Here is a 244045-nt window from a genome sequence, read left to right as displayed (position 1 = left end):
TACATCCCATCCAATCTCACATACAATCTCCAGAAGCATCTGTTAAGAGGCCCATGAGGGCTGAGGATCAACTGAGAGCCCGAGGGCTGGGCAGGGGCTAGGAGAAGCAAGACTTAACAGCATCACCCTAGTCACTGCTGGGATCCACCAATCTGCATCAGGCAATTCCATAGCCTCACCTCTGTTTTAAGATCCATTCATTCCAGGAACACTGAGCTCTTGTTTTGTACTTGGCCATGAGCTGGGTGGTGCCGGGCACAGTGTGATGAACTCTGCCCTCCAGGGGCTCCCTGTCTAGTGGAGAAGACAAACTGGTCCCCTGATAGTAACAATCCCAAATTTGCGGGACTGGGAAAGGGGAGCTTGAAGGGCTATGGGATCCCCAAAGGGGTAGCTGGCCAGTCTGAGAAGGTTAAAGAGGGCTTTCTGGGGAGAGAACTCTGAGATCTGCAGTAAGGATAAACCAGGTTAAGAGGGGGAGAAAAGGCTATATAAGGAAGGGCTACATGAAGAAAGAGTAAGGCACACTTCTGGAAATAAAAGAGGTTCAGAGTGGTGGATTCTCCTCTGGTCCAGTGGTTCTCATACAGGGGTGATTTGGCCCCCCAAGGAACATTTGGCAATGTGTCTGGACACATTTTTGGTTGTCACCACTGGGGAGAGGTATGCATGCTATTGACATCTAGTGTGTAGAGGCCGAGGAAGCTGCCACACATCTCCAAAGGAGAATTATCCAACTGGAAATACCAACAGTACCAAAGCTGAAAATTTTTAGTCTAGTCTGAAGAATCAGGTCATTCAAGGCCTTGATCCGGTAAAGAATTTGTACTTTATCCTGAAGTCAAAGGGATGGGATAAGTGTGAAAGGTTTTAAGCAAAGATGGGACCAGAGCAGATCTGGATGTATCTGGAAGCTCAGAGCCATCAGGGCAGCCTGACACCTAGTCTGCCTGTCCCCCGCCTCCCCACCCCTTCCCCGCCCCAAACAAACACAGGCTAGATAATCAACAGAAACTCAGAGGAAAATACCTCCTTTCAGCAGGACTGTTGAAGACATTTCCTGAACTGCCTCCAGGCCAGGCCCAGGTTGGGGTGGTACAAAGATTCAGACCCGTGTGTTGGTTCTATCATACCAATCTCATCCAAGTGTCCTCTCCAGGTGACATTATTTGCCTTTCCTCAGGGCTCCCTCAGTCCCTGGGACAGACTTTTGCCACAGTCCCAGTCATCTAGGATTGTAACTGTTTACACTGTTTACACTTCCTCTTCCACTCCACAAGGCTGGAGCAACTTTGTGTCCCTCCTGGCCAAGCCCTCTAGTTACCACTGGGAAAATGAACCCCAAAAGGGAAAGAATTGGCCACAAGTCTCACAGAGTCAGCTTTACCCTCCCCTCCAAATCCTCACTCCTCTCCCCTGTACTGCCTCCCACATGGCAGTGACATCCCAGGGAACAGGTCTGTAGCACTTCTGTCACTTCACTGATTCCCCAGATGCCTAAAGGGTGGTCACCTGACCTTCCTGGGATGCTCTGCAGCCTCAATTTAGTTGAGGAGCACGGTTCAGAAGTCATCAGCACTAGACTAATTCCCCAGTGACCACCCTGTGTCAGCAATGTCTAGTAACTTCTGCGTGGGATGGACCTCGAACCTAACCTGGGTGCCCTTCTGCAAACACTTTACTTTTTGGTCTCATTGTTCCTTGGCTTCTGTCTGTCAGCCTCCATTGCCCATGCCCTTAACCAGAATGACTAACCCGACTTCCTCAGAGACAGAAAACTCCCAGTTCATCATTGCCTTCACTTTAGGCCCTGCAAGAGAGACCACGAACACTAGATCACTCTAAGAATGGTCTTAAGGTTTTAAGCAAAACCTGGAATCCCAGAGTTGAGAATCAAGATGCCTGGATACAAGTCTGTACCCCTCTGGACCACTGTCTCGCAGGCTTATCAAAGAGCCCAGGAGTCTCAGGCATGAGCATGCAGGGGTAGCCTGAGCCACAAGGGCTGGCCATCAGGAATGTCTGCCCTCCCAGGCTGCCTGGCCCTGCCTGGGCTCAGTATGAAAAATCTCTCTGCACAGCGGCCCTCACTGCACTAGATTCCTCAAAGGGGGCAGGATACATACCCTGGGAGGCCTTGCCCTCCCATCCTCCCCTAAGCCCTGGTAGGGAAGAACCCTGGAGGCCCACCCCTGCCTTGGCACCTGACCATGCAGGAGGCATGTCCAGTGTCTTCTGGATTTTTCAATATATTCCTTTTCATTAATCTGAGACCTTCACTGTACCTTGAAACATCGCAGTGTGGTGTGCATTGCTATTCTAAGTTTTCAAATCCCTCAAAATCAGTGGAAAGCCACACATAAAGCTAAATCTCAGGATAATAATATTAAAAATTAACTTTCTTGGATGGACACTTTTCTGTAATATCTACTAAAAACAAGCCACATTAAAAATAAAGTTGTTTTATCTTTTATTAAATTTGTGAGACACCATTCATTACAAATGAACTCTAAAAGGGACTCCTTGAGTAATATATTTGGTAATAGACAAATTTTCAGAAGGTCCTAGCAAGTATACTGGTCTAAAATATAACATTCTCTTTATTATCTACTATTAATAAAGCACCTAATAAATAATTCTCATTTGAACCTCACACTGCTGCCCCACAAAAAATCAGAATGGACATCATTTTTCTTATTTGAATAACAGAGAAACTAACACTGTGGAAAAATGACACATGCTCAATCAAGTCTTAATGTTGGAGCTATAACTGCCATCTAGTCTTCTAACCTTTAGGTGTTAATAAAATAAAATGGGTAAGATTCTGAGTTCTGCAGTCACAAGAAAATGGGCTAAAATACTGGCTGTGTCATTTACATGCTGGAGGACACTAGACAAATTATTTAATCTCTTCATCATTCAGTTTCCTTATCTTTAAAATAGAGATAACAGTGGATTATTTGTCTTTCGGGTGTGGAGTTTGGTGAGCTCTTTACAGATTTTGGATACTAGCCCTTTGTCCCGTATGTCATTTGCAAATATCTTTTCCCATTCCATTGGTTGCCTTTTATTTTGTTGACTGTTTCCTTTGCTGTGCAGAAGCTTTTTATCTTCATGAGGTTCCAATAGTTCATTTTTGCTTTTAATTCCCTTGCCTTTGGGGACGTGTCAAGTAAGAAATTGCTGCAGCTGAGGTCAGAGAGGTTTTTTCCTGCTTTCTCCTCTAGGGTTTTGATGGTTTCCTGCCTCACATTCAGGTCCTTTATCCATTTTGAGTTATTTTTGTGAATGGTGTGAGAAAGTGGTCTAGTTTCAACCTTGTGCATGTTGCTGGCCAGTTCTCCCAGCACCATTTGTTAAAGAGACTGTCTTTTTTTCCATTGGATATTCTTTCCTGCTTTGTCAAAGATTAGTTGGCCATACTATTGTGGCTCTAATTCTGGGGTTTCTGTCCTATTCCATTGATCTATGTGTCTGTTTTTGTGCCAGTACTATGCTGTCTTGATGATTACAGCTTTGTAGTAGAGGCTAAAGTCTGGGATTGTGATGCTTCCTGCTTTGGTCTTCTTCAAAATTACTTTGGCTATTCGGGGTCTTTTGTGGTTCCATACATATTTTAGGATTGCTTGTTCTAGGTTCGAGAAGAATGCTGGTTCAATTTTTATTGGGATTGCATTGAATGTGTAGATAGCTTTGGGTAGTATTGACATTTTAACAATATTTATTCTTCCAATCCATGAGCATGGAATGTTTTTCCATTTCTTTATATCTTCTTCAATTTCCTTCATAAGCTTTCTATAGTTTTCAGCATACAGATCTTTAACATCTTTGAAGAAATGGGCAGAAAACATGAATAGACACTTCTCTAAAGAAGACATCCAGATGGCCAACAGGCACATGAAAAGATGCTCAACGTCGCTCCTCATCAGGGAAATACAAATCAAACCACACTCAGATACCACCTCATGCCAGAGTGGCTAAAATGAACAAATCAGGAGACTATAGATGCTGGCAAGGATGTGGGGAAACAGAACCGTCTTGCACTGCTGGTGGGAATGCAAACTGGTGCAGCCGCTCTGGAAAACAATGTGAAAGTTCCTCAAAAAATTAAAAATAGAACCACCCCATGACTCAGCAATAGCACTGCTAGGAATTTACCCAAGGGATACAGGAGTGCTGATGCATAGGGGCACTTGTACCCCAATGTTTATAGCAGCACTTTCAACAATAGCCAAATTATGGAAAAAGCCTAAATGTCCATCAACTGATGAATGGATAAAGAAATTGTGGTTTATATACACAATGGAATACTACATGGCAATGAGAAACAATGAAATATGGCCTTTTGTAGCAACGTGGATGGAACTGGAGAGTGTGATGCTAAGTGAAATAAGCCATACAGAGAAAGACAGATACCATATGTTTTCATTCTTATGTGAATCCTGAGAAACTTAACAGAAGACCATGGGGGAGGGGAAGAAAGAAAAAAGAGATTAGAGAGGGAGGGAGCCAAAACATAAGAGACTCTTAAAAACTGAGAACAAACTGAGGGTTGATGAGGGGTGGGAGGTAGGGGAGGATGGGTGATGGGTACTGAGGAGGGCACCTGTTGGGATGTGCACTGGGTGTTGTATGGAAACCAATTTGACAATAAATTTCATATTTAAAAATAAATAAATAAATAAATAAATAAATAAATAAATAAATAAATAAATAAATAAAGATAACAATTGGGGCACCTGGGTGGCTCAGTTGGTTAAGCCTCTGATTTTGGCTCAGTTCATGATCTCACTGTTCATGAGTTTGAGCCCCACATCAAGCTCTGTGCTGACAGCTCAGAGCCTGGAGCCTGCTTCAGATTCTGTGTCTCCCTCTCTCTGTGCCCCTACCCTGTTCATGCTCTGTCTCTCTCTCTCTCTCCTCTCTCTCTGAAAAATAAATAAACATTAAAAAAAATTAAAATAGGGATAACAATAGCGTCCATGTCAGTATTGGTGTCAGAATTAAATAAATACCTAGGTAAAGTACTTAATATAGTGCCTGACTTATAATAAGCACTTAATAAATGTTTGTTAATATAACCAGACTTGTCTTTTCTACTCTTTGGAGGGAGCCTCAGTAAAGTGGTAAAAGCTTGGCTTTGGTATCAAACAGATGCTACCTGATTTCTGTTTTACCACATGACCTTTATATGCCTTATCTGTAACACCTTTTGGCCAGTTTTGTTATATGCAAAGCCTTCAGAGATATTCTGAAGATTAAAGTCCTGATCTATAGAAGGGGAAGTTTAAAAAAGGGTCAGTTTCTTTCACTTGGCCTTGAACCTTCTGCAAACCAAATTTATTTACTAAGTACTCATTTCCTACTGTGCATTTTGCCCTTATGCTTATATAAGCCATCTTATTCAACATCGTATCACCAGACCTGGTACAGTGCCCGCATCTTATTAGGCATCAAAAAATACGTGTTGAACTATGTATTCCATGTGATGGGAGAGAGAATTCTCTGCAGTTCAGGATGGCCAGAGAAGACTTCGTGAAGGAGATAGGATTCAAGTAGATCTTGAATACAGTTTGGACAAGATGGTCACTCTATAAGAGTGGAGAGTGATATTTAGCTGACTTGCTCATGAGATGGGCAGCCCACAAAACCTAAGCTTCAAGTATGGGGAAGAATGATGACTTTTGTGGAAAGTCTAGAGATGATATCTTCCAAAGCTGACAACAGCAAATATTCAGCGTTCCGCGGCAGGAGTGATATATGTCCTAGGAGGAGCACAGGGAAAAGTGAGCACAGTGTGGTAGTTTTGGAAATGGAAAAGATAAGTAAAAGTTATTTTTTCCATCTTTCAAAAGTAGTGGCAGAGTGGCTCCTTAGGCTGTGTTCACAATTCTGATTTAATAAAATCAGTTTCTCCTCTGTATACTTTCCTTTAATTCTGACTTTTCTAGTTGGATTAGAATCATCCCTTTCATGTTAATGAATCTTCCACACATACATAAACAGGAGCTCTGGAAGCATTACTATTTTGTCACTACAGGTTACATCACTGTCATGAATAATAGGAAAAAGTGCAATGGCATTGGTGCTCCTAGCTGAGGTGGTGGAAAAATGGCTGCAGAAACTTCCTTGAGAAGCACCCCAGAAGGTATCTCACTGCTAACGGAAGGCCATGTTAGGCAAGAGTTCAAAGTGCTGAGGACGTGGAAACCATATCACCAGAAGTTTTTGAGAAGTATAGGTATAGGTGTCTTGGTTTTGGAATTTCCTTTTGAGGCAACCTCCCACTGTGTTAGAAGACAGTCACTGATTAATCTGTTGATTCTCATGCTTGAACTAGAACAGGAGGAGGCTGGAGACTCATGCTCCCTTTTTCCTTTCTGAGTCTCCTGGACACTCCACCTGTTATCTGCTCCCTCTGTAGCTTCAGTCAACTCTGGTTTCACCTCCAAAAAGAGAGAGAGAGAGAGAACAGAATGAATTTGATCTGAGAACTTCAGATCAGTTTGACTACTTACTTAAAAGGCATTTAACTATTCCTAAACTTGTTCAGTTCTTTATTTTATTGGTAAAAACATCTCATTCCTGTTCCCAGTGACCATACTCTGGAGCTTGTCACCATCCAGAACTGCTATACTTAAAGTCTGGAGCTTAGTCATTCCACTCTCTGGCCACAGCCTCTTAGTTACGCTCTCACTATCTGTTCTACGATATCCTGAGAACTTGTAATTCCAGGACCCATTTCCTGTATCTTCACCTATCAGTTTTTTTAATAACTCACAGCTTTCCCCTCCAGCTATGATTCCATGGTTCACATTCTAACCTCTCCTCTCACCAATAATCTAGATTCCTATCTGTTGTCACAACTGCCTCGTAAAAAACCAAGCATAGAAGAATCCAGTGTTTCCTGCACTACACCAACAAAGTAAACTTCTACCCAGTGCCTCCCCAATTTCTCCCTTATCCTTAAAACACTGAAATACTCAGTCCTTAGAGGAAATATAGTCATCTAAAAGAGCCCTCTCCACATCTGTCTCTCAATCTTAAGATTCACCTGCTTTCAAACTCACCAATCTCTTATTTCTTGTCTTTTAAAAGAGTGGTGTCTCTTCTCCTAAAGTTAATCTCTACCTGAGCTCTCTACATTCCTATCTCAGTCAATCCTTCAAGGACTTTACTGATTAATGATCCCACCTCCTTCCTATACTCTCAAATCCATATTCTTTTTCCTTTTCTCCTGTTTATCAGCATTAAGCTTGCTCAAAGCTCTCCAGTCCCTTACGAACAACAAAACTTCCCCCGACCCCATTTTGATTTCCATCTACCCGCATCTTCCTTTCCCATTAAGGACACATCTTTGAGTGGGTTATTTACTCTCACTTCACCACTTCCCAACAACTTCTTACTCTTAATACTTTTCTGTATAATTTCTGCCTTTACAGGTCTATTACCATAGACTTGTTCTCAGTAATGATTACAGTGATTTCTTATAGTTAAAGTCAATGGATAATTATTAGTCCTCATAACTCTCTGTAGTACTTAACATCATTCTTCAGTTCCTTTCCTCCAGGATCTTTCTTTCCTTAGTGTCTGTGACACTACACTCTGGTTTCTTTTGGTTCTTTCTCTATTTTTCTTTGCTAACCCCTTTTACTCAGATTTTTTTTTTTTTTGCTAGCTTGTCTCCCTTTGTCCATTTATTTTTTTTTCAATGTTTATTCATTTTTGAGAGAAAGCATGAGCAGGGGAGGGGCAGAAGGAGAGGGAGACAGAAGATCCAAAGCAGGCTCTGCAGTAACAGCAGTAAGCCTGATGCAGGGCTCGAACTGACGAACCGTGAGCTTGTGACCTGAGCCGAAGTCAGACGCTCAACCGACTGAGCCACCCAGGTGCCCCTTTGTCCATTTCTTAAATGTTGATTCTCATCCCTCTTTGTTACAGACATCAATCTCATTAAGTTCCATAGTTCAACTTTCCACCCATATGCTGATGACTCCCAAATGTGTATCTCTATTCCAGTGGCTCTTCTGAGGAAAGGACTCAGACTTGCAACTCCTATTGGACTTCCAACAGGTATGTGTCTGCCTTTGTTTGCAAAGCTATCGTAAACTATTTTGTAATTGTTATGGTGGCTGTAGATAGGGACTGTGGAGATAATGGCGCTGGTGTGGTAACCTGTAATTGAGAACATCTGGTATTGTAGGGCTTGCAAGCTAACGTGCCCTAGTTAAATTGCTGTGATGTGAAAGAGCTGGAGAGACATTTAAATCCCACCGGATTAGGGCCCTCCCTACGCTTATGATCCCATTTAACTTTAAATATCTTCACAAAGGCTCTGTCTCCAGAAAGTCACATTGGAGGTTAGAGCTTCAACAGATAAATTATGGGGACGTAATTCAGTCCAAAGCAATGTCCAAGATTAAATTCATTAGATTCATACTAAAACCAGCTCCGTTTTCTGTGTTCTCAATTTTAATGAATGGCACCAGAGACAGTATAATCCACTAATAGTAGTAAAGCACCAGTAGTAAAGAAAACAGGTGCTGGAGTCAGTCTTCTTGGGCTCAAATCCAGGTTCTTATCTGTGCTCACAATTTGTCTTTGGGCTCCAGTTTTGTCATCCGTAAATGGGTTTATTATACAGTATCTATCTCATAGGAATGTTGTTAAGATTAAATGATTTGATATAATTCTTGAAACCTTCGCAGCACATAGATAGTGTTATCAAAATAGTGTTTAGTAAACATCAACTACTAGTATTACCATCCACCTAACTGGTTAAACCAAATACCTACAAGTTGTCTTTGACACTTATCTTTTCACCCCTCTGGTTATTTCCTTAATTTCCAGGTTCTACAGTTTCTCCATCCCCTTATCTTTTTTCCTAGGCCAGTAATGACAATTCTTTTCTAAATTGCTACAATATGTTAGTCTCATGCTGCTTGGCTGACTTCCTTCCAATCTATTCTGTCACCACATCTCGGGTGGTTCTCCAAAGATGCAGTCTTTGAATTTAGATGCCTAAATTCATTAAATGGCTCCCCAAAATCTTTATAATGCCTTACAAGGTCCCTCATGATCTGTCCATATTTACCTTTATATCCTCATTTTTCTCCCTCACCAATTTCACTCAGTTTGGTAGCCACACCAACTTTTTACTTTAAGGCAGTACTTTCTAAGAAATATTTTTACTTCACAACACACAGAAAATCATAATACATGCATGACACACTAGGATAAGTCAACAAGTCTGCTTGTGTTGAAGAACAAAAACTCAGCTGAGTAAATTTGAAGTTCTAATTGGCTTCATTAAGCAATTAACGAATCAGGCAGCATTCCATCTAGCAAGTAGAGGAAGGTTCCAAGGAGTTGTACAAATGGAAGGTTTTTATATGAAGGAAGTTCGGGCAAGAAACTTATTAGCAAAAAAAAGTCGCTTTCCCTTAGGGGGAAGGATAGGGGATCTTATTAGATGGATTACTTCACCTTCCTTTGGGGAACAGAGAGGGCACCTATGACAGATTACTTTATTGGGGCTGCTCAGAAAATTCCTTACTGATGGTTAAGATTTACATCTCTGGAGGAGCTTGAAATGGCAATTAAAGTTAGGTATTAAGCCCTGGTTTGGTGACTTGGCCCTAAGTAATGCCATTTTGAGACAGTGGTTTTCTTTTCAACATTGTGTTGAGATCTCACCTAGCCCCTTCCCCCACCAAGACTAGGGAAATGAAGATTTAAATATCTCCGTTAAGTCTTTCACATCGCAGCAGTATAACTCAGGCACATTAGCTTGAAAGCTCTAATATACCAGATGGTCTGAATTACCAGTTGCCACACCAGTACCATGATCTCCACTGCCCATTTCTACAGTCACCATAACCACTACCAAAGCTCCTCTAAAAAGCAAATCAATCCTTCACACCCCAGTTTATAGATCACTTCCTCTAGAAGACTTCACATAATTACCCTTCATGTCTGGGTCAGGTGTTTTTCTTATGTGTTCCAAATAGCAGCTTGTATCTCCCCTTTTGTAGCTTACATAAATATGCTCCTGAGGAACTGTCTGCGTATATCTATAATGCAGTGGTAGATAAACACCTAGGATCTAGTAGGAGCACAGAAAAATCTGCAGAGAGCTTATAAGAATCCAATGTCCTATATAGTTAACTCTCAATAGTGCCTAAAAATTCTGACCAATGTTGTCACTTCCTGTACTTAATTAGGTAGATTCTTGATTGACATACTTAAACACTTTTTACATAGTAAACCAACTTCCTTTTTAGCTAATGCAATTGCCTACCTTGGGTACCAGTATAAACTAGCAAGATAATTGCTTTCCTTTAATAATAAGGAAGATGTAGTTTTGGGGAGTGCCTGGCTGTTGACAGAAGGACCAGAGTAAATTTAACTAAATAATAGATATTTACATGTAGATTGATTTTAGGGGGAAAATATTTAAATGCTTTCAAGCATCAGAATCTCTGCATACAAATGGAAATTCTACTAAAACTTCCAGAAAAAATGTGTATTATATGCATGAGTAATTTCCCATTTTGGATTCTTGACTCAAGTCTGTTTCCAACTATGTGAATAATTGAGAGTTAACTTGACATTTTAACATCTCTATTCTTGGAAATAATACTGGGGTTCCACCAATTCCCCAGTGCTTATTAAAGATAAACTCAGTGTATTTAACATTTAATGTCCTGTTAACATCTTTGGGACTAATTATAGATATAATTATATAAATATATATATATATATTACAAACATAAATTATCTGTTTTTCCTTTAAGCTAATTTATCTGATGTTGAATTGCCATGCATTTTTAAGGAAAACATTTGCATAAGAGGAACATGACAGATATGAGAAAAGTGGTTAGGGGTTTTAGGTTTTATACAAATAAAAATCACAGCCATATCATTAATCGGCCTATTCATTACACAAATAATGCAAAGGGAAATTTAGGAAAATTTATTAGGTAAGAAATTAAAGCCAGCTGACTAGTTAACAAAGTAGCTTTGAAACCTATTATGTTAAGAATTTTGTTTGTTATCTTGGGAAGAAGAGGGGATTGACCACATGATATTTTGAGGTTCACCTAAAATTGTATTTTTGCTGTTCATCTCCCTTTAGCCGCCTTTTCTGTTCACCTAGCCTCCTTTCCACTACATTCTCATATTCTCTCCTTTTTTTACTCTCTTCTCCTTAGTTGCTAACACGTTCATATAACCCAATCATCAAGTAGAAATAATATCCCTTGGCTCTACTTCCTTCTCTAGCCACCAGCCTATTTCCCTTTTTCTCTTCAGCCAAACTTATTTTAAGGCCAACACTTTAAGTTAGTTGCTGGCCAAACAGCACACTCAACTGGACCAAGGACTGCAGGCTGATCTGTGGTCAGTGCAACTGTGGCTACAGCCATCGCCTCTTTCTCAAATTGATCTCAAGTTCCCAAAGAAGAAAACTGAAAAAAAGGAAAGACAGAGAACCTGGTGGAGGGAAAGGGATTGAGAAAATTGAGCACCTATGTGTGATTTGTGAGGTCATGCTCTGTTGTGTTTGTGAAAGTAGACTGTGAGCCAAGCGTATGCCGAAACTTCCATAGAATGCCACCAGGCAACAGTAGAAGCCATCATGGTAGCCATCACAAAATCATGGAAATCATCTAGAAGTTATACTATCTATTACTGGAAACATCTAACATCTTAGGTGTTCCAGAAGCAACAATGAAGCTAGGTCCAGGAAAGTCCTGGAAAAAGAGATTAAAAGACTATGAGGACTGCAGCCAAGTATCAGGCATCCACAATTGACCTTTACCTTATTTGGTCTCTCTTCAAGAGAACTCTTTTTCCCTCCCAATCTACAGTAGTGTTCCCCATCTTTATGTTGTGATAGTGTTCAGTTGCTTTCCCTCCAGTATAATACTATTCATAGAGCTTTGGCATATAAGTATTTCCTTATTTTTATTTTAATTCCAGTATAGTTAACATATGGTGTTATATTAATTTCAGGTGTACAATACAGTGATTTAACAATTCATACAACCCTGGGTGCTCATCACAGCAAGTGCACTCCTTAATCCCCATTACCTATTTCATCCATCTCCCACCCATCTCCCCTCTGGTAACCATCAGTTTGTTCTTTATAGTTAAGAGTCTGTTTCTTGGCACCTCTGTCTGTCTGTCTGTCTGTCTGTCTGTCTGTCTTTTTCCTTTGCTCCTTTCCTTGGTTGTGCTGGTAAGCACACAATGCCCATTGGAAAGGCAGTATAAGGTATTGGTATAGAGTCCAATCCTGAACCCATGACACTAGAGTTCAAATCCCAGCTCTACCTTTTACTGTCTGTGTGTCCTTGGGCAAGTTACTCAAATTCTCTGTGTTTTAGTTTTTTCATCTATTTAAAGTTGGGACCATAGAATTGTTGTGCAGAATAAACAAGCTAACTCTTAGAAAATGCTCAGTAGAGATGTTAATTAAAAATTGCTCCCTGTTAGGGGAGACTCTCAAGATATTTTCCAGTGTTGAATACTCAACATAGTTAAGACTGACTAATTTTGTCATTTGCTTCACAGTTGGCAAGTTGATAAGTGTATATGTAAAGAAACCCCAACATTTCCAAATAAATTTTTCATTTTCATTGTTGGCATTTATTAAATTCCATTTAAAGTTATTAAGCTTACTCTAAGCAAAGGGAAACAGCAGAAGGACACCACCTAATGACTAAACTAGCATTGCATATATATCTACTCACCCACTCACTAGGAGGTGAGTCTTTGCTTCTTGCAACTGACATTTTCCTATTCTGGAAATTGATATTTTGGTCTTTGGGGAATTGGATGTCTGTAGGTTTTTGCATCCCAGTTGCATTCAACCTGCTCCAGGTCTGGTGCTTTTGTTTTACAATCTCCTGCAATGTGCCAGGTAGGCGAAAAAGTATCTGTTGCCTTGAGGGATTAAATGTAGATAGATAGATGATAGACAGATAGACAGGCAAATAGATATTTAGCTGTTATTGAAATAAACTATTTATGACAGTTAAATTCACTCCCATTTCCCCCATTCCCACATAGCTTTCCAGCCAAAAATATAAATTTAAAATATTTAATTGATCCCGTGTTATATTTATCTGGACTGCTGGGATACTATAGAAGATGTCTATTTATGTACAAATGCTACATTGGGGGAAGTGATCCTATGGAGATTTAGGTCAATATAAATTACATTTTCAGTATGTAAATTACTTTTGAAACAAAATCTATTATTCTTCCTCCCTCTTTTCCCTTCCATTTCCTCTCACTCTTTCCCTCCTCCTCCACTCCAGTCACACTGGCCTACTTTCTATTCCTAGAGCACACCAGACGTGCCCCTTAGATGTCTGTTTGGCTAACTCCCCCAACTCTTAAATCTTTACTCAAATCTTTATGATTAAGTTTACTTGAGATTGCCCTGAAGATCCTTTTTTAAATCGCACCCTGTGACATCACACTCTACATCTCTCTTATCCCACTCAGTTCTACATTTTTTTCCCATAGCAAATCATCTAATATACTAAACAAATTTTATATCTGTGGTTCTTGTGTATGTTTCCTCACTCACATGCAAGCTTCACAAGAGTAAGGATCTTTGTCTGTTTTGCTCTCTGCTGTATCCCAAGCCAGTAGAACAGTGCCTAGCATATAGTAACCACTCAAAATACTTATTGAATAAATCAGTAGAATAAAGTGTATGAAGAGTAGGTGGCATCCTATTAGTCTAAGTTCATGAAATGTCTGTCTGTTTGTCTGAATGTATGTTCACAAATGAATTGTATGAAATTACTGTGCTTTCCTGTGAAGTATCCTAGTAGGTATATATATCATTTTTTTTCTATTCTAAAAGAAGTGTCAGTTCAGATCAGAGAAGCTAAAATCTATGATACTGTTGACTTTTTAAAAAAGTAGATACACAGGGAGCAGCTGGGTGGCTCAGTTGGTTGAGTGACCAACACATGACTCTTAGCTTCAGCTCAGGTCATGATCTCACGGTTCATGAGATCGAGCCCTGTGTGAGACTCCATGCTGACAGCATGGAACCCGCTTGGAATTCTCTCTCCTCTCTCTCTGCCTCTCCTCCCTGCTACTGCACACTCTCTCTATCCCAAAATTAATAAATAAACATTTTTTTAAAAAATAAAATCTTTTATAATTAAAAAAATAAAAAATAAATAAAAAGTAGATACACAGAGAACTTTTGTCAAATATGTTACATTCTTAGTTAAAATGATCAAATAGATTGTTACTTTCAAGTGTAAAAAATTACATTTATAAACCAGGTGAAAGCTTTGCAAAGTCTAAGAAAAAAAAAGAACATTAGAGTTAGATTCTGGTACAGGTGTTTCTTATGCGACTTAATTTCTTGGCAACTTGCTCTAACTTTGTGTCTCAGTTACAATCTGTTTTCTGGCTTTCCGGGCCTCTCTGGAAAAAGCTGAGTTCCTGTACATGCTCCAAGGTATCCTCATTGTAGGAAAGGGATACTGATGAATTCGACAACTCCGTGTCCAACTCCGTGGCAATTCACCCTTTCCGCTGGCGTTCTTCTCACCCCTTGTTTCCCCTGCTCCATCATGGGCTTCTACATACGTTCTGTGAGCTGGCCTCACTGTATTTCCCAATTCTGACAACTTCCTGAGTATTGAAATCACACTGTAGCCAAGAAGCTCCTTTGTTCTTTCCAGTTCTCTCTGGACCGGTGCCTTTTGTCTGAATCTGACAAAATAAATACAGTACATTAATCCTTCCTGCTGAACTTCCAGGTTGAGTCATGCTGCGGATACCCAGGTCTGTCAGATATTGAAATTACAGCCTTTTCGCCCATAATTGATGCTATATTCTGTCTTCCTTATGCTTCCCTTTCAATTACCTCCATTTTTCTCTTGTCGTATATTTCAGTATTCTTTTTTCTATCTACCTAAGTGGACTTCCTACCTGCTGCCTGACTCTCTGGTTGGTATGTGGGTAGAATTACAGGTGTCAGCCATTCAAAGAATGCTGCCATCCCGCCACAGTTATCCATACTATGCCTGGCCACATTTCAAGATACCAGTTATATCTCCTTAAAAAAATATCAGAGTAGAGGTGCCTGGGTGGCTCAGTCAGTTAAGTGTCCAACTTCAGCTCATGTCACAATCTTACAGTTCAAAGGTTTGAGCCCCATGTTGGTCTCTCTGCTGACAGCACGGAGCCTGCTTTGGGTTCTGTGTCTCCCTCTCTCTCTGCCCCTCCCCTGCTCTCTCTCTCTCAAAAATAAACAAACGCTTAAAAAAAACGGAGTAGACTAGATAATTTTCGGTCTTTTTCTGTTCTATCAGTGTTTATTATGTGAATTGTAAAAATAAGCAGCCAAGCATGGGATGAACTTCTTTATTGTAACACACAGAGGCAATCTAGCAGCAGCTAAGCCAAAGTCAAGAATGAAAGAGGCACACATCTACCATTGTCATGATTTGGGTGATATGTGGAGTCAGCTTCCATCCATAAGATTTCTCTTCTTTGAACATTCTCTATTATATTATTCAATATCAGTAGACTATATAGGTGTTGGAAAATAATTATCATAATGCATTGAAATTTGAACTAAACATATTTAGGAGAAACCAAGAACTTTGGGCAGCACCTTTGGAAAAGAGGAAGGAAGAATCTCATCTCTGAAGAACCAAAGCAATGAAAATGTCTCCTCTTGGGAGTTGATTCTGCTCTCACGACGTCCAGGGCAAAAAGTCTCATTAGACTCACCATTGACTGGGTTGATCACACAAACACACACCGTGGTCTTCTGTGTGATCACTTCCTGCTATATCTTCACTGCTGTGGCCGGCCCCTGCAAATAAGCACAGGCAGAGTTTCTGGGAGACGTCTTCTTGCACTGCAGGCCATCTGGGAATACAATGAAGACCTCACCTGACATGTGAGGCGTGTAGACTAGATGATCCCTTGTCATTTCCAGTTATAATGATCTCTGACTGAATGCATGTGCGTATGTTCATCTACGGTCCACGATATGTGCTTTCTTTAAAGCTTCTCACTGTATTTTAGAACATAACACTTTAATATATATTTTATAACTGCCTTGTGAATCCCAAAATGTTATTTACATTACAGTGTCACAGGAGAATTGCCACAAAACAGCCAAAAATAGAATAGAAGCTAATGCAATGACAATCTCTTTCTGTGAAAAAGGGAGTGCCCTGTTGACCAGTGTGGTCCTTAACTTGGAGAGGCAGCCGGAAGTTGGAAGTTGATAGTTCAGTATTTCTTGCTGATTACTTCAGGCTGGTTGCAGCCAGAACTCTGACCTGACGGACCGCATCTTGCCCTGTCTTGCTTTTCGTGGCTGTGGATAAGCATTCTATCCTGAGGAGTTTTGGAAACCTCCCATAATATACTGGGAGGCAGGCTGAGCCTTCAAGGCAAAGAGCAGGTACAGTGGGGTCCTGCATTTTGGAGCTAGGAAGGAATCTTACAAGCCATTCAATAAAAAGTTCCAATTTTTCAGAGAAGGAAACTGAGATTCAGAGGAGACGAAGAGTTGCCCAAAGAAAATATGAGGCCAGCTGGGGATTAAGAGTCTGCTCTCTTCACTGGAAGCTAGAACTTCTCCAACTTTGCCATTTTTCTTCGCCCATCTTCTATAAGGATTCATCAGCTGGCTTCACAATTCTGGGAGGCTGAGTTCTAGGATCAGTAGTCAGGAAATTTAGATTTGTAGCCAGGCTGACATAGCGTAAACTGCATGGGTTCTAGAGTAACATTCCAGGGCTGCTGCTTATTAGCTGCATGAGCTTTGGTAAATAACTTTATCATGTTGTTTTTAGTTTCATCATATATCAGATATAAACATCAGAGAGTTGCTATATTGCACCCAGTACTAAATAGTCAATATCTTTTGGCTCTTTCCCTCCCCTTATTTCCCTCTAAGGGTTCCATGTCTCTGTCACAGCTTCTTGAAAAAAAAAAAAAAGAAAAGAAAAGAAAAGAAAGAAACAAAACCAGCTAAGTATTATGAATAAATCATTTTAAGTGGTTACTCTTGGGTGTAAGTCTAAAGAGAATTACTTGTAATAATTATTTAATAATTAATGTTTTCATTTCAGGCTGGCTGGGCTGAAGGAAAGCGTTTCTGCTTGATCTTTTACTTGAGATAGTAGTATTAGTGATTCTGGGTCCATTTACAAAAGGCAGCTGGAATGGTGTAATTATTCAGACAAGCCAAGATACAGACTAAGCTTCTAATTTTGTTTTTAAAACTAGATCCTGTCTTTTGGAGGGCCCTGTTTCTGTTCTCAGAAAAAAAGCAAACAGCAAACAAGTTGAAACTAGTCTTGCCTGCCTCTCACTTGCAAGCCTAGAGCACTGGTCTTCCTATTTCTTAGTTTGAAAGGAACTTCCAGAATGCAACCTTTACCTTTTCCTGCCCAGTTTCTGCTTTTTACAAGCCCAGCCCACTGTCTGTGCCCTTGAGGCCTTCCTCTCTCTTGCTCAATGAACTGACCTTTCTGTTTTCATCTTCTTTTTTGTCCTTCACCCATAAACATGTTAATCTTTCTTTCAATCTAAAAAATAAAATAAAATTAGATCCTGCCTTTTCAGTCACACATCATTTATACGTTATCCTTTTCACGTCCTTCACGGCCAGTTAAAAAAATGATTTGTTTCTCCCACTCTGAAATCCATTATATTCTAATTTCACCTTCAAACCCTCTACTGAAACTATTCTTGTTAAAGATACTGAAGATGTTACTATTGGCAAAGTCAGTGATTTCCTCCAGTCTAGAAATAACTTGGTTTCTCTTTATGCAACTGATACTGTTCCCTTTTCCTTAATATTTTCAAAAAGTTAAAAACAAACAAACGAAATAGGGGCACCTGGGTGGCCCAGTCAGTTGAGCGTCCAACTTTGGCTCAGGTCATGATATGATGGTTGGTGGGTTCGAGCCCCGTGTCGGGCTTTGTGCTGATAGCATGGAGCTTACTTCAGATTCTCTCTCTCCCTCTCTCTCTGCCCCTCCCCTACTTACATGCCCACTCTCTCTTCCTCTCAAAAATAAAACATTAAAAACAATTTTTAAATAAACAGAAATATAATCTTATTTTAGAAAATTAGTACAAAGAAGTAAAAAGAAACAAAAATCACCAACATTCCATTACCTAGGAGGAACTACCAAAAACAGCTAGGTATGTATCTTTACACTAATAGGTATGCTCACTATGAGCATACGCACATGTGCGCACACACACACTTCCCCCTTCCCCACCAAGAATATGCTATTTATTGTATTTGCTATTGTTTGTTCATTAATGTGGTATGAACTTTGTTCCATATAAAAAGGCATATTGTACTTTTGTCAATGTTTAGAACTTATTTTTAAGTTAACTAAATAATTCTGAGGAATATTTCTTACAAATATTTTCTAACCAGTTGAGTATTGTGCAAATAACAATCAAAATAAAGCACATATAGGTATATTAACATCACAACAGATAAAATTTTAAGCAAAAACATTACTAGAGATTAAAGAAATTCATTTTATGATGAATATAATGAGTTACATGGATTAATTCACCATAAAAAACTTAACAATTTTTTACTTGCGTACAAGTAAAATTATAACCTTCAGATGGATAAAGCAAACACTGTCAACTCCCAATACAGATATATTTTCATTGCTTTGGTTCCCCAAATATGAAATATTTCCTTCCTCTTTCCTAAATGTGCTGCCTAAAATTTCCTGGCTTCTTCTAGATATGTTTAGTTGAAATTTCCATGTATTACAATAATAATATCTAATATCTATATTTCCTACTGATATTGAATAATATAATTAAGAGTTTTCAAGTCCTTTGTTACACCAGCAGAGGTAACTTTCAAAAGCAAGTCTCTTCAATAATCTATTTGTGTGTGTGTATGTGTGTGTGTTTGTGTTTGTGTGTGTGTATGTGTATGATTGCTTTTAAATATGTACAAGTATTTAGAATTTCACCTAAATGTGAAACACACACACACACCTCAAGTAAGAGAGAAACAACCTCTTTTTAAAAACATGTGTCAGGACAGATTTTTGTTCCTTTTACAGCTCAAGGATCCATTGCAATCACCCAGAGCTAGAGTCCTGGTTGCAAAAATAGGAAGCTTTTTGTAAAAAGCAGGAAGAGAGAAAATCAAAAAGAAAAAAATAGAAAGTATTGTTACCAATATTACACAAACTCTCTCAGGTAGTATAATAGAAGTAATGTTTCCCAGCTAATTTTGTAAAGTCTGTATAACCCTGATAACAAAGCAGCTGGAGACATTACAAAAAAAGAAAAATTACAAATTAATATTCCTTATAAATTTGCATCCAAAAATCCTTAACAAGATATAAGTAAGTGAAAAATAATAAATAAAAATAAACTTTCTAAAAAAGATATAAGCAAGTCAAATATAACAACATAGGAAAAGCATAATACATTGTTGGTTTAACACAAAAATTCACAATGTGACTTAAGTATTAAAGAGAAAAGTTATATGATATGGTATTTCGATCATTGCAGAAAATGCAGTTATGAAATTTAAGTCCCAAACCATGATTAAAAAGTCTCTGCAAAATAAGAACAAAAGAAAAAATTCCCAGTCTAATGAAAGGCATCTGTAAAAATTCCAGACTTAATATCACTCTTACTGGTGAAATACTGAATGCTCATCCTCAAAAATAGGGAAAAGGCATGGATGTCCACGTCTTTTAATAGACTTACTTTTCAGGGCAGTTTTAGGGGTACAGCACAATTGAGAGAAAGTAGGGAGTTCCAGTACATCCCTGGCCCTCACATGTTACAATCCGTGAACTTACATTGACATATCATCATCACCCAAAGTCCAAAGTTTACATTAGGGTTCACTCTTGGTGTTGTACATTCTATGGATTGTGACGAAAGTACAATGACATGGAGCCACCATTGTAGCATTGTATGGAATAGTTTCATTGCCCTAAAATCCTTTGGGTTCTACCTATTCATCCCTCCCCCACTCCCCCAACCCTTGGGAACCACTGGTCCTTTTACTGTTTATATAGTCTTTCTCTTTCCAGAATGTCATATAGTTGGAGTCATAGAGTATGTAGCCTTTCCAGATTGGCTACTTTCACTTAATAATATGCACTTAAGGTTTTTCCTTAAGTCTTTTCATGTTTTGGCAGCTCATTTATTTTTAGTGCTGAATAATATCCAATTGCCTGGAAGTACTCACATTTATTTACTTATTCACCTACTGAAGGATATTTTGGTTGCTTTCAGGTTTTGGAAATAATGAATAAAGCTGCTATAAACATTCTTGTGCCTGTTTTCATGTGGACATAAGTTTTCAATTATTTTGGTAAATACCAAAGAGTGTGAATGCTGGGTCATATTAGTTGTTTAGGGACCTCCCAAACTATCTTCCAAAGTGGTTGTACCATTTTGCACTTCCACCAGCAGTGAATGAGAATTCCTCTTATTCCACAGTCTCATAAACATTTGGAGTTGTTAGTGTTTTGGATTTTGGCCTTTCTAATAGATATGTAGTGATATCTCATTGTTTTAATTTGCAGTTCTCTAATGACATTTGATGTTCAACATCTTTTTATATGCTTATTTTCCATCTTCATATCTTATTTGTGAGATGTCTGTTCAGGTCTTTTGCCCATTTTTAAATCAGGTTGTTTATTTTCTTATTGAGTTTTAACAGTTCTTTGTATATTTTGAATAACAGTCCTTTATCAGATATGTACTCTGCAAATATTTTCTCCTAGTCTGTGGTCTGTTTTCTCATTCTCTTATAGGACGTACAGATTCTATTAAAAATTGTACTGGAGGTCCTATCTAGCAAAATACAGCAAGAAAAAGAAATTAAAACATACAGATAAGAAAGGAAACAATAATGCCTTTATTTGCAGATGACATAATTGTACTTGTAGAAATTCCTAGGTAATCTATATAAAATCTGCTAGAACTTATAGGTAAATGTAGCCATGTTATAGTATCAAAGCCAATTTGTAAAAATAAATCGTATTTTTATATTCCCCAAATTTGAATATAAGATTAAAAGTAGCATTTATAATAACACCCAAAACATAAAATACTTAGGAACAAATTTAATAGGATTTGTGTTAAACTCTACACTTAAAAACATTAAATATTATGAAAGAAATTAAAGAAGACCTTGAATACGTGGAGAGACATACCATGTTTGTGAATTTTAAGACTCAGCATTGTTAAGTGTTCAATTGTTCCAAAATTGGGTTATTGATTCTTTGTGATCACAATCTTCGCAGACTTTTTAAAAGTAAAAGTTGACAAGATAATTGCAAAATATCATATAGAAATTCAAAGAAAAGGAGCAAATGATTTTTTTAAGTAAAAGGTTTTTTTCAATAAATGGTGCTGGAACACCATTATGGATGTAGACATCCACATGGAAAAATAAAAATATCTTGATCTCTACATCAAGTCATACACAAGCACTAATTTGAGAAGGATAATAGGCCTAAATGCAAAAGCCAAAACTATAAAGCTTCCAGAAAACATATAGGAGACTATATTTGCAAGTTTGTGCTGGGAAAATTGTTTTTTTAATATAATTTATTGTCAAATTGGCTTACATACAACACCCAGTGCTCATCCCAACAAGTACCCTCCTCAATGCCCATCAGCCATTTTCCCCTTTCCCCCACCCCCATCCACCCTCAGTTTGTTCTCTGTATTTAAGAGTCTCTTGTGGTTTGCCTCCCTCCCTTTCTGTTTGTAACTATTTTTTATTCCTTCCCTTGCCCCATGGACTTCAGTTAAGTTTCTCAAGATCCACATATGAGTGAAAACATATGATATCTGTCCTACTCTGACTGACTTATTTCACTCAGCATAATACCTTCCAGTTCCATCCACATTGCTGCAAATGGCAGGATTTCATTCTTTCTCATTACCAAGTAGTATTCCATTGTATGTATAAACCACATCTTCTTTATCCATTCATCAGTTGATGGACATTTAGGCTCTTTCCATAATTTGGCTATTGTTGTAAGTGCTGCTATAAACATTGGGGTACATGTGCCCCTATGCATCAGCACTCCTGTATCCCTTGGGTAAATTCCTAGCAGTGCTATTGCTGGGTCATAAGGTAGGTCTATTTTTAAATTTTTGAGGAACCTCCACACTGTTTTCCAGAGCACCTGCACCAGTTTGCATTCCCAGAAGTAGTGCAAGAGGGTTCTGTTTCTCCACATCCTTGCCAGCATCTATATTTCCTGATTTGTTCATTTTAGCCACTCTGACTGGCATGAGGTGGTATCTCAGTGTGGCTTTGATTTGTATTTCCCTGATGACGAGTGACGTTGAGCATCTTTTCATGTGTCTGTTTGCCATCTAAATGTCTTCTTTGGAAAAGTGTCTATTCATGTCTTCTGCTCATTTCTTCACTGGATTATTTATTTTTTGGGTGTTGAGTTTGGTGAGTTCTTTATAGATTTTGGATACTAGCCCTTTATCCTACATGTCATTTGCAAATATCTTTTCCCATTCTGTCAGTTGCCTTTTAGTTTTGTTGATTGTTTCCTTTGCAGTGCAAAAGCTTTTAATCTTCATGAGGTGCCAATAGTTCATTTTTGCTTTTAACTCCCTTGCCTTTGGAGATGTGGAGTAAGAAATTTCTGTGACTGAGGTCAGAGAGGTTGTTGCCTGCTTTCTCCTCTAGGGTTTTGATGGTTTCCTGTCTCACATTTAGGTCTTTCATCCATTTTGAGTTTATTTTTGTGCATGGTGTAAGAAAGTGCTCTAGTTTCATTCTTCTGTATGTTGCTGGCCAGTTCTCCCAGCACCATTTGCTAAAGAGACTGTCTTTTTTTCCATTGGATACACATTCCTGCTTTGTCAAAGATTAGTTGGCCATATACTTGTGGGTCCAATTCTGGGTTCTCTATTCTATTCCATTGGTCTATGTGTCTGTTTTTGTGCCAATACCATACTGTCTTGATGACTACAGCTTTGTAGTAGAGGCTAAAGTCTGGGATTGTGATGCCTCCCACTTTGGTTTTTTTCTTCAATATTACTTCGGCTATTTGGGGTTTTTGTCATTCCATACAATTTTTAAGATTGTTTGAGAAGCTTTGAAAAGAATGTCAGTGCAATTTTGATTGGGATTGCTTTGAATGTGTAGATTACTTCAGGTAGCGTTGTCATTTTAACAATATTCATTCTTCCAATCTATGAGCATGGAATTTTTTTCCATTTCTTTCTGTCTTCTTCAATTTCCTTCATAAGCTTTCTATAGTTTTCAGCATACAGATCTTTTACGTCTTTGGTTAGGTTTATTCCTAGGTATTTTATGGTTCTTGGTGCAACTGTAAATAGGATAAGTGTCTTTATTTCTCTTTCTGTTGTTTCATTATTGGCATATAAAAATGCAACTGATTTCTGTACATTGATTTTGTACCCTACGACTTTGCTGAATTCATGTATCAGTTCTTGGAGTCTTTTGGTAGAGTCTTTCGTGTTTTCCACGTAAAGTATCATGTCATCTGCGAAAAGTGAGAGTTTGACTTCTTTGCCAATTTTGATGCCTTTTATTTCATTCTGTTGTCTGATTGCTGATGTTAGGACTCCAACACTATGTTAAACATCAGTGGTGAGAGTGGACATTCCTGTCGTGTTCCTGATCTCAGGGGGAAAGCTCTCAGTTTCTCCCCATTGAGAGTGATATTAGCTGTGAGCTTTTCATATATGGCTTTTATGATGTTTAAGTATGTTCCTTCTATCCTGACTTTCTTGAGGGTTTTTTATTAAGAAAGGATGTAGTTTGTCAAATGCTTTTTCTGCATCTATTGACAGGATCATATGGTTCTTATCCTTTCTTTTATTTATTTATTTTTAAAAATTTTTTAACGTTTATTTATTTTTGAGAGACACAGAGACAGAATGTGAGTGGGTTAGGGGCAGAGAGAGAGGGAGACACAGAATCCAAAGCAGGCTGAGCTGTCAACACAGAGAGCGACGCGGGGCTCGAACTCATGAGCCATGAGATCATGACCTGAGCCAAAGTCAGTTGCTCAACCGACTAAGCCACCCAGGTGCCCTTTATCCTTTATTTTATTAATGTGATGTATCACACTGATTGATTTGGGCAAATTATTTCTTATAAATGACACAGAAATAAAAGTCAACTTAAAAAATGATAAATTGAGTGCTAATATTTAAAACTGCTCATCAGGAGACATTACTAAGAAAATGAATACATAGCTATAGGCAGAGAAAAACACTTGCAACACATAAATTTGAAAAATAGAGTGGTATTCAGAATATATAAAGAATCCCTACATTTTAATTTTTTTTTCAATGTTTATTTATTTTTGGGACAGAGAGAGACAGAGCATGAACGGGGGAGGGGCAGAGAGAGAGGGAGACACAGAACCGGAAACAGGCTCCAGTCTCCGAGCCATCAGCCCAGAGCCTGACGCGGGGCTCGAACTCACGGACCCCGAGATCGTGACCTGGCTGAAGTCGGAGGCTCAACCGACTGCGCCACCCAGGCGCCCCAAGAATCCCTACATTTTAATGAAGAGATAACCAGCCCAATATAAAAATAGAGGAAAGACTTGAACATATACTTCACAGAAGAGGTATATGAATGGCCAATAGGCACATGAGACTGTGCTCAATGTTCTTAACCATTAGGAAAAAAAGCAAACTAAAACCACCATGCAAAATCATTACATAGCCATTAGAAAGGGTGAAATGAAAACATCATGAAATGTTAATAAAGGTGTAAAGCAAAAAGAACTTCATACATTGTTGGTCGGTGTGTAAAATACTACCTCTATTTTGGAAAACTCGTAATATTTGAAAGACTTAAATGTATTTCTACCCTATGACCCAGCAAGTCCATTTTAGGTTTTTATTCAAGAGAAATATATATATCAAAAATGACTTTTATAAGAACATTCACAGGCAGCTTCATTTATCATAAACTGAACCTGGAAACAGCCTAGGTTTCCATTAATGGAAGAAAGAATAAACAAATATACGATGGAATAACATTCAGCTATGAAATGGAATAAATTAGAGATGCAAACAACAGCGTCATACAGAGTGAAAGGAGCCTGATGTAAAGAAATAAATATTTATATGAAGTCATAAAACAAAGAAAACTATTTTATGATGGAAATCAGAACAAAGCTATTTCTGAGTGGGAAGAGACTAACTAGAAAGAAGCATAAGGGAATCTTCTGGGGCCATAAATGTTCTGTATTTTAATAGGGTATAGGTTATGTGACTTTATCCATTTGTCAAAACTGATGATACTGGACCCTTAAGGTGTGTCTACTTCACTGCAGTGAAATAGACCTCAACAAAATTCTTTTAAATGGCACAAAGCAAATCCTAAAGGGAAATTAAAGTTCACCATACAAGATATTTAATTTTCTGTGGATACTCTACCAAGCAGGTGGTCTGCCATAAGGGCCTCTTCCTGCTCCTCTCTACCCCAAACCTTCAGCATCTTGTTTTCCTCTTTCCTCATTCAGCAGATCTGTGTAGAGCAGAAAATGACTGATACCCGTATCTGGGCTGGAGGCCGACCTCCAGTGGAGATATGGTCTCCCTTAGTCAGTGGAAATGTGGGGTTCTCCTCCTCAGTGCATGTTGCTTTCTGATTCTAATAGTCTACCATTATAGGTTAACCTTGAATCTGACTCAGTACACTTCTATTACATTACAAACTATGATTTCCTAATATTATCCAGGGATTGCCCACACAGTCTGCTAAGATACATTTCTTCCGGGTCTGCAGGCTACTATTCTTTTCTGGTCATGGTGGTCTTTGACGTGACATTTTTTTCTGCCAGAAATCTTAAGGTCATAAAACTTATGCATAATTTGTGGTGCAGGGTTTTGTCACAATCCATTCCTGTCCTTTTCTCTATGATTCAGTGGTACACAAGGAGAAATGATTGACAAGCTTTTAGTTTCCTAGGTTACAGTAAAAATTCTACTTTGTATCCTATTGTGTTTGCAAGTTATTATTTACTCATTGTATGAGATTGACGAAGTAGTACTAATAAGTAACCAGTAGTAAAAACTATGCCCTAGGCTAATGATATATAGGAACTCTGGGATGTACAGTCTAAACCATTTTTCTATTTAACACAGATATAGTCCATAAGAGAAAATAAAGAATTTGTAAATTTCTTTTTATCATTTCTGAGTACATGCATTGTTAAGAGAGACATTTTTTTTTTCTTAATGGGGAAGTTTGAATGTGGTAACAAAGTTCTGACAACAATTTCCAAAAGGCACTTCCTGTCTTTAGTGTGCTGCTTAATATTGTTTAGGTTTTTGGTATGTGAGCAAACATTTGGAGACCTGAATTGTTTTGGTTACACAGTAAGCAACCAGATAAGTGAAGTGGGTTCTAATACCTACTCATTCAACATCCTGCGAGAATATGTTTGAGGGGGTTCTTGTCTCCTGGCAGCTCTTGTGCTTATGAGTCTGAAGAGAAAAGAAAAATGCGTCATTGAATAAACTCAGGTGTAGCCAAACTGCAATCATGACCTCTATTAGCGATCTGCCTGTGTAGATTGGATTTGCCTGAAGCTTAATCTCTTGGATTTATATGCTTGACCATTCTGGAACATATTTTCCATTCAAAACTACATGCAACTGTTATTCTTTAAAGTTTATGTATTTGGGCAGTCAAAGCCTGATGGAACTGACTCCCAGTGTGCTGACAGGTAAGGTTGGGTGAAAGACAAGTAATTCACGGATTTACCATCATCTCGCCAATGAAGTCTTCTTTGTTCCACTCCTGTCCTCAGTCTGTGCCACCCTTACATTTTGTACCTATTACAAGATTTAGACTTATTGATACATCATATTTATTTTTTAACAGTAAATTGAGATATAATTCACAACCATAAAATTCACTCCTTTAAATTATACACATTGGTAGTTTTTAATACATTCCCAGAGGTGTGCAACCATTATTAGAATCTATTTTAGAACATTTTGAACACCCCTTAAGAAACCCCATATCCATTAGTAATCACTCTCCATTTTTCTCCTCACCCCAGCCGTTAGAACCACTATTCTAATTTTGGTCTCTGTGGTTTTGCCTCTTCTAGACATTTCATATAAATGGAACCAAACAATGCGTGGTCTTTTGTGGTTGGCTTCATTCCCTTAACATAGTACTTTTACTATGGACTGACCCATGTTTGTAGTATGTATCAGCACTGCATTCCTGTTTATTGCCAAATAATATTCCATTACATTGATAGACTACATCTTGTTTATCCATTTATCAGTTGATGGTCATGTGGGTTGTTTCCGCTTTGGTTGTAATGAATAATACTGCTACGAGTATCTGTGTATCAGTCTTCTTGTGAACATATGTTCACATATGTTTTTAATTCTCTTGGATGGATACCTAGGAAGTGAAATTGCTAAGTAATATGTTAACTACAGCTAAAGACTTCAGGCACTGCCAAACTGTTCTCCAAAGCACTGCATCATTTTACATTTCCACCTGCAGTGTATGAGAAGTATGGGTTTCTCCACATCCTTGTCAACCCTTGTTATTGTCTGTCATTTTGATTAGAGTCATCCTATTGTGTGCAAAGTGGCATGTCACTGTCATTTTGATTTGCATTTCTCTAAGGACTACTGATTTTGAGCATCTTTACATGAACTTATTGTCTATTTGTATATCTTCTCTGGAGAAATGCGTATTCAAATCCTTTGTCCACTTTTAAATTGGGTTATTTGATTTTTTGTTATTTATTGAAAAATATACACTCCCACAAAACCACACCATGGAGGAAAAATACAGTCCCCTAAAAAGAGGATGCTCTCTTAGGAAAGGGGAACAGATTCTGAATAGCAAAGGTAACTATAAATATGCTCTGTGTTATTCCCTTCCTATTCTCTATACCATTGCATCAAATGCCATTCTCTCGGGATCTCTTTTCCTGGAAAATGATAAAACTCTACAACAAATTGGCTTAATGACTTTAGTTATTTGACATCTGAAGATAGTGATCTTTCAGTCATCCATCCATCCAGCCATCCAGTCATTCATACATTCATTCATTCCTCAATACATTGAAAACTCAGTACTTGCTAATCACTGGGCTGAGTGCTCAAGAAAAGGACCAGTGAAAACAGACATGGTCCCTCATGAAGCTCATTGTGTGGGAGGTAGACAGTGATCATCTAAGTTTACAAATTACAAATAGTGATAAGTGCCATGAAAGATGTACCGTTCTGATCCAATTTGTCAAGTCAGAGTAGGATTTCCTGAGGAAGAGGTATTTGGATAATTTGGAAGACAAGGAAAAGTTACTAAGTGAGAGGGTGTGTGAGAGGTGTTCCGGGCAGAGGCAACAGTGAGTGGAAAGGCCCTATGGTGAGGATCAAGGTATATTCAGAATTGGAAAGAAGCCAGGAAGCTTGAATAAAGAGTGAGGAAGAAAGCAGGCAAGGGGGCTGGGGCTGAGGTGATCTGAGGTTATATCAGTCAGAGCTTCATAAGACATGTTAAGGATTCTCTTCTTTATCTTAAGAGCACTGTGTAAGCTTTAAAGACTCTTAAGAAGAAAGAGAACATGATGAGACTTATATTTTACTTGGCTCACATCATCTCCTGTGTGTGAGAATTAGGGGCAGGGAGCAAGGGTTGTACAGGAAAATTAGATCAAGAGATTAGTGTAAGAGACCTTGGTATTTGAATTAGGAGTGGTGACAATGAGGAGAAAGAGAGAGAGAGAGATGTGTATAGATTTAAAGATATTTTAAAAGTGTTATCAATGGACCTAGTGATGGGCCTCTTTCCTTATAATCGGATAAGATGTCAAGGGTGACAATGATGTGTACATGCTATTCACTGAAAGAGTTGACACCAGGAGAGGACCAGGTATGAGACAAAGGTTATGGTTTTAATGTGGGTCATATTGAGTCTGAAGCATCTTTAAGACATCGGTGGAGATATCAAACAGAGACATGGGTACCTATGTCTGGAGCTTGGAATTTTAGATAACCTGAGAAGTTAATGAGGGGAAAGACTTTTAGCCTCCTACATCTCATAAAAAGAAAAAACCTGTTTGTTACAATTAGTAAGTATCTTATCAAAACCAAATATAAAATTAACTATAATCATTTACATATAAGAAGTTTCCTGGACTTTCCTATAAAAATGGAAGGCGCTTGCCTCGGCAGCACATATACTAAAAACTGAAATGATACGAAGATTAGCCTGGCTGCTGCACAAGGGTGACATGCAGATTTGTGAAGCTTCCAGATTTTTGTCCCCCATTAGGCTCTCTGCTGTCAGCGTAGAGTCTGCTTCAGATCCTCTGTCCCCCTCACTCTGTCCCTCCCCCACTTCTCTCTCTCTTTCTCTCTCTCTCTCTCTCTCTCTCTCTCTCTCTCTCAAGAAGAAATAAACATTTAAAAAATGTAAGAATAGGGGTGCCTGGGTGGCTCAGTCAGTGAAGCATTCAGCTCTGGCTCAGGTCATGATCTCACAGTTTGTGAGTTCAATCCCCACATCAGGCTCTGTGCTGACAGCTCAGAGCCTGGAACCTGCTTCAGATTCTGTGTCTCCCTCTCTCTCTCTGCCCTCCCCCAACTTTCACTCTGTCTCTGTCTCTCTCTCTCTCTCTCAAAATATAAATAAACATCAAAAAAATTTAATAATTTTTAAAAATGTTAGGAATTAAATAATATCCCAAACTAACGTCTACCTCCTTAACAAAGCCTGGTCAGATGCATCCCTCTCTTTGCTCAGTCCTTTCTAGCACTGCAGCCAATAATTCTCTTAGCTTCTGTTCCAACCCTATTCATTCTTTCCTTTTCTGATCATAAGGCCTTTTTATGATGCACTTCAGAGCTTTCGTTATTTACGAGTGTGTGCTTAGGTCAGATGTGTGTGTATGTTTTTGTGTTTTTCTACACTTTTTTCCTTATAAACTTCTAATAGAGTAGCAAAGGTTGCCATTATTTAGTAAAGAAATTGCATAATCATAAATAGATAACAAACGCCTGAGTAAAAAATTAGGATTCTTAGAGTAAAAGAAGCAAACAAAATCCTATAAGTCATATATTTCAAAAACCTTCATAGTCACATTACTATCACCATGCTCATGCCAAGTCTGCCCACTCACTAGGCTGTTTGCTTTCTGGTTTCTAAAACAGCAGTAAATATTTACTTATCTTATTCATCTTTGTTAGGCTCTAAATCCCTTGGGAAGAGGAATAGTCCCTTTCAGGGGATTGCTTATCAGCCCAGAGCTTCTGTGGGAGTTTGAGCAGGAAATCATAACTCATTTTCAATGATGACATTTGGATTTACAACTGGAACTCTTGATAGTGTCGGGCAGTAGGAAATTTTGCAAGGTTAGTCTCAGAAGCCAACATTGTAATTCAGGTAATGGGTATGAGCACAGTGTTCTATTCAACTCTGATATTTGCTATTTTGGAAGGACCCTTCTCTTATTACTGCATCCTCTACCTCATTTTCTATAGGCTTTTTTATTTTTGTTTTTGTTTAAACAAGTTAAAAGAATGCACAGGTGCTCTGAGAATGAAGTAGGAAGTAATCTGATCTGGATCATACAAATAAAGTGAGGCAGAGTTAAAACTATATGTCAGGTCTCCCCACTCTTAATCCAAGGCTCTTTCCGCAGCACCATGCGGTTAGGTGAGATCAGCAGGAAGAAGGTGGGATAGGGAAGAGGGGCTGTGTGCGCGTGTGTTAGTAGCCATCTCTGTGCATCAGGAGCCACTGCTCACTTAGTGTCCTCCTTCCACTCTGCCCCTGCCTCTATCAGCTCCCAAACCCTTTTCCCAAATGATGCTGAAATGTCACCATTCGTATTTCATTTCTTTATATTAAAGCTTACATTTCTAGATGCAAATAGAAATGGTAATTAATAAAACCTAATCCCTCAAATACACTTCAGTGAAACTCTGTGAATCAGAAAATTTCCTAATAGGGGTGTTTGACCACTACATGCTAAAAAAGAGACTAATTGGAGTGGTGAGGAAGCCAGATCAGACAAGGCACCGGGAACAAGGAAAAGTAAAAAGAGGCTCCAGGTGACTGGAGACAAGCTTTGTAGCTCATATAAGCTTTATGGCAAACCAGACTTTTGCTTTCTCATACAGAGCTCTGCTCACAAGTGTTTCATCATTTTTTTTTACTTCAGATTCCATATTCCAGGACCTCCAATTTAAGACCAATGTCACTGATAATTCCATTGATAAAACAAATGCAGATACACTCTGTACAAACATTTCTCAATATGACCTTGTAGATAATTCAGAGTAAACCATGTTTCCCATCTTAAAAATACAGGACATTTTGAACAGAATGTTTCTTATGAGGGGAAATCATAATCAGAGAACCAGAGTTCTTACTCTTTGTTTCTGTTTCCATAACTGATTTGCTAATGATAGAGATGTCTTTTATGCTAATGAGACTTTGTACATTTGCACTGTGATTTAGCTCTGCATCTGTGACATGACAAACATGTTCAACTGTTAGAAGATGGATGAAATAGAATAGAAAGTGGGCAAATTAGGGGCGCCTGGGTGGCTCAGTTAGTTGAGCGTCTGACTCTTGATTCTGGCTCAGGACATGATCTCATGGTCGTGAGATGGAGCCTAGTGTGGGAGCCTGCTTAGGATTCTCTCTCCTTCTCTCTCTGCCCCTCCCACCCTCCCTCCCTCTCTCTCTCAAAATAAATAAACTTTTATAAAAAAAAGAAATAAGAGCAAATTAAAAATATTAATCTGGGGTCATTGATCATATCACTTTTATTTATGTATTTTTTTAATTTTTTTCAACGTTTTTTATTTATTTCTGGGACAGAGAGAGACAGAGCATGAACGGGGGAGGGGCAGAGAGAGAGGGAGACACCGAATTGGAAACAGGCTCCAGGCTCCGAGCCATCAGCCCAGAGCCTGTCGCGGGGCTCGAACTCACGGACCGCGAGATCGTGACCTGGCTGAAGTTGGATGCTTAACCCACTGCGCCACCCAGGCGCCCCGATCATATCATTTTTAAATAATTAAAATAATGCCAAATGATACTAGTAATTTCTGAGCCGGAAAATTCAGGAGTTGCCTAATTCCTTTTCCACTCACAGCTTACCTTAGCCATTGAGTAAATAATACATTTTTATTTACTCATAGTATTATAAGGTTAATAACTCTGTAATTTGTAGTATTATGAAGTTATTACCTTTTTAAAAAAAGACCTGTTGATTGTTTCTGGATTGTTCTATTCTTCTTTTCCTTACTTATCTTCCCTTTCCATTCCCTTCTCCTTTCTCCCTCCCACCGTCCTTTCCTGAACTAATTTACAATCATGATATAAGCCAAGTAATTTGCCACTCACAGAGTCTTGTTCAGGTTTTCTGTCCACATTTCCCCTTTTGATACTTAGAAAACATCATATGTTAAAGATATTAAAGAAAAATTTTTTTTGTATTATAGCTTTTCCCTTTGTAAAAAAAATCACAAGCATTCTTATTTGGTGTATCTTCATGTTATAACGCAAGCAAGGATATTATCATATAATGAGCTTATCATACTGTAACATAATCCATATATATAAAGGTATTTTATAACTAGTATGTGATTGATGACTATATTTTAAATTACAGGACTATTGTGATTGTACTACTATGTAATAACGCACGGTAGATAAAGCATAACCACGTCCATCATCACTCTAGACATACCTGCAAATCTTTGTCACGTATCAAAGCATGACAAAGGACGGAAGCTGTTTCACTGCAGTTGCTGCCACCGTTACCAAGTTACTGCTTTGAGGACAATTAGACGGGAGGAAAAGTGTAGAAATGTCTTGTGCATAAGAGATGCCTTTGTTGTGTTCCCCTAATCCTCATTCATAGCCTCCAACTCTCCTTCACGTTGGTTTTAGGATCACAGACATCCACAGTCCTGATTCACACCATTGACTCCAAATTGATCAGTCTGAAAAACTTTACCACACTTGTGTTCAGTTAAACAATATTTTTTAAAACAATATCTCTCATGTTTTTCTTCTTCCTGCCAGACAAGATTTTATTACTTGCTGACATTTAACTTGTACTTTTTTGACTGATGGTATTTTGATGGGGGATAACTTTTTTTTTTAACTTTATTTACTTATCTTCAGAGAGAGAGAGAAAGCATGAGCAGGGGAGGGGCAGAGGGAGGGGGACAGAGAGAATCCCAAGCAGGGCCTGTGCTGTCAGTGCAGAGCCCCACGCATGGCTCAGTCTCATGAACTGTGAGATCATGGCCTGAGTCGAGATCAAGAGTCAGACATTTGACTGACTGAGCTCCCCCAAGCGCCCCTGATGGGGGATATCTAGGTGCACAACTTCAGTGTGGTGAACTTTCAACAAGAGGTCATATCCTACCTTCCTCTACCTTACAAACCCCTTTCCTCCTTAACTCTGGCTCGAAGCAGACACTATCTCTTTGAGGGTAGGATTAGAAATTGATAGCAAAGAATGAAATCCTAAGATTACAGTTGCATTGACTTTGGGCTTTTAGAGATTTGGAAAGATTTTTTTTTTAAGCTTAGGGAGAGAGTGAGTGCAAGCTGGGGAGAGGGGCAGAGGGAGAGAGAGAGAGGAAATCTTAAGCAGCTTCCATGTTCAGCACGGAGCCTAATGCAGGGCTCCATCCTGTGACCCTGGGATCATGACCTGAGAAGAAACCAAGAGTTGGATGCTCAACCTACTGAGCCACCCAGTAGGATAGCCACTTTGCCAGTAGACACCCTGGAAAGATATTTTGATTTTTGAATTAGTTGCTTGAATACTCCAGACCTTGAAGATTATTAAATTAATTTTATTTAATTAGTATTTTTAAATATGTCATTTTTATAAGATGTAAAGTGATCTTGTTAAACTCTACAAAAATCATAAATATTTAAATATTATAGTGTATAAAGACATGAATATGTATGTTAATTACATATATGCAATAAATAAATATATGTCAGATACTTGCATCTAAGATGACCAAAGCAAAATTTGGGATAAAGTAGTGCACTATAAAATATTAAAATTATTTATTGCAACTTATTCCTTGGTTGCCTTTCTGGAGTTTGAATACGCCCACTGTTGAACAATGGCCTAAGACATATAGGAATATAAATAAATGAGAAAAAACTATGAAACACGGCTGGTGCAACAAAAGAAAAAAATTTTGTAATTTCCAAAGTTAGAGTTAATTAAAAACATATCAGTCATCAGTGACCAATGAGGTTGGATCCACATTGTCAATCAATTTGTTTTCTTCCTTTTACTGTGCTACTAATAGAATGAAAAATTTGAACAGAGAGGAAGTTATTACAGGCAGAACATGGAGAGCACAAGAAGTGCATAAATAAATTCATTGATTTCAAAATGCCAAAAGATACTGATGATGTATTTCCTTTTGAATCTTTACCTGACCTAGAAGACCAAAAGAAAACTTGTGATGTATTCTAAATTTGCTTTTTAATGCAATATTTGGTGAAGGCTCAGGAGAGACTCCTATCTCTTTGTTGAAATCAAAGGAATTCATTTGATTTTTAAAAGATAAAATAATACTAAGAACACCAAGAAAAAGATATCAAACAAAAATATTTTTCGCCATTGTCTATTTTATAATTTATTCAAGATAAAACTAAGTATAATTATCAAATATCACCCCCCACCCCGATTCCTTACCTCTCTAACCGTGAGATTGCTTTCTTTGTTGAAAAGGTTCTTTCTTTTCCAACCAGTTGTAACCAGTTATAACTCTTTTCTCATTTGGGGTTTTGGGAGGCAGGCATCTGCTTTTCTCTAATAGAAATATTAGAGCGATCAGTGACAATTTGTAATAGTCCTCTTCTTCCATATGAAAATAGAATTGTCATATAGCAAATGGCCAAGACCATTGCTATTAGCCTGCTAGATGGAACTTTTTTTTTTAAATATATGAAATTTATTGTCAAATTGGTTTCCATACAACACCCAGTGCTCATCCCAAAAGATGCCCTCTTCAATACCCATCACCCACCCTCCCCTTGCTCCCAACCCCCATCAGCCCTCAGTTTGTTCTCATTTTTTAAGAGTCTCTTATGCTTTGGCTCTCTCCCACTCTAACCTCTTTTTTTTTTTTCCTTCCCCTCCCCCACGGGTTCCTGTTAAGTTTCTCAGGATCCACATAAGAGTGAAACCATATGGTATCTGTCTTTCTCTGTATGGCTTATTTCACTTAGCATAACACTCTCCAGTTCCATCCACGTTGCTACAAAGGGCCATATTTCATTCTTTCTCCTTGCCACGTAGTACTCCATTGTGTATATAAACCACAATTTCTTTATCCATTCATCAGTTGATGGACATTTAGGCTCTTTCCATAATTTGGCTATTGTTGAGAGTGCTGCTGTAAACATTGGGGTCCAAGTGCCCCTATGCATCAGTACTCCTGTGTCCCTTGGGTAAATTCCTAGCAGTGCTATTGCTGGGTCATAGGGTAGGTCTATTTTTAATTATTTAAGGAACCTCCACACTGTTTTAGATGGAACTTTCTCAGGGTCTTCAGGAATATATCTCCCAGTTCAGAAACATGGAGATTAGAGATTCCTAATCCAGAATTCTGGGGAATATCTCTTTTGTTAGGGTTTAGCCTCTGCTTCCATTGCCTCCAGCTGCCCTCACTGAGAGAAGTTTTGGAAGTGACATTTCTATCCCTCTGAACTACCTCTCTTCACCCTATGGGAGACACTGCTATTCTGAGTGCCTTACATGCACTGCTTGGGTAAGGACAACAGTTGTCCAATAAGCGGGATCAGACTGTTAAAGGCAGGTGCCCTGCATTGGCCATTTCTTTGTACTGCTACCACCTGGTCCTATGCCTATTTTTCATGTGGAAAACTGTAATAGTCTATAAGTCAGAAAGTATGATTATTCAAGGACACACTAGACCAGGGATGGGAGTGTTTTGAAATAAGAGCAGATTTTGGATCTCCAGAGTCAAAAGTCCTTGGGGCAGAAGAAAGAGGGATGGATAGAAAACAGAAAAGCGCTGGTGCAGATGAAACCCCTGGACAGTCTTTGACTTCTTTCATCCTTGGTCTTTTGCATTCTGTCTTTTCTTGTTTACAGTCACTTTCAAAGACTGGGTCATCCGTGTATTAAATTGGTTACCTGTAGAAGTTAAGACAATGTTGTGAATGAGTGCTTGTATTTATTTATTTATTTTCAGGGCTATTTTTCTTTTTGAGTGATGGGAGTAGAGAATGTGGTCCCAGTGAGACTCAGAAGGAGGAGTAGTTGCTATTAGAGAAGAGGGGATAATAATGGAGAGGTTGGGGATCCTTAAAACAAACATCTGAGCTTCAAATTTAACAGTTTTGCTTGTTTTGCTGTTATTATTCCTATAGAAAAAAAAAATCAGTTCTCGTCTGGTTCTTCTGCAACAATATGGCTTAAACCATAGAATGAACCTTGAGTATCAGAACTCACTGTTATCTTGGTGCATTATAAAATGTATAAGAAAAAAAAGTCACATTTTTTTTCCAAAATAGTCTATAAATTGAAATATTCATGAAAGCACACCAGAGACCCCACTCAGAACAATGAAGCTGGATGCAACGCAATTATTCTGAGCGAGAGAGGCTTTAATGTTCAGTATGTGTGTCAGAGGCTTGGATCTCCATAACAGGATATTGCATTTTGGCAGTTCCCTTGGGGAAAGGGAAATAATAATGTTGTTACTCTTTAACCATGGACAAGCTTCGAAATGATTGAATAGGGTATTCAGAAACCTAATGAACTATGATATTTCAAGGCAGGACACGGTTATTACGCATTTTCTGAAGGACATACAAGGTTATTCACTCATACTACTCCACTCAACCCCCAATTGTTTTTAACCAGTATCCACACTGAACACACATAACAGGGGAGATTTTTAGTGCAATGTACATGCTTTGGAATAACTCTGTTCCATCAATGCAAGCATGAACGGTTAGCTCTTGGAGCCTTCTTTGACAACATATAATGAATCAACTCGTTATTGAAATGTTGCCAAGCACCTCATATTTTTACTTCACTGTCTTTTGGGTCTTGTTATCTATGTTAAACAGGTAGGAAATATACATTACTTATATTGGCAGTGTGCATATAGGTGAATTATTGGATGCAAAATTAGGTTAATCAAACAAACAAACAAACAAAACACTTTTTTCCACATTTAGATTCCTTCCCTTTAGAAACATTAACCACTATTCAAAAGTTTATGAATTGTCCTAATCTGTCACCTAGATCCAGATTGCCTGGCACACTTAAGGAGTAAAATAACCAAGCTGATGAAAACTACTTCCACGGTCATGATAGGTCACGAATGGGTCAGAGCTATGTTCGTCCATTAATGCAAAAGATGTTATGTAATTAGTTTACTTTCCACAGTTTTTTTCAAAGTTTTATTTATTTATTTGTTTTGAGAGAGAGAGTATGAACAGGGAGGGGCAGAGAGAGAGGGAGAGAGAGAGAATCCTAAGCAGGCTCTGCAATGGCAGCGCATAGCCTGACGTGGGGCTCGAACTTACAAACCACAAGATCATGACCTGAGCTGAAACCAAGAGTCAGACGCTGACCCAACTGAGCCACCTAGGCACCCCTCCACAACCTCTTAAACACATGAGTTGTTAAAATCAATTGATAATATGACAATATAGAATGCATAAGCCCACCTTCCTCGTTTCCATTGATATACAAAGAAAATGAGAAGTATGCAGGCTTTCCCTCTCCTATTTTCCCTCCAATGGTTTTTAGTTTGTTTGTTTGTTTTGTTTTTTTCCTCCACAGCAGTAGTCCTCCATTATCAGTGGTTTCGCTTTTCAGGGTTTAATTACCTGGGTCTGTGGGGTCTGGAAGCAGGTGATTCTCCTTCAGAAGCAAAACCCAAAGTTCAGTAGTAGCCTACGGCTACATCACAAAGCCTGGGTCATTCCCCTCACTTCATCTCTTCACAGAGGCATTTTATCTTCTCACATCATCACAAGAAGGGTGAGAACAGTACCATGAGAGATTTTGAGAGAGAAAGACCATATTCACATAATTTTGATTGTAGTATATTATTATACTTGTGCTATTTTATTATGATTTATTATTGTTCATTTCTTACTGTGCCTAATTTATAAATTAAACTTTATCATAGGCATGTAGGTATAAGAAAAAAACCCCAGAATTTAGAGGGTTCAGTTCTATCCACAGTTTCAGGCATCCACTGGGGGTCTTGGAACATAGCCCTCATGGATAAGTGGGGACTACTGTAATTTCATTAGGTTTTAAAAAACCAGACTGCAAGCTGTTTCCTCTTAATTTGCCTCCTGCTAAGCATTTTACATTTGTTCTTATTTTTATTTCTTTTGCAATTAAATTTGAAAAATTTCCTACAGCCTTAGTTTCTCACTCCTGCCTCACCACCACCTCTGTTGTCTCAGTGCATCCAGATTATCTTGGTATACTTGCCCTGATTGTGTGAACTTTTACCAGCTTTCCACATGCCATACCTAGGTGCAACTGTATGATATAAACTGTATTTCTTCTTTTTTAATGTTTATTTATTTATTTTGAGAGAGAGAGAACACAAGTAGGGAAGAGCAGCGAGAGAGGGAGAGAAAGATTTCCAAGCAGGCTTAGCACAGAGCCTGACCTGGGGCTTGATCTCACAAATGGTGAGATCATGACCTGAGCCGAAAATTTAACTCTTGTCAGATACTTAACCAACTGAGCCACCCAGGTGCCCCAAGAACTATATTTCCTGGTACATGATTTGAATTTCATAGAGGAAAACCTTGCCTATTTGTTAGTAATATAGCCACTTTTCTTAAAGTTCCTATATCATTACATTCTGCAATGCTCCTTTTTACATGAGGAATGCTATAGTTTTTCCTGAGATGATTTTTTTGCTTATTTGTTTCTTTTCAAAAGCATGAGAAACCAGATTCAATCGTATTTTTAAATGAGTCGATCTTTCTGACTGTCATAAATAGGGACACGTTTGTAATATATAAGCTAAGAATTTTTACTGTATTTATTACAATATTGTGCTTTATAAGAAATATATACACTTGGGCTGCATCACAGCTCACAACTCCCAAAAGGCTCAGAATTTCCTGAGCAATAAGAGCAGTGGAAGCACCTTTTGTCATAATATTTGGTCTCTTGTCCTCAGTTGCTTCAGAGCCATAAAGGTAAAGTGAGTGTCTTGTTATTCATAACAAGTCCTTTCCACCACAACTGTGTTTATATTAATGAAGGTGACTTTTGCAAAGCACCTAAAGTTGGAGCCTGGTTGCCAGGGGAAACAACCAGAAATAGAGGGTTGGAACTTCCAGTCCTACCCTCTGATTTCTGGGGAGACGAGGGAGGCTGGAGGTTCAATCAGTGGCCAATGAGTTAATTAGTCATGTCTACCATAATGAAACCTCCAGTAAGAATCCCAAAAGATGAGGTTGGGGAAGGAAGTTTCCATATTGGGGTTTCAGAACGTTTCCACATGCCACATGCCAGGCCCCAAACTCCATGAGGATAAAGGCTCCTTTGTTCTGGACCTCAACTTATGTGTCTCTTCATCTAGCTGTTGATCTGTATCTTTTAATATCCTTTAAAACATTAAATCAAGTAAGAGTCATAGCTGTCATGGATGAATTTCATTTGAATGCTTTGTTCATTGAAAGGTTTCCTCTGAAACTTCAGGAGCTTACAATGAAAGCAAGAAGTCTGGTGGCCTGACACCCCCTGCTGACCTATGAGAGAATGCTATGTCATTACCTTTCAACATTTACTGACAGGTCAAATTTCCATGCCTTTTTCCATCAGTCATTATGATGACTAATGACACATATTCCTTCATCCCAAATTACAGTGAAGATTGGTAATTTGGGGGAATCTGAGAAGTTGGTTTGAGACCCTTGTACATTCTTATCCTTTACCCTTAGATTTTATGACACCAAAACTATCCTGTAAATTAACTAGTTCTAGCCATGAACATGCTATCTTAGAATTATACCATATTTCTAGGTCTGGATAATCCTAAATTATTAGGCCAATTTTATTAGACCAATTTTACAGATACAGAAACTAGGTTTAGTAAACAAGACAGATAAGATGATATAGTGCTAAGTCTAGAGAGACTAGTGTTTCATTCATTGGTTTTTTGTTTACTGGTTAGACCATTTAGATTAGTGTGGTTGATGTACATAGATGTCTCCATAGTGTCTAAAAGTCTTTTCTTTTTGAAGTTTATTTATTTTGACAGAGAGAGGGAGAGAGAGAGAGAGAGAGAGAGAGAGAGAGAGCGAGCACACGATTAGGGGAGGGACAGAGAGACAGGGTAGACAGAATCCCAAGCAGGCTCAGCACTGTCAGCACTGAGCCTGATGTGGAGCTTGATCTCACAAACCGTGAGATCATGACCTGAGCTGAAACCAAGTGTTAGATGCTTAACAGACTGAAGCACCCAGGCACCCCAAAAGCCTTTCCTATATTCCAATGCATCACTCAGTACCAAAGGCCCACTTACCAGCCACTTCCGCAGGGGGAACATGTAACCCAACAGCCTTCTGAATAACTCTTGGCTAAGAATTTGAGCCAGCTCTAGGTTTTCTCTTAATGGACACAGATCTGAGGTCATTTTGTGCCTTTAAAATTCTTCCTCTTTCTCTAAAGCCCCGAAAAGTTAATGGTTTACATTATGCAGCAACACTTAAAGAAAATAGCAAAGCTGGAACTTGAATTTGATTCTAAGCTTCTATAAGCTTCTTGAAGATAGAAACAAGAACCTCCTAAAATTACTGTATCACCAAGTAGGCATAATTTCCTCTAAAACCTTTGTTTAATTCCTTTCCAATTGGAGGAATTAATGTTAAGAACCAGAGAAATCTTATTCTGTTTACAGTCCCATAAAAATGTTGACTTTTTCATGGTTCACCACTGCATAGTATTTAAAATACATTCAGTTGACCTTTGTACAACACAGGTTTGAATTGTGCAGGTCTACCTTCTCTTTTTCTTTTTTTTTTTTTTTAGTGTTTATTTATTTTGAGAGAAAGAAAGTGAACAAGTGGAGCAAGAGCAGGGAGAGAGGGAGAGAAAGAATCCCAAACAGGCTCTGTGCTGTCAGCATAGAGCGCAAAGTGGGGCTATCTCACAAACTGTGAGATCATGACCTGAGCCAAAATTAACACTTGGATGTTTAACTGACTTGAGCCACCCAGGTGCCCCTGGATTTTTTCAATAAATACAGTAGACTACTGTAAATGTGTTTTCTCTTCCTAATTATTTTCTTAATAATATTATTTTCTCTAGCTTACTTTATTGTAAGAATACAGTATGTAATACCTATAACTTACAAAATAGGTGTTAATTGTTTATGTTATCAGTAAGACTTCCTGTCAACAGTAGGCTACTCATAGTTAAGTTTTGGGGGGACTCAAAAGTTATACATGGCTACAGACTTGCCGCATCCAACCCACCCCACTTGGCAGGAGTCCCTCCGAAGCAATACCTCGTGTGACTCATTCTGCCACAACAATGGACAGAACCACTCCAAAGTGACTCTTGCCTTGGGGAGAGGGACAGATATCCATACACACCATTTAGACTGCAGCCCCAGTGGTGGGCTGGGGCAGACATCTAATTTGATGTTGGCCTCACCCACCATCAAAACCCTCACAGTGGGCTGCACAGAAAGAGAGCCCTGTAGTTTGGGGTCACTGCAACCCCAAAAGACAAACTGCGGACAGACATCTGGTCCAACTACCAGACCTGCCCATGAAAACCTCTTAGCAGACAATTCAGGGAGAACACCCTGCAGTGTGGTACAACTACAGTTCCAGCAAACAGGCTGAAGGCAGGCATCTGGTCTCACCCAACTACAAGCACAATGTGATCCCTGACAGACCCCTTAACAGTACAGGGACCAAACACTGCCCACAACAGGCAAACAGGGCCATTGCTTCTGACTGGACTGAAGGAATATGTGGCTCAGTCACAACAGTAAGGTGCGCGCAATACACATAGGAGACATCACTGAAGCTTTAGGTTCTGGTAAACAGGGGGCATTGACCACAGGATTTCTTCATAAGGCCACTACTTTCAAGATCAAGAGACATAGCTGGCTTTCCTAATACAGAGAAAGAGACGCAGGGAGTTAGACAAAATGAGGAGCCAGAGGAATATATCCCAAATGAAAGAACAGGACACAATCACAGCAAAAGAGCTAAATGAAATGGAAGTAAGCAATAAACCTGATAGAGAATTCAAAGTAATGGTCATAAAGATACTTACTGTACTTGGGAAAAGAGTGGAGGATCTCAGACCTTCAATGAAGAGATAGAAAATATAAAAAAGAACCAATCACAGATGAAGAACTCAATGATATTAAAAATACATTAGAGGGAATAAAGAATAGACTAGAGGAATCAGGAGAATGGGTCAGCGAGCTGGAAAGCAGAGTAATGGGAAGCAACCAAGCTGAATAGCCAAAAGAAAAAAAGAATAATAAAACATGAGAATAGGTTAAGGGAACTCAATGACATCATCCAACATATTAACATCCCCATTAAAGAGATTTGAGAGAGAGAGAGAAAGGGGCAGAAAATTTATTTGAAGAAATAATAGCTGAAAACTTCCCTAATCTGGGGAAGGATACAGACATCCAGCTCCAGGAGGCACAGAGAACCCCCCAAAAAGATCAACCCAAAGAAGTCCACACTAAGACACATAATAATTAAAATGACAAGAAGTAGTGATAAAGAGAGAATTTAAAAAGCAGCAAGAGAAAAGAAAACAATTACATACAAGGGAAATAACGATGTCAGCTGATTTTTCAGCAGAAACTTTACAGGCAACAGGGAGGGGCATGATATATTCAAAGTGCAGGAAAAAACTTGCAACCAAGAATACCCAGTAAGGTTATAATTAAGAACAGGAGAGATAAAGAGTTTCTCAGGCAAACAAAACTTAAAGATATTCATCACCAATAAACCAGTCTTATGAGAAATGTTAAATGAAATTCTTTGGATGGAAAGGAAAGGCCATAATCATGAGTAAGAAAATTAAGAAAGGAAAAATTTCATAGGTACATACAAATATAGTAAAAGTAATACATCAAACACTTATAAAATTGGCACAGAGGTTAAAGCACAAAAGTAGTACAATCAATTATTTCTATAAAAATTAGTCAGGATTTCACAAAATAAAAGGATGTAAAGAATGACATCATATACATAAAAACTGGAAGGAATTCAAGTACACCACTAAAGAAAACCCTCAAACCACAAGGGAAGAGAGCAAAAATAGAAAGGAACAGAGAACTACAAAAACAACTGTGAGACAAGTAACAAAACGGCAATAAGCACCTACCTTTCAGTAACTACTTTGAATGCAAATGGGCTCAATGCTTCAATCAAAAGACATAGGGTGACTGAATGGATAAAAAGGCAAGACCCATCTATATACTGCCTACAAGAGACCCACTTCAAACTTAAAGACACATGCAGATTGAAAGTGAAGGGATGGAAAAACATCACGCAAATAGGAAAGAAAGCCAGGGTAGCAATACTTATATTGGACAAAATGGAGTCTTAAAAAAACACTGTAACGAGCGACAAAGAAAGACATTACATAATCAAAAGAGAACAATTGTAAATATTTATGCACCCATCATGCAAGCACCCAAATACATAAAGCAGCTATTAACAAACATAAAGGAAGCAATTGATAGTAATACAATAATAGTAGGGGACTTTAGTACCCTGCTTACATCAATGAATAGATATCATAAAGCAGCTATTAATAAACATAAAGGAAGCAATTGATAGTAATACAATAATAGTAGGGGACTTTAGTACCCTGCTTACATCAATGAATAGATATCCAGACAGAAAACCAACAAGAAAACAGTGGCTTTGAATGACACATTAGCCCACCTGGATCTAACACATATATTCAGAACATTCTATGTAAAAACAGCAGAATACACATTATTTTCAAGTGCACATGTAACATTCTCCAGAATAAGTCCCATGTTAGACCAAAAAACAACTGTCAACAAATGTAAAAATATTTTTTTAAATTTTTTTTAATGTTCATTTATTTTTGAGACAGAGAGACAGAGCATGAACAGGGGAGGGGCAGAGAAAGAGGGAGACACAGAATTGGAAGTAGGCTCCAGGCTCTGAGCCATCAGCCCAGAGCCTGACGCGGGGCTCAAACTCACCGACCGCGAGATCGTGACCTGAGCTGAAGTCGGACGTTTAACCAACTGAGCCACCCAGGTGCCCCAACAAACGTAAAAATATTGCAATCATATCATGCAACTTTTCTGACCACAATAGTATGAAACTAGAAATCACCTATAAGAAAAAAATCCAGAAAGAACGCAAACACATGGAGGTTAAATACCATACCGCTAAACAATTAGTGGGTCAACCAAGAAATCAAATGGGAAATTAAAAAATACATGGAGACAAATGAACGTGAAAACACAACAGTCTGAAATCTTTGGGATGCAGCAAAACTGTTCTAAAGGGAAAGATTATAGCAATAGAGGGCTACCCTCAAGAGGCAAGAAAAATCTCAAATAAACAACCAAACTTAAACCTAAAGTAGATAGAAAAAGAACAAACAGTACCAGCAGAAGGAAGGAAATAAAGATCAGAGCAGAAATAAATGATATGAAAACTGAAAAAACAACAAACAAACAAATAAAAAAACACCAATAGAACAAACCAGATGCTTGTCCTTTGAAAATATCAACAAAATTGATAAAACTCTAGCCATGCTCATGAAAAGAGAGAGAGAGAAACCAAATAAACAAAATCACAACTGAGAGAGGGGAAGTAACAACCAACCAACACCACAGAAACACAAACAATTGTAAGAGAATATTATGAAAAATTTTATGCCAACATATTGGACAACCTAGAAGAATGGGTAAATTTTTAGAACATATAACCTCCCAAAAGTGAATCAGGAAGAAATAGAAAATTTGAACAGACTGACTACCAGCAATGAAATTGAATCTGTAATTTAAAGATTCCCAACAAATGAAAGTACAAGACCAGTTGGCTTCCTGTGTAAATTCTACCAAACATTTAAAGGGACTCTTTGGGTGCAAAGGAGAGACAAAAATGACAAAGACAAAAAAGGATCAGAGAAAATCTCCAGAAACAAAGAAAAAACAAGTAATAAAATGGCAACAGGTACATAGCTATTAATAATTACTTTGATTGTAAATGGACTAAAAACCCCAATCAAAAGATATAGCATGTCAGGATGGGTAAAAAAAAATAAAAAATACAAAATAAGACTCATCTATACGCTGCCTACAAGAGACTCATGTTAGACCTAGAGACACCTGCAGATTGAAAGTGGATGGGGTAGAGAAACATTTATCATGCAAATGGATGTCAAAAGAAAGTTATAGTAACACTACTTAACATCAGATAAACTAGACGTTTTTGGTCTTGTATTGTTTTTATCCTGCTTCAGTATCACGGTAGTACTGGCCTCATAGAATGATTTTGACTGTGTTCCCTCTATTCCATTATTTGTAAGATTTTGATAAAGATTGTGTTATTATTATTATTTTTTAATGTTTGGTAGAGTTCACCAATGAAACCATGTGGTCTTGGGCTGTTCTGTGCTGGGAGATTTTTGATTCCTAATTCATCTTTCATTCTTGTCCAAGAAGATTTCCTATTTCTTGGATTCAAGATTCATGACTTAGGCTTGGTAGCTTGTGCGTTTTTTAGGAATTATCTGGGTATTTTCTAAGTTATCAGATTTTTTCATATATAATTGTTTAATGTAACTGTGCATTTCTGTGGTTATCTGTTGTATTTTTTTCTCTTCCATTTCTTAAAAAAATTTTTTTAATGTTTATTTATTTTTGAGAGAGAGAGAGAGAGAAACAGAGTGCAAGCAGGGGAGAGGTAGAGAGAGAGGGAGACACAGAATCTGAAGCCGGCTCCAGGCTCTGAGCTGTCAGCACAAAGCCGGATGCAGAGCTTGACCTCTGGAACTGTGAGATCATGACCTGGGCTGAAGTCGGCCACTTAACCGACTGAGCCACCCAAGTGCCCCTCTTCCATCTCTAATTTTGGTTTTTGAGTCTTCTTTTTTTCTAGTTAATGTAGTTAAAGCATTACCAATTTTATTTTTTTTTAAGCTGGCCACCGCTTTCAAATGTTTTTGTTTTTTTCTGGTCTCTTATTTCTTATTTTTCTTTGTTATTTCCTTCCTCTACTGAATTTCAGTTGTTTTTTCTTTTTCTAGTTCCTCATTGCAAAGTATTAGCAAATCATTTGAAATATTTTCTTCGTAAAAACATTTACAGCATGAATTTCACTCTAGCTCCTGCTTTTGCTATATCCCATAGATTTTGGAATATTGTGTTTTTCTTTTGTTTTGAGACATATTTTGATTTGCCATTTGATTTCTAATTTGGTCCACTGTGCAATAATATGTTGTTTAATATTGACATATTAAATATTTAATATTTACATAGTAGATTTTCCAGCTTTCTTTTATTGTTGACCTTTAGTTTTGTACCATTGTGGTTAGAAAATATATTTGGTATGATTTCAGTCATTTTAAATTTGTAATATTTGTTATGACTCTTTTTAAGTGATTTAACCAGGGGATTCTTCTGTGTGTACTTGAAGAAAATTTGTATTCTATTTTTCTTGGATGGAATATTTCATATATATCTTTTAGAACCATGTATTCCAAAGTATGCTTTAAGTAAAAATATTCTTGTTAAAAAAAAAAAAACTTTAACTGAGGGTACTCATTTAAAATAAGCATATCAGAGGGGAGGTGGGTGGGTAGATGGGTAAAATAGGTGAAGGGGATTGAGTACACTTATCAGGATGAGCGCTGAGAAATGATGTATGGAATTGTTGAATCACTATAGTATACACCTAAAACTAATATGACACTCATATTAACTATGCTGGAATTAAGATAAAAAACTTAATAAAAAAATCAAGAAGAGTTAATAGTTACTCTTTTCAAACTATTCAAGAAAATAGAAGAGGGAAGAAAGCTTCCAAATTCATTCTACGAGACCAGAATTATTCTGATACCGAAACCAGATAGACGCTACAAAAAAGAAAACTACAGGTCAATATCTCTGATATTGAACGTGTATGCAAAAATCCTCAACAAAGTATTAGCAAACCATATCCAACAATACATTTAAAAAAATCATTCACTGGGGCGCCTGGGTGGCGCAGTCGGTTAAGCGTCCGATTTCAGCCAGGTCACGATCTCGCGGTCCGTGAGTTCGAGCCCCGCATCGGGCTCTGGGCTGATGGCTCGGAGCCTGGAGCCTGTTTCCGATTCTGTGTCTCCCTCTCTCTCTGCCCCTCCCCCGTTCATGCTCTGTCTCTCTCTGTCCCAAAAATAAATAAACGTTGAAAAAAAAAAATTAAAAAAAATCATTCACCATGATCAAGTGGGATTTATTCCAGGGATGCAAGGGTGGTTCAGTATTTGCTAATCATACAATGTGATACATCACATTAAAAAAAATAGTTACACACAAATTTTTGATTATGTGGGGGGTCAGAACCCCAACCCCTCCACTGTTAAAGGGTCAACTATACTTTAGATCTCAAGCTACTTAGAGCATTTACTCAATATGTTCTGTCAGAAAGTATCACAACATTAGAGTTTATCTTCCTCCACTTTGGCACGTTTACAATTCTCATTAAAGTAAAAAAGATGTTAAATTCAGAGTTTAAATAACTCACTGTTTAGAATAGGATCTGGCACATAGGAAGAGCCTATAAACATTAGCTATTACCAGAAAGCTCCAGAGCAACAGTAGCTGGAAAGTGATACATGGATACCCATGGGTCCCCAAAATCTTGTCGGGAGGTCCACAAGACGTAATAGTACTAAGGCATCATTTGTATGTTGTTTACTTAACCGTTGCTAGAAGTCATTGTACTCTTCACCATTGGTACTGGCACCAGTGCTGTTGTCATTTAATCCCACCACACAATCTCAGTTAAAAAAAAAGTCAGTGTCACTTAAGAATACCCTTTATGAAGTAGTAAAACTTAGTAACTTGACTAAATCTCAACTCATTTTATTTTTGTGTTATTTATTTTTATTTTTCCATTTTATATATCATTCTAATATTTTATGCGATACAGAGAGAAGAATATATAAAACACTCCTGTACCCTGAAGTATGATGGTGTTGGGAAAAAATCACATGTGCAGTTATTTGAGTTGTGAGTAAAACTACCCACATTTTCCATGAAATACAGTTTTAAATTGAAAGACCAAATTGCAGACAAATTATGGTCATTTCGACTTTAATATTTGACATTCATTTTCTCAAAAATGAATGGAGTTAGCCTGTCACTTCAGGGAAGATAACTGTTTGTTGCCAATAATAGCATTTGAAGTTTCAAATGAAAATTAGGACTTTGGAAAACTTATATCCACCACTATGAGCTTGAGAGCTTTCAAATACTTAAAGACTTTTCTGATGAGACTGGTAGTAACAGTAACAAATGTGATGTTTCATTTTCTATAATGAAATGTGTCGGCATTTTAAAGAGCTGCATAATCTCAGTGACCCAATATTTTCCAAATGGCAGACATATTATGCTACAAAATCATGCATGGATAAAAGATCTGGGTAGACAGACCAATGGATATATTTGAAGACGAAAGAGTAAGCTTACTGACATTTGGCTTCAGATTTCACATTTCAACTCACCTTGAAGAAATTACCACTTGTTATCACTACCATGTGTGGTATCAAAGGTAATTTTTACCACTATTAAAATCGCTCTCTTTTTACAGTAGCACATCTGTGTGTGGCTGGATTTTCTTCATAGACTTGAACCAAAACGATATATTTCAGTAGACTTAAGATAGAAGCAGCATGAAAGTACAGCTTTCTTCACTTCAGCCAGACACTAAATTTGCATAAGTGTCCAATAATGCCACGCTTCTCCCTAAAATTTTTTGGTTGGAAAATGTCATTTTTCATTAAAATATGTATTTACATTAATTTATAATGGATTTGTTGTTATTATTTTTAAATGAATATATAGATAATTGAAACATTTCTGTTTTGATTTCAAATGCAGTAGATATCAATAGCTATAAGCTATATAATGGAAAACTTTCTTGGGTCCTCAATCATTTTCAAGAATGTTCCTTTAAAGGGTTCCTGAGACCAAAAAGTTTAAGAAGCACTGTTATAGAATAAGTGTCTATTATGTAGCTCCCTCACACCATATAACCTCTTCAGTCTAGGACTCTAGAAGATAGGATAAAGACTATAATTCTGTGAATAAAATAAACTGGAATACAACCATAATATTGTAATCAGATGCTTGATTCTAGATACTGCTTCAAGGTAAAGAGAAAGGGACACTTTGTTGTGACTAAAGGTATATGATATTTACTGAATGAAATGTTTTTTGAGAAGTTATTTATGGCTTGAGAGGTTTATGAATTGATTTCAACTAGAAAGTTGTCAAGCTGCTGTTTACTCTTCTTGTCAATACAAGGGTAGTCATAATCTTACAAAATGTCCAAGGTGACACTCTTATCTGTTGACTTGGAACTATCAAGGGAGGAATAGTGGATTTCAGTAAGTTTGAACTTTTTTTTTATGTGCTTGAGAGCATCCCCATTCCTGCTAGTTTCATAAGGATGATTTCTTAGATTTCCTTCTTCACTTTACAAACTAGAGTGACTTCACTATAGTCTTTCTGTGTTCTAATTAGTGCCTTCACCCACGCTTGAAAGCTCAATGAGGACTTTGACTCTTTTTCCTTTTTTCTTTTTAGTCAGCCACCAAATTGTACTGACTCCTCTTTTCAAAGTTGTTTCACATTTTTCCTTTCTTCTCCATAACCATGGGCCTCCTCTAGTCCAGATGGTCATCACCAAAGCCTGGAGTTTTAGAGGAATGTCTTGGCTGATCTCTCTGCTTCTAGGCACATTAAATGTCTGACTAAAGCAGTGATTTGATCTTGTCACCTTTGAGCATAAAACCCTCCAGAGACTCATAATTGCCTATCAAATAGTTCTTCAGCCTAGCATTCAGGGTCATTCAGTACTATTATTTGTCCCTTGACTTTGTATTCAGAACATCTTCTGCTACAGCTCATCAGGTGAGGGAGTCTTCCCAATGTCTTGCATAAGACATGCCTGTTATTGAAACTAGAGCTTTACTTTTGTAACCCTACAGATAGGAATGTCTCCTTCCTCTTTCAATTACAGGTCCCATTTTCCAAAGTTCAAGTCCAAACTTTTACTTGAAATATTATTCCCTTTCTTACAGAATTTAGAAATAAAAATATTGATAATACAATTAGAGTGCTTCCTTTGTGCCTCAAATCCTAACACTACGTAATCTGGGTGACTTGAGGCAGAGAATAATGTACTATTTTTTCACTGTTGAGAGACAGTGCGGTAAGCAATAGTCTGTGAAGTTAGAAGGCCAATTTCAAACTCTGGTTATGGTTAAGAAAATTTGGAGAAGTCATATCAACACTTGGTACTTGGTTTTCTTGTGTGTAATATGGAGATGATAATATCCACCTTACAGGATTATTATAGGATCAAATAAGAGAATGTCTGTTGAAAATGGCAAAGCTCCATAAGGTTTATTATTACCATTACTATTATTATTATCATTATCGTCATTATTATTGCTTTTTTCCCCCTTGTGCATATGTAGTTTCAAACCCTCAATTAGGGTATAAGCTTTTGGAAGAGAAGTATTGAGTCATTCTTTCCTTTTTAATGGTACATAATGATACAGTATATAATAAAGATCTGAATGTTTACAAAAAAGAGAAGTTGGAAGGGTTGTGGTAACCCACAAATAAATTTTTGTTTTGCTAATAAAAAGAAATATGGAGTGGAAGATTAGCATTGTGAAGATTAATGCTGCTTTCATTGAGAGATTATCTCATAATGATGAAAATAGCCTTACTACTGAAAAATTTTGAACCACAAGAACTCTTAAAAGATTCCAAGATAAATAATTTATAGCTCCTCAGGGGAGAATGAGGTTAAAATTCTGTAGGGAGCGAGTGAACCAAAGAGAGGGGACTTAAGTATGTAAGCAATGTGAAAAATAAAACTATGATAGAAAATGTTTGGCAAAATTCTGGGAAGGCGGCTTACCTCTTACACAAAATAACTTATTAAAGAGATTAAAGCTTAAGTCATTTATATAGTTAAATTTCTAATGTTCAATCAACTGAAGGGTTGATAGCTGATATGATAGATTATGGTATTATAAGAAAACTAGTGTAGGGGCACTGGTGTGGCTCAGTTAAGCGTCTGACTCTTGGTTTCAGCTCAGGTCATGATCTCACAGTTCATGGGTTCAAGCCCCTCATCAGAGTCTGTGCTGAGGGTGTGGAGCCTGCTTGGGATCCTCTCTCTCCTTCTCTCTCCCTCTCTCTCAGCTCTTCCCCTGCTCATTCTCTCTCTCTCTCTTTCTCTCTCTCTATTGAAATAAATTAAAAAATAAGGAAACCAGAATAAAATTAATAAATTTTCAGTGCTTTCAGAATGATAAGAAACGCTATTAAACTTCTAATAATGACATGCTCACTTGAGTTACCCCATACTGTAACTAAAATTAGATCCTGAGCCCATGAGAATGTTCAAGGTTAGGAATAGCTGGTAAGAAGAGGAGCACCATACATGTGTATGTATGAAGGGCGAGAAAGAGAGCAAATAGCCTCGTAAACAGAGGCATCAAATGAGTGTGATGAAACTAGGGGGTGCACTTAAGGGATAATGTCCTGCCTGTCTTTTCACTGCTCTTCTCCACCTTTTATACCTGGGCCTACTTGGCCCCTGTGTTCAGTGCTCAGCTCCACTTCAGACTCTGGAACAAAGAATCTGCTGAAAGCAAAGCAATCAATCTAGTGGCTCTGACAGTCTGGAGAGCAGGAATTTATGGTCAGCTGGCAGAGCATAGATATTCATTCATTCATTCACTTCTTAATTAATCTAATGTTTATTGACAATTTACTATGTTCCAAGAAATGTTCTTAGCACTTGGATGAGGCCTGAAACCTTACGAAACTTAAATCCCAGTGAAAGGAGTTTGTTTCTGACTAAATGAATAAACAAGTGAAAAAATTGCTAGATGGTAATTGCAATGCAGAAATTAAAGGGAATCACATGGAAGAGAGACTGATTGTTCTTTTCAATTTGGGAGTGGGGAAGGGACATGAGTAGGGGAGGGCTCTTTGAAGATGTGACATTTAAACAAAGACCTGAAGTCAAGAAGGAGTCACAAGCAGATACCCAGGGATATGTGACCGGGATGAACATAGTCTGACAGAGCAATTCCCAGCAGACAGACTAAGTCAAAAACCCTGGGAGGCCAATGTGGTCAAGGAGTAGACAAGAAACAAATGACTTAGGTATGCAAGTTGGCTAAGGGAGAATGAGGATCCTGGGAGGAAGGATCTCAGGAACTCAAACCACAATTCTGAGGTATATGGAAGTTGAGAGTTAGTTCAAAGAGGAGGAGTCCAGGGGCTGGGTGTGGGCATATGTGTGAGATTCAGTCACGGATAAGCTGAGCAATGTTAGAATTGAAGACAGTTTGCTGTAAGTAAGGAACCAGAAGTTATCTTGGATCAGAGGCAGTGTTTTCTGGTATAGGACTTTATAGTAACTGTAATAATTTTTCTGGTGGTCTACCACCTACCTGTGGCAGTCTCCTGTTTCGTCTTTGCCTTTATACCTTTTACTCATCTTTGCCTGTTGGTTGAAATCAGGTGTCCCATACTCCTTAATCCAACTCCCAAAAACATGAAGGAGTTTAGGAGTCCTTACTCAGGGATCCCTCCCTGAATGCATAGTATATTACTATTCCCATATAGTCACATTGCTTTATGTTTGTATTTTTATTTTTGCTGCTATGTGTGGTTTTTCAAGGTGAGGGATTTATGTCTTATTTTTCTTTATATCCCAAGTTACCGATATAGCGTCTGACACAGGGAAGTGTTCTATTTTTTTGATTGAATAAATTAATGAGACTAAGTAGATGCTAGCTTATTCAAATCCTTTGTGAAATTAGGCAGAGCGACTATATAAAATAAGAGTAAAGTGTATGAGTATGTCTGATACGTGCCAAGTTCTTTACTTCAATCATGTCTGCTAATTCTCATAGCAAGTCAGTGTGGTAAGCAGTGAAATCATCTATCCTTTAGAGACAAGTAAATTGCAGCTCAGAATCAATGAAGATCAGAAACAAAGCCATACATCTAGTGATTTAGCAAGGCTGGGAAACGATGCTGGGTTCTGTCCAGTTTGCCCAGGATCACAGCACGGATGGAGTTGAACTCACAGATATGTGCATAAGAAGGAGGATTTCCTGCCAGGGAGCAGACAGTTCCTGATTGCTGTGAACTTTTTTTGACTTATTAGGTGATGGAGAACCATTAAAGTTTCTGAGTGAGAGCCTAAAATGTCATATACTACGGTGGATACGATCTTTGAGATCATTGTTCTCACTACTCTGGCTACTGCTGCACAGGCTGAATCACAGAGAGACCTGTTAGGGGGTGATCATAGTCCACCAGCTGTGGAACTGGGAAGAACTGCAGTTCTGTATGTCCCCAGAACTAAAAAAGAAAGTAAAAATAATTTAGGAGACATTGAGGAGGAAAAAAAAGGACAGAACTTAAGAAGTCTCATTGGGTGTGAGATAACAAGGAGAGCGTTCATTCAAGTATAACTAGGGTTTTGAGTCCACGGATCTTAAGAGCACTGCGGAGTTTGAGACGGCATCAAATTTGAGGGGTGTAGGGGCGCCTGGGTGGCGCAGTCGGTTAAGCGTCCGACTTCAGCCAGGTCACGATCTCGCGGTCCGTGGGTTCGAGCCCCGCGTCAGGCTCTGGGCTGATGGCTCAGAGCCTGGAGCCTGTTTCTGATTCTGTGTCTCCCTCTCTCTCTGCCCCTCCCCCGTTCATGCTCTGTCTCTCTCTGTCCCAAAAATAAATAAAAACGTTGAAAAAAAAATTTAAAAAAAAATTTGAGGGGTGTACTAAATGCTGCTTACAATTCATTACATTTTTTAGATATACTAGTGGTCCACTAAAAGATCATGGAGTAGGTGAATGCAAATCAGTGTGCAGTTCATGTCTCAGTTCCTCATTTAGAAACTGGTAAGAGTTTTCTTAGGTGATTTTCAGGGTCAGTGTCCTCTCTAAATTCATAAGACTCAGGAATTGGAGCAGTTTATTTTCTTTATATGCCCCTCCTTTCGCTTCCCTCTTCTTATTTCAAAATGAGGGCCTGAAAGTGATCATGATCTGGATGAACAAATATGTTTACAACAAGTATATTATTAGGAATCTTTCCCGGGTTTTGTACACACAAACTGCATTTTTTGGTCTGCTAGTCTTGGAAATGTTTGTGACTGCTTCTTGGCTTTTGTAAGCATTGCTCCGCACAACCACCTGTTTTCTTTCTTGTCTTAACTGCTTGGGATGGGGCTGTTTTCTATCATGATTTTCTCCATTTGATAAAACTCTTCTTCTGCTTACCTTACTTTCAATCATTTCACCGTAGCACACCCCCAGAAATGGCTAAGAAACCTTGCTGTCATCAACCATCTAGTTGAAGTATGTCACAGAGTCTTAAACATTCATTCTATTACCTCAATATGGGACACCTACCATACCAAGAAGAGTTTTTCCAAAATAAACAAATGGGAATACATCAAATTAAAAGCTGCTCAGCAAAAGAAATGATCAACAAAATGAAAAGACAACTTATGGAATAAGAAAGTTATTTGCAAATCACATATCTAACAAGGGTTACTATCCAAAATATATCAAGAATTCGTGTAACTCAAAAGCAAAAAAAAAAAAAATTCAAATAAAAATGAACTAAGATCCTGAATATACAAAGAAGACATGCAAATGGCTAATAGGTAGATGAAAAGGTGCTAAGCATCACTAATCTTCAGAGAAATGCAAGTCAAAACCTCAGTGAGATATCACCTAACATCTGTTGGAATGTCTTATCATCAAAAAGACAAGCAATAACAGGTGCTGGCAAGAATGTGGAGAAAAGAGAGCCCTTGTGCCTTGCTAGTGGGATTATAAATTTGTTCAGCCACTATGGTAAACAGTATGGAAGTTCCTGGGAAAAAATTAAAAATAGAACCACCATATGATATGGTAGTATATTCTAACTGACCCAGTAAATGATCTAGTAAATTCTAATTTGGAGTATTTATCTGAAGGAAGTGGAAATACTTTGTTGAAAGATATCTACATTTCCTTGTTTGTAGCAGCATTGTTCACAAGAGTCAAGACATAGAACAACCTAAATTGTCTATCTATCTATATATATATATAATGGGATATTGTTCAGTTATAAAAAAGGAAAAATTCTGCCATTTGTGACAGCATGGATGGATCTTGAGGGCATTATGCTAAGTGAAATAAGTCAGGAAAAGACAAACACTGTATGTTCTCACTTACGTGTGGAATTAAAAAATCACCAAAAGACCCAAATTCATAGAAAAAGAGACCAGATTTGTGGTTACCAGAGCCAGGGGATGGAGGGTGGGGGAGCTGGACGAAAGGGGTCAAAAGATACAAAATTCCAGCTATAAGGCAAATAAGTACTGGGGATGTCATGTACAACATGATGACTTTAGTTAACACTGCTGTATGGTATAGGTGAAAGTTGCTAAAAGAGTAAATCCTAAAAGTTCTCATAATAGGGAAAAAAACATTTTAATTTTGTTCGTCTCATATCTCTATGAGATTATGGATGTTAACTGAAGTTATTGTGGTGATACTTTCACGAAGTATGAAAGTCAAGTCGTCCTTACATGTTTTAGAGCAGAATAAATGTTATAATTATTAGGAAGTTCTGCCTGTGCAAAATGGTGAGTTTGGCTAAACTTGTTTTAAGTTATATAGATAAAAAAAAAAAAGAACCTGAAGAAAACAACAACAACAAAAAAACCATGGTCTTTCAAATCAGGAAGACTTGACCTTGGATCTCTGCTCAAATACTTAGTAATTTACCTTAGGCAATTTAATCATAAGCCTTAGTTTCCCATTTATAAAGTGTGGATAATACCCTTCCACAGTGCGGTTGAAAATTAAATGAAATACTATAACTTTTCTGGACCTCAATAAGTGTTTGCTGTATCCAAACTTCTGTCTACCTACTACATCCCTTTGGATGAGAATATTTTCCATCCATCTGCTTGATCCAGACTGCTTTCCACAAGGAAACATACAAATGTTAACTTTCCCATTACTTCTCATATCAAAACTTACCTCTTCAATTAATTATAAATTTGAGGGCCGCCTGGGTGGCTCAGTCAGTTGGGCATCTGACTTCAGCTCAGGTCATGATTTCCTCGTTCATGAGTTTGAGCCTGGAGCCTCCTTCAGATTCTGTCTCCCTCTCTCTCTAGCATCCCCCCGCCACTCACTCATGCTCTGTCTCTCTCTGTCTCTCAAAAATAAATAAACGTTAAAAAAAAATTTTTAATTGTGAATCTGAGCCAAAATTAGTTACAAAAATGTTTATCAAAGTTTTGCTTATAAAAGAGAACAAGTGGAAACAGCATATATTGAAATAAGTTATCCTTTAATAATAAATTATAGTGTGTCCATACATTGTGATATTGTACAACCATTAAAATATATCTTATTAGCATGGAAAAATATTTTTAACATGCCTCCATAGGTAAAAATAAAGATTAAAAACAGGTATATTACAATGGTATTAAAATGATATGTAAATGCATAGAATAAAAAACAGAGTGATATACAACAAATTATTAGCCAATGTTATCTCTAGGTGGGGGCATGTGTGATTTTTATTCTCTGTCTTCTATGGAACTAGGAACAATGTCTATGACTTCTGTAACACAAGATGTAAGATGTCACATTTCTTTTATTTTCCTAAATAAAAATCGAATTGTTCCTAGCCCTTATCTGGCTAGAAAATTTAATTTCAAGCATTATCGAAATTTCTTTCCACTTAAAATTGTCAAGATTGCACAAGCACCCTGTGGCTCTTTTAAAGTTCCAGACATTTAAATAGAATCCTCTGATTTTGATATATTCTGATTACCAATGATCATCCCATACCCAAGCCACATTATGCCTTGAAATTTGAGAGCTGTTCTGTCTCTACACCAATCTTGAGTTCTGGGAATGCCTGCAGATACAGCCCAATGTTATCTCGGGCACCCTGCATTTTGTAATCTCATCTCTTCTTACTCTTTAGATTGTTTTTCAAATTTTCATATAGCAAAACTGTTCCCTACTAAGAATAAGCTGGTTTCTTTTTCATGTATTAATTCTTGAAGTAAATGGTACTTTTAAGATTAATCTTAATAAATTATTAAATAGTTAATATGTATCGCCATGGATTACTTATGTATTACTATGTAATCATATATATTACTTCCTATGAATAGGGCACAAATTTTATTTATTTAATAATTTTATTAAATTATCCCTATATTTAAATTAAATTAAATATAATATAAATTTAATCTAAATTAAATATTAATATTTATATTAAATTATCCCTATCCCTAATTTTATTTTTTTAAAGTTTATTTATTTATTTTTTTTCTTTTATATATTGAAATTTATTGTCAAATTGGTTTCCATCAACACCCAGTGCTCATCCCAAAAGGTGCCCTCTTCAATACCCATCACCCACCCTCTGCTCCCTCCCACCCCCCATCAACCCTCAGTTTGTTCTCAGTTTTTAACAGTCTCTTATGCTTTGGCTCTCTCCCACTCTAACCTCTTTTTTTTTTTTCTCCTTCCCCTCCCCCATGGGTTCCTGTTAAGTTTCTCAGGATCCACATAAGAGTGAAACCATATGGTATCTGTCTTTCTCTGTATGGCTTATTTCACTTAGCATCACACTCTCCAGTTCCATCCACGTTGCTACAAAAGGCCATATTTCGTTTTTTCTCATTGCCACGTAGTATTCCATTGTGTATATAAACCACAATTTCTTTATCCATTCATCAGTTGATGGACATTTAGGCTCTTTCCATAATTTGGCTATTGTTGAGAGTGCTGCTATGAACATTGGGGTACAAGTGCCCCTATACATCAGTACTCCTGTATCCCTTGGATAAATTCCTAGCAGGGCTATTGCTGGGTCATAGGGTAGGTCTATTTTTAATTTTCTGAGGAACCTCCACACTGCTTTCCAGAGCGGCTGCACCAATTTGCATTCCCACCAACAGTGCAAGAGGGTTCCCGTTTCTCCACATCCTCTCCAGCATCTAGTCTCCTGATTTGTTCATTTTGGCCACTCTGACTGGCGTGAGGTGATACCTGAGTGTGGTTTTGATTTGTATTTCCCTGATAAGGAGCGACGCTAAACATCTTTTCATGTGCCTGTTGGCCATCCGGATGTCTTCTTTAGAGAAGTGTCTATTCATGTTTTCTGCCCATTTCTTCACTGGGTTATTTGTTTTTCGGGTGTGGAGTTTGGTGAGCTCTTTATAGATTTTGGATACTAGCCCTTTGTCTGATATGTCATTTGCGAATATCTTTTCCCATTCCGTTGGTTGCCTTTTAGTTTTGTTGGTTGTTTCCTTTGCTGTGCAGAAGCTTTTTATCTTCATAAGGTCCCAGTAATTCACTTTTGCTTTTAATTCCCTTGCCTTTGGGGATGTGTCGAGTAAGAGATTGCTATGGCTGAGGTCAGAGAGGTCTTTTCCTGCTTTCTCCTCTAAGGTTTTGATGGTTTCCTGTCTCACATTCAGGTCCTTTATCCATTTTGAGTTCATTTTTGTGAATGGTGTGAGAAAGTGGTCTAGTTTCAACCTTCTGCATGTTGCTGCCCAGTTCTCCCAGCACCATTTGTTAAAGAGGCTGTCTTTTTTCCATTGGATGTTCTTTCCTGTTTTGTCAAAGATGAGTTGGCCATACGTTTGTGGGTCTAGTTCTGGGGTTTCTATTCTATTCCATTGGTCTATGTCTGTTTTTGTGCCAATACCATGCTGTCTTGATGATGACAGCTTTGTAGTAGAGGCTAAAGTCTGGGATTGTGATGCCTCCTGCTTTGGTCTTCTTCTTCAAAATTCCTTTGGCTATTCGGGGCCTTTTGTGGTTCCATATGAATTTTAGGATGGCTTGTTCTAGTTTCGAGAAGAATGCTGGTGCAATTTTGATTGGGATTGCATTGAATGTGTAGATAGCTTTGGGTAGTATTGACATTTTGACAATATTTATTCTTCCATCCATGAGCAGGGAATGTCTTTCCATTTCTTTAAATCTTCTTCAATTTCCTTCATAAGCTTTCTATAGTTTTCAGCATACAGATCCTTTACATCTTTGGTTAGATTTATTCCTAGGTATTTTATGCTTCTTGGTGCAATTGTGAATGGGATCAGTTTCTTTATTTGTCTTTCTGTTGCTTCATTGTTAGTGTATAAGAATGCAACTGATTTCTGTACATTGATTTTGTATCCTGCAACTTTGCTGAATTCCTGTATCAGTTCTAGCAGACTTTTGGTGGAGTCTGTCGGATTTTCCATGTATAATATCATGTCATCTGCAAAAAGCGAAAGCTTGACTTCATCTTTGCCAATTTTGATGCCTTTGATTTCCTTTTGTTGTCTGATTGCTGATGCTAGAACTTCCAGCACTATGTTAAACAGCAGCAGTGAGAGTGGGCATCCCTGTCGTGTTCCTGATCTCAGGGAAAAAGCTCTCAGTTTTTCCCCGTTGAGGATGATGTTAGCTGTGGGCTTTTCATAAATGGCTTTTATGATCTTTAAGTATGTTCCTTCTATCCCGACTTTCTCAAGGTTTTTATTAAGAAAGGGTGCTGGATTTTGTCAAAGGCCTTTTCTGCATCGATTGACAGGATCATATGGTTCTTCTCTTTTTTTTTGTTAATGTGATGTATCACGTTGATTGATTTGCGAATGTTGAACCAGCCCTGCATCCCAGGAATGAATCCCACTTGATCATGGTGAATAATTCTTTTTATATGCCATTGAATTCGATTTGCTAGTATCTTATTGAGAATTTTTGCATCCATATTCATCAGGGATATTGGCCTGTAGTTCTCTTTTTTGACTGGGTCTCTGTCTGGTTTAGGAATCAAAGTAATACTGGCTTCATAGAATGAGTCTGGAAGTTTTCCTTCCCTTTCTATTTCTTGGAATAGCTTGAGAAGGATAGGTATTATCTCTGCTTTAAACGTCTGGTAGAACTCCCCTGGGAAACCATCTGGTCCTGGACTCTTATTTGTTGGGAGATTTTTGATAACCGATTCAATTTCTTCGCTAGTTATGGGTCTGTTCAAGCTTTCTATTTCCTCCTGATTGAGTTTTGGAAGAGTGTGGGTGTTCAGGAATTTGTCCATTTCTTCCAGGTTGTCCAATTTGTTGGCATATAATTTTTCATAGTATTCCCTGATAATTGTGTGTATCTCTGAGGGATTGGTTGTAACAATTCCATTTTCATTCATGATTTTATCTATTTGGGTCATCTCCCTTTTCTTTTTGAGAATCCTGGCTAGAGGTTTGTCAATTTTGTTTATTTTTTCAAAAAACCAACTCTTGGTTTCGTTGATCTGCTCTACAGTTTTTTTAGATTCTATATTGTTTATTTCTGCTCTGATCTTTATTATTTCTCTTCTTCTGCTGGGTTTAGGCTGCCTTTGCTGTTCTGCTTCTAGTTCCTTTAGGTGTGCTGTTAGATTTTGTATTTGGGATATTTCTTGTTTCTTGAGATAGGCCTGGATTGCAATGTATTTTCCTCTCAGGACTGCCTTCGCTGCGTCCCAAAGCGTTTGGATTGTTGTATTTTCATTTTCGTTTGTTTCCATATATTTTTTAATTTCTTCTCTAATTGCCTGGTTGACCCACTCATTCGTTAGTAGGGTGTTCTTTAACCTCCATGCTTTTGGAGGTTTTCCAGACTTTTTTCTGTGGTTGATTTCAAGCTTCATAGCATTGTGGTCTGAAAGTATGCATGGTATAATTTCAATTCTTGTAAACTTATGAAGGGCTGTTTTGTGACCCAGTATATGATCTATCTTGGAGAATGTTCCATGTGCACTCGAGAAGAAAGTATATTCTGTTTCTTTGGGATGCAGCGTTCTAAATATATCTGTCAAGTCCATCTGATCCAATGTCTCATTCAGGGCCCTTGTTTCTTTATTGACCGTGTGTCTAGATGATCTATCCAATTTTGTAAGTGGGGTGTTAAAGTCCCCTGCAATTACCACATTCTTATCAATAAGGTTGCTTATGTTTATGAGTAATTGTTTTATATATTTGGGGGCTCCGGTATTCGGCGCATAGACATTTATAATTGTTAGCTCTTCCTGGTGGATAGACCCTGTAACTATTATATAATGTCCTTCTTCATCTCTTGTTACAGCCTTTAATTTAAAGTCTAGTTTGTCTGATATAAGTATGGCTACTCCAGCTTTCTTTTGGCTTCCAGTAGCATGATAAATAGTTCTCCATCCCCTCACTCTCAATCTAAAGGTGTCCTGAGGTCTAAAATGAGTCTCTTGTAGACAGCAAATAGATGGGTCTTGTTTTTTTATCCATTCTGATACCCTATGTCTTTTGGTTGGCGCATTTAATCCATTTACATTCAGTGTTATTATAGAAAGATACGGGTTTAGAGTCATTGTGATGTCTGTATGTTTTATGCTTGTAGTGATGTCTCTGGTACTTTGTCTACAGGGTCCCCCTTAGGATCTCTTGTAGGGCTGGTTTAGTGGTGACACATTCCTTCAGTTTTTGTTTGTTTGGGAAAACCTTTATCTCTCCTTCTATTCTAAATGACAGACTTGCTGGATAAAGGATTCTCGGCTGCATATTTTTTCTGTCTAGCACCCTGAAAATCTCGTGCCAATTCTTTCTGGCCTGTCAAGTTTCAAAAGAGAGATCAGTCACGAGTCTTATAGGTCTCCCTTTATATGTGAGGGCACGTTTACCCCTTGCTGCTTTCAGAATTTTCTCTTTATCCTTGTATTTTGCCAGTTTCACTATGATATGTCGTGCAGAAGATCGATTCAAGTTACGTCTGAAGGGAGTTCTCTGTGCCTCTTGGATTTCAATGCCTTTTTCCTTCCCCAGTTCAGGGAAGTTCTCAGCTATTATTTCTTCAAGTACCCCTTCAGCACCTTTCCCTCTCTCTTCCTCCTCTGGGATACCAATTATGCGTATATTATTTCTTTTTAGTGTATCACTTAGTTCTCTAATTTTCCCCTCATACTCCTGGATTTTTTTATCTCTCTTTTTCTCAGCTTCCTCTTTTTCCATAACTTTATCTTCTAGTTCACCTATTCTCTCCTCTGCCTCTTCAATCCGAGCCGTGGTGGTTTCCATTTTGTTATGCATTTCATTTAAAGCGTTTTTCAGCTCCTCGTGACTGCTCCTTAGTCCCTTGATCTCTGTAGCAAGAGATTCTCTGCTGTCCTGTATACTGTTTTCAAGCCCAGCGATTAATTTTATGACTATTATTCTAAATTCACTTTCTGTTATATTATTTAAATCCTTTTTGATCAGCTCATTAGCTGTTGTTATTTCCTGGAGATTCTTCTGAGGGGAATTCTTCCGCTTGGTCATTTTGGATAGTCCCTGGCGTGGTGAGGACCTGCAGGGCACTTCCCCTGTGCTGTGGTGTATAACTGGAGTTGGTGGGCAGGGCCGCAGTCAGACCTGATGTCTGCTCCCAGCCCACCGCTGGGGCCACAGTCAGACTGGTGTGTGCCTTCTCTTCCCCTCTCCTAGGGGCGGGATTCACTGTGGGGTGGTGTGGCCCGTCTGGGCTACTTGCACACTGCCAGGCTTGTGATGCTGGGGATCTGGCGTATTAGCTGGGGTGGGTAGGCAAGGTGCACGGGGGCAGGAGGGGCAGGCTTAGCTCGCTTCTCCTTAGGTGATCCACTTCAGGAGGGGCCCTGTGGCAGCAGGAGGGTGTCAGATCTGCTGCCGGAGGTTTGGCTCCACAGAAGCGCAGAGTTGGGTGTTTGCGTGGAGCAAGCAAGTTCCCTGGCAGGAACTGGTTCCCTTTGGGATTTTGGCTGGGGGATGGGCGGGGGAGATGGCGCTGGCAAGCGCCTTTGTTCCCCACCAAACTGAGCTCTGTTGTCCGGGGGCTCAGCAGCTCTCCCTCCCTTTGTCCTCCAGCCTTCCCGCTTTCCGAGCAGAGCTGTTAACTTATGACCTCCCAGAGGCTAAGTCGCGCTTGTTGTGGGAACACAGTCCATTAGGCCCCTCCGCTTTTGCCAGCCAGACTCGGGGGCTCTGCTTGGCCGGTGGGCCACCCCTCCGCCCCGGCTCCCTCCCGCCAGTCCGTGGAGCGCGCACCGCCTCGCCGCCCTTCCTACCCTCTTCCGTGGGCCTCTCGTCTGCGCTTGGCTCCGGCGACTCCGTTCTGCTAATCCTCTGGCGGTTTTCTGGGTTATTTAGGCAGGTGTAGGTGGAATCTAAGTGATCAGCAGGACACGCGGTGAGCCCAGCGTCCTCCTACGCCGCCATCTGAGCCCAGCGTCCTCCTACGCCGCCATCTTCCCTCAGTGATCTCAATGTTTATTTATTTTTGAGACAGAGAGACAGAGGCGAGTAGGTGAGGGACAGAGAGAGAGGGAGACACAGATTCTGAAGAAGGCTCCAGGCTCTGAGCTGTCCGCACAGATCCTGATGTGGGGCTCGAACTCATGAACCATGAGATCTTGACCTGAGCTGAAGTCGGATGCTCAATCGACTGAGCCACCCAGGTGCCCCCAAAAAGTCCCTAATTTTAAATGGAGTCTCTGAATCATCAATCTTTTTTTTAAGCATTTAACAACTTTTTAAAAAATTGAAGTATGGTTGTCACACAATGTTACATTAGTTTCAGGTGTACAAAATAGTGATATGAAATTCTGTATGTTATACTATGCTCACCCTATGTGTAGCTCCCATCTGTCACCATACAACACTATTTTAATACCATTGACTATATTCCCAATGCTATACCTTTTATCCCATGACTTATTCCTATTCCTTTTCACTCATTTTGTTCATCTCTCCTTCCCTCTCCCCTCTAGCAACCACCAATTTGTTCTCTATATTTATGGATCTGTTTCTGGTTGTTGTTGTTGTTGTTGTTTATTTATTTACTTTGTTTTTTAGATGCCACATATAAGTGAAATCATATGGCATTTGTCTTTTACTGTCTGACTTATTTCATAATGCTTTCACATGCTGTTTCATATCATAATACCTTCTAGGTCCATCCATGTTGTCACAAGTGGCAAGATATCATTCTTTTTGTGACTGAGTAATATTCCATTGTAAAGATTTATCACATCTTCCTTAACCATTCATCTATTGATGGACACTTGGGTTGCTTCCATATCTTATCTATTATAAATAATACTGCAATAAACATAGGAGTGCATATATCTGTTTTGCTTGTTTGTTTCAAAATTTATTTATTTTGAGAGAGAGAGCATGAGCAGGGGAGGGGCAGGCAGAGAGGGAGAGAGGGGATCTCAAGCAGGCTCCATACTGCCAGTGCAGAGCCTGATGCAGGGCCTGAACTCACCAACCATGAGATCATGACCTGAGGCAAAACCAAGTGTTGGATGTTTCATGAACTAAGCCACCCAGGCACCCCTATCTTTTTCAGTTAGTGTTCTCTTTTTTTTTTTCAGTTAGTGTTTTCATATTATTTGGGTAGATACCCAGTAGTGGAATTACTAGATTGTATGAATCATCAATCTTATGAAAATTATCTTCTACCATATGGCCAGATAGCCATTCCCTGACAGTCTTGCTACCTGCTCTTGATCTGAGGGATGGGAGTTACCAGTACTCTGTAAATAAACAAATCACCTGGATCTTTTCTACCTTGTCTCCATGTTTGCTTCCTCTCATAATTCTCTATAACAATTAGGCCTTTGCAAACATAACTGACAGGGGAGATGAAAGGAAGTAAGGATTTGAGGTTAGTAATCTCCATGCTTTGTAATGGCTGCTTTAGTATTCATAAAACTTAAAAAATTCTTTGTCGATGGAACATGAAGTCATGGTTGGGAATGGAGAAGGAGGATATACCCATAGCCAGGAGAACTCAATACAAAAGGATGGTACATGCACTTTCAAAATGTTCAACAATGAGCTTCTAAGCTATTTAGTATGAATTTTTTTAACAATAATTTAGCAGGAAATAAAACAAAGCATGTGTATATTAAAACTCCAAACTTTCTCATTTCCTATTTACTTGGGAGCTTTTTCTTTGACTTCTTGGGCTCAATTTATCTGTGAATAGCCAATGGGAAATGGCTATAAAAAGACATACATAATTGGAGGTCAAAGCTTTGATTTAAACTCTGACTTTGATGTTCAATCTTGGGTAAATCACTCACCCTCCCAGAGTCCATTGCATCCTGTCCTTCCAGTGGAATGATAACAACGTGGCCTGGGGCAATGCTGTCAAGACCCCAGTTCATCCCAGAGGTCACTTGCAAATCTAGTGTATGATTCCCATGTACTGGGAAGACTTTCTTCCCTAAGCACTCATGTCTGCTGCTCTGAGGACTTAAAAACAGAGGACATGTTTTATAATCCCAAATCTCTGTGTTTCCTGAGTTGTTTTTCACAACTTTCAGGGGGAAATACTGATTCCAACTAAGAATAAACTGACTTGTTTTCAGACGTAAGTTCATGAGACAAACAGCAACTTGAAGATTAAACCATAAATCTTAATAAGACATTATTAAATATACTATGTATAAAACATTAAGCCTCTAAATTTGAACAATCTTATACAGATTATCTTCCCCTACCATGTAGTATGGTCTGATTTATTCATACAGTTGACTTTTGTTGAATTTTTTCAACCCTCCATTTCCATCCTTTCCATCTTGATAGGCTTCCTCTTCAGGAAGTCTTGACACAGTAATGACTTTGGTTTCTCCCTCCCCACATCACTGTCTCTACCCCTCAGTCTATCCTGCTGTCTTCCAGATTACTAGTTTAACAGTGTCATTTCCCCTGCTGAGATCCAAAACATCAAAATCCATCTCTGGCAAGTAATTGGCTACCAAAATTAAAACAAAATGGTGCAACTAACCACTACCAACTTTGATAACTGGGAAGTTTCTTATTCACTGCAGGAAAATGTCTAAATTTCTATATTATTAAAGAATTTTTATTTTTATTTATTTTATTTTTTATAACAAATTTTAAAGCCTGACCCCCAACATACATTTCTAAATTTACCTCCCTCCTATTGCTCTCCCCACAAACTCTCATCTCCTACAATTGCCTTTGTACTTCCTGCCAACCATGAATTCCAGTCTTTGCCTTTTCTACTTAAATTTATAACAACCCATAAAGTCCCAATCCTGGTTTCATGGCCCAGTTTGGGGATTTTCAGATTTAACTTAGTGCTCCCTTGTCTCTATTTCCTCCCTCTAGCACTTCCTGTTCAGGACACTTAGAATGGTTTTCAGTCATACACATCTTTCATATTTCATGCCACCAATACAGATTTCTGTGCTTATACATTCGTCTCACACTCAGTTTCATGGCTATTTTCATCTTTCAAGTCTCAATTGACATGTATCTTCAGAGAGAACTTTCCTGGACATGTTGATTTTTTTTTTTTTTTGTCACCATCTTGTCTTATTTTATTCCTTGCCTCCCCATTCACTAGGATATAAGATCCATGAAAATATGAACTTTGTTAATGCAGTTTTCTCTCTCTCTAGCCCCTAATAATATGCTAGGCACATGATACGTAGGCAAGACTGCAGGGGAATGGCTACATTAAGTCCTGGGTAAAGTTGGACTATGTTTTCAGGACTTTTTAGGAGCCAATCTTATCACAAAACAGATAAGCTTCTTATTTTCAAGAGATGAAGTGACTTGGCCAATGAGTTTATCAGTGTAACTTAAGTTTTGCCTTCCCAAGTAAATTATAGATTTTAAAAAGGATCTTCCAGCATAGATACTTAAAAATTATTGTATATGAGTGATCAAATGAATGAATCCTATTATTGGTGAATGGATGTTATTTATTAAATATATGTTATATCCAAAGAGAATGCTATATAAGGGTTGGCAGAACATTCCAAAACAAATGACCATATGTAACAAACCATGCATTTATTACAAAATGAGAATGAGTGTTAGGTAAAATAGAAATATCTACAGAACCAAATGAAAGGGAAATTGTTTTTCTAGAACTATTATTTGTAGCAAAATAGTCACACTCTTTTCTCTCTTCCTATTTTAGTGATAAATCAAAATATTATTTGATATTATAATGCTTTCTTTAACTGTATCAAATTATAAGCAAGAACGGACATACAACTGTTTAGGATATTAGTCTTTTGTTTTTAATTCAGTTTTTGAACCAGTCTGCTGCTATTTTCAGGAAAGTAAAAGTATCTCAGTAGGATATTAATTGAGAAATATTTAATTATTTTGTGTCAGCAATGTTCTCCTCAATGGTCCTATCTATATATAAGTAAAACAGTAGGATCATTTTGTTAATTTGGAATGGATTTGATTATGATGAGTGTTTTGCTTTTTCATAGCAGTTTTTGGAATTTTGTCACAGTTGTTGTGAATTATCTCAAATTTCACTCTGCCCTAAAAAACAGATTTGGGACAAACTGAGATTAAAGGTTAGATTAAATGTTATGAAATTAAATTCTAGTATGTGACTATCTTTGTTAGTTGGGTGAAGATTAAGAGTTACTTGCTTTTTTTTCATTGTGTTTTCATCAGAGAACAATGACACATCAATGATATCTATATCTATATCCATATCTATCTATCTATCTATATATGGAAGATTTTCCAAAGAGAAATTCTTGGGCATGACAACATATTTGGACAAATAGCAAAAGTGCTTTTGAAGATGCTTAGTCACTGGTTTTATAGACATAAGTACAGGAATGCTGTTACTATCTTAGCCCTCTTATGAAAACACTACTGACATCTCTCAGAGCTCAGTTACTTGAAGAAGCCTAGACTTTCACTTAGTAGTAATTCTTCCTACTCAGGATTACCTTCAAAGCAAAGGACATGGACTCAGATTCTCTCATGGTCATCAGCATATTTAAATTCCAAGAGCACAAGCATTTTTAAAATTCTGTTAAGTGCTGGCAAGTTGGTCTCTGATCCATGTAATTGGGCTGGTGCCCATTCTGACAGAATTGCTAAAACTAGCCAAGCATTTTCTTTACCAAATTAAGGGGGATCTTAGAGAGCAGAAAACAACTTGCTAAATTATTTCCTTGAGTAGGTTAAACGTTGGACAACTTGGCTTTGTCAAAAGTTCCTGAACGTGGTGTATCTGTAGTCCCAATTTTCTACCGTGTATTAAGTCACATTAATTGTTGAATGTATGACCCATTCTAATTGTACAATATAAATTTACAATTTGTGATAAAATCCAAAGGGATCCTGATTTGATTTTCACTTCTTTATCTGTAAGAAAAAAAGAAATATTTTTAAGGTATAGTAGTAGAAGTCCATAGAAGGGTGGAGAAAACTGCATGGTAGGAGTCTGGCAATAAAATGATCTGACTTGTAGGGAAGTTTTTTCTGGGAATGAAGTCTATGGCGATGTTAAGAGGGGAAAGGAGATGCAGGGGTGAATCCCAATGATAATATATGAAAGTAATAGTAACATAAGAGTATAAATTAATATTTCACAGCAAATGATAAGGAAACTGTAGACATAAAAATTTTGAATATAGAAACCCAAAGATGAATGAAGGAGTTGGGAGTGGGAAGGAGAGGCAAGACAGTGACCATTTGCTGATGAAGAAGAGAGTGATGGAATGTTCTAGCCTGGCTACTTACAGGTTTCATTTCCTACCAGTGGCTCTACCACCACCACCACCATCAGGGATTTGGTTGGCTTGGGACAAAGCTGGACAGATGGTTCAACAACACTTGCTATGAGATAGTATGATATACTGGAAAAATTGTCAAGTTTGCCAGACTTGGATTGAAATTCTAACTTCACTGCCAATTTTCTGGGTTTATGTAATATTAGGATTCCAAATAAAGATAATAATGCCTGATTTCATGATTATAGTGAAGGATGCTACAAATGTAGTAATAATACAAACTACCTAGCTCCTTATAGGCTCTATTTAAAGAGTAACAGTGATATTACTAGTGATTTATTTGTTATAGTCCTCTTACTATATTAAAAAAAAATTAAGAAGGAAAACATTTTAAAGAAGTAGTACTCCTAACATGTTCAATTAAAAATAATAATTAAGAGGGGCGCCTGGGTGGCTCAGTCGGTTAAGCGTCCGACTTCGGCTCAGGCCCTGAGTTCGAGCCCCGCGTCGGGCTCTGTGCTGACAGCTCAGAGCCTGGAGCCTGTTTCGGATTCTGTGTCTCCCTCTCTCTCTGACCCTCCCCCATTCATGCTCTCTGTCTCAAAAATAAATAAACATTAAAAAAAAATTTTTAAATAAAAATAATAATCAAGAGAAAATTATTGCTTCCACTTTTCAGGTCAAAATATTGATGTAAATGTATGTGGCTGTGGTCAATGTATATGAAAAGTACAGGTCATTCTAGTAGATATTTAGCTACTCAAATATAGTTCTTATAGTTCACAAATACTTTCTAGATCTGTGCTTTCATCATGCCACCTAATTATTAAATTTATTATAAATACATTTTAATTAGAGTCTGTTCCACTCCTAATTTCTGATTAGCTTCATATTACCAGGAATTTTACTACCATTGGTGGGGGGGGGGGCTAGAAAAACTAAACTTTCTCTTCTTTAGTAATGATGGAAATGTAGCAGCAAGTAGAATGTTATCTGGGTGTCAGGTTCCAGATATTTTTGAGCCCAAAATCGTAGATAACAGATTCAACATATATCCTTTGAGCCCCTAATGTCATGTGGACTTGGGGAGTGGGGGAAAGGGTTGATTAGAATGAAGAAGGCTTGTTTCCTGTCATCATAGACCATAAAATATTTTTGCTTTCATGACCAAGTATAAAACAAATTGACTAGTGCTCGAATGAACGTTCTTTCTCAAGTGGAAAGATTTTTTATGCCAGAAAGGGGAGCTGGTAGAGAAATTTTCCAAAGTGGCAACTGAGTTAAGCTTTGCAGGATGATTATTTCAGTGGAATTTAAGGGAAAGGTGCGCAAGGAGAATTCATTTCTGTGCTGAGACAAAGATGAGGGTCAATTAGCTGGATGCCAAAAAAAAAAATTCACAAGTGAGAATGTCTTCGATTTTCTTTGATTCAGGAGTTTTACTAACTTGATTTTATTAGTACTTAAAGACAGGAATGACTCATATGAATGATGTTCACAGACAGATAAGTAGTAAGAATACCAGGTTATTATTTTACTACAAATACAGTTGCAGAATGCACCAGAATACTCAACCATCGTGGACAAGAAGGACATATTATTCTGAGCAAATCGGTGAACATTTAGAATCTTCTCTAGCTGCAGTCTGGATTAAACTTTCCTATCCAACTCTTAGCACTCTGAGTATCAATTAGCGTACTAGCTAATCATTTTCACTGAATGTATGGATTTTACTACAAATAGTATCTCATTCCTCAAGCGCAAGCTCATAGGAGACAAATCATTTTTGCGTAGTTAAGAGTATAGGATACGTGAAGCAGAAGTTGTAAAAAAATAGAAAGCAACTTCATATAAAGAAAAGCCAATTATAAAAACATCAAGTTCTTCTTTTCTATTTTTTGAGCCATGAGTTTTGACAAGTAGGTACTTCCTTATTAATTCCTTCAGCCACTTCTAGGACTTTCCATTTGCTTACTTATCCAGTGCTAGTTATTATTAGGGCTTATTATTAGAGCTTATTATTCCCAGTCTAAAATTTTAAGATGTTGATGAGTAACAAATGGTATGAAACTCATTGACTAGTAATAATGCAAAAGGAGGGACTGGATTTAAAGGGGCTGCTACCACACCTTCAGTTTCAGATGGGTTGCACCTGTAGTCCTCCTAAATGATCTTCATTGATCACAGGCCCAGGGAAGAGGGGTCTTCAGATCTAATTGGTCCTACAGCCTGAGGCAGTCTATGCATGCAGTGTCTCTCTCACCTAGTGGAGGTGGAGGTCCTTGGAGCCAGTAACATAATTTTGGAGAAAATAGGACAAAGTGAAGGTAGTAAATCTGAATTTGTACCATCCATTTACGGGTCTGTGTAAACAGTGAGATCATAGGTAAGGAGCCAAAATGGATGTGGGCACAGAGGACACAGAGCGAAGCAATGGGAAGTGGTCTATATCAGTTACAGAGAGAGGGAGACATACTTGCAGAAGCTTTTGTTCACTGCAAGTATGGAGATAAGTCGGTCTCATTTAGGAAGTTTGCAAAGAGGCAAACATCTCCCCATATGTTTTCACTCTAGCCATAGCATATACTGAATTTTTCTTTAAAAGCCTTTCATCAAAACATTTTCCTATTTTTAACATGTAACATATTAGAAATCCTCTCTCTCCGAATATTGAGAGCTACAACTTTTGATTATCAAACTGACTAGAACAGTATGAAGCTCATGAAAAGGGAGTCTTTTTGGGTCAGAGTCGTAGGATGAACTTGCCCTGTGAAACATACTCTTTCACCAATTATACCGGGGGAGGGGTGAGAAGTAGCAATGGGTTCTCTGCTCCTCTGTTGCACACACACCACCTTTCAAGAAATTCAGGGTCTTCTTTGAAAAGAAAAATATCTTGATCCCCTGAGACACTACAGGCCTTTTTTAGGAAGGAGAGATTTATAGTATGCCAGGTTGCATTTATGGGGGAAAAAAAACAAAAAACAAAAAGGAGTTGGTTCTTGGGCTGCAGAAAGTAGATGATGGAGAAGCCATAATGACAGAGTTTGCAGAAATTACATTCTTTGAAAATGTTACAAGAGAGCTAGGAGAATGCGCTCAGTATTTGATTAAAAGCAAAACTAGAAGGTCCTGAAAACATGATATACTAAATGAATATGTCAATCTTTAAAGACACTGATCCATTCTTGCGGAATTTGGATAAATCTAAACAGTACACCTCCCTTATTACTGTGATACCGGGTTTTTCGATTTGTGTTGCCAACTTGTAATTTAACGTGATTTGATTTTTCCCTCTATATCTCAACAGGTGTATTACAGCCTTTGGTATGCTCTTAATCCTAAATTTACACTCAGTTACCAACTCAGGTGTTTTGAGTTTGGGGAGGAAATATTTGAGTAGATTATATACTCTTAAAATATATTTAGTATTGTTTTATTTCAGTTTAAAACTAGGTTGACTTTTATTATATATCATATATATAAAGTTATTATATATATTATAAAGAGGTAATGGGATACTACAATTGTAGTCAATTTACCAAATTAGAAAATTTTAAAATGTGTTAATTAATAAACCTATAATTATCTAACCCAGTGATCTAACCCAATGATTATATCATACTGATATTTTTCCATTGCATTTTTAAAAATTTAAATCCAAGTTAGTTAACACATAGTGCAATAATTAAAGTGGTCTTCTATTGTTCATCTTCAAAATGTATCCATTTTATATTTTGGGTTTGTTATAAACTTTGCCCTTTTAAAGAATGCAAAAATGCTCTAGGTTATTCACCTTTTCAATTTTGTTACTTGTTGGGGGGTGGGGGGGAGAGAGGAAGCGGTAACTACTTAAGGACAAGACGTGCTTCCAGACACATACACACAGACACGCACAGTAGCATCCACGTGGTTTCGGATCAGCTCACTTACATACTATTTAAGCATGTTTTGGGACTTCAGACACCGGTTCTGAGAAGCTAACATTTACATTTAAGATACCCGCTTCTTCGAGAACATTGCTTTCCCTCGCTTCGTCTTTCATTCCACCTTAAAACAGCTGCGAAGACTGAAGGAAACCAGCCCACAGTTTAGCCCCTCCTACCAAGGATTGGACTTGAACTTCTCTGTGGTCCCGGCTGAAAAAGGATCCTGACAGAAAGCTAGAGGCATAAAGGAGCCTGAAGAATCTCGTGTAACTCTGGGAACAGTAAGCAATATATTTACTCTTGCCCCGCTCACTTCTCTCCCCCACGCTCCTTAGCTTTTAAGTTCGTATCTGACTTGGAAGGGAGAAAGGACGGAGGGAAACCTGTGGTTCGCTGCTTTACAAAGTCTGCCTCTCCTCTGCCTTTTGGAAAGGAGACTCAGATCAGGGCACTTAATTTCTTCGTAACAAATGCCAGCTTGCTTCCCGGGGTCTAAAGGCATGGGCGAATGGAACGACAAGGGGTTTCCCTTACTTAGAGCCCCCAAAGAAAGCGACCGTTCGACAGGGCAGTGAGGTGGCTCTTGTTAGAGCTCCACGTGATGCCTCCCTGAGGTTACCGATCCCGGACTAGAGCGGTGTGGTTTTTGACAGCCACTAATACTCCTTAGCGATGGAGTCTGTGGGCTCTGTTAACGTTTTAATTAAAAAAAAAAAAAAAAAGGCGTTTCGATTACTTATGCAAAGCGTTCCTGGGTTTTTCATATGCTGCAGTGTCAGGAGAAAAGAAAAACAATGTTGAAAAAGGAATTGTAAAACCACTGGCATTCTGATTTGCCCTTCCCTAAGTTAATTGACGAGCCTGGAGAACAGAGCTAGATCCTGAACAAGTTTTGAGCAAATAACAAAGTTAAGTTTTGAGTGTGGATACTATTTTGGTAACTTTGTTTTAGAAAAAGTTAAAAAAGGCATTTGGCTTTGAAATAAGAGTGGCTTAACCTATGTAAGTCTCCTAGAACTTACAGTCATTGGAGTGTTAAAAATAATGATTTTCATCTCAAAAAGTAGAACAAGAAACGCTGGTCACACTGGTTGATGATGTAAGCATTTATTCTGCCAAGGCACATGGAGAGTATATACTAGAGGCATCTCATTTGGATGGGTGTCAGTTCTTGGTTAGGATGTTTGCATATACAACCCTTTGAGTTCAAGGAGGATTTGTGTTTTATTTCTGTTTGTTTCAGAAATTTGGAATTGAAGCTGAAGAGATATTTGCAGGGAATCGTAGTGAAACAAACCCTGTTAAGAATTTTAAAATTTTATTCCTGGAGGTCCCTAGACCCTGCCAACCAAGTTTGATGTTGGGATAAGAAGCAAGTATTTGCTTCTTTCACTGAGCAAAGGAAGAGTTAAATTTTAAATTAAGCAATAATTGTGAAATGCACAGAGAAGTGTGCATTCTGCATTTGCTCAAAGCAGCTTTGCAGACTTCCTGAAAGGGAAGCACATTTTATGGAACAAGAAACTAAGAAACTTATTTAATAATTTTCCTTTTCCTACTTAAACATAAATGCAAAACACCCCAATTGTGACTTACAGTCCTTTTAACATTGTAAGTCACTTTTGAAGTATTTTGCATTTGGATTTTAATAGGAAAAGGAAAATTATTAAATAGATTTCCTAGTACCTGATAAAGAGTTCATTCCGTAGAGATAATTTGGTCTGTGTTCTTAACCCAGCAGTGTCTTTCCTGGTGTCACTACTTAGAAAGCAAAATCATAAAGCCATGTCATTTGTATATTAAAACACAAGTTCTAGGAATAAAAAAGAGGAAGACAGAGTTAGCTGTGGTTCCTTTTCCTCTCATAAGCCTTGTAATTACCTTCAGTGTTTTCCCCTCCTCTTGCTTGCAGACTTTATAGCTCTAATTTTTCTCAACTTTGCTTTTTTTTTTTTTTAAATCACAGACCCTTTTACAAATCTTGTGAAATCTATAGACCATTCCCCAGAATAATGCACGTATGCGCTTCCAAAATGTACAAATTTGGAAACACCATTAGGAAGATCACAAACCCGCCCAAACAATTCATGTCACATGCACATGTAGTACTTCTTAGAACTTTGGAGTTTTCTACTCGTATCAAATAATTAGCAAATCATTTCACTGATAAGAAGAATTGTTAAACAGTGACTATCGCAGTGCCCATACTGTCACTCATTCATTAGTGTTCTGGGACTCTAAGCAGTGTGGTGTAATGGAAAAAACTACCAGGTGACCTGGATTCTATACTGAACCCCAGTAATAATTAACTGTGTAATATTAAGCTTGCCATTTTTCTGTAACATCTGATATTTTTAATTGTTGATGCAGTACATAAAACAAGTAGGAAAATAAGATACAAGTTATATTTTATTGGATTATGGGATGTCTGTATTTGCTGTTTTTATTCCAAAATTCCCAACAATATTTCCCTGCATGATTGTTTTATAATATTCTTGTTTATTACAAAGATAATTCATACTCACTGCTTAAATCTCATTAAATATAGAAAATTGCAAAGGAGGAAAGGAAAAAATGACCTATAATCCACTCAAGGGCTATTTTTAAAATTTTTTTCAATGTTTATTTATTTTTAAGAGAGAGACAGAGAGAAAGAGAGAGAGACACAGTATCAGCAGAGGAGGGACAGAGAGAGGGGGAGACAGAATCTGAAGTAGGCTCCAGGCTCTGAACTGTCAGCCTAGAGCCCTTTGTGGGGCTGGAACTCATGAACAGTAACATCATGACCCGAGCCCAAGTTGGACATTCAACCACCTGAGCCACCCAGGTGCCCCTCCTCAAGGGCTATTTTTAAAATGTCATTCATTCATTCATTCATTCAGTCAACAAATATTTATTAACTATTAGGCATCAGTACAGAGACAAAGAGACAGGAATTCATTTATATACATCTGTTTATACTTCTAGACATTTTTCTATATATACACTCACAGGTACATTTTACAAAATTGTGATTACATTTTTAAAAGGTAAGCTGAAGCATATCAAAAAATTTTAAAGTTTATTTGAGCAACAGTTAAGTGGAATGGGACAGTGCCAAACAAAAGTGGACAGAAGCACTTCCCCAGCAGGCTCTCCAAAAAGAGACTTCTATCAAGAAGGAGTGGAATCAATGTAACAAAATTATTGATTGGCTATAGTTTAAAGCCTAGTTGGCTGTTTGTGATTGGTTGTCCTTAGGTTTCAATATGTAGGGTTAGTTTTTAGACCGTTTCAGACTTTGGTTTGCTTATGTAGACCACCAAGGCATTAGTGTCACCTTATCTAATGGCCTCCTTATTTCATTAGTTTAACACACTACTCTTGCTATTTTATAACGTGCTTACCCCTCAGGCATGATATTGTCTGTTAAAACATGATTTTTTTATCCTTGTGTATAAGTTTGTGTTCATTCTTATCTGAAGCAAATATTATTGAGTCCCTACTGTGTGCCAGGCACTGGACAAGTAACGGCTGTCTACCCATGAATAAGAGTGCTTCTCACCAGCATGTAATTTTTGGACTGTGGAAATGTTATATTGGCTGATCATTGATTTTTGGATATTCAGGTGGATTTGTTTTCTACTATTACAAATAACGTTTCAGCAAAGACCCTTATGTAAATGTTTGTGCACAACTTTGGATAGATTGTACTTCCTCTGGATAGATTCTTAAGAGTGTACGCCCAGGTTTTAACAAAAGTTCACTGCTTACAAGTTGTAAGATCATAAGCCAGTTGCTTTAACAAAGCACTCTTTTCTCCACTGTAAAATAGGAGTAATAATAATAATTGAGTGAAGGATTCTAAAAAATGCTCAACAGAATTTCACGGAAGGTTAGCAATTATTGTTGCCATTTTGCTCTTGAGAAAAATTGTATCAATTTAGAAGCAGTATGGAGAGTAGAACTTCCCTATGCTAACACTAACACCATGTTATCAGTCACATGGGACAAACAACAATAAATCCAAAAATTTAGTTGTTATATGAAAAATGGTATCTTGTTCAAATGTACATTTTTTTCAGAAATAAGGTTGGGCAATTTTATACTGGCCACTCATGTGTCTTTGTTTATGAATTGCCTCTTTCAATGTGATTTTTAAATCCTTTATTTTTCAGTTTTCATTTTGAATATGGTAAATATCAATAGAAATAACTCACATAATCATGGGGCACCTGGGTGGCTCAATTGGTTGAGTGTCCGACTTCGGCTCAGGTCATGATCTCATGGTCCGTGAGTTCGAACCCCACGTCGGGGCTCTGTGCTGACCGCTCAGAGCCTGGAGCCTGCTTCAGATTCTGTGTCTCCCTCTCTCCCTGCCCCCCCACCCTCATGCTAGGTGTCTCTCTCTCTCTCTCTCTCTCTCTCTCTCTCTCTCTCTCTCTCTCTCAAAAATAAATAAACATTAAAAAATTTTTTTTAAAAAGAAATAACTCACATAACCAAAGGCCTTATTAAAGGTCTTCAATAGGTTGATGGGGGGTGGGAGGGAGGGGAGGGTGGGTGATGGGTATTGAGGAGGGCACCTTTTGGGATGAGCACTGGGTGTTGTATGGAAACCAATTTGACAGTAAACTTCATATATTGAAAAAAAAAGGTCCTCAATAATTTTGAAATGTTGGGGGGGGGTCTTAATATCAAAGGCTAAACATTAAACTGGAAATACAAATTCTATAACTATTGCTTTTCTCAATTTTGGAAAATTGTTCTTATTGTCGCCTGAAACCTGTTCTTTAAAAATGGGTGAGATGCATAGAAAAATGAAAGAAAGCCATTTTTATTCTCATAGACTGTCATAGTCTACAAAACCAGAGAAATTGAGGAGGGTTCAGGGAAGTGGGCCAAAACCCTTGTAGAATGTCCCACAGCTCCAGGAACATCTCGACTTGTTTCATGTAGAGAAGATGAAGATTAAGGGTTACACGATTCTTTATAAAGGTTTTTTGGAAAAATAGCATCCATATTTGTCGAGAACCAACTTATTTATTTATAATTTTTTTGAATGCTTACAAAAGCAGAGACAGAGTGTGAGGGAGGGACGAGAGAGAAGAAGACACAGAATCCGAAGCAGGCTCCAGGGTCTGAGCTGTCAGCACAGAGCCTGACGCCAGACTCAAATCCATGAACCCCACAAACCATGACATCATGACCCGAGCCAAAGTCGGCCGCTTAACCGACTGAGCCACTCTGAGAACCAACTTAGAGAAAATGAATGTATTAGCATCTCTTCATCTACTCATTGACGATTAGGGCGGGGACAGTTGGGGGGACCCAACGGTTCGTTGGTTCTGGAGTCCTTTCCAAAGAGGACAGTAACCAGAGCAGACACTGTTCTGATCTGATATTTGCACCTGCCTGAGAAAAAAAGAGATGCACCAAAATTTTGCTGCTTTTGCTGTGTGAATCTCAGTGTTTTTGATCCTTTCTGATTCTTAGTCTACCTTTACAACCTTGTTTGGAAGTACGGGTTATCTCCACTTTGTACAAATATCATTTTTAATTTGTTGAAACAGCAGGGTAATCCATTTTGTAGACTTTTTACATGTATTTGGTTCAATATTATGAAAGTATTGAGAAAAGAAATTTAAAGCAATTATGTAAGAATTTACAGAAAAGCAGTTTGGGGAAAAGGGCCTACGGATGAATGCAGCTGGGAGGACATGCTGTATAGACACTTGCATCTGTAATTAAGATGTCTTTTTTTATGACTTAATTTTATTTATTTAGAGAGAGAGGGTGTATAAGCAGGGGAGGGGCAGAGGGAGAGAGGGAGAGAGAGAGAGAGAGAGAGAGAGAGAGAGAGAGAATCCCAAGTAGGTGCCACAGTGCAGAGCCAATGTGGGGCTTGAACTCACAAACTGTGAGGTCATGACCTGACCTGAAGCCCGAGTTGGACACTTAATCGGCTGAGCCACCCAGGTGCCCCTGTAATTAAGATTTCTTAATGTCCATCAGTCCCTTGTTATATATACCGTAAACCTCAAACGGGTATTGTATTCCTTTCCATTCAACTGTCATGAAGAAGAGGCAGATGAATTTAAAATTGATGGAGGTCACAAATTTAGATCTTAAAAAGGTAACACCAGAGTTATCGGTAGTTCATGGCACAGTCTTCTAAATCACTGCTTTCAGTATGTAATGGGAATTCATGTTCAGATAAGAACTTCAAAGTATTGTTAGACCCTTGATCCTTAGCAGAAGATGGTACTAACATATTTTAGGAAGATGCCACATAGCAAAAATTCTCATTTAAAGAGATTTCTTGGTTAGTTAACAATTTAACTGCCGATTATTAAGATGTCTTTATTATTATTATTATTATTATTATTAATTTTATATTTTATTTTATTTATTATTAATTTTATATTAATAATATAATTATTAATATTATTATTATTATTAAGATATTATAGTCTACCACTTGGTACTTATTTTTTGAGGTGGTGTTCACCAAGGATTTATATTTTAAATACATGAAAGCTCATAATATTTATATGGGATTTTTTTCTTACCCTTACCACTAATGATGTCTCTGCTATCAATGAAAAGTAATAAAAGAATCAACTTTGTGAGACTCCTTCAGTGTTTGCAGAAATTCTTCCTGTTGAAATTATTTACTTACTTATTTTTAAAGTTTACTTATTTTGAGAGGGAGTGAGCGAGAGTAGGGGGGAGGGGCAGAGAGAGAGGGAAAGATTGAATCTGAAGCAGGCTCTGTGCTATCAGTGAGGAGCCCAGTGCGGGCTCAGTCTCACAAATGATGAGATCGTGACCTGAGCCGAAATCAAGAGTCAGATGCTTACCTGACTGAGCCACCCAGGTGCCCCTAAGTTATGTTTTAGATTGACAGATTGGTTTGGTTGATTAATACCTCGTGAACAATTGTCAGAATGAAAAGAACACACTTGTATAAATCATAATTTTCTGAGGAAAATACTGTTTTATTAATATGGTATATAGCACTCCTAGAAAAATGGTAGGAAAAATATATCTTTTTAATACTTAGAAAAAGAACAGATATTAAAGGAAACAATTTAGAAAATCTGTGCTCTCTCTGTCACTTAAGAATTTTACTTGCTGAGGGGTGCGTAGGTGGCTCAGTCGGTTAAGCCTCTGACTCTTGGTTTCAGCTCAGGTTACGATCTTACCGTTTATGAGTTCGAGCCTCGTGTGGGGCTCTGTGCTGACAGCTCAGAGCCCGGAGCCTGCTTTGGCTTCTGTGTCTCCTCTGTCTGCTCCTCCCCTGCTCATGCTCTATCTCTCAACAATAAATAAACATAAAAAAAAAAAAAAAAAGAATTTTACTTGTTGGGTTAAAAAGAAAAATCCAGAGCTAATATTACCAGGAATTGGTGATCACTGGGCTGTATGCATTTACTCCTTCACCAATTCAGGAAGTTTTAATTCAGACTGACTACGTGCTAGGCACTGTGATCCCTGTAGGGGAGACCTGGGTGAATAAAGCAGGTGTGATTAATTCCCTCTTGGAAGAGAGAGTTAATAATTAAGCAAACAATAAACAGATGATAAAGGAAGCAACCTGATTCCAACAGTTGAGAATAATCTGGAGAGGGGCAGGACAGAAAAGTTTCCCTGAGGTGAAACGTAAGCATAAAGTGAGGCTGTGAGGGATGAGAAGCCAAGAGAGAGGAGAGAGCGTAGGAGGTGAATGGAGAGAGAAGGGTGTGGCTTGCACTGGGGGCTCCAGGCAAAGCACTGGTACCTGAGCCTGCGAGAAAGCAAGCAAGAAGCTGGATGGAAAACCAGAGATTGGGGTAATGTCGTGGGTGCAAAGGAAGCAAAGTGGTTCCAGGGAAACAGAGGGTAGAAAAGTGACTTCACTTGAAAACTTGGTGGTCATTAGTGATCTTGATTAAGAGCAGTTTCAGTGGAGTGATGGGGACAGAAAGTGTGCGTGAGGTTGCCCGTGGATGGGGGGGTGAGGACTCTGGGAGCATGGATACCCTGTGAACAACTGGCCTTCTGGAGAAATCTGTTGGTAAATGCAGCAGAAACGTGGAAACATGGAGGGAGGAGGAATATGAAGCAGAGGGACTTCTATGGGCTTGCTCATCAGGTCATCAGGAGAAAGTCATTTTGTTCAGAAAAGAGAGGTATGACTATCATGTACTTACAGAAGAGAGAGGGCTTTTGTGTCCCAAGAGCCACTTGCGGGGTCAGGTCTCTTAACAGGAGGAGGAATTCTGCTTCCTTGGTGAAGGCAAACAGGACTCAAGTGCAAGTACAGGGAGTTTGCTGATTTGGTGGTGGGAAGATAAGACACTTCCCTCTGGTGTTGTTTTCTCAGCGAAGGGAGATGAGGTCACCAGCTAAGAGAGGGGGGTGGGGAGAGGCAAGGTGGAGAAGAAAGCCATTTTCTAGAATGGGGATGCAAATTCACAGGAAAAACTTAGAAAGATACTGGGTAGTGTCCAGGGCCTCTGTGAATGTTGAGAGTGTGAACCGAAAATAAAACCAGTCTGCCAGGTTATGTGGTTTTTCTCTAGCTAAATGCTGGGAGGAAACCCAGAGAAGCTAGAATGGCTGAATTCTTCTAGAGTGGGAGTTTTGAAAGCAAGCAAGCAAGCAAATCTGGAAATCCTTAAGATGAACAGGCAGTACCCTGAGCCAAAACACAAAATGAAAACAAAACACCTAAAACAATGCATAGAAATTCACGAGCTTATAGAATACAGATCTTTTTATCTAAGGTAATTATTAACTAGCAGGGAGTAATTACAAGTTGGCTTGATTTCCAGCATTTTGTAGGAAGGGATTGAATTTGTTGCTTTCACTCTTGTTGGATTCTTACCTTTCCAGTTGCCTGGACTGGATATCACTTTGGCAAATCTCAATGCCTTTACCTGCTCCAGGAGCCATCATACTGGGCTTTTTACTCTTCTTGTCTTAGTTGCTAGAACTGTCATTGTCATTTTAAATTCTGATTGCCTAACAGTTGCTGTGCCGGCCTTTATTGGGTGCCTAGGTAAGTTCTTATGTCTGCCTTATATCATACCCTTCGGCTTTCCTCCGCTTTTGCTTACTTCTCCAGGCTCCTGGAAGCCATCAGTGCTCCCTCAAGATAGTTTAGTGCTTTATAGAATTTGAACCATTACAGCTCTATAGTAGAAGGCTGGCCAAAACATGTGGTAGTAATAATCGACCATCAGAAAAAGGTTTTCTTTTATAGCCTTGCTGTCAGGATGTTCTTTCATCAACCTGAAATACATCCTTGATTTTGCAACTAAAAGTCATTTCCTTTTCTTTTTTAATCCTTAGAACTTCGGAGAACAGCTGGTTACCATAATCGACATGTTTTTTTCAGGAATGAAAATATTATTGAAATATTGACTCTTACATTTCTTCAAAGTTTAGAAGAAAATCTTGTTTTTTCAAAATTCATTATATATATATACATATATATGTGTGTGTGTGTGTGTGTGTGTGTGTGTGTATATATATATATATATATAATTTGTAAATCCTTATAACATTCAAGTTCTTCAGTTTTGCACTAAGGATGGCTGGGCACTTTCCTGAATGAGAGCAATGAGTCTGTGTGGGTCAAGCCTGGCAACATGCAGAGGAGGGGAAGCTCTTTGTGGTGCTTGCCACTCAAGGTTCTTCTCTGGCCTCCTTTCCTCCTACCTCAATGAGACACGCCATGAATTGGAAAGTCATTCTGTACTTTATTCCTGGGTTCTGGCCATATTTGTTAGGCTGTGGTTTAGATGTAGTTATCTAACTTCTTCCTGTCCAAAAATGAAGGGGACATCTGCAAACTGAAGGGGAGAGTGTAGCACTGTTTTTGTTAATTTCATATTTTTTGCAAGCTCACTGGGAGGGAGGGACGTTTATGTCACCAGCAGAGAAGCTCAGTAGAAATATTCTTACAGACTCTACCAGTGTCCCTGGTACTGTTCTCTAGCTTGTTGCTCAAAGGTTGAGAAAATGTAAATTTCCTATTTTGAAGCAAATGATGGTGTTTCTAATTTATTCCAGCCTGTGTTTTTTTACATGCAACGTCTAAATATCCAGATTGGGTTTACACATTCATTATGGTGCTAGCAGAGGTAGGTAGCACAAAAAAGAACTGGTTTTTGTTGTTGTTGTTGTTGTTTTGTTTTTTGTTTTTATCATTTTACCCTTTATGGTGCTGTGAGCTCTTCTGTCCTCAAAAATTTTACATTGAACTTTAGAACTTTAGTTCCACAGAAGTAGAGGGGGAAAACATACCGCAAGTCTCTGAAGCGTATATAAGTATCATATAAGGGGTCTACTAGACTGCATAGACTCCATGTATTTTGATAAAATCAGTTTTCTTTGTAATCCAATGTTTTTATTTCATGAACTTGATAATGTCATACTCTACTCAGGGCTTAGCTTTGCCAGATGGCCAGAATAAGTGGTCCGTGGTACAAAAAAGATCAAGAACTCCTGAGGGTATTGCCTTCAAATGCACATTTACACAGCTCTTCATCCTTCAAAAGACGGGGTTTCCGGTTTATTTTAAAAAGCGAATTGCCAGTCACAGTATCTAGAAGCAAATTTCTAAAGCTCCTTACAACCTGAGAAAAGAACAGTGGATTTGAATTTCTATTTCATGTAACACAATCCAGGACAAGTAGAATGCTCGTTTCCAGCTTAGTGGTTTCACTTCCTGGTAGTGCCTCGGATGGGTGGGTGTATGGCTCCTCTTATCTTCCACAGTCCTGCTATATTTATTTGTCAACCTTTTCCACTTCAAGTTCACAGTCAACATCCATATTTTAACTACCTCACTAGCTGCCTGAAATAGTTATTGTGTTAGTTGAAGAGTGAAACAAACCCAAAATGTTGATAATTTCATTCAGTAATAAAATGGTTCTCATGAAACATTTAAGCCAACATGACGATTTTCCTGGGGGTTTTCCCTAGACTGTTTACTTTAGAAAAAAGATACGGCTTTCCCCTCCTGTGGCAATCTTGAGTACGTCATGAAAAAAGGGCAGCAATTAAGGGGGAGTGGAACCCTCAACAAAACACAAATACTCTCTAGGGGAGCATTTTTTGCAAACCTCCTGGTCTGGAGAGAGAAAGCTGTGGAAGTAAACATGCTTCTCAAAACATTCTCTTTTTGCTAGCGTTTTGTGTCATGTCATTAGGTATATTTAAAAAGTGGTAACACCAAGGGCATTATTGTATCTGTTTCTTTTAAGTAAAAGGACGTTATTCTACGTTTTCTGAAAATGAACCTAATATAGTTAACACTTGTCAATGTGGTATTATTCCACACTCGCCTATGTGGCAAGGGGAATTTTTTTTTTAAATAGTCCATCTCATATTTGCAAGTTAACATCTTATAACTATAATTCAAATTCGGAAAAGTGTAAAAGATGAAAATGACTCTTTTAAAACTTTATTTGACCAACCATAGAAATTCAGTTTTTCATTTCTCTCAAATTCATATCTTGAGTCTATTCTGCACCATCAAACAATAACTTGGCAACTTCAGATTTTGGTCAGGCTAATATATATATATATATATATATATATATATATATATATATATATATCCTTTTTATTTTGGATGCATCTCCTGTTTAGCCTGAGTATGTGAAGGGCAGGGGAGAGGAGGGAATGTGGTAAGGTATAAAGAAAGAGTAGCTGGTTGAGAGTGAGAGACTTTGTTCAGCTGTTTCTCCTACTGGGTGAACTTGGCTAGTGTCAAGAGGAAAAATTTCTTTCTACCCTTCAAGATTCTTCTGGCTGGTCTACGAATTAAATTGTCATGAGACAGATTAACAAGAGAAAAAAACCCCAAAGTTTAATTATGTGTGCATAGAAACAAGTTCCAAAGAAATGACCAGGCTAGGTAGGCAGTTTGTATACTTTTTAGACAGAGACAATAAATCTGTGAGAAATCGACAGGACAAAGAAAACTTATGTTTAGGCACTTTAATTGATAAGGAATCCTAAACTAATTTGGGTTGGGGTACTAAATTAGTAAAAGTAACAAAGATTGTTCAAATAGCCTTTTCAGCTCGGAATTCCCTATCTTTGGTGATGGGGATGTCTCTCTTTACCTTCTGGTCCAGTGAGGGTACCTTTCACATGGGAGATTTATTTCTTGCTTTCTGTAGACAAAGGTGGGGATGGGAGGGTGGGATGTGGCAGTCAGAGTGTTCTTTTTGCATTGGCTATTTCTTAAGTAACTTTTATTTTAAAGTAATCAACATGCATGGGGCTCCAGGGTGGCTCAGTTGGTTAAGCATTTGACTTTGGCTCAGGTCATGATCTTGCAGTTTGTGAGTTCCAGCCCCGCATTGGGCTCCGCTCTAACAATTCAGAGCCTGGAGCCTGCTTCAGATTCTGTCTGTCTGTCTCTCTCTCTCTCTCTCTCTCTCTCTCTGCCCCTCCCCCACTTGCATTCTGTCACTCTCACAAAAATAAACATTAAAAAAAATGAGAAAAGCAAAAAAAACCCTTAAAAATAAATAAATAAATAAACAAAATATTCAATACGCCAAAGTGGCACATTTTGGAGCAGTCTGCCCTTGGTGTCTCCACTAGGTTTGTCTATACCTTTAGGCCTCAGCTCGTATATTTGCACAAAGAAGTTCTGCCTGGGTGGTAGTTGTGCATATTTCTTCCAATTTTAAAATTTTGTGAACTGAACATACACTGAGAATGTGGCTTGGTTTTGGCCATCTAGAGATGAAACAATGGAAAATAACAGCAAACCAGAGAGTCAAGGAAAGAAAAGCTGAGAACTGGCTCAGGGGTGACGCAACATTCTTACTTTGTTTGTAATGCAGCGTTAATGCAGCGTGTGAAACTGGGCAGGCCAGTTTCTTCAGCCCTTGCAATAGGTTCATCTGGATTAGACTTGCCAATTGTGAAGTGGTGGGATGAACTGTTACGTATTGTGTTTCAGTTATAGAGTGTGTGTGTGTACATGCATGCATCCGGTGCACGCATGCATGCTCTTTTTAAATAACCGGGTGAGGGAGGCGTGCCCATTTAAAAGATGCTGTGGCCTCTCCTCTTTATCACATCCACAGTTCTCCTTTAGATGCATTTCCTAACACATCTGGACCTCTCTGGCTGGCTGCGCCCCTTTCTCCTCAAACACCGTATTTCTCCATTAGCGACCATATGCTTCTTATTTAATGGCTATGTTTACATTATTGGTGTGTTTTAGACTAAATTGTGCCCACCCTCCATTCATATGATGAAGCTCTAAGCTCAGGATCTCAGAATGTGTCCTTAGAAGAAGAAGAAATTTGGACACACATAGAGACACCAGGGGCATGTGGGCATAGAGGAAAGACCATGTGAGGACACAGGGAGAAGGTGGCCATTTGTAAGCCAATGAGAGAGACCTCAGAAAAAAAACCAGTCCTGCTGACAGGTCGATCTTAGACTTCCAGCCTCTAGAACTGTGAGAAAATAAGCTTCTATTTGGTTAAGCCACCTAGTTTGTGGCATTTTATTACCATAGTCCTAGCAAACTAATACAAAGTGCTCCTCCCATCATGCCATCTCTCTGCTAAGATTCTTTCACATGCAGTTGTTTATTGTATGATGTCTTGGAATTAATGCCTGTCCTTTAGGGTCTTTGATGGAGTGGCAGAATGGTATAGAAAGTAAGAATTTGATGTGAGGCAGAGGGTCAGGATTCTAGGGCCGTATGACCTGGGGAAAGTTTCTTAGTCTTCTTGGAAGACAGAATTCTCTTGTAGAGTGTGGTTTGGGAGACTGCCTCAATTTGAGTTGCCAATGAGACAAATCAGTTAACTTTTCTTAAGGTTTTTGTTTTGTTTTGTTTAATCTCTAAAATGGCTATAATAATGCCTCTCTTGTTATGAAGACGAAATGAAGTGGTGTATATAAATCACTTAGCTCCGTACTTGGCACCTAGGAAATGTTTAATGAATGTGAACTTTTCAAATTAAGTAAGCAAATTAAAAAAAATAATAAAAAGAAAATAAAGTAAGCATTGCTAAAATGTCTTCCAGTTTTGTCGTTCTAGGGTCTGTAAATAGGCTTTGTTTCCCCTTGATTATTTCTCAACACAAGACCTCATCTGTGGTTTTCCCCAGCACTCCATACAAATTCCCACATTTGTTCATTCATCTTTTCAGTTAGTAGTAATTGAGGGATCATTTGGGGCTCATGCAGGGGAAGGAGCTAGAACTTCCCTCATGCTGCTCACAGTGAGGGGAGACATACCCTATATATAATGGTAATGTGGTATATAACAGTGTGGTGAGAGATCTCAAAAAGAAATGCAAGGGTCCTAACCTTGTAGGATAAGGAGATAGTGAAGATGGTCAATAAAGAGATAGTTTACTTCAGAGAGTAAGTTTACACAGAACCCTGAGGGGCAGGCAGAGACTATCCTGTAGAGAACGTGTGAGGGCAGTGGCACAGCACCAGCTGAAACTGAGACAGGACAGAGCATCTCCAATGTGGCTGTGGCTCACTGTTCATGTCCTTTTCCTAGAGAAAGTGTTTCCATCTCCCATTTCTCTACATCTAAGCTTGTTCAGGATTTTGAATAGCAGCTTATTCACCTTTTCTATCAAGCCTTTTCTATTTGAAACTGCCTATTTCTTCTCGGAAACTCTAGTAGGAATTCCATATATACTGGTTTGGTTACATAACGAACTTTCAATAATAGAAGTTTGAGAGATGCAGAAGCAGTGCCAGAGACCTAGGAATAAAACCAGAGCAGAAAAAATCAGTTCAAAAGGAATAGCGTGGACATTAGCCACCGGGACCGGGTGTCTGTCTGGGGGAAATGGGAGGCAAATTCAATACCGTTGGGTTCCTGGCATAGGAAACAGACCGAGGGAATCAATCTGCACCTTTGTATCTGGTGGCATGCTTTTAGATTTCTTTGGGAACAGGAAAATTCTCTTAACAGGTTTTCTGTGGTACACTGAGAATATGGCTTGAGAGACATTTCTATCTAATAAAAAGCCATTCGTTTACTTATCTTAATTCCTGCTGTTTCTTTATTTTTCTATGCCTGTTGATGATAGCGAACTCTTTGCTTGGCCTAGGTTTTAAAAAACTCCAGCAAAATAATCTAAGAATTTCAAACTTTAGTCATGCCGTTGTAACAAGGATGGTGATGGTGGGAAAGATGGTGATGGTGGGAACCATGGCACCTTGCCCTTTTTGCTTTTGGAACCCCTTTCTATATCCAGCATAATGGAGAAAGCTTTGAGTTTGGAAGCAGACAAGTTAGTGGCCCAATATATTTTTTTAAATTTTAGCAGATCAAGAGCAGGAGTACAATCTCTAACTAAAACTCATTGTTGAGTATGAAAAAGTACACAGTCTTTGTAAGAGGTGCTTAACAAATTTGCCTACTTGAATTTCTTCGAAATTTCCATGGGGCGCCTGGGTGGCTCAGTCGGTTGAGCATCCGACTTTGGCTCAGGTCGCGATCTCACTGTCCGTGAGTTCGAGCCCCACGTGACTGCTCAGAGCCTGGAGCCTGTTTCAGATTCTGTGTCTCCCTCTCTCTCTGACCCTCCCCTGTTCATGCTCTGTCTCTCTCTGTCTCAAAAATAAATAAACGTTAAAAAAAAAAAAAAAAAAAAAAAAAGAAATGTCCAAAGAGCCAAAGAAGTCTCAGGAAATTGAAGCAATTTGGCGGAGGCGGGTGGGGGGAAGCGCCAATTTCATAAACAACAATTGCAAATGATCATTTTGTATATTTGTGACCTGCTGGGCACTGTGCTTGATGACTGACATGTGTTCTCTCATTTCATCATCCCACTGCCTCTGTGAGGTGTGGGGGCCACTTCCCCCATTTCACAGGTTTGGGAATGGAAGATCAGGATCGTACGGTCAGAGAAAAGAGGAGACAAGCTTGAACTTAGATCAGTCTGGTTCCAGCAGGGAAGCCTGCCTCTAGTTCCATGCTGAGTCCCTTAGTGCCTCCTCTGTTCCATCACACAATGAAATGGAAGGAAAGAGAAAAAGATCCTTCGCCTATCCACCTTTCCTCCAGAGGCCACAAACCTAGTAATGGCCCCTTCCCTTCCTGTTGTCCTATCACACTGTGCAGGAAAGAAAATGGACTAGTCTGTGTTTCTGGTTCTTGTTCACTTTTCCCAGAGAAGCCCGTCTTGCCCTGACAGTACGACTAAAAGCGTTTCGGACAGACCACACACTACTAAGCATTCATGGAAAGCCAAAAGTTGCATTGCACAGGCAAGTATGTTAAAGAGCATATCCAAATTTCCCTCTCATTAGTGTTCAGGAAGTTTCTAATGACAGGGCAGCCAAAAACAAAACAAAACAAAAAAACCACGTATACTCACCGACACTGATTATTCAGCTTAGTTATAAAAGACAAAACACAAAACCTCCCAAACTGCTGGTTCATGAGCATTCATGATAATCGTTGCGCAACCTGCTTGCAAGAAGATTTCCAGGACTGAGCCAGATGTGGGGGGGGGAAAACATTTTCCCAGTGTTTAATGTGGCGAGCTGGACAGAATGCCTTAATTTCACAAAAACTTAAAATATCTACTACTATGAAGGGGAATAAAAGGATGAAAGGGTGCCTATTTGTAACTGGAATTGAAAATGCTGTCACCGTCTAACAATAATGACCAGTAATTTTATCCTGAAGAAAGTAAACCTTAGTCAGTTTTCCCATAGGACTCTTTTGTTACTTCTTTAGAACTTTGGGATGAAAATTGCACATATAAACTAGATCTATCAACATGTATTGGACTTTTTAAATAACTTTTTAAGTTTGAAATAATTTAAGAAATGACAAAAAAAAAAATCACAGAGCTCTCATATACACTTTACCCAGATTTCCCCAGTGTGACATTTTACATAACCATAGAACATGATCAAGATCAGGAAAATGACATTAGCATAAAGCTATTAACTAAACTACAGATCTTATTTGGATTTCGTTCTTCTTTTGTATGTAATAGATTTTATCCAGTCTGACAGCCTCTGCCTCCTTCACTTGAAGGATAATTTTGTTGGGTATAGTATACGTTGTTAAGAGTTTTGTTCTTTGAGAATTTTGAATATGTCCTCCTCCTGCTTTCAAGCCTCTATTCTGATGAGAGGTCGTGTTTTCATCTTATTTTGGTTACCTCGTACATGATGAACCTTTTTTCTCTTGTGACTTCCAAAATTTTGTCTTGGATTTTCAGTAGATTGACAATGATGTGTCATAGTCACATAAGTGTTCATTTCTCTGTCCTTATCCCACTTAAAATTGGTTGAGCTTTTTGACATGGTTTTAATAAAATGTGGGAAATTTTCAGCCATTATTTCTTCAAATATTTTTTCTTTCCTTTTTTTTTCTCTCTTGTCCACTGAGATTCCATTTACATGTATGCTTGTATACTTGTTGTTCCCCACCCCCCCGCCAATTCTCTAAGGTTTTGTTCATTTTTCTCCATTCTTTATTTTTCTTTCTGTTCTTCAGATTGCATAGTTTCTATTCATGCATAGATAGATAGATAGATAGATTTAAGTTTATTTATTTAGAGAGCGTGAGCAGGGGAGGGGCAGAGAGAGAATGGGAGAGAGAGAGAATCCCAGCCAGGCTCTGTGCTGGCCTGATGTGGGGCTCGATCCCACAAGCCATGAGATCAAGACTTGAGCTGGCACTCAAGTCAGCATCAAGTCAAGTCAGCTCAGGTCAAGTGTCAGTCAGACGCTTACCTGACTGAGCCACCCAGGCATCCTATTCATGCATCTTTAAATCCATTGATTTTTCCGAAAGCTCAAATCTGCTGTTTATTCTTTTTAGTGAATTTTTCATTTCAGCTATGTGTTAACTCCAGAATTCCCATTTGGCTATTTTTTTGAATGTCTGTATCTCTTTATTGCCATGTTACCATGTCATACTTTCATTTATTCTTTCTGATTTCCTTTAGTTCGGTGAACATGTGTATAACAGATGCTGTAAAATATTTGTTGGTTAAGTTCATAATCTGAAGTTCCTCAGAGATAGTTATTATTGATTGCTTCTCTTTCCTGTGTCTGGCTCACATTTTCCTGGCTTGTCTGTTTGTTTCTTTTGTTTTTATTGTTGAAAACTGAACATTTTAGATTATATATTGCAGCAACTTTAAATTCTCATCTTTCCTCTGGGAAGGTTACTGCTGCTGTTTGTTTTAGTGACTTCTTGAGCTGGTTCAGTGGAGTCTTCCCCTACAGTGTTCAGACTCTGAGACTCTGATGTGTCAGCTCAGTTTTTATTTTTCATTCTTGTTTTTGTTTTTAAGCCTGGTTTCCTAACTATTGCCCCTGGGTCAGCATAGTTTAACTGTCAGGCAGTGATAGCTAAAGTTTTGCTTAGACATCTTGAACAAGTAAGTCTACCTTTTGCTGTTTAATCTGCATGTGGCCCGGGGAATACTTTCAAATACAGGGAAGTTACAAGTTCTCCCTGGTTTTTACTTTCTGGATTTGCAAGCCCTCCCTTTTAGTGAGTATTTGGCTAAGTCCTCTCAGCTTTCTTCTTAGGAGGTACAGCCTTTCATATATACACAGCCTTCCAGACTAGGAGTAAGTGGGTCAGAGCAAGGTGCTCTTTGCTGATCTCCTCCTCTCAATCTTGCTATTAAATTTCTGAACGGTCTGCTCTTTTGTTGGTCACCCCAACCAGTAAACTTCCCACATTGTTTGCTACTGTATCTTTATTGTTTTTTACAATTCACCTGGACATGGGATTTTCTATACTTTGTTCCAAATACCAGTTATCTCCTCTCTTCTTCAAACAGAAAGGCAGTAGAGCTATAAATCCTCAGGGCTGTCCTATCTTCCCAACTAGAACTTCTATGCTGTGGAACTGGAGGACGGTAGGAACAGCTTCTTGCTATAAAATGTCATAGACCTCCAGGACTCTTATTGAGATTTAATAGATACACAACATTACCTTCATTTCAGGAAGGTTGTAACATAGTGATTCAACTTCTCTATATGTTATACTGTGCTCACCACAAGTGTAGCCACCATCTGTCACCGTATTATGCTATTATAATACTATTGGCTAGAGATTTAGTAGAGTTTTGAAAATAAGTGCCTTTCATGTGTTCTGTGTCCTTTGGTTAGTTTCCAGAGTTGTTTTTTATGATAACTCTGGCCACTTTTATCAGTGCTTTCTGGAACGAGAATTTCCCAAGTTCCTCATTCTGCCATTTTGGCAGTTGGCACACCTCCATATTGAACTTTGAAGTGGAATCTTTGGTCAAGACTTTAAGACCTAAGACCTAAGATATAAAATACTAAAATAGGTTGTGCTACAGCCTGCCCTTTTACATTTTGAGAAAATCAGGTGAGCAAGAGCAGTGTTTAACTCTAAAACACCGTACATACTTCACCGGTATGAAAGCTTAGAATAGTAGAGATGTGGGGAGGACTTTGAGATCAGAGTTTTGTGTTGTTGTTTGTTTTGGAGAGAATTGCTTGGAGTAGAATCCTTCTTCCTTTGGTGAGCGATATGGAAGGAATATATCTCCTAACCCCAAGTCAACAGGAGGGACTTTTGGGGCACCTGAGTGGCTCAGTCAGTTAAGTGTCTGACTTTGGCTCAGGCCATGATATCAAGGTACAAGCGTTCAAGCCCCGCCTGAGGCTCTGTGCTGATAGCTCGGAACCTGGAGCCTCTTCAGGGTCTCCCTCTCTCTCTGTCCCTCCCCTGCTCATGCTCTGTCTCTCTCTCAAAAATAAATACATATTAAAAAAATAAAAAACAATTAAAAAAGAGAGGGGACTTTAAAGAGACTACTTGGGAAATTTATCAGAGAGTCTAATATGGTCTCCTACATAGGCTGGTGTCTCGTCAGGCTTGAAAAACATAGAGGGACACAGGTAGCAGAATGGAGAGTTTCTTTGGGAAGGAATTGCATTCTCAGTCTGTTGAAGAAAAGAAAGGAAATAGTTATAAGTATTCTCTGTGGACTAAAGAACCATGGGAAAGGATTTTAAGTCCTATACAAGGGGGTTGCCTGCTAGAATGAAAGAACCTCAGAAGACCTGTGGATGTAAACCACAAGGTGCATGGGGGCTTCGAAGAAAGTGCAAGCCTTCAGCTAGAATAGAGATGCATTGCTACATGCCAGGGAATACAAGGAAGAGATCTCAAAAGTTGAGTATCTCAGAAGAATTCCCCAAGGCATCTATTTACGAAAAGAAAGAATCAGCTTTAATATGTACCAGGCCCAGAGATCACAAAGCCTGCTTAGGATAGTAGAGTGAAGTAAGAACTTTTTTTTGCTTTTGTATCTTTGCCAGCCTTCTCCAGCCACAAGGGGTTAAAAACCAGAGTTCACGAGTTAGAACGATTAGACTCTAGACAGGGAGGGAGAGAAGTCTATGACCTTACCTTTCCTTATAGGCTCTAGTTTGGGGAGGAGAAAAACTTCAATTCTAAATCAAGCCTAATTTGATTGAATACATGGTCCTAAAATTTTCGTTTCTAAATTATATATGTTTTAACAAAAACATTCTGAGGCTGACTGAGGTTTCACCAAGGTAGGAGAAGACTAGCCCTGAATGGATTTAAAGAGCAAAGGAATGTTGCTCTAGGATTAAATGCCATGAGTTTTGCTTGTTTAATATCTGTTTACCTCTTTTTTTTAAAATTTTTTTTTTCAGCGTTTTTATTTATTTTTGGGACAGAGAGAGACAGAGCATGAACGGGGGAGGGGCAGAGAGAGAGGGAGACACAGAATCAGAAACAGGCTCCAGGCTCCGAGCCATCAGCCCAGAGCCTGACGCGGGGCTCGAACTCACGGACCGCGAGATCGTGACCTGGCTGAAGTCGGACGCTTAACCGACTGCGCCACCCAGGCGCCCCATCCTCTTAATTTCTAACCTAATAAATGTGGATAGTTAGCTATCATAAGCATATTTTCTGCCTTTAGCTTTAACATTGGGAGTGCCTCTATCCAGGTCTTGCCGCAGGATACAGTAGTAACAGTGGTGGCGAATAGTTAGGTGATGAGCACAGTGATTATGAATGGAGTTGCTAGGAATGACAAGAGGAAATAAAGTTGCTGACACCAAACTTTGGGTGCCAGCACACATTTCCTCTAAACATTTTGAGTACTACTCTCATCTGTTCTGAAATATCAGTTCTGCTTTTTCGTAAAAAAAAAAAAAAAAAATCAAGATTGATATTTAACATCCCTTGACGTTAAAAATAGGAATGAAAGAGAAGGATATCAAAAGAGGGTGCAGGTACTATTTCTGTGAATCTCCTTCATATATAAAACTGACAGTGTGTATTATTCATCCATCCATCCAATAAATATTTTTATCCTGAACCTACTATATTTTCGGCACTGGTCTAGGCATTAGGGATAACTCTATGAACAAGATAAATGCAGTCCCTGACTTTATGCACCCCTTAGTTTTCTCAGGAAAGGCAGACATTATGTAAGTTGAGCGAAAGTCCTGAAGGAGAAGTACAGATGCAAATGGAGTCAGTAATAGCAGACCAGACATACCCTGAAGGTCATAGAAGGCTTCTCTATGGAGAAGTGGCAGTTAAGTGACAGTTAAGCTGAGTCCTGAAGAAAGGGTGACTTGGCCTCCCCTCTGTTTCCAACCTCACCATTAACCAGTTACTCATCTCTCAGTTCTTCAAACTGGAATGCTATATTCTAAGCCCACTGCCTCCCCTCCCTCCAAAGCTAGCTGTCTTCCAGAGATCAGACTTCAGATTATTTTCTAGTTCTGCTTTTTGCTCATTTCCATCATTTTATACACCTCTAATTCTCATCGCTTCATTTATTTCTTGGATTATTTGTTTTCTGACTGCCTCTAGAAATGAGAAAAGGGAATGTAATATATCTCGCTCATTCACTTTCACCTCTCCAGACCCTGGAATAGTGCTTGACACATAGGACTTATGCCTTAAATATTTGTCGAATAAATGGGTGGAGAGAAGTGGTAGGTTACAGCCCTGAGTGGACAAGAATATGACACCATTGAAGAAAGGAAAGCAAACAGTATGGCTATAGCATAGAAAGAAAAAGGGAGGGTTGTGGGATAAGACAGAGGAATTTGATGGAAATCATCTTGAAGTCATTGGACCATTAATTTCAAACTTCCATTAGTGGGTCATGAAATCAACTCAGTGGGCAGCTACCAGATTTAAGCACATGACATAGAATTAAAATTAGGAACTGGTCTTTGTAAAACTGTCAAATTTGCTTCCATATTTTATTTATATGTGTGTGTACATACATTTGGGTATTGTGACATAAAAAGGTTTTCCTACTATGGTTTGCCATAAATAGGTATGAAAGACACACAATAGGTATGAAATTGAAATATTTCTTTTTTTTTTTAATTTTTAATGTTTATTTTTGAGAGAGACAGAGCATGAGCAGGGGTTGGGCAAGAGAGAGAGGGAGATGCAGAATTTGAAACAGCTCCAGACTCTGAGCTGTGAGCACAGAGCCCGACTTGGGACTCAAACCCACAACCGTGAGATCACAACCTGAGCCAACGTCAGACATTCAACCCATTGAGCCACCCAGATGCCCCACGAAATTGAACAGTTTGAAACTTTAGAATGAAAGAATAGGAAATCACTGAAACTAATTTTAAAGTTTATTTATTTTGAGACAGAGAGGGAGAGAGATATCGAGTGGGGAGGGGCAGAGAGACAGAGGGGGACAGAGGATCCAAAGCAGGCTCTGTGCTGACAGTAGAGAGCCCAGTGCAGGTCTCAAACCCACAAACTGTGAGATCATGACCTGAGCCAAAGTCAGAAGCCCAACCAGGAGCCACCTGGGCACCCCTAAGAATATTTTTATAGAGGAATAAGTTTCAAGATTACTTTCCAACTCTAGACGTTATTCATAGAGAGTGTTGATGCTTTTAGCAAACTGTGAGTATGAAGTACCCAGCTAGGCTGCAGTTATTGCCACCACTAGGTTACCTTATGTTAATTGAAGGCAGAAGCTATGCTTTATTCACCATTGCATTCCCAGTGCCTAGCACAGACCAGGTAGATGATCTCTTGTGTGAAGCTATTGTTTGTGAATTGAAAAGCTGTGGAGCAGCAGATGCTCTTCTGCTATGTTACTGTAATTAGTATTTTTTTAACATGAAAATTTTGGTGAGAATGACTACCATGGTCCTGTTAATATTTCAAGGTTCCACTATGGATAATACCAAGTAAAAAGTGTATAGGGCTACAGTTTCATAATACACAAATAGTCTGGCTCGCCATTTGCTTCCTAGTGCTTTGCATAGTACAAAGTGTATTATAGGCATATTGTAGGTATTTGTTGAATGATGAACCCATCAACATGTTGATTTTCCAACAATAATTACAGGAAACAGTACATCTTTCAAAGTAAATGTATAGTTATTAGTCTATGTAATCTTGATCTTAAAAAGGAAACTTACAACACAAAAGCAGTAAAAATGAATATTTCTGTAAAAAGTCAAGAAACTCAAAAAAAGGTGATAAAATATAATAAAATATACCTAAAGCATGGGGAGGAGAGAAGAAAAGAATGAGTTCAAACTGGAACAACCATCAACTTAATTTAGACTGCTGTATGAAGAAGAGGATATATACAAAACTAACAGTAACCAAAAATCAAAAACTACTAAACATGCGATGAATAAAAAGAAAGTTAACTCCAGATATATCACTAAAGAAAATCAACAAAACATAAAAGACAGAAAGATAAGAAGGAATCCAAAAAAATCTTCAGAAACAATCACAAAACAAATAATAAAATGGCAATACATATTTATCAACAATTACTTTTAATGTAAATAGACTAAACATACCAATCCAAAGACATAAGGTGACAGAATGGGTAAAAAAACAACACCTATCTATATGCTGCCTACAAGAGATCCATTTTAGACCTAAAGACACCTGCAGATGGAAAGTGAGGGGATGGAGAAACACCTATCATGCAAATGGATGTCAAAAGAGAGCTGGAATGGCAATACTTACATCAGACGAAAAAGACTTCAAACTTTTTTTTTAATGTTTATTTTTGAGAGAGACAGAGTGTGAGCAAGAGAGGGGCAGAGAGGGAGACACAGAATCTGAAGCAGGCTATGGGCTCTGAGCTGTCAGCACAGAGCCAGACACAGGGCTTGAACTCATGGACCATAAGATCATGACCCGAGCTGACATCAAACACCTAACTGACTGAGCCGCCCAGGTGCCCCAACGAAATAGACTCTAAAACAGAGACTGTAACAAGAGACAAAGAAGGATGCTATATAATATTAAAGGGGACAATCCAATAAGATGTAAAAATTATAAATATTTATGCACCTATCATAGGAGTAACCAAATACATAAAGGTTACACATAAAGGAACTAATCAATAATAATACAACAATAGTAGGGGACTTTAACACCCTCCTAATACCAATGGATAGATCATCTAAGCAGAAAATCAACTAGAAACAATGGCTTTGAATGGTACACTGAACCAGATGGACTTAACAGATATATTTAGATCATTCCATCCCCAATCAGCAGAATACACATTCTTTTCAAGTGCACGTGGAACATTCTCCAGAATAGATCACATATTATCCCACAAAACCAGCCTCAACAAATTCAGAAAGATCAAAGCCATACCATGTGTGTTTTATGACCACAACGCTATGAAACTAGAAGCCAACCACAAGAAAAAATCTGGAAAGACCACAATACATGGAGGTTAAATAACATGCTACTAAACAGTAAATGAGCCAGGAAATAAGAATTAAAAAGTACATGGAAGCAAATGAAAGTGAAAACACAATGGTCCAAAACCTTTGGGATACAGCAAAAGTGGTTCTAAGAGGGAAGTTTATAGCAATACAGGCCTATATCAAGAAGCAAGAAAAATCTCAATATAACCTTGCACCCAAAGAAGCTGGAAGAAGGACAATAAGCAAAATCTAAAACCAGCAGAGGGAAGGAAATAATAAAGATTAGAGCAGAAATAAATGATATAGAAATTTAAAAAGCAATAGAACAGATCAATGAAACCAGGAACTGGTTCTTTGTAAAAAATTAATAAAATTGATAAACCTCTAGCCAGACTTATCAAGAAAAAGAAGGAATTCAAATAAATAAAATCACAAATGAGAAAGGAAAAAAAATCACAAATGAAAAAGGAAAAATACCCATAGAAACAATCATAAAAGACTCTTATGAAAAAGCATGCCAACAAATCGGACAACTTAGAGCAATGGATAAATTCCTAGAAACATATAAATTAACAAAACTGAACTAGGGAGAAATAGAAAATTTGAACAGACTGATAACCAGCAAAGAAATTGAATCAGTAATAAACTCCCAACAAACAAAAGTCCAGGATTTTATCATTTTATCAAACATTTAAAGAAGAATTAATACCTGTTTTTCTCAACTATGCCAAAAAATAGAAAAGGAAGGAAAGCTTCCAAATTCATCCTATGAAGCCAGCATTATCCTGATACAAAAACCAGATAAAAAATCACTAAAAAAGAACTGTAAGCTAATATACCTGATTGAAAATCCTCAATGAAATACCAGCAAATTGAATACATTGAAAAAAAATCATTTACCATGATCAAGTGGCATTTATTCCTGGGTTATAAGGGTGATTCAACATTTAAAAATCAATCAACATGATATATCACATCAGTAAGAGAAAGGATAAGAACCATATGATCAATAGATGCAGAAAAAGCATTTGACAAAGTATAACATCCATTCATGATAAGAACCCTCAACAAGTGGGTTTAGAGGGAATATACCTCAACATAGAGGCCATATAGAAAAACCCACAGTGAACATCATTCTTGATGGGGAAAAATAGACCTTTTCTTCTCATGTCAAGAAGAAGACAAGGATGTCCACTCACCATTTCTATTCAACACAGTACTGGAAGACCTAACCTCAACAATCAGACAACAAATAAATAAGGCATACAAATTGGTAACGAAGAAGTAAAACTTTCACTATTTGCAGATGACATGATATTATATGTAGAAACAAAAGACTCCACCAAAAATCTGCTAGAACCGATAAATGAATTCAGTAAAGCTGCAGTATAAAAAATCAACGTGCAGTAATCTGTTGTATGTCTCTACACCAATAATGAAGCAGAAGAAAGAGAAGTTAAGACAACAATCCTGTTTACAACTGCACCAAAAATAATAAGATACCTAGGAACAAACGTAACCCAAAAGGTGAAATAATCTGTACTCTGAAAGCTATTAAAATATTGATGAATGAAATTGAAAACAACAGAAAGAAGTGGAAAGATATTCCATGCTGCTGGATAGGAAGAACAAATATTGTTAAAATGTCTGTCCTACCCAAAGCAATCTACAGATTTAATGCTACTCCTATCAAAATACCAACAGCATTTTTCACAGAACTAGAACAAACATTCTAAAATTTGTATGGAACCACAAAAGACCCTGGCTAGCCAAAGCAACCTTGGGGTGGGGGGGGGGGAAGAAAAAAAAAACACAGTTGAAGGCATCATAATTCCAGACTTCCAAGTTCTGTCACAAGCTGTAGTGATGAAAACAGTACAATACTGGCACAAAAATAGACACATAGATCAATATAACAAAATAGAAAACCTAGAAATAAACCCACAGTTGTGTGGTCAACTTATCTTTGACAAGGTAGGAAAGAATATCCAATGGGAAAAAGATGGTCTCTTCAACTAATGATGTTGGGAAAACTGGACTACTTTCTCTTTTTTTTAATTTTTTTAAGGTTTATTTTTGAGAGAGAGACAGCATGAGTGGGGGTGGGGGAAGAGAGAGAAAGGGAGAGAGAGAGAGAAACAGAGAGAGAGAGAGAGAATGAGAATGAATCCCAAGCAGGCTCCACGCTTTCAGCACAGAGCCCAATATGGGGCTCAAACTCACAAAACCATGAGATCATGACCCGAGCCAAAGCCAAGAGTCAGGCCACCCAGGTGGCCCTGGACAACTTTCTTACACCATACACAAAAATAAATTCAAAATGTATTAAAGACCTAAATATGAGACCTTAAACTATAAAAATCCTAAAAGAGAACAAAGGCAGTAATATCTTTGACATCAGCCACAGCAACTTTTTTCTAGATAGGTCTCCTAAGACAAGGGAAACAAAAGCAAAAATAAACTATTGGGACTACATCAAAACAAAAAGGTTCTGCACAGCAAAACAATTAACAAAACTAAAAGGCAACCTACAGAATGGGAGAAGGTATTAGCAGATGACATCTGATAAAGGATTAGTATCCAAAATAAATAAAGAACTTAGAAAACTCAACATCCAAAAGACAAATAATGCAGTTACAAAATGGACAGAAGACATGAACAGATACTTCCCCAAAGAAGACCTACAGATAGCCAACGGACACATGAAAAGATGTTCATCATCACTTACTATCAGGGAAATGTAAATCAAAACTACAATGAGATTATCACCTCACACCAGTCAGAATGGCTTAAATCAACAACACAAGAAACAATAGCTGTTGGTGAAAATGTGGAGAAAAAGCAATCCTCTTGCACTGTTGGTGGGAATGCAGACTGGTGCAGCCACTGTGGAAAACAGTACGGAAGTTCGTCAAAAAGTTAAAAATAGGGGCGCCTGGGTGGCGCAGTCGGTTAAGCGTCAGACTTCAACCAGGTCACGATCTTGCGGTCCGTGAGTTCGAGCCCCACGTCGGGCTCTGGGCTGATGGCTCAGAGCCTGGAGCCTGTTTCTGATTCTGTGTCTCCCTCTCTCTCTGCCCCTCCCCCGTTCATGCTCTGCCTCTCTCTGTCCCAAAAATAAATAAACATTGAAAAAAAAAAAGTTAAAAATAGAACCACTTTAGGATACAGCAATGGCACTACTAGATATTTACCCAAGGAATACAGAAACACTAGAGGGAGGCATGCAGCCCTGTGTTTATTGCAGCATTATTTATAATAGCCAAGATATGGAAACAGCCCAAGTGTCCATCTACACAATGGAATATTATTCAGCCATAAAAACTATGAAATCTTGTCATTTATAATGAAATGGATGGAACTAGAGAGTATAATACTAAGTGAAATAAGTCAGAGAAAAGACAAATACCATATGATTTCACTCATATGTGGAATTTAAGAAACACAACAGATGAGCAAAGGGAAAAAAAAGAGAGACAATCCAAGAAACAGAATCCTAATTATAGAGAACAAGTTGATGGTTACAAGAAGGGAAGGAGGCAGAGGGTTAAGTTAAATAGGTTATGGGGATTAAGGAGTGCACATGTCATGGTGAGCCTTGGGTGATGTATGGAATTGTTGAATCACTATATAATACACCTGAAACTAACATAACATTGTATGTTAAGTCACCGGAATTAAAATAAAAACTTAAATTTAAAAAAAGAAAGTTTGCATGCATTGAGAATTTATTTACTATGGGACAGGCACCTTTCACTATACTTAATTCATCCTCACTACGCCATTGAAGGTAGTACTATTCCCATTTGTGGCAGAATACACCAGGTCTTAAAATGTGAAACTGGAGTTTGAATCAAGGTCTTTCTAATCCCACATCCAGTGGTGTTTTTACCAAATTATGCTGCTTCAATGAAGAGAATAATGGGATTTTCCCTTGGGCATTGAATCCCTGATAGTAGTCCCCTGGCATTACCGTACAACTGCATGGACTTTGCAGCTTCTGGAGGGGGAAGGTGTATCTCTCAGGGATTATGACTACTGCAGCAGCATAAAAACTTCATGCTCTTGGGGCTTCAGGTGGCTGATCAATGTGCTTGAAAAAAGAATTGCCATTAAGAAATTGCTTCACTTCTAAGGGGTAATGATATCAGGGAAACATAGATTGTTAGACTAAGAAAAGTGCAGGCAATTTCCATGCTCTATCATCCGTAAGAATATGTTCCACCAGCAGCTCTAGAGTATGAGCTGTATTCTGACTTGGGACCTGATGTAGGCTATCTTGAATTTGATTGGCGTGAAAGCAGTAGCCATTAAGTCACTGATGATCATTTTAAATAACGTGTCCTAGAAATAGCTCAGAGAATCCTGACAGTGGGAAGGGCTAGTTAGGATCGTACCATCTGATACATATACATATTTCCTATATAACAAATTCAGATATAAATACCAGGTCATCCTAGTAGAGTGCTGCCTGTATCTTCTTATGCTGTTGTTCCTTTAACACGAAATGTAGTTGTAAGAATACTTAGAGCCTAATCAGAGGCACAGTACCGTATGGTGGTAAATAAATAATTATGTTTGTATGATGTTTGTAATGTGAGGATAATTAGGGGAAATAATAAGCAGGAAAAGAGAAACTTATCCTAGTATGGATTAAGAGAGTGAAATGATGCAGAAGATAGAGATGAGGAATATGCAATTTGTGGATTAAAAAAAATGAACTTTTACTTGGCTACAGTGTTTTTGTATAACTGGTCTTGAAAGTTGTTTCTCTTATATAAATATATCCATCCATTTGTTCACTCAACAAATATATATTAATTGGCCATATGGACCTACGTAGGGGCTGGGAGTATTACAAAATAAAATACATAAAAGATCTGCCTCCATGGAGTTTGTATCCTAATTAAGTGAGAGGGGAAATAGACAAAAAACTAGATAATCCATGTTATATGGCAAAAAAAGAAAGGTTTCCACCATTTAAAATAATACGGTCAGGGGGTGCCTAGGTGGCTCAGTCAGCTAAGTATCTGACTCAGGCTCAGGTCATGATCTCACAGTTCATGAGCCCTGCTTTGGGTGAGCCCTGCTTCTCTCTCTGTCTCTCTGTCTCTCTGTTTCTCTGTCTATCTCTGTCTCTCTCTGCCCCTCGCTCGCACCCTCTCTGTCTCAAAAATAAGTAAATAATATAGTCAGGGAAAGCTTTACAGGGAAGATGATACTGTAGTAAAGATCTGAAAGTTACTGACAAGGCGAGTAGATCCAACCAAAATAACAGACAGCTAAGGCAATTAGTGATTGGGTAATATTATAAAAAAAATTGTATTTGGTTTAAAATAAGATAATGCAAGATTAAGTTTATAGTAGTTTATAAAATCAGAATGATGGTTTGCCTTCATCTTGGTTTAAAATGCTGGCTACATTTTTATCAGGAAAATGTATTATAAGATCAGGGACACTTGGGTGGCTCAATCGGTTAAGCTTCCAACTTTGGCTCTGGTCATGATGTGGTCTCTGGGTGATGATGATGTGTCAGTGTAGGATTATCAGTTGTAACCGTCGTCCCACTGTGGTAGGAGATATTGGTATTGGGCACTGTGTATGTGTGGGGACAGGGAGTTTATGGGGAAATTTCTGTACCTTCATTTCTATTATGTTATGAATTTAAAACTACCCTGAAAAAATAAAGCCTTTAAAAATAAATAAATGGGAGCGCCTGAGTGGCGCAGTCGGTTAAGCGTCCGACTTCAGCCAGGTCACGATCTCGCGGTCCGTGAGTTTGAGCCCCGCGTCAGGCTCTGGGCTGATGGCTCGGAGCCTGGAGCCTGTTTCTGATTCTGTGTCTCCCTCTCTCTCTGCCCCTCCCCCGTTCATGCTCTGTCTCTCTCTGTCCCAAAAATAAATAAAAAACGTTGAAAAAAAATTTTTTTAATAAAAATAAATAAATGAATGAATAAATAAGTGCTATTCTTTTTGCTTAAGAAATGATGAAGGAAGTGAGTTTAAGAACTCAAGGGCACTTGATGAGATCCCATCTGTATGAAAATTTAAAATCCTTTCTTTCCCTTGTACTCTAAATATATGATTATGCATCAGATAGTCTGGAAGGATACACATCAAAATAAAATCGTGATTACACTTTATTCTTTATTTGCTTCCATAGTTCATGTTCATACAATTGAGCATGAGCTATTTTTTATAATTTTTTAACTGTGATGTTTAAAAAGAAAAGAAACACTTTAAAATTTTTAAATGTTATTCTGAAATTAAAACATATTTTAGAATGTACATATTAATCATAAATAACAAAGGTATTTGAAAAGCTGTTCCAAATTAGATGTGACATATAGAATGCTAAGATATAAATATATATTGTTTTATAGTCTCAAGGGAAGAAAAATCTATGATGGAAGAACAGATGTTCATTGAATAGTTTATTTGATTTTAAATAATATGGAGTAATTGTAGGAGAAGAAAGCAAAGTATAGAAAGCATTTTTTCACTGAAATATTTTTTATTCAACTGCTTCCAAATTAAACTGGTATTTTAGAATGAATACTTTTTTTAAAAATGTCAGCACTGAAGTTGAAATTCAAGGTGAAATATATATATGTTATATATTTAATATATATGTTATATATGTATAAACATATATTAATATTATATATGAATAACATATGTTACATATTATACATTAATATATACATATACATATACATATATAATATAAATTAATAACATATATGTGTTATATATTTAATATATATTTATAATTTTTTAATGTTTATTTATTTTTGAGAGAGAGAGAGAGAATGCACATGTGCATGAGGGAGGGGCAGAAAGAGAGGGAGATAGAACCCCAAGCAGGGTCTGCACTGTCATCACAGAGCCTGACCTGGGACTTGAACTCACAAACCAGGAAATCGTGACCTGAGCTGAAATCAAGACTTGGAGGCTTAACCAACTGAGCCACCCAGGCACCCCAACATGAATGTTTTTAAAGCTCTTAACAAATAACTAAGGTAAAAAATGTTCCTTTTTTAGCATGATTTTGTGTAACACTGGCCCAATTGAGAAAACAAACAATGGGATGTGGCTTTTTAGTTATAAACACTACAAAAATTATTTTAATTTTTCGTAAGTTCAATGAATTTCTCATAAAATACTTGGCAAATGCAAAAAAAAAATTCTGGACTTTCCTAATAATTACTGACAGGATACATTTGAACAAATAAATATGGAAATTAAACAGTACTATCAAAATATGTTCATCCTTTCCCTAAGTTGTGTGTGTATGCTCAGTCATATAAACAAATGGGAACTCTATCTGGTCCCCTTGGGTGGACTTTTACTTCCTAAGGTTCATATTCATCATCATATAAATCTTAGAATTGCATCCAAGAGGAAGCTTAACAATAATGATTATTTATTTTTGTAGGTTTTAAAGAAGCTAGAGTACCAGAGAAGACCTTTGAAGTGTGAAGAGATTTTCTGTAATTGAAACCAAAATGTCATTTATAGATCCTTATCAGCACATTATAGTAAGTCATTTACTGTTTATAAATCCTTTCTGGGAGGGAGGCAGATATATTTCTGTGCACGAGTATTGCTTCTGTTGGCTAATAAAGTAAAGCTCTATGGCAACACCTGGACTTTTCATGAAACTCATATAAACTACAAACTCCTATAACACATAATAAAAGTAACTCATTTTTTTTCACTGTAAGAGGTACTTGGAGGGGGAAAAAATACCAAAACATGTGTAACAGTACAGAACTTTCATGGAACAATAAAAAAATGTAGTTACCACTTAGCAGCTATCAGTCTGTGTAAGTTCAACACTTCACATGAATTGGTGGAGAGAAGAAAAAAGAATTATTGAATTGACGGCTACATTCTGGTATGCTCTGCCAGGGTAATGCATTCTATACTTTCCCTTAGGTAGGTATAGTTAAACCAACTCTTGTATGAGTGGTTAATTATCAGGAAAGAGTTGAGTCATTTCAAATTTTAGTATGTATTTTCCAAACTCAGTTGGAAGTACTTACCTTCTCTTCTGATCAGAGAAACAAAGGAGCAATTGTTTTGCTGAATTCAACGCTTGAGATCCAGTTAGGTTAGGTTTATATGGACTAAAAATAGTTTTTATGGATTTTAAGGAATAATCCACAGCCTTGTTATTACTTAAAATGAAGCACTGTTCTCTTACTCTACATCCTTCTCTAGCTACCATCCTCTCTCTCTTTCCCTGCCTGGGTAGCCATGATTAACATATTACAGTTGTTTTCTAGTGCTTTCTTCTCCTCCATTCACAACCTGAATCATTAAAAACTAGACTCAGATTTCCCACTTCACACACACACACACACACACACACACACACACACACACACAAATCCATCGAGGGCCTCTTTTGGCTCTGAATTCAATGGACTCTTCAGTACTCCCCCACCCGTACTGGTCATACTTTTTCTAAAACTCTTCTCAATTTTCTGTGGTTCTGTTTCCGATTTCCCTGGTTCTGTTTCCTATTTTCTTGCAATAGGTTCCTTCTTAGTTTTCTTTGCAAGCTGTTCTTCCTGTTGGAGTCTTTTTTTTTCAATTGAGGGGTGACATAAATAAAGTGCATAAATCTTAACTGTTCAGCTTGATGGATATTAACCTACATATTCACTCATGAATATATAACCTATATATTCCACCATCATCCAGGTAAAAATACACAGCATTAGAGGTAACCCAGAAGAGTTGTTCATGTCCTTTCCAGTCAATAAACCCCACAAAGGTAACCAATGTTTGACTTCTATTACCACAGATAAGTTTTGCCTGTTTTTGACCTTCATATAGATACCTGCATTCAACGTTATATCTGTGAGATTCATTCATGTTGTTGTGAGCAGCAGAATTCCACACTTTCACACTTCACATTTCAATTTCCACACTTTCACGTTTCAATTTTCATATCTGAATATACTACAGACTATCTAGTCTCCTGATAACCATCATCCCCTTACTGAATGGTAGCAGTGCCTCTACTGTAAATCAAGCAGCCATATGTGTGTGGCTTGATTTCTATTCTGTTCTATTGGTCTATTAGTCTTCGTTATATAATACCAGTTATATGTCCATCTGAATTTCTGTAGCTTTGAAATTTATCTTCTGTATGATAGTGTAAATCCTCCAACTTTTCTTCTTTAAGATTGCCGTGGCTATTATCAGTCTTCTGCATTTCCGCATAAATTTTGCAATCAGTTTGTCAGTTTACACACACGTGCGCGCGCGCGCGCACACACACACACAAAACTGCTGGAATTTTTAATGGCACTGTAATGATTCTATAGACCAATGAAGGGAGGGATGACATGATAACATTGTTGAGTCTTCCAACCCATTAATAACCCATGAATCTAATCCAGATGAATGTTATTTAGATTATCTTTAAGTCTCTCTGGAGTGTATTGTATTTTTCAGTAAAAAACCTTTTATAGTATCCCCACTTGCCTGCGGTTTCAGTGACCTGTGGTCAGCTTTTATACAGAAATAGATGATCCTCCGGATATATTGTCGAAAGGTCAGTAATAGCCTAACACTGTGTCACAAAGCCTGTGTCATTCACCTCACTTCATCTCATCACGTAGGCATTTTATCATCTCACAAGATCACGGGAGGGTGAGTCCAATACAAGACATTTTGAGAGAGAGAGCACATTCACATAACTTTTATTATGGTTTATTGTTATTTTGTTCCATTTTATTATTGGTTATTGTTAATCTCTTACTGCATCTAATCTATAAACAAACTTTATCATACAGACATATGTTTAAGAAAAAAACAGTATATAGAGAGTTTGTACTATCCATGGTTTCAGGCATCCATGGCTGGAGTGGGAGGTGGAGGGTGGGATGGGGATGTGGGGTTGCTTGGAATGTATCCCCTGTGGGTAAAGAGTATCTTCCAAGTAGTTGTTGCATTTATATCAAAATGGAATCAATTTTTGTAGATCCAGTGAACTTACTGAATTTCTTTATCAATGTTCCATATACAACAGTATATTCCATTTTAAAACTTTTGCTTTATGAATTATGAAGATATGTTATTAGTTCATATATCTTCTGAATGTATATATTTCTGTCTAATTGATGTTTTATCATTAGGTCCTTTTTTTATCTCTAATAATAACTTGTTCTAAATTTTACTTTGTCTTTTATTAATTTGAACCCTCTGGTTTCTTTGATTAGTGTGTGCATCTTTTTTACTTGCAATTTATATTTTTCCTTATATTTAAAGTGTGGTGTTTGTAAAAGGCATACAATCAGTGTTTAAAATGAGATGATTGATTCAAAGACTCATGAAAATAAAATAAAATCATAAAATGAGATGATCTTTTTTTCTGAAACAGTCTCCTACTTTCCCAATTCTGATTTTCTATAGATGCATTTCAACAATGAAGGTAGGTTCCTTTTGTTATTTTTCATACTAATTGAGTTTTTATATCTTATGCACAGATTAATGTTTCTCACCTTACCATTTCAAGAGTGGTGGGTAATTTTTATCACTTTCAGAGAATTTAACCAAAGTGTTCACTCTTCAACTTAAACATGAAATTTGGCACTAGAGACTGAAAACGAAGAAGGAAGATAAGGTTAAAGTCTATAACCTTGAGCTTGAGACAAAAACCAACAATAATTATGAATCCTAACATTTGGATTTTCAATTCATTCTACCTCTAAATCTATTGCAGTTTTTTTTTTTTCTGAGCACTTATTATTTATTGAATGCCCATTGTGTACCACTCCCTGTCAGTTGTCAGTAGGCACTGGGGATGCAAAAGTGAATCAAACAGAGTCCCTGAACTGAGCTTACGCCAAACATTTATTTACGCGCTAACCATAATATTTAGAAAGGGCTCTGAGGGGCGCCTGGGTGGCTCAGTCGGTTAAGCGGCTGACTTCGGCTCAGGTCATGATCTCGCGGTCCAGGAGGTCGAGCCCCGGGTCGGGCTCTGTGCTGACAGCTCAGAGCCTGGAGCCTGTTTCAGATTCTGTGTCTCCCTCTCTCTCTGCCCCTCCCCTGTTCATGCTCTCTCTCTGTCTCAAAAATAAATAAATGTTAAAAAAAAAAATTAAAAAAAAATAGAAAGGGCTCTGATAAGAGACAATGACAATAACTAAAAATAAAAATAAAAAACTAATAAAACTAATAACTCTGGGAATAACTAATAATTGGAATCCTTCTGAAATTCCTAGAGGGAGTGACACAGACCTGAAAGTTTAGTAGAAGTTAAGTGAAGAGGGAGAAAATTACTTTTCTGGATTGGAAAAAACAAATATGAGGTAGTGTGGCGATGAGAAAGTTCATTTAAGGAAATGAAAGAAGTTCAGTATGGTCGGAGTGTACTACATTTCAGAGACCATTGTTATTTCAAATGACCTTCACTCTTCTACCTAATCTGACCAGGCTTTATTACTGAGCGTCATACAGTCCTCACCTGTCTCTTGTCAGATGACCTGTGAACTGACCCAGTTAGTTTCTTCTTCTTTTTTAAAATGTTTATTTATTTTTTGAGAGAGAGGGAGGGAGAGGGAGAGAGTGGGGGTGGGCAGGGGCAGAGAGAGTGGGAGACAGAGAATCCAAAGCAGGCTCTGCCCTGTCAGCTCAGAACTTGATGCGGGGCTCGAACTCAAGATCTCTGAAATCATGACCTGAGCTGAAGTCAGATTATTAACCAAACTGAGCCATGCAGGCACACCTAGTTTCTTCTTTTAACATGGCAGAGTATATTTAAAAATAAAACTGCATCTAGATATTTTAAAACTCATTGCTGTCATCCTTTCCCTCATTTTAACAGTAGCTAAATACTTAGGCCATAGTCATTACCTATGTGGCATTTCCTATGATGAAGCATGCAAACCACATACCTGTATCACAGTTTTCATGACCTTTCCCAGCTTCAGAGTGGGACACTTAATTACTATTCCAACTTATATCCCCTTTACAGGAAGAGGATCCCAAGTGCTTTATAATTTTGTTCTTTCTTCTTGTTCTTTCTGTGTATGTATGAAAAAGACTGCGTGTGTATGTGTGTGTGTCTGTGTAAATTGTTTCAGTGACAAAATTCCCTGCTCTAGTTTTCGAGATACTTTTCAAAATATGTAAGTGGGTATACTCAACACAGAACAATTTTAGTAAAAAGGAAAGATGGGGAAAATTAAGTCAGCTAACTTGTAATGAGTGTTGTCAGACAGGCTAACACAGTTTTGGCTGCCTCAAGGCACAGAAGATTGGCCTTATTTTCACCACCCCTGTGATGCAGTGACACGTTGGAGAATCCCGTGGGCTGATGCAGCAATTGACAGCCAGCAAGTTTTCTTGCTTCCCATAGTGCTGGCTTTTAAGAACTTGGTAGAAAATGGAGTGATAAACCTATGGCAGAATTCAGTTTCCGTATGTTTACAGTTGTGAGATTCCTTCCAACCTGAAGGATGTTTGTGTCTCCAGGATTTATTAAAATTCTTTTGGACCAAGGAGACCAATTTTACAAGAATAGATCAAGTATAAAAGATTTATAAAAATTTCCAGCTTTTTACTCTGAAAATGAGTCATTTCCTGGAATGAAAAAGAATCCACAGTTCTTCCCACCACCTATTAGCAATGGGGGGCCACTGTCCCACTTCCACAGAACCTAAGGTTGTCCTCCCATGAGAGACAGTCAACCACGTGGGTATGCTAGCATGACTGACTGCCTGCTAAATGCAGGGAGCTTTGAAAAACATTATTGTGGGATGACTGGAAATTTTACCAAGAAAGTGGAAAGCTATTATTCTCGATTATTATGGTAACATTGGGGGGGGGGGGGGCTGGGTAAGTTGTCAAAGAACTAGTATTCTACTGCTGGTTCCTGTCTTTAGTTACGTGCTCATGAGCACCTCAACTGAGTTTTAGCCGCTTCGTGTGGAAAACAGTATGAATGGTACCTGCTGTGTCTGCCTCACAGGGCTTTTATAAATAGTAAGTTGATATGTGTACAAAGTATTCTCTAGACACAGTAAAGACAGGCATTTCCAGCCAAGGGACCTCAGAAGGTAAGATACTGCTACTGAGAAATCAAAAATATAAAGGTGGCAAAATTCCTATTGTAAAAGCCTAGCACTGGGCAAAACTAATAGTTTTTATGGCAAATAGCATATTTTGTGTATGTGAGCACTACCAAGTTCTAGAAAAGTGAAAAAAGGATGGGTAGCGATAAGCTTCTAATCTTTCCCTGATATCAGTCATTCCTTATGGTGCAGTCTCTGGCAGTTTCAACTTAAAACAGGGGGGTGGGTGGTTTACTAGGGTACTCATCCTTCGTCAGTGCCCAGCTTAGTCTCAGCCTCCTCCTCTCTGGATCAGCAAATGCCCCTGTGGCAAAACCATGCTTACCTCTCTGGTTTGCTGTGCTCTTTGACTTTTGGTCTCCCTCCTGGTAGTTAAGGCCTTTCTATATTGTTAGTTCTTTGTTACTGTATTAGTCAGTGTTCTCCAGAGAAACAGAATCGATAGGATGTAGAGTCTGGATTTAGCTTGTAAACAAAAGAAATTTATTGCTCAGAGTTCTGGCGGCTGCAAAGTCCAAGATTGAGGAGCCAGCATGGCTGCATTTGGTGAGGACCCTCTTCCTGGTTTGTAGCCACTCTGTCCTCATAAGGTAGAAGAGGCAAGGAATCTGTCTAGATTCTCTTTCATAAAGACGCTAATCCATTCATGAGAGTTCCTTGTACCTCCCAAAGCTCCCATCTCCTAATCTTTGAGGGGTTAAGATTTCAACAAATGAATTTTGGGGGACACAAATATTCAGACCATAGCAGATAGATCTTGATATGGAGATTTATTTTGAGGAATTGTGTCGTGTGGTTATGGAGGCCGTGAAGTCACCCATTCTGCCATCTGCAAACTGGAGACCCAGGAAAGATGGGGGTTTAATTCGGTCCAGTTCTGGAGGCTGGAGAACTCAGGGGGCTAATGGTATAAATAGCAGTCTAAGGTCAGGAGAAGATGAAATGAGGGGTTTCAGCTCAAGCAGTGAAACTCGGAGAAAAGAGGCATATTCCTCTTTTTGTTTTGTTCAGGCCCCCAACAGATTGGTTGATGCCAACCCACCCTGGGAGAAAGCAATCTACTTTTCTGAGTCCCCTGATTCAAATGATAATGTAATTTGGAAACACCCTAACACACACACACACCCAGAAGTAATGTTTAATCTGAATACCCCAACATCAGTCACAGTTACTTTTAGGAAAACCTTTACCCGCTTTGTAAAACCTTATCCAGTTTTCAGTTATTTTCTGTGGGAAGTGGTAATCCGGATTGTTTAATCTGCCATTATCACAAGTGGAGTTCCCCATTACTTGAAATTGGTAGTGCTTCTGCATAATCTCCAGAAGAGAGAGAAAGTCTGATCTTGACAGAGTTTTGCAGATGGCTAAGTTATCCCTTCAACTTGACATTCGATATTGCTCTATGTGAAATTCTAATGTTGGAGTCTGGATTTGTTTCAGGGGACCCTTGACAAATCCCATGTCATTGGTGAAATAATTGCCATTTTACAGATGAGGAAACCAAGGCAGGAAAAACTGAGAAAATCTAAGGCAATTTATTGTAAATACCCTTTTGACTTAGGTTTATATTGTTTAGTTATGAATCTTTTACTGCTTAATGACAAAGACACAGTAAGACCAAGAGAAGGTTAAGAAGTCCCTTAAAATAAAGATAATAAAATAAAGTCCCTAAAAATAAAATAAAAATAAAATTACCCCAAATGGCATCTGTAAATATATCTACACTTTCAAATGTTTGGATCTACTAGACTTCGTGTACACATCTGAAGATCATCCACGCAAAGACACCTTAGATTTGAATGAACACGACGTATTACCTAGATCAGTAATTTTAAACCAAATAAGTATTTCTGCCACCCAAAACATCTTTAAGAATGGGGAAACCTTTTCAAGTTTTCAAGCAGATGGTGCTTCATGTGTTCTAAAGAGCCTCTCCAGGAGAAGGAGGGGCACCTGGGTGGCTCAGTCAGTTAAGCGTCCCACTCTGTTTCAGCTCAGGTCATGATCTCACGGTTTGTGAGCTGGAGCCCTGCGTTGGACTGTGCACTGACAGTGTGGAGCCTGCTTGGGATCCTTTCTTTCCCCCTCTCTCTGTCACTTCTCTGCTCACACTCTCTCTCTCTCTCAAAATAAATACACTTTTAAAAAGATAAAAAAAAAATAAAATAAAGAGCCCCTCCAGGAGAATGAAGGTGTACCTCTCTACCTCATGGGCCTTAGCTCAGCCATCATTACTCCAAAAACAGTGTGCGTTTCTTCAGGGGTATTGAAGTAAGAAAAAAGCCGATGTTAAAAAAATTGTGTGTGTGTGTGGTACTGTAGCTACTTAATTAGCTATTGGACCAGAATCTATATCTCAATTAAAATTCAGGTGCTAAAGATTCGGGTGACTGATCCATTTTAGGTATTTTGAAGACGTTATAGTCACTATAAATTTATGGTGAATGTGGCATTAAGTATTTTAGATGTAAGCTGTCACCATCAAATTTTTTTTAGACTGGTTTTCTGCTAGAACAGTCTCAGTAATCCCAATTAAATAGGACTTAAAATCTTCTAACATCAGTGAAAACGAACCCTATATCATACTTCAATTTTTAAACATATATATGCATATTTATTATGGTATAATATGTTATTACTGTATTTGATATATACATACATATTGTGTAAGTGGAAAGTTTCTTGTTGATGAGGGAGAAAAAGCTCAAATCAGATTTCTGATTATGATTTTCTTTTAATGAAGAAAAATCTAACTCCGCTAGAACTAACAAATTCTGTTGACAAATTGGGTGTTTGGGGCATTAGGATAATTTGTGCACATAGCAATCCATGACTGAGAATTCTGAGAGTTTAGATAGAATTGTAGGTTGTAAATAGTTAAACTGGTCACTCTTAAAAAATGTGAGAGAGTAGTAGTAACACAATGCCTGTGCCTCTCAAATACATCAGAATGAAACTCCACACCAGGAAGTGAAACCAAAAATAGGTACCTTATCTAAAACACTATCCTAACTCTTAGATGACATCAATGCAGCAATTCTTTTAAAAACATTTCTGAGATCTGTTTGAAATTGCCTGTTGCTGATTGTGGTGATGACAATCTCTGGGTTCAGTAATGAGATTCCGCAGTCTTTATCATACCAACAGTCTTTGGTTTTAGTTTAACTTAAAGTTAAGCAATGACAGTTAAGTAGAGAAAGAAAACTATTTGCATGCAGAATGTACCTTCTCTTCCATGATTTGTTTTATGATTATTTCTTCGGTTCTTTATAACAGTAGAACTTTCAACAGATTAGAACAATCATCAAATCGACTTTTCACAAACTGGTTCTTGTTTCCAATGCCCATTTTAGTTACAGTTGTTAATATAATTCTCCAGAATGAATTTAATACAGTAGCTATTTTCACAATGACCGGGAAATTGTGAGACGAAAAAGGGTCATGATTTTCACGATGGAAAAGATTAGGGATGAAAAAGACACTCAAAGTAAGGTAATCCAAGACCTGAAGGCAAAGCTTAATCTTGGTGGCTGAGTCAGTGTATTGAGCTTATATTTGACATCTCAATTGAAATATGGCATCTCTTTTTGCCAACTACCAACTAGCATTGTGCTGAGTCATCAGTTTCCTCCAGGGAACACTGGTTGTGGATTCAATAATATCATTTCCTCTGGCACCACCCCTGAGACATAACCAAAAGTCTCCTATCCAAGTCGGAAGCTAGTCTAGTCCATACTAGTTTGAAATTATAACTGATATTGGCCCCGGGATGTTTCAAAGAATTATCAAAAGGTATTTGGATTTGATTAAAACTAAACATTTTTCTCAAAGAATTTGTATTTACTTTACAGATATTATAACCTTTACAGCTCTTATAAGGAGATGGGCATGATTTTGACACTCATGTTTTGAAAATAACTTACAGGTGATCTGAAGATTTATCGCGTTTCTGAAATTAACTTATAAGAACCAAGAAATGGTTGATTTGTCCCCTATTTCCTATGAATGGTTGCAAGTATTTCATTCATTATAGTTAAGACAGAATTGAGGCTAATGGAAATAAAAGCAGATTAAAACAGCTGAATGATACAGGAAATAACTCAGTTACTAGAGGAACATCAGATCAACTACAGGTATACCAGACAGACTAGATGATAACTGTACCACTTTAATAAATGAAAACAGCCTTTTTCACTAAAGGTGTGGGTATTTGGTATTATTCTCTGTGTAAGTGAAGGAATGTACAAAGAGTGAAGACATTGGGGACAGCAAGAATGGAGTCTAATTCAAGTTTAACTTTTCCTATCTATGAGATACTGGGAAATTATTTAACCTCTCAGAATCTCACTTTAGTTATATATAAATATAAATAAAACCTATGTTCTTTGTCAGGTTGAGAAAGTTCCCATCTATTCTTTGATTGCTGAGAGTTTTTATCCTAAATAGGTGTTGAATTTTGTCAAATGATTTCTTTGCGCTGTTGATATGATCATGTTATTTTTCTTGTTTCGCCTGTTTATGTAATGGACTACATTATTTGGTTTTTGAATGCTAAACCAGCCTTGCATACCTACGGTAAATCCCACTTGCTTGTGGTTATATTTCCTTGTATATATTATTGGATTCTATTTGCTAATAATTTGTTGAGAACTTTTTCATCTATGTTTATGATAGATACTGGTCGGTAGTGGGTTTATATTTTTTCCTTGTAATGTCTCTGTCAGGTTTGTTATCAGGGTAATGCTGGCTTCATGAAATGAGTTAGGCACTGTATCTTCTGCTTCTGTCTTCTGGAAGAGACTGGAGAGTATTGGTGTAATTTCTTCCTTAAGTGTTTAGTAGAATTACCAGTGAATCCATCTGGGCCTGGTGCTTTCTGTTTTGGAAGGTTAGGTATTGATTCAATTTATTTATATATATAGGCCTATTCAGCTTGTCTGTTTCCATTTGCGTGAGTTTTGGTAGATTATGTCTTTCAAGGAACTGGTCCATTTCATCTAGGTTATTAAATTGTGGGCTTGGAGTTGTTCATAGTATTCCTTTATTATCTTTTTAATGTCCATAGAATCTGGAGTGAACTTCCCTCATTCATTTATGATATTTATAATTTGTGCTCTCTTTTTTTTTCTTATGTAGCCTGGCTTATCAGTTTTGTTACTCTTTTCAAAGAACCAACTTTTAGTATCAATGATTTTCTTTGTTGATTTTCCATTTTCAATTTTATTCATTCCTGCTCGAATTTTTACTGTTTCTTCTGCTTACTTTGGACTTAATTTTTGCTTTTCTTTTTCTAGTAGACACTTAGGTGATTCATTTTAGATCTTTCTTTTTTCATATATGCATATCATGAAATAAAACTTGAAATATATGTATATATGAAATAATATGTATGTCAAAATACATATTATTTCATTTCCCTCTAAGCACTACTTTTGCTGCATCCCCCAAATTTTGATAAGTTGTAGTTTCATTTTCATTTAGTTCCAAATATTTAAAAATCTCTCTTGAGACTTCTTCTTTGGCATATGTGTTATTTAAAAGTGAGTTATTTAATCTCCAAGTATTTTGTGATTTTCCAGATGTCATTCAGTTTTGATTACCAGTTTAATTCAATTGTCGTCTGAGAGTACGTATCGTATGATTTTCAACATGAGCTTACGAATGTGTATTCTGGTGTTGGATGAAGTAGCCCATAATGTCAATTATATCTAGTTGACTGATGGTGCTGTTGAGTTCCAACGTGTCCTTACTAATTTGCTGCCTGATGGTTCTATTTCTGATAGAGGGGTATTGAAGTCTCCAACTAATACAGTGAAGTTTTTTTTTTTTTTTTTTTTTTTTGGTAGGGTCAGTGTGTGTTATTTTCAGTTGTATAGGGCAACACACTTTTTTTTTTTACAAGCATTCATTTAATTTATAATTGATAATTTCATTTATACAGAATAAAACTTTGACTACTCAGGCACCTCTGGCTATAGAAGATATTTCTCTTCAATAATAAACTTGAGTAAGAATTATCTTGAAAGATTTTATATGCTTCTCTGCCTTTTTAAATAAAGCATGCTCATCATTCAGGACTTCACCTCTTCCTGATGCTACATTACAAATCTGAACATAAATTATTCTATTGAGAGATTGATATCTTCAGAAACTTGTTGAATGTTATATAACTTTTGGTTCTATATCTCACTACTGCTGGTCCTATATATGAATCTGTTTTATAGTTTTTTCTACCTCCTCGATTTTAGACTGTCATTACTCATTTTTCAGTATTGCCAGTATCTTACCTTTTTAAAATCAATTATGGACTTTTTAAAGTGTTAAGCAAGTCTGTTTAAAGTCAGGAAAGATAGGAGTAGCTTATAAGTGTGTGCTTCTTCTAAGATGAAATGTGCATGGGGCGCCTGGGTGGCGCAGTCGGTTAAGCGTCCGACTTCAGCCAGGTCACGATCTTGAGGTCCGGGAGTTCGAGCCCCGCGTCGGGCTCTGGGCTGATGGCTCAGAGCCTGGAGCCTGTTTCCGATTCTGTGTCTCCCTCTCTCTCTGCCCCTCCCCCGTTCATGCTCTGTCTCTCTCTGTCCCAAAAATAAATAAACGTTGAAAAAAAATTTAAAAAAAAAAGATGAAACGTGCTTGAGCTTCAGATAAAGATTTTGTAATCTTTCTAGTTGCTCAGAGAACTTAGTGAATTCCTGCTTCCTTACTCTGTTTTGGTTGATAGAGTTGTTTAGTGACTACTTTCAAGTTAGGTGAAGTATTTAATAATCTTCAACCAGTTATTATTTATTATGTGCATACAAGCTATTGGGCTAATAGAAAATTTTAACATCGTTACATATGGTTTAAAACAAATGCATTAAAATTAACATAAGTAGTTTTCCGGTCATTGCATTGGATCCAAAAGATTTTTAAAACCGCTCTGGAAATGTCTTGCCAAAGAAAACTTTCATTGAACAGTAACAATAAAAGCAAACAAATCTGAATAATGCAAACATCTTGCTCTGACTTTGCCTCTCTAAGCCAGGGCTTCCTCATCATTCAGTACAAAGCCTGATTGTCTTCCTAGAAGGCTTGCAGTCCTGATTTACATTTTCCCTCAAGCTTGGTAAACCTGACAGCAGAAAAGTTCCAGCAGTCAAGTCGTAGTGACATTTTTTAAAGCATGATCTAAACTTCTCAATAATTCTGTGGTGGGAGAGAGGAGAGAGAGAATCGAATAAGGAGCAGCCCTGGGATCAAAGGATGTTTCTGGTATGAATGTTACTTCCCTTCACCGTGACTGTTTTTAACCAGTCTCAAGGAAACAACGAGTATAGTTTGCTTGGATCCTATCTTGGAAGCTAATTTTTAATTTACTATTATTTGTTTCCAGGTGGAGCACCAGTATTCCCACAAGTTCACAGTAGTGGTGTTACGTGCCACCAAAGTGACAAAGGGGGCCTTCGGTGACATGCGTAAGTGTCCTTATTTGCTTTTCTGTTGAAAATGCATAACCTAGTTGCTCCAGCCCTCTGACAAGCCAGGGGCTCCCTCTCTTTCAGATGTGGTTATCTTTGTCTAGATCTTTGAATGATAACATTTCCAACAGTGCTCTGATGCTCTGCTTTCTGTTGGAATAGTGTTTTGTCTTGACTTTACATTAATTGAGAGTACTTGGAGTCAGAAAAAATGTCTTATGATGACATCCAGATTTTTGGAATTAAAATAAATTCTATTTAATTCTATTTTGAAAAGAGTGCTGAGTGAAGACTTTGAACAAGCTGCCCCTGAGGCATTGTGCCTATAGGATTAAAAAAATGCAGTTTCTCTAGTTCTTATGCCCGTAAATGTGTTTATTATGTGTGAAAATAGCTAAAGAAACTGGTGTAGCACAGCTTCCAACAACGTGAACCGCAGCCTGAGGATAATGTTGAATGAACTTGCTGGCGGTATCCTTTCCCCATGCTTGGAAAAAGCCATTTTCCGAGTTCATCTCACCACTCAAAAGGCTGGGGGTTATGGGGGTAGAAATACAAAGAAAGATGGATAAGGATTATGATGATGAATTTGGTAAAGTTTTAGATGATTGCTAAAATATGGGAACAGGCGATTTACCTCTGAGAACGGGATTTGGAGAAAGAATGGAGATTATAGTTTGTCAAGCTGGGAAGCAGGCAGGGAAGGCTGCCTTGCCCAGTGATGTTGAGGAAGAAAATCTTGGCGAGGAGAGTGAGAAGTCCCAGGCTGAGCAAGTAGAGTTTTTGAAAGCGAGAGAACAGAGTGCTTATGAGGAACTAGAAGAGATCCGGTGTTGTTAGAGAATAGACAGCAAAGGGGAAGGGGGACCAACACTAATATAACAAAGGCTGAGGTTGAGATTTCATCAGAAATACAATGGGAAAAATTTGATGGCATTTTTGTCATAAATCACAAATTGAATTTTTATTCTAAAAAATGTTTGTTCTGGGGACGCCTGGGTGGCTCAGAGGGTTAAGCGTCCAACTCTTATTTTCAGCTCAGGTCATGATCTCACAGTTTCATGAGTTCAAGCCCTGCATTGGGCTCTGCACTGACAACGTGAAGCCTGCTTGGGATTCTCTCTCTCTCCCTTTCTCTCTGCTCCTTCCCTGCTCACGTGTTGTCTCTGTCTCTCTCAAGATAAATAAATAAACTTAAAAACATTTTTTAAAATGTCTGTCCTGGCCATATTGTGTTAAATATATTGGAAGCAAATGTGGGGTATACTTTATATTTTTAAGAATAAAAAATATGATAACGGATGCAAGAATAAAAATTAGCTGCTTGAAATCATGCTGAAAATGGGCCAGTAGAGAAAAGTTAAATACTATGGGGAAAAAAAGTGAGCTCAGTGCCCAAGCCTTCAGCAAATGAAAAGAGGTGTCCAGGAAGTGGACAGGACACCTGCATGGCTCAGTCAGTTGAGTGTTCGACTCTTGGTTTCAGCTCAGGTCATGATCTCACAGTTTTGTGAGTTCAAGCCCCTGCATCGGGCTCTGCACTGCTTACTTGGGATTCTGTCTCCCTCTCATGCTCTCTGCCACGCCCCCACTCACGCTGTCTCTATCTCTCTCAAATAAATAAACCTTTTTAAAAAATATTTTTTTAAAAAGTCAGAAGTAAAATGGGAAACAATGTAGAATCTAATGGCAAAAGTTTTAGATGAGCAGTAGTTTTCATGAGAGATGAGAGTACAAGGATAATTTATTTCACTCTCATCTGGACCAGGGATTTATACTCTAAATTGTATCTTATACTTCAATCCAACCCATTTAACCACCCCTTGGTCAATGTTCTTCTGAAGTTATTCTTGTTTTGCTTTTTAAAATTCTCTGCATTTTCATCATCTAAATGAGAGTTCCCTGGAAAAAAGAGCCACGTCAGAAACCCTTTTTAAAAACTGGTATATGCCCCATGACCTTGAGAAAAGGCACAGGCTTTAAAATTCAAGAGGTCGATTGTTAGATAAGCTCTCCTTAATTCCCTTGAAGCCTAGGTCAGTAACTTGCCAGGCATGCAAGTTACTAACCTAATTTGACTTTTAAAAAATATAGTTATGTCTTATACAAAGCAGCAACAATGCTTTCTTATAGCGCTGAACTCTGTCATTCAGGTACAACAGGTGTTACTGTGGTTAAGACGAGCCCACACAGCAGTTCAAACTCTATATATACTCTGTGAGTCACCTTCAGCTGGTATGGATCTGATTTCCTAGCTACTTCCCCCAGAGGCACAGGTATTTGGGCTATCGTTATTTATTAGGATTAAGCCAGGAGACATAGTGGTGTAGCAGGTGTCATTTTAAACCTATGTGAGTTGACATTAATAATAATACTTATATATAAACATGAGATATTAACTCATGAAACAGGGAACAGGTTCATTTTGGATCCTCACAGTGTACACAACACAGTTTAGACCCTTGGTCTCTAGAAGCTTCCTTTTGAAAATGAAGGACCCATGGAAGGAATAGCCACTGGAGATTAATCACTATAGGGGAAAGGACAGTGTCATGACATTCTGGTGAACTTTTTATTCAGCATTTGTATTTTGATTTTGTTTCATTTGAGTTGTTACATAATTTCTTGGAGGAGGGGCAATTGTTACTAACCCTTTATATCACCTTAATGAGTTTATAGAAAGTCAGGAAGAGATAAGAAGGAAGAACAAGAGAAAGTCTTAGAGAAACAAATTCAGTGAGAAGGTTAGCATAAAAAAGTGAAGGGTTGCAATACATCGCCAAGCACTTTATTTCTGAGAAGTTGTAGGAGATTATTACAGTGAGAAAAGGTATTGGCATTAGCTGTCACTTTCCTAAGAGGAGTTTTGATGATATTGCGTGGTGAGCTTGATCAATACAAATTACCAAGTAAACTGAATTTGGATTCTTTGTATATAGAATCTCTCTCAATATAGACAAAGATAAAACTACAAAAAATGCCCTAAGATCTGTGAAGACTATGATAGCAGAAACCTACACCCTCTTCTGTGGTTGATATTGTCTGCGTTTATTTGAGAAGGCAAATTTCCATAAAATTTTACATGTTGATAAAGAAGAATGACAGATTACTACTGGGTTTTTTGGTTTTGCCTGAGTATGTGGGGGCTTTCTCAAGGGTGCCACAAAAAAATCAAATGGTTGATTCCTGGTAAAATGCCTATATTTGCCCTTTTCTTTTCTTTCTTTTTTTTTTTTTTTGAGATAATACTAAGATTGTATCTATTTTTTATTTTGTCCCTTGATAAATCATCTTTTTCTAATTATCTCCATTTAAAAATATCATGTAATGTTGTCAAAACATCATAATAAAATTAGCAGCACCCCATGAGCTGTCTTTTGAGGGGTCAGAGTTGACATTTTAATCATAACATCTCACTCATTTCGTTGTTTTTACCTAAGGGCCTGGGCCAGCCAAGAGCAGGACAGCCCCTTCCCGGACCTGGTTGCTAATCTCAGCATGCGAAAATGTATCACTTATGCCTGTATCCCAGTGCCCAACCTTCCGTGCATTCTTATTCTCACATCATATGAAGAGGTTGTTTGAAGTTCATAATTGCAACTGACTCACCATAGTCTTAGTTTTAAAATAAGTAGTTTGCCTTAATTTTGGCAATATTAATATAACTCTCACTTTTAAAGCTATAGTATTATATATATGTATAATATATATATTATATATATGCAGTACATACATATATGTAAGCATATTTATATATGTATGTATGTATATATATATATGTACATATATATATGTAAGCATATATATATGTAAGCTTGCATATATGCAAGCATAATTCATTCTGGAAACATGCTTGTAATCCAAAGCACTTGTATATCAAAGCGAATTTCAAGAACCATTGGTTCCGTTGTGATCATGTGACGTTCGGCATCACGTATTCCTCGTATTGCAAGACATAGCTCTTTACCAAGTTAAAATGTACTTATGTTTGCTCATCCTGTGGAACACTCACAGAACAAGTTACTCACAGTCCAAGGCTTTATGGTATATTAAATATAACGTGTAGTCATGAGTATGTCAACACTGCAGCAGGTGCATGTGTTGGATGGGTATATATTAAATTCTGTGTTTTTTATTGTTCCTTTCCTCTTCTAACAGAGGTTACACATTTGCAGAATGACTACAGTGACGATAAAATTTCAGTCGGTAATAGAGTTTTCTTTGTGCATGTGTGAAGTGAAACACACAGCCCTGGCCACAAACCTGATTTTAAAACCAAATGAAATGGCTGGCACAAATGTTTTAGCTACCTCCCTGAGTTTCTGCTCCTTTTCATGTTGGGGAAAACACAGATCAAATGTGATAATGGAGGCTAGTCTCAGACTTCACAACTGGATAGAGTCATGTTTCAGTCCCTAAGATGAAGTCAGAAAATGGATATGATAGTGTTTTTGAAACAATAAAATACTATACCAGTATTAGATATTTTTAATATCCTAATTATGCAAATATACTAATGATTCTTGTCTGGTCTCAACAGACACCCAACTCTTTCTCTTTACAGAATGAGCGTCACCAACGTTAGGGTTTCCAAAGACGGTTGTAGGATTGCAGATAGATCTACTTTCCTTAAGTATTCAGGAGAACACAGAGCTTAATTCCAACCTTTAAACTTTAAGAAAAAAATAAATATATTTGGGAGAACTATGAGCTCATTATGTTGAAACCAATTTTAATAAGATTGTATTGCTTCTATCTTAAGGTACTCTTTTTGGGTTTTCTTAAGAACTCAAGCTTTTATTTGCATAAAGTCTGTATCTGTGGGTAAATGATGTTTTATTGTAGATAAACTCACAGCAAGATCTAAATCAAGTTCCTGATTTTTAAACAGCTGTGCCATTTGCAGGTCCAAGGCTGACCTAATCTCCCCAAGTAGTGCTTTTCAAACATTAATGTCCAAGTGAGTCACCCACGGTTCTTGTTGAAAGTGTGGATTCTGATTCAGTAAGTCTGGGAAAGGTTTCCCTCTTTCCTCCAGTCTTGTTCTCCCCAGCAGCAGCTCAATGCCCTCACCTCTAGGACCATCCAGAGGATTTAGCCTCTTCAAAGGACATGACCTGCAATGCATAGTGTTAATAATTCCCTGGGAAAGGAGCCTAGAACTCAGCCTTCCTATTTGTAAGTGTTAGCCTGAGAGGCAGAGTGTTGGGTGCGTACGTAGAGGAACGTTATCTATTTAATTTTTTTGAGAACCTTCAGCAGCAAGAGCAATGTAGAAATTACTATAAAAGTATAATATCTCTGGTAGACCTTCATGAATATCACAGTGATCAAATCCCTAGGAAACAGGCCAAATATATTTATGAAAGAGTATGGTCTCCAGAGGCAAAACACTACTCTCTCATCCCATGTTGTTGGGCAAGTTTCCTCTGTCTTCTTTTTTCACCATAGAGATGTTATGAGAATTCAATGCATTAACTAATGTGAAGTACTCATATGCCTGACACATAGTAAGACCTCAATGATATTATCTATTATTGTTAAAATTATTTCAGATACCAACATAAGAAGACACTTCTTTCTTTCTTTCTTTCTTTCTTTCTTTCTTTCTTTCTTTCTTTCTTTCTTTCTGTCTTTCTGTCTTTCTCTCTCTCTTTCTTTCTTTCTTTTTTAAGATTTATTTATTTGTGAGAGAGAGAGTGCAAGCAGGGAAGGGGCAGAAGGAAAGGGGGACAGAGGATCCAAAGCGGGCTCTGCACTGACAGCAGCAAGCTCGATGCAGGGCTCAAACTCATGAACCCCGTGAGATCATGACCGGAGCCCAAGTCAGACACACAACCAACTGAGCCACCCAGGTGCCCCAAGAAGACATTTATTTCTTAAATATAATCTTTGTGTGAGCTAAAGAATATTCTTTTGGGGTTGTCCATGCACTGGGATAATTTTTCAGTTTTTCACCTTGGAGACAAATTTCCATTGTGAGTTTCTGGGTTGAGCAGATTAACGGATCCTTCTTTTTTTCAGCTTAGAAGAAATAAATGGTAGAATGGCACTTCCGTTGTCTTCTCTGATGCACTTGGGCACAGTTCACTCCTGTGCACCTCTGCCAGCTGTCCAGACTTCTGTTTAACACTTGTCACATAGGCGTCTAACCATGTGTTTATAAAACTGTGGCCTGTATCTTGTGTTTTAGAAAATAGGTGTTTAGCCTCGAGACTGGCAAAGTAGTAGTAAGATCTCAGAATTTTGGATGAAGGAATAGACAAATGATATTTGTAAATATGTGTAATTATACCTTTCTTCTTGGGTAGTGCCTTCTTTTTACCTCACTAAAGAGAGAAGTTTAAAAATAATTTTATACTCCATTTTTTTGTAGATTATAAATATCTGTTATTTCTATCCATAGCTATCTAGAATTTTCCTGGATTTCAAGGTACATATATTTTATAACACCTTTGGATTAATATAATAAACCTTTTCTTGGATTAAGTATGGGGTTTCAAATATATATGTATATAAATAAATGGAACTGCTATTGGCCAAATATGTGTATTTTTTATGGAATCAAACATTTCCGTAGGCTTTAGCCCTTAAGTTATGATGAATGAGTTTCGGTTTACTAATATTTTTGGAATGTTTTTGAGTATCCACCCAAGATTTAAAAAATTCTGTGTATAACGAAACAATTTCCCAGTGGCCTCTTTATGGAAGATAATTTCAAGATGAATAAAGTGTTCCAGAACATGCCTATCTCTCATCTCTTATCTTGTATTTTCTACAAAGTTGAGAAATAGGTTGTGTTAGGAAAGAACTACTGTTCTTCATTCATTTAACTCATGTAGTTTATTAAACGGTCAAATGGTTTTAGGAGGACAGTTAGTCGTTTTTTTCTCTATTTAAATGTCATTAGATCTCTGTGCGTGTGTGACTCGTATGTATATATTTGTGTTTAGGTCTGATGAGTACTGTAAATACTGTTCTATATATTTTGATAATATCAGTTGATCCTTGGGTAGATTTTCACCACATTTATCCAATAAGATTAACAGCATCTTCCAGTTGTATATTTGGTAGCAATGCTTTTGTGAGATAAGGAAAGCAGATTCCTATCAAAATGAAGAGTACGTCACCAGTACTAATAGGGACATAATCCACATGTTCTCTCCTTTTTTTCAAGACTATCAGTGATAGAACCTCCTTAATTTAGTTTTTTATCACATATGTCTTATACTTGAACTTCTTTGTCTTAAAATACTTTCATATTTTTCACAAAAATACTTCAACATGTTAATGTTCTACATGTTAAATATTTCAGCATGTTAATGTTTAATGAAGGGAAATCTTCATTCTAAAAACTTTTTAAAAACTGAGTGATATGCAGGCTTCTTTTCTTATGCTAAGTAAATTCTCTTTGCCAAAAATCATACATCACCACTTCTGTATTGAAAATGTGTGATTAATATCTCACGGAGTAAAATTTAAAAAATAGTTAAATGTTTCTTAAGTTTCCTCAGAAAAGTATGCTCTTAAACTTTTTATGTCAAAGAGAAGAATTCTGCTCTAAAAGTTTGAGCATGTATGTGAAAACATTTATCATGTATGCTATTTTAGCATATTTTAATATTTTAAAATATTTCTTAAAAATAAAAATTCTATGACATAGAGATTGAAGTTAAGTTAAACTCAGCCAAGGGATAGTCTGGGAGTTTTGTAAATTTCACTGACTCCTCATAAGTACTTTTCCGTTCTTACTCCCCATGATGCATCAATATATTTTTTATGAAATATTTTAGATAAAATTCTAGACAAATTTATTTTCAGTTAATATACAAGGTGAATCCAAATCTGCAGTCGCAAAATGAAATAATAGCTTGGAAATTTTAACTTTGGAGAACAAATGTTAAAAGAAATAGAACCCAGTGTTTTTTCCAGCACGCCTCCATTATTCTTTTTTTTAATTTTTATTTATTTTTGAGAGAGAGAGAGAGTGAGAAAATTGGGGAGCGGCAGAGAGGGAGACACAGAATCTGAAGCAGGCTCCGGGCTCTGAGCTGTCAGCACAGAGCCTGACGTAGGGCTCAAACCCATGAGCCATGAGATCATGAAAAAGTAAGATGCTTTGACTGAGCCACCCAGGCGCCCCAAGCAAGGCTCCATTATTAATGTCCTCATCGATAAATGTTGAGCATCTGCTATCTTGAGAAGTACAAAAAAAATAAACATAATACGTGTGGTAGATAACTTTATTCAGTGCCTATTTCATACCAGAGAGGAAGCATGGCTTAGAGATTGGAGCAAGGACTCTGGAACTGGCTTGCTTGAATTCAAATCTCCCTTCTATTTATTAACTCCATGATTTTGGGTAAGTTACTTAGCTTTCCTCAGCCTCAATTTCCTCAGTGGTTACATGGAGGTAACAATTATACCTTCCTCATAGGTTTTTTTTTTTTTACAAGAATTAAATAAGATTATGAAGCATTTAGAAAAGGGCTTGATGTATAGTATACACAATATGTGTTAAATAAATAAGCAAAACTATTCAGTGGAGTTCATGGAACTTAACATACTGCATTTATTCGTTTTAGTAACCCTAGAAGATATATGCTGTTTTTATTTTAATTTTACAGATACACAATTTTTTAAAAAGACGTTAAGTAAATGTTCCCAAATCACACAGCTGTTAGGTTTTATGGCTAGAACTTAAATCTCTCTCCCTCTGATGTTTACTTGTACGGTAGCTTTGCCTCTGAGCTTCGTACGGCCTAGATGATAAGATGAAACAGGTGTAAGTCTGGAAAACCAACCCAAGAAGATATGCACTCAGTAATTGTGTGTTTAGGCTGTACAATGTTACTGATTTTGAAAAGTGCTGGCAATAAACTTCCCAGAAGACTTCACAGGTAGAATGGAGACGGATTTTATAACTTCAGTAGAATTTTGTTATTATTAAATACTTTTGATACTTCAGTTTAGAAAAAAAAATCATAAAAGATCTTAAACATCGGGCTGGCATGGTATGTCTACGGGCATGGTATGTCTATTATTTAAGGAATCTGGCTATTTTTTAATGGTTTAGGCTAGTGAATAAATGTCAGGTAGCAAGGATAATGCCTTGTTTGAGTATACTGACCCTAAACTGGGGGTCAGTTTTGCTGCACAGGGCACTTTGGGCAATATCTAGAGAGATTTTTAGTTGTCACAATTGGGGGATCCCTTCTGGCATGTGGTGTGTAGAGGCCAGGGACAGCATCTCAGAGCAAAGAATTATCGGACCCAAAATACCAAGAGTGTCAAGGCTGAGAGTTCCTATTTTAATGAAAAATAAGAATTATTCTTGTATAGGGTAGAATGCACACATACAACTAAACCCATAGAACTAACATTAATAATATAAATAAATTAGTGTGTTTTATAATAATATATAAGAATTTCTGGAGAATTACTCTTTCTCTCCTACCTAAACAGATGCCAAGAAACATTCTAAGTTCTAAATCTTTAAAAAATATTCCAAACATAGATACTGATAACAAAGGTATTTTTGTTTCCTTCCAAGAAGTTATCATAGAGATTTAAGTAAAAAGGCAATGTAGGTAACAACGAAAATTTCAGTTCCGTTGTAGATTGGCCTTTAGCTTGCTTTGGGTTGTTTTGCATTTATCTCTCTCTGTTTTCTTGTGAATATCAACATTCTTTACAGTAAGTTATTTTTACTATATGCCAGATGGTAGACCACTTCACTAATGTACTAAGTCAATTGTTAGTTCAAACTGCACCCAATCAGTTGTGCAGAGATGCTATTGGGCTTTCTTCCTGACATCCACTTGGCTGATGATACATTTTGACCGTTTCATGTCCCTTTACAAAGGGACACACGTGCCCTGGGAAATGCTTTTGTAGATCTGAGGCTGTGAGAAAAAGGAAAATGAAAAAATAAGGAGAGTTCACATTGGAGACTCTATCTGCTTTGTAATTTCAAATTGTTTTTAACATTTATTTATTTTTGAAAGAGTGAGAGCATGTGCGCATGCACACATCCAAGTTGGGGAGGGGCAGAGAGAGGAAGACGGGATACAAAGCAGGCTCCACACTGGGAGCCCAGAGCCCAGTGTGGGGCTCGAACTCGAACTTGGGAACCATGAGATCATGACCTGAGCCGAAATCAAGAGTCAGCTGGCCACTTAACCGACTGAGTCACCCAGACGTCCCTAAAACTGCTTTGTAATTTCAAATAAAGATAAGGTATTCTGTGATTATTTGAGAACGTAGACAATGCTGCTGTTGTTGCAAGGGCTTTTCTCTTCTCTGTCCAATGTATCCAGAATCACTACCAAAGTTCTATTTTACTAAACTATACTGGATTCTTCACTAACTTTTCTAGCTTCTGTATTTCCAGCAGTTTTCAGGGACTGCCCTTTAGCATCTATAGCCATGACCATTCCAATTTTGAGCCTGTTCTGGAAGAAGCAGGGACTGCTATCTATAAACAAGTCCCTTGACACTCTACCCGATTCCTTGGAGGTATTAAGGGTGGCCAGATGAGATTCAAAGGTTTATTATTATTATTATTACTGCGTTTAGAACTTTAAAGGTTAAATGCAAATGCACTGGGAAGAAATGACTGGCATTGACTCATATTAAAATACAAATGAATGGGGTGGGACAAAGCTCCAGGAAGGTTGAGACATATTAGGCAAGAGCAGAGAGAAGTTAAGAGTGGGGAGATTGCTGTGCCTAAAATAAAGGTCACCTTTTCTGCAGTATTGCTCAGGGCTAGCCCACTATCCATTACTTTGGTAATATTTATATATTCCTATAATGTTTCAGACTTAGTTTACAGTTTAGTAGAGGCAAAAATAGGTAAGGGTTAGTGTTGGATTATTTGAAAGAGCAAGGAATTTGGCTTTCAGAAAGCCTAGATTAAAATCCTATCTCTAAATAACCTTGCTCAACTTACTAAAAGTCTCTGAGTCTGTTTCCTCACCTTCATGATGGGAATAATAATATCTAACTCAGCAAGTTGAAGCTTTATGTGGAATTACATCTGTTTTATGCAGATGTATATAGATGAGGCCTCTGGGGAATATGATTTACAGTAGCCAATTTTACCTGATAAGAAAACAGAACTAGTTGCCTAGAGATGTATGAACAGGATAAGGAAAAAATACAGGTAACATCTCCTGCTCATCCTTTATGTGTACAGTATTTGGACCCTTGAATATTCTTAGGACAAGGACAACACCTTACTAGCATTTAGTTATCAGCTGAAATGCCAAAGGAAAGCATAATGGTGTGCACAAGCAAAACAGAAGCCGTGTTTTCTTACTCAGAACAAATGCTTCCACCATCAAGGTGACTGTGTGCATTGTTCAAAATGTTGGCTTCCAGAGATGCCACGTGGCCTACATGTTGACTTGTGGGGGTGATTCTGCAGCGTGTGATCGAGGAGGGTCACTGACTGGAAAGAGAACCTGGGGTCCGGTCGGGGGCACCCTTGTGACCCTTCCTCACCACGCATAGGCCTGCCCTCAGAGTCAGTCAGTGAAAGACAAAAGTGTGTTTCCCAAAGACATCGTGGTGGTGGCTTTGTGAAGAGTGGTTGGAATGTGGGGGAAGCAAGCAGCTAGGAGATGATGTGAACAGCCCAGGTGAGAGGCACTGCTTAGTTGGACTGAGGTGGTGATATTTTGAGTGGAATTGAGGAACCAGACGTGATAGCCACCTTAGAGGTGGACTAGGTGGGACTCGGAGGCAGATTGGATACAGGAGCTGTGAGGAAAAGAGAATGACCCTCATGTGTCCAGCTCTGGGGCTGGAAGTGATGGTTCCGTGCAAGTAAGACATTGAAAGTTAGGAAAAATTAACAGGTTTTTGTTCATTTTGCTTTGTTTTTCTTTTGTCTTGCAGCTAAGGAAAGAAAGGTGGAAAGAGAATAAACTTGTTTTGTACATGTTGAGTGTGAGGTATTTTTCAAAGGCATTCAAGAAGAAGATTCAAAGTCTCAGAGTAGAGAGGGGCTCAGGAATGTAGATTAGGGAGAAAATCATATTTATGTGGAAGCCAGAGCCAAGAAAGGATTCAAGGACTTCAAGAATTGATTCAGAATGGTTAAAGAAAGATGGAAGCCTTTAAAGATATATTACTTGGCCATAGGTTATATATGGACATGGAATCAAGAATCTCATATTTGTCCTCCTTGCAGCATCGAGGAAATGAATGTATCACGACTGCCATTTAAGCCTTGAAGATGATCGGCTTTAAAGGATCTGAGATTAATCAAACTGCAGGCTTCGTGTGGGTCATGTGACCTGAGGGGTGCATATTGAGTGTGTTTTTTAAAGACAATATGAATAGTTGATAATTCTTTTATAAGTTGGTTTTGAATACATGAACATTAATTTTTTAAGGGGTTCACTTTGTTTTGAAGGATTCTTTGAAGGATTTGTAACAGATGTGAAATGAAAGCCCACAATTTAGTGGTGAGCTGAGGGGGAAACTTAGGGCAAGATATACTGAGGGAACATTTACAGAGGTAGGTAGGAAATCGCAAATAATGATATCATTTATTTGCGTAAAGGGTACTGCACTGAGAAAAAAAAATTCATCAAGTCTCCATGGAAGCTGTGATTGAGGCATGATTTTTGCCAGGAGCTGGGGGATGGGAGGCAGGAATAGAGAGATGGCGGTCAAAGGGAACAAACTTCCAGTTATAAGATGAATACGTTCTGTGGATCTAATTACAACATGGTGATTGTAGTTAACAATACCGTATGCTATATTTGGAAGTTGCTAAGAAAGTAGATCTTCAGTGGTTTCACCACAAAAAGAAATGGTAATTGTGTGAGATGATAGAGGTGTTCACAAACCCTACTGTGATAATCATTTGGCAATATGTGTATCACATCATCATGTTGTACACCTTAAACTTACATAGTGTTATATGTCTAGTATAATTCAGTAAAGCTGAGGAAAAAAGTTACAATAGGGAGAATAACACTATGTCATAGAAAAGGTGGAGCATAATGGGTTGGAATTTTACAAGATGATGGGATTAGAAGCTGCAAGTATAGACTGCATTTATTTTTCTAAACTCTTTCATGAGGGTAGGAAAGATCTTGAGGAATTAGCAAAAATAATGAATTTGTTTTATTTTTTTAAGTTTATTTCTTTATTTTTGAGAGAGACAGAGAGAATGTGAGGAGGGGAGGGGCAGAGAGAGAGGGAGAATCTCAAGCAGGCTCCCCACTATCAGCACAGAGCCCAATGTGGGGCTCGAACTCATGAACCTTGAGATCATGACCTGAGCCAAAATCAAGAGTTGGTTGCTTAACTGACTGGGCCATCTAGGCACTCCTGTTTATTTATTTTTTTTGATGATCAGTGTTTGTTTATAGGTTGTGAAGGTGTAGCCAGGGCAAAGCAAATGTTTACAGGTTAAATTTGGGTCTGGGGATAAATGAGAAATATCTGAGAGGAGGTAGAAGAGTATGACATTGAGAGAAGAATGTATGGATACTTGTTCTTCTAAGACATGAAGGAAGAACTTAAGTATGAATAAATGCATTTTCTAATTATAAATATGGTTTTACAGTTGTGAAGTATAGGGAAGAGAAATTGAATGAATCCATCTAATCCTCTCTTTTTGTTTTCTCAGTGAAGTATGAGCCTGAGTTGTACCCTCAGATGAAGAGTAGCGGATAGGGTGGGTGACTTGAGAAATGTAATAAGTGTTGGGCAGTCATGTAAAGAATGGAAATAAAAGGAATAGGGATTAGTATATGTTTGGTCAAGTTAATGACTCAGTAGGCATTGGACTATGCTGAAGCAACTAATAGCAGAACATTCATTTCCTCTGAGTGCAACTTATAAGACACAGGTTAAATTAATTTAAAGAATGTCTGAAAGATTGAAAACTGCTGAGTCAACTGGGATTTGAAGGACCAAAATCTCAGAAGAGAGAAGTCATTGAAGTAGGCCTCAGTGTTCTACAAGCCATCTTTCCCCCTTCAATCCACTGCTGGATTTAGGTGGGTTTGGGGGGGTCACGAGGATGTAGGAAGTAGCCAAGTAGTGAAGAGGCAGACAATCCACCAGAGCTCTGACAATCTCAAAGGATTTGGGGACACAAAAACTGCATTTCCGAGACAAGCCAGTTAGAATTTGAGGGGCAGAGTGTCTGAGAGAAGGGAAACTCAGAGAAGCTGAAAGTCAGCGTCTTCACCATGTGCACTAAACAAAGTCTTAATCTGCGTGGGGCAACAGGCTGAGTAGCAAACATAAAATACCCCCCAAAACAAAGCAGAGATATTGGCAGCATCATAGTGCTAAGAGGGAAAAAAAAATGGAATTCAGAACTTCCAAATGAAAAGGGGCCTTCGAAACACCCTGGGCTCTCAGTTGAGAAGTTTCAGTGGGACTGAACGAGAGGTAGGCTGAACCTTACAAAGACTGGAGTCAGTTCCATTTTTGATTAAGTTCAGGAGATCCATCCTATTCTCCCTGACCGCCTTCCGGAAGATAAGATGGGGCTTCTGTGGAGGTAGATCTAAGTCCCTTCCCATTTTTCATAGAAAGGTCTGGCATTGAGCCAAGAATCATCAGGTATACCAAAGACTAAGATCAAGAAAAATAAATAGATCTGCACAGATTATATAAAATAACTATGGTTGATATGTTCGAGAAAATAGATGACAAATGGAGAATTTTACCAGGGATCCAGATACATAGGAAAGAATGAAATGGAAGAATTACAACTAAAAACAAGAAGTGAAATTAAAAACTCCATAGATAGGTTTGATGTCGTTTGGACACATCTGAAGAGAGGCAATTAATTAACGGAATAGGTTAGTAGGAAATATCCAGACTGAAACACAGAGAACAAAAAGGGAAATAAACTATAGAGGAAAACATAAGGAATATCTAGGGCATGATAGAAAGCCCTGGGAAGGAGAAAGGGTATGTGTGTGTGTGTGTGTGTAGGTTATGAACTCAAGGATAAGTACAAAGAATACCAACCCTACGCATATTGCAATAAAATTGCTGGGAACTAAAGAGAAAGAAAAAAAATGTTCTAAAGGTATCCAGAGGAAAAAAGACATTAAAAAAAAACAACCACAAGATAACAGAATGACATCTATGAAGTGTTGAAATAAAATATCTGCCAGAATAACCAAAGAAATTAAAGAAAGACAACATATACTACCTGACATCAATTTATTATAAAACTAGGATAATTAAGACAGAGTGGCATTAGTGCAAGAGTAAATGAATAGACTAATGGGCGAATAAACCAATAAAAATCCAGAAACAGACTTGCATTTATGTGACCTCTTGATTAATGCAAAAGTTACATTGCCATGCTAGGATTAAAGGCAGTGTTTCCAGTAAATGATCCCGAGTCCCTATGAAAAAAATCATAACACTCCCCTCACACCATACACAGGAATTGATTCCAATTTAGATCTAAAAAGAAAAAGTAAAACCAGTAAGATTTTTGAAGACATCAATGCAAACTATTTTATGACACTGGAATAGCTAAGGTTTTCTTAAAAGACAAAAAGCAGGGGAGCCTGGGTGGCTCAGTCAGTTAAGCACCTAACTCTTGATTTTGGCTCAGGTCATGATCCCAGGGTCGTGAGATTGAGCCCTGCTTAAGATTCTCTCTCTCTCTCTGCCCCACTCTGCACCTCCATCCCCACTCCCCTCCCCACTCACACACACACACATGCACACCATCTCTCACTCTCTCTCTAAAATTAAAAAAAAAAGACAAAAAACCTGAATTATAAGAAAACAGTTGGACACACTGAACTATATTAAAGTTCGGCATTTATTTTGATCAAAAGACATCATTTAAAGTAGTGAAAAGATGGAAACCCTAAATTGAGAAAATATATTTGCAACCTATGTATGTCTGTCAAAGGACTCATCCAGAATATGTAAAGTACTCATAAATTAATCTAAAAAACAGTCAACCCAAAGGAAAGAAATGGACAAAGGATTTGAGTATGCTCTTCATTCCAGAGAATCACCAATTGACCAATAAAAAGAAGAAGTATTCAACCTCATCATCATCCAAGATGTGTGAAATAAATCCACACTGAGATACCATCATACATCCACCAGATGTTTAAAATTAAAAGACTGACAATATTAAGTATTGGAAGGATGTGCTGCCGTGTGACTATTAACATCAGCGTGTACAATAGTGTAATAATTTCATACCTAAGGAATTCCATTCTTGGGAATTTTGCAACAGAAACATACATATGTACACAACAAAAGCCACGTCCAGAATGTTCATGGCAGCACCACCGGTAATATCCCAAATTAGAAATAATCCAAATGTCCATTAACGGTGAAATGGATAAACATTTTATGAAATACAGTGGAATAGTTTCCATCAATAATAACGAACATATTTTACACATGTTACTGTGGATGAATCTCACATACTTAATGGTGGCCCAGTTGTACATATTGTGCTATTGATTCTATTGATAAAAAGCAGGTAAAAATATTCTATGCCGATAGAAGGCAGGGCACTGGTCACCCTGCTGGAGGGATTTGAGGGAGGCTTCCGGAGTGCTGGTAACGTTCTGTATCTTGATCTGGGTGGTGATATTGTGAGTGAGTTCAGTTTATGAAAACTCAACAGACTGTAGCAATGATCTTCTAACTCTTCTGCCTATATCTTATCCTTCAACAAAAACTTTACGGTAAAAAAGAACCAAATGGCCCTTGCAATTTGTACATTTACGGTGAGGCTAACAATCACTTTCCTGGCTAGTCACTCAGCCAGCATAGAACCTGGGGAGTGAAAAGTTTGGTAATCATAAAACCTTTAAGTTTTTAAACCTTTAAGGTGAAAAGCTTTAAGTGCTCCTTTATCATGAAATCACACATATTTCAAAGAGTGATGACAGCTGAAAGCGATATGCAGAAGCATTTATTTCAACAAATTACTATTTAATTTTTGGTCTTATGGTACTCCTATTTTGGTGGTAACTGAAACAGAATGCTTGAATATTCAGTCTATCACCTTATATACGTTGCCTGCTAACACACCCCGCATACTTTATTCTTGGATTTGTTTTCATGTGGCTACTTGAAAAGGTCTTTAATGGCTGGAAAGAAACGGAAGTGAATTACTGGATTGTGCTTAATATAGTCTATGGGCAGCATGACTCCATGACAGACGGCCAGTAAGCCTGTCGACGTCTCAATGCCAAAATATTTCTACTTTTCTGTCTGTGTTCTTTATATTATTGTTCTTTAGTTGATTCTAATCATATACCTTAAACCACATTTTTCTAAATTGTGTACCTAAGAACCACCTGGTCAAGTTGTTAAAAATGCAGATTTCCAAGCCTGAGCTCTGACTGAAGACGCAAAGTATGTGCATTTTTAACACTCCAGACGATGCTGTGAAGATATTTTAGGGGACTAAATTTTGAGAAACACTACCTTAAGTTCACCATCAATAGTAATAGCTATTTGGAAAATGATATTTTGACTGGGAATTTGGGGGGATTATTCTTTTGGGGATTTTTTGGCTGTTTTGTATCAGGTTATGAGTCACCTTCATTTAGAGCAAAGGGTTTAAGTTGCTGAGCAAAGTGGATATGAGAAAGCAAATGGAGAATATTTAAAATAGAACTTACAGAGTACAGAAGCTGCCATCAGCCCCTATCATGAATCATATAATATTTTGTTCAGACAAAGCTGAAGTGGCAGATGGGCCTGTTATTAATTTAGGTAGGCACTCCTTAAACTACTAAAGTTTATGAGAAGTTTTACAACCCTGGAATTCTGAAGCTATTTCAGGTGCATGTAGTTTCATGTCATCTTTATGGGAGCAGAAAAAGATCTGTATCCCACACCCCTTGCATTTTTGTTTGTCAGAATTTAGATAAAAGGACGCAATGAGAGGAAGTCTTTGCCCACACATTGCATCTTTGCTTTACCACCTGTTTTGCTGGAACCAATCAAGGCGAAGCTGAATCATTGACTCAGCATCCAGTTACCCTATAGGCATCAATTCACAAAACCATGAACTAAGTATACAGGAGAAAGAAACCCAAACATTTCTTTTCCTACATTTGACTTCTTTCTCCCCTGAATGCATATCTAGGAACTTCTCTCAAGCACCTGGCTAAGTTGTGCTGTCGAACTGGACTGCTTTCCCTTTTCAAAGCTTCCGTGTGTGGGACGCCTGGGTGGCTCAGTTGGTTTAGCGTCTGACTCTGGCTCAGGTCACGATCTTGTGATTCGTGAGTTCGAGCCCTGTGCCGGGTTCTGTCCTGACAGGTCGGACCCTGGAGCCTGCTTCGAATTCTCTGTCTCCCTCTCTCTCTCGATCCCTCCTCCGCTAGTGCACACTCTCTCTCTCCCCCCAAAATAAATAAACATTAAAAAAAAAAAAAAGCTTCTATGCACTATGGTGCCAATGAAGATTATAGATTATATAAAGGGCGTGAGCCGTGTGATTAGCATAATCCAATTTGAAACTAGCATCCTAAAATTCTTTTTCATCTTGCAGTGCCTGCCACTGCCAGATGTTTCTCAGCTTGCAAAGATTAGCAGTGATGCCGACTGCACTATCAAAGTTTGCAGCTGTCGGTGGTTTTCCACTGTCCAGCACCCTTTGACATCTTAACTGAGGTCTCTCGCTAATGAAGTGAGAGGAGAAACTAAAACAGCTACCACTCTTGACAGAGGTTGTAGACTATTGATGCTAGGGAAAAGTGAAAAGAAGAATCCAAAGTGACAGCTTTAAACTGGGTTCTGGTTTTCTTAAAAGAGGTCTGTCCCTGTTTTGATGTATAAATGTAGCATCGGCATCCTGTCGCACGGTATTTTCTTTATCATTTTTTCAGAGTTAGAATTTGCCAGGGTGTATGACCTGAACGGAGCGTCCAGGATGGCTTGGAAGATGGTTATATCCCTGACTGACTTAGGCTATTTCAGTTTGCTGCATTCTTTTCTTATTCTTGGGTTTCTCCCAAGGAACTTAACTTTCTGCTTTCTCTTCCTCATTTGGCCCAAGAAAACCTCTCCCTCCTTTCCTCAGATTCAGAGGAAGACCAAGCCTCAAAGGCAATTTCTCCACCTACGATTTGACTTTATTTGTGTGTAATAATCCGAGTGACTGAGTTACTAGTCATGGGCGTAGTGTATCTGCTTGTCTCCCGTTTACCTTTGCCTCTCAAATTAGGCTCTTAGCATTTGAGTCACTTCCACAGTCCAGATCTTCAGTTTCACGCTCGGTGGCCTGGTAAAGCCAAACTGCTTCTTGACAGGTAGTTGCTGGCGTAGAGTAGGCACTCAAATATTTGTTGAGCGAATGAGTGATGTTTACCATTTGCATGCCTCCTCTTTCCGGACACTTTTTGTTTTCTAGATTGATTTTTGCCTGGTTTTGTGTGTTCTAGTGTTTGGGGAAAACAGAAAAGAGCATCAGCCCCATGAGAAAGAACCTGCCCTATGGGCTAATGAAGGGGCTCCATTTTTGCACACTTAAGGTGAAGGACCAGTTGAATTGTCTCCTTTAAATCACGTGTTGACTTCTACTCAAAAGAGGGAAGATATTTTTCTTTATGGCCTTCCACCACCTGCTATTCTAACCTGTAGTTTTGTTTCTGATTTGCCGTCTTGAGCGCTGGTGCTGTGGCAAGAACATGGTTAAGGAAAAGCAACATCTCCTTGTTGAGGAGGTGGGAAGAGTCACCTTGTAGCCTGCCCGCCTCTGCTTTGGCCCGTTTCCCCTTGGCTTCCCTCCTGCTCAGTACTTTTGTTTTCTAGTTTGTCTTCCATGGTCTGGTTGAGAGATACAAGCACTGGGTTAGAAACTGCAATATGTAAATGTATCAAACCAACACTTTGTCTGCCTTACACTTATGCAATATTATATGCCAATTATACCTCCGTAAAAATAAATAATAAATAAAATTCCAATAACTACCTATTTCTCTTTTCTCTAAAACAGGGTATCGAAAGTGTGAACAGAAGATGACCTACATCAGTATCAGCTAGAATATTTATTTTAAAATGCAGATTCCTGGGGCATCTGGGTGGCTCAGTTGGTTAAGCATCCGACTCTTGATTTCAGCTGAGGTCATGATCTCACGGTTTGTGAGTTTGAGCCCCACATTGGGCTCTGCTCTGTCAGCATGGAGCCTGATTGTGATTCTCTGTCTCCTCTCTCTCTGCCCCTCCCCCACTCATGTGTGTGAGCGTGCGCTCTCTCTCTCAAAAATAACTAAACTTTTAAAACTGCACATTTCTAAGTTCTCTGCTGATCTGCTGATCATAGGTCTTAGGAAATGAAGGTCAGGGGTCTGCAGGTTTTTCTTTTTTTAATGTTTATCTAATTTTGGTTGAGAGACTGCAAGCGGGGGAGGGGCAGAGAGAGAGAGAAGAAGACAAAGAATCTGAAGCAGGCTCCATTCTCTCAGCACAGAGCCCGATGTGGGGCTCATGAACTGTGAGATCATGACTTGAGCTGAAGTTAGACGCTTAACCAACTGAGCCAGTCAGGTGCCCAGTAGAACCCTAGGCATTTATATTACACTCTTACTTTTGAGACTCAGCTGCCCTTAACTATCAATGCATAAGGTCCAAATGGGAAAATTAAATAAAAGACAATTCCAAATGCTTATACCTCATTCACAAATCTTTCCTCTTTACCATAAAAAGGCTTTTAAAAATGTGATCACCACATAGAACTATGAACAGCGTTTAAAAATTAAGTGAAGGGCACTGATTAAATTGTTTGATGGCCATAACTACTGTTGAAAGACAAAGGTTTTTTTTTAATTTCTTTGAAAAGCAATCATTTGAGAACTATTATTTTTGCTTTTCCTTTGTTCTCAATTTTTATATCTTTTTGTGTGGACATCTGTGCCACTTTCTTCCTCCCTCCCTCCCTTTCTTTCTCCTTCCCTCTTCTTTTCCATGACTCTTTCTACTTTCTATAGCAATGCCTACCTTATGATATCATCTTTAGAACTTAGGAGCATGATGTCATTAAATGAATGATTGTTGCAGTCAGAACTTCCCCTGAGACTTACCAGCTGGATGATAGTAGACAGATTGCTTAACATCCCTCAGTTCCTGTTGTCTCAACAGAGCACTTACCTTGTAGTACTGTTGGGAGATTTGAATGAGACTTATGTGTGTACAGTGCTTAACGGAGATCCTAGCAGGCATTACTCAACTGTTGGTTTTTGTGGTTATGAATTACAATGGCCACTTGGGAAAGGATGTGTTAAAGAGAAAAGTCAAGTCCTTAAGTTAGGAGACCTATGAATGTTGTGATGGTTGTTAAGTTCTAAAGAGATAAAGTTGAGTCAGACTTGATGGCTGCCCTCAAGCTGTTGACAGTCTTGTAAGAAAAGATAAATGTGTAATTACATCCATGAAATGTAGTGTGTGCAATGCTGTAAGACGGTGAAGGATTCAGTGGAACCACTAAGGAGGGAGTGATCAATGTTTCCACGGCGTAGTCAGTTGCCTTGTTGTTAAGTGTATATATAGTGGGAAGAAATTTAAATAGTACCTTTGTTTCTTTCTATTTAAAATGGTACCCACATCATGCCCTGACTCAAGCAAGTCTTTATGTACAGTAGAAAAAGCTGTCACTTCCTGGGGCACCTGGGTGGCTCAGTTGGTTAAGAAAGCTTCTGACTTCAGCTCATGTCATGATCTCATGGTTTGTGAGTTCAAGCCCCATGTTGGGCTCTGTGCTGAGAGAGCCTGAAGCCTGTTTCAGATTCTGTGTCTCCTTCTTTCAGTGTTCCTCCCCTGCCTGTGCTCTGTCTCTCAAACATGAATAAACATTTTAAAAAGTTAAAAAAAAAAGAAAAGAAAAAGCTGTCACTTCCTTGAGACACCCACTTCCATCTGATTGAGTACTGCAATAATAAATACAGAAACATACATGGATTACTAATATAGGTGCTGTTCAGTGTGCAGCCTGTACAGCTATACAAGGCAACCCTATAACTACAATATTTATCTCACACTGACTGTCATTGTTTGGCAAAGAAAGTAATTAGGATAATTTTTTTCTGTTGTAGACTATGATCCTGAACCCGTGACCTTGTCACCATCAGAGTCCTGGGGTGATGGTTATATTGTAGGTAGCTGGGTGAGATTGCTCTCATCATTTAGCAGTTGGACTGACATGTTGACTGAACATGTCCTAAAGTGGACAGAAGAATTCTGAGTAAAGCACCTAATAAACGATTCCTTCCCACAGGACTGTTGTGAAGGGCAGGGACATAATGTGTAAGAAGTATATAACCTGTGATGTTCTTCTGTTATGTAGTATCTTGTCTCAGACATTTTGAATATGTGATGGCAGATTCATTAAAAATAATCTGACAGAGCATACAGTAAAAACAAATTAGGAATTATGAATCACATCTTTGTATCCTTCTCCCTTGTGTTTGCTGTCTATAGTTGATACCCCAGATCCCTATGTGGAACTTTTCATCTCCTCAACCCCTGACAGCAGGAAGAGAACAAGACACTTCAATAATGACATAAACCCAGTGTGGAATGAGACCTTTGAATTTATTTTGGATCCTAATCAGGAAAATGTTTTGGAGGTCAGTGAATCATTTGTGGACTGTTCAATGGTCATAATTCATGTTGAAGTTGGTGCCTGAGCTTTGTCCCTTCTCTTCAGTTGGGTGTAGTTGGAGTCCAGCTGTGCAGCATGGCATACTAGGCTCCAGATGGTGCCCCCCAGGTGATGTGACACCCCCCACCCCGCCCGGGTGATGGGAAGGTCCAGTGGAAAACACAAGAGTTAGGTAGGGCTGGGAAGAATCGTTTATCCTCCTTGAGTGCTTTGAAGAAAACGTTTTGTGTTATAAAGAGAAAGGTCCAAGTATAACAGAATAATCCTATTGTCAATTGATTGTGACTTTAAGGTAACTTAAGGCTTCTAACTTAAATTCATTAACTTTCAATGAAGTTAAAATAGATCATTTCCAAAATGGTTGCATGGGTTTTCTACATTAATTTATTTCTCATACTCCAGAATAGCATTTCCCCTGAGAGGGGATAAAGTCCCATTTTTGAAAACATGATAATGAAGATGTCAATCAGGAAAATGAAAAAAAATTATTATTTTAGTAGCAAATGTGTCTGAAAGAAAAGACAAAGTATTATAACAAAGCTGAATGTTGAGGACCTCAAATGATTATTAAAGATCATTTGAAGACTTTCATTTATTGACTGTGGTGGAGATTTTAGATATAATTTCCAAAGATCCAAGAGAAATTGTGTTCTTGTGCTTTACCTTTTAATGTCTACAGGTCACATTAATGGATGCCAATTATGTCATGGATGAAACTCTAGGAACAGCAACATTCCCCATATCCTCTATCAGAGTGGGAGAGAAGAAAGAGGTTCCTTTTATTTTCAACCAAGTAAGCAACACAACAGGATTATTTTTCAACCCTATGTCAGATAAAAATCTCTTTATTCTGGAATTTTATTTCTTTGTTTGAATGTTTGTGTTTTAAAGAGGAAAATTTTGTTTTCCCTTTTACTTCTTATCCTAATCTTTTTATTGTTTTGATATTTATAGACTTTGGTTGAGGTATCACAGTAAATACTATTAAGACATTAATCTCTGTTGTTGCTCTCAGTGAGGCAATGACTTTGGATCCCAGTGGCAGGTCTAACAAAACTTCTGGGAAGATGAAGGAAGATATGAAATCTGAAAGGAATAGCAGAGAAGAGAGAATGAGGGAGTGAACTCAGAAAACTATTGGGACGTCCAAACTGTTCCAAAAGTACATGCTTAGTAATAAATTAAGCCTCTGTGGAGGATCTGTCTCAAATAAATCCTCAAACAATTAGGGCTGAAGCAATGAAAGGTCAACAGGAATAGTCTTGGGGTTTTTATTCTCTTTATAATGCTAGGCTTGCTGCGTTTCTGAAATTTCAATAATTTAGGAACACTAAAGCCTTAGAAAAATTATTACTACAGAGAAAACATTGGATTTTGAATTTTATAAGAAACTAATTTAATAGTTTACAGTGAGAAATGTAAACAACTGGTGGACAAGTATGCAGAGACCGGTTAATGTATTAATTTCTTATTGGGAGAGGCTCTGTTTTTGCTCATTCTTGGAATGACTTCAAATTGCTGTCTTCACTCAAACCTGCCTATTCCTTAAGTCTCACCTCCCTAACCATTGCTATCCCAAGTGACCGCCTCCTTCTCCGAACTCCTAAGATAATTATCTGTGGTATTCATTGGGACTGAATCATTTAAATCATTCTGTTGCTCACCTCCCTCCCTCTCCCCGTACACTAAAATCCTATAGGTCAGGAATACTGGTTATGCATGTCTAATTACAGAGTTAATACATAGGGTATACTTATTGAATGCGGGTATACCGATTTAGAAACCAGCTCAAGCCCGAAGGGCCACCTGACCAGTTCATGCAATCAGAGCAGCCCAGGTGCCTGAGGACACTCTAGTTACGCACTCTCTGCCGACTCCTTGAGCTGCTTATGGAAGCATGTCTTCTGTATGTCTTAATCCAGTGCCAAGAGATACACAGCCCACAGTTCTGTTGACTTTTTGAAGTTATTTCGTTCATCCCTCTTGCAAATGTTTATGGAAGTGCCCTGTGTACCAGCCACTGTGCTCTGTGCAAGGAATATAAGAAAGAACAAGACACAGGAGGCTTTTCCCTCAGTTGTCTTTCTGTGGGGTGGAGGTGAGGTAGGGGTGGAAATAGGAAGCAGGCTTAGGAGATGTGAACGTGATGAAATGAAACCACCATCCAGTGAGATAAGCATCAATGAGGAATGTGCAGAATATGGTAGGAAGACAGAATAAAGACAGACTGTGTTGGGGGAGGAAGCCAGGGATGGCTGCGTATTAGTAGGTGATTTTGAATAGATTGAACAGTGAACATAGAGATTTAATCCCTTGGCATTTGAAGCCAGGCTATTTGGTGTTTAAATGCCAGCTCTGTCCCTTACTATCTGTTTTATCCTGGTCAAATCACTTAGCTCTTCTGTGCCTCGATTTGCTCATCTATCAAATGGAGATAATATCTCATATGATTAGATGAGTTAATTTTATTTATATAGCTGTATAATATATAATGTATATTACATATACATGTATTTTAAATATATTTAGATATAATTATATATTTAATATAGATTTATATATAAATATAAATATTTATAGATTTATATAGATTTATATATGTTATTTGTATATATTTATATATTATGTATTTATGTATTTAATTATTATAATTATTTAATTACACTTTTATACAGTTTAGTACATAAGGTATAGATTAAAAGTTACTTATTTTATGTATTTATTAAGTATATAATTTATTACATATTAAATATATAATGGTGCTTGGTTATAGAACTATATATCAATACTGTATGCACATGGATGTATCCATACATACACATAGTGCTTAGAACACATTAAGCTCTATATAAATGCAAAGGCATGTAGTCTTGAAAGAAGAAAGCAAGTTGGGGCCTGGCAAGTTACAAGGCTTGGCAGGCACAGGTTGATGAGCCATGGGTAAAGTTTAAAGATGGTCAAGGCTAACATCCCCCGACCTTCCTAAGGCATGTTGCTGGAGTTGGTTCTTAATAAATGTTTGTTGAGAGCTTTGTAAGCATGGATTGGCCTTCCCAAAGTATGCTTTTCCCCCTCTTCAGTCTGATTATAAGAGAAAATATTGTAGGGAAACATGCATTTCCTCTCCTCCTGTCATTTCCTATGGTTAGCTGTGTAACCTCCGGGCTCTAAAAAAGACTCTCTACATTCCTGAATTTAAAGTAGCTTACATAATTATTTTCTTAAGTGTGCCTGAGAAAACAGTTGGCCAAACAGCTTTTTTTTTTTTTTACGTCACTCTGTTCTTAAGAGTCCTTTGCAGTTTTTATCTGAAGGACAGTTGTTTGAGTTAGTGACCTGTAATGGTAGAGGGGAGAAAGGTGAATGCGCACCACAGGTTGGAGAGCCCCTGTCTTCTCCAAATCATGTGGTGTGCCCTATGCAAGCTGTCTAGCCTTGCCTCACCTCTGAACCAGACCTTTCAGAGGAATGTGGGCTTCTTTCTACAGTGTTCACAGAGGTGAGAGGGAGCAGACTGCGAGGATATAATGTGGGAAAATAGACTTTTAAACAATTCTTGAAAATGATCATGGCAAAGTAGTAAAAAAAGAAAAAAAAAAGAGAAAGAGAGATAGAGAACACATATTTCCAGCCAAGACATTAGCAAAAACTTCTTCAAAATTCCCAAAGTCAATACTGAGTCAACATACAGTGATTTCTATGGCCAGCAGCCAGCTAGAGAAAGAACAAGAGCCTCTAAATGGACAGTGCCAGATTCCCAAGGAGCCTACTCTGCCCACTCAGGGCAGAAACTGGGAATTAGGAGACCCATTCTCTGATTTTCTCTAGGTCACTAATTTCGCTGTACAATGTTTGAGTTGTCACTCTTTCTGTCTTATTTTCTTCATCTCTAAAAGAGAGGTTTTGGGGCGCCTGGGTGGCACAGTCGGTTAAGCGTCCGACTTCAGCCAGGGCACGATCTCGCGGTCCGTGAGTTCGAGCCCCGCGTCAGGCTCTGGGCTGATGGCTCAGAGCCTGGAGCCTGTTTCCGATTCTGTGTCTCCCTCTCTCTCTGCCCCCTCCCCCATTCATGCTCTGTCTCTCTCTGTCCCAAAAATAAATAAACGTTGAAAAAAAATAAATAAAAGAGAGGTTTTGATTAACATATTTCTAAGACCATTTCTAATTTATAAAATTTTGTGATCTAGAAAGAATACCTTTTTTCATATGACCTTTTTAGTCAAAAATTTTTAATTCTTTCCATATTGTGTCCATGGACACAAAATAATAACAATGCAGTAATAAAAATCCTTCACTTTGTGCCCACCTGGGGAGGCCAAAAAAAAATCTTTATTATGTGATTTTAAAATACTGACCCGTCAGTAGATTATTTTTCAGTATGAGAATTTGGGCAGCTAAAATTTTGCAGCTAACACTTTGCTAAATGTTAAGAAAACGACAAGAAGTTCGTTTTCAAGGAATTAATAAGCTGGAAAGGAGTAGGCATTCGCGTGTAAACTGGTAAGTAATATAATAAGCAGTGGCATGAGGAATCTCTTCATTAATTTACGTACTTAGGTGTGATTAAACACTTGTTATGTTCTAGACAGTATTGCAGGTGATGGGCAAACAGGAGAGGACCTGACAGCTGACGTTCTGGTTTCCAGTGAGCCTGTATTCTACGGGGGGAGGTAAATAGGCAACAAAAGCAAAAGGATAATCAGCAGAACATCAGCTAGAGATAAATACTGTGAAGAAAATAGAGGGATGTGACAGGGAATAGTTGGTGGCAACTAATGTTTCTGTCGGGGAAGGCCTTTCTAAAGCATTAGATTTTTTTCTATGAATTTTCTTATAAAAATCTTCAAGCATGTACAAAGTTGGAAGATTTGAAAAACTGCCACGTAGACTCTACAATTAACATTTTGCTGTATTTACTTTGCCACATATCTCTCCATCTACCTATCCATCAAACTATTTTGATGCATTTGGAAACAAACTGCAAGCAACAAATGTTTTACCCCTAAACACTTTAGCATTTCATTAACTAGAGTTTAGTATTTGCATAATGTAGTTTTAAGTGCCAAATAGTGTGGACAATATGTACAATGAAAGTTATAAGAAGGAATTATTCATTCATTCATTTCACACATAACCATTGAATACCTACTGTGTGGCAGACAGTTTTTAGGCACCACTTCTTCAGAAGACAACAAAACAACAAGAATCCCTACCCTTATGGAACTTACATTCTCTTTTTTTTTCAATATATGAAGTTTATTGTCAAATTGGTTTCCATACAACACCCAGTGCTCATCCCAAAAGGTGCCCTCCTCAATACCCATCACCCACCCTCCCCTCCCTCCCACCCCCCATCAACCCTCAGTTTGTTCTCAGTTTTTAAGAGTCTCTTATGCTTTGGCTCTCTCCCACTCTAACCTCTTTTTTTTTCCTTCCCCTCCCCCATGGGTTTCTGTTAAGTTTCTCAGGATCCACATAAGAGTGAAACCATTTGGTATCTGTCTTTCTCTGTATGGCTTATTTCACTTAGCATCACACTCTTCAGTTCCATCCACGTTGCTACAAAGGGCCATATTTCATTCTTTCTCCTTGCCACGTAGTACTCCATTGTGTATATAAACCACAATTTCTTTATCCATTCATCAGTTGATGGACATTTAGGCTCTTTCCATAATTTGGCTATTGTTGAGAGTGCTGCTATAAACATTGGGGTCCAAGTGCCCCTATGCATCAGTACTCCTGTATCCCTTGGGTAAATTCCTAGCAGTGCTACTGCTGGGTCATAGGGTAGGTCTATTTTTAATTTTTTGAGGAACCTCCACACTGTTTTCCAGAGCGGCTGCACCAATTTGCATTCCCACCAACAGTGTAAGAGGGTTCCCGTTTCTCCACATCCTCTCCAGCGTCTATAGTCTCCTGATTTGTTCATTTTGGCCACTCTGACTGGTGTGAGATGATATCTGAGTGTGGTTTTGATTTGTATTTCCCTGATGAGGAGCGACGTTGAGCATCTTTGGAACTTATATTCTATTTAGTAAGAGAGACAAGAAGCAAGATAAGTAAGTAAAAGTTGCTTGTGTTAGATAATGATAGCAGTAAGTGCTGAATAAACTAGTGAAGGAAGAGAGGGGCATTTGTATATGTGGGTAAAGGGGGTTGCAAGTGCAGTTCCAAAAATGTGGCTAAGAAAACATCTCGGATGATATCGGGGGGCAGAAGTTGTTCTGAGTAGAAAAGTCCTGAGGTGAAAGTTTGCCTGCCATGTTGAGTAACAGCAAGGAGGAGAATATGGCTGGAACACAGAGAAAGAGTAGCAGAGATTGTGGTAGGAGACGACGGCAGGGAGGTGAAGGGGGATGGGGTTTCAGTGAGTTACTTACAGTGGATATCAATGGCTTAGGCTTGTCCTTAAAGGAAGGATGTGGTTGGATCACTAAAGGGATGGAAAGCCCTTCTGGTGGAGAGACTAGCCTGAGCCTTTGTTCATAGTCATGGGACTAAAAATGACAAGCATGTTCAGGAAACAGCGTCTAGACCAGTGTGATGGGAGCAGAGCATCCATGCGTGAGGGTAGAATGGGTACGCTGGGATCAAACTATAGCAGAGTTCAAATTTCAGATGTTAGATGTTGGAATTTGGATGTTTTCTTACCGACAGCAGTGAGTCATGGAAGGTTTTTGACCAGGTAATGGGGAATTTCGGGCAAACAGGTTTTGGCTTCTTTCTCAGATGTATTAGTAAGCAACACGTTAGTAGATAAAGAATGTTTACTATTGAAAACAAAAAGGTCTTTTTTTTTCCTTCCCCTCCCCCATAGGTTCCTGTTAAGTTTCTCAGGATCCACATAAGAGTGAACACATATGGGATCTGTCTTTCTCTGTATGGCTTATTTCACTTAGCATAACACTCTCCAGTTCCATCCATGTTGCTACAAAGGGCCATATTTCATTCTTTCTCGTTGCCACGTAGTACTCCATTGTGTATATAAACCACAATTTCTTTATCCATTCATCAGTTGTGGGAGAAAGCCAAAGCATAAGAGACTCTTAAAAACTGAGAACAAACTGAGGGTTGATGGGGGGTGGGAGGGAGGGGAGGGTGGGTGATGGGTATTGAGGAGGGCACCTGTTGGGATGAGCACTGGGTGTTGTATGGAAACCAATTTGACAATAAATTTCATATATTAAAAAATAATAGTAAATAAATAAATAAATAAAATAAGGTGAGGTTGTGTTTATTGGAGTCACAAGTTAAGAGAGCATCAAAGTTGCCATCTGAGAGAAATTGGCAGGACCTGCTGTTTTTGACCCCCCAGCTCAGAGTCAGCCAGCCGCTGCCTGGGTTGGAATCACAATTCTGTTAATTATTCGCCATGTGATGTTGGACAAGTTGTTTCTTTTTCTTTGCCATCCTCATCTGTGAAACAAGGTTATACATAGTACCCACCTCTTAAGTTTGTGGTTATGGTTAAATTAATTGACGTATGGAAAGCTTTAGAACAGTGCCTGGCCCAGTAAGCACTAAATAAATATTAGATATTCTCATTATAGTTATAACTGGCCAGATTTAATTATCTGTCATTTGGTTCATGGAACCGACTTAACTATGAAACATATTCGTTTGAACTTAGCAAAATGAACTTATTTGTATATACAGGTAGAGCCTATAAGTTTCGTGATCATTTGTTTTAAGACAGTTCAAAAATGCTCTAGTCACCTGTTACTGAATAGATCAAGTGTGGCTGTGGGTTACAGAATTCTGTTTTAAAGTGGAAAGATATAACATCTTCAGAATTTAGTGTGTTTTGTGTAAACAAAGTAGCCCACTTCAAGAGGATCATAAAAATGCTGAGATTTTGAAGTAAGATATTTATTCTTTTTATTTTCTAGACAAAATTAGTTTGTTTAGGCCAATACTCTGAGGAAGGTAGCCTCTAAGTTTACATGGTGTGGTGTTTTTATTTGCCATCTTTACTTAGCTATTAGTGGTATTATTTAAAAATAGCCATGTCTCATGACTGCTGCGGTATCTAGTTCTAGCTGATTGCTTTCTTTGATTATTGCTTATTCATGATTGCCAACTTGAAAATGCAAGAGGTAGTTCTATAGAAGAGATAGTGACAAAGCTTTTTTAAAAAATGGTAGTGTTGATGCTGAGTTCAGAATAAGTTAGTGTCAGGATGATTTCTTTGGAAAACCATGTACTGATGTGTGAAGGCTAAGACTATAATTTAGCTAAGTGAATGAGACAAAGCAAAGTTCGGAGAGGAAACAAGAGAAGTATATACTTTGATGAGAAGTCTGGGGGATCTTTGGCTAAGATGTGAATGTCATCAGTTGGATGCAGGTCAGAGTTCAAACACAGGCCAAATAATTTCCTGCCTTTAAAAGAGAATGCATTTTCATTTTGGGATGCTATCAATGGAAACATATGTGAGTCTTTTTTTGACATTTTCACAAGACAACTTTTAAATTATAAGGCACTTTAGAATGTTCTTGTATCCCTGGGGGTCCTCTACTGGACCTAAGTTCCATCAAGTTCCATCAAGGAGTAGAACACATTCACCTTAATTACCCTTGCATACCTAGCCTGATACACATTAGATGCTTGAATCATTTTTGGATGAATGGATTAATGAATGTACTTATGGGAAATACAGAGAATCTAGGAACTGCTCAGACAGGAATAATGAAAGTAAATTAAGTTTAAAAAAAAAAAAAACTAGAGTCTGGTAAATTCCCATTTGGAGAAAAAGAGAGAATGTTTGGTTTGGTAACAGTGCTCTTGGAAGTCAGGTTTAGAATTTCCAATGTCCACGTAAGGAAAAGAGACCTTAAATGAAGGAAAGAGACATCATCTTCGGATGAAAGGAGGAAAGCTGCGTGATAGAGTGGAACATGACTAAGGGAAATAGTGTATTTTTTAATCTTTCAAATCTTTTAAGACTATCTGTGATATTTGGCAGAGCGTGGGGGGCGTGGGACACAGTTATCCTGAATTCTTGGGTGAATGGATTCGACGATTCCTGGTAGTAAATGCTGATTTTATGTTCTTAAGAAATCATATATGTTACCAGACTTACTGTGGTGATCATTTTGCAATATATATAAAAATTGAATCATTATGCTATATACCTGAAACTAATGTTAAATGTCAATTATATCTCAGTTAAAAAAAATAAACAAACGTTAGTTTTTCGTTATTAAAAATCATTCACATTTGAAAAAGTGATGTTAGCAGTATCTCATTCCATTTTAAAAGTGCAAAATTTATCTGGAGGGGGTCTGGCTTGTATTGGTGGGATTGTAATCTCTGCTTCACACTTGAGTTGCCTCTTGTTAGATCCACACCTGGTTCCTTCTTCACTGGATAGAGTGACAGTGTATGGAACCATGATTCTTAGTGCAAGTGGCCCTTTTTTCTTAAATATAATTTTATGTTATCTTGTACAGGTCAGTTATACAGAGACAAAGCAGAACGTATTTTATAATTCAAACAATGTAAATGATTATTGAAACTACTTGGTGATTAGTTGCTGTTTTAGTCTGCTAAGGGGAAGAAAAAGAGTACCTGACTCAGGAGGGATCAGAATTCAATATAATGTTTTATTGAAAGTTAAGGTTGTAAATGCTAGCATATGTTAATAAGAAAAATGCAGGGGCGCCTCGGTGGCTCAGTCGGTTGAACGTCCAACTTCGACTCAGGTCATGATCTCGCAGCTCGTGAGTTCGAGCCCCGCGTCAGGCTTTGTGCTGACAGCTCGGAGCCCTGGAGCCTGCTTCAGATTCTGTGCCTCCCTCTCTCTCTGCCCCAACCCACTCACATTCTGTCTCTGTCTCTTTCAAAAATAAATAAACATTAGGGGCGCCTGGGTGGCTCAGTTGGTTAAGCGTCCGACTGTGGCTCAGGTCATGATCTCACGGTCCGGGAGTTCGAGCCCCACGTCGGGCTCTGTGCTGACAGCTCAGAGCCTGGAGCCTGTTTCAGATTCTGTGTCTCCCTCTCTCTCTGACCCTCCCCCGTTCATGCTCTGTCTCTCTCTGTCTCAAATAAACGTTAAAAAAAATTTTTAAATAAATAAACATTTTTTAAAAATTTAAGAAAAGGCAGAGTGCATTTGGAGAGCTCTTTGCCAATAGGGTAGGTTCTTAAGTTTAAAATCATTTGTCTGCATCTCTTTGTGATAATTTTAAACAACCTCTCTCATGCCAAGCACTATGTTTGTTGCTTTCGCTTTATCATTTCAGAATGACCCTGGAAAGTTTGCAAGGGGATTAGTGGATTAGATACTTTTAAAACATTATTTTTAAGTTTAAAATGACTTCTCTATATAGGTTCTTTCCTCTGGGCCCCCACCCCCTCCCCACGCTGAACATCTCCTGTTGTAGCATGTAACATTGCTTTCCACTGTGGAATTCAAAGGTGGGATTGTTGTTTTCCACGAGAATGGACAATGAGCACAGCCTGCTTCTTACATTTATAATTCCTAGAAGAGGTGAAGTTCTTCTTCTTCGTCTGGCTCCTAGCTAAGCGTTACGGGGTTGGGGAGAGCCAGCCGGACGGGGTCACCTTTCTTCAACTTACCTTGGTGGTGCCAGCAATGTGGAAGACTGTGATGCAAAGCTGCTTCTGCAGTGGGTGGGAAGGAATTTACAATACTTGTTTCATGCCTCACAGGAAGTACATGCTTTTGTGGCTATTGCATCCGAATGACATGTTTCAGGTAAAAGGTGCGGAGAGATTGTAAATGTCAGTCTTCATGGCATGTCTGAGCATAGCACGTCAAGTGGGAGAGTTTAAAATTTCCTCCAGATTGTGGGTGATCCACTTGGGCAACACGAGGAAGTGAAGATCCCCATCCATGTGGCAAGTCCCTCCACACCACATTCTGTAATATTCCCAATGGCAGGAAAATCCTGTGTCTTCCTTTCTCTCATCCTGCCTTCATTTAAGGATTCTTATCAGTCAGTCGAAGATTATGAATGTCTCAGCCAAGAAGTGCTATGGCTGGATGTGTAAGGGACATTCTGAAGACCAATGTGACCATAAACACAGCACAGTTGATCTTCCTTTTACTTATTAAGTTGGCATTAGATATATCCAGGCACTGAATATCTTACCATACAAATTGCTTAGGGACCTTCCAGTTGGGAAGTCTGTCATGACGTGGCACATTGGACTAGGAAGCCCATTCCAGCTTAAAATCTTTCCATTTGTTAGAAAACTGCACAATGAGTTGTAATGTTGTTCTTTTAGTTTCCATTCTCCCATGGTGTTTTTGCCCTCTGGAAATGAAAACAGTAAATCTAGTCTTATTTTAATACCAGCTTTCATGTATTTGGGGGCATGAGGGAGGGTAGAAAACAGACTTATGTTTTTACCCACGTCTTGTTTTTCTCACTAAATATCCAGAGCAAGCTCATTCAATATAAAGTTTTCCAAGCCCTCTTTAGGAAAGACTCCATTTGAAATTTAGAAATGGGGAATAGACATGATGTGTCGGGATGTGGTCTGAGCAGTGCTACTAACATTGATAGAACAGACTGCAGTTACAGTAATTGTTTAGAAGCCAGTCACCTTTTTTAAGAATTTTCTAAAAATGTTTATTTATTTTTGAAAGAGAGCATGAGCGGGGGAGGGCAGAGAGAGAAGGAGACACAGAATCCGAAGCAGGCTCCAGGCTCCGAGCTATCAGCACAGAGCCCGATGTGGGGCTTAAACTCATGAACCATGAGATCATGACCTGAGCCTAAGTCAGATGCTGACCTGACTGGGCCACCCAGGTGCCCCAAACCACTCATCTTTTTGACTTATAACTGAACTATGATTCATCTGGGCATGTGGAATTCTACTTGTACTGGGATTCTTGATTATTTTGATAACTGCAAAGTGATATTGATATGTTGCTTTGATGAGTAAAGGTTCATAGGACTTCATAGGAACGGCTGTCTGTGTTACACCAGCCCATGATTTTATGTTTAGTAGCGATGGCATGTTTCTTAACAAGAAAAGACTGCCTTATGTGCTCCCTCACACACACATGCACAGTAATTCAGCAGATATTGATTATGTCTCATATGCCAAACCCTGCAATGAACTAGTAATAGAGAGCTATATAAAATAGATACATATAAGAAACATATAAATACTTATAAGATAGATCTACATAGGATAGATACAGTTTAGTGGGAGAGGCAAATTCTTGCACAGATGATTTCCATACCTTTTTCTTACTCATAAAATTCAGTGCTGAGAATTATCCGTGAACTTATTTTAACCTTTTGGAAAGCTCCTTCTGGTTTGTTTTTTTCCATCTTCCGAAACCAAACAGAAAACAAAGCCAGTAATCTATAGCATTTTGTGTTGCTTCTAAAAATGCCGTCTTCACCTTTTAAGAGACATATCTGAGTTCTGGTCTATTTGAAGATATTGGAAAGGTTCACTCTAACTATATTCTATGGTAACTGATATGATAAAAATAATAGCACTATTTTATAATTATGCAGCAATCTTCAAAACATTTTCTCAATTGGTTCTCAAGACAGTCTAAAATTACATTATTCATAACTAATGGCAGGGATAGTACAGAGAATGTCTTTCTATAGAACAGAATTATAGTCCCTGGAGAGATACCTTTTAATACCCCTTTTTCTCCTTGGATATTAATCACTCTCTTTTCTGTTAGACTAAAATTGGCTCATTGGCAGGATAGAGTCCTCCCAGAAATTTGGTTAGCTCACAGAGTGTTGGAAAATGAAAATCTGAGCCCCACCTCCCATTTGTAGATTTTTCTTGAGCTAACCACAGTTGGCTGGCCCCTGGTCCTGCTGCCACCTTGGATAGGTGTTCTGTCTCCAGTCTATGACAGCCCACATTTGTCACAAATGCACACATGTGAATTTTCACCCAGGCTTTCTTTAACCTCCCGACCACTTCTGCCTCTGTCTGGAGGCCCAGGGACAGTTCCTGAATAACAGGCACAATATCTTCATAGTTTTTTAGGACTCAGGCAATTTTTCAAAAATGTTTCTTTATTTTGAGAGGGGGGGTGTGAAGTGTGCACACACACGTGGGAGAGGGAGAGAGAGAGAATCCCAAGCAGGCTCTGCGTGGTCAGTGCAGAACCCAACATGGGGCTCGACCCTGTGAGCCCCGTGAGATCATGACCTGAGCCACTGAACACTTAGGGGCACCTGGGAGGCTCAGTCGGTTAGGTGTCCGAGGCTGAGGTCATGCTCTCATGGTTCATGGGTTCGAGCCCCAAGTCAGGCCCTGTGCTGACAGCTCAGAGCCTGGAGCCTGCTTCGGATTCTGTGTCTCCCTTTGTCTCTGCTCCGCCCCCACTCATGCTCTGTCTCTCTCTCAAAAATAAGTAAGCATTAAAAAAAAAAAAAAAGTCGGACGCTTAACCGTCTAGCTACCCAGCTGCCCCTAGAGCTCAGGCAATTTTTATGTCTCATCCATAATGACTGCAGAATTCAACTACCTCCTTTTAGTGAAGGAGGAAAACAACTATGCAGAAGCTGTTCTTATGTTTACTAAAATGACTGATTAAATAGATTTATATCATTAAAAATAGCAAAAACATGTATTTATTGATGTACATCCATGAAGCTATGTTACTTTTATTTTTAAGACTCTTTTAGGTTAAAAACAATCTGGCACTCAAAAATGGTTTTGACTTTGTTTGCATTATATATAATACACATCCATTTTATGCCCGAATCTGATGAATGTATCTGTTCTAGGTCACTGAAATGTTTCTGGAAATGTCTCTTGAAGTTTGGTAAGTGCATTTATTTCATTGGGTGGAAAATATTGTGAGTGATTCACTATCTTATTTTAATTGTTAAGGGTCCACTTTTAAAATAAGAAATAATTCTGCGAGCTTTTGAACGTAAAAAACACATTAAATAAACTTTTCTTTAGCTCTTCCCTAATAGCTATGGCATTAAAAAATAATAAATTTTGTATCTTTGCTTACTTTTCCCGGTAGTTTTTATCAGGTCAATAAGGGCTTTTAGAAAGAGTCCTCCCTCTGGTTTACTTCCCGTAGAAATGAACAAATATGGTTAGTTAAGCCTCTTTTTCATTGTTGATTCAGATAGATACTCAAGAGCATGAAAGTAAACATAAACAGGAAACTATAAAAAGGAAAAACTGAAAATGAGATTGTTTTTGTTCACAGAGATAGTAAAGTTCCATGAAGCATGTTGCTGTTTCAAAGTGGCCTCCAAAAGAAATGTTGGAAAATCATTTATTTATTTTCAAATGGTGCATCTTAGGGGAGTTAGGCCTGCCTGGAGAATTAGCTGGATCTAACGCTGAGTTCAGTACATCCAACCTCCTTCAAACTCTCTGTGTCTCCTTGAACTTCCCTGTTGAAGTGGGTTTTACCGAAGTAACTAGTCCACATTTAATTCACCCAAACACTGCATTTATTAGTGTAACATTCTCCTATATTGTGATTTGCCGAATGAATGCTGAGGGACACGTTGACATTGGGCTCGGTATTTCTTTCTCTTATTTAGGTTCCTAGAACACGTTGATTCAACCGTGTAAATTATTGCATAAATTACTACTTGTCCCTCAAGATATGTCAGGAAGTCTCATAGGATAGTGCAAGTAATTGAGTTGCATTATTTTGCATTGTGTTGATTCTTGCTACAACGGTATATTTTAGGGGCACCTGGGTGGCTCAGTCAGTTGAGCATCCTACTCTTGACTGCAGCTCAGGTCATGATCCCAGGGTCTTGGCATTGAGCCCCACATTGTGAAGCCTGCTTAAGATCCTCTCTCTCCCTCTCCCTCTCTCCTCCCTCCCACCCCCCTCGCCCCTCTCTCACACTCAGGCTTTCTCTTTCTCTGTCTAAAATTTTTAAAAATGTGGTATAACATGAGATTTTAGCATGAGATTAAAAGAGCTTTTGCTATTTGACTAGAAAGTCATGCTATTTGTCTTAATGGGAAATGGTCTTCACTGATGTAATTAGGACTATATTATGTAAAAGAAATTTGCCTTAACAAAGTACAGATATCAAAAAATGGAGGAAAAAAACTCAGCTAAATAAGATACATATGTTCAGAAGCAATTTACTATATATTTATAATGAACTTTGATCAAACTATTTTTATCTGTTCATTTGTCTTGACTCTGAAATGGAAATGTTCTTAGAAATTATTATTATTATTATTATTTTAAATGCTTATTTATTTTTGAGAGAGAGAGAGGCGGAACATGAGCAGGGAGGAGCAGAGAGACACAGAATCCAAAGCGGGCTCCAGGCTCTGAACCATCAGCACAGAGCCCCACGTAGGCTCGAACCCACAAACCCGCGAGATCATGACCTGACCCGAAGTTGGCTGCCCAACCAACTGAGCCACCCAGGCGGCCCTTTAGAAATTATTTTTTTAAGTGTATTTATTTCTTTTGAGAGAAACAGAGACAGCACACGTGGGGGAGGGGCAGAGAGAGAGGGAGAGAGAGAGAATCCTAAGATTCCACTGCCAGCACAGAGCCTGATGTGGGGCTCAAATCCACGAAGCTGCGATATCATGACCTGAGCCAAAAGCAAGAGTTGGACACTTAACCAACTGAGCCATCCAGGTGCCCCAGAAATGTTCTTTAAAGAAAAATTTAACTTTCCGTGGAATGTTTTTCATTAGATATAAAATAAAATCAAGAAATCAAATTAAACAAAGATAATATGTAAAAGAGGAAAATAAATGAACCAAACTTGTTATTGTATTTATAAAATTACTCAACATTTTTTATTTTTCTTTTACATGTTTGTACTGATCTTCTAAATATCTGTGTTCATCACTCTGTTCATAGGTTTTTTGAAAAATCATGGCCCTTGTGTTTAATGTAGGATAGTGATCAGCATAGTATGTTACAAGTATATTACCTAGTATATTACAGGGAACAGGAGTTCCAGAATGAGAAATCCTAGTTTTAAATCAGCCTCTTGCTAATTGTGTTAACAGTTGAAACATTTTTAATGACACTTTTGCTCATTTGTGAAATAAGAAAAGAGTACTTTGTAAGCATATCTGTTGTGATGATTTAATGAGATGTTCTTTAGAAAAAGAGCACATAGGGGCGCCTGGGTGGCGCAGTCGGTTAGGCTTCCGACTTCAGCCAGGTCACGATCTCGCCGTCTGTGAGTTCGAGCCCCGCGTCAGGCTCTGGGCTGATGGCTCGGAGCCTGGAGCCTGTTTCCGATTCTGTGTCTCCCTCTCTCTCTGCCCCTCCCCCGTTCATGCTCTGTCTCTCTCTGTCCCAAAAATAAATAAAAACATTGAAAAAAAAATTAAAAGAAAAAAAAAGAAAAAGAGCACATATTATTTTATATTAATACAAAGTAGAAAAATTTTCCACATGTGCACAAGTTCATAGTAAAAATGTTTGTAATAGTTTGCAGAAATTTGAAGCAACCTCAATACTCATGGAATAACTTATGCTATAATCATATAATGGAGATACTTCACAATAGTAAAAATGTTTGAATTGTTCCTATATATACAAACACAGATGAATCTTAAAAACAAAATGGTCAATGGAAAAAATATTGCAGAATACATATAGTTGATAGAATTTATAAAAAAATTAAAAACATACAAAATGACTCTGTATTTTTCAGAGATATAAATATATACTGTGAAGTTATAAATATTTATAATTTATAAATGTATAAATTTATAAATAATTGTAATTCATAAATGTGTAAATACATTGGAATAATAAAGAGCAAGTTTAAGGTATGATTACTCTGAGGAGCAGAAAAGGAAACACAATTGAGATGGATTCACAGAGACAACTGTGCAGGTGAGATTTTTATTTCTCAAAGTGGTTAGAAGATACTCAACCTAATATATTGTAATAAATAATAATAGAGAGTCTACCCCTAAGACTTGACATAAAAAATTCTTACTGATTCACTCGTAACTCTTTTCCTCCTTGAAAAGCTTCATAATAATCAAATTTAATAACTGTGCAATCCAATGCTTTGATGTGCTATACTGATCATTTTTTATTATTGGGTACAGTTAATTTTCTGTTTTTTAAAGTTTATTTATTTTGCGGGGAGAGAGGCAGAGGGAGAGGGAGAGAGAAAATCCCAAGCAGGCTCTGCACTGTCAGCATGAACCTGACTTGAGGCTACGTCTCATGAACCATGACATCATGACCTGAGCCAAGATCAAGAGTAGGATGCTTAACTGAGTAAGCCACCCAGGTGTCCCTACAGTTAGTTTTCTTAAAGCATATATCCTAAAATAGAACTACTCAAAGGGAATACACATTTTAATTATTTTTGGTGCTCGTCACTTGATGACTTTCAAAAGTGTTTTGCAAATTTATATTCCCAAAATGAATATATTTACTTTGTACTAGAAAATAAATACTTAAAATATTTCTTAAAAACTGTTAAATAATAACAGTATTTTAAAAATTTGCTAGTGAAGCTAAGTATTCTTCTGTTTTTCATTATTAATCATACTTCCTCTTTTGTGAGTTATCCATGTTTGTCCTTTGGGAAATAGTAATTAAAATATTATTGGTAAACAAAGATCATTATAGAGTACATAGCCCAGAGGCTATGGAGTCTCTTCTTTTGGCCTATGTTTTACGAGGAATAAATGCACTGAATTAACAGAAGTTTCCTTAATTTTAATTCACTCTGAAGGGAAGGATTTACTTTTATGAATGGTAAAGAGACAATATTTTATCAGTGAAATTCTTACTTTCTACATTTGGATTTATTTGCATCACAACATAGAGTTCTAGGTTTTCTTGTTCTGTTTTGTTTTTTACTATTTTTTTTAAAAAATATTTATTTATTTTGAGAGGGAGAGAGAGAGAGAGAGAGAAAGCGGGGAGGGGCAGAGAGAGAGAGAGAGAGAGAGAGAGAGAGAGAGAGAGAGAATCCCAAGCAGACTCCTCACTGTCAGTGCAGAGCCCAACATGGGACTTTATCCCATGAACCGTGAGATCATGACCTGAGCCAAAATCAAGAACCTGTTGCTTAACCGACTAAGCCACCCAAGTGCTCCTGCTTTTTACTATTTTTAAATTCAGAAGCTGGTTTTAGAATACAATATTGGACTTGTTTGTGAGGAATTGTTCCATTGAGGAAAATACATCATCTATTTGCTCTGTGATCCTAACCTCTCAGAGCTTTGGTTTTTTTAATCTGTAATAGGTAGTTAGAAAAGTAATATATTGTATAATAACGTGTGAGATTTACTCCCATTATTTCTGCAGCGATACATGCCTACATATCTAAAGTGGTTTCTGGCATAGTCTAGGGATCTGAGAAGTTGCCGCCGCTGCTATTATTAGGAAGGGTATACAGTGTAAGAGCTCTGAAATCCTCCAGTCAAACTTACTTGTCGCTGTCTGAAGTTCTAGTGTTAGCAGTGCCTCTTTTTTTTGTCACACGGGGACATCTCTTAGACAAGGCAATTCATTAAGACAGTATTTCTGCCGGTATGCTCCACAGAACATAGACTCTTTGGAGTATCAGTGGTATGTCATGGAGAAGTGGGGAATGAAGGGCCAGGGGAAGGAATTCTTGATCAAATAAATTTTGGAAATACTGTGCCAAATAGATCTCAGCAGCTTTATTTTCTGAAATATTTCCCCAAGTCTTTACTATCATAAGATGAATTTCTCATTGGCCGTTCGTGTGCCTGCTTGTTTTTTCTAAAGCATCTCCTACTCCATATTTTCTGGAAACACGCCTTGGAACATACAGTTTTAAGACAGCCATCATTTTATACCCTTGTTCAGCTCCCCTTCTAGGAAATGGCTTGAGGGGAACAGTGAGCAGGTATCAGCGTTAGCTACCGGGGACTGGGTGATTTTAACAAGGCTACTGGGGACATTGGCTCATGACTATGTTCTCTATACAGTTCATCCCCAGACCTCCGATTCAGTATGGCTCTGTGTGATCAGGAGAAGACTTTCAGACAACAGAGGAAAGAAAACATAAAGGAAAACATGAAGAAACTCCTGGGTCCAGAGAAGAGTGGAGGCCTGTATTCTACACGCGATGTGAGTTGGAAAATTTTCAAATGTTACTGCAATTCAATAATAATTGTGTTTGTACTGTCTCCCAAATTTCACCCAAGTATGGAAATATTGAGTTTGAGTATTATATCTTCAGTTTTTTAAGATGAGGTAAGTGTTTCATAAATACAGATTCTTTGAGGAAGATCATCACCAATGCTGCCCATATTTAGCAATATTGATCAGGTACAGTTTTACAAAGAGGCGTAGGCATACTTACACACAAACAAGCTATTGATAGTAAGAAAAGATTAGCCTCAGATGTAAAAAGATCATTGAATTAATTTTATTTTATTTTTATTATTTTTTTAATTAAAGTATATTTGACACACAATGTTGCAATTAGTTTCAGGTGTACAACACAGTGTTTCAACAAGTCTCTTCATTGTGTGGTGCCCACCACAAGTGTGGCTCCCATGGGTCACCACACAACACTATTACAACACCGTTAATGATATTTTCTGTGCTGTACTTTTCATCTCTGTGATTTATTCATTCCATAACCGTAATTCTGTATCTCCCACTCCCTTCGCCCATTTTGGCCATCCCTCTAGCTCCCTCCCCTCTGGGATCATTGAATTAACTTTAATATGGACTAAGATTAAACAATTGAGAGACTTATCATCACCAAACAAGAAGAAAGTGCTATAAGTTTGTCAATGATAACACAGTTAACCAAACTACGTAGATGTGAATGGGAGAGATAAAAGGAAATGTTTCAAATTCTTAATATTTCATCACAGGAAGCTAAAGTCTATCATCCCAGATTGACCAAATAGTTAAGAATGATGACCTCTACTTTTTAATGTTTTCATCATCCTAATGATAGAGAGATCTTAAAATTAAAATATTTTTGTGAACAAATATAGGAAGTACAATCCTTCATTTGTACTTTAACTTCTTTTTCGTCCCTTAATTTCCAGGAAAATAAATATCATTTATTGTTCAATAACATGTAATGTGTAAACCAGTTTTTGGCTATTTATCTGTCCATTTATTCATTTTGCCCTTCACTGATCTATCATCTATCTACCCATCTATCCACCTGTCCATCCATTTATTGGTCTATCCTTTTATTAAATGCATAAGTAACGCATTTGTGTGTGTATATACACACACACACACACACACACACACACACTCCCATACATGCACACACAGACCAAGGATTCAAGATTATTATAAATTAAGGGCAAAATGCAATTGGAAATGAGACATAAATTCTGAATAAGGGAGCCAGATGGGCACATCTGTCCTAAATGTGATGGCAGATTTCCAAATGTGTTATTTGGTGGACATAGGGGTGTTTGAAAGCCAATCTGCTGCTGCTGCTGCTGCTGGAATGACTTTTTGTTAAAGGAATAGACTCTGTGGTAAAGTGTTGCTTATATGGAATTTTTGCTGAAGGAAAGCTTGGAGGAGAAGCAAAACCTCTACTGAGGTTTCTATTAAGAAAAAAAAAAGAGGGGCGCCTGGGTGGCGCAGTCGGTTAAGCGTCCGACTTCAGCCAGGTCACGATCTCGCGGTCCGGGAGTTCGAACCCCGCGTCGGGCTCTGGGCTGATGGCTCAGAGCCTGGAGCCTGTTTCCGATTCTGTGTCTCCCTCTCTCTCTGCCCCTCCCCCGTTCATGCTCTGTCTCTCTCTGTCCCAAAAATAAATAAACGTTGAAAAAAAAATTTAAAAAAAAAATAAAAGAAAAGAAACAAGAAAAAAAAAGAAGAGAGACTTCTTTTCAACCATCTATCTTGCTTGTCACCATACAAATCCCTGGTAGCACTTGTGGCTGATCATTGTCTCAGGTTAATTACTCTTTGAAGACATTTCCTTCTCTGCATATTACTCAGAAGTTTCTAGCTTCTTGAGAAATTTTTGTCTTCGTTTGTTGTTTTTAATGTATAGTGAATCTTTCAACAAGAGTTCTATGATCTTCTTTTCGTCCCCATCCTTGTTTGGAATTGTTATACCCTTGGAGCAGAGAAATGGTATTTCAAGTTTTCTTTCTTTTTTTTTTTTTTCATTTCTGCCATTTGTCACTTGTTGAGCCACTGCTAAAAACTAGAGATGAGCAAAGCTGGACAGTCACTTTCCTCGGTGAGTTTAAAGCCTAGTTGCAGAGAAAGACATTTAAGCAGATAACACAGGTTCTTTTTAAAAAGAGGTGTGAATGGAAGGATGGAAGAGCTTGCAATAGGGTGACCCACTCTTTCTCTGTGGTGGAGAGATGCCGATCGGGTTCAGGACTCACTGACCCAACATAGGGCAGCTCAGCATATTGAATATCTCAAGCTGAAGGAGTTTGAGAAAACAGGCTCAGTAAGCTCTCTGTGACCTCCTCCCACCCTTCTCCCCTGCGGCAGGCCATAAGACCCTCATGCAAGAGGACCCCTCCCTGTACCCGGAGGAAAAGAGCATCCTTATCTCCAAAGGCAAAGGGATTCCAAGAAGAATATAAACAGACAGGTCTTGCTAAATTTCCTCCAGTTTTCTACATGTCCACTCATCCTCCGACCTATCCTGCTTCTATATGACTACCCACTCTTCATCAAACCCAGCATTAAAAATACTCAGGTATAACTAGTTCTTTGCATATTCATTTCTTTATGAAGGTTCCCATGTCACATAAAACTTCCCTTAAATACATTTCTATGCTTTTCTCCTGTGAATCCCTCTTGTCAGTTTCATTTTCAGAGCCAGTCAGGGACCTTAAAAGGGTCGAGGAAAACCTTTTCCTCCCCTGCAATGGAAAGTCCTCCTTGGAATTGAAGACTGTTGGTCAGGCCTCGAGCAATGAGTTTGCTAGAAAACAAGCAGGAAATGGATACCTCTGTGATTCCTGGCCGTCAGTTTCTCTTGGGAGACTCTGTTTTTGTAATCTCAGTGTTTCCCTGCTTAGCTGCTTTCCAGTTATTTGCAACAATTATTTCTTTCCCTCCCAGCTGCTGATCTATGCTCTGCTCCCCTCACAACTGATAGAGTTGTCTCCTAATCAAGAGAGATCAAATGTTATCAGATGACAAATCCTTCATTTCTTGCCAGAGGATTGCCATATCCCATAACCGATGCTGCCCTTTGCTCCTGCCCTCTTGAATTCGGTGGAGAAAACAGCTCCTTTCTTTCAAATGGAAATCTACATCAGATACAGATTGCCAGCCCCAACTAAGAGCCCCAGTATATCAATTGGTCCTCCCAGAGCCGCTGCGCCACCCCCCCCCCATTTGTCTGCCTCTACCTCTGTATAGATTTTTACTATAAAAATACAAACTCCGACATGAAGGGGAAAAAAGGAACAACAAAAAGTCTCCCTGGGATGTGCATTCCCTTCCCCCCTTTCTCTACTTCTCTCCCTGTGTTCACAAACTTCTCTAGAGTTTTCTGCACAATCTCATTCTCCTTCCTCACTTCCTCAGGCTTCTGACCTCATGATTCTACCACATCTGCTCCTCCAGTCGCCGGTACTAATAAGTACAAAAGACCTGGCCCTGTCTCCCCCCAGCCCTGTAGGTGCAAATGATAGATGCTTCCCTACTTTTTGAAACATTCTCTATTCAGTGCAGAGTCTGCTTCCTGTCCTCGTCCCCCACCTCTGACCCTCCCCGCTTGTGCTCTCTCTCTCTTAAAAACAAATAAAAAATTAAAAAAAAAATTTTTTTCTCTCCCTTCTATGTCACCCACCGCCTGTGTACGAAGAACTTCCCCATGTGTGTCAACAACTTAGAACCTCCCTTCTGAGCTTCAGGCCTGAATATTTAGGTACCTACTTGATTCCTTCACTGGTATCTCTTGCATCTCAAACTCAGCAGGTCTGAATCTGAGCACAACACCTCTATTTTCTGTAGTTCCTCTAAGGCCTGTCCTCCCTCCCCCCATGTCCTGTTCACTCTCAAACCCAAGCTTAAAAAACTTTTCCTGCTCTTAGGATTGGCTTCTTGGCATCTTTCTAGCATCCATTTTTGCCAGTTCACCCCCAGTTCACCACACTCCTTCACTAGGTGCCTCTTGGTCCCATGTCCCCTCAGAACCTTTCCCCATGTGGTGCTTTTCCCCACAGTTTCTTCTCTCTCTGTGTGCTTCCCTCCTCTCCTCTCTGTGCTTCCCTGTGCCACCCTGTCCCCGCCCCACCGCCTTTTGGGGTACCTAGGACCCTCCCAACTTTAAGCACCACATACTTAGCTTCTTCGGAGGCTGTTGTCCTCACCAGCTCCTCCCTCCTTCCCCCCACATCTGTTAGATCTCAGTTATATTCTCTATATTAATGGCACAAATATATGCATATTATCTTTTTAGCATTTGCAACACGTATACTTAAAAAATACTTGTACAGATATTCGTTTAACGTCTCTTCTCTCCAGTGGAATATAAGTTACATGAAGACTAGGGCAGTGGCTGTGTTATTTAACCTTCATATTCCCAGCACCTGGCAAAGGCTCCTTAGCACACGGTAGACCCTCAGTAGGTCTTGCCGTTGTGGGAGTCAGGGCACAGATTCAGGAGGTAGCTTCGCACTGCCTCCAGGGGATGAAGTAGCTAGAGGGAGGGATCAGAGACTCCGAACCCAGGAACACAGACGCAGGTCGTGAGGCAGGAGACACAGGTGGAGGAGAAGGTTTGGAGGAAAAGACCCCAGCTTGAACTGTTCAATTAGAAACGTATGTGTGCGGGGGCGGGGTGCCTGGCTCAGTTGGTCCAGCGTCTGACTTTGGCTCAAGTCATGATCTCACAGGTCAGGAATTCAAGCCCTGCATTGGGCTCTGTGCTGTCAGCACAGAGTTCGCTTCAGATCCTCTGACCCCCTCTCTCTGCCCCTCGGCACTCCTCTTTTTGTGGAAAAAGGAGTGTTCCTGGGAAAATGAAACTTGGCCTAATATTCATACTAATTGGCTTTTCTGCAATGGATGGAGAATAAAGTAATTATGTGTTCTGTGGAATTTTCTTCAAAAATATTAAATCCGTGTTTTGGGAAGTCGTTCCTGGAATTATTGTAGTTGTTTCGGTTCGGTCTAGAGTTGTTTTCTCTTGTCCAGAATGATTAGATTAGACATATTCAGAACCACCCATCCCCACAAGTAATGTTTTCCTGTTTTTTAAAAAATTTTCTTCATTTTTGAGAGAGAAGGAGCATGAGCAGGGGAGGGGTAGAGAGGGTGGGAAGATAGAGGATTCGAAGTACGTTCTGCACTAACAGCAGTGAGCCCGACATGGGGCTGGAACTCATGAGCCATAAGATCATGACCTGAGCTGAAGTCAGATGCTTAACCAACTGAGCCATCCAGGCGTCCCTTTCCTATTTTTATGTTACTCCTTGGTGAGAAGGGTGTCTTAAGTTCCCAATTCCCCTGCTCTCTGATAAGACTTCACTTTCTATTCAGTTCTTAATTCTCAATGCAGAGACTGTGCTCGTCTTATTCCAAGTGTTCAACAGACAGCATCCAGTTTAGGACTTCAGTGTCAAATTGAAATGTCAAATAAATTAGAGCAGCATAAACTTGGGCACGGTCCTTCACTTCTGTGCTTCACCTGTAAAATGGAGCCTGGGGCTTTTATTAGGTCACAGGATGAGTACTACCGCTTATAAGCCTCCAGCACAATGTGTAAGAGCATGTAGTAGTTGCTCAAGAAAATAGTATTGTACCTGAGTGTGGCTCTTCTGTTGCATAACACCCGAGGGCAATAATTGTCAAATTTAATAAAATCTGAGCTTTTCCATCTGGACAATGAGTCAGTCAAAGAGCTGAGGCATCTAATAACTCAAGAGTTTATTCTCTTAAATACTAAGACTTTAAAAAAATGTATTCTCAATAATTAAAAAAAAGTTTTGAAATGTATTGATTTTAATCATTTAGATGGAAGTCTTTCTAGAGTGACAGGTCATTCCTCGTCCTGACTGAATGGATTTGAGTGTTCTCAGGTCTGTCTCCTTTCCAATCAGCTGCCATCTCTCCATGCCTTATGTGTTCCCTTGAGGTAATTTCTTCAAACCACTCCTTTCTCTTTCAACTTTGCTGTTGTGGAATTCAAATCTGATAAGCAGGCTTGTTGTTAGAACAGTGTCTCTGACTAGTGTGATTTCTTTATGAATAAAGGCCTGAGATCTTTCCTATGACTAAGACCTGCAAGCCTCTGTACGTGGGGATTTTTGGCATAGTTGGATCGTTCAGAGGCCATTCTTATGAATTTTCTGGTCTGAAAATACTTCTTGGTCAGATGAAGTTCCCAGATTATAGTCTTCTGTGAAGGGAAATGCTACTCACTAGTTTTTATGTTCCCTAGTAACTGACCATAACAAAGCAAAGCTGGTTAGGGGACTAGAGTCTGGAACGATAATAGTGGGAAAGCAAGAGAAAGTAATTTACTTTCACCTGCATCAGAGAATAAAGAGAAAGTGTTTTGTCCCAAGGCACAATTTATGAGATACTTTCAAGTTAAACAAATATCTTTCGATGAAAATCAAAACGGACCTTGAGTAATATATTCTGTGAGTGCTATTCTTACTTAAGTTTGTCATATGAAGGAAGTGAAAGACTAGAGAAAAGAGTCCATTTGGTGACAGAGAAAGAAGAAAAGCAAAACAGTTTCTGAGGGAGGTAATAGAAGTCAACCCTGAGTGGTCAATAAGAATTTTTATTCCTCGTTTGTGTCGTTTCTGTCATCTAGAATATTCTTCCTCTTGCTTCCTCCCTTCCTGGTGACAACAGCACTTTGTACTCTCAATTCCTATTCCCCTCCCAGACTGCAAGTATCACAGGGAAGACAGTGTGAAACTCCCAAGGGTAGAGGCCAGAAAGGAGCACTGAGCGGGTGTGAGCTTCCGGGGACTCACATGGTGGAGCTGGAGTTTTTCTCCTCTGAGGTAGTGGTGGGATGTGAACAGCCAAAGGAATAAGAGACCTGGAAGTTGGTCTAGAAAGTAGATGTCCAAGCGGCCCAGACTGCACTCAGGATGGTTGTCCACTATGAGGCAGGTGACTCCTGCAGACCACAGAGCTCTCGGGGAGACAGGCTCGGGGGAGGCACGTAAGAACACATGTGTCAGGAGCAAGGAAGGAGGAGGCCTATGGGGACAGGTGCTGGATTTGCTGCAGGTTTCAGTGATTTGTTTTATAAATCAGGCATTATGTGAGGAAGCTCACTGGGCTTGAAGGGCCAGCGGCCCGATGAAAACAAAATGCTAGTAACAATAATATATTTTAATTTAACGTAAACTCACTTTTTAAATTTTACATGTGAAATTATGGCTGTGCTGGGGGAAAAAATGTAAATACGTTGAAACGAGATCATATACACTATTTTTTGTACGTTTCATGAAGCAAACCAAGCCAGTGAGCTCCTTCTCTTTGTGTACAAAGATGTTGCCCAAGTTTCTGACCAGAAATGGACTGGGCAGCACCTTGGGAGGGCTGGTACTGGGCACAGGGTGGTGGGGAGGCAATGCACACTGCAGGGATTAGCATTTACACAAGTCCAGGCAGCCATGTCTGCTCCTACCATTGCTAATACTGTGAGGATGCACTGGTTAATCAGACTCGATAATTGTCAACTTTGCTTCTATACTCTAATCCAAATGGTAAATAATAATAATGAAAATAATAACAACAACAGCAACAACCTAGGATGTACAAACTAGCAGTGTAAATCCTAACAGTTTTAATATGGAGATAATCAGTCTTTAAAAAAATCAATGCTACATTTTCTGTCCTCCTTTACATTTACAGGGTTGGCTCTCTAATTTTCAATAGAGCTTCTCTGGCACCTTTTATAAATAGGACTGGTCAGTTGAAGATTGTAAAACCAGGACCTGGCTACCTCCTGGAATGCATGTTCAAGTGCTTTGACTCTGCTTTGTGGGGCAGAGGGTTTGGAGGTTGTTGGCACTGTGGAAAATTGACTTTCAGTAAAAGTAGAGGAAGAATGTGTTCTGATTTTATATTCATACCAGATTTCTCTTCAAACTGGCAAGAACATAGAGATAATTGGGGGCAAATTAGAGGGCATAGAAATAAATAATCAGAAACAAATTTCAATAATGTGGAATTTGTGACATTCATTCTTTATTTGCCTGATTTTTTAAAATTTAAATCCAAGTTAGTAACATTTAGTGTAATAATGGTTTCAGGAGTAGAATTCAGTGATTCATCACTTACATATAACACCCAGTGCTCATCCCAGCAAGTGCCCTCCTTAATGACCACCACCCATTCATCCCATCCCAACACCCTACCAGCAGCCCTCAGTTTGTTCTCTGTATTCAAGAGTGTCTCATGGTTTGCCTCCTTCTGTTTTTAATCTTATTTTTTCATCCCTTCCCCTATGTTTTGTTTCTTAAAGTCCACATATGAATGAAATCATATGATACTTGTCTTTCTCTGACTGACTTAGCATAATACATTCTAATTCCATCCACATTGTTGCAAATGGCAAGATTTCATTCTTTTTGATCACTGAACAATATTCCATTATATATATATATATATATATATATATATATATATATATATATATATATATAACATCTTCTTTATCCATTCATCAGTCAGTGGACATTTGGGTTCTTTCCATAATTTGGCTATTGTTGATAGTGCTGCTATAAACATGGGGGTGCATGTGTCCCTTCAAAACAGCATGTCTGTATCCCATGGATAAATGCCTAGTAGTGCAATTGCTGGGTCGTAGGGTAGTTCTATTTTTAGTTTTTTGAGGAACCTCCATACTGTTTTCCAGAGTGGCTGCACCAGTTTGCATTCCCACGAGCAGTGCAGAGGCGTTCCCCTTTCTCTGCATCGTCAACATCTGTTGTTTCCTGAGTTGTTAATGTTAGCCATTCCGACAGGTGTGAGGTGGCATTTCATTGTGGTTTTGATTTGTATTTCCCTGATGATGAATGATGTTGAGCATCTTTTCATGTGTCTGTTAGTTATCTGGATGTCTTCTTTTTTTTAATTTTTTTTTAAGGTTATTTATTTTTGAGAGACAGAGACAGGACATGAGTGGGAAAGGAGCAGAGAGAGAGGGAGACACAGAATCCGAAGCAGGCTCCAGGCTCTGAGCTGTCAGCACAGAACCCAATGCAGGGCTTGAATTCATGAACTGCGAGATCATGACCTGGGCCAAAGTCAATGTTCAACCGACTGAGCCACCCAGGCGCCCGTCTTGTTTTTCTTTAGTGTTTATTTATTTTTGAGAGAGAGAGAGAATGAGAGTACAAACAGGGGAGAGACAGAGAGAGAGGGAGACACAGAATCCAAAACAGGCTCTAGGCTCTGAGCTGTCAGCATAGAGCCCAACACGGAGCTTGAACTCAAGGACAGCGAGATTATGACCTGAGCCGAAGTCAGACACTTAACTGAATGAGCCACCAGGCATCAACCCTGCCATCTGGATGTCTTCTTTGGAAAAGTGTCTCTTCATGTCTTTTCCCCATTTCTTCACTGGATTATTTGTTTTTTGGGTATTGAATTTGTTAAGTTCTTTATAGGTTTTGGATACTAAGCCTTTATCAGATTCATTGCCAATATCTTTTCCCATTCCATCAGTTGCCTTTTAATTTTGTTGATTGTTTCCTTTACTGTGCAGAAGCTTTGTATCTTAATGAGGTCCCAATAGTTCATTTTTGCTTTTGTTTCCCTTTTTATTTGCCTGATTTTATCAGTGAAAGGAGAAAAAGGGATAATTTGTAAGTGGTAATTACTAACAAAAATGAAACCCAAACACATAACAATCCAAATGATTATAACCATCTGTCTTTGATACTACTAGTGAGGAACTGGCGTAAGTAATTCTAACACTTCTTAACTTTTTTGATTTGTAGTCCTCTTTCATACTAGTCAATAAAATAATAAGCCCTCTTAGAAATTAAAAAATGCATTTAATGAACTGGACTAGGTGTATTAAAAAGTACTATAAGTAAAATATTTTAAGTCTATATTTTACTAAATATAATGAAGTACATTTTTATCTAATATCAGTAGAGTTATGTATTAAAAACACCTTTTTCCCAATAACAAGTGAAAAATGTGTGTTAAATGAATAATTTACCAAGGAAAAACTTTTCTCTTTGTGTTTTTCATAATTTTTGAGCATTATTTTTAAGACTTGATAGTTTTGGCACAGAGGTGGTTACATACTTTTCTCTTACCTCTTTAAAACATGAAATGGGGGGGCGCCTGGATGGCGCAGTCGGTTAAGCGTCCGACTTAGCTCAGGTCACGATCTCGCGGTCCGTGAGTTCGAGCCCCGCGTCGGGCTCTGGGCTGATGGCTCAGAGCCTGGAGCCTGTTTCCGATTCTGTGTCTCCCTCTCTCTCTGCCCCTCCCCTGTTCATGCTCTGTCTCTCTCTGTCCCAAAAAAAATAAATAAACGTTGAAAAAAAAATTAAAAAAAAAAAATAAAACATGAAATGGGGCTATGATGGTTAAATTCATGTGTCAACTTGGAGGGTGATTTTAGGTGAGATTAACATTCAGATCAGTGAATTTTCAGTACATAAATTGCCATGGGTAATGTGGGGGGGGGGAGGGGGTGTACAATCATTTGTAGGCCTGAACAGAACAAAAAGATCAGCCTCCCTGAGCAAGAGGGAATTCTCCAACAGACTGCCTTTCTCTTCATCTGCACTATTGGCTCTCCTGGGTCTCCGCCTGCCAGACTTCAGACTAGAACTGTATTTTTAAAAAATTTTTTAATGTTTATTTTATTTTTGAGAGAGAGACAGAGTGAGTCGAGGAGGGGCAGAGAGAGAGAGAGAGAGGGAGACACAGAATCTGAAGCAGGCTCTGCGCTGTGAGCTGTCAGCACAAAGCCTGACACAGGGCTCGAACCCACAAACTGTGAGATCATGACCTGGGCTGAAGTTGGATGCTTAACCAACTGAGTGACCCAGGCACCCCTAGAACTGTATTATTGACTCCCCTGGTTCTGGAGTCTGCTGACCCATACTGCAGATTTGGACTTGCCATTCATCCTAATTTCATGAGCCAATTCTATATAACAAATCTCTTTCTAGAGAGGTAGATATATAGATACATCTTGTTGATTACGTGTCTCTGGAGAACCCTGACTAATAGGGGAGCCAAGGAAGCAAAAAGTCTCTGTATAATTTTCAGACCATAAAAATTTATGAAAATGTAAAAAAAAAAATCCTTAAGCATTTTAGAGTTTTCTTTTGCAAGGGAGGAAATTAATAATTTCCATATGCCCCTGCATCACAATAATTTAATCAAAACCACAGGATTTTTGGTAAGTGACAATTCATTTCCTGTAATCATATGAGAGAAGTATGAGAAATATTCATTGATATCATTTATGCACAAATTCTGATGCTATAAGGTCTAAATATAACCCCAAAACTTTCAATAACCTTCAGGTTAAATCGTTTAGACTTTGAGCCAGGTCTAACAGCTGCATCTTACAACTCTCCAGCTTTCTTTGAAGCTATTTTGGAATGACCAAGACATTTAAAACATCAAAAGTTAGCCTTCATTTGTTAGGTAAAGTTGTGCTGACATCATCTGAAGTGACACATGAATCTGAAATATAAATTAGCTAAATATCAAATGGTTTTTTTCAATAAAGATTACCCTGTCCTTCTGAACAGTGAGTAAAAGGAAAGGGAATGAATTATCGTGTCAGTGACACCTTTGTTCACACCATGGTTCTATGACCTAACAGCTGTCTGTATGTGGACAAGGTATTTATGTGCACTGAGTTGCTCATCTGAAAAATGGAAATAATGCTGATCTCCTTTAGAGGCCTGGGAAGATTAAATGAAACACATTGAATGAAAGTACCCAAGCTCATACCAGGTACACAGTATTTTCTTGATAAGTTTAATCTCCCGTTTTTGTAGTTAATAAAAATTTATACTTTTATAGGTTGTTTTTATTTTGAGAGAGAGAGAGAGAGAGAGTGTGTGTGTGTGTGTGTGTGTGTGTGTGTGTGTGTGAGTGGGGGAGAGGCAGAGAGAGAGGGAGAATGAGAATCCCAAGCAGCCTCTGTGTTGTTGGCATGGAGCCTGATGAGAAAGTCAGTCTCACGAACCTTGAAATCACGACCTGACCCGAAATCAAGAGTCAGATGCTTAACCGACTGGGCCATCCAGGCGCCCCTGTCCTGTGCTTTTATAGTTTTATAATTCATATTCTGTAGTAGTTATAGAATCTGGAGTGTTACTAGTAGCAAAAAGCCTCAAGGTTGTTCATTGTACCCAATATTTCTACATAGAAGTAAACAGAGTTCAAAGAGGATTTTCTTTGCCTCGGGTCACAAAGCTAGTTGTAAGGAAAGCTTTCAGAGACAGTGGAGCATAGTGAATTAAAAGCTTTGGAGTCTGACAGATCCAGCTTTGAATCCACAGGACATTACTTTCTGGCTTTATGATAATGAAAAAATGAACTTCTTTGTGTTTCAATTACTTTATCTTTAAAATGTAGGTGAAAATATATACTTCATAGAGTTATGAAAATTAAATGGTAGACATAAAAACAGATTGATTCATATGTAATAAATGAGGATGGTAATTATAATCTTCATAGTCTTTCCATCATGTGATTATTCAATTTTTATGTGCAAACATCTGACATTTTTTTACCTGATAGCAGCTCAGATATCAGGCTTAAAAATCTTATGTGAAAACTCTCTTTAAGAACTTACTATAAAGCAATAATGAAAACAGTGGGTTATACAACAACGAATTCCAGAGCAAGTGGCTATTTCCAGAAAATTCCTAACAATATAAAATAGGCATCTATGAGTTATGCTGGACTACTGGCTTAGGAAGAAGGACAGCTGGGGACTGGAGAAGGTCTTATGTTCAATTTTCCAACTTTTCTTATTAAATCTGACTCCAAACAGTACAGTTTGTATGTTCTGTGTTGAACAGTGTACTCCGTTACTAAGGGTTTTCTTTCTCTAAACTGATTTGTATAGGTTTAATGTTATTATTAAAAATAACATGTGTATTTGTTTTTTGAGAGAGAGAGTGACAATCTTGGCCTGATCTTAGGCTCAGTGCTTGGCACATGGCAACAATAAATGTTCACTATTATTACTACATTGCCTATAAACTCAACTCTTCTCTCAAGGCCTAATTCAAATCCCTCCTCCTTCTAACTTCTTAGCTGGCCTGTTTACAACTACACTGTACTGTGCTCCACTCACCCACTTTATAAACCACTTCTGTTTTCTATCTTAGCTTTCCTTCCCCTCCAGATCAGTTTTTAAGAGCTTATGTATTTTACTTTATTGACAATTTAAACATTTATGTTTGAGAACATTCTGTGTATCTAAATATACACAGGTTCAAAGCCATTTAAATTGCTTCATTGTGCCGGTGGAATGCGTTTTCATCAGTGAGGTCCCCAAACTGCATCTAATTAGGATGCCTAGGGTCTTCCAGGTTGGGACCACTTGGTATTAGACAAAGCCTTGGATGAGGAAATTAGTCCTAGGTGTCGGGCTCTTCACTGTCCTATCTCCGCTAAGACTTCCCTTTCCATATATAAGAGTTTGATAGACTTTTGGTCCTTCTAGTTCTAAAATAATAGTTCCATATCTATCTATCTATCTATCTATCTATCTATCGATAGATAGATAGATAGATAGATCTCACATTGGTCAATGAATACCCAAGGATCAGAATCCAAGTGATTGGAACACGATGCATCCGTGTTGTGTATTTTGCATTTCTGAGATTGAGTGCAGTATTTCCCCTGCAGCTGGCCCCCTGCCCCGGGGGTTCTTCTCCTGGGCAATGGCCGCATCATCTGCTGGGAGCAAAGCTAGAAACCCTAACAGTCTGACCACACTCCTTCCTCTTTTGTGCCTAACGTCAGATCAGTCACCAGCTTCTCCTTGTAAATGTCCCTTGATTCTGTTTCTCTCCTCACAAGCTTCGCTTTAGGGGGTAGAAGAAAGGAGGAATTGTTTGCCATTCGCACCTCAGAAGAAGAGGATACCATGACTACTATTACAGATAAGATGGAACTGCCGGAAATACTTGAGCTCATCTCTGCACATGCGCTCCATGATTTGGACATTGATTTTGCAAATGAGACTTTGTCACATATGTAGAAAGGAAAACCTGATAACAGTAGGAAATTTTTATTTACCTCCAGTCAGAGCATCCCCACACAGTTCAGGTTCTGCTCTGCTACCCATGGGGGCTTCTTTCTTCACTTTGTTTCTTCTAAAGCCTTGAATTGCTCCATGATCTAATATCTTTGCTCCATGAACTGCTCAGTCTTCTGTCTCTAACTTCTTCTTTGATAATTGTTATCACTGAGAAACAATGTCAAACAAAAGACACCTCTTCTCCCTGGCAATCTCACAATGCCTCCACATCATCCTCTGTCCGTCCAGTAAATATTTCCCTCCATCCACTCCCTATGCCTTTGTCTGTTCTTCCCACTGTCTTGTCCTCAAAAGACTCTAAATTTTACTGGAAGATGTTGGACTGTACTCACCATGTGCCTGATAATCTTAAGCAGTTGTTATTAACCATTTTGGTCTCAGAAATCCATTATACTCTTAAAAAATATCATAAACTTCTAAAAGATTTTATTTATGTGGGTTATCTCTATGGATACTTACCATATTAAAAACTGAAACTGAGAAAACTTATTAAAATGTGTATTCATTTTAAATACGTTGATGTTGGGGCACCTGGGTGGCTCAGTCGGTTGAGCGTCCGACTTCAGCTCAGGTCATGATCTCACAGCTCTTGAGTTCGAGCCCCGCGTCGGGCTCTGGGCTGATGGCTCAGAGCCTGGAACCTGCTTCAGATTCCATGTCTCCCTCTCTCTCTGCCCCTCCCCCACTCACACTCTGTCTCTGTCTCTCTCAAAAGTAAATAAAAACATTTAAAAATTTTAAATACGTTGATGTCATATTAATATAAATAACATTTTATGAAAATAATCAAATTTTCAAGAACCAAAAAAAAAGAGATCCATTTTTACAATTATCTTTGTTGTTTGACTTAACAGAAAACAGCTGGATTCTTTTATCTCCTTTTGAACCCAATCTGTTGCTATATCACACATCCTGTAATTTCTTGAAAAACTCCATCACACACTCATGAAGTAATAAGAACAAAAAAAGGCAAATGACCTCTTACTTCTATGATGAAAATAGTTTTGACCTTGTGGACACCCTGAGAGCTGTACACTTTAAGAGCTGTTCCCTAGAGTAGAGAGAGAAACCACCAGCTCTCTTAAGCAATAATGGTTGAGGACCACAAGGAAAATGACAATCTCTCCCTCTCCAAACAAACACTTGTGTTTTAGTCATGTTGCAGACAGCCTTTGCTTCTCTACTGGGAAGACTCTTGGTTGACTCATGCTGCTTCCATTTCCAGACTGGCCTCCTTCCCTGCCCTCGTCCCTCCCTATTGAATAACTGTGCATCTTTAATATTAAGAACCGGTTTCTTTTTTTATTTATGAAGCTCTCTCTACCATTTCAGTTTCTCTGATTGGAATTCACCACACCTTCTGGACCTCACGTACTCCCAACCTGTAGCACTTTATTTTAGTAAGGCATGTTAGCATGAACCCCAATGTAGGAACCTGGGGTTTGACTCCTGACTGCGATTTATTAGTTGCATGACCCAGAACAAGTTTTCGAGGTCTTGCTTCCAAGTACCTTGGTTGCTCACCTATAAAAGAGCATAAGATCCTATAAACCTGTAAAATCTTCATGTGGATTTTGTGGTAATCAAATGAGATAATTTCTATGAAATACTTAGAACAGTTCTTATCAGATAGTAATTGCTCAACAGATGTCATCTGTCCCTATTTGTACTATTGTCATAATTATTATTATGTTTCTGCCTCACTTAAATAAACTATATTCCCCGGATCCACCTGTGATGACTGAAAGATAGAGACCGCTCAATGAGATTTATTTAATAGATTAAAGAGTAAATAAATTTTTTAGGTCTTGTCACATTCTTTTTTAATTGCTTGAATAATAGCATGTATTTTGAAATGAGTCAGCATAAAGGAGTAGTAAGAATTATGCGCCAAGAGGGCACAGTGCTTACTTAACTAGAAGTTACCAGTTAATAGGCCTTATGCAAGTAATATCACCATTGTAGAACTTCCATCTGCAGAATAAGCAAAGACTTTTTTGTTCACCTTACAGGACTTTTGAGAGGATAAAAAAATGCACCCGAAAGCAAGCCAAAAACTGCAAAGGGTCAAGTAAATATAGGGAGTTATGGTTGTCGTTATTTTTAAATAGAGTTAGTTGGTGTTTTAGCAATGTCTGCCTTCTAAGAGACATTAATTCTTGATTGTCTTATACGAAACATTTTCCTTTTTAAAAATTAGTTATTATTAAGGTATGATGGAATTTACAATTCCTGATTACCAAATGTAGAACATATAAAAGTTGAAACAAAACAGAAATGACAGAAATGTATTTTATGGCTTCACAAATGATCTCTTTGTTTCATCATCCCAGGTGCCTGTGGTGGCCATACTGGGCTCAGGTGGAGGGTTCCGAGCCATGGTCGGATTCTCCGGTGTGATGAAGGCACTATATGAATCAGGAATTTTGGACTGTGCTACTTACGTTGCGGGCCTTTCTGGCTCCACATGGTTAGTATGCATTTTAAATCTTAGTTATGTCATGCTAAATGTTTTGCATTTATCTACCTCAAACCTTAGAAAAGAAAAGAGGACTTAGAAAATTAACCTTAACTTCATGTTACTGAAGTATTGCAGCTTCATTGAATAATTTGCTTCTTAAAAACGTTTTTTACGGCAAATTCATACATAATGATGACTCTTGTCATAAATTTACTCCCTTTAAGCCTGTTTGTAACTTAAAATGCAGTTAAATATAAAATTTAAAAATAGATCAATTGAAATTCTACATAAATATCACAGAGGTGGAATAACATACTCCACCCGTAATTAATTTAATCTTCCTATAATTTTCTGATTTGTAATCTTTCAGCAATCATGTCTAAGTCTCCATGATTCACTGGGTATTCATTTTCTTCTCTAGGGCAAATAGAATGAAATGCAAGATACCTTAGTATATAAAAGAAGAAACACAACTTTTGAATGCAGAAATGCAATAAGTTTCACTGATTTGCATATAATTGTGAAATTAATCCTTTAAATGTATTTAAGCGCAGCTAAATCTGGATAGAAACATAAAACATCTGCATGTATAATATTTGTGCACTGTAGATTTGACTTTTCACAAACGTGTATAAAACATGTTCAAAGACTCTACTGTGTACTTTTTGATTTGCCTAACTCATAGAAGCACATTGAAAATCAAATATTAGTTCTTCCCCAGATGTCTCAACTATGAGTGTCACCTTATTACAAAATGTCTGACTTTGAATTACAAGGCTTTTTAATCATGCAGCCATAGTAAAGTTCATCTATTATAATACTATACTAAATATGTCTAGCACTCTAAAATTTCTGTACCTTCTCATCCTGTGAGATGGATCTGAGTTTTTTCATTTTTCAACTAAAGAAAATTTGACTCAGAAGCCAAGTGATTTGAACCAGCATGTAAAGTCAGGCTTTTGATCCTCTGTTCTAGCATTCTTTGAATTAAACCATAACCTTCTATTGGACAGGTATAGATTCTACATAGAGATTCACCTATAAAGAGTCTATAGTTTCTTAAATATTTTGAATCAGATTCTTTAGCTAAGAAACAAAAACTTAGAATTATGGTTGCCACCTTCTTTGTATGTACCCTCAAAATGATTTATCTCTTTTGAAAAAAGGGTGTAGCCCATCATTATTCTTTCCCTTGAAGGAAAGAACAGGCACCTGCCTGTTTAATGAGTAATATGATGGAAAAACTTGGACCCTTAGATTAGTTTGCCTACTCAAGCATTTTGTTATTACTCTTTGAATGGCTTTCTTTCTCTGAATTCAATATTTGTTAGATCCCTGTGGTCCATCCATGACTGATACATTACAGGAAGCTTACTTTCTTAGACTCAGCTAGTAAAGACAGAGCAGGTGTGATTTGGGGTGCTGATTTGAGGGTATAATACTGCATGTTTAGGCTTAATTAGAGCTGCAGTCATTGAGTTGGTTATGGATTTGGGGCAACTTTGGGCAACATCTTATATTCTGTCGGGATTCGAAAAACAAGTCCTGCAAAATGTAATTAAGAGAATTTTAAATGTTACAGGCCAATCATTTAAACATTTACAGACCATGCGTTTCTATATACAAAAATTTCTATATACAAAAAATTGTCTAAATTCCTCAAGATTAGCCTTCACTAATTTATTCTATTTCCTTAAAGGACACTCACTCCTAAAATCCTTACAATTGATTTTCACCTGAAAGCACCTAATTTTCAAATATAATGGTGTCTTGAAATTCTTTTTCTCCTTGACTTTTTGGGGGAGCCAGGGAGGATGAGGTTGGCAGTTGGGACATTTCACACGTTAGCTGTCCCTCTTACAAATCCCTCCTACTTGTTTTTATTTCATCCTCTCTTATTGCTCTGCCCTCCATACTGTCTTTACTACTTTCACTGCTTTTCTCCTTAATGTGAGGAGACCTCCTTTTTGTTCTGTTATATCTACACCCCACCCCCTTGGTAATTTCACCAATTTCTACCACTTCAGCTATTACTACCAATAATTTAGTTCATGGGACTCTAGAACACCCCAAAAGCTAATAGACCAAAAAGGGAAGGAAATCCCTAATGGACAATGCAAAGTAGCTGTCAGAGAAGAGCATCACATAAAAAATGACCCAGAGGTCAAGGATGGAGAGTACTTCAAGAAATAGTGGGTCTTTTAATAGAGTGAAACATGGGTGAGAAGCTTAGCTTAGAACTGGGTTTGGAAATCTTTAGTGGTTTTAGCAAAAATCACTAAAGGAAATAAAGAAAACTCTTGATCTTGAAATTGCAAGTAAGAAGTGAATAGAAGATGAAGAAAGGTGGGGAGTAAACATTTCAGGTGCTGTATTTCAAGAAGGGGAATATAGGAACTCGGGGAAGCGTTTTGGTTTTGTTTTATTTTCAGAATTTCAGGGACTTGGATATTTTTGTAGAAGTCTGAAGTAAAGGAAATAACGTAAAAGGATAGATGGAAGGTAAAGAAATAGGTGGTTCATGGATAGAAAAAGATTCAGACAGAGACAGGACAGGACAAGAGAAGAAACACAAGTGAAAGCTGTTCATTGTGGAGAGAAGAGACACTTCCTGAACAGAAGAAAAGGTGGTCAGGATGATGCATGTTCATTTTCTCTTGAACAGTATAGGCAAGAAGGTAAAAAGTTCAAAGGAAGGAATTCGGAAAGACTTGGATAAACAAATTACACTCTTGTGTTGTGTAAGTTTTTATATTCTGCTGACACATGACCATTACTTGGCACAAATGAGGTAATACGGAAATATTTGGAGAAGCCCTGGACCTCCCAAAAAGGTTTCTGTGATCACAAAAGAGAATTTTATGTAGGACAAAGGCTTCCCTTGTAATTGCTACTACCCTTATGGTAATTATTTCTGAAATTATTTTGGGATGATACTGTGCTATTCATTACATATAAATGTTAGCCAACCAGTTGGCACAACTCTCTTCCCCAGTACAGCTTCATCTGCAGAATCATAAGGGGCTGTGGGCTCTTGACTGCCACGCTTGTATGACCTTGCCATCTAGAGACAAATCAGAGTAGCTCTGCAACCATAGCAGTGGGGCTCAGTCCATTAAAGTGACCCAAACGGAATTCAAGAAGGAGAACTTTCAGTTCAGGAGTCTGAAGACTTCCCGCAGCATTGAACAATGAAACAATTTTAGGGGATGTTGTCAGATAAGAGGTGATAATCTAAAAGATCAAGGTGTAAGTTAGAGAAAAATATGTTGTTTGGGGTGGTGACTGTGCTTGGCTTGTTCGCTTAATGAATCTCTCCAGTTTATCACACACTGAATGACTAAATGAAGATTTGCATAAGTAACTGCCTTTTGAGGGGAAAATTAATCTAGAGATTTCTTTAGGGTTTCAGGTTATTTGCTTCACAAATGTCAAGGGTCTTCTCAAGCCATTCCGAATTTTAGTGCTTTTGAGACTCGCTTTTGACACTTTTTTAAGCATAGAAATTCTATATGTTTACCCCTAAGGATTCTGATTTGGCAAGTCCTTGGAGGCCAGGCACTGATATTTTAAAACATTGGCCAGGCGATCTGGAGGAAGAAACTGCACTGAGAATTCCTTGTGCAGTTTTGACATGATTTAGGTATTAGAATTTCACACTTAGCCTAAAATGCATTCATATGGAGAGAATGATGTGTTCCATCATATAAATATGTTGAAAAATTAGAGGCCAATATCTTCAGATTTATAGAGAAATAAGTTGAGGATCCTTCCATTCATTAATTAACTATTTGTAGAGGCCCTGCTATGTCTAAGTCACTTAGTTTCAGAAATTTGATTGGTATAATTGGGAATCACGTATTAGTAAAGAGATGAAAATTAAGACTTAACTATAGAATTGCCAATTGGGGTGATGTTTGTGTGCTTGAGATGGTAGCATGTCTACAGAAACTAGTAACAGTGAATCCTGCCTTGGTGCAACCAAGGAAACTGTCTTTACAGCTATTTAAAGAAAACTGGCCATTGCCTACCCCTCCATCTTTAGCATCACCAAAGCTAAAACTCAGGTCTTGCATGTCACCATGATGACATCATGAAGAGTCTGTCCAATTCACACTCATGAATTCTAAAAAATAAATGCTGAACAAGCAGAGAACATTAACCCAGTGCCAAAGGCTGAGGTATCTAAGTCTTTTTGTCTTTGGCTAGGGCTTGTATCCTCAAACCAAGTGCTTCATAGTAGGGAAAGGGGGAGAGAAAAATTCCCTCAAGTGAATGAGTTTACTTCAGCATTTAGAGAAAAGAAATGGACTACAACCTTCCTACATGGAACAGAGAAAATTGGGCTGACATCTGTATACTTTTTGGCCATTTAAAAAAATCTACCTCTGAAACTGTGGCACAAGTCCTAGCTTCTGAGCAATCCTCAAACCCCAGAGGAAGGGCTTTCTTGATCTAGAGCCAATGGCTAACATTGAGGAGAAGGGAAGGGAAGGGAAGGGAAGGGAAGGGAAGGGAAGGGAAGGGAAGGGCAGGGCCTTCAGATCTTGCTGGGGACAATTCATGGGGCAAAGGTACTTACTAGAATCATAAGTTGATTCATTTAAAGACCAGCTAAGTAGAGATGGAGAAGGGAAGTCTTAAATAATGTTATTTCAAATTTGAGTAATTACATCTTTCTGCTGAATAGTTGGAAATGACAACTTCCAACAGCAGAATGATCATATTATTTCCTTTTTATCTGTCTTTTGAAAAGATTATTCTGAAGCTAAATTGTTCTCTACTGACATTAAGTGTTTGGTCCTTTTCTTTATTTTTACCCTGCTTCATTAAGGAAAGGATTTAATGTATCTTAGAAAGTAAAACTGGGTTGCATACAATAAGGATAGAAGTGAAAAAAGGTAAGTAAATATATAACTAGAAATTCAATTAAAAATTCATTCTATAACCTATAGCTCTGAAAAGCATGAAACACAGGCTTGAGTTTAAGCTTTCTAAAGTCTAAGGCAAAATCGAACTATGTAAAATCCAATTACATAATATAATTTTTAAAAAGCTAAGGGCAAACCAATTGTCCATGGAGGTAGAAATTATTCTTGTTAATAAAACCAGTAAAGAAGTTCTTAGTGTTCCCATAAAGAATGAAGCATATCCTGGATAGTTCCAGAGTCAACCAGTTAGAGGCACCAAAAGATGTTTTATTTTCCTATTTTTATTATGTTCTTAAATACAAACCAATGCATTCCATCAATGCATGCAATTATTGAAAAGTAGGATGAGGTCCAGAAAACCAGGTGTTTATTGATTTTGATGAGTCATGTGATAGACCTTAGAATAACTACAGGAGTAGATAGACCCTAGTATCTCTCAAGTACTCTAAGCTGTATTTTTTATAGATATTTGGTAATTATCCCAGGCTTGAGTCTGGAGTAAGTCTTTTTTATTTATCTTTATCACATGTTTGGGGGGAATTTTAGGAATCCAATTTATGTAATAAAGATCTTTTAAGAATTCTTATTTGTTTTTATCTATTATTAAGTTTATGTTATTTTGAGAGAGAGAGAAAGTACATATGTGCACACAGGAGAGGCAGAGGGAGAGAGAGAATCCCAAGTAGGCTCTGTCCTGTCAGCGCAGAGCCTGACACGGGGCTTGATCCCATAAACTGTGAGATCATGACCTGAGCTGAAGTTAAGAGTTGGACACTTAACCAACTGAGCCACCCAGGCGCCCCAAGGATTTTTATTTAAAAAAAATTTTTTGTGGGAGGAGCGCCTGGGTGGCTCAGTCGATTAAACGTCCGACTTCGGCTCAGGCCATGATCTCCCAGCCTGTGAGTTCGAACCCCGCATCGGGCTCTGTGCTGTCGGTTCAGAGCCTGGAGCCTGCTTCAGATTCTGTGTCTCCCTCTCTCTCCGCCCCTCCCCGACTCACGCTCTGTCTCTGTCTCTCAAAAAATGAATAAACGTTAAAAGGTCTCTCATCACTCTCCATTTGTTAACTTATAATTATTCTCAACTTGTCTCCAAAGAACTCTGAATCCAATAAGAAATTCTAATTTCATGTGAAATGGAAGTAGTTTGGTCTCTAAGAACTGAAATCTTATTTAAGAGATTTAATAAGCCTATCAGGGGAGAAGACACATTTTAAATTCTCATTCTGTTATTAATTGGGGAACTGTGAACATTTATTTAAATTCATCAATCCTCTCTTTCCTCATCTTTAAAATAGAAGAATTGAAAGCATTTCAGGTCTTCAAGGCAATAGCTTATGTACAGTTAACCAGCCCAGGCTTCAGGAAGGGCAGGGACCCAGTAAGGGTCAGGTTTCTCCCCTTCCTGAAGGAAAGATAAACCATTATAGTAGGCATTTCTATTTGAATGTCAAGGAAACAGGAGATTAAACTATGCCCTGTTTTCTCTTTGGTTGGATGAAGGGGTGGAGTATATATTTCTTTCATTATTTTGTTTTCTCAGTTCAGTAGTTCAAAAACTGTGCTTTCCATGTGCTCGGCATTTGCTAGTCATTGAGCTAGAGAAGATGAATAAACAAAGTTTTCCCAGCAAGAGATCACAAGACTAAGGGAGACAGATAAGTAAAGTCATACTTAATGTTCAGTACGGAGAGCTACAATACTAGAGATATTGGTGCACAGGAAGGAGGGTGGTAACTGAATGTTTATTGTCTAAATATCAAATACCAAGGTAGTATCTACTGATTTCCAGTATTACTAGAAGTGGCCAAATGGCTGGTGGCCAAGAATGTCCATAAGAAAGCATTTACCTTGAAGACTTCTTTCTCTCCAGGATTTCACAATCAGATTTGGATGCCCAGAAATTCTGAGACCTACAATTGGCAAGACTCGGGATTCTACCCAGTTGGCAATGGGCAAGATAAAAACAAAAATACATTTGTTAGGAGAATTAGGCATTCACAATAGTTTAGACAGCACATTTCCTACCTATAGTTAATCATTATGGAAAGTCAAATTATCAGATTACTTGACTGGTATTATATCCAGACAAGTAAGTTTATTTACATGACTTAAATGTGTTGTGTTCATCAGTCTCTGATAATCTAATAGGAATTACCCATTCCCAGAGGCTAAACGGTGGACAGCCAGTAAGCCCACTAGGGCATCCTCTCCTCTGGACTGGGCTTGGGAAGTCCACTATTTCCTTTGAGACCTCTCTTTTACTTTGCCTTTGTTGTGGACCAGCTCCTTTCTGATTGATACATTCTTTCCTTAAATGGATTAATATCTTTAATCAGATAATTAAGTTAACCAACCATTTCTAACATTCTTTATTTTTCTTATGACAGAGAGCACCTGCCTTCTTTGGAGACTACTATGTGACGTCCTTTCTCATTACTAATCATCTTTTGTCTTCTTTACAGGTACATGTCAACCTTATATTCTCACCCCGATTTTCCAGAGAAAGGGCCAGAGGAGATTAATGAAGAGCTAATGAAAAATGTTAGCCACAACCCCCTTTTACTTCTCACACCACAGAAAGTTAAGAGATACATTGAGTCTCTATGGAAGAAGAAAAGCTCTGGGCAACCTGTCACCTTTACTGACATCTTTGGGATGTTAATTGGAGAAACACTAATTCACAATGTAAGCTATGGCTCAAACTGCAATCCTTTTAATACAAATCCACCATGTATATCATAATGTTTTAATAAAACAAAATGATGCATTTGGTTTTTCTTTCAATTTATTTAAATTCAAGTTAGTTAACATACAATGTAGTACTGGTTTCAGGAGTAGAACCCAGTGATTCATCATTTCCATATAACATTTTATAAAAGTCACTTGACTCAACTGATTCTATCAACAATGTGTCCTGAGTACACATTGTCCTGCCAGACATAACACTTCTACATTTCCAACTAGCGCTTACTAATTCTTTCTGTGTATCAGTTTTGATGTATAGAGAAGTACTTTTGTATTCTTCAATACACATTTTGACCTCTTACTGCCCACTCCTCCACACCCCAATGGCAGTCTTTTTAAATAAAGGGATGAATACAAGTAGTATTTTAGTGGTAGAGGAAAAACGGAGGTTCCCTAAAGAAAGCCAGAAAAGGGAATAAGTCACATGGAGCAAGCCTATTTGACACATGACTACAGTGTGACCTTTCATCTGAAGATAAAGTGTGGGAGACAGAGTCTGTGCCAGGGAATCTGGGGTCCAACTGCTTTCTGGGCTTTGTAGCTGCCAAGTTCTTCTTTAGTTCAAATGTAGCCATAATCTTTAAAAGAGTTACGGTTGTTCTTAGAATGAAGATAATAATTACCTCCATAGAGCTTACTTGTTGTCGTTTATTAGGACCCAGAGATTTCTAGAAGAAGGAAGACTGATTTTTATTAGAAAAGTTTTATGTGTCTTGATTGGAAGTACTATTTTAAATAGTTTTCTCTCTGTGTATGTTTCTATATTGAAAACCATTTCTTTATTTCTTCTGTGGACAGAGAATGAACACTACCTTGAGTAGTTTGAAGGAAAAAGTCAATTCTGCACAATGCCCTTTACCCCTTTTCACCTGTCTCCACGTCAAACCTGATGTTTCGGAGCTAATGTTTGCAGGTATGTGATTTCCTCTTTCAAAGCATTTCCAGGAACCTTTGAACTGTGGTTTCTAATGATTTTCATTAGAGGAAGATCCTAAGCAATTTTAGTTGTCTATTTTAATGTATTTTCGGTAACATAAAAACATTGGAAGGTACAAGAAAATGTTAAGCTAGATGATTTTCTGGTTGGACAGACTATTCCATGAAACTAATATACATTCCAGTTACTAATATACCTTCATTTAAATTAGTAAAATAAAAAAGAAATTATTAAAAAGTCATGAATATAATCACCTCGATTTTAGTTACTGACATCATACTTGCGGGGGCCTTTGCTGGTCCTAATCTGCAATGTGGTAGCATTTCTGACTGTAGATGGTAGGGTTCATTGTAATTTTAGGAAAAGTACCTCAGTGAAATCAGTCACTCCATGAGCTTAAAAAAGTCATTGTGAATGGAAGGTAATTAACAGGTTTGTAGCCAGAATCCTTTTGCAAATTTTACAAGGTCTCACTCTTTTCAACTGACTATTCCCAGGCAAGAATTTTGAATTGTTTAGAAAAAGCAGTGCACCTGGAATTCACTCATTCTAATCTTTATCAGTTAATTGACTAAAACATTCGTCAAGCTTATGATTCAGAAATCACTTACTATATTTATTATCTTATTCAATTTTTACTATAACTCGGGAAGTGAGGTATTTTTAGCTCTGCTTCTTAGAAGCAAAAACAAAACCTCAGAAAAATTAAATGATTTGCACATTGCCGCGTAGAAACTAAGCAGCAGAGCTGAGGTTTGTTCGCAAAAAGCCCTTGTTCTTTTTATTAAAATAATGGCTTCTCTGGTTACTGACTGTGTAGACGTAGTATGACAGGTGCTAAGCATGAACTCCCCTCCCCCGCCCCCACAGTATGTTGCCCCTGTTCTATAAGACCTTATAATCTGTTTGGGAAATCTGCAATCATTATTAAACAAGTTAAGATACAAGAAAGAAGTTACTGTGCATTGTTCCCTTGACCAAGTTACATGCTTTTTTTAGTCTCAGTTTCCACATCTGTTAAATGAGGATGAGACTCTCATAGTGTTTTCACGAAATAAACGATATAAAGTATGCAAAGTACATAAAAGCAGTGGCAGGCCCAAATTAAATTTAAGTAAATCTTAAAAATGTAGTGCTCTGTGAAAGCTGTATGAGAAATCAGAGGTCTTGGCTCTTAATGATAAATAGGATTTGTATATGAGAGGCAAATTTAATTTTCGAATGGGAGGTAAGGCACGCAGTAGGAGTCTGTGATAACCATGGCATGTCAGCAGCAATTGGGAGCAAGATCTTGAATGTAATGTAGCTCAGAGGGAGAGGTGAAATTTATTCACGTAAGAAAAGTAAGTGCCGTGATGAAATTGGTTGTGTTTTGTTTTTGCTTTCCTAGAGCTGTTGTTTTTTTGAGGTCCTGGAATATTTGGAGATAGGTTGATAAATCCTCCTAGTAAGCTAGTCAAATCTGTGCATAGCCAAATAAGCCATTTTACCCCACAGCATTATGCTATGGTCAAATAAGCACTAGACTAACTTGGAAGCCTTGTCTTATTTCTGAGCTGAAATACATTAGGTGGGTCATTTAATCTGATTCTTATTTTCCTCGTTATTAAAAAAATGATATTAATAAATATCAGGTTTATATTACAGAGCTGTTAAGACAATCACATGAGACAGGCAGAAGACAGAATATCGTAAAAGAGACCTAAAATATAATAGTGTTATTACTATGGTTAAAATTGTGATGACATTTTGACAGTTACCTTTTTTCATTCTTAACTTTGAAGCAGTAGCAATTCTCAGTAGAAAATCTGATCGAGATAATTAAAGAAGAAGTAATATTTCAGCAAGTGAATATTTTGGCTTCATTTAGAATTGGGAAAGGCCGTTTTATGTTCAGTTGGTCATCTTTTGACCTGGATGTGTCTTATTTGGGCCATCTGCCTAACTGTGATACTGGTACCAGGATGAGAGATACACCATTAACCTTCATTGTTAAGCTTCTATGATAAGGAGATTCAAAGCTGTTTCTTCTAACAGAGTTGGACAAAGCCATCAAGCATTAGTTGTGTGGATCTTATACCCGATAAGACATTCAAAAGTGTATGTTATGAAGGTTCAAGTAGCTTGGGTTATTGACGGAAAAAAAGGAGACATGTCTATACTTTATTCTTTTAAAGTTTGCTTAGATTAAAAGTGAATATTCAAGGGAAAAAGTTGAAATATTATCTGAATAATATTTTTAAAAGCCAAGGAGCCAAATTATCTTAGCTTACAGAAGTTTGATCGCCTTTATTTCAACAATATTAGAGAATGTTTTTCTTCCCTTTAGAATAGTTTTAAACATTTTCCTCTTTTGAAGATTTTAAACAAACATTCATTGTTTAAACTGTTAAATATTTTTGACTCCTTCACTTAACTACACTGCTTTCGTTTTCATTTCCATTGGTCAGTAAATTGCATTTATTGAGTACAACTTACCAACATCATGTTATATTCTTTGGGATACCGTCAGAGTAAAAATATGGCATTTTTCCTCAAGAAAGTTACAATCCCATTAGCAAGACAAAAACAAAACATGAAAAATGAAAGAGCCGTACACGTAGAATATTATGATCTGTTTTTTTAGTATATGTGCTGCTGAAGTGAGCACAAATATTATGGTCTATCAAAGTGTGTAGAACTGATCTAAGTGTAAGATATCGTACAGATTTATTACAGTCATACGGACAGCTTTATGAGGTGATGGAGTTCCGATTCCATTTGAACATGGAAAGAGCTATCAAGTGGAGGTGAATAGTCCTCTTTGTGTAAAACAGGATGAGAAAATGCTCAGAAAGAGGGTCAAAAATAAGTTTTCAAGAGCAGTAAAAAGAAACCAGACTTAGTACGAGCCGGTGAAGGGTGGTACATTTGGGAAAATTATTAGTGCCAAGTTACAGAAAGATTTGAATTCCAGACAGAAATATTTTTCTTCAGTTATGAAGATAGTGGGAAACATTTAGTGTTTAGGGGTAGGACAATGAAATTACTTAGTGTTTTTGAAAAAAGTATTTTGTTGATTCATATGGGTAGATTAACAAGGAAAGAAACCGGAAGCAGTGCTATCACTGTGCGTTTGTAATAAAGTCCTGGAACTAGGGAGATACTGATAAGAGCAGAAGACGGAGGTGAAAAGCCCAAAGGTTATCAGTGAAAGGTGGTAATGGATTGGTTTGATGTGAGTGAGTAAAAGAGTGGTTTCAATTTTTGAAAAATTTCTTTTTGAGGGCTGTAATAGTGTTGTTTACCAAAAGAGGTAGGCTAGACTGGGAGGAAAGGTGATTAATTCCTTTCCAGGCAAGCATAGCGGGATGCGACGACAGTGTATGTAAGTGTAAATCCACAACAGGAAGTTGGAAAGGAGTAGATGGAGGTGTGGGAGAGAAGTTCAAGTTTGAAACATACGAGTTAACAGCAAAAGAATAATAGTCACGCACTACCATGGTGAGTTCTTGACTAAGGAATAAAGAACAATCTTACCTTGAGAATGCTTTAATTGCATGTACACAAACCACAGCATTAATAAAGATGAGATTACTCAAGAAGTTATTGTGTTTCAGTACCCAAGATAAGGGGATGAGATTCAGAGATAGGTAATTACTTTTAGTGATACAGAAATTTTCCTAGCAGCCTCTGATTCATTGCTAGTCATATCTCACTAACTCCATGTAAATCATTATAAAGCACATCACTTTATGAAGAAAGGTATATGTGCCACTTGGCTTTGATTTGAAATGAATTATGTGTTCTCATCACAACTGTGATTTCATAACTTACTTCACAGAAGTAGAATGTTATGATCTACCACTGAGTAAACAATAAATATACACCCGCAATCCCTTTTCTAAAACTAGAGATAGATGTTTTGGAATTCAGAACATTTTAGATTTTAAAGTTTAAAAAAAAAAAAACTTGCCGTGTATGGTACATAATAACCCCCAGGGATCTTATAATCAAATAGAGTGATTTCTGTAATAGAATGTGTCAATATGCATATTTAGTGAGATAAAAAAAAAATAAGCCATACATCATTCAGGACTGTTTTTTTTTTTCTGCTGAATGAATTCAGGTCAGATTTTACCACCAAATGAATAGCAAAAAAACTTTGTGGAGTTTTAAGTTATCTGGATTTTGGTTTGTTTGAATAGATATTTAATAGTTTCAGAAAGGGGAGTGGATCAAGGAGGGCAGAGGGTTATGGGTTAGGCAAGGGTGGATAATGGTGGAACTTCATAGAGGATGGCCAATGAAAATTGACCTTGAACTAAGGGATAAGAAGGAGCAAGCCTTGGAATTGCATAAGGTAATAGCAAGCATTAAGGCACTGCGGTGTCAGTGAGCTTTCTCTTTGAGGAACATTAAGAAGATTTGTGTGGCTCAAGTGGAAAGAGCAAGACCGACATAATGGGAGATTGGTTAGGACATGAGGTCAAGAGGCACTAGCCAGACCATTAAGAAGCCTTGTTGACCACATTTTTGTGTTCAGTGTAATGGAAAGCCATTGGAAAGCTTTCAGCTGGCATTAGTGTGCTGTGATTTCTATTTTTAAAATTTTGTTCTGGCAACAGGTATCAAAAAGATAGCAGGGGAACAGAGAAGGGATGTTTTAGAAGACTACTGGGGAGATCCAGGGAGGAGGGTATGACAGCTTGTACAAGTGGGGTACAAATGGATGGTGATCCATGGTGGACAAATGGATAAGCAGCCAGTTTTTAACCTTATCTGATAAGAGAGTCTACAGAACTTGAGTTTTTGTATGTAAGATATAAAGGGGAAAGAACTGTCAAGGATAAAGTATATATAGTGGCACGAATATATGAAAAGTAGTGCCATTTACCAAGAAAAGGAAGACTGAGAGAGAAACAAGTGTAGGAAATGGGTGTCAGAAATGGGAATTCTTTTTGGATGCATAATTAAACATAGTGTTAGCCAGGGAAATACATGAAATGTAGTAGTGGCTACCATTTATGGAGTGATTAAGATGTGCTATTCCTTCTTCTGAGTTCTCTACATTTTTAAAACATTTTTTTAATGTTTATTTATTTTTGAGAGAGAGAAGGAGTGTGAGTAGGGGAGGACAGAGAGAGAGGGAGACACAGAATCCGAAGCAGGCTCCAGGCTCTGAGCTGTCTGCACTGAGCTTGATGTGGGGCTCGAACTCACAAACCATGAGATCATGACCAGAGCCAAAGTCGGATGCTTAACAGACTGAGCCACCCAGGCGCCCCTACGTTTCTTAACTCATTACATTTTCACAATTCTACGGTCTCCTGATTTTATTCACATCCTATAGATTAGGGAAGTAAGACACCAAGAACACAAGTAATCTACCCAAGGTTGCACAGTTAGTAAGAAGAAAAATGGGATTTGAACCTGGGACTCTGGCTCCATAGCCTCTACTCCTAGAAATTATACTTTATTGACCCTATTACCATGTATTTCTTAAGACACTCAGCATAAAAACTTTGTGTTATAATCTTGTGAGTTAGAACAATGGTTAATAGGCAAAATTAAGGAAAGATAAAGAAAAGGAAAATATTAGAAAACAATTTCTTCTACTTTCATAGTCTACTTGCGTTATCAGAGTTTAATTTCTTCTATCACCTTCATGGATTTTACATCTGAGTTAGCAGTTTTCTGTTTTCCATTCTTTAGAATTAAGATGGATTTTATTAAAGATGTCTGAGCTTTTAATGCAAAAGATATTCAGCTTGTACAAATTTGAAGGGATTTTTTTTTTGTTCTCATTTCAGTAAGTTTTTTCCACTGACTTCTCTACAATGGCATATACATAAAGGCATTTGGTTAAGTTTTAAAAAATATTTTAAATAAATGAAAATAATCAAGGCATTGTTGGAAGTGATCTTTAACAGTGTGCATTTCTGTAGTATTTTCCTACTAATGGATTGTGCCTTTTAAAAATGCTTTCAGATTGGGTTGAATTTAGTCCATATGAGATTGGCATGGCTAAATATGGTACTTTTATGGCTCCTGACTTATTTGGAAGCAAATTTTTTATGGGAACAGTTGTGAAGAAATATGAAGAAAACCCCTTGCATTTCTTAATGGGTAAGTGATCAAAATCTACTCTTTGTCTGCCTGACTGTTTTATATCTTGGTGAATTCTAAGTTATTCTTCATTTTTGCTTTATTTTAGGTGTCTGGGGCAGTGCGTTTTCTATATTGTTCAACAGAGTCTTGGGAGTTTCTGGCTCACAAAATAAAGGTTCCACAATGGAGGAAGAACTAGGTATTGTAAAAACATGTTTCTGTTGACCATATTATGCTAAACTGGCAAATTTTAACATGCATGTATAGACAATTAAATCATCATAAAGAGTGTAGTTATTCTGAAGTTACCAATAGCTTGGTTAAATCAACCTAAATATTTCCTGGAAATCATATGTATATTACTTCTTAAGTATTATCCTGACACTGAGGTTGTGAATTTCATAAAAACTATCAATTCCTAAGAATAATTTTCAACTAGGCATCTCTATTCCTCTTAGTCATTAAATATCTAAACATATTATTTGTTTCCTTTTATCAAATACAGTTAGTTTTTACAACATTAGACTCATCAGCAGTTAAACACAATATGACACCTAAATTCACACTTGCGGGTTTACTTAACTCTAAAATACTAACCCACTAGAATTCTGTTAGCTTCCTATAGCTGAGTCACATCAAGAAGGAGGAAAAAATTATTTCAAATCACATCTAGTAAATGAACACTAATGGTTTTCTTTAAATCTAACTTCCTGTCCCATAATAAGTTAATATATAATATTTACAAAACTTGAAAAAGTAGACCAACTCATTTGAGGACCAGTGGTTTTCATTCGTTATAAGATGAACGACAGGAACTTTTATGTTTTGTTTGATGAGTAAATTTGACTCAAAGCAAACAAAATGAAACATACCTTCAGTGTCTCCCAAGTGCCAACCCTGTTTCCTTATGGCTACTTTGATTGGCTGTGGGAAGGAACAGTGAATGCTAAATCTGAATTGGGAGTCAGCCCATCAGCGACTGGGGAAGAGGGTCTTGTAGATTATCCGCACACTAACAACCTACTGTCTCTTCTCTGTCCATGAAATATCACAATCTATGTAAGGATAGAGTTAACAGAATAGCATAAATGACTTTTTCAACAATCAATTCATTTGAAGAATACTTGGATGTAAAAAGCTTAACGTAGGATTTTTTTTGACCAGCTGCCCTTAGCTTTTCCAGGCAGTGACAGTTGATGCAATTAAGTTTTATATGCAAAAAAGAAAAAAGAACACAATTGTAGCATTAATTAATGCACTACAAATTGGCTTATAAGTAGTGTTATTCATCCTGCAAAATTGAGTTTAGCTATTTGATATGTGTATTATGTTCACAGCAGTTCTCCATGGTCCTTAATTTTTTTATTAAATAGTATCATTTGTATTTTTGAGTAGCTCTTGATAAGTAATGGAGAAGTGATCTTAATGATTGCACTAGAATGAAAGATTTTAAAATAAAAATAAAAACAATAAAGAAAGCACTTTGCCTCTGTCCTCTGAGCAGCACTCACTTAACAAGCAGTCAGGGTTGGTGGAAGTTTTGAGCCTGCTCCGACCTTAACTTACAGAGCCACGTTCTCTTAAGAGTAACTCTAAAGCCGAGTGTATCATGCTGAAATGTTCTGACTTGACTTTTTGAAATGAACATCACAGCGCAGATGGATAAATAGCCACCTAATTTTGCAGAAATCACTAACTCTTCTCAAAATTATGTGAAGATTTCAGAATAAAAGAGGACAGAAACAGAAGGAGCCCATGTTATAATGCTTGCTTCTCTGAGCTCCTTCTCTGTTGAATGATCCAGATACCTCTAGAGCTTGTTATTTTTTCCTCCGATGGCAGGAAGAGAATAGGACTGAAATAACAGATCCGAAGGTGGGTGAGACAATGGCTGAAGGCCAAGGAAAAGGAGAATGTTTATATTATACAGTCTTCAGAATATTCTTTGCTGTTGGATGTTTCCTTTGAGGCCAGTGGTTTGGCGGCCTATTTACTTGTCCTCTGTGTCAGACTGTGAGGGGTATTATGTGCTTGTGATCCAGGATGCGTGTTACCTCAGATTAGGTAAGGCTTTCCAGAAATGAGACCAGAGAGGTGACTGAGGGGAATCTGAAGACTCCTGCTGATTCTTTTCATCCAGTGGCTGATTAAAGTTTACCTCTTAAAGGGGTGTTCAGAGGTTGTTTCTGTTTTTGCTTTTTCCCCTCTGAAGAAAGACATTACGGAAAATTGGACTACAATCCGATAACTCGAAATGAAATTCTTCACATTTTCTCAAGGAATTTTGAATGTGAGCCATCTATGCTTTTGAACAGATGGAGCTACATATCATGCGATAGTGATGGAAAATAGATACATTCAAATATTAAACTGTTCATCTCTTGAAAATATCTTTGTAAAATTGAATGATATTTTGGTGAACCATTTTCTTAAAGGAGAGTATCAAATTGACCGGAAAAAATGCTTAAAAAAAAAAGAAAGAAAATTTTGTTCTGCCAAAATATATATAGGACCAAAAACATACCTAATGTATATGACACCCACAGTGGGTCATTTGCTAACACCTCACCCTCTTCTGTACAACAAAACTACCTTCTGAAATACTCATGAAATTAAATGAATAATATTAATCTGTGAACACTCTTTTATTGAATTTCATATGTGTAATCATACCAGTAAAATTAAATAAATCTAAAAAGTTAACCTACTACCTCAAGCATTTAAAACCCTTCCGTTATATACTCTCATTCAGGTATGTGACATTTATGCAGATATAATAAACATACACAGAGTAATATGGGGAAACTATATGTTATACCTATATTTCTCCAAGTTTAAAGCCCCTAAATGATTCTAGAACGGAAAATTAAAAATTTAGAGTCAGGGGTTTTTTTTAAATAAAAAAAAGTCTATTGACTCATAGAAGGAAAAAACAAAAGTCACTGTTATATAGAAAGTGGTTTCATGTAAGTGTCCAAAGAAAGTTTGATTCTTCTACAAATGATAATAAGGATGGTCTGTGTGTTCTAAAAAAACAATGACTAGTTATTATGCCAGATTTTACTCCTGTCTTTGTTTTAAGGGTATATGGTTTCTAAGTTTTAATTTTCATAACCGCCCTCTTAATATGTTCTGAGAAAGCACAAATTTTTTGACACCAAAAGGCACATCTCAATAAGCAATTCTCTGTATTATTGAAAATCAAAGGATACCTTATATTAGTAGCTTTCATTCATTTTGAAGGAACTGTTCTGTAGTCTTCCTATAGATTTTGGTTTTGCCCTGAATTTTCCCTCAGAAACAGCCTTAAACATATTTAATTAAAGAAAATTATATCGTTTTGGCATAACAGGAGCCTCCTATGACCAAGGTATTCTTTCTGTCAGAACTAAGAGAAATAAAGATCCTTTCCTTTAAATCATGAAGGAGTAGTTTTAGACTAATTTTTCCTGTCCCAGGAAATTTGTTTTCCAGTGGGAAATTTGAAACTATTGAATTAGGTACTAAATTGATCTAAATTTCCACTAATAAACCTAGTAGATCTCACTTGGTGGTTTTCCTCAGATTACTTCCTTATGATAAATTTAATTGTGAGCCTTGACACCTGAGATAGTCCAATTGTTTTGTTTTCTTTCCACAGAAAATATTACAGCAGAGCATATTGTGAGTAATGACAGCTCGGATAGCGATGATGAATCACAAGAACCCAAAGGTAAGGGAATTTTCTCTGGCAGAGGTCCCTTAGAAAAGAATATGAATGTTGTGTCTGATTGTCTCACTGAGTGCTATCGAATTGTAGCTTTCAGTTCACAGAGAAGATCAACGTTGTATGTGTAATAAAATGTACAACAGAAATATCCCTTACTCTTTTCTTTTTAATAGCTCAAAATGTTACCCATGGGACAAATGGAGAATAAACTAAGACGGTAGAAGTAACGAATTCTAGGTCTGTTTAGAGCACCAGGCTTCTTGGCATGAAAATTGTGATATAGGAACATTTTCTAAGTTTATTTATTTATTTTGAGAGAGAGAGAGAGAGTGCACACAAGCAGGAGAGAGGCAGAGAGAGGGAGAGAGAGAGAGAGAGAGAGAGAGAGAGAGAGAGAGAGAGAGAATCCCAAGCAGGCACTGTCAGCACAGAGCCCAACGTGGGCATAATCCCACAAACCGTGAGATCACAACCTGAGCCCAGATCAAGAGTTGGACACTTAACCAGCTGAGCCACTCAGGCGCCCTCTTATGGGAACATTTTTACATGGCTTTAAGTTAAAATTTTATCTTGAAAATTTTTATTATTGATAAAGTATCATGTGAAAACTTCTTCACACTCCCCGAGCCTTACCCCATTGTCAGCAATCTATCTTTTAGGAAGAGATCGGTGATAAAGTGGGGGAGAATTATCAAGAACTTTTTATTGTATATGTTATTTCTGAGTACAAATGAGTTCTTTCACACTTCGACAAGGCAGCTTTGAGCTTGGTGTGGATCAGGACATCAATGATGAAGTCGGGGCAGGGACAAGGTGAGGATCAGGGATATTTGTTGCCAATGTTATGTGGTAAATGGAGTGATTTTTACATTTTATAACAACTGGGTAAGCATCCTACAACAGTTTGAATATGATCACCTAGATTTTACAAGCTATTAAGTGTTTTCTTGCTCTAAAGTTCAAGAATTCCTCCAGCCGTGGTGTAGATGTTGGAAGAGCCCGTTTAATCCTTGCTGCAAATCAACATTTTCACGCCTGAGCTGTGACTTACTCATCAGATGAGTTTGTATAACCTAGGAGAGAGGTACCTTCTCTGCAAAATTCAGCAGCTACACAAGCCCACAGCTTGGCTAGCATGTAGTTTCTTGTAACGTTTTTAAAAAAAATAACCTTTCCCTGGGCAGACAGAACTTTCCACCAGGCACTAGGTTTGACCACTGCTCGGTTTGCACTTCAGTCCCAATTTGCCCACTGTCCGGCTGCTTCATGCAGTCAGTGATTTGCCTCATTACATATAGTAGCCAGGTCCTTAGGCAGGAACCCTGAAAGAACCCTGCGCTGGAAAGAACTCAGTCCTAATTCCCTCTCCTTCATAGTTTTAATTTTAATTTTTTTAGTTGTTCAGGTCTTCAGGTCTTTTTATTATGATGATGATGATGATGATGATGATGATGATGATGATGAATTTCCTTTTAATGAAGGGAGCTAGCCAGTACAAAGGGAATAGACAGCATATGTCTAACATTTCTAGAACTGATATTGACATAAGAACTGTCAGGTAGACGTAATAATGGCTTGTTAATTATGAAGTAAATTACTATAGATGGTCAGTGCATTTGATCACCTCTGGTTACCCTAGGGCTGAGAAGTTCAAAGACCCTTTGAACATGGCTGCTTTGGTTTTAGTACCAGCCTATTTTGGTGAAGGCTGTTGAGGATTATTTGGGGATTTCTAGTATTAGCTCTTAATATTCATTTTCTTCCTTTTAAATAAAATGTTTTTACAGTAGTTTTAGATTGACAACAAAATTGAGCGAAAAGAACAGAGAGTTCCCATATACTTCCTGAACCCACATACACACAGAGCCTCCCCCACTGTCAACATCCTATATCAGAGTGGTACATTTGTTATAATCCATGAACCTACATTGACACATCATTATCACCCCAAGTCCAAACTTTAGGATTTACTCTTGGTATCATATATTCTGTAGGTTTTCACAAACGTATAATGACGTGTATCTACCCTTATAGTTTGATGCAGAGTACTTTCACTGCCTTAAACATCCCTCTGTGTTGTTTATTCATCCCTCTACCCCCACCCCACCCCAACCTCTGGCAACCACTCGTATTTTTACTATCTTCATAGTTTTGCTTTTTCCAGAATGTCATATCATTGGAATCATACAGAGTATAGCCTTTTCATATTGACTTCTTTCACTTAGTAATATGCATTTTAATTTCCTCCATGTCTTTTCATGGCTTGAGAACTCTTTTTTGTTTATGTTGGTTTTGTTTTGATTTGTTTGTAGCACTGAGTAACATTCCATTGTCTGGATGTACCAGTTTATTTATCCATTCACCTATTGAAGGGCATCTTGTTTTCTTCCAATTTTTTGACAAATATGAATAAAGCTGCTACAAATGCTCATGTTCAAATTTTGTGTAGATATGTTTTCAACTCCTTTGGGTAAAAACCAAGAAACATGATTGCTAGATCATGTGATGGGCGTATAATTTAGTTTTGTAGAAACTTCCAGGGGTGCCTGGGTGGCTCAGTTGATTGGGCATCTGACTCTTGATCTCAGCTCAGGTCCTTTTTTTGTTTTGGGGGTTTTTTTTTGTATTTTTTTTTAAATTAGATTTGAGTTAGTTAACACACAATGTAGTATTGGTTTCAGGAGTAGAGCCCAGTGATTCATGACTTATATATAACACCCAGTGCTCATCTCAACAAGTGCCCTCCTTCCTTAATGCTCATCTCTAATTTAGCCCATCCTGCCATCCACCTCCCCTCCAGCAACCCTCAGTTTGTTCTCTGAACTTAAGAGTCTCTTATATATTCTACACAATATTCTATTGTGTATATATGCACACACACAATAGACTATCACTCAGTGATCAAAAAGAATGAAATCTTGCCATTTGCAATGATGTGGATGGAGCTAGAATGTATTATGCTAAGCAAAATAAGTCAGTGAGAGAGAATTTCACTCATATATGGATTTAAGAAATAAAACAGATGAACATACGAGAGCGGCTGGAAAGAGAGAGGGAAATAAACCATGAGAAACTCTTAATGATAGAGGACAAACTGTGAGTTGATGGAGGGAGTTGAGTGGGAGATGGGCTAGCCGGGTGATATGGTGGGTATTTAGGATTGTGGGTGTTGCATGTAAATGATGAATCACTGAATTCTATTTCTGAAACCAGTGTTGTACTGTATGTTAACTAACTAGAATTTAAATAAAATTTTGAAAAGACAAAAAAAATAGTCTCTTATGGTTTGCCTCCCTCTGTTTTTATCTTATTTTTCCTTCTCTTCCCCTATGTTCATCTGTTTTGTTTCTTTTTTTTTTAATTTTTTTAAAATTTATTTATTTTTGAGAAGAGAGAGAGCATGAGCGGGAGAGGAGAGAGAAAGAGGGAAACACAGAATCTGAAACAGGCTCCAGGCTCTGAACTGTCAGTACAGTGCCCGACATGGGGCTCGAACTCATGGACTGTGAGATCATGACCTGAGCCGAAGTCGGATGCTTAACCGACTGAGCCACCCAGGTGCCCCATCTGTTTTGTTTCTTAAAGTCCACATATGAGTGAAATCATACAATATTTGTCTTTCTCTGACTGGCTTATTTCACTGAGCATAATATATTCTAGTTCCACCCAGGTTGTTGCAAATGGCAAGATTTTGTTCTTTTTGATCACCAAGTAACATTCCATTGTGTGTGTATGTATATGTATATACATATCACATCCTCTTTATCCATTCATCAGTCGATGGACATTTGGGTTCTTTCCGTTATTTGGCTATTGTTGATAGTGCTGCTATAAACATTGGGATGCATGTGCCCTTTCAAATCAGCATTATTTTATGCTTTGGATAAATACCTAGTAGTGCAATTGCTGGGTCATAGGGTAGTTCTACTTTTAATTTTTTGAGGAATCTCCATACTGTTTTCCAGAGTGGCTGTACTAGTTTGCATTCCCACCAACAGTGCAAAAATCAGTGATCTCGGCTCAAGTCTTGATCTCACCTCCAGTCATGATCTCAGGGTTGTGAGTTTGAGCCCCACATTGGGCTCTGTGTTGGATGTGAAGGCTACTTGAAAGAAAGAAAGAAAGAAAGAAAGAAAGAAAGAAAGAAAGAGAGAGAGAGAGAGAGAGAGAAAGAAAGAAAGAAAGAAAGAAAGAAAGAAAGAAAGAAAGAAAGAAAGAAAGAAAGAAAGAGGAGAGAGAGAGAGAGAGAGAGAGAGAGAGAGAGAGAGAGAGAGAAAGAGAGAGAGAGAGAGAGAGAGAGAGAGAGAGAGAAAGAAAGAAAGAAAGAAAGAAACCTCCCAAGTGGCTGTACTGATTTGCATTCCCATGAGCATGTATAAGTGTTCCTGTTGCTTCATATCCTCACCAGCATTCAGTAATGCCAGTGTTTACAATTTGCACATTTCTAATAGATGTGTAATGTTATCTCATTGTTGCTTAATTTGTATTTCCCTGATGACATATGATGTGGAGCATCTTTTCATGTGCTTACTTGCCATTTCTGTGTCTTCTTTGGTGAGGTGTCTGTTACCCATTTTTTAAATTGGGATGTTTGTTTTCTTATTTTGAATTTTAAGAGTTCTTTGTACATTTTGGATAACAGTCCTTTCTTAGATGTCTTCTGCAAATATTTTCCCCCAGTCCGTGTCTTGTCTTCTCATTGTCTTGAGGCTTCTTCATTTTTCATCTTATGATTTTGAGCAAAGTCTTCAGGGATTTTCAACTTTGGTTTCTTCAAATCTATACTGGCATCATTTTACTTGCTCTCATAGAATTGTTATAATTATCAAATTGCAAATGCATACAAAGGACTTTAAGTTGTAAAAGACTATGCAAACAGAAATGTGCTTAGTATTATAACTAAAAAAGCAGTAGATTATCATTTATATGTTGAAGCCTGGGTTTGTCCCACAAATGATGCCATTTCTAAATGTCTCATAAGGACAGTAGATTTTCTAGTGCAGAGTGTTTATTTAATAATAGCAATAATGATGGTGATGATGATGGTAATTATGATGGTGCAAAAGAAGGAAGAGGAGGAGAAGGAAGGAAAGAGGAAGAAGGAGAAAAGGAGAGGGAGGTGGAGGAGGAGGAGGAAGCTACAAATTACTGATTATCTTATTCATATCCTGTGTAACTGAAGATATAAATCATTCACTTTATTATTTATTTATTTATTTATTTATTTATTTATTTATTTATGTATTTATTTTTGAGAGAGAGTGCATGCAAGTGGGGGAGAAGAGCAAAGGGGGAGAGAGAGATGGAATTTTAAGCAGGCTCCACTCTCAGTGCAGAGTCCAGTATGGGGCTCAATCCCATGACTCTGGTATCATGACAGGAGTCAAAATCAAGAGTGGGACACTCAACTGACTGGGCCCCCGGGCACCTCTAAATCATTCATTTTATTTGTTTTAATGATTATTTACTTATTTTGAGGGAGAGAGAGAGAATGCATGCATGAGCAGGGGAGGGGTAGAGAGAGGGGTCAGGGGGAGAGAGAATCCCAAGCAGGCTCCATGCTGTCAGCACAGAGCCCAATGTGAGGCTCAAATTCATGAATCATGAGTCAGATGCTTAACTGACTGACCACCCAGGCACCACTAAATCATTCACTTTAAAGCCTAATTTGTTCTCGTGAAAGATTTTCTTTGTCATATTTGGCTTTAGAAAGTGTGAGAGTAGGAAAATGTATGTGTTTTTTGTATGTAGTATCTGAATTCGTTCCTGAAAGAAATATCCATTCATTTACTTAGCTCAGTTAAGCAAATCTTTATGAGGATAAAAATCAGTATTTATTATGGTTTTATGTATGTTTAATTAACATTTACTAGAAATTATGAAGTTTGAACATAGACTTTTTTTCTCAAATACACACACATACAGTTTTACATATTGCATATAAAGAGAGTTCCCAGAAATCTGAACAGAGGGATGTAGGCAGGTGGGGTTATACTCGACCACGGTTTTCTTTGATTTGGATTATGAATGAATCATATCAATGATAATGATTATGCAGCTGCTGCTGTTACCACAACTATCTCTTCTACTAACTAATGTTTGTTAAGAATTTAATATGGGCCATGCACTTTTCTAAGAGATTTACACAAATGCACTATCTCAGTCTTCACAACAGCCCTGTGGGGTTTACTGATGAGGAAATGAAGGCTGAAAAGAATTAACTAGTTAAGCAGCGGAGAGAGGATTGAAATCCAGGCAATCTGATTCTGGAGCCAATGTTCTAAACATGGCTTCCCAAGTAACGGTGATATTTGTGTAGGTTTGAAGGAAGAAGTCATTTAAGACTGCTTCTTTTGGAAAGTTGCTGAATTGTAAGACATTTAAAGCACATGTTTAAATTACATGGCTTTAAATTCCATACTTTACAAGCAAGGATGAAATGACTATTTATAGAGTGTTTATTGAGCAGCAAATATGCGTGTTGAATCCTTCAGGTGCCTATTCTCAGTTTGGATGATTTCTGGATGTTTACTAAACAAGATACAGAACGCAACTTAAGTAATGAAGAGGAGAGGATTATCTACTGTGGAATTTCCCTGTGTGTGTGTGTGTGTGTGTGTGTGTAGCCAAGAGAAAAGGAAGAAAAGGACTAGGGAAGGACAGAAAGGGGAAAGTAGCAGTTTGTCTGAAAACCTAAGCATAGACCAAGTAACACATTAAGAACATAACCTCTAGACTGACTATAGGTAAAGGATAAAGTAAGAAAAATTTAAGAACAAAAATTATTAACTGAAATATTTTACTGCATTAATTTATACAAATAAATGCTTGTTAAATCAAAAGCCATAGAGCTTCGCTTTAATTTTTTTTTTATTTTTTAAGTTTATTTATTTTGAGAGAGAGAAAGCGCACAAGCTGGGGCGGGGCAGAGAGAAGGAAAGAGCCCCAATGTGGGGCTCGAACTCACACACTGTGAGATCATGACCTGAGCAAAGATCAAGAGTCAGATGCTTAATCGACTGCGCCACCCAAGCGCCCCTAGCTTTGCTGTTAATTTTAACGTTCAGTTGCCCAAAGATTTTTTTCAATGGATTTGGGAATCTACACAGTGTTTTTTTTCTTTTTCCTTAGGCACTGAAAATGAAGATGCTAAAAGGGAATATCAAAATGATAACCAAGCAAGTTGGGTCCATCGTATGTTAATGGCTTTGGTGAGTGATTCAACTTTATTCAATACCAGAGAAGGACGTGCTGGGAAGGTACACAACTTCATGTTGGGCTTGAATCTCAATACATCCTATCCAATATCTCCTCTGAAAGACTTTACCACACAGGAATCATTGGATGAAGATGAATTGGATACAGCTGTTGCAGGTAAGCACACAACACAAAATCCATGTGTTTGTTTCTCCTAATTCAGGAGATCTGTATTCCTTTCTAGGGAGAAGAAGCCTTTTGATCATATTCAATATTTATTCACATATACTCAATTACAGCTACATCCATGTAATGTGTGAAGGGCTTCAGATTACTGTTTTTTAGAAGAAGAACATCCATTAGACAGGAAAGGGCATAGTTATTTCAGCATAGAAAATTTTCATTGAAACATTGAGGAGGGATCTTAGATCCTCTCTGTAGTGGACAAGGTTCACTCAGAAAACAGGAAACCCTCTCCCTTGTTTAATTGAGAGGGGTTTAAAGTAGGGAAGTAGGTGTTTACAAAATTGCTCCAAGGCTTGGAAGAGCAAACTCCAGACTGAGCTTCTAGAAATGATTCCAAAAACACTTTAGAATCACCCCCAACAAACGCCCACACAACTGTGCTTGGCAGTAGAAATGGCAGAAATGTAGCCTCTGTCTCATTTCCTCCTTTGAATCTCATGTGGGTTTTTCTCCTTGGCAAAGGACAGGTCTCAGCAGAACCAGTGCTGGAAGGGATTCTGGTAAATGGGGTCCTTAGTTGGCCATCTGCTGCCACACAGTAATGCATGCAACCCAAGTGCGTGAAATAGAGTTGAGTTCACCAGTCTCAGTGACCATCAGGCTACTGAGTGTGTCCCTCCAGTTCTCAGAAAGGTTAGGTAGCTTTCTTAAGGCCAGCTGGTAAGAACCCACTCAGTGGGCCAAATTCCAAAGAATAATTCCCTTTATTCTTCAGTTCATTTCGTGTTTCAAATTAAAAGTTAAATTTGCCTTGGTGACTAATCAATTCATAATCATCTTTCTTATAATGATTCTGTCATCTTAAATCTTTCTACTACATCACACCATCATTTTTTTCTGTTAACTGCCCAAATGTCATTTCCCAGTCATTTCTGCCTAAGGGCATCAAGAGGAAGCTTTAGAAACTTAAGTGGAATTTTTCCAAAAACCTTTCTTCTACTCTTTGGTTAAGCATCATGCCTATAAAATATTTGTGAAAATTAGGGCATGACTTTAGGTTTGGTGGTGTTTCTCATAGTGCTGTTTCCATTTGTTGCTTGAGCTTAAGGGGAATTGCAAAAGCAGAAGTTGTCCTTGTTGTTTAAACAAGAGGAGTAGAAACTCACTATACTTTGCATTATGTTTATGGCATCCAAGTCTAGGATGTGAGGTATGGTATGATTATATACCTGTAATCCAAACCCTTTCATATATTAGCAATGATAAAAGTCTATTTGTGATAAAATCAATATCCCATTTGAAAATTCATCCAAAATTAAAAAAAAAAAAAAAACACGACCATTTATCAGTGACATTACTTGTCTTGTGGCACATGATTATACTTACTGCCGTTATAATCCCCATTCTCAAAGATCATTTAGAATTAGGAAGAATCTTTAGTTATATTCCACTATAGAAAAGGGAGATCAAAGAAAATCGTTCTCATTTTCCAAAATTTATCAGCTGAGCTAGAATGGGGTCACAGACCTCAGCATTGCTCAAAAGGTCTTCCTTTCTGCTACACTCCATGTCTCTGTTAGTCATTGTTTTGCTGATGTAAAATGGAAGTTTCCTTTCTGTGTACTATATTACATCTGTTTTATGTTATTACTTTGATTCATTTACCCAGCATAGCTCTGTGGTTTGCACAGCATGAATTCTTCACACTGCATTTTAACAACTTCCTGGTAGTTTTGCAATATTTTATGTAGATTCAGAGGCATTAGGGTTGCTAGATCAAATACAGCAGGCCTAGTTAAATTTGAAATTCAAATTATATATTATACCTATAATATATATATTGTATATATTATATAACACACACACACACACACACACACACACACACACACACACACATACACCTATGTAAATATGGCCCCTGCAACATTTGGGACATAGTTGTCCTAAAAAATTATTTGTTGTTTGTTTGAAATTCAAATTTAACAGCATCTTGTATTTTTAGTAGATAAATTTGGTAACCTTAGGAAATGCACGGCTTTTGTTATTTTCACCTTCTTTCAAATTGTTCTTCATTTTCATCTTCTTTCTTTCCTTTGTTCATGCATTTACACAGTATTTGCAGAGCACTTGCAATGTGTTTAGTTCTAGAGACCCAGTGCTCAGCAAGACAAATGTAATTCTCACCCTCATAAAAATTAAAATCATTTTTTGACCTTTCCTTAAAGTTTTGATTCATAGGAGGGATTTGTATACTCTAGTTAAGAATAATAGAAAAGTAGAGTAAAACTAAAACCCAGCAACCCTGATTCTGGTGGAACTGTGGGACACAGTCCTCACTTCTCTCCATAGTGCTTGGAGAACAGAGTTGTACCTCACCTTATCTGACTCCTTTCTTTATTGGGTGCTCTTTGGAGGAAGTCTCATGATTGGTTCTCATAAAGTAAAATGAGGAAGCAGAAAAATAAATCATCTCAAAATATGGTATTACATTGACTAACCATTCTTTTGTTGGCCTGTTTTGGAATGTTTTAACCGAAAATTGTTTTAAATTAATGATCTTTGGAAGGAACTTTAAATTTATTTCTTTGTGTTGTATCTCATAAAAACTCTATTTCACTCACTTTATATTTATCCAGTTGAGAAAATGTATACGGCCTATTGATTTTAGTCAAGAAGCCAGTCGGGTCAGTGATGAGCTCGTTCAAATCTCTAATTCACAGATTAACGTTGCTAAAAAATGTAAGTGAGTTAAACTGGATTTGCTAAATCGATTAGTGCTTTTTCCGACAGCTCCTTACTAAGGTAGACCCTGTTTATCTCCTGATTATTTCCAAGCTTTAGACTAACTATGTCTGTGGAGCTTAAAGTTAAAAGATGTATCATAATCATCAACTATAATCATCTTGGTTCATAAAGTCTTCATAATGAACCAACTATAATCATCTTGGTTCATAAAGTCTTCATTAAAAGTTCTATTTATTATACACTTTAAAATACCATATCTTAATTAAAACATTCACTAAGTTTATTTCTTTTATTTTTGTACCCCGCCCCATACAAAAAAAAAAAAAAACACAGATTTTAGGAAAACCTTACATTTTGGTTTACCTATGATGATTTTTGTTTTTACAGATTAAAATTTGAGTATCTTAAAATGAAAACAATCTCTTAACCTAAAATGAGAAAAAAAAATAGTGTAGTTTTTGTGCCTATTACCTCACCTTGCAGACAATCTTTTGAAAATAAGAGAAGGTGGATTCCTCTCATTTGTTTCCTTCAGAATCATTGTATACCTTTAGAACCTAATTTTGGAGAAGCTGCCCATTAATTACATAACTTCTTTCCTGTTTACTTTTGTGTTTATGTTATTCACTGTGACACATACCATCTGGAATAAAAAATCGAGGCATGAGTTAATTTAGGCCAGAGTTCAACACACAAGCAGCCAAACATTTTGGTACATCATAAATTGAATCTGTGTGATGTGTTTATAAAATGACCGTTGCAGATACCTGCGGATACAGTATCTGCAGATACAGCTGAACTGCTTTAAGGAGGTGGTACGTAATTATAGAACCCAGCATGTTTCCATACCTATCAAAAAACCTGATTAACTCACTTACAGGTTTAGAAACCATGTGGGCTTTAAACTATGGGAGGATATTCCTCCGTAGTGGTATTCATCAAACTCTCTATGACATTCTAGTGGATATCATACAATAAATCGGGTTCAAATTCAAATAAATTTGGGAAAACTAACAGCTCCATCCCCCTTTTCACAATGCAGTGGGATACTCTAATGAATTTAAGCAGACTGGCTTATTAATGTGCCTCAAGTATAGGACTTGAAAAGCAGACTGGCTTACATTTGAATCCTGGGTGCGCCGTTTATTAGCTGGACAGTCTTGGGCCCTTACTTAGCATAAGTCTCAGTTAACAATAGTAGAAAAGTGGAACCAAACTAAAAACCGACAGCCCTGATCCTGACGGAACCGTAGGGCAGTGAGGTTGCAGCAATCCTCACAGTTTATTCCTTATAAAATAGAAATAATAGCTTACTTATAAAATAGAAGTAATAGTGATATCTATCTTAGAGACTTACTGTGAGGATTAAATAGCATTTCATTAAAAAGAGCAGTTAGCCCAAGGCAAACACAATAACTGGCTATTACTTTAAGCTGTTGAAATCATATTTCTCAAGCCCATTTGATCATGGAACTCTTATTTTGTGTAAAGAACATCTGTTAATATCTTGCAAAACTATGTTGTTTGCAACACAAGTAGGAAACACTACTTCCTGTCAGTTTATTTGGAAGGGTGGAAATACGGTGTTTAGTTATGTGCCACAGCTGGGAATTGGTGCACATAATGATTTGTCTCTCAGGTGTTATCTTGGATATAAAAGAGGAAGAGGGACACTACCAGTTTTATGATGAGAGGGAGCAAACCAAACGGAATATGAGAGAAATGGTCTGTTTTTGTAATCTTTTAGCTAAGATTTTAAAAAGCACTATTTATGAAGCCAAAGAAAGATATTTGTGATATCATTTTACTTTATCATATTAGGGGAAAATCACTGCAGTGTAAAAAATAATACTGCCACTAATATGTTTTTAAAACTTTTGTGTTTACCTGTGATGAAATACACATATTAATGTGGTTTTAATGATTGACAGATGCATGTGTAAGTAGCCTCTCTATATTGTAATTATTGCTTTTTAAGTTACCCATTGTATTTACTTTTTTTTAATTGTATATGTTTTTTTATTTTAGAGAGAGAAAGTGCGAGCAGGGGAGAGGGAGAGAGAGAGAGAGTGAGAGAGAGAGGCGGGGGGTGGGGGGAATCTCAAGCAAGCTCCACACTCAGTGCAGAGCCCAACGTGGGGCTCCATCCCATGACCCTGGGATCATGACCTGAACCAAAATCAAGAGGCAGATGCTCAACCCACTGAGCCACCCAGGCACCCCTTAAGTCATCCATTTTAAACCCTTTCAATTTTATGGCCATGCCGCTTACTGAAGTAACAACATGACCCTATGCAGAAGGCTTAGACCCTGTGGGCCTGTCTTAGAATCCAGACTGTCACTGTGTGAAACTGGACCCCTTGGGTTTTATCTTTAAAATGACACTCATAACACCTTTTTTGGTAAGAGTATTATGGGGATGATAAATATCATATATGAAATTTCTAATACATTATAGACCCTCAAAATAAATGAAGCTGTTTTTAGGAGAAATAAAAGTACCCAAATAATGAATTTCAGCTCTTATTAAAATATTTAAAAACTAATATAAGAAAAGACCCACAAACATTCACATAAAACATTCACATATGTAATTTTTAAACAATAATAATTTCAGAGGAATAAATATTAAAATCACATTTGATAATATATGTATTTTTCAGTGTTATAATTCTTAGGTTCCAGTTTCTGTGATGGATAGAAATTTAGAATCTTGGCTGGTAGAAACATACCTTGTCACTACAATCCATACATACTTGATAAGAAAAGAGAATTAACCTAAAGATAATTATTTAAAGAATAATTTCTTTTGTCTCTCCTTGCTGGCCTATTTATTCACCTTAGACATAGCAAGACTTTTTCTTTTTTTTTAGCTTGACCCACATTTTCATTTAGTTATATGACCTTATTCTTGTCTAAACCACTCCCCCCATAGCCTTTTTTTTTTTTAAGCATATTTGGTTTTTTGTCTGTTTGTTTGTTTAAGGTCATTCATTCACACGCTCTCTCATTCAACAGTTCTGGGCGGTACAAATCACCTTGCTGTAAACTCTGTTCTGCTTCGTTCATAAACACACTAATATATGTTTGTAGCATTCACTTGTTATTCAGTATTTTAGGGATGAGAAATTTTAATAAATATGAGAGAAAAAAACACATGACTCTGTGTTAACTGTAGAAACTTAGAAGGATAATAATATTTTCTTAAGTAACTAAACCAAAGTCTAATTTAGAACTGTTTTCGATTCACACGGAAGAAACATCAAGGCTAATTGTCTCATCGGTGCTTTTCAGCTTTTAATGATGATGAGGATTGTGGATTTAATGGGACAGTAAGAAGTTAAAGATTTGCCTAACTTTTGGATCTCTTGCTCTTACAAAACATAACAATAAAATTCACTATATAGTCAGTATCATTCTTACTTAGAAATATATGGAGGAAACTAACATTCAATGGGTTCCCATCATGTGCTGAACATTTTCCTGAATAATAGATATTAACTACATTTTCAGGTGATTCTATAAACACAGGTTGGTCTGACCCTCTAGTTTTGATTGTTGCCTCTGTGAAAAGGCTTGCCAAGTGGAATTTCAGTGCTTCCTCAGAGATCATAATCACTCTGTTCTTTCTTGAGCATAATCACTCTGTTCTTCTTAACAGTCCACGTGTGAAGACAAGGGAACAGAACAAAACAATTACAGGTTATTTCATTCAGCTCAGATCGCTTCGTTTCTGATCACATTCCTTTTTCCTGGGAAGTGAATGTGGAGCACCACACATAAATGTGAAGAGTAGCATGTTACCATTTTATTCATAAAACAAATGATTTCTAGACCCTGCTACCTTTCAGATCCTCTGTCACCTCATTTCACTCCCCTCTGATACTGTAGCCACACCAGGCTTCTTGCTGTTCTGCAAACATACCAAGTCAGATTCTGCCTTAGGGACATTGCTCTGGCTCTTTCCTCTCCCTAGAAAAAAAATATCCCTCCAAATCGTCAGCTGGTCAGTTCTGGTCTTCTTCTCAAAGAGGCCTCTCTCATTTATCCACCTGAAGTTACTCCCTATTATATTACCCTCTATCATTTTCTACATTGCATTTATCACTACCCGAACTATTTATCAGTCACGTGCTCTTAGAACAGAGTTTGCATCTTGTTCAGCACCTGAAATACAGCTCAAATATTAGCAGACAGTACACGTTTGCTGAATGTATTGGCTGGATTATTTCCTTGGACGCCCATCAGGGAGATGCAGTGCGGGATCCATTCACTCTACCACCCCCCCCGCCCCCCCCCCCGTTCTGTACTGTAGAGATGGATGTATTTCATCCTTCATTTATAGATGTCGCCAGCCTCACATGTCTGTTTTGACTTAAAAACCAGAAAATGTATGAGGAAATGTTTTTAAGCCAGTAAAGACCTAGGTAATGTGAGGTAAAGCTGTTAAAGGGGTACATAGCTTAGAATTAATGCCAGGGCCTGAGCTAAGTACTTTCCATGCATTGTCTCACTTCATCTTCACAGCACCTTTATTTGATTCTTTTACCTGATGGTACAGATACGGAAACTAGGAGTTAAAGACAATAATTCATTGGCAGCTGCTAAAGCTGGACTCCTGCCCAGCTCTGTTTGTCTCCAAAGCCTGAGGACCTAACCAAATAAAACTTTATTCACAAACTTACCTTAAAAATATTTTGGGGGCACTTGGTGGGGGCTTAGTCGGTTGAGCATCAACTCTTGGTTTCGGCTCAGGTCATGATCTCATGGTTCGTGAGCTCGAGCCCCAGATTGGGCTCTGCATTGACAGATCAGGGTCTGCTTGGGATCCTCTCACTCCCTCTCTCTCTACCCCGCCCCCATGCACTCTCTCTTTTTCCCCTCTCTCAAAATAAATACTATTTTTAAAATGCATTTTTTTATGTTCTAAATAATGTGAAATGGCCATTTAATTTATTCTTTTCTTTCTTCCCTTTTTAAAGATCCTGATGAATTTGAGCAAATATATGAGCCTCTGGATGTCAAAAGTAAAAAGATTCATGTAGTGGACAGTGGCCTCACATTTAACCTGCCATACCCCTTGATCCTGAGACCTCAGAGAGGAGTCGATCTCATTATCTCCTTTGACTTTTCTGCACGACCAAGTGACTCTAGTCCTCCATTCAAGGTAAGGAGAATTTATACAACATTCCATTATCTAGCATGTTCATTTGCATGCCTTGTAGATATTTTAGTCCTCTTCACTCCAATTTCTTATCCCTTTAGCCTATTTTCTACATTATGATGAGTAATATTTTAAAAACACAGATGTGATTTAATCACTTCCATTCTTTAAGAAATTTGTAAAATTTAAAAATTTTTAAAAGAAATTTGTAAATGATTTCCCATGACCCACATTAAAGTTCACAGTCTTCAACAGAACAAGAATGATGCAATGTATCTGACGTTCAAGGAAATGAGGCTGAAAGTTGGATGTTAGCAAGTGAAAGATAATTAAAACCATGCCAGGGGAATGTATACTCTCAAGAAGAGGACATAAAATAGTATCTTGAAAATTTAACAACAACTATCAGGGAAAAATAATGAAAATTAAGGAATTGGGGAACAGGAAAACTATGTGTGTATGTGAACAGGTGGGTTGTTAATAGAAGAGATTTGAGTGTATTTAAATGCTGATGCCTGGGAGTCATTAATGAAGATGTTATTGGAGAGTGGAGAGATGACATATATGATAGAGTCAGAGTCACAGTCCTGGAAACTTACAGGGGTGAGGAGTACAAAGCAGATTTTAAAAAATACAGTTAGAAAGTAGTATAGAAGTGTCCATATTGGGGCAAGAGGGTAGGATTTTTCACTGTTAGGCATGGAGAGGGGAAGATAGGAGAGTACTTATCTGATGACTTCTCACTCTTGTAGGAATTAGAAGTCAATGTTATCTTTTGAGAGTGAAAGGGTAGAGGTGGTGGAACCAGGGTCATGTGGAGAATAAAAGTCTGCCTCTGAAGAAATGAGAAAAAGTTCAGAACAGGCAACATAGGTTGCTCAGCAACACTGTGATATTACCCAAGCGAGATCATGAATATTATTCCCTCCACCTGGAACACCTCAAACTTTCTTTAGATGCATCTCAAATGTTATCTTTCTTGACCTCCACAGACCTAGTTTCAGTACAAAGGACTTAGTATATTCTTCTAATATGGCAATTTTCATGGTGTATTGTCTGTATTTGTTTACATATATATCTCTTTCACTGTCTGAACTCCTTGGGAACTAGAACACTATTTTGAATGTATGTTTTGTTTTAATCATTTGGTTCTAATTGTATTATAAGTGCCAGCCAAAGTGTAAGCAGGTCATTTTTTCATTGGTGAATGAAGGAAATGTTATAACAGATATGGAGTTATTATCCCCATTTCATAGATTAAGAAATGGAAATTCATAGAAAGTAAGTGCAATAGTCCATGATCTCCCAACCAGGAAGAGTCAATGATAACCTGAGTCCTCTGGTATCTGCTTTCCTTTCTGTTATACTGTGACTAGACTGCTCTCAAGACTAATAGTGGCTGTCATAATAGCTCCTTAATATATATAAAGCCTCATATTTTAAAAATGCTTTCACATTTAATTTTTTTAGAGGCAGTTAGTGGTATTCTGACAAGGAAACAAGTATTGGTGAGATAAGCAATTTCATCATATCCTCACATTAAATAAGATAATGGGTAAACAGAACATAGTCCAGGACCTGGGTAGGAAAGTGCTAGTTAAGAAGTAGTCAAGCTGAAGGTGCCTGGTGGTTAATCATCCAATTCTTGATTTCGGCTCAGGTCATGATCTCACAGTTCATAAGATTGAGCCCGCATGGAGCTCGCACTGACAGCACGGAGCCTGCTTGGGATTCTCTCTCTCCCTCTCTTTCTCTGCCCCTCCTTCGCTTGTGGCCTCTCTATATCTCTCTTTCTCTCTCAAAATAAATAAAATAAAATAAAATAAAATGGACAATGAGTAAACAGAGCATAGCTCAGGACATAGCTAGGAAAGTGCTAGTTAAGAAGTGGTCAAGCTGGGGGCTCCTGGGTGGCTCCATCAGTTAAGCATCCAACTCTTGATTTCCACTCAGGTCATGATCTCATGGTTTGTGAGATCAAGCCTCACACTGGGCTCTGAACTAACAGTGCGGAGCCTGCTTGGGATTCTCTCTCTCCCCCTCTCTCCTTGCCCCTCACCCACTCATGCTCTCTGTCTCTCTCAAAATAAATAAATAAAACTTTTTTTTTAAATGCCTTTAAAAAAAAAGAAGAAGAAGCCGTTAAGCTGGACCAGCTTCCAAAGCTCCAGAATGACAATCTAACGCTCTTTCTCCTTCACTAGCTGCCTCCTCCGTACACATTGTAGATGTACATTTTTCTGTGCTGTGTGCTGTGTGCAGCAATTAATGATAAACCATGGTTCTTGATTTCCATAACATTTTAGCTTTCTTGGGGGAAAGGCTTTATATGCGAGAGTCATTTGGAAGGAAATTAAGAAACTTACTGTTAAAGAGTTATTTTGATTTATATGAGCATGGGTGTTATGGGAGATCCGTGTAAGAATAGATTGGTATGTCCTGGGGTAGATGAGCAGGGAAATAAATAGACCAGGATGAAAATGGCACAGAGATGGCAGTGAGCACATCTGAGGAAGTGGAGTGATCTGATTCGAAGTGATAGATATTAAGCTCCCATTAGGAAGGCTTTAGGGGAGACTCTAAAATTGGATGATAGGAAATAGAGAAGCAGTGAAGGCTTTGCAGCCAGCAAACAGCCTCATGAAATTGGAATTTTAGGATGATTAATCTGACAGTGGAAAGTAGGACAAATTGAAGAAAGAAGAGCAAAAGATTAAAATTAAGAGGGATTTAATGTAATCCAAGCCTAGGATAATGAAGTACTGTACAGGGCAGGTGACTGAGAAAGCCAAGAGGAAGATCTGATGACCTACGAGCAGCTATGAGGGAGTGAATTTCAATGGATGACCGTAAGAGGATAGCTTGGAAACTAGTTCTGGACATGGAAGAAACTGTATTATTCATTTCACCAGGGGGGCTGGAAAATGTCAAAGCCATAATTTTATATATGAATCACAGCCCTGCCACCTCATGAGTTAATATGGGGAAGAAGGTTTGCACCTTCTTTGGTTATCACTTTGTACCTCTAAAAAGAACTTGTACTTTGTTGTAGTTTTTAAATGTACTTGACTCATTGTTTCTAATTAAGAAGAATGTCTACTTATTATTTAAAAATTTGGATATTTGGAATATATATTAAGTGCTTCTTGTACACAGACAACAGCTGCTGGTATTTTGCAATTTTCTTCACCTCTGTGTGTGTGTGTGTGTGTGTGTGTCTGTGTGTGAACACCAGGATAATATAGTCTTGCATTTTGCTTCTTTCTACCTAAAATTATAAAGTGAGCATTTTCCCATGCCGTTAAATAATTTTTAATGTTTATTTATTTATTTTGAGAGAGAGAGAGAGAGAGAGAGAGAGAGAGAGAGAGAGAGAGAGAGAGGAGAGACAGAATCCCAAGCAAGCTCTACACTTAGCACAGAGCCCAACATGGGGCTCAGTGTCATGACCATGAGATCATGACCTGAGCCGAAATCAGGAATTGGACAATTAACTGACTGAGCCACCCAGGCACTCCCCCATTAAATTTTTTTTAACATAATAATAAACACAGCATGCTGGGCACCTGGGTGGCTCAGTCAGTTAAGCGTCCTACATCAGCTCAGGTCATGATCTCATGGCTCATGAGTTCAAGCCCCACATTGGGCTCTGTGCTGATGGCTCAGAGCCTGGAGCCTGCTTCAGATTCTGTGTCTCCCTCTCTCTCTGTTCCTCCCCTGCTTGCACTCTCTGTCTCTCTCTGTCTCTGTCTCTCTCTCTCTCAAAAATAAATAAAAATTTAAAAAATTTAAAAAATTATAAACACAGCATGGTATCTCTATACGTATGTGAATATGCAAAAATTTTTAACAATGCTCTATTTTCAACTTTCAGATTATTGCTCTTCTGTCACTTTCTCTGTGATCATCCTTGCACATGAATCTTTAACCATACTTTTTATTAATTGCTTAGGTTGACTTCTTAGATATGTATTAGTTTAGGACTTTTAATAAATATTTTTGGTTTGCTTTCCCAAAAGGCTGCACCAATTGACATTACTATATAAGATTGTATATGTGAGTCCGTATTTTACATGGCTTTTCCGGCTGAAAAAATATTGAAAACAAAGTTAAAAAAATTTACAATATGACAGAAAGAAAAAGAAGCATATTTTCCTCCAACTTTTCCCTTTGCTTGTGAGTGTAAATAGTTTGTTATGGTTATCTATATTCATGTTTTTAAACTACTTTTAATTGGATTATTAGTATTGCTGCTGTTCATTAGTAAGTATTTTATATCTTAAAGATATTAAAATTTGTCTTATTTTTACAAATATGATCTAATGAGTATTTGTGTTGGAATTTTTATTTCTGATGATTTTAACATTTTAAATATTTATGTAGTCACTTCTTCCACTGGTTTTATTCTTGAAATTCATATTAACAAGATCAGTTACATATAGACTGATATTTTTCTTTTTTTTTTCTTTTTTTCAAATTTTTTAAAATGTTTTTTCTGTTTTTGAGAGACAGAGACAGAGTATGAGCTGGGGCTGGGGGGTGGGGGGAACAGAGAGAGAGGGTGACACAGGATCTGAAACAGGCTCCAGGCTCTGAGCTGTCAGCAGAGAGCCTGATGCAGGGCTTGAGCTCACGAACCGCAAGATCATGACCTAAGCTGAAGTCAGCACTTAACTGACTGAGCCACCCAGCCACCCTGGTATTTTTCTTTGTATGATATTCTCTTAAAATATTCTAACTCATTAATATTTTTCAATATATTAGGTGCATAATAACACAATCCCTCAAAGATATTATTTGCAATGCTTCCTTTATCATGTACTACAGAATGCCTAGATCTGTTTTGTATGTATCTATTGTATTCCATTGGTTCATCTGACAATCTGATAATTCTTATCTCAGTACCACACTGTATTTTAACAACTGTAGCTTTATTATGTATTTACTATCTTAGAGCCTGCAATCACTCCATCTATATAGATTTACAAAGTCTGTAGACATTTCCAGCTATGCATTCTCATAGATGTGCTATAGAAATTTTGTCAATTCCTTTCATCTCACCTCTCTCCCCAATATGTATATATTTCCTTTTATTGTTGGTTTAGTATAGCATAAAACCCATTACTCTGGAAATAAGGATTTATATTTTCAAAGACTTACTATAAAGGAAATTACACACTACTGTTTATAATGTTTTCCTCCACAAATTTTCTTTTTTTGAGTTGAAATATAAATGCCATTTGTAATAAAAGAGCAGAGCAAAGATGCTGGGCCAAAAAATAAAACCATAAACCTTATTTCACAATTATTGATAGAAGCATTTCATAAGTATAGTTAAAACTCAGATTTTGTCAGGGAGATATGAATGATAGATATCATGGCTTTTGATGGAGGCGATCACAGTTTTTATTGTATCTATGTTGTAACTGGCCTTGAAAACTGATGATGTCAATGTCAATAATACTGGAAGGTTTTTAGGTTTTCTTTTGTTTTTTTTTTTGTTTTAGATTTGTAGGCACACACCCTAATAGTAGGCTGGATATAAAGAGCCTCATGATTCTAAATAATATTCTTACTGATTTGAAAAAATCAGTTCTATGTTTCATTTTGTCAAGAGTCTTTCTGTTAACTGTATAATAACTTAGATATATACCATACAAATATATTTCACCATTAGGGTCCACTCAAGGAGAATTCTAACAGCATTTGTCTTTAATGTTGGTCATGAAAATAAGCCAGGGGTGTTTTCACATTCAAGTCTGTGAAATGAACAGACTGATTTTAGGAAAAACATTTTTAAGAAAGCTTTGGCTCTTTTAAGGAGCAAGCAAAGAATATAGGAGAATTCAGAGTTTACTAGCAATTTTTTTTAACCTTACTAAATTTTATGGAGAATAATCGAATAGTTATTATGCCGTAAATAATGTTATTTTATATCATGTTACCATAAGTCTAACTCAGTTTTTCAGTGCCCTTTTAAATGCGTAATGAGCAGAACCCAGAGCAGTGGGTTCATTTTCTTAAAAATAAAAGGAAAGAAGAACAGAGAAAGGAAAGGAGGCAAGGAGGGAAGGAGAAAAGGAGGAGAGAAGAAAGGAAAGTTTGAAATGAACAAGTTTTCACCAATGATAAAAGTAATTTATCTAAATTAGCTTTATCTTGTTATATTTCACTCAAGGTCAAAATTCCGTCAAACTGACAAGAAAACAGAGAATTGTATTTTTCCACACTAACCTGATTTATTTGTTAACATTATGGCATGATCCTTGTGTGAAAACCTCTGCATATGATTTATTCATGACTTTGTTTTGGGTCACACCATCATGGCCAAGCCAGTCCAAGTGTTAGCTTGCTGGGCATCGATCTACTGTGGCCAATAAAGGGAACTATCCATTATTAAACATAGCATTTACAGATTTACCTCAAATATTAGTTTCCTAGGGCTGCCATTACAAATTACCACCGATGTAGGTATCTCAGGGCCACATTTCCTCCAAAGGCTCTATGGCTAGAATTCATCCTTGCCTTTTCCAGCTTCTGCCAGCTCCAGGCTTTCCTTGCCTTGTTGCTGCATAACTCCAATCTCAGCCTCTGTCTTCATATGGGCTCTCCTAATATGTGTGTGTGTCTTCTTATAAGGACCTTTGTCTCTTATGAAGACATTTGTCATTGGATTTATGCTTCAACCAGATAACCCATGATAATCTCATCTTGAGACCCTCAGCTTAATTACATTTGCAAAAACCCCTCTTCCAAATCAGGTTACATTCACAGGTTCTGGGGCAGGGTGGGAGGTTAGAGCACATGGACTTCTGTTTTGGAGGGCCACCATCCAACCCACTACACCTGTATTTGTCATTAAGGATCAGATGCCTATTGATGAGCAGATATGCCGAACATTAATTTCTCTACGTATTTTTGTGAAGTTATAGTAACGTCTTGGTGAAGAACTAAAGAGAACTGTAAAGTGCTATGTAAATACTCTATTAAATATACAAAATTATTTTCACACCCATTGCATTATAAAGCTCTTGGATCCTAATACCAGCATGCTTTTTATTGGAACCGATGATGATCATAACCAGAAAATAGTGAATTCTAAACTGTAGATTCTATCCATTGTATCTTTTTTTATTGTTTTAATGTTTATTAAAATTTGAAGGGGGGGTAAGGGTCAGAGAGAGAGGGAGACAGAATCCAAAGTAGGCTCCAGGCTCTGAGCTATCAGCACAGAGCCCGACGCAGGGTTCAAACTCAGGAACAGCAAGATCATGACCTGAGCTAAAGTTGGCCACTTAACCGACTGAGCCACCCAGGCACCCCTATCTATTGTATCTTATGTTACTTGCTTCATTCATTTTTTTTAAGATTCAATTTATGTTTATATTTATACTCCATGCCTCTTCCCAATCTAAAAATGGATTATAAATATTGGGAAACATCATAGAAAGTACGTATCCTAGGTTTGGACAGAGAAAATGCTCGTTTCCTCTAGAGAAAAGCTAATTTAGTAGATACAAATATATATTTATACATTTAAAAATACATATAAATATATATTTATCCATATATAAAAATAAATAAAATGTCACATATATGCCATTCACACTATAGTTTGTATATATTTCTATTTTATTTAGGCTGTTTTTCATATCCTTCACAATGTTTTTGTACTCAAAAATGAGTACTTCTTACAAAGTGTTGCTTTGAAGGGTACTCACAAATTTTTATCTCCACAGAAAATCATTTTAGTAGTATGTAAATTTGCCATGAATTAGTCTATGGAAATCAGAAGTATGAGGTGTCCAACAACCAAAATGGATACTTGTGGTAGAAAACAGTTCAGGCAGATTGCCATAATTTGCAAAGCAGCAGTGTTCTTGCTCATGGCATTCTTCTAAAATACTCTTTTCTAACTCGTCTGCTCTACTCATAGACTGTGTCATTGTTTCTCAGTCTTGACAGAGAAACGAGACATCGGGGAGGAGGTAGTTTTTCCATCCTGTAATCACCATCTTTATAGTCATCGGATTTTAACGTTTTCCACAGCAGGATCATATCAGGAAAGGGAAAGTTTCAATCGCTTCCTGATTCCAGCATAAAATATCTAACTAAAAATAGCTTGGTCTTTTACCTCACTCGGTTCCTTTTCCTCTTGTGAAGAGGAAACTATCCACACATAGTTAGTCATCCTGAGTCATGTTTGTAAACACTAGAAAGCTCTTTTTTTGCCTCGTTCTCACGCAAATGATCCACAGTATGAACTTTTGGTTTTATTTTGGTGTTGAATAATCTTGAATGAATAATTGTGAAAGTGCCAGACAAGAACTAAACTGAATAATTCAATGGAACAGGGAGTAAAAAGGGGCTAGTGATAAAAGTTTCATCAAATTTCAAACCAGAATTTATATCTGTATATATATTTCAGTAAAATATAATCATATTTTGCCTAGTAGTTTATGAAATAACTGCTTTAATATACATTATATCCTTTGTTCCCCCCAATTTTTGTTTCTTGTAAATAAAATGTAAATGGCATTGAGAGTTAATCAACTTAAAATTCACAACATTCCGGAAGCATCAAGAGTACTGAAAGGCTCAATGTATACTTTTATGTAAATTTAAGGTACTATTTTAAATATAAACACAAATATCGGGGTGCCTGGGTGGCTTAGTGGGTTAAATGTCTGAGTCCAACTCAGGTCAAGATCTCACGGTTTGTGAGCTCCAGCCCCACATTGGGCTCTGTGCTGACAGCTCAGAGCCTGGAGCCTGCTTCAGATTCTGTCTCCCTCTCTCTCCGCCCCTCCCCCACTCTTGTTCACTCTCCTCCTCTCTCTTTCTCTCTCTCTCTCTCTCTCTCTCAAAAACTACTAAATATTTTTAAAAATAAAATTACAATTAAAAAATATATATAAATACAAATATAAATATTTAAACTATAAATTATACTGTTAAATATAAATTACTGAGTTTTTTTTAATACATTACCTCATTTCATCATCACAGCAATCCTGAGGAAAATAATATTAACTTTACACACAGTGGTAGAAAATAAGTTGCTGAGAAATAAGAAACAGAAGGAATAGAGGTGAAATGGGTTTGAGAGTCTACTATTTCAGGGATAGTGAACAACCTGGTCCCTGTCTGGTTGGTTGGTTGGTTGGTTGGTTGATTCTTATGCTTCCCATTAAGGGAATATCGCTACATACTTCAACCCATAAAATAATTTCATCCCTGTTGACTTGTGGTGGCTCAGCAGTTTGTCTCAGACCACCCAGGTAGCAAATCAAGGTGTCTCTGTTTGAGGTTGGCCTTTCAGGCTGCACAGCCCACACATGAAGCCATCCATCACATTCGCTGCCTCTATCATATTGCACTATAATATCTGTTATTCCCCTTTCCCATTGATTTACAATCTTCAAGGATTCAAAGACAGCCTTTGACTTATGCCTAGAACAAAACAGGTGTCTGATAATAATGGTTGAATGAATTAATGTATGCTCTGAAGAAATAGTCCACATACACTGCAAATCTCATGGTGAAGACTCTGTAGCGTTTACGACAGTTTTAAACCCAAGGAATTACTTGGTCACTATCTCTTACCCACCAGGCTATAAATCCCATAACAACAAGAGTTTCATTCACTGTGATGTTCCCACCTCCTAGCATGGAGCTTTGATTTGCAACTGATGACTATCATTGAATCAATTGATGTGATTGATGACACAGAGTAGTTAAAATAACTTAAGATTGCAGTGATCATTTCCCTAATACCTCACCTCTATGAGAATTTCTCTAATACTGTACCTGTCTCTCTTTCTTTTTCCTCTTTTCTTTCCTCACTTTTCCCCTTCCACCTCTTTCCTCTCTTTGTTGGCATTTATTCATCAAACATTTGTATAGCAAATCATAAGTGTCAGACACTGTTCTAAATACTGTACAGAGATTATTTTATTCGAATGGCGATCATGAGATATGTGTTATTACTATTACCTTCCTTATTTTACATTTGAAGATATTGAGAATGGAGACACTAAGAAACATGCCCATAGTCTCAGAGCTTGTGCTTTAACTCAGGCAATCGGGCCCTAGAGTCTGTGCTTTTACCACTGAGAGTCTGCTTCTTATTTTTCCCACTCCCCCTGAAACTGTATATAAATATAAATAGGCTCAGGGACCCTGGGTGGCTCAGTCGGTTGAGCGTCCAACTTTGGCTCAAGTCATGATCTCACGGTTTGTGAGTTCAAGCCTTGTGTCAGGCTCTGTGCTGACAGCTCAGAGCCTGGAGCCTGCTTCGGATTCTGTGTCTTCCTTTCTCTCTGCCCCTCCCCTGCCCATGCTCTCGCTCTCTCGCTCTCTCTCTCTCTCTCTCTCTCAAAAATAAATAAACATTGAAAAATATTTTTAAATATAAATAAGCCTTATTTATGGCATCTGTCCATACTGATTTATGTTTTCTAGTTCAACACTCTGTGTGCGTGTGTGTGTGTGTGTGTGTATGTCTGTGCGCTTACCCACCCTTTAGTCAGCCTTGATGCAGAAACAAATCTAAAATCTCAGTGGCTAACAAAAAAACATGTATTTCTTGGTCACATTACGTGTCAGCAGCTACAAATCATCTGCTGTGACTATGTCTAGGTGTCTTCTCATTCTGGTGGGAATGTATAATTCTCTTATCAGGAAGGGAGCTAATATGTGGAAACAATCACAGAATTGCGACACCCACTAACTAAATGTTTGGTTTCCCTGTCTGGCCCACTCTTGGCCACTACACATTTAATAGCATTCTGAGGCCAGAAGCTAAAATCTTTTTATAAACAGAAGATTTTAAAAAGCTGATTCAGAGTAATTCAGATATGTTAGCATACATGAAATTTATTAATTTTAATTGGTTGTGTTAAGAAGATACAGGTAAGAATTCAGTAATAGAGTGTTCCTCATTTGGCTTCTTCAGATCTTTGACTCTGAAGGGTTATAGATAACCAGAGCCCTAATATTTTTTTCCTATAGCAATTACGTCAATATAATTTCATTCAGTTCAGTCCATCAGTAAATTTTCACATGCCTCCTATGAGGCCAAGAATTAACATAATAGCGAGTTTGTTTGGAGGCAACTATGTATCTTTTTACACTAATGAGCTTCTTGTGAACAAGGTCATTATTCATCTTAGCAAGGAGCACATTGCTAGGACACAGTCAACACCTAATGAATATTGAACGATGGCCAGACCAACTGAATACATGAAAACTGAAAATTCCCGAATGCATCTTTACCTCTCCTCCATAGGAACTTCTCCTTGCAGAAAAGTGGGCCAGAATGAACAAGCTTCCATTTCCAAAGATTGATCCCAATGTGTTTGATCGAGAAGGACTGAAGGAATGCTATGTCTTTAAACCCAAGAATCCTGACGTTGAGAAAGATTGCCCAACTATCATCCACTTTGTTCTGGCCAACATCAACTTCAGAAATTACAAGGCACCAGGTACGTTGGGAATATATTATATCTGTAGAGTAGAAATCTGGGAAAGGAGCAAGACTGATGTTAAGTGGTTTCATAATGGTACTTGCTGTACCAACTATTAAAATTTTGAATTCTTCCCTTCTCTTAATAAATAGCTACTATCCTGAGACCCCAAGGACTTCCCCTCTTTCTCACTCCAAGATCCCCTGAGTTCTTCACAATTCAGAAACTGATATATTAACATATCAATAAAAATCTCTGGGGCTTTACTCCAGAACCTGTGCTTGTGTTTGTTCTGATTGGTTGGTGCCCTTGTCATAGGGATTGTTAAATATTCTGAAAAATCACCCATGCAAGAAAACCCTTGTTTCAGAACAAATCATGCAAAAACTCTCAGAACTTTAAGTGACCACAGGATTAATATAATACAACATAGCTAGTAATTTCAGGTTGCCATGTTATATTTTGTAGAAAAAGAGAATCAAGTTCAAGGCACAGTCATCCTGTTTTACTACATCCAGAGTCTATAGACTCTTCAATATCCTAGAAGATACTGATTAACAAAAAGGAGATCTAGAGATTGACGAGCAGGATGCTCAAGGCCTAAAAATCATATTATCCTCAGACCAGAAAGTGCAGTTGTGAACGGAAAGATACAAAAGATAGTCATGGAAGATTTGACAGGGGTTGATGGAAAAGAAAGTGATCTTCCAGAGAGTGGAGGAAGACAAAGAAAAGATCAGTCGGGGTGGGGGGTTGGTTACTAGGAGTCAAACTTCAAAACAAGAGAAGGAAGAATTGGCTGGCATTTTCAGTTATTGAGCAGTAGAGTACTTAAAACCTAGAGAATCTTCTATCACTGTTAATACTCAAGAAGAGGCTGTGTAGGGGATTCCTGTGGCATGAACACAGTTAGATAATGTCTTGGTTCAGATTCCCCCAGAAAGTGATCTTCCAGAGAGTGGAGGAAGACAAAGAAAAGATCAGTCGGGGTGGGGGGTTGGTTACTAGGAGTCAAACTTCAAAACAAGAGAAGGAAGAATTGGCTGGCATTTTCAGTTATTGAGCAGTAGAGTACTTAAAACCTAGAGAATCTTCTATCACTGTTAATACTCAAGAAGAGGCTGTGTAGGGGATTCCTGTGGCATGAACACAGTTAGATAATGTCTTGGTTCAGATTCCCCCAGAAGCACATGCTGAGAAAGAATTCAAGGGCAGATGGTTTATTTGGGTGGACTAGGGAACCTTAGTAAGGGAGTGGGGAAGTGATAAAGGAAGGTAGACAAGCAAAGATGTGTTAGTAAGCCAGCTACCATGAGGAGAACTTGATCCTGTTGGAATACTCTAGGAAAAGGAATAGAGCCTATGCTCCAGAATCATCCTTCCTTTTCATGTATTTATATCCTACTTCCTAGTGTCTTTGGTTGACTACTGCCTGGGGCAGAGTGTTATTTACCAGACTTTACATCCTGCTGTTAGAGAGCAAAGCAACCTTCCCCAGTTGCAGGATGGGGTAGAAAGTCCTTAGGCACAGGGATGCAGCTGCTGGCAATTGGAAGTTGCCCAGGCAGAACACATAGAAATCCCGACCCAGGGAATATGGGTGAGAGCAAAACAGTGCGTACTACAGATTACATGACCCCGGTGGGGGGCTCCCAATGTTATGTTTATGGCTATTTGTATGTTTTATTTCTTGGGTTTTAGAGATATTTTGTAGTTTTCAAAATCACACCAATTGAGACTCTTTGGGTATTTAGGTGTCCCAAGAGAAACTAAGGAAGAGAAAGAAATAGCTGATTTTGATATTTTTGATGACCCCGAATCACCATTTTCAACCTTCAACTTTCAATATCCAAATCAAGCATTCAAAAGGCTGCATGATCTCATGTACTTCAATACCCTGAACAACATTGATGTAAGTATCTCCTGTGATCATTGATGGTGTCACATACTTCTATATCACATAAACATAGCAATACCTTTTTAATTAATTAAAAATAAAGTTTATGAATGATGCCACCCAAAGTGTACCATTTTATTTTTTGTAAATTATTTTATTACTCTCCAGAAGAACCCTATAAAATTCACAAACAAGAAAAGCAATCTTTCCAAGATTGCTTTTGGGCAGAGCCCACATTTTATACTATTATTTGATTGAAGGATTGTTTAATACTCTCAGCTTCTTTCCCAGAGTATCTAATGTATTCATCGTATGATAAAATAAATTATAAGTAGGAAGAAATGTGACAAAAAGGAAATATAAGAGTAGGAAAATGAATGTAATAGAAGTGTAGTTAATCTGCTAAAATATCATGAGCTTTCATAGATACACTCATGCTTTTAAACGTCTTTATTTTTGTATATCTTGGGAATGTTGCCATCAGTCACAGCCTTCTCATTTTTCACCTATGAGATATTAAGTATGCTTTGCATTAGGAACTTCAGCAACAAGTCATCCTCTTCAGTATTAGTCATTCCTATCCCCAATAAATCTGCTGCTAAGATTCTGCGTCTATGTGACATTCTGTAATCTCTAATTCACCATTTAGGAACGTGGTTGTGTAACTGAAATCATGTTGGTTTGTAGTTCCAAACCATAGTGTCTAATAAATTACTATCAGTTGTGAAAGCCCAAGTTCAGTAGCCTAATTGGATCTTGCACATTAAAAAAAAAGAATAAAAGAAAAATAAAGGTATTAAATGGAGAGGGAAAGGTATCCTATCTGACTTACCAGTCTTTTTGGATACTGTACGAATGATGCCAAAGAAAGCACAGTATGTGGATGAGTGTTCCATGTGCACTAAGAGAATTCTGGCACGTCTGGTTCACTTGTGGGTTTAGTTGGCCTGAGACTAGTGGCGATCAATTGTGTACAGTTATAACAGTTATGCCATAATATGTTTATTAATCAGTATCTTTAATTTTTATAAACATGAAATTTTTCCCTAATAAGCTTCAGTTCCTAAAACTCTAAAATGGTTTCTTGTCAGCCTTTACTTATGAATAATATGTGATAATTCACATCAAACATGCTTAGTAAAGTTTATAGCATGTATCATTTTCTAAATATATTTATCTTTTTCTTTTTTCTTTTATCTTACAATCAGTGGACATCTGAAATCCATAGGCTACATTGTTTCTGTGGTGATTGTAAAAATTTAAAGAATATTAAGAGAAAATCAGTATTTTAATTTTTAACTTATAGGGGGTGAACAGACATTCTCAAAATAGAGTTGTGTTTTATAAAACCCCATGCTGTCAGAAGAGAACTAAGGGGTAATATCATAGTAATCCTATATCTGGTATGAAACCAGCAAACTCAAACCTATGTATTCCTTGGGATTAAATGCATTAAACTTGACCATTTGTCCTCAAATGGAAAAAAGTATAGAATATAAGAATATGTAAATACCCTGTTAGACTTGGAAAAATAAAAGAGTACCCACACATACATATGCATATTTACATCTGCGTATTTACATACCTCTATATAATCTGAATGTGTGAGTGGATAGATATAGATATATAATTTAAACAACTACATTTCTCTCATTGCTTTCACTTCTGGTTTATATAAAGTCTGCTAAGCTATTTGCTATAAAGAATGATACAGTTCTATTTATATATTCTCAAAAGTAATTTGTTTGACACGTAGATGAACAAGTAAAAGCCTAAGCAAAAATGGACTGAATTCCAAAATAACTTTCCTGAAATATAGCTCATCAAACATTAATTAATAAAACAGGTTTAAATTGCTTCTAAGAATGTTCCTGGCATAGAATGTAGAAGTAAGGCCATGGGCTTTATATCTTATTTAGATTTCAAAGGGGCCATTTGTGTGACTTTGAATAAGCTACTTTTGGGGTCTCAGTTTCCTCATCTCTAAAACAGATGTAACAGCACCTATCATAATAGCTATAGTGAATCATCGGGTGATGTATGTACAATAACCTGCAAACAGAAGCCGCTCAATAAATGGGAATCTTACCTATGTGTATCTATATCCTATACCATGCTAGATACCCCCCAACACCTTCGCAAATGCCCAGAATTAATAACATAGACAAGTCTGTACAGGTAATAGTAGCCTAGGCAGTAAATTGGCAGGGGGGAATGGGAGGTCATGAGTGAATGTGAACTTCCTCTTAAATTTTATGACCATTGAGACTTGTGTTCAAGTGATTCCTGTGTGTGTGTGTGTGTGTGTGTGTGTGTGTGTGTGTGTGTGAACGTACACATGGGTACATTTCATACCCAGGTAGGAATTCCAGTATTCACTGACATTTTATCTCTTTCTTGACTATTCCCCCAACCCCTCACTTGTAACCAAGGAAACAAATTTTATCAGAATCAAAGCTTCTTGATAAGGGATGATAAAACAGAACAACAAAACTGCCAGGGCAGGATGCTGGAGAGTTCATTAGGCTCAATCATTAGCTAAATCATTCATTCCCACACCACCTGAATAGCGTAGTTTACTAATTCATACTTCAGCAACACAGCACATATTTACTTCCCATGGACTGTCAGTTGCTTGCCAGTTGTGGACCCTAGGAACAGAAATTCTTTTAATGCAGACCGCTGACTGCCAACTCCATAGAAGATGGTTTCCAAGTTTGTGGCCACGACCACTGTTGGCTTGGGGCAAATTTTCATCTTCGATTAACATTCTGGCTTAACTTTTTACTCTGAAAAGGCCACCCTGTCTCTGACAGCTGTATGCTTCTGTTGGGTTATTTTCCCAGAGATCCTAGCTGGCCTTCTTTGCTAAAGCTAAATTCTAGTTCATCTTTAGAGAATTCTTGCTCTGTTTCTGCTCACATCGTGACAACAGCCTGGGTTTCTCATTAGCATCAGGTTTCTGCACTTACTCAGTCCTCCCAAATTCTTTCTCACTGAACATTGCCTCAGTGCTTTTACAATGGCGGTATTTGATTGGGTGGGGACGGGGTGGGTGCTGGGTTTTTTTGTTTGTTTGTTTGTTTGTTTGTTTGTTTTAAGAAACCTACCATAGAATGACTTATACCAAAACATGTGGTATGGAAATGAAGGGCCTTTGGAGTCAGACCAAATTGGGTGTTGAAATCCTTGCTTGCTGCCTCTTGGCTGGGTGATCTTGGACACGTTGATTAACTTTTCCAAATTTTGCCTCCCTCACTTGTAGAGAGAAACAATGATACATATCTTACAGTAAAATATTATTAAGTAAATTATTATTAAGTAAAATAATGTAATTTAAGGGCTTGGCATGTAAGAGACACTATAAATTGAAGCAATTAGTATGATAATGATAATAATTATTATCAGTGTTCATATTGTCTTCTACTTTTACTTATAAATTTAAACCCTTTGAAAACTATAACTTGCCTTATTTACCTTGTGTCCTCCAGAGACATTGATCATGATGCCAGGCACCTAAAATAAATATGCGATAAAATTTTTGTGAATGATTTTTAAAATGTCATTGAGTTACTGGCTGAAATTATTGAAGAGTTTGATGTCATAGGAGGAGAGGAGAGCAAGTGGCAGGACACAGGTCTGTTGGTTGGAGGCAGAATTTCTGACCACACAGAAACTCTACACCTTATATGCCTGGGCATGGAGCGTGCTGGACTCATAAACCCCCAATTTGATCTGGAGGGAATATGGCCTCTCCTTCCCAGGACCTTGTTGATTTAACTGCCACAGGGAAATGCACTGTTATACAGCCTCACTCATTCAGTTGATTACTTTGGTAGGCATATTCTAAGGTTATGTGTCAACTTATTCAACATGTTCCAATGATGCGTAATAATGAGCTTTTAAAATTCTTTCGCAAACAGTTCTTTAAAGCGGAAAATACTAGATGTTAATTAAAATGAGGAAAAGCATGTATCCAGAAGTACTGGTACTTAATTCTTCATCATCATCATAAGAGCACTTAGGTACAAGTTAAAGTTTTTATCTTTTCCAAAATAATTTAGGAGACCCTGACTGGCTCAGTCAGTAGAGCATGGGACTCTTGATCTCGGGGTTGTGAGTTCGAGCCCCACGTTGGTGGAGCCTACTTAAAAATAATTAAATTAAAATATTTTAAAAAAACACAAAGAGGTTAAAAAAATAATTTAGAAGCTTATTATATATGATGGCCTAATATGTTAAGCCCCAAATCATCTACCTTTAATGCTGCCTATAATCTCTTTCCATCTTATTTATTCATTAACTCAACACAGATTTGTTGGGTATCTACTGTGCCAGGCACTGTTTTCGTAACTAAGGATATGACAGTGTACAAAATAAAAAGAACAAAAAAACAGTTTTGAGTGTTTAAGATAAGCTAGATATTCTCCCCTAGAATAGTTAACACTTAAAATTAGCCTATTTTAGAAGAAGGTAGGTATCTTTATTTATATGTGAAGAAACTGAGTCAAGGATAAGGTAGGCAGATTGCTGGAAGCCACACAATCATGTGAGGAGTCAAGATGGGGGTCACAGGGGTTTTTTTTCTCACTTTTTCCTCACTTTTGAAGCATCTTTTTCTCAAGAAGCCTTCTTTCCTGTTTCCCAAACACAGTCTCCTTTCCTGCCAGGCCAATTCCCAGATGTTTCCTACGCATGCCATGATCTCCTATCTTCAGCCCGTTTTACAAGATCATCTAGAATTCTACTGAGAATGCCCAGTCCATCCACCACACTTATAGAATCTTCCTGTCCTTCTATTCATCTCATTATCTCCATGAGTTGAACTTTGTTTTGCTCAACCTTCCATGCATTCATTACTTTGACAAATATTTATGGGTCTCCTTCTGTGTTCTAAATGCTGGGATCAAAAATGACAAGACTAATAGGGTGCCTGTTTCTATGACACTCGGTTTATTTTGGAAAGGCAGGCATTTGCTGGCAAATTCATAGTAATTTAGACCAGAATATCTTCTCATAGTCTTCTATGTTTGTAATTTTTATTTCTCTTTCAAAATATACAGTAACTTTCCTCTTGGGGATCATTTTTCATTTTCTGTTGTGGGAATTCAGTATTTGCTTGTGGATTGCTTCTAATCTCATGCCTCTAGGGGAGAAGATCACATTTAACATGTTTCCTTTTCTTATTCTTGGCCTTTATTGCCATAGATTTAGAGTCTGGATCAACATTAGAAGGGTACTGAATGGCACAAGTGAAGGATGACATAGGTCAGTCATACTTAGGGATGAGCAGGGGGATGGAGAGGTTTGAGAGATGAGGGCTGTTGTAGTATAACATGAAAGGGAAGAATTTGGAATCTCAATGAATTTCAGAGGGGAATGAAACACTATGGAAGATTACCCCTAATACCATTTTAAAAATAGGAAGATTCAAAGATGGCATATTGCCTCTTTGTTTTTTTTGGGGGGGGGGGCTTTTTTTTAATTTAATTTTTTTATTATTTATTTTTATTTTATTTTTTTAATATGAAATTTTTTGTCAAATTGGTTTCCACACAACACCCAGTGCTCATCCCAACAGGTGCCCTCCTCAGCACCCATCACCCACTTTCCCCTCCCTCCCAACCCCCATCAATTCTCAGTTTGTTCTCAGTTTTTAAGAGTCTCTTACAGTTTACTCCCTTCCTCTCTAACTTTTTTTTTTCCCCTTCCCCTCCCCCATGGTCTTCTGTTAAGTTTCTAAGGATCCACATTAAGAGTTCTTTGGATACATGTGATTGTACCATGGATCATGCCAGAAAGTTTGGATTTAGCAACTGATGCGGTATTGAGTCTAGCCTCTTCTGTTTATATCACAGAATTATAAATCACAACAAATGGCTGTTTCCGCAGCAATCTGAAAACTCTGGGCAATGCCTTCATAGTATTAATGTGCCACCTAGTGGTTCAACTTGCACATTCTAACTATGTGATTTGGGATTTTCAGTTAATAAATGTAAATATTCGTTTTCCTTTATAAAAATGGCCTGTTTTCTAGAAACACCTCCAACGTCCACTTACGGTAAATCCACCAGTTCAGGATACTGATACTGCTCATTTTTGCGTGTTTATGAATTCATTATAAAGGAATTGACAGCAGTCATTATTAGTATAAGTTCCCTGTGGTTTGTTATATTTTAAAGCTTTTTAGGTATTTGGAAAATAAACCATTGGTTTTTATTTTACTTGGGTATTTCTCTGCAGTGAGGGTTCATGTGTCTTGTGCTGGTATGGTGAAGGAGAAACCAACTGAAAACTTGCTGACATAAGATCTAGAAAGGCAGAGAGATTACTAAAAGAAGACGTAGGACCCACTTGATAGAATTGGTTTGCTGACTTCTACCATATAATAAGCCCACAATTGGATATACCTTGTGTGTTTATTTCTGGTAAACTTTATAGCCTCACATCCAAATTAAAGCTCCTAAATTCTCGCACACATGGTCAGTTTAAAAATAACAACAATAAATAGGTGCTAGTTAGGGAATGCTTCCTACGTGCAGGTATTGTGCAAAACACTTTATATAAATGATCTCCAATCCCCACAAAAGCCAAGGTTAGTATTATTATTCCCACTTTAAAGAAGAGGAAACAGGAGTGCCTGGGTGGCTCAGTCAGTTAAGCATCTGACTTCGGCTCAGGTCGTGGTCTCTCGGCTCTTGAGTTTGAGCCCCTCATCGGGCTCTCTGCCGTCAGCACAGAGCGCACTTCAGATCTTCTGTCTCCCTCTCTCTGTCTGCCCCTCCCCTGCTTGATTTCCCCCTTTTCTCTCTCTCTCTTTCTCTCTCTCTCTCTCAAGAATAAATAAATATTTTTGAAAGGAAGGAAGGAAGGAAGGAAGGAAGGAAGGAAGGAAGGAAGGAAGGAAGGAAGGAAGGAAGGAGAAGAGAAGAAACAGGTTCAAGGATTGAAGCTAATTCCCCTTGACCTCACATAGCCAAGAAGTAATTGAGCCTAGAGGTCCTTGGTCAAGGTCTCCTTCACAGGCCTGAAGCCTCTTCTGTTACCATAGAATTAATTATGTTTCCCTTACTCATGGGGAAAATGGCGTCAGCAAATACCCGCTGTACTTAAAAAAACTCAGTAACAGTTGAGCCCATAAGACAATTAAATATACATAAATGATACTATGTTTTATTATATATATTCTCTCTATATAATTTAAAAATCATAGAGCAAATAAAGGTGTCCCATTTCTGTGATAAATCCCTCTTTCCAGAATACAACTGTTTGTTGTTTAAAGTTACCATTGGAGAATTAGAGAAGCCTGCCCTTCGGGCCCAACACAAAGTCACAGAATATTAGTTACATGTTAGCACTACTCAGCTCAGTATCTCTCTCTTTCAGGCATTGACCTGGGCTTGCTCAGTGACACTGGCTGTGGACATGAGTTTGCCAAGGCTTCCTACCTGTGGCCAAGGGCTCAAACACAGGCAGATAATACCTTAATGCTGTTTGACAGTCCCTGGAGTAGAGAATAAAGGGGATTGTAAAATTATCCCTGTGATTTTCTTCTGTGCCCTCAAACTTTTACCTCGTTGGTTAAGATGAAATCCTACAGTCCAGTCCTAGGGCATAGAGTCTTCCTGATTTGGACAGGGTTCCAAAACAGCAGCAGAGCCAGGCCTCTCTGCAAAAGCCCATTCCCATTCTCTGCAACAACTGCTTCAACCAAATTCCAAGTCTTGTCTTCTTTCCAGAAGTTCTTAAGTAGGTTAACTTCACACCAGAAGAGAGTATGATCATTGCAATCGAAGTTCTTAGAGGTTATAGTCACCATTAATTTGAGTATATATGAAGATTATTCTGAATAAAAAATAGTGATCATCCATAAAATCACTAAGTATGGCATTTTCTAGATAGAGGACATCCATGTTTTATCCCTGTACTTGTTTAGCTGAGAAAGCAGGGCAGGTCTTCAGCAATGCCTCTTTTCTCTGTAGGTTTAAAGAAAGTCTTCTACTTCCTTGTGTTCCCTCATTTCTGCTTATCCACTAACAGCAAAGAACATAAATTCTAGATTTACTTGTTTCTTCCCTCTTGACACCTTCCCATAGAAAACCAGAATAAGGATACATTTACCAGGTTACAAATGTTTTATTCACAATTTTATCAGCACAAAATCTGGAACATTCCCAGAATACTGCTTTCTCTTGTTGGGGAGGGAAGATTATCTGGATATGAGCTTAATAAGAGTATAAATGGTGGGATGTTAGAGCTAACTATACACATGCATGACTCAGAGATTTCTCTCTCTCTTTCAAAAAGAAAACTATACTAAAAAGATCAATTAGATATTTGTTTTGACCAAACAAATGCTTACAGGGGGCTAGAGCAATACTAATTATGCATACTTTACCTCTATTTGCAGGTGATAAAGAACGCCATAGTTGAAAGCATTGAATACAGAAGACAGAATCCGTCTCGTTGCTCGGTTTCTCTTAGTAATGTTGAAGCAAGACGATTCTTCAACAAGGAATTTCTAAGCAAACCTGCAGCATAGTTTGTGTTGTGGAAAGGGTAGCAATTTCTGAAGCTGAGGCAGTTTGAAATGCCATTACAACTGGATTTGAAAACACAGTATAGATGTTAGTACTGATCACAAGAGACTGTCTGATACTCAAAGTTGAAGTTACTTAGCCGCGTGAGAATTATACTGTTATAAATTTGTTAGGTTGGCAGATGATGTGATCATGTAAAATTATGCTCAGCTACATTCTCTGTCAGTATGAATTTCCTGATGCAAATGTAGGGACATACACTGTCGCTAAGACATTCCTCACCAACTATCTTATGTGTCCTCTTTTTAAAAAATTGTTTTCTTTTAAGAATCTTTAACGGTTCAGTCTCAATAAGTAAGATTTCGCATTGTGTGTAAATGTTATTCACTGACTGGATTTATTCATACCACGAGACAACACTATTTTTTATTTATATTATGGATACATACATACATGAAATAAATACATCAATATGCAATTAGCATAACAGATTTTTTGTTTATTTTTAATGGGGTATTGCACTGTAAACTATGAAACATTCTCAGATTCAAAGGTTTCAAACACAAAAGTTGTTAATCTTAACTGGTAATGTGAAACGTATCATTTTAAATCATGGTTATTTTTCTTAAAGGAGAAGACATGTAATCTGTTGAACAAATGGTATGCATTTATTCATCAAGTAGAAAAAGTAACTTCTTCTAGTTTAATATTTTACTTTGTCGAGATTATCTTGGACTGTTTGCCCACCAGAGAACAGTTGACCTCAGAGAAAAATCCAGAAGAGTAGCACAGGCTGTATCTGGAAGTCTTGGCTTAGGGACAGTCTGTATCACATGACAGTGGTTTCTGTTCCCATTGAACTGCTAAGGTTCAGGGTTGGTGTAAACCTAAGGAGAAACCAACATAGTAAAGAAACTCACCTGTCTTGGTTATCTTGGTTATTGTCAGTCATCTCCACTGGAATGTAAGGTCCTTGAGGGTGGGGACTTTTGTCACTTTTGTCCACTGCTGTATCCCCAGATGCTGCAGCATGTCTGATGATGTGTACTGGGCACCAATTTCTTGTATGCATAAATCAGCCAAGGAAAGAATGTTCCCTTCTTCTTTGTTATTGTTTCTTTATCTTTCCTCACACGTATGAATGTGAATATAAGGTGATCGAAAAAAGACAAATGAATAGAGAACGTAAAGAAAGGTAATTCAAAGAAGGAAGAATGAATGTCCAATTATTAGCACCATTTATTGAAGAGACTGTCTTTTCTCCATTGAGTATTCTTGGCTTCCTTGTCAAATGCTAGTTGATTATATATGCTTGGGTTGATTTCTGGGCTCTCGGTTCTGTTCTATTAGTCTCTTTGTCGGTTTTTATGCCAGTACCATACTGTTTTGAGGACTATAGCTTTATAGGGTAGCTTGAGGTCAGGATGTGTGATGCCTCCCGCTTGGTTCTTTGGATTTCTTTGGCTATTCAGGGTCTTCTGTGCTTCCATATAAATTTTAGGAGTGTGTTTTCTACTTCTGTATAAACACTACTAGAATCTTGATAGGGATTGTACTGAAACTATAGAATCTGGTAGTATTAACATTTTAACAATATCAACACAGGATGTCTTTCTATTTATTTGGATTTTTTTTTTTTGCATCAGTGTCTTACGGTTTTCAGAGTAGACATTTTTTTACCTCCTTAGTTTACTTCTAAGTATTTTATTGTTTTGATACTACTATAACGGGATCAATTTATTTCTTTTTAAGAAAATGTGTTGTTAGTGTATAGAAATGCTACTGATTTTTGTATGTTAATTTTGTATTCTGAAACTTTATTTTTTTTTTTAGTTTTTTAATGTTTATTTTTGAGAGAGAGAGAGAGAGAGAGAGAGAGCGAGTGGGGGAGGGGCAGAGAGAGAAGGAGACACAGAATCCAAAGCAGCCTCCAGGCTCTGAGCTGTCAGCACAGAGCCTGACGCGGGGCTTGAACCCACAAACCGTGAGATCATGACCTGAGCCGAAGTCAGATGTTAACCAACTGAGCCACCCAGGCGCTCCTCTGAAACTTTATTTTGTACACTGCAATGGAATTCATTGATTAGAGCTTTTTTTTCTTGGTTGAGTCTTTAGGATTTTCTGTATATAAAATGTCATCTGCAAAGAGACAATTTTACTTTTTCCTTTCCAATTCTGCTACCTTTTATTTATTTTTCTTGCCTGATTGCTCTAGCTACAACTTCTAGTACTATATTGCATAGCAGTGATAAGAGTAGACACACTTGTCTTGTTCCTGTTCTTAGAGGAAAAGCTTTCAACCTTTTACCACTGAGTATGTTAGCTGTGAGTTTGTCATATATGGCCTTTACTATGTTAATATATGTTCCTAATTATGCCTAATTTGCTAAGAATTTTTATCATGAATAAATGTTCAGTTTGTCAAATGCTTTTTCTGTGTCTATTGAGATGATCATATGTTTCTTTTCTTTCATTCTGTTAATGTGATGCATCACATTGATTGATTTGCATATGTTCAACCATCTTTGTGTCCCAGGGGTAAATCCCACTTGATCATGGTGAATGATCCTTTGTATGTGATGTTAAGTTCAATTTCCTAGGATTTGATTGAAAACTTTTGTATTTATATTCAGCAGGATATTTTTTGATCAGCCTGTAGTTTTCTTTTCTACTAGTGTTCTTTTCCGGTTTGGTATCAAAATAGTACTGGCCTCATAAAAAGAGTTTCGGGGTGTTCCCTCCTCTTTGATTTTTTGAAAGAGTTTGAGAAGGATTGGTGTTAATCCTTCTTTGATGTTTGGTAAAATTCACCAGTGGTGCCATATGGCCCTGGGCTTTTTCTTCATTGGGGGATTTTGGATTACCTATTCCATCTCCTTACTAGTAATTGGTCTATTCAGATTTTCTATTTCTTCCTGATTCAGTCTTGATAAGTTGTATGTTTCTAATAATTTTTCCACTCTTTCTAGGATGTCCAGTTTATTGGCATATAGTTGTTCATAGTAGCCTCTTATGATCTTTTGAATTTCTATGTTATCATTTGTAATGTCTCCTTTTTCATTTGTAATTTTGGTGATTTGGGCTTTTTTTTCCTTAGTTGGTCTAGCTAAAAACTTGTCAATTTTGTTTATTGTCTCAAAGAACCAACTTAATAGTTTGTTTAATCTTTTTTAATTGTTTTCTGTTCTACATTTCATTTATGTCTGCTCTAATCTTTATCATTTCCTTTCTTCTGCTAACTTTGGGTTCACTTTGCTGTTCTTTTTCTAGTTCCTTGAGGAGTAGAGTTAGGCTGTTTATTTGAGATCTTTTTTGTTTCTTAGTGTGTTTATTGCTATAAACTTTCTTCTTAGAAGTGCTTTTGCTGCGGCTCAAATTCTGGTATGTTGTTTCCATTTTCATTTGCCTCAATCTTTTTTTTTTTTTTAATTTCCCCCTTTAATTACATCTTGGATCCATTGGTTTTCATTAGAATGTTGTTTAATTTCCATGTGTTCGTGCATTTCTAGTTTTCTTCTGGTTGTTGATTTCTAGTTTCATGCCATTGTAGTCAGAGAAGATACCTGGTATGATTTCAATCTTCTTGAATTTGCAAAGACTTGTTTTAGGGCCCAATGTATGGTCTATCCTGGAAAATGTAATGTCTTTTTGATATATTGACCCTTTTTTTCATTATATAATCACCTTGTCTCTTTTTACCTTTTTAGTTTAAAGTCTATTTTGTCTGACATAGCTACCCTGATGTATTGTTGTTGTTGTTGTTACCATTGCTTGAAATTTCTTTTTCATCTGTTCACTCTCAGTCTGTCTTGATCTTTAAGGCTAATTTGAGTTTCTTATAGTCAGCATATTATTGGATTTTTTTAAAATTCTTTCAGCCACTCTTTGTCTTTTGATTGGAAAATTTAATCAGTTTATGTTTAAAGTTACTATTGATAGATAAGGACTTACTATTGCCATTTTAGTAGTTATTTTCTGGTTGTTTTGTAGATCCACTGATCCTTGTTTCTTGTCCTGCCACCACCTTTTTTGTGTGTTTTGATGTCTTTGGTATTGGTGTACTTTGACTTGTTATTTGTGGTTTTGTATGCATGCAGTTACTATAGGATTCTCCTTTGTGGTTATCATGAGGCTTATATAAAATAATGTAAACTGGTAACACCCTATTTTAAACTGATACCACTTAACTTCAATAGAATTCACCAACTTTGCACTTTTACTTCTCCTCTCCCTCACATTTTAGGTTATTTTTGTTACAATTTACATTTTTTTTAATATTATGTTGTAGTAATGGTTATTTTTACTGATGTTGTTATTTATTTTTATTTTTTTCACTTACAAACTAGAGTCTTAAATGAATGATGCACTATACTATTACCATTTTGTACAATCTATGACAATATATTTACCATTACCAGTGAGATTTATACTTCTTTTTTAATGTTTTTATGATGTTAATTAGCATGCTTTTCCTTCTACTCAAACACCTCCCTTCAGCATTTCTTGTAAGGCAGCTATGGTGGTAATAAACTCCCTCAGCTTTTGTTTGGGAAAGTCCGTATCCCTCTTTTGTTTCTGAAGGACAGCTTCACTGGGTATAAAACTCTTGGTTAACAATTACTCTCTTTCAATATTTGAATATGTCATTCTATTCTGTCTTGGCCCCTCAGATTCCCGTATAATCCCTGTGGTGTGAAGTCAGAGAAGGGGCTCCTGCAAAGCAACTCACAGTGCTGGGGGTTGGCAGGGAGAGCTGTGGCTGGTTGTCTCCCTAGGTTCTCTTTCCCCACTGGAGGAACCAGAGAGGCTCAGGAAAGACCTCTCTGCATAGTGTTGCACTGGTCTGTGGAAGAGGCAATTCAGTCAATGTGTAGCTGCCTCCCCTACCCTTCTAATGTGATCTGTCTTGGTCTCTGTGGTGTAGGGGCAGGGGGTACTTTAGCACTACTCCTATGTTCTAGGATTCTCAGTGGTGTCTTGTTCTTGAATAATTGTTAATTGTCCTTCTTGTGAGGGGAAGAAAAGGAGCATCCTGTGTTGCCCTCTTGATGACATCACTCAATTTTGGCCTTTAAATCTCATTATTTACAAAAAGAAACCTAGGGTTTTTGGAGAAGTGGCTGATTTCAGGGCTGGGACAAGAAAAGTATAAAATAATCTTAGACCATTTTATTTTGCCAGAAAGCAAGGAAGTGCTCAAGGAATAATAGGAACATGTCCAAAAGACACAGAATCCAGCTTGACTGACTCCCTTTGGGAAAATTGAGCATTAAAATAAATAATGATAATAACAGATCATAACCTGTTGGCTATGCAACAGATCATAATCCCATCGAATAATATAGGAAACCATTACTGTATCTTGATGAATAAATATGTTGATAAATAATAAATCATCTCAATGTTTATTAATTACAAAGTGGGAAAGTAACTTTATAATGGAAAAATCTGGCAGAATAATCAAAATTATCATCAGCAATTGGACAGATTGAAATCCTGCACACCTGACAGGATGCAATGGGAATGGTGTAGCATTCTCCTGTGATAGTCCCACAGAGACATCACCTCAGTCTGTTCATGAGTAAATACCGGGCAAGCCCAAACTGAGGGAAACTCCAAGCATAATTGCCTGTAATCATCAAAAGTATTATGGTCAGAAAAATCAAGGAAAAACTAAATAATGGTTCTGAACTGAAGAAAACTAAAGAAACATGACTGACAGTTGAAGACAGTGTGTGATTCTCACCTGGATTCTTACTGTTATAAAAGATGTCATCAGGAAAATTGTTGGTATCGATGTTAATATCCTGGTTCTGATTGTTGTATTGTGATTATATAGCAGATTATCCTTATTTGTAGTAAATACACATTAAAATTCTCAGGGTGATGAGATATTATGTTGGCAAGTTACTTGCAAATGGCTCACAAAAGAAAAAAATATTCTCTTCAAATTCTACCTGCAACTTTTCTGTAAGCTTGACACTGTTTTGTTTTTTGTTTTGCTTTAATTTGAGAGAGAGGGGGAGTGTATGTGAGCAGGGGTGGGGGGGGTAGAGTGACAGAGGGAGAGAGAGAGAACTTCAAGTAGGCGCCATGCTCAGTGTGGAGCCTGAACCAGGGCTTGATCCCACAACCCTGGGATCATGACCTGAGCCAAAATCAAGAGTCACACACTCAAACCAACTGAGACACCCAGGTGCCCCTCGCTTGACACTATTTCAAACTGTTAAAAGTTCTTAAAGCTTTGGCAGCAGGCTCTCAGAAGATTCTCAAATAATTAAGGAGGTTTTACATGAGTGGATTCCTTTTCATATCCACATTTTCTTCTAACTCTTCTTACAGCTGATGTATGCAAATTCTACTTACCTATATTGAATAAAGGCCAGCAAAATAAATCATAGGCTAAAAATTCTATAAAATTGCTTTCACTGAATATTCTTTTAATGTTTACTTATTTTTGAGAGACAATGCCAGTGGGGGAGGTGCAGAGAGAGAGGTAGATACAGAATCTGAAGCAGGCTCCAGGCTCTGAGCTGTCAGCACAGAGTCCGACACGGGGCTTGAACTCACAAACCATGAGATCATGACCTGAGCTGAGGTCGGACGCTTAACCAACTGAGCCACCCAGGTGCCCCAGCTTTTGCTGAATATTTTAAGGAATAGAGCTTTATGACATCCTAATGATTTTTGTATTTCTTCCATTACTTTAATACCAAAATGATAAATCCAATTAGGGCCACCAATGGCTGCATAAACATTAAAGCAAAATAAGCAATAGTCGGTAAGAAAAGTTTTGTTGAATAGAAAAGTGGTTCTTTTGGTTGAACACTTTGAAAAGTGCAGTTCAGCAGACATTTATTATGTCCCAGTATGTGTAAGATTCCATGCTTGGTTCTGGAGAGAAACTATAGCAGGTACTGTTGGTGGTTGGCCAGATCCCCGTTGCCTGGTCGGGGCCCCCTTCCTCCAGCTGCTGTGAGTATTGGCTTCTAAAAGCCCATCCCTGCAGCCTTCTCCTGAGAATTGCCTTCAGCTGAGGAGATATGCTGGCGCTGTTAGGACTTCCTCCCGGAGGAAGCGTGCAACCAATGACTAATTGATGTAGGGCTACAAAGGGCTGCCTTATCTCAGGATGGGCTGATTGTCTGATGCTTTTCCTGCCCAAAGTTCTCCCAAGGATCAGGCTGAGGTAAGAGTACACTTTTTGTGTAGCTTCTCTCCTTTATTGTTTGAGAGTACTCCTTCAACGTATTACTTACATGGGGCACTTAGGTAGCACAGTTGGGTAAGTGTTCAACTCTTGATTTTGGCTCAGGTCATGATCTCAGGGTTCGTGAGTTCCAGCCCCGAGTCAGACTGCGCTGACAGCATGAGCCTGCTTAGAATTCTCTCTCTCCCTCTCTCTGCCCCTCCCCCCGCTCATGCACGCTATCTCTCTCAAAAATACCAACTAAAAATTTGAAAAAATAAGTTAAATTACTTATGTAAGAACATTCATCTCAGTCTCTCTCCCTAGAGAACCTGACCTAAGGCAGATACCAAAATGCATAAGACTGGATTGTTTTAGAGGTTACAAACTAGTAAAAGAAAAGAACACCTATAAGATGACAAATGCCAAAAATTATGTTTATACAAATTGCTGTGAGGGTGATTCATTAAAAACAGGTTAATTAGGGGGGACACCTGGGTGACTCAGTTAAGTGTCCGACTTCAGCTGGGGTCATGAGCTCATGGTCTGTGAGTTTGAGCCCCACAGTGGGCTCTGTACCAACAGCTCAAGAGCCTGGAGCCTGCTTTGGATTCTGTGTCTCCCTCTCTCTGTGCCCCTCCCCCACTCATGCTCTGTCTCTCTCTGTCTCAAAAATGAATGTTAAAAAAAAAATTAAGGGGTTAATTAGGGAAACTTTCATGGAGAACTGGAATTTAGATTAATTCTTAAAAGGTAAGTAGAATTCCAAGTAGGATTTAGGGACAAGTATTTCTGTACTGGAGCAAGCGTAATACCTCCGTGTCGATTCCGTATCCCTCTATACATCTTAATATCACTTTAGGATTTGTTTTGGCATCAACCCACTGACCTGTATTAAGTTCATGAACTCTAAACCCTTAGAATATTTTGACAAGTAATTTTCTTTATATGTTGCAACAAGTTAAATCTAATTAGATGAAATTTAATGGCCATGAATGGAGAACCCTATACCGGAATCCAATAAACCAATAATGCAGTGGAAAAGAAGTATGACATCAAGGTTTTAGGGTAGACATTGTCTAGAATATCTAAGGAAAAATGATTTGAGAGCAGGGGTGGGGGTGTGACTAGAAATTCGGGAACCACTTAACACACAGGTGGTAGAGCCGTTTAAAGCTATTGGCTTCAAATATCACAGTCTGGAATGAAAATATATATCCTATATGTTGCCACTCTCCCTTCCAGAATACTTAACTGACCTAGCCATTGAACCATCCTTCTTCCTGATGAATCTGGACGAAGTTGTAGATTCCTGCTGGGTACCGCCCCAGGTCATTCATACCCATTGATTAGAATTGGCATGATCTCACGGCCCATGGGTTCATGGGCCCCGCATCAGGCTCTGTGCTGACAGCCTGGAGCCTGTTTCGGATTCTGTGTCTCCCTCTCTCTCTGCCCCTCCCCCACTCATGCTCTGTCTCCTTCTGTCTCAAAAACAAACATTAAAAAAATTTTTTTTAATAAAAAAATAAATTAAAAAAAATTTTCATAGACCAGATACCTGATTGGAAGGAGAGATTTTAGGCAGAGTTCTAACCATTATCATGTGTGCTGAACCCCACCATGTAAGTTATTGTCCGTACCTTAACAAAGTGACTTTTAATAACCTTCCCTTTCTCCGTTTTAGCCTGAGCTAATTTCCTCTGTTCCCCCACACTACACTGAGTGAAGATGCAAAGCAGATAGTAAATATAATGACTAGATATTAAAAATATTATTGAAAAAAGAAGCTAAATGTAGCATGGCTTATGAAGCTCTTCATATCCACACAAACTTCTAGGCTGATTTCTGACCACTCTTTGCCTGCTCCAGCTGAATGAACTTCGCGTGTGCTTTCTCATACTCCGATCCTTAATTGCATTTTTCTCATTAACAATTCCTTTGGACAACTTTTTTCTTCTGGACTGTTCTTCTAGATCCAGTGGAAATATTTTCAGTGAAGCCTCAAAGTCACCTTTGCAGAGTTAAGCATGACCCTCTGTGCTCCCACCCCCGTGCCTTGAGATCAGCCTTATGTTCTCTGTTTCCACCAAAGAAACACCAAACCCATCCCAGGCCCAGTTTCTGATTCTCATCAGCCAACCTCTTGTTTCGTTAATTTCTGGCTTAAGTATTAGCATTTATGTCATGCTCACTAAGGCCAAGTGCTATACTAAGCCCTGTAAAGCCTCAAAGGAAACAGTGGTAACATTAATCAGCTCTAGGAGAATAAGGTTAATAGAACAATCATATATTTATTTTAAACAAAAACAGAAAAAAGGGAAAAGTCTCTGATAGGAGACACATTGGAATATACCCTCTGTTGACTAGAGCACAGGAGTCTAGTGGCTCAGTGTCCTTACAAGTGTCCCCGAAGCAAGTTTCATCAGCCCCCCAATCCAGCCTTCATGCTGCTACAGAGCCTCCTTTCCAAAATGCAAATGTGATTGTCATCCTCCCGTTGAAATCTTTTCAAGGCTTCCTCATTCAGTCCAGGAAAGCAGTCACAACACTACAGAGACACCTAGAGCTTGGGGCTGTCTGGTTTCCACCTACATCTTTAGCCTTCCTTTCCCCTCTCTCTCCCATCACACCCCTATGCCTCTCGCAATCTGCATTCCGTTCACCAGTCTGCTTCATTCTATCTCGCAGCCCCCCCCCCCGCCTTTATATTTACTGGTCACTCCATCAGCAACGCCTTCCCCATGAAAACATATCTTCATTGGGAGTCCTAGAAACATCACCTCCTCTGTTGGGTACCTTCCTCACTTCTTGAGGCCGACTGAGGAATTCAATTCTATGTTCTCATTTGCTTTATAATACTGGAATTACAACTTTGATGAGGATACATTCCCTACGCTCCTGGAAAAGGACCTGGCACACAATTTTTAATGCTTTTTGAGAAGAGTTTGACAAGAGTGTTTTAAATTAGTGACATGTTTGGGGGAGGAAAGAAAGGGGGATTCTAGCCTCAATCTGTTTCCATGGTATAATCTGAGTATATGGAGGGTATAAACAAGTAAACCTAATAGTCTGTCACTGTCAGGGATTCTTGTGGGAGAATAGGCCTCTCCCAGTGTCCAAGCCTGCACCTACACAAAGGACCTCATCACTCTGAACACACATATCTTGGCACTTAAAACCTCAGTTGGTCGGGCCCGGGGTGAGGGAGAACTGCAATGAGAGACACCTGGGAGCCCTGGTTCGTGGAAGGCAGCAAGTCCACATGGGACCTAATGGGACCCTAATGGGACCGGATGTGAGGCGCTGCCTCAGAATCTTCCAGGTGTGAGCTCCCTCAACATTAGATTCAATGTGGGTGGTTGGGTCTGAGCCCTAGTTACACAGGCCCGGGAGGGTCCACGCTGCCTACTGCATCTAAAGAGGGACAGAATGCACAGCACCTGCAAGGGCACTTCAGGGTACTCAGAGATCTGGGACAGAGTCTAAGTCTGGAGAGGCCAGTTCAAAGGCACAGCTCTTAGGGGACAAGACATACACCTAATTGCAAGCCCAGTAACTGGGGAATATTCTCCCTGAAGGAACAGATCAAGGCAATTCTGTCTTGCAGGGGGGCAGGGGGCGGGAAGGAGAGACTAAGTACTCTAACAAGAAACACGTGGGAGTGCTGGTTGTGGGCAAATCCCGGGACCCCATCAGGCAGGAATACGCTGTCGGCATCCTCATAGAGATATTTGGGGAAGGGGATCCCTCCACCCTATAGGCTATGTAGGGAGTTGAGGCCCAGCACAGGAACCCCACGATCTGGTAAAGGGAAGCATATCGCACATGCACAACAGTTCAGGGTAGCCAGGGACTTGGATCAGGAAAGCCAGAGCAAGGGACAGGAATGACCAAGTAAGTCACAGGAGCAGGACCTTGGGAGACCAAGGCATATGCCCAGTTCCAAGACCTAACCTACACAAATACCCATATTCCATGCTGGCAGAGCTCAAGAACACTGGATTGCTTGGCAAGGGTGTGGCCAGGCAGACTGGGTGGGAAACCCTCTAATAAAGCCTATGTGGACGCCATGGTAGCTGAAAAGCCTAGGACCCTATCAGGCAAGTCCAAATGGGGACTCACTGTTGCTAATGTGTAGCTGCTGCCTCAGGGTGATTTGGGGGTGTGGGTCCCCTGGGTGCTAGAGCCTGTGTAGGTTGTCAGGGCCAGGCCCCAACTCTACAAACCTGGGAGGCCCAAGCTGAACTCAGGCCGGCTGATTGGGTGTGAACTACATGTATGTTTGCAACATAGTTCAGGGAAACCAAAAACCCAAACCAGGTCACTAGTCTTTAGAAGCTGGGTCACAGGATGGGGATCTTGGAGACATGAGGCGTCTGCCTCTTTTCAAGCACTGATCTACACAAATGTACACATTCCCTCTGGAGGCAGGATTGGAGGTTACAGGCCTGCCTTGTCAGGGTGGAGCCAGGCGACTGGCCCGGGTACCACCTAATAAGAGAAGCCTGGGAGAATCGGTTGCTGGAAAAATCCAGAACCTCTTCAGGCAGCGAGTCCAGATAAGGAGTGACTGTCACTAATGTGCAGCTTTTGCCTCACAGTGATTTTCAGGGGTGGGATCCCTCCACACTGGCCTACGCAGGTCACATGGGACCGGCTCCACTATACAAGCCTGACTGAAGGGGACAAACTGCACACTAGTGCAGGGCAGTTCAGGGTACAAGGGACCCACAAGGGCACAAGGAGAGGCTGGGTCTCTGAAGGGGTTCTTGGAGAC

The 244045-nt window shown here is 38.0% G+C and overlaps 1 protein-coding gene, 3 long non-coding RNA genes and 1 other non-coding gene across 10 annotated transcripts; 2 read left to right on the top strand and 3 right to left on the bottom strand.

Annotated features, from left to right (window-relative positions):
* The first annotated feature begins 29240 nt into the window (after positions 1-29240).
* LOC111558437 lies at positions 29241-29344 on the top strand. Its single transcript, XR_002739346.1, has one exon. It is a non-coding gene; the product is annotated as a U6 spliceosomal RNA (small nuclear RNA).
* Positions 29345-72906: 43562 nt separating this feature from the next.
* PLA2G4A (phospholipase A2 group IVA) lies at positions 72907-232563 on the top strand. 5 transcript variants are annotated; one of them, XM_006942736.4, is made up of 18 exons: positions 72907-73178; positions 105044-105146; positions 118075-118156; positions 140621-140769; positions 141484-141597; positions 154553-154590; positions 159720-159861; positions 176332-176468; positions 183858-184080; positions 184939-185053; positions 191048-191185; positions 191274-191366; positions 194808-194879; positions 202008-202250; positions 209990-210174; positions 221462-221657; positions 223394-223551; positions 231947-232563. In XM_006942736.4, exons 2-18 carry the CDS (start codon positions 105114-105116, stop codon positions 232076-232078), a joined length of 2250 nt encoding a protein of 749 aa, XP_006942798.1. In that variant the 5' UTR covers positions 72907-73178; positions 105044-105113; the 3' UTR covers positions 232079-232563. The 5 variants fall into 5 exon arrangements, with proteins under 5 accessions (XP_006942798.1, XP_019677274.1, XP_019677275.1 ...); XM_019821715.3 differs by lacking the exon at positions 72907-73178 and adding an exon at positions 80319-80711; XM_019821716.2 differs by lacking the exon at positions 72907-73178 and adding an exon at positions 81904-81922.
* On the bottom strand, positions 137254-139815 carry LOC109495611. The gene is made up of 2 exons (XR_002151129.3): positions 139716-139815; positions 137254-137974 (listed from the first exon to the last, which is right to left on the bottom strand). It is a non-coding gene; the product is annotated as an uncharacterized LOC109495611 (long non-coding RNA).
* LOC111558331 lies at positions 183119-188986 on the bottom strand. Of its 2 annotated transcripts, XR_006592099.1 has the most exons (3): positions 187556-188986; positions 186838-186885; positions 183119-183329 (listed from the first exon to the last, which is right to left on the bottom strand). It is a non-coding gene; the product is annotated as an uncharacterized LOC111558331 (long non-coding RNA). The 2 variants fall into 2 exon arrangements; XR_002739066.2 differs by lacking the exon at positions 186838-186885.
* LOC123382922 lies at positions 221558-232071 on the bottom strand. Its single transcript, XR_006592098.1, has 3 exons — positions 231935-232071; positions 227014-227052; positions 221558-221694 (listed from the first exon to the last, which is right to left on the bottom strand). It is a non-coding gene; the product is annotated as an uncharacterized LOC123382922 (long non-coding RNA).
* Positions 232564-244045: the final 11482 nt, after the last annotated feature.

The sequence above is a fragment of the Felis catus genome, chromosome F1 (assembly GCF_018350175.1).
Source record: "Felis catus isolate Fca126 chromosome F1, F.catus_Fca126_mat1.0, whole genome shotgun sequence".
NCBI classification, from domain to species: domain Eukaryota; kingdom Metazoa; phylum Chordata; class Mammalia; order Carnivora; family Felidae; genus Felis; species Felis catus.
The sequence above is the reverse complement of the archived record's forward strand: the minus strand, read 5'-3'. Positions and strand labels throughout refer to the sequence as shown.

What these genes read in the sequence shown, in the direction of transcription:
- PLA2G4A (XM_006942736.4), top strand. Translation starts at nt 105,114, where the DNA reads ATGTCATTTATAGATCCTTATCAGCACATTATA. An exon ending in TTCCTTTTATTTTCAACCAA is followed by an intron (nt 141,598 to 154,552) that starts GTAAGCAACACA and finishes TATCTGTTCTAG; the next exon opens with GTCACTGAAATGTTTCTGGA. An exon ending in GCCTGTATTCTACACGCGAT is followed by an intron (nt 159,862 to 176,331) that starts GTGAGTTGGAAA and finishes TCATCATCCCAG; the next exon opens with GTGCCTGTGGTGGCCATACT.